At 43.5% G+C, this 288,358-nt stretch overlaps 1 protein-coding gene and 2 pseudogenes across 2 annotated transcripts; 2 read left to right on the top strand and 1 right to left on the bottom strand.

Annotated features, from left to right (window-relative positions):
• The first annotated feature begins 141,367 nt into the window (after positions 1–141,367).
• CTTNBP2 (cortactin binding protein 2) lies at positions 141,368–285,188 on the top strand. Of its 2 annotated transcripts, XM_041727372.1 has the most exons (24): positions 141,368–141,582; positions 153,532–153,639; positions 199,746–199,970; positions 212,062–212,841; positions 213,190–214,096; positions 220,305–220,508; positions 222,169–222,268; positions 224,281–224,431; positions 229,054–229,308; positions 239,279–239,396; positions 242,617–242,892; positions 245,512–245,607; positions 247,422–247,501; positions 258,619–258,705; positions 258,788–258,887; positions 267,861–268,013; positions 268,190–268,377; positions 271,540–271,718; positions 274,280–274,485; positions 274,825–275,007; positions 277,525–277,588; positions 279,497–279,629; positions 280,618–280,716; positions 284,063–285,188. In XM_041727372.1, exons 1-24 carry the CDS (start codon positions 141,502–141,504, stop codon positions 284,264–284,266), a joined length of 4,977 nt encoding a protein of 1,658 aa, XP_041583306.1. In that variant the 5' UTR covers positions 141,368–141,501; the 3' UTR covers positions 284,267–285,188. The 2 variants fall into 2 exon arrangements, with proteins under 2 accessions (XP_041583306.1, XP_041583305.1); XM_041727371.1 differs by lacking the exons at positions 141,368–141,582; positions 153,532–153,639; positions 199,746–199,970; positions 212,062–212,841 and having other exon boundaries at positions 213,797–213,921.
• On the bottom strand, positions 270,043–270,142 carry LOC121475195 (annotated as a pseudogene).
• Positions 285,189–285,724: 536 nt separating the features above from the next.
• Positions 285,725–287,983, top strand: LOC121474924 (annotated as a pseudogene).
• Positions 287,984–288,358: the final 375 nt, after the last annotated feature.

Below are 288,358 nucleotides of genomic sequence, written 5' to 3'. Positions count from 1 at the left end.
TAATAACACTGTATTGTATACTTGAAAATTCCCAAGACAGTAGATCTTAAGTGTTCTGGCCACAACAAAAAGAGTAACTACATGATACCATGGATGTGTTAGCTGGCGCTGTAGTGGTGATCATTTTGCAATATATGAGTGTATCAAATCAACGCATTGTTTTAAACCTTGAGCTTATACATGTTATATGTCAATTATATATCAACAGAGCTGGGAAGGACAAAAATAGAGAAGCAGACTTGATGCAAAGATATCAAGTTAAATACCTCGAAGAATGCCAAATGCCAATAAGAGGAAGATTCACAAGGCAAACATAAGGGAAATTAGAGGGAAATGAAGCTTACACGATAACAAGCAAGATGATAAACCACATAAATAAGTAAAATGTCTAGTGGTAAATGCTCAGGAGAAAAAAAAAAAGCAGGGAAGAAAAAATTTGCAGGGTAAAAAGGGAAGAAGCGAGCTTCGGGACTCTCTTAGGGAAGAACGATTCAAAGACCCTGCAGAGGGAGCGTGTGTAGTAAACATCAATGGGGGCAGCATGGCCGGAGTTGAGCGGCCATAAGGAAAAACATATAGGAGTTGAGGCCAGGAAATTGGTGGGCCAGGCCCTGCGGGGTGTTATGAATGACTGTAAGGCCTTCACTTTTCATCTGAATATGCTGGGAAGCCAGTGCTGGGCTCTAATGGAGATGATGTGATACTACAAAATCCCTGGCTGCTGGTTTGGGATGAGCCTGAAGTAGAGGAAAGGGAAATCCCAAAGGCTGGTAAACTCCAATGCTTTGGGAGGTCAAGATATTACAGGTGAGGTCCGATGGTGATTTAGACTAGGGGAGGGATGAGTGGAGGGGCAAGAAGTAGTCTGAGTGTAGATAAGGTTTGAAGCTATAATAGGTTTTACTAAATAGAAAAAGTTTATGAACCGTGTGCGGGCTTGCTAAAAATAGCATGGCATCAGTATTATCTAAAGATATTTCAAGATGTACTAGTCTCTTATGCCCCTTCCCAATACCATAAAGACAAAGAGAATGGAAAGAGGGGTTCTTCTAGCAGAAACCAAATGCCAGGAAACAGGTTGTTGGCCCTTTGTGTAGGGAATGCTGGCCTCCTGCCGTTGACTGGGGCCAGAAGACAGTGGCCTTCCTGAACCTGGCCCTGCTGGAGGCAAGGGGGGTAGGGCTGTGACACAGTCACAAAGAAAGGACAGGTGGAAAGACCTGATGCAGTCTAATGTAATCAGCTCAATAATAAAGATGCACAGACATGTGACAAAGGTGCAAATTTGAATTTGTAGCCATATGTGTCCCCTTTAGAGTGATATTTTCTCAGCAGGTTGGAGACACAAGGTTGCAGAGGTGAGGTGAGGGGACTGGTGCAGAAAGTCAGAACACATGGAGTGGAGCATTTGTTTCTGAGCTGAAACAGATTCCCCTTCCAACTGACAACACACCCAGGGCTCTCAACTTTATTCCAGAAGGTTCTTTGTTCTCCTATTTGAATGTACATCTGCTAGCTGACAGCTTGGGAATTTGAACATTTAATTCTCTTTCCTGCCAAAACCCAGCCCTTCCTGCTAGACTCAGGACTAAGCGATTGCCAAAGTAGCCAATTAGTCTTATTTCCTTTCCAAAGAGACACCAGCTACATTTTCACATGAAAGGGAACATTCTCAATAAAAAAAAATCACAAGGAAATAATGACAGTGGGAAGGTTGGACAGAAGAGAGAGGAGAGACAGGATGGATAATAGAAATACAGCATAAAAAGTTGGGTGAAATATGCCAAGAACCTAATCCAGGTCCTTTGTGCTCACATTCTCTCTTGAATGGTAAAAGTTTATCAAAAAACTATGGAAGAACCTAATAAACACTGTATAGGATGATTTTCCCTCTAACAATGAAGTATTCGTATGTCTAGTGACAGAGGTAAAATAACCTTTCTTTGCATAATGCCAGGACTCTAATTTTTCTTCTTTCTTTTTTGCTTTCAGTGGTATCTCCAAGGATATTCTAGATCAACTTGACCACAAATGTCTAACTACCTCTTTGAGATTACTCACACATTTTTCACCTTTCCCACGTCTGTCTTCTCCTCTCTTTAGCTTTTCTAATGTACTCACACATAATTGCATAGAATTATAATATTCCATCAAGCTAAGTTACCGAGCCTCAAGATTTACTATCACTAGGTTAAGTCAAGGGTCACTGAACTTTCCCAGGACACTAGTCTCTTTGAGACAGACACAAATGTATAAAGGTCCCTCAGGCGAGTCTCCTCAGCCATGAAGGCTCTAGGATGGTAGTGTCCTTGGCCCCTTTACTCATGTTAGGAGGCTCCTACTTTGTGTTCCTAGGCAAGATTTCTGAAGGATTAGCTCAGACCCCAATGCCCTGTGTAATCCTCCTAACTAAGGACAACTAAGATGTTTAAAGCATTAAGCAAGGGTACGTAATCAAGAGCCTTTAGATATCTCATTATACAATTCCAATTTTTGAGATCGTCACGAGGTTGATATAGCTGTCCATGGTTCTGAAAGGATGGTCGTTTCCAACTAATTAATTTAAGCATGTCTATTAATGTCTAATGGATTCCCAGTATTTTGTTGTGTAACTAATATCAGTGACTTCCCATAGCTCTTTGGTTTGCCATTCTACTGTGAATGACTGAAATATAGATTGATCTGAATTGTTTCTTGGTCATTAAGCTGGTTAGAAAAGATTTAGTGATTGGAAACTTCCCAGTCCTTAAGATGTAACTCTATGGCCGGATCCCCTGAATTATGTTAAAATGAAGTTAAAAAAAAAAAGTATAGGGAATAATGAGAGGATATTAGAGGGTAAAGAATAAAATAATGTGGGGGGAAATTTGCCATACAGTACATCAATAAGTTCAATTTCAAATCATGTTTTAGAAAGAAGCAGACTATAGAATCTGAGGAGAAAGAAATTTAAACTGAAAACGGAATTGAGAGTTTAAGGATGATATATTTATGTCAGTTTAATAGAAACTAGTGTTGATAAAATAGAGTGGAAAGTAAGGGTCTTCTTGTTTGCATAGTTTAGATCAGAGAAGTAAAACGTGGTTTGCACACATTTAAAATACAGTCAGCTAGCAAGGGAATTATCTCAAAAAAAATATGCTGGAGACAAATGAGATTATTGAGAACAACAAACCACTTCCTTATTACAATGTCACATGTATAGAAAGAAGTGCATATAAAAAGCCTAATTTCCACAGTGAATTAGGGACGATCTCACTGGAAACCTGGATGGAGTTGAAAGGGAGAACAAAGATAAAAATGGCTACAGGTTTTCTACAAATATGTAAATTTCTAGATGAAGAGAAGACTATCCTTGCAGGAAAGCGGATTGTATTTAATTACAGAGGAACTTCTGAATGATTTCATTCCTCAATGTTTCCATTGTCTGTGACAGAGGGACCCATGCCATAGGTCTCGCTATAAATCAGTAAATTCTTGGAGCTCTGGTCTTGTCCTTGTTACTCCCCAAAGTGCAGGAGCAGGTGAAAGATGAAGGGGAGTTTACACAAGTCAATCGATTAAAATCTTTAACAACATAAAATTTAAGTATTTTTAAAACCTTGCCTTTTGCCTCATGAAAATGAGGGTCACAGCAAACAGAAAAATGAACAAAAAACCCTCATTGATATTTGTCTGATTGGGCCATATCAGGTAGTCCAGGCAATTCACACACCATTAGCATCTGGTATGCAAAACCTCGGCACGTCCATGCAAGAAAGTTCTTACACTAGCACGCAACCCCTCAAGTCTTCAGTGAACATAATAATCGTGCTAATGAAACACAGTAGGCCTAGTGCCTCTACTTATTATCACTACTGGTTGAGCCTAGGCAAAGAAAATCAACTTGTGAAGACGAGCACTCTTCTCTCTTTTTGGAAGCCAGGATCCGAAAGAGATACTGTATGCCCCAAAAGATGCTGGTAAAGGCCTGACATATCTTCAGACTAACCCGATTCATTTAAAGCTCTGGTTTTGTTGGAAACTGATCATAAGACCCATCCTTGAGGAACTACACAGAGGTACAGGCCAGATAAATGTCGTACGCGTCATGGACGGGGAGTGGGCCATGTTCATCTTGATGGGAGGATTTTTAATGCTTTGATTGTACTTACTTGTACTTTAAGAAGGCAAACTACCAAGTCCTGGAGAAATTCCATTCTGGAGAAAAGAAACCATTGCAAGATCACTGGGTTCAACCAACTGTAACAGCCATCTCCATCAGAATAGACACATGAATTGACAACTAAGACTAAATTACACCCCGCCCAGATTTATCTTGTTCTTTCTAATCTTCTTAAAATTCAAAGGGGGATAGGAAAATATTGTTTTTCCACCTGACTCAGATTAATGCTTCCTTAGGAAAATGATGCAGTTGAGTTGTTGGATCTGCACCTATGGTTTAGTCCACATTCATCAAGGTGTGCCTCTTACCAGTGTCCCAGCCTGATGGCCTGTCTGGGATCAGACTCCTGTGTCTTTTTTTTTTTTTTAATTTTTTTATTTATTTATGATAGTCACGAGAGAGAGAGAGAGAGAGAGAGAGAGAGAGAGAGAGGCAGAGACACAGGCAGAGGGAGAAGCAGGCTCCATGCACCGGGAGCCCGACGTGGGATTCGATCCCGGGTCTCCAGGATCGCGCCCTGGGCCAAAGGCAGGCGCCAAACCGCTGCGCCACCCAGGGATCCCAGACTCCTGTGTCTTAATCAAGATGCTGTTTTGAAATAAGCAAGACCCTTCTAAATGGTATAGATGGCCACCAAAAGGTAGAAAGTTGGTCCTAGAATTGAAGCCCATATGGCCCCATCAGTGACAGGTTTGCATAAAAACAATTCCACTCTTAATTATTTTTCAGTACATGTAGCCAAGGTAGTTTTTGAGTGGGGGAAAGAATATTCTTCTAAATGTTACTCTTGCAAATTGGCTTGTGGAAATGAGACTTACTACTTATCTGAAAATAGCACTCTCGATGCAGCTGTTACCCTACTGCTAACCGTTCAGTGTCAGTAAAATTCTGCACATGGAGACCACACCTATCCGAAGTTGCCTCTTTTTCTTTTTTTTTGGAACCTGTATCTTTCATTTATTCACGTCAAATATACTTTTCACATGTTTATATTGGAATAAATTCTGTAAATGTGAACTTAGCTGAGAAGCTGATAATATCAGAACAATTACTAACATGTGACTCTTGAAAAGTCATTCCTGTGTAACTGGAATAAAAGGAAAACTCTCAGCATTTCCCAGTTCCTTTGTATTGTATAGCACATATACTTAACAGCAGGTATGGGATGTATCTACAGCCAGAATCTAGGACAAATCTGGCTCAGCATCCTAGCCCTTGGTCATTTGCCTGTTTGCTTTCAGATCCATCCCCAACCTTCAGCATCCCCCCAAAGTATGCATCCCCCCAAAGTATGCATCCCAAGATCCCTTTCCAACCGGCTTCCTACTAGTTTCGGCCAATGGGAAGCACAGGTGTGAGATTGGAGAGCAAGTGGAAGGGAAGAGCCAGGGTTTCTTCCCCTGCTCTCAGCTTTAAAAAGCATCTCCAACAGTGGCTACATCTCTGTGGTTCCAGCTACTTCCTTCAAGGCCCCAGCTCTCAAAACCCAGGTAGTAAAAATCTTTCCTACTTTTGTCCCTCCATTTCCATACGTGGCATAGCTTCTTTTTGTCCTCTCCCTGGGTTGCCTGCCCAGCCCAGTTTCCCTTTCAGCTCTTCCAACACATTCATTTATATTTTTACTTGTTTGTTTGTTTGTGTTTAAAGATTTTGTTTATTCTTAGAAAGACAGCATGTGAGCAGGGGAGAGGCAGAGGGAGAGGGTGAAGGAGAGAAGCAGACTCCCTGCTGAGCACAGAGCCCCACGCAGTTCCATCTGGACCCTGAGACCATGACTTGAGCCTAAATCATGAATCAGATGCTTAACCAAAGGACCTACCCAAGTGTCCTCCAACACTTTTAAACTAGTGTCCACATTAAATTCCTTTTGCTATATTGCCAAGCGTAGGTCTGTTTCTCTGAGTATACTCTGTTACCATGAACAGTATACTATTCAGAGAGTTCACTTCTGTCTGAAAAGTAAAAAAATATAGCACCTGGCACTAATATCTAGAAGTTTATATATGAAATTTTGACACACACACACACCCCCAAGAGCACATGGCTCACAAAAATGTTAACATGTGCAATAGTTTTTGCTCATCCTCTAATAAGAGGAAGGCATTTTCTGGCCATTCTAAATAACCCAGAAAAATCTACTTGCTAATTTGAATGCAGTCTATTTGTTGAGAGGTTCATAAAGGTGCTAAAGCAATGATTCTTAACCCAGACTTCATATTAGCATAACCCAAGAGCATTAAGAAAATCCCAGTGTCATTGACTTGGCCAAAGCCTATGGTTCTCAACTCTGACTGCATAATAGAATCATCTGGAGAGTCTTAAAAATGTCATTGCTCAGGTCACATCTGGGACCAATTAAAATAGAATCTCTGACTGTGGGACCCAGGCATTACATATTTTTAAAAGCTTTCCATTAGACGGTCAATTATGAGAACCATTGGCCTAGGATCTCATTTTTTTTTTCTTGCTTGGACCCTTGTAATAACTTCTTAATTGGTCTTCTAGTCCTATGTCACTCTCAGTTCATTCTCTATATTGCTACCAGGGAGATCCTTCCAAGATTCAAATTTTTTCATTGCATTGCATATCACATGGTAGCTAGAAATTCTCAAGCAGCAACTCATTGCTTATGGGAAAATAACTCCCAAAATCTATGTGTGGTAGATGGAAGAGAAATGCATGTTTGGAGATAAATCAAATCTGAGGTCAAATTCTACCCCTATCCAAGCTCCATGATCTAGGCAAATCATTCACCTATCTGAGTAGTAATTTCTTTAACTGCAAACTTGCTCATGAAATAGCGTCTGTAAAGGACTTGAGACAGTGCTGGGCATGTAGTGTTGAGTAAGTAAAAAGTAAGCATAACGAGAGTAGCGTATAAGCCCCTAGCTGCTACCTAGTTCTACAATCTCATTCTTCCCTCTCGTCCCGTTGCCAACTAAACTCCTACCCAACAGACTCTCAGTATCAAGCCATTTCATGACTGCATCTTTGCGTACGCGTGGTTCCCGCAGCTTAAGGTGTCCCTCTCCCATCTCCTTGCCCATCCTATTTGCCACTAGATTAAGTTCAAAACATTGATATGATGGCTTCCCTGACCACCCCTGCCTTTGCAAACACTTTTTTATGGGATTATTTATATACTTCTCTATTACTAGATTATGAACTTCTTTAGTGCAGAGGCTGCCATATGCCTTTATATCTACAGTAACAAATATAGGCCTGGCTCTTGGGAAGTATATAATAATGTGTGTTGCTTGACTGCATAGATGAAAAATATCAATAAATTAAAGAAACTCAAGAATAAGTTCAAGGACTGACAGATTATTTATTGCTAAGCTTTGAGGGCAATGCAGTACTGTACATCCTTTCCCACAGAGAGATTTTGGTGTCCTTTGAGAGACCGTAGTGGGCTAGGATAGCCACAGTTCCTGTCTAGGCAGTATAAGTTATGGTTTTATTTTGGAGGACAGGATTTTTGAGTCAGAATGATTTCATCTTAATTCTACTATTTGCTAGTTATATGATGGTGGGTAAATATACTTAAACTTCTAAAATTAAATTTCCTCTTCTAGGAGGCTCAGTCAGTTAAAGATCTGGTCATGGTCCCAAGGTCCTGGGATGGAGCCCTGCATTGGGCTCCCTGCTCAGTGAGAAGTCTGCTTCTCCCTCTCCCTCTATCCCTCTCCCTGCTTATGAACACACCCTCTCTCCCTCTCAAAAAAACAAAATATTTTAAAAAATAAATGAATTTCCTCTTCTATGAGATATGAAAATAATACCTACTTTGTGATGCTGCAATAAGGAAAGAATGATGTAATATATAAAGAGTATTTGGTATGGTGAGTCCTCATTAAATGGAAGTTGTCATTATGATCATCATTACTGTAAAGAAAGAGTATTTCATCAGCTTTCATTCCCTTTTTTGTTTTGTTTTACATGCTAAAACTGGTTTGATTTTCTTGACTAGGTGATTTAATGGAAATATTCAAATCTGCTAATATGAATACACAAAACCCACATATGGGTAGTCAATGTGGGAAGCTACTATGACAAGTCTTCAAAATTACTTAATTTAGAAGTCTTGGCTAAAATGACCTGAGTTTATGCAAATATAGCTAAAAGTATCACTTGTGGGTAGTTAGGACTCCTCTCCCCCAACTGATGCTTTGGTTCTATTCTCTGCCTCTAAAATGAAATCTTGTCCCATCTCAGTGGTTACCATGGTGACTGAGTATTTTTTGTCAAGAGATAAGGAAGTAGTCCTCTTCCATAGCTACTACTAATATTCCTGAATTATCTTGATAAGGAACAAAATGGGAGTTTATTGCTAGCTACAGAGGTAGATGACATTTTACATCTCACGTAATTTTATTTTCTTATGTTTTTTACTCATTTGTTCTAAATTCATAGACACTAATACGTTTATGGTTGGTTTTAGGAGATTAGGAAGTAACTCAGGTCCTGAAATTTAGATCACAGACTTCAAATGAAGTACATAATCCGCAGTCACGTCCTTTGCTTGTTTTGCTTACCTATTTCCCAAACCTGACTGATGTTTAGAATCAGAGAACTTAAAACATAGGTAGGGACTGCAAGCCTAGGCACCCTAGATCAGATTCTCTGGGGTCACAGTTTCCAAATCTGTATTTTTAAAAACCTCTTCAGGTAATGTCGATGGTCACCAGGTTTAGGAGTTTTGCCCTAAAGCATTTAGGGCATATTTTGCATATAGTAGATGCACAGTACAGATTCGCTGAGCTGAGCTGCCACGCAGTGGAATAAGATGTATCACTCAGGGCAGAGCTCATCCATGGCTGCTGGTTATTAAGCCCATTTATGGTATCGTATCATTACTTGCGCCAATCAAAAAATATCTCTAAGGTTTATAGATCTGGAAGTTTCTCTTTAGATTCAGCAAGCATTTACTGAATACTTAGTTCGTGCAATGCTCCGTGCTAGGAATGTGGAATGGGGATGGAAAAAAAAAAAAGATGAGAGGTGCTTTACTCTTAGGACTTACTACTGTCTAGTAGTGAAGAAGACACAGACCCAAATAACACAATTCAGTACAATAAGAGTCGAGGAAATAGTAATTTTAAACCTGTCACTCTAGATTCCAGGTTGGATTACTGGGTCATGGGTCGGGATTGGGTCACTTTTAAATCTCTCCCAGCCTTGTGGCTCACAGAATGTCCTCCTAGAGGTAAAACAGCAGGCCCAAGAAAGGAGATGCTTTAACAAAATAGATAATGGCTGCCTGCTTGTCTGTATTGACACTGCATTTTCAACATCTCTGTTTGCATTTACCCCAATTTTTTTTTTTTTGGTATTTATTTAAGCGATCTCTCCAAGCATCCATTTTTCCTATTTTTAAAATGAAAGGTCCGGGGATCCCTGGGTGGTTCAGCAGTTTAGCACCTGCCTTTGGCCCAGGGTCTGATCCCAGGGTCCTGGGATTGAATCCCACATGGGGCTCCCTGCATGGAGCCTGCTTCTCCCTCTGCCTGTGTCTCTGCCCCTCTCTCTCTCTCTCTCTCTCTCTCTCTCTTTCTCTCTCTCTCTCTCTGTGTGTGTGTCTATCATGAGTAAATAAATAAAATCTTTAAAAAAAAAACATAAATAAAATAAAAGGGCCAGACCCTAATTTTGTTTTCGGTTTAGTTCTCTAATCTCATGAATTTTAATTATAAAGGAAATCAAATGGGATCACTGAAATCCCAAAATAAATTTTCCTAAATAATGCAAAAAGGGTTTAAAAAAAAGGCAGAGAATGTTGGATGACAAGGGGAACTAGGATGCTCTTTTGGTTCATTTTACAAATGATCCTTTCAGGCCTAGAAATACTATAGAAAACTATCCATGTCATGCAGCTGGTTTACTGACAGAGCCAGGACTGAAAGAAGAACGTGTCCTTTAGTTCTCTTTTTTTTTTTGTGTGTGTGTGTGTGTGTGTGTGTGTACACACCTGGGCACTCACACCTCGTGTGGCTGTGAGACCACTAAGAAATGCAGAAAATAACTCACACTGTCTGTACAATAGCTTGCTGAGAAGTTAATTTTTAGTCCATTTATGGACCATTTGTATTAGAAGTCATGCTGCTGGGGATCCCTGGGTGGCGCAGCGGTTTGGCGCCTGCCTTTGGCCCAGGGCGCGATCCTGGAGACCCGGGATCGAATCCCACATCGGGCTCCCGATGCTTGGAGCCTGCTTCTCCCTCTGCCTGTGTCTCTGCCTCTCTCTCTCTCTCTCTGCGTGTGACTATCATAAATAAAAAAAAAAAAAAAAAAAGAAGTCATGCTGCTGGGACCTCATAGGGGACAATGACGAATGCTTTGGACTAGCTGTAATGGACTGGAAAACAGTGAGCACTGTGACGTACCAGAAGAATATATTCTTCCCAAGGATTCATGCAGATTTTTCCCCACATGGAACAGTAGTCCCAAGGTTGGCCAACATTCAAGAGAAACCATAATACGGGTTTTTGCATACACTTTCCCAATTTTAAAATGCTTCTCTAAAAAAATATTGTCTAACACCGTACAGGCTGACCAAAATACATTTGCAGGCTGAATTCAACCTCTTGGCTGTGACCAAGGCTTCTTGTTCGCTTCTTGTTCACTCAAGTATAAGCGTATTTGTTGTAATTTCCAGGTTCAGAAGTGAATTGATATATCTCATCAAATGTGCAGGGCTCTGACTACAAGAGTGACCCCTGCTTTGGTCATCACGTATACGGTCAACTTAGTAGGCGTTATGCAGATCAAACTTGCTGAAATGCCCAGGATCGTTCTAGAAATGTTTCCCTAAGTCTTTTGCTAGGATTGAGCCATAGCTAGTTGTCTTGTTATGTTTAATTCTAAGTATCTTCTATCACATGTAAATGCATAAAAATCATTAAAGGAAGTGCATTTCCAATATAAATGACACAGTAACTCCCTATAACACAATATATAAGCCATGAGCCAGGCAGGCCGGAAAACCCAAAGATTCGTCCTTAGGGCCTTATTTCTAGTTTTCTCCCTTCTTGCCTGCACATTCTATTTCTGAGCTGGCTCTATGGAGACTTATTTTTCCCCCATGATATAACCCAGGCAAAGATTATGTCCTAGAAGGGAGAGCTACATTTTTAAAGAGAAGGAAAAAAAAAACCCAGATAATATATTTTGCACCTAACATCTAAGATCAAGATGTTTAAGATTATATTTGAGCACTGGTTATTTGGCTGCCAAATTCCTGATATCTTTCCTGTTTCTATTTTATCTGCCTCCTTCTTGATCCTGTTTCAAATTTATCCTCTAGTTCAAAAGAGTGGTCTAAAGGATAAAAGGTGCTTACGAGAAAACTTTGTAATCCTCAACTCTACTTTAGAAAGGCTTGAACACATATTTTTGGCACAAACGAAGAGGCATATTTTCACAGCAGGAGTGAAGAGATTTCCCAGAGTACTATATTTATATATATATACAATTATTTCCCGAAGACTCTGGAGCCATGGCTAAGAGATGATGACATTGCAGGCCTGTTGTCTCTGGCTCAGCGAGGAAGCAGAGAGTGAGCAGGGCTGTGACCAGAGCCCGAATAATCCTCATGCCCCTCTTGGGCACCTGGAATCGGTTGGCCTGGAGCTGATTTCACTGTGTGTCACCATTGTCTTAGAGACCTATGCAGCAGCAAGACGCGGAACCACTTCAGAGAACTCACGCCAGGCGGGTGGGCTAATGACCACATCTCAGTATGGCACCTCTCCATGATTCCTAAAGGCTTTGCCCACACGGGCAGAAGATACAATGGGAGGCCAAGCCAGATGGGGCTGTGTGATTTCTGGCCTGTGACATGAGTAATCTGACACCAAACACAGGGGGTGGGGCTCATTTTCTTGCGGAGAGGGGGCATGGAGTTGATTTGCTTTGTGGGCCCAGCTCATATCCGTAGGTCTAAATACATTTGAAAAACTAGGACATAGGTTGTCAAAATTACCTCATAAAGGTTCATGCGGTGAAGTCCCTGGCACTATTACCTGAGAATGATTTATCTGGGCCCGGGCCAAGTTTTTATTTAGAAAAGGGCTTGGAAATGCCCTTTGTTCCATAGTTCAGTTGGACAAGATGGCACATTAACAGGAAGACATCAGGAAAATCTGTGAATTGATAGAAAAGGTACCCTGGACTGACATATTAAAAATAATTAAACACACATTTTGTCTGTTTTAAATCTATGCAGGGATGTTAACGTGGCTGTTTAGGTTACGTTATTAAAGAGATAGGAATAGCGTAAGGCATTATCAGATAGATTAGGCTAGTCCATCCTTCTCCTGTCCTTAAATATAGTATCCCCTCCCCACCCTCTTCCCCCTCTTAATCATTCTCCTTGTGACCTTTTTTTCTTTTTTAAGATTTTAATTATTTATTTGAGAGAGAGAGAGAGAGAAAGCGTGCTTGAGCGGGGCTGGGGTTGTGGGGGGCAGAGGAAGGAGAAGCAGACTCCCCGCTGAGCAGGGAGCCCAGACACCTGGGGCTACATCCCAGGACCCCAGCATGACCTGAGCCAGAGGCTGAGCCCCCCGGGGCCCCTCTCCCCGCAGCTCTGGCATACTACTAGTTCATTCAGCTTTTGCTTCCCTTATGATACAAAAGAACTTCGGCCTATCAGATGTTCGGTTTTCACAAAATTCGAATGAGTTTGAATTAAGGAGTTTTTTGGTCACCTGTTTGCATGGGCTCACAGTGATCTCGGCCACCTTTCCCACCTCCCCCAACACCCCCCCCCCCCCCCAGACGCCCAGCTCCCTTCCTCACCACAGAGCGACTAACACGCCAAGGCTGAGTGAGCACCGGGCTGCAGGCTTCTTAGGAGCTGTCTTACGAACCTCACGCTCATAACACCCCCATAACGTGGGCACTATTGTTGCTTCATTTGCAGCAGGTCAGGAACCCGAATGGTTTACCATCATTACCAGCTGCTATGAAGTAGACCCAGTAGCCCCACCTTGGACGCTTCCTCATGTCCTTGGGCCACCACGAGAGGGGACAGATCTTCCACGGTGATGTGCCTCCTCAGGCCCCTTCTCTGGGGACTGCACACCATCTGTGAGGGGCCAGGGAAGATGAGGAGGGACGTGTCCTGAGCGTAGGTCGTTTGCTGGTGGCTGAATCTCTAAGGCAGTGTTAAGGCCGAGGGCCCTGCCCGACGGATGGCAACTACAGAAAACACAGTAGGAACCCTTTGGTGTCGGAGGAGCAAGTTCTATTTTGTTTTCATCCTAAAATAAAGGGGCAATCGGTCACTCTTTCAGGCAGGAGCATGCTTGGGAGAGAAAAACAAGAGCACTTCTGAAGCTTCCCTTTCCTCTATCTGTTCTCCTGTTCCTGTCTTTATCCCCTCAGGGAGAGGTTCTGGAAGGAAAGGCTATTCTTCCCCTTCTTCCAATCCCCCCTGGCCAGCTGCTCATTTTCCCTGGTTTTGTCACCAAGTTCTAAGTCCGGGTTTGACAGCTCACAATTTGCCATAATGGAACAGATAAGCATGTTTAGTTCCCCGCCACGATTCAACTCCAATAAAATCAGCCCGTAAGTACATCCCTTTACACTTTGCAAAACTCTTTTTTGCATGCGTTATCTCATTGAACTGTCCAAAAAAAAAAAAAACACAATTAAGATAAAATGATTGACAGGAAAGAGTCCAACCGTTGTTTAAGGCACCGATGCCCTTGATGAATCCGTAACAGAAATTACTGCAAGAGAAAAATTACAATATTGATGCCAATCAGGAACGGATTGTGGATGTTGGTTGTGTCTAACCTCTACCATGACAAGGTTTTCATTGGCCTATAAGTAGGACGGCCGATCTCAGCTCCCCCTCCCCCAAGCAGAACACCTTATTTATTGCAGTTGCAGAGATACTTGGCCCTCGGTCCACTTTACTCACTGTGCCATGATAAGTAATAACGGGTCCTAGAACAAGCTTGCCTTCCGTCCCTCACTTCTGGCGAATCCCGTAGATTGATAGAACCCCGCTGCTGCTGTAGCAGCTACACCACGGTACGAATCTCAGAAAATATGACGTGTATTCTCCCTTAATCCTTCTCACCTGAAACTACTTTTTTTTCTCTGTTGTTGATTCCTTTCGACCGGGGCTGATGGGACAGCAATTATTGTTTGAACTTCTTGCAGTGATTCCCTATTTCAGAGACCCATACCCCTCCAGACTTGCTTGGCCATTCTGTGTTTACTCAAGGCTAACCTGGTGACAGTTGACAGTTACTCTGCTCTTACTATACATCAGACCTGGGCTCAGAACTTGAGGGGTCTTCTCTCATTCAATGTCCACAAGAACCACGAGAAGTTGTGCGTTTTATTATCCCCATCTGGTAGAGGAGGGCTCTGAGTTTAAGAGGGAAAGTGGACCGCTAGGTCAATCCAGGCCCACCTCCTCCAGAACTTACTCCGAAACTCTTCACAGGTGATGAAAGAGTTCAGTGTTCACCGTCCCTTAACTGATTAAATGTACGGAAAAGTCAGGGAGTTAAGGAGTCTACCAGTCAGTTTTTGTTACAATAATGCTACAAACCAAACCCGTGGCTTAAAAAACAGCAGTACTTATTTATTCTTGCTCATACGCTTATGAGTTGCTTTAAACTTAACCAAACTAGGGGTGGTGGAAGGGGAGGAGGGCGGGGGTGGGGGTGACTGGGTGACAGGCACTGAGGGGGGCACTTGACGGGACGAGCACTGGGTGTTATTCTGTGTGTTGGCAAATTGAACACCAATAAAAAATAAATTTATTATTAAAAAAAAAGAAATCTCACAGAGGAAGACATGGACATGGCCAACATGCACATGAGAAAATGCTCTGCATCACTTGCCGTCAGGGAAATACAAATCAAAACCACAATGAGATCCCACCTCACACCAGTGAGAATGGGGAACATTAACAAGGCAGGAAACCACACATGTTAGAGAGGATGTGGAGAAAGGGGAACCCTCCTGCACTGTTGGTGGGAATGTGATCTGGTGCAGCCACTCTGGAAAACTGTGTGGAGGTTCCTCAAAGAGGTAAAAATAGAGCTGCCCTACGACCCAGCAATTGCACTGCTGGGGATTTACCCCAAAGATGCAGATGCAATGAAACGCCGGGACACCTGCACCCCGATGTTTCTATCAGCAATGTCCACAATAGCCAAACTGTGGAAGGAGCCTCGGTGTCCATCGAAAGATGATGGATAAAGAAGATGTGGTCTATGTGCACAATGGAATATTCCTCAGCAATTAGAAACGACAAATACCCACCATTTGCTTCAACGTGGATGGACCTGGAGGGTATGATGCTGAGTGAAGTAAGTCAATCGGAGAAGGACAAACATTATATGGTCTCATTCATTTGGGGAATGTAAAAAATAGTGAAAGGGAATAAAGGGGAAAGGAGAAAATATAAGTGGGAAATATCAGAAAGGGAGACAGAACATGAAGACTCCTAACTCTGGGAAACGAACTAGGGGTGGTGGAAGGGGAGGAGGGCAGGGGATGGGGGTGACTGGGTGGCAGGGCACTGAGGTGGGCACTTGACGGGATGAGCACTGGGTGCTATTCTGTACGTTGGCAAATTGAACACCAATAAAAAGTAAATTTATTAAAAAAAAGAAAAATAAATAAAAATAAAATAAACTTAACCGATTGAAGCTTGGCTTCGTGGGCTTAGTCCCAAGCTGCAGCACGGGCCTAGATCTGCCCCAGGAGTCTTTCACCCAATCCCCCGTGACCATTGGGTGACCTGGAGCTTGTTCTCATGGTATTAGCAGAAGTGAAAAAGAGGCAAATGGAAACACACAGTTCCGGTCCAGCCTTGGGTCGGGCACACAATTCCCACTCATGTTCCGTGGGCAAAATAAGCCACAGAGAACAGCTCACCATCGGTGAGACGGGAGAAATAGACTCCACTTTTAGTGGTAAGGAATGCAACCTCACATGGCAAAGAGCATGAACACAGAGAAGAAGGGAGGAAGGGGGAATGAAGGATGTATACACTCTACCACGAGGACATAAGCAGTTAAGGATTGAGTTCTCCAAATTTTGTCAAGTGTTCAAATGGAAGAAGAAACAGGAAGAAGACTTGACCTCGGTTGAGCAGAGAAACAGACTCTCGTGTGCTGTTCCTACTCCCTATACAGAGAGATGAGGAACGGGTACGAAGGGTCTCCAGGACCATCACAAATCTATCGGCTGGGCTACGCGGGGCAGCAAGGTGTACTGAGCTAGAGCATCTGTGCTTCTGAGATAGAACTGGCTGACAGGTGAGTCTAAAACTTATGAGAATGGAAACAATGAATTCATTGAAAACTCAGGATTTATAGAACCCATAGTTGGAAGGATACTTTAAAATGAGTTTAAGCCCCTCAGACCCAGCATAGAACTCTTGATGCTGAGTTGAAAGGGATCTTGAAGTTCAAGTCTAAGTACCCACTCGATGCTTGAATTTTCTCTGTAATCTGCAGCCTCTATTTGAATATTTCCTGTTACCATACTTTCCAAATCCACTGTGAATAGCCATCTCTTCCTTGTCCTTGTCATTTTAATGCATCCCATGTCTCCATACTATTTCTCGGTGAGGTAGCAAGGAAAAACCATCCAAATAGGATAAGCCCAGGAACACCACCCCCCTTTTCTGGTGATGAAACATTCCTCTTGTGCAGGGCCAGCTTCATGGGGCCTTGTGCTTGAAGAGCCCCCAACTTGACTTAATACTCTCTTGGTGCCATCTTGAAATTCTTAAAAAATTTTAACAAGTGACTCCGCATTTTCATTTTGCACTTTTCATTTTGTGCCAGGCTTCACACATTATGTAGCTGATCTTGATCCTAAGTCATCACCATCGTTGTCTATCCCTGACTTAATTCCCCACCTTGATTCCTGCTTCTCACCATTCCACTGGGGCAACTCCACTCTCTTTCTTACCAGACTTGGTTCCTGCTTGACTTTCTGCTCTTCATGGTCTTGATTTCAGGCTGCCCCAGGCTGAACCAGATCCTCACCAGTACCTTACTCCCTACCCCAGCAGAGAGAGATTTTGACCATACCTCTCATAGCATTCTTCCCTAAGCTAAACTTAGATTTGGCTTCATAGGTCCCAATCCCCCCTTGAACTTCGCAAAATATATATTTTTTAATTTTTCGCCTTTTTGAAGCCAGCCCCCTCAAAGACGAATTGAGAAGTCGCTTGGTCAAGAGACACAGTTCAGCTTCAGGGAAGGGCACTTGGCCCTTGGTGGGGGGTAAATAGAATGTGCTCAGCCTAGGCTGTCATTACCCTGTCTTTCAAGTCGTATCCTATTACCTCCACTGCACTGATTTGGTACCCTCGTGTTTAAACTTTGATGGGCGAATGCCATCTTCGAAAAGCCTTGTCCTCCTACTATTAACGGCCTACGTTCAGAAACACAAAACCACATACCTTATTTTGAAGACCATATCTTCCTCATAAGTGTGTAAATTATTTAAGCAGATCTTTTAGGTCTATGATAGAAGGAAGAGTCCATACAAGAGACTTCAATAGTCATTTGAACATATTTAATTTGAGCTTTTATATTTGATGCCAAGTTTTTGAAATAGTATTTAGTGCTTGGCTTTTTTTTTTTCTCTCGTTTGCAAAAGTAGCACTTGTAGGAAACTTAGGAAATGATTTTAAAACCACAAAGAAAAAAATAAACACTTCCTACCATCCCACCTACTAAAGATAACTACAACCTAACATACAGTTTAATATTTCTGTGTTTTCTCTGCGAGCATATACATATCACTTTTAAAACAATCTTGTGAGCATATCGGAGATACTTAAAATTTCATAAGTAGGTTGTATAACTTACAGTTTTTCTTTTAAATTTTCATCAAAAGCAACTCCTAGTGACAGGTTAATCTGGAAGCAAACAATGAAGCCTAAAGCTATACAGTGACACAATTGTACACTTCTATCAAAAGTGGTCGATTTGGGAGGAAAGAAGTGGGAGTGGCCGGTCTACTTGGAGTAATGTGGGCCAAAGAACAGGCGGATTTGTTCACTATCTACTAATACTACATTAAATCCAACAATCTATTGACATGCTAGTGATGTGTGATCTGAGCCAGGGCTTAGAATATAAAGTTCTGTACTGTTTCAATAAATATGAGGCTATTTTGGGTCCTTTCTTTTTTTGTTTTTCCATCTTTCAATAAAGTCCAAAGGTTTTGATTTTAAAATAAAGGGTTCAGTTCAGAAGAAAAGATTTTTATCTTCTTTAACGAGTTGCAAAAACATGCAAGATAACATCCTGAGGCTGTTGAAATTCAAGTTTCCGAGCCTGACAGGGTCGGAAAAACCCAGGAGTATTTTGATTCCCCCAGATTTTTTGTTTGATGTGCCTGGAGTTACACATTTAATAACAAAATGCCCTTTCTTCCCTTTTTAGCATTTCATCTTCAAAGATTTCAACAATATATGATTATCCCAGCGCTAATTTTTCTGTCTGCCAAAAATCTGTTCATTTAAAAACATGTCTTAAAAGTACCTGAATGCATTATGAATTTGGTGACCACACTTTAATTATATAATTGCAGATGATAGGTCTATACTCAAGGAGGCATTTCTGTAACTGACAGGACAGTAGCATGTGTAATACAGGTCCCGTGAATACTGATTCTCTCTCTCTCTCTCTCTCTCTCTCTCTCTCTCTCTCACACACACACACACACACACACACATACTGCATTTCAAAGTCATCCCTGGAATATTTTCCAAGCTTACATTCACAAGTTTCCTTCATTTAGTGAAAGCGAAAAGCAACTTACTATGTCCCCGATCCCATATATATCCCAGAATTTATTGAGCTTGTTTATTTGTTTGTTACCATTTGTTTGTTTTTCTTACTAGCCTTACATTGGTCCTCAAATCTGATTCTTTTAAAGATGGGCGTGATACACGTGGTCTACAACAGACCATTGACAGTACAGGGACTTGTGAACTCTGGCGATCGTCTGGGTAATCATAAAGCAAACGAAAACAGAAGTTAAAAGTCAAAACTTCTGAATGTTGACTTTTGTATTCACGCTTTACCTTATCAAGTTCTTTGAAAAATAAGAGAAACCTGAAAGTATGATAATTACTTAATTCTCTAATCTTGAGACTGAATATATTCTCTGTTGTGCTCCTTTTTTCCTTTGTTTTCTTGCATTAATATAGATTTCTTTGATAAAGTGAGAAATAACATTAAGCTGCCCTCCTCACTGTCTTTGAGATTAGCATTAAAACTTCCATGCTAATTTACTAAGTGCATACTTGAAATTTATAGTCACAGATATTCACCGTGACCTCATGCAGCCATGTACATACTAATTCTTCACTATATGTTTTGGACTAATTTTTAGCCAACACACCACAGCCAGTGTATCTGGATTTGATAGTCATTCCTAAATTTCTTAGTTTCTCTATTCATTTTTAAATGGAAGCCAATAGAAATAAATAGATGGAAATAAAAATAGTATGCACATTATTTGGTGGTAATGAGGACTAAGTGAAATAATGCATGCAGAGTGCTGGATGCTAAGTAAGTATTCAAAATGCTAGCTTCAATTACTATTACATCATTCCAGATCAGCTTATCCGTGACCTCATTATATCATAGTTATATTTCATTTTGATCTTACAATACTATTCCCCAAGCCTATCAACCACTTTATTTGTGAAACTTGCACCTCAATGACTTTTGACTATGAAAAACAAAATTACTCTGCGTGGCAACTATTTCCTTACGTTAAACAAAATGTAAAGAAACAAAACAAAACATGAAGCCAACTGGAAAACTCAGCTGAGGTGTTCTGAGGAATGACTCAAGTTCACTCTTCTAAGTATTTTTAAGGCAGAAATAACTGTGATATTCAGGAGGCAGGAAGTGGATGCCTCCATTAGCTCCTTCAATCCTGCAGACATTCACTGAGCATCTGTGCTTTGGTCAGGGCCCCAACCTCCTACAGCAGTGTGTAAAAATCCTGGAAGGGGGGGTCTGGGTCTTTTTCAGCATTTCATCCCCAGCATTTAGGGATAATGAAGAGAAAACTTAAGACCTTGACTTAAAGGTATTTCTCTATTCAGACAGAATGAGAAAGCCCTAGCAGTTACTTGGAGATGTTGATGGGGTGGCAAAGGAAACGGGACCAAAGGAGCCATTGCTGACCTACCATCTGCAGAGCCTACTTTCTAGGGATGCATCCAGGAGTGGCGATGGACCCCAGAGTTTTCTGTGACAGTGGGTCAGATCTGGGGTGGGCTGGCAATGCAAGAAGTTTGTGATACTGGCTTAAAACGTGAGTGAACTCACTGAATTGGCCTCACCTGAACCATGCATCAAGCTACTGTCTTTCAATCTGCAGAGACTGACTGAGCACCTCCTGATTGCCCAGCACTGTACAAGACCCTAAGAGAAACAGAAAAGAAGTACAACTCATGGTCATTGTCTTTGGCAAAATAAGTGTTTTGCCTGTATTATCCCCTCTATCAGGAAGTTACACTTTGTCCCCATGACTAGGTTTTTTGTCAAGTGTATCCCTAGCCTGTGTACCAACTCCCCATGTTGCAATACCTTTTCTTTGAACGTTTCTATCCTGTCACTCAGTTGTCCTTAAATTCCTAGCACCACACCTGTAAAACCCCCCTGAGACCTCAGAGCAAAATTCTTTGACTTCCATAACGATGACAGAACTACCAGGAAACACGAAAAGCGCAAATGGGAGAAAAGAGACTGCACAAGACGTGCATTTATGGGCCAAAGTTTTATAAGCCATCCCTCTCAGACTTTTAATATTCCATCTGTGCTTTACAATATTGGTGGTATTTACTAACATAATATTTACAAATAGAATTATACTATAATGTTAATGGGCACTAACACCCAAGAGAATGCTAAGCACGTGGGGAGATTGGAGGTAGAGTTGGCCATGCCCCCGTGACACAGCATTAACAACACTTGGGTTGTTACATGCAGAGGCTGTAAATGAAATGTTGTCTTCAATCTGCAATACTCCTCAATCCCTAAGTAAAAATAAACACGCCACGAGAAAAATAAGATCGATACGATAGCAAGAGACATTAGAGTGTTTATTAGGATATTAATTGAACACCAGATGGAAGAGGAAAACAAACAATAGCCTGCCAGTCTCCATGAGAAATATCTTCTAAATATTTCAGAAGGAATTTTAAAGCAACATGTGGTGGTGAGGGCTATGGGTGATATAGCTCCTGCTACCCCGAGCTTGCTAGTGACCAAAATAGCCCATGTATTTTGCCACTAGAGGGTGTGAAGCCAGAAATTGTAAAGTCCACCAGCAACGTAATTGGGAGTGACCTTTACAGATAGCAAAATAGATACTCAGCTTTTGGTATAATTGTTGTTAGTTTAATTATCCGGAAAGCGTGTTGTGTGTGTGCGCGCGTGTGTGTATGCACATGCTTATCAAATCCTGTTGTCTTTCTTGCCATGTGCAAAGGCCACACACAATGGCCCCGGTGGCCTGGGCGAAGATCAGTGCCATTGCAGTGGTCCAGAAGCCTGTGGGCTGGCATGGAGAGTGACTTCAGGGTCCTGCCTTGAGCTGTCCATGCTCACTCCACTCACAGTTAAAGCCTGTGAAAGGCGGTGTCTAACAACCCACAATTGGAGCTGTTATAAACATTGCTTGAATTAGCCCTGTTCTAGAAAAGGTGTCCAAATATATGGAAGTATTTGTTCCTTCGTTCATTTCCATAGGAAATGATTTTTTTCCTGAGTTCCTCATGTATTGTATTCTAAAATATAAAAATATTTATGTATAGTAAAGGACACTCCTGAGTGTATGTCCCTATAGATGGCTGAGCTGCTTTAAAGTGGACTTTAAGATGTTAAAGTCGGGGCACCTGGGTGGCTCAGTCGGTTAAGCGTCACATTCTTGATTTTGGCTCAGGTCATGATCTCAGGGTTGTGATATCTGAGCCCCACAGCAGGCCCGGCAATCATCAGGGAGTCTGCTTTAGCATTCTCTCCCTCTCCCTCTATCTCTCCCTGCACCCCCACGTGCACTCTCTCCTCTCTCTTGAGTAAAGAAATAAATCTTTAAAATGTCAAAGTTGACTCGTCCATCTTTTGTTGATTTCTATTATTCATCAAACTGTCTTGAACACACACTATGTGTCAGACGTCACTGGGCACAAAGGTGTACATAGACATCTTCTCTGCCTTGCAGGAGCTCCTGGGTGAGAGTGAGGCCAATCAGCTTCATCAGTCGCTGTGAGGCAGTAGGGTAAGAGCAATAATACGGATGTGGGAGATGTGTTATGGGGCCATAGATGGGAGAACAGACTGGGAAGGTCAGGGAAAGCCTCAGGATGTGACCTTGAAGGCCACGTACGAATTCTCTTGGGAAAGAGAAAAGCTGTTTCAAAGGAGGCTAGTTGGTAAACCCTTGGCATATTATATGTTCATCCTTCAGATCTTGCTTTTCCCTGTTGTCTTCTGGAAATCCATTGCTACCAGAGGCTTCCAAGCTGGGTTTGGTATACTCCTAGGTTATCTCTTAACCATCACTCAGCTCTCATCGCTGTTTTAATTATTTGCTTTTCCATACCCTCTCTAGATATTATTGCCCTAAGAGCATCACAATTACTCGTTGTGGAATCTCTAGCCCAATGCCTGGCACATAGCAGTTATTCATAGAATATTAAATAAAATCATGAGTGCTTCGAGTAATCTAATGTGACATGAATGTAGGGCACATGGTAGTCTGAGCCGGGTTGCAGTGGGCCTTAAATGTGTCTCTAAATGAGGTTTCAGATGCTGTGTGCCAGGCAGCAGAGATTCAGTGACTGCTTTGAGTGGAGAATGACGTGGCACCTCTGGTGCTAGGTGGGGTGTGGATTGGAATGAGGAGTGACTGGCTGGGACGTGTCCCTGATCTCCCTCCTTGGATGGAAGAGGTACATCGGACAGAGATTGGAATGCACCGCGTGCACCTGCTTATGGACTTGCGGGCTGGGAGGTGGGGAGACTAATTCTGGATGGTAACATCCTAGGGGGTTTCTAAGTTCATCACCAAGGGGGGAATCTGAATCTCATTTACTGGGTTCTAGAACATGCACTGGAGGCCTCAGAAGGCCAAGAATAGAAGATCAGGAAATGAGGACCTGAAAGAATGCCCAGTGCTGAGGAGCCTGCAGCTGCCATGAATATTTATTGGATGCAGCTTGCTGCGGAGGGTGATGAAAGATTGGTGGGTAGAGAGAAGGGGGAGAAATAAAAAAAAGACTTTAGTTTGGGTAACCCGGTGAGTGTTGATGCGTTAACAGGTTGGGGAGGGAAGGGGGAGAAGCAGCAGCTTGCTAGAGCTACCATCAGAACGTGCAGAGGGAGGGAGGAAGAGGTGCCAAATGATAAATAGATTTTTGTTAACTTAACTCCCCAACCTCCAGATGGGGAACTTAAAGGAAAATCAAGACTTTGCATTGTTTTTTAACTTTGATCTGTGAGGGGCCCCTGAGTGGCGCAGTCAGTCAAGTGTCCGACTCTTGGTTTCTGCTCAGGTCATGATCTCAGGGTCTTGAGATCGAGCCCCACATAGGGCTCCACACTCACCAGGGAGCCTGCTTGATATTCTCTCTTCCTCTCCCTCTGCCCCTCCCACTCATGCTCTTTCTTTTTCTCTCGGGTAAATAAATAAATCTTTAAAAAATAATAAAATAGTTGAAAAAATAAAGTTAACCTAGGAGAATCACTTTATTTTACTTATAACAGTGGCTTTTTGTGAGCAGAAATGCCTTAGCTGTGTTCCTAGTTCTAAGAGAGTCTGTTCGAAACTTTTTATAACAGTTTCGTCAATTAAAATCAGATCAAGGAGGTCTGAGTCAGTGGGTTAAGCATCCACACACTGGTGAGTAATGTCAGCCTCCTAGGGCAAATGGTTTAAACATTAAACTTTTTTTTTTTTTAACAAGCATTTTCTGTGTAGCTTCCTACAATAAACATTCGTAGTCTCAAGATTATAAATCAACAGAACTTGGAACCACCTACACAAAATGTTCAAAAGAAGATATTTTAAAAAAGGAATAGACTTAGATCAAAATCAAATTTTATAATGACAAGTTATAGAGTAAGTATAACTTTAAGATCCATTTTATGGTAACTAGTATGTAAATATTCTCAAATTTTCCCCCTTATCTATCCAAAGAAATGCTAATTGTTAAGCCAGTGCTTTGCATTTTCAAAATTAGTTACATCAACAGCTTGGTAAACTTTCTCTTAAATTTTTTGCCAAAATTATTATGGCCTATGGATTTGATTTGAATTTTATGCTGTTTTGTTAATTAGCTTAGTCAAAGATATTTGGGGCTTATCATACTCTCCCCATACTGAATGAAATATTCCGTTATTCTATTTCTTAGTGTTTTTTTCCCTCTCAACTTAAAATAGGAGTACTCATTCCTGTGCCAAAGAGTATGAAAAGTCCTAGGAACAATTTGGCATTTTTTCCTGGAGTATGCATTTTACTTGAGGAACTTGTCAGTTGCAAAATGGGGGAGGCTAATTAATTTAACACATTTTTATATTAAAATAAATATGCTATATTATGCTAGAATGAAAATTCACGTGAATTTATACATATTAAAAAAGGACAGAATGCAAAACTTCAAGTAACTATTAAGTTGGATGCCAGAGTTTTCAGGTTCTCATTCCATCTCTGGGTGAGGTTTCATACTTTCTAAAGATGGTCTTGCAGATGGGGCATTCTACCCAGCACTCTGAGTGCTGTTCTAAACAGACTTCAAGATGTCATAACACAATCAAGAGACCAGAAATAAACCCATGCATATACAGCCTGCTAATATTTGACAAAGGAGCTGAGAATAGTCAATGGAGAAAAGACAGTCTCTTCAATAAGTGGTACTGGGAAAATTGGATATTCGCATCCAAAAAAAAAAAAAAAAGGAACTATCTTAGACCTCTATCTTACAAAAATAAACTCAAAATGTGTTAAACACTTAAGTGAAACATAAAAGTAGAAGAAAACATAGGGAAAAAACTTGACATGGGTCTTGGCAGTGATTTATTTTGGATATGACACCTGAAGCACCAGCAACAAAATAGAAAACAAATAAGTGGGATATATCAAACTAAACAGCTTCTGCATGGCAAAAGAAACAACCCGGAAAATGAAATGGCATCCTGTGGAATAGGAGAAAATATTTGCAGACCACACAGGTAATACGAAGTAAATATCCAAAGTATATTAAAAACTCAGACAATTCAATAACAAACACACAAATAATCCAATTAAAAATGGCAAAAGACCTTATTAGACATTTTTCCAAAAATCCTAAGTGGCCAGCAATTACATTGAAAGGTGCTCAACAGGGACGCCTGGGTGGCTCAGCATTTTAGCACCTGCCTTCAGCCCAGGACGTGATCCTGGGGTCCTGAGATCAAGTCCCAGATCGGGCTCCCCGCAGGGAGACTGCTTCTCCCTCTGCCTCTGCCTCTGCCTCTGTCTCTCTCTCTGTGCCTGTCATGAATACATAAATAAAATCTTTTTTTTAAAAAAAGATGCTCAACATTACTAATCATCAGGGAAATGCAACTCAAAACCACAATAATATGTCACCGCACGCCTGTTGGAATGGCTATGATCAGAAAGACGAGAACAAGTGTTGGTGAGGAGGAGAAGAAGGAACCTTTGTGCCCTGTTGGGGGGAATGGAGAGCAGTACAGCCATCGTGGAAGACAGAATGGAACTTTCTCAGAAAAATAAAAATAGACCTATCATGTGACCCAGGTATTCCACTTCTGGGCAAATATCAGAAGGAAACAAAATCACTCTCCTGGAGAGATCCGTGCATCTCCTGCTCAGTACAGCATTAGTTACAATAGCTGAGATATGGAAATAGCCTAAGTGCCCATCAACAAAAATGGACGGATAAAGAAAACGTTGCCCATATATTCAATGAACTATTATTCAGCCTTAAAGAAAGAAGGAAATCCTGCCGTTTGCAACAACACGGATGGATCTAGATGGTTTTATACCAAGTGAAATAAGATGGACAAAAAGAAGAAGAAAATGACAAATACTATATGATATCACTTATAAGTGAAACCTAAAAAAAAAAAAAAAAAAAAAACAGACTTGTAGAAGCAGAGATCAGACTGTGGTTGCCAGAGGCAGGACAGGGAGGTGGTCAAAAGGTATGAATGTGTCATTAGAAGATGAGTAAATTCTGGGGGTGGGAAGTACAGCAGGATGACCATAGTTAAGACACTGTACTATATTTTTGAAAGTTACTAGGAGAGTGGATTTTAAAAGTTCTCATCATGAAAAAAAATCTGTGACTATGTGAGGTAATGGATGTTGAGTAAACTTACTGTGGGATTATTTCCTAGTGTAGACATTTATCAGCTCATTGTGTTCCACGTGTCAAACTTACATAATGTCCTACATCCTTATATTGCTAGAGAACTGCACAAAAAGAGGCATCAAACAGCCCAAAGTCATGCTTCTTTCTAGGTCACCACCTCACCCCGACTGCACCCTCATCATAGGATCAGGGCACCCATGATATTCCCGTGCTTATCTCCCCATGGAGCGGTTATGTGCACGTCCCTCCAAAGTGTTAGTGCGCTGAGAGCAGGCTTTTCTCCCCCAGTCGTTTCTGTAACCCTAGCCTCCCGTTCCTGCCACAGGGTAAGTATTCAATAAATGTGTCTTGAAGGAATGGATGAATAAATAGACCATTAAGGAGTTTCAGGAAATTTCTGAGATGACTGCAGGGCATGCACTCACACAGCTGGCTGCCAACAACTGCGACGTTGGTCTGGTCTAGGATGGGTCTAGGATGAGACTAGGATGGGACTAGGATGGGACTAGGATGGGTCTAGGATGGGTCTAGGATGGGACTAGGAGGGGTCTAGGATGGGTCTAGGATGGGTCTAGGATGGCTCTAGGATAGGTCTAGGATGGAACTAGGATGGGTCTAGGAGGGGTCTAGGATGGGTCTAGGATGGGTCTAGGATGCAACTAGGATTGGTGTGGGATGGGTCTAGGATGGGACCAGGGTGGGTCTAGGATGGGACTACAATGGGACTAGGATGGGTCTAGGATGGTACTAGGAGGGGTCTAGCAGGAGTCTAGGAGGGGTCTAGGATGGGACTGATCATTTCTGGGAGGTGAGGCACCAGGCTGTGAAGTTAAGGGGAGCAGATCATGTCACCGGGGCAGGAACAAGGAGAGTCTCCTGGGAAATCAAACCTCCGTGCAAGAGCTGAGGGAATTAAATGTGTCACATTCAAACAGAGGATGTACTACAAATGCGCTGGGAGGACAGGCCTGTCAGGGACCATCCATTCTTCTGGCAGCTCAGACAAAAGGGCGGAAAAATAATAAAGTGAAAATAGCGTGTTTCAAAGGCTCTGCGTACTGACCACAGCTGAATTGATCTTCTGGAGTCCACACGCAGGTCATTATTCCAGTAACTCATTAGGCCCGAATAGACTGCATCATGAAGGTCATAAAAATATTAGGTCATCTTCGCCAGAGCCCACTTTATCAGGCATCCAGACATGGTTTGAGACCTAGTGGACTTTTTTTTTTTTTTTTTGAACTGGTAAGGAATGACTTGACAATGAAAATAAAGTGAGTTTTGCACACATGGGAGGTGAACCTAAACTCTGGGGCAGATGACAATTTCTAAGCTTGAAAGAGGGAAGGATTTCATCCGTTCAACAAATACTGGAGTGCTGTGGATGTGCCAAGCACTGCTGCCATGGAAATAGAGGGCAAAATGAAATACGAGTAATAGACCACAGAAATATCAAAATATTTGCTTTTCAATAAGGTGTTCATTTAATAAATTTGAAGTTTGAACAACTCAGACTTTGTCGTTTGCACCGTTATAATAGACACACGGTCGGTGTTTGATGCATGGTGTAGTAGCCACATACCTCCCGACAGAGGGAGGGGGAGTATTTTCCCTCTCTCTCCTGCATTTTCCTGATGTAGGATACAAAACCCTCAGCGTGGCAATGAAGTATTAGTTTTCACATTCTGATAGCAAACCTAAGACTCGGGCAGTCCAAGGATGGACGGTGGGCAAGCCTGGGTTAGAACCACTTTCACTACTCACTAGCTGTATGAGTTGTGTGTAGGTGTTGAGCAACGCGCTTGAACCCAATACGTCTTAGCTTCCTCGTCGATAAGCAGAAGGTGATCCGTGTATTACCCCATCTTCCTTGCTACAGTTTGTAGGATGAAGTGGGATGATCTGTATAAAATGCTCAGAGCAGCCCTGAGCACCCAGCCCTTGGCACTCGGGAAAGCAGGCTATGATCAGAGTAGACCCCAGAAACATGCAACTAAATAGATTTTTTTTTAAATATATCTTTCTTAGAAGTAAATTTTAAAAAAAACAAACAGACAAGATTCTGGAACGGGGAGTTAAGTCCCAAACGACTGATCAAACAGCTATACTCTAGAGTAATCTCCAGTCATAACTTATTTAAAACCTTCTCTTACAGTCATAACTTTTAAAAAGCCTGTAGGATTCCAGTGTTGACTTAAATCATGTATATTGTACTGTAACGCAAATATCTACAAATAGGAACCATGTACGCCTCATATGCTTACGGCTCTCACACAGCTAGAGAACCTAAGCCACCTGTAAATTAAACATGAAAAAAATTAAAAAATAAATAAATAAATAAATGAAAAAAATAGCGAAGCCGCATATTCCAAATATTCCAATTAGCAGTCATCAAGGGCGGTAGGGAATAGCGTCTCACTGAAGCTAAGTTGGCGTGGATTTGTTGCGTTTGCCCTGCTTCTCTGTGTGCCGAGGGGCGATGCTCTCCAGACACTTTTTCTTTCGGAACAGATGATCTTTTTTTTTTCTTCTGCACGAGGCATACCTTGCTTTCGCTTAATGCGAAAAGTACCATTTGCATCGAAGTCTGCCGATCATCTTATCAGCTAATTATGATTCGAGTGGAACTACTAGAGGCCCAACGGCCACCCGCTCAAGTGGGCATGAACGCGCAAGGCGACTCTCGGCTCCCAGGTCTTCATCTGGTGGTCCAGGGCACGCCTGGGTCCCTTAGGCTGATGAAATGAAATGAAACACACACACACACACACACACACACACACACACACACACACACGGTCACATCCAAGTTCTCAGAACAGACGGTGCCCAAGAACCGGCCTGCAGTAGAGAAAGTTACCTGCCAGGTGAATTTGTTGCAAACCTGAAACGTAAGTGCTACAGAAGCTTGGAGAGGAAAGATCACTTTGTGTTCAGATGAGGAGTGAGGTGCCTCGTGGGATGGACGAGACCTGGACTCGGGCCACCCTTGCGGGTGAGACACCTCTCGTGTGGTCTCAGGAGTGGAGGTGTGGGGAACAGGACATGAGGTGTCATCTAAGGGGGACTTTCGGCCTCCATCTGTGCGTGTCTTGAACGGCAGGCCGGGCTTACACAGGGGGAGCGAGGGAAGGCAGGGTGGGGGGTGTTGGGTGAAGACTGGGACCCCCTGGAAGGCCCCTGACAAGCCACGACGGGCTCGCTCTGGCCTGCGGTGCGGCCGGGCCGGGGCTCCCTCTGACTCCCTAGTGCCCCACCCCGGGGGGACCCCTGTGTTGAAGGGAGGCTTCCCGTTGTAACGAGCAAGAGTTGGTGCTTACAGACCCACTGGCCCTGAGATGCCCCGTCGGGGCCAGGCACCAGCCGTGGCCCTTTGCTACTGGTCAGGGCCAGCAAGGACACCTCCCGGCTGGCGCTGATATGATGTGACCCTGCTGCGACCCCACCTGGGGCTAGTCTCGGGGCGTCTGCGGGGTTCCACGGGGTCACAGGATGGGGCCGGTGCTTCCCAGGGAGAGGAAGAGTGTACCCCTGGCTCTGCGGCTCTCTGCCGGCAGGGACACTGGCAAGAGGCCCCCCAGGCCCCGGGGACGGATGTCTGGTGCTCAGGCTGGGGAGCCACCGGGCCCAGCGTCCAGGGTCAGGGCTTCGTGCCCTCTCCCGGCCCGGCTGTTGGTGGGTCGCAGACGCAGCAGCAGGCTCTCCCGGGTGCAGTGGCCCCGGAGCTCACCTGTGCTCACCTGTGCTCACCTGTGGCCTGTGGCCCACCAGCTGCAGCCTGCGGCCCACCACCCTAGCTCCGGGCTGCCCGCTGGCCACGTCCCCCGGGCAGACGCTCGGGCAGGAGCTGCGCTTCACCAGGGGCTTGGAGCCCGGTCCTGGGGGGGCCGTAACCTCTGGTCCTTCCTCAAGAGCTCAAGCCACCACCTCGTCCATGGCACCTTGTAACGGTGCTGGAGCCACCAACCTGGTGCCAGGCGGTCACTCCGGCCTGCCTGACTTGACCGAGCTTCATCCCCCTTCATCTGCACAGGGAAGGCATCCTCTCGGCTAAGGGCTTGGGTGACGGCGCGTCCCCAGCCTGGCTGGGCCGCAGCGAGAAGCTAGGCCGCGGCTGGCGCCTGGAAGGCCGCGGGCCACCAGGCCTCTGGGTTGTGGAGCTGCGCCCGCCGGCGAGGCCTGGCTCCCGCTCCTGGCGCAGTCGGGAAGCTGCGGCAGGTGCCACCTGAGGCCCTCGGGCTGGGAGCAGGGTTGTCGCAGGCCTCGGGCTGCACGTGAAGCGCAGCTCATACCCTGAAAGCCACACCATGTGGGCGCGAAGCACAGTCCGGAAGGGTATGAAATGTGGACGAGCAGCAGCAGAAACCCGATTTGCAAAAGGAAAAAAACAACCCTGGGCTGAAGCCGAAGCCCCCGCTTGCCTCAGTCCTGTGGGTGTGCGGGCACTGGCCTGACAGCAGGGGGGCAGCCCGGGCCACCGGCGAGTGGCCGTGGTGTCAGGACACGCGGCTCCCTCCGGCCTCCAGCGGATCCAGGCCTGCGCAGGGCGTCGGGGCAGGCGGGTTGTGGGCCGCTTCCGTCCTCACAAGGTTAAGCCAGAGGTCCTGGGCGTCCGGCCGGGCAGGTGCTCCAGGTGGGGGTCCTAGAGCAGGTCAGTCGTGACGGGCCACCAGGCTTTGCAGGTATGAACCTCAGTCAGCCAAGTTCCCCTCATCCCACAAGGCTGAAACGGCCCTGCCCACTGAGGTTGTATCTAATCTGGGGCCTCATCGAGCGCCCAGGTGGCATCTGGAGGGCTCTTTGACCTAGAGGTCCTCCCTTCCTTAGGCCTCAAGTTTACCCTTCTGGTCTTCAGTAGGGTCCACTCAGGAACCCACTCCGAGGCTGCCCAGGTCTGGGTTTCCCTGAGCTCACTCCCACAACCCTATTAGGAGCATAGATTACGCCGTGTGCCTGCAAAGCATGGGGCCATGCAAAGCTTGGTGCCCCTACAGACCCTGTATTCCTTCCCTACCATGCTTAGGGACGCAGGAATTATTGCCCTGCTCCCGGGGTGGAGAGAGTGCTCCACAGCTGCTCGGGCCTGTGTGCCAAGGCACATCGTCAAAGTGTTTGTACTCGGGAGTCTTGCTGCTTCTTGGATTCTACATTGGAAGACAGGTATGAGTCTCCTCTGAATTCAGATCCCCCAAACCAGTCTGATACGTCTCCTCTTTCTGCCCCATCTCTGGACCTGCTGCTATTCCTAACCCTACCCCTAACTGTCATCCCCGCCACCCTTGACACTGGCTTATTATTTACTTCTCTCTGATTCTCCTCCTTCTTTGAAAAACTAGCTGGTCTTGATGCTCATAGATTCTCTATTGTCTAAGTCTTTCGAGGGTCTAGTCCTTGGTTCATCAAAGGCTTGTCTCTATATTTTGTCGGGACACCATTCTGTGAAACATAGATGCCTCGCCATTTAACTGATGAGTTATTGTCTTAATTATCCTACCTTATGTTCATTCTTCCAAATGCATAAGATTGATGCCACCGTCCAAAATAAATGAGTCTTCCAAATTTCTTCGAAAATGTCATCCCACTTTCAAAGTAAAGGACAGAACCGGGGCTGGGCCTCCATTGCGCCGTGACATCAATCACACTCATCTTCAATTTTCATGATCTGTCTCCTGGGCCCTCCTTCTCTCCCTCCACCTCAATTCCCAGGCCCCCATCAAGACAGGGATCCTTCTCCCTTGGTGGTTCCTCCCTTCTTCCCACCAGTGGGTTGGTGGACAGCGTCACGCCTACGTTATCCGGATCCTTCAGGTAATGATGTGCTCCACACTGACATTAATTTTCCCAGTTATTGAAGCTCACCTGTTTAACTGAAAACTTTTAAAGGCTCAATGGCTTTGAACAGGAAGTTTCTCGACGTCCTTTGCATTGGTTCTTATCTGTGAAAACACGAATTCAAGTTCCTTCTTCTCCTGTAACATGTTGAATCAATAACCTTCACTCAACACACATATTGAGCATCCGTATGTGAGAGGCTCAGAGATACAAAGATGAGGCCTTTGCCATTGGAAGAGGCTGGCATCAAATTGGAAGGAGATGCTGATGACAAATTACTGGAGCAATCGAGGCTGCACTAAGGCTGTGAACAGGGCATGGACAGGGTACCCAGGGGACACAGAGGAAGAGTAGCAATTTTGCCAAAATAGGGTGTGAGGTGCCAGGAGAAGCTCTTCGGAGGGCTGATAATCTATCATGCGGGCCTCTGCCCTCCCCAGAGAGTCTAGCCCGGTCCAGTGGTTGACGTGCTTCCATTTCCCCCTTGCAGGCAGACGGTCAGCTGTCCGTCTTGCTCTTGGCAGGCTTTTCCCCCTTGCAATTTGCATTTCTAATCACCCATGAGTTGGAAGCCTTATAACCAAGCTCCTCAGAACCAGGGCTCCCTTGAAGTAAATAGGCTCTCGGCAAGGCTCCCGGGGGCTGTGCTAGGATGATGGGTAAGAGGGCGATTTGATTGCTTATTTTGATTAGACTGTTTTGCTTGCTCTGTGCTTCCTTCCTAGCTCTTAGTTGGCTGTGTGTTCGGTAGATAAGCCACTTCTAAATAAAATGAGGAGTCATGATGGGTTTATATCAGGAGGGTGTTAGGAGAAGTGTTTTTCACCTAAAGGAATTATTAATATCTCCACTTAAGGAGCATCTATTATGTGCCCAGTTCTTTACCTTTATTACTTCTCCACTCCTCCCACTAGCCTGGCAATGTAAGTAGATTGTCCCCATTTTATGGAAGAAGAAACCAATACCCAAGAGGTTACTTACACCACCTACTGCCTTCATGATGTCGGACAATTGTCGTGACCCTCCCAGTCCCTCCTATCCTTCACCTGTAAGATGGAGCCCGTCCTACTGTGTAGCTCTCAGAGTAGGAGGCTTAAATCGGTGAATATGTACAAACTGCTGGCTGGAACCTAAGTGCCTGCTTGGAATTAAAGGGCCTGATTCCGTGCCGGCTGCTGTTAGTGTTGTCACACTGCAGTCACCAAAGTCGCTCCTGAGAAGCAGAACCCAAATCTAAAGTCTGTCTTGCAGGCATTCTGAGGCCAGGAAGGGGCAGGTGACCTTTCTCAGCATGGATCACGTGCACCCGGAGGCAACAACCTGTCCTGCCTCTGAACGGTGTGTCCTACTCTTCTCCCTCTGTCCTCATCGTGGGCTCCGAGACTCACTACAAGGGCACCGAACTGTGATATTTTAGGAGATGGCTTCAGGCTATTTTTGAAGTTTGTCTCCAGGTCAAGTTTTGTTTTGAAGAAGTAAAAGAAGTACTAAAGCCTCCGTGGCCACGGACTTTACGTAACTTCAGGCAGGATGTTCTTCATGTTGGCCCATCTGACTAGAGAATGACCCCCCCACCCCATGATGTGCTAAATGATCACAGTTGTGACTGGGATTGAGAGATTAAAAACCAACCAAGTTTGTTTCCAATCACCCCATGTTTGTGTCTTTAGAACCATCATTTACAGCATGAAGACGGTTTGGAACAATCACTTGCATGGATTTTATTTGATCATCTAATTTCTTGAAACTTTAGAAAGGAATGTTAGCATGAAATACATCCTAAGTAATACTTTCTTCCACTATTTTTTTCCAACTCAAAAAAAAAAAAAAACCAAAAAACAAAAACAAAAACACTTTATTTGAAGGGTGTCTAGAAGTTCTCCGAAATATAATAGTATGAAATTTTAATAAAATCCAGACTTGTGATGGGAGCATAGCTATTATTTTCTCTTTACTTTTCAAAAAATCCTGTAACAAAACTCGAAGGCCTCACAGCATCTATAAAATAAGGCTCTCATCAAAACACACTTATTAGCTATTACTATCGCATGCTTCTATGCGAAGACTTCACCATGTATATAGCCCTCAACGAATATTTATTAAATTGAATTAAATCTCGTTACCCTGCCCTACCCATCTCTGCCTTCTACAGACTGACTACAAACTAAGGAAACTGGACAAGCAGACCCGGGGGCTCCCGTAGAAGGCTCAGCCGGCCAGGTCCCCAGTTTTGTGATATTTAGCCCATTTTCAACTTCAAGGAGGCTGCATGGTCAATACAAGGCCAAAAGGCCCTTTGCCCTTTTTACCTCCTCCCTACCAACACCAACTCAACCTACATGCTCTCGGGAAGGCCAGGACCTAAATAGTTTTCACAAGAGTTCAGTCACCCGCTCATAGAAAGCCACGGAACGTTCCTCAGAGTCCCGGGAAGTAGAGTTCTACCTCTCTGACGGCCAGTCGTGCGGCCACACACGGTCCCGGGGCTGACGCTGGGTGCTGGTGGAGCTGGGAGACAGGAAACAGAGGGACATTTTGCATCCGGGGGCACGAGTGCAGGACTCCAGGGGGGCATTTCCCTGAAGCACCTGCCGGGGGGAAGGACGGGAGGCAGAGGCCCTGCCGGGGCCCCGGGGTGGCTCCGTGGGGCAGGAACCGACGGTGCCAGCCTCCCAGTCAGCTGAGGGGAGCCCAGGCGAAGCAGGCCGTGGGGTTTCTGTTTCCTTGGAGCCCTGCTGGGTTGGAGGCAGTGGCCCAGGGACTGGGTCCTGGGGGCACAGGGGACCCAGAGGGGAAGGATGCCTCTCTCCAACCACCTGAGGCCTGCGTGGACAAACCCCAAGAACTGACCAGAGGCTCAAGAGCCTGAGAGGGCATCGGGGCCCTTGCACCTTGGACGGCACCTGGGCCATGCATGGCGGAGTGGGGGGACCTCAGGACCGCGGGGACCACTGCCGGGGACAGCGGTGCTGGCCATCAAGGAGAGCGTGGTCAGGCAGCTGGGGGGTGGGCCCAGACTAGTCACCCACCTGCCTGGCCCGAGGGCCTGGGAGCATGGCCCGGTCCCCTAGGCCCTCCAGGACACCGACTTTGTGATGAGTCATCGGGAGCATCACACCAGGCCAACCTGGCCAGAGTCACCAAAACCTCCCAGTACAGGTGAGCAGTCCCCACTCACCTGCTGCAGGTAGCACAGGGCAGTGTTAGACGGAAGCGTGTGTGCTCCTCCCCGGGTGCTTCTGCGCCCTTGAGCGAGCATTTTTCGCTTCAAGGGCATAAGGGGTCAGGCTGACCCCGGTCTCCTGTCTTCTCCAGAACCCTGAGCTGGACGCTCACCTGGTCCCCCGAGGTGCAGGTCTCTACATACAGGTTCTTTTCCAGGAACTGAATCTTCCTCGGCTCCGTGATCTCCCACGTCCAGCTCCCATCTGCAGGAGCTCAGTGCCCTCCTTTCTGTACTCGCCAGCCTCCTTCCATCTTTGCTCTTGTCTCCAAAGAGCAAGATCTCCCACCTTCGGCCTCAGGGTTTCACTTCTTTCCGAAGCCTCCTTCACACCCAGGAAAGAACAGCGTCCGCGCCGTACACGTGGCATGGGAGGGGTGGGTGTTCATCACAAAGATGACACACGAGTTCTTCACGGTCAAGTGCAAAGTGCTTGTGAAAGACATAGTGACCCAGCATCCAAGAACCATAAAATTGAAGGGACTTGAGGGTGTTCTTTTTACTACAATCTAATATTTGGATATTAATTTTTGACTATCTCCTCCCACAGGTTGTTCAGCCTACACTTAAACCCCCCAGGTCATGGGAACTTGTTACCTTCAATTAAGCTTGTGTGACACTTGGGGAGCCCGGACAGAGGAGTCTTTGATAGAGAGAGCTGAAGTCTGCGTCCCCATGGCTTCTATTTTTTTTTGTTCTTTGAGAGATGATTGTGGTGTCCTAGAGAGGGTGTAAGATCCTTCTCCCTACTAATGTAAAACTTCTTTAGGAAAGAAGAGAGAGAGAAGGAACTACTAGTGAGGAAAGGAAGTGAGGCTTCCCTGGCAACCCAGCCCAGACTCCTGACACGGACGGGGGCGGTCTACCCGTCACGGCGGGTGTGTTACTAAAATAGCGGCTGCTCCCCGTGTTTGCACGCTGACCCCCACCCATATGTTGAAGCTTTAATCCCCAGTGTGATAGTGTTGGACGATGGATATTGGAGATGGATTTGTCTCGTGGAAGAGTCTGGAGGTAGCGCAGGTGCTCGTTGCTGGCATCGGCACCGAGGCCCGTGGATGTCAGGATCTCTGCCACTCTTGGTCTTTCCGTGATGGTCCCGAGATGGATGCTGAAGCTCCAGCCGCCTCACCTAGATTGTAGGCAAAAAAGAAACACAAAGGGGGGCTGTACTTCTATCAGGGAAGCAAAACTTACACAGACACCTCCAGCTGACATCCTTTGGGCTACAGGTATTTCCACAGCCATGTTTAATGGCAAGAGAAGCTGGAAAATGTCATTTTTTAGTCGAGGACATTTACTACCCCCACGAAACAGGGCTCTGTCAGTAAGAAAGAGGGGAAATGGCTTTTGGTTAGGCAACTAGCAGTGTTTGCCAAAGCGTATCCACAAATCTATGTTAAAGCTGATTAAAACTCCATGTGGTGTTAATTATAAATGTCAGGACACTTCCAGGCCACAGATTCCGCTCTGGCTTGTTTGAACAGAGAAGGGTTTATAAAAGGATGGTAGGTAGCTCACAGGCTTCTGTGGGATGGCCAGGAAAACACAGTTGCAAATATTGAGCCACAGACAAAAGCATGAAAAATGCCCAGTTTCCTCCCAAAATTTGTATTGCTGCAAGGCCGTTGCTGTCCCCACTGCCCACTGCTTGTCACCCAACGAGCTAGACCCAGACACCAGGAACCCTACTATGGCTGCCCCAGAAGAACCAGGGACCTGGTACCTGCCTGCCTACAGAGCCCCTCTATCCTGACAAGGCTCTAGCTGTTGACCTCTGGGACTCTCAGGCCTACGCTTTCCAGCCACGAACACAAGAAGACAAGCCAGTAGGGGTTGGGGTGGCTGCTGTGTGCGCCAACCTCTGGTATCATCACTATGTTTTTGAAATAGGGGCAGCCAGGAGTTCTGCTTGGTTATGTTTTATCATCAGGACTGACTAATAGTTTCCCATGGCTTTGAAGGGAGATATGATAGCAAAGAAAAAAAAAAAAGAAAAAGAAAAAAGAAAGAAAGAAAAAAAAGACATTATCTGGTTCTAGAAAAGAATGGCTTACTGTAAAAGAAAGAGAATGACACAATCTTTTCAATTCTATTTTTTCCTCTGCATTACATGGTACATTTTTGTAAAGATAACAGATGGGAATCCTATATTCATTAAGGAAAAAAAAAAAACCTTTCATCTGCTAGTGTTTGAAATAAGGGAAATACATAGTATTTTCGGCTACCCTTTGAAGACCCTTTGAAGATTTTAATTAGCGCTGAATGTGTTATTCCGTCTGTTTAAAAGAGGGGGCCACATGGTCACGAGGCACCTCGTTTCGGGCGGGCTGGCAAAGGAACCCACTAGATCTCCTTGGTTGGAATTAATAGAAAACCTCAACTAGGATTTATAAGAACATATATCTAGTATATACTATGCATTTATAGACTCAAAGAATTTTTTAAAAGTGATTCAAATATTTCTTGAACTTCAGCCCAATTTTCTACAGTGCAATGATTCCTGGTGATATGTCCTCTTTTTTTTAAACATTTGTGCCACTTAATATCTCACAGAATATTTTCACATATTATTACACGATCCTGTCCACCCTGTGACTAAAACGGGGTAGGCAGTATTGTCTGTAATTAATGATGAGAAAATGAAGGCCCAGGAGGATCCCATGACTTACCCCAGTTCACCAAGTTCAACAGCGATTCACCAGACCCTATGACCTAAAGCTTTTCATTTCCATCTGAGTACTGTGGCCAGCAATGAGAGCTTAATCATCAAAGATAGAATCTTCCTGTCTTTGGGAAGAGTGTTTTGCATCAACCAAGCTTTACTTGGGTTAGATCTGAAAAGTAATGCGTGTCAGAAAGTGGCTTCAGTAACAGGGCAACATGACATAAAGGCTATGACTACGGGAGGACAAATGTGGGTTGAATCCCACATCAGCTACCTTCTAGCTGAGTGACCTTGAGCAAGTAACTACCTAATTTCTAGGAAGCTCAGTTTTCTCATCCATAAATAGAGGATATAATAATAATAAAAAAAACCTTATTCACATAGAAATGCAGCACTCATTCTACGTTCCCTAGGAAATCAAATCACTCTATTGCTGGACCATTTTAATAAATTGAGGTCTGTTCATTTGTTTAAAAAAATACTAAACACTCACCCGGTGAGTACCGCTGTTCTTGACACTGGAGATACAAAGATTAATAAAACAAATTCCTACCCTTATGGCACCGAAGAGGGTGTGGCCAATTTTACTTGTGTGATGTGTACGTGTGTCGGGGGGAGGTGGAGAGGGGAGTGGGAGAAAGTCTGTGTAGAGGATGTAGTCCTTGAGCTAAGCTTTAAATATCCTGCTTTATCATTTCCGGAAGGGTCTAGCAGCAGGATCAGTTTCCATAGTGTATTTTCATTGTAGCAGCTGGCTACCCATTCTTTTCTTCACATGGGAGGCATGTCCTACTTTTCAGAGCATGTACAATTCTGTTTGTTATGCAGCACAGGGTATCTGTTTTGCCTGATTTGCAGAGTGCAGTGAGCAGAGGCCATGTCTGGATCTTTTCTTTTTCCCCCCCTCAATATTTTGCACTGATTTATCTATGGTAAGCTAATCTTCAGTGATCATAAAAAGGTGGAAGCTAAGAAAACAGAGGAGGAGCTAGTCAAGGATGAATTTCCCCAAACAGTACCATACTCTTGCCTTTTCAAGAGTGATGGCAGCTAAGAATTTCAGCCACCAAAGACTAGCGGGGGAAGGGAGGACATCTCTTTCGAGCAAGTCCTTGCAGTGTCCTCCAAAGCTGCTGCCTCTGTAAGAAAGCCACAGAAACGAGCACCAATGAGGCCCCTGTGAATTGGAGGAAAGCTCCCCAGGGCGCCCCTGGCAGTGGAGGAGATTGCAGGCACAGCCCTCTTGGCCAATATAGAGCTCTGACATGATTTCTCCCTGGGGTCTGGGAGACTGATGCATTATAGAGAATGATGCCAGAAATAAGCCTGAGCTACAGAATTAGCATCCACCTTCAGGAGCAGCTCTTGGTTTATTTGTTGGAGACACAATCCAAAGGGAGGGATAATTCACTTCTGAGTGGCTTGAACTAATATTGTTTTTCTCCAGCTAATATTTCAACCCCATACTTGAATTAGAGTAGATAATCTGGTTTTTCTTTCTCTAGCAAGACCATCATGACAGTCTTCCCCGTGCCTGCGCGTTCTCAGCATGATAAAATGTCTAAGAATGAAGCAGATGCACCTTGCATTCTGAGGATAGTGAGGTTTCCAGATGGTGCCAGGGACGAGATGCAGATAACAGCTACACTGGGCTTCTAACAGAAGACTGTAAAAAAAAAAAAAAAAAAAAAAAAGACTGTGCAACACAGGAAAGTTCGTCCAGGAAAAGGCAGACATCCCCTTGTGTGATTGGGCAGGCCCTGAGTAACCCACTCACTGGGAAATTAAAGGGAAAGAAATGTGCGTGCTAATCTGTTACCAACAAAATCTAATAAATAGCTTCTCCACTTTACCACCTTTGAATTAGAGGTGGAAGTCAGGGATGTGAAAATAGCACACTTGTCAAAACACCCAGTGCTATAGTGTTGGGAACAATATAAATGAGGCTGAGAAAGGAAATCGCTGGGGCAGCAGTTCAGAAAATCACACTATTTGCTGCTCTTTTCTCTCTGAGATAGCATACTTCCTTAGTGAGGGCTAGTAGAAAAAATTTATCCTTAGGTCTTAGTAAAGGAAAGTATGTTGGTATCAGATCACCTACGTTCAACTCTGCAAGAGAAAGCCATTCAGACCTTATATCATTTATTATGTAATTTATTCATTTTTATTATGAATATTATGGATTATTCAGCTGTTTATTCAAATACCTATTATGCCTCTGAGGCCAAAGACACAGCACCTTGGAGACAAGGAATAACCTTTGTGGACATTATTCTAGAGCAGCAGTTCTTAAACGTTAGCATCCATCAGAATGACCCAGAGAGATTCTAATTAGGTAGGTTCATGGTTGGACCTGCAGATTTGCATTTCTAACAAGATGACCACTGATGCTGTTAACTGGGTACTTTGAGAAGCCCCGGTCCAGAGGCCTGGTTCACAATCTCGACTGACTGCCCATTAAAATCACCCAGGGGGGATCCCTGGGTGGCGCAGCGGTTTGGCGCCTGCCTTTGGCCCAGGGCGCGATCCTGGAGACCCGGGATCGAATCCCACGTCAGGCTCCCGGTGCATGGAGCCTGCTTCTCCCTCTGCCTGTGTCTCTGCCTCTCTCTCTCTCTGTGTGTGACTATCATAAATAAATAAAAATTAAAAAAAAAATCACCCAGGGAGCTATTAAAAATCTTGACCATAGACTTCACCTCAGGAGTCACGCAAACCAAAATATCTCGAGTGGGACCTAGGCATGCAAGTTTAAAGGCTGTATAAACCAATGTCTCGTGGCGAAGACAAACCAGAAAACCAACTAGAAGTAGTAGAAGAATAAAAAAAGGCAGTGGTAGAGAATGGGGATGGGAGCCTAAGATGGCTAGGAGAAGCCATTCAGATGACCTGAAGGAAAAGAAAACAAAGCAATGAGCCATGGAATCCATAGTTCAAGAGGAGGAGCCAGCAGGTACTAAAACCCTACGACTGGAGAAAATTATCATATATACGGGGTTAAGAAAGGCCTCGTGGGGGGCGGGGGGTGTCGATCACACTGAGTGAATGGCAAATTTGACAAGTTGTAGGTGCCAAAGTAAGTAGTAATGTTGAGACTTCTAGGCCAAGACCAAGCTTTGAGAAAGACTAGGAAGCCATGGCCTAGTCAAATTTGCATATGTTTTTCTTTCTTTCTTCTTTTTTTTTTAAAAAAAAGCTTTATTTATTTATTTATTTATTTATTTGTTTGTTTGTTTGTTTATTTGAGAGAGAAAGAGAGTGAGAGAGAGCACAAGTGAACAAGGGGGGGCAGGGAGGGGAAGAGAATCTCAAGCAGACTCCCCTCTGAGAGTGCAGCCCAGCATAGGGCTTGGTCTCACAACTCTGAGATCACGATCTGACCCAAAACTGAATCTGATGCTTAACCAACTGAGCCACCCAGGAGCCCCTAATCAGATTTGCACTTAAAAGATCATTCTGGATGGTAAAAATCAATTGAAAAGGGATGAGAAGAAGGACACTGATTAGGACTTTGTGAGATTTCACCCTGGCACAAGGTGATGCTGGCCTGGATGGAGGTCAATGATGGTTAGATTTTCACTTATGTTGGAGGTAGAATTAATAAAAATTGCTAAGGGACATTTTGTGGAGAATGAGAGACAGAAACCCAGGAATAATTCACAGTTTGTGTCTTCAGGTGGCTGAGAAGATGATGATACAATTTATTTATATGGGCATGGGATAGATTTTAGGGGGAAAATAAAAATTTCTGTTTTAGCCATATTAACCATATTTCCCCGACTGACAGTGTTAAATAAGCATGTTGCTATTTGAGCCTGGAGCAGAGATGGAAGTTTGGAGATGGAAGAAAAAATTTAGGAGTCCTCAGTGTTTACAGTCATAGTATTGGGTGATATTATATGGGAAGAGAGTAGAGAGGGGACTTGGGCGAAGCCCTGCAGAATCCATTTTTTTTTAATGGATGGACAGAGGAGGAGTCAGTCGAGGAGACTGAAAAATAGAAGCATGAGGGCTAAGAGGTAAACTAAGGAGTCAGAAACCAAGATGAAACTAAGGAGTCAGAAACCAAGATGAGACATGGGTCCAGAAAGAAAGAGGCGATCAACTTGTCAGATGTGGCTAAGAACTCAAGGAAGAGGAAGAAAGAAAAGTGGCCACTGGATTTTGCAGCATAGAGATCATTGGTGCCTCTGGCAAATTTTTCCAGTGGTAGGATTAAAGGGGAAAGGTGGATTGTAACGGGTAGAAGAGTTCCTTGAAAATGGGGAAATGGGGAGACAGCATAAATAAGGCTTTTACAAATTTCTGTGTGGAAAAGGGAACCATGAACTTGGGTGGCAGCTAGAGAAGGACAGAAGTTAGTTTTCAATTTTGTTTAAAATGGGAGGCACAAGAGAATGCGTATAGGGATGGGCAAGATTCAGGCGAACAAGAGAAATAAGTGATCCTGGAGGAGGGAATAACAGTAAGAAGCTTACGAAAGCAAAGGAAGAGGCCCATGCAGAAAGCATGATGAGCTTTTAGCTTTCATGGGCAAGAAGAGGCTTCCTAATCGTAACAGGAGGAAAGAAGGCAAAGATCAACGCCAACACACCTAAGCCTATAAAACCCAGCACTGGAGGATAAGGGAGCCTTTCTGGTGATGGCTTCTGTTTTTCCCAGTGGAAATCTCGGAGGAAAACATTATCACCAAACTCCTCTGGGAACACTCACTGCGTTTGATAGAACATGCCGGTGGGAGAGAAAGCACTCCTCAAAAATCCGATGTCTATACGTTAGACAAAGGGAGAATTTTCTGTCATTCCAGAGAAGGAAGCAAGAGAAAGGAGAAGTGGAGAGAAAGAACGGAGCCAAGAGAAAGGCTCCCACCCCCTACCTGACCCTAAATCCTTAGTAGGGTCTGTTAAGCTCACAAAATCTTTCCTGTGGGTGGGGGGGTTCTCCTGGAGCCAGAGGAGCCGGAGGCAACCAATCCCTTAAAAATCTGAGTCCTCAGGGATGAACACAATTTGTGGGGGGCGGGGAGGGGATTCAAACATCTCCAGGCACAGAAGGGGTTTAAAACATCTCTTCTCCATGGCTCTGTCCTGATGCCCAGGTGACATTTGCATTTCAAGCCCAAGACACAAGAACAAAACATGCGCAAAAGTCCTACCTGAGATGAAAGGAGTAAAGCACATGTCCCTGCCTGGCCCTGGGGTACCTGCAATCTCCCACTTCTGAGCCCCCAATCCCGTCCTCTTCTGCGCTCACGTCTAATGCCAGAAAGATTTCTGCCAAGTTCTGAGGGAAGCACCATGGCCTGGAAAGCTGCACTGTTCTGTGGGCCCTGGAGTCTGGCGTGGGTCGTGCTGCAAGGTCTGGGAGCGTGGAGATGGCCATGGTCAGGATGGGGGCCCGACAGGAAGAGAAGAAGGGAACTCGGGCTGACAGCCACCAAAAGGTCACACCCAAATTGATGGTGTCAAGGGGTCCAATCCATGGTCCCTCGTGGGTATCCAAGCAAAACCAATGTGGACGTGCATTGCGGGAAAGTGCCGAGTGGCTTACTCAGCCCCTGAGCACTTGCCTGTTCAGTTTTCTTCAGGATCACTCTGTGGCTGCCCAGAGCAGGAAAGGGGAGAGGGAAACTTGGGATAACCGCCTGCCCCATGCTGGCAACATAGAGCTGAGAATTTTCTACTGCAGTGAACTCTCCACAGCTTTTCCCCCCTCTGAGTTTTGTCCTACTCTGCTCTACTGGGATGATAAATACCCCTTTCCGATCTCGAGTTAAGACCCAAATTTGATGCCAGCTGTATTCAGTTGCTTGCCTCTCAAGGGATAAAGCCCCACAGACAATTCCGGCACTCACAAAGCTTCATCTAGAGCCTCCCACTACCTTCCATCCCTATTGCAACACTAGCTGTCTCCTAAATGCGCAGGGGGTGCTTGGCATTGTTCATTTTCTCCATGCCTACTGCCTGCTGTATACTATATGTGTAAATGTCGTGATAGAAAAGGGGAACCAGGAATTAACCAGGGTAGTAAATCGGTCCTGTCTCTTTCGGCACCCTCTGGAACCCCAATTATACGTAGATTTTTCCTTCTGAGGCTGTCATTTATTTCCCTTAACCTATCCTCATGATCTTTTGATTGTTTTTCTCTTTTATTTGCTCAGCTTCCTTCCTTGCCATCAAATTGCCTTCTATGTCACTCACTCGTTCTTCTACCTCGTTAACCCTCGTCGTTAGGACCTCCAGTTTGGATTGCATCTCATTTAATTGATTTTTAATTTCAGCCTGATTAGATCTAAATTCTGCAGTCATGAAGTCTCTTGAATCCTTTATGCTTTTTTCTAGAGCCACCAGTAGCTTTATAATTGTGCTTCTGAATTGGCTTTCTGACATCGAATTGTATGTAATCCAAATTTTGTAACTCTGTGGGAGAGGGAATTGTTTCTGATTCTTTCTTTTGTGGTGAGTTTTTCCTTCTAGTCATTTTGTTCAGTGCTAGGGTAGTAAATTGAGAAAATTAATCTGTATATCCTTAGAACAGGCTACGTGACACTCTTACAGTAGGTATGTCATTGGGGGCAGATCACTTCAATACGTCCTTAGTCTAGAATTAAATGCTGAGATACTGTAAGCAATCAGTGTGGTTCTGCAAGGAAAATTGAGGTGCAATCACCTTCCTAGAACACAGATGCCAGGAATATAGACGTGACTAATGTCCTCTAGAGGCCCTCACTCTCTACCTCACCTTGAGGTAGAGATTGTCCGTGGGGCATTCAGTGACGCCTAAGACCTGGTTCTTCTTTCCCCGTTATTTTCTTCTTCCTATTTGTTTTCCTGGCCTGGATAGTTTTCCCTTCACTCTTTAGCGAGCTCCTACTTGTTCTCCAGGACACCTGGGGAAATCTTCCTGGGTTGCCTGAGTGACCCCTGTGCACCCTGAGCATACCTCTACCTCAGGGCAGAGCCTCCAAGGACCCTTTGACTGAGAGAAGTTTTGAAATAAATCAATGAAAATGAGCACAGCCATTGTACTTGCTTGGGGGTAACAGTAAACCTACTCACAACTCTCATAGCCAGTAATAGTAATGGTGCTGGAGGAAACACAGAAACTTAATTTCTTAAGCATAACAGAATATTTGCTACTTTTGTAGGCCTTGTTTCCATGGAAGCAACCATCAACATGGCAGGAGGGATCCATTGTGACTGTATTTGATATGGTTTAATAAACTGGTAGTTCTTCCCCTAAAAAGATGCAGGATTCACTTAAAAACCTACTCCTTCCATGGTCATTGATAGAACTATCACTTGAGTTTGATGGAACTGGAAATGATTGCTGTCCATGGATGCAATAGCTTCCGTTCTCTGCCATGACTCTGAGACACAGACGTTATTTACTTTAGATGGTAATTTAAGAAAAAAAATAGTTCTAATGTTAATATTGCAGAATCCAATTAGCTATTACTTCAATCTGCTCTGCTTAGAATAGCTGAATATTGTCACTCAGAAAAGGGATGTTCTAGTTCTTGTTCCTATTTTCTAATACGAATTGATCTGCTTCGTGTCGATAAATCTTCCTGACATTTTACAGTCATAGCACTAAATCACTAGAGTGTCCATGTCAAATGAAGAAGCTGTTGGAAATAATGGTATTAAATGATGATTTTCAGGTCCTGTCCCCAACTTACTTTCAAATTGGTATTCTCGAGAAGACATTGGGTTTCTATGTTAATGGCTACATTTCACCAAGCCCGCCTAATACACCTGCTACAGTCTACAGCAGGAAGTTATTAAGCCTCCAAGGACCCTTTGACTGAGAGAAGTTTTGAAATAAATCAATGAAAATGAGCACAGCCTATCTTCCGAACATGGCACATCACGGCTGTGAATTTGACAGAATGAGTACAGTGTTTGCTTGTTTTTAATCCAATAATATCCCTTAATTTTTGCCAGTTGTGGAAAGCAGGTTGATAGACTAGAGGAAATGCTGTCCATTATTTCATGTGTGGAATGAGGAGGAAAATGCTAAAAGGGGACGAGGAACATTTTCACCAGTCCACTGTCCTCCTTTTTCAAAAATGAGGCTTTCCTTTTATTTTAACACCAAATCTGGATTCCTCTAAGGAGGTTTACATAACACCGGTGCCAATTAGTTTGACTGAAGTGGTTGTCCTTATGCATGTTGGTTTTATACTATTACTGTTTAATTTGTAAACCAAAGAAGCTTAAAATTCAAGGACGTGAATGAGCAGCTATATTTTGTCATGAGAGCTCTGAAGTCCTTCCAAGGAATGGAACTCGTTACAAAGCCGTTGGTGCTGGAACCTAAGCATGGTGTAGGGTAACTCAGCCGGTGTTGCCTGCAGTGCCCCACCTCTCCCCCCCCACCCCCACCCCAGCCTGGCCTATTTGCTTGAATCAGCTCCTGTTCACGTTCTGCTCTGTGCCTCTGCTTCGGGAGGGAACGGCTTGACCAGGGCTACAACCTCCTGGTAATTATTTTGCTGTTGAAAAGCTTTCTAAAGTCAAAAAGGAAGACTTAGATGATGTTCTTCTGTGGAGATTTCAGTGCAAAGGGAGAAAGGGTTGTCATGCTTTCCGTGTAGTTCCTTACCCAGGGAAGGAAGGAAGGATCGAAGGACACATGCAGATTTATTTTATTTTATTTTATATTTTATTTTATTTTATTTTGTTTTATTTATTTATCTGTTTATCTATTTATTTATTTATTTATTTTGCAATTTCCGACACTTCTAGTGGTACCCTGGTAAAACCTTTGTAATGTTTTCTTACTTATCCAGAGAAATCCTGCTAGAGATCCCGCTGCCATCCTCTTTGATAAGCCATCTCAAGGAGTAGAGGAACTACTCCCTTTGATGTCAAGAAGGAGCTCTTCCTTGGATGAGGGGATTATTTTAAATTCTAAGTCAGCATATTCTCACAAGTAGTAACTTGATTAAACTTGTTATTCATAGTCCTCTACCATGAGAGAAAATACACTGAATTCTTGGGTTAACGTTTATGTGTCTGAGTTCAAAGACTCTCAACACAGTGTGTAGAGTTTTTAGCTCAGAAGTAGGTTACCCCAGGCTCCAGTTTCCTGGGGTTACAACACAGACACTGTGGTAAAGTGAAGGAACCCGGTTTGGCACAAACTTGACCATTTGAGGTGTGATTTGTGAGAGCAGCTCCGTCGGAGAGCTCTGCCCATTGTGGCTGCAAGCTGGACGCCTGTAAACAGGTGGCTGGAGTAGGAAGGAGCATGTGAACCAGGTTAGTCTGGAAAGGGGGATGAGCAGCCTTGGGAAGGACCAGATTTTTCCAGGGAGCCACAAGTCAGGGTTGGATTCATAAGCTGTAAGGGAGGTTATTTTAGAAACGAGCAAGACTTGGTCATTTGGAAACAAGCAGAGCGGCCTCAGATGGAAAAGATCTGCCCCGCTGCCCCCCAACAGCATAGCTACAACCTACAGCCAGGACCCTTTGTGCCACTAGCAGGGGCCTAGAAAGGAAGATGAAGGTCGGCCCCATTGACAAGATTTGTAGATAAAATACAGGAATCCCAGTTAAATTTAAATTTTAGAAAAACAACAAATAAGTTTTAAGTATAAGTGTGTCCCAAATATTGGACAGAACATGTATTTTAGAAAATCTGTTGTTTGAGATTCAAATTTCACTGGGAGTCCTGGGATTTTTATTTGCTAAATCCAACAACCCTACCTGTGTGCCATAGAAATGGGATGGACCAATCCTGCAGGCGGTGGAGAAGCATCAGTGGATTTTAAACACTGGGATATCATGAGAAAAACTGTATCATATGTGGTTTTCTGTCACCAGGGTAGAGGACAGATCAAAGGAGAATGAGACCAACATTAATGTGGAGGGTCTTGGGATGAGGGGAAAGGAAATGAAGGACTTTGCCACGAAGACATAAACAAAAAAAAAATATGCCATTGTTATTCAAAATTGGCAAATAAGAAGTCAAACTCTCCCTCTCTGCAGATGACATGATACTGTACATAGAAAACCCCAAGATTGCTAGAACTCATACAGCAATTCGGCAGTGTGGCAGGATACAAAATCAATGCCTGGAAATCAGTGGCATTTCTATACACGAACAATGAGACTGAAGAAAGAGAAATTAAGGAGTCAATCCCATGTACAATTGCACCCAACAGCATAAGATACCTAGGAATAAACCTAACCAAAGAGGTAAAGGATCTGTACCCTAAAAACTACAGAACACTCTGAAAGAAATTAAGGAAGACACAAAGAGATGGAAAAATATTCCATGCTCATGGATTGGCAGAATTAATATTGTGAAAATGTCAATGTTACCCAGGGCCATTTACATGTTCAGTGCAATCCCTATCAAAATACCATGGACTTTCTTCAGAGAGTTGGAACAAATCATAAGATTTGTGTGGAATCAGAAAAGACCCCGAATGACCAGGGAAATATTGAAAAAGAAAACCATAGCTGGGGGCATCACAAGGCCAGATTTCAGGTTGTACTACAAAGCTGTGGTCATCAAGACAGTGTGGTACTGGCACAAAAACAGACACATAGATCAATGGAACAGAACAGAGAACCCAGAAATGGACCCTCAACTCTATGGTCAACTATTATTCAACAAAGCAGGAAAGACTATCCACTGGAAAAAGGACAGTCTCTTCAATAAATGGTGCTGGGAAAATTGGGCATCCACATGCAGAAGAATGAAACTAGACCACTCGCTTGCACCAGACACAAAGATAAACTCAAAATGGATGAAAGATCTAAATGTGAGACAAGAATCCATCAAAATCCTAGAGGAGAACACAGGCAACATCCTTTTTGAACTCGGCCACAGCAACTTCTTGCAAGATACATCTATGAAGACAAGGGAAATAAAAGCAAAAATGAACTATTGGGACTTAGTTCCCATAGAAGGACAAACATTATATGGTCTCATTCATTCGGTGAATATAAAAAATAGCGAAAGAGATTAAAGGGGAAAGGAGATTAAAGGGGAAAGGAGACAGAGCGGGAAATATCAGAGAGGGTGACACACATGAGAGACTCCTAACTCTGGGAAATGAACAAGAGGTAGTGGAAGGGGAGGTGGGAGGGGGGACGGGGTGACTGGGTGACGGGCACTGAGGCTGAGGGGGGCACTTGACGGGATGAGCACTGGGTGTTAGACTGTATGTTGGCAAATTGAACTCCAATAAAAAATATACAAAAAAAAAACAAACACAAAGCCAAAAAAGTAGAGTACCAAAAATAAACTGAAGAGTAAATATTAAAAAAATATATGCCATTTTTTTGAAGTTTCTGTCGTAATCACCAGTGTGCATCACCTGTTTCACCCAGCCCCCACGCACCTCTCCTCTGGTAACCTGGTAACCATCGGTTTAAAAACATGCCGTTTTGGATTGGACCAGTTACCTCCTCAGTCCAGGCTTTTGTCTGCCAGTAGCACGAGGCAGTCTCTGCAGGACGCAGCCCCGGCCTTTACGGAGGCCGCCTGAACGTGAACAGATCAGTTGACCTCCAAGCATCCAAGTGACCTCAACACAAACAGGCTGCTCTACCCACATTTCTAATCTATTCTCAAATATTAGGGACACTTCCCCAAAGCCCTAAGCACATCGTTTCCTGGTCTAAATGCACAAATGAGATAAGGCTGGAAGAAAGTTATTTGTCTTCATCCTCAGCATCCTCTTGTCTTGTAAATCGAATTTCTCCCCGGCTTCTGTGGGGGCCTCTCCACGCGGTGTCTGTTGCTCCCAGTCTCCTGCTCTGCTTCCTAATTGATTCTCTCCTCTTCTCCTTGCTGGGAAGTCCACTGGCTCGTTACTTCACGGCCTTTAAGGCTCTGCACGCCTCTTCCCTGCCAGCAAATGCCATGTGTCCCTCCGTCTCCACTAAAGCGGCCTGGTCCCTTTCTTCTGCGTCCAGAGGACTTTCTGCATGAAGTTTTTTAGTCATTCCTACTGGGTCATAACAGCAGGCTGCTCACATGCTCATCTCAGGATGGACTCTCCCCCCATGACACCTAAGTGGAGATCTCCATCCCCCCACCCGTGCCTGCATCTTCGTCTACAGGTATCACTCCAGCCTTTCTACGTAGGTCCTTATCCCGTGAAGGCCAAGCAGCACTTCTCTCCCCAGCCGGCAGGTAGGGCCGTGTAGGTTCCTTCGGGTTCACCTTCCCATCACATGTATTGCACGGTTGTAGACTGTAGGCACCAAATAAATAATACGGAGTCCCTGAGAGCAGTGGTTGAATCAAAAGTGTGCCCTGGATTGAATGAGTTAAAGCCTCATGTAGTCCAACCGCAGTGTTCCTTGGAGGTTGACTCGGAAAAGAGAACCCATTGGCAGTGAGAAGGAGAAGCTGAACCACAGGGGATGGCCACGAGTGAGGGCCTGACAAGGAGCGGAAACTCCGGAAAAAGGCAACGTCCACTTTTGTGCCTTCTGAAGAATAGTTAAAAAGCTGGTGTGAGATGTCGGTGTTAACGGAGATGGTGTTAAGAGACCGCAATACAGAAACATTAAGCCATAAATGAAAAAATGGCCATATTTGGAGGTGATTTCCATTTTAAATTCAAGTGATGTTGGCATTTTTTTAAGTGGTCCACTTAGATTTTTTTTCCCCTCTGTCCATAAAAATATATGTCTAGAAGAAACAGGGAGTCATTGGATTCTTTGGGTTTTTCTAAATATCCAGGATGTGTCTGTTGGGATCCAACCGGGAAGACAGAAACCACTTTGAATATTTAGAACAGCTAAAATTAAGTCCAGGGCACTGGTTACAAAGACGGTAAGACCAAAAGGGAGCCTGAGGCACCGCAGGGGTTAACAACCTCAGGGAGCCACTCTCACCCCAAGGCCGAAGGGACCAAGGGAAGCCCCAATGTTAGCAGAGCCTGGGGCTGGGCTGTCTGGAGGACACTGGGACTGTGGGGGCCTCACTGGGAACTGGAGCCATGAACTGAAAGTGGCATCCATCCAGCCTGAAGGGTGGAGAAAGGCTCTGGCTTCCTCCTTCCTCTTGCTCTCCAGCCTCCTACCAGCGCCTCGCGTCGCCCAAGCCCATCTGTGAGCAGCAGCAGACACAGGAGCCTGAGCTGGCTCCGTACCTGTGACACAGGGCTGAGCAGGAACGGTTTGAGCTGAGCACAAACAAGGACGTGAACTGACATACAGGGTTTCTTGGAGATACTCTCTTAGTTCATAATTTCTTATTTGTTTATTTACTTTATGTCATTGCTCTCCAGGGATGTGAAGCAGAATCGTCAACCAGTATTTCCCCCCTCCTTTCACATGGTATCACAGAGAGACATACCCTAAAATTATAAGAGGAGAAAACCAGAAGCGCAGTCCTGGGTAAAGCACAGTGACCTGGAAGATAATGCTACTCTGCATAAAGGGAGCTTTGGCAGGTATTAGGTTTGGTATGGGCAGTGATCTCCATCTGAGAATATATCTTAGGATCTTTTATTCTCTAGCTGCTTCTATGCAAAGTGTTTAGAATGTTTCATTTCTCTGCATTTGTACGTGTGCGTGCGTGTCAGGGGAGGGTGGCGGTGGTGGTGGCGGTAAAGCAACCGGCTTTTAAAAGCAAGAGAAATAGGAAATTCTGGGAAGATACGAGCCAGTTGATGGAAGGATGCCTCTGTCGATAAGATTATTTTTTATTCTGTTTTCATTAAGCATTAATAATACACGAAGTCCTGAAAAGAAAACCTTCTGGCTAAGTACATTTCCATTTTACACTAGAAAAAAAGAGAACCTCTAGTACGTGAGACTTGAGGCTTCACATATGACAGGGACTTCTGTAATTAGGGCATAGAAAGGTCTGCTCATATCTTGTTGTGGTTTATAATGGTGCCTTTAACTGCTCTACACTGATTATTAGAAAAATGACATTTCCAAACTAGCGTGTGATGTTGTTCCCTAAGTGCCACGGAAGTGGATTCCCAATGTACAGAGTAGCCTACAGGGAGAAGAACAGAGCAGAAGCTAAACCCACATTTTAATAATCACTGGTTGGACCCATTTTCATGAAGATTTTTACATTAAAAATATTCACTTATTCCCAAGATGGTGAAAGTTGACACTTCTGGGGGAAAATATTCTGCAAACATTCATTAAACTAGGGCATTGTCTACACACAATAGCTACTCAAATGGTGGCAATGGATGTTGCAGAGAGATCAGAAACAATGAGAACTGATAATATACCACCACATTTATCGACACACTCCAGCAGTGTGGATAGGAAAGAAGAATAGGGTGTGGAGATTACTCAAAAATAAAATCTTAAGACATAAAAATGTTTGAGTCCTCCAGTGGACCTGCTAATACCAGCTAAACAACAGAACAAACCCTTTAGGTTTTCTGATTGTTAACAGAGAAATGCAGGCTTGTTTCCTAATATACAGGTTCTCAAGCCAAGTGATGGAGTGGTTTTTTTTTTCTTCTTTCATTTGGAAGAGGGCAAGAGCATGATGCCTAAAAATAAAGGATAAAGTATAATGTGCTGACATGGAAATAGAGTGGAAAGAAATCAGATGTTCAGTAAGAGAGGAATGCTGAGTGCTCACAGCCTCACAGTTTGAGAAACAGTTGGCTAGCTCTGAATGTCACAGAAGTGGAATTAAATTATTTGCAGGCTCAATGGCTCATCAGTCAGTTGTAGCAAGACATAAAATTGGTTGGGTATGAGTTCATCACCAAGTTGTGTCAATTATTACAAAGGGACACGACCAGACGATCATTTCCTTTCCAGCAAGTGGAATATTGCCCAGCCGGTTTGGTCCGCATGGAAATCAAGCCAAGTAACTGGATCTTATTATTTCGCTTAATCGATGACAAAAACGAGTGACTGCTGTGTCACTAATGGGCTAATATTTATTAAAAACAAAATCAGAGCAGACAGGAAAATAGCTAACTCAGTCATGTTGAATGTTATAGACAGCCAACCTACATCTTCATTTCCTTGTCATTAACCAAGTGAAGTGACACTTTGTCAAAACATCAGTGAAGTCCTCTAAAATCTTTTCGCAGAAGGCCTGTGTAAAAATACCAAAAATATGTTGTTAGGAGGAACTCACAATTTTGACTCTCTTTTAAAGTTTTCAGTAGCTAAGCACTTTGTGCTTAGGTCAGAGTTTTCTTCTAGGGGACTGAAGAGCTAATGGCTACAGTTTGCCTATTCACAAAGAGGGATGTGCAGATGAAATTACTCCTGACTTCCTGTGTCAACCCAATTAACTAAATTTATTGTTTGAGAAATGACCCAAGGGAATATTAAGAATAAAGATGAGTATTAAATTGAATTTAAGCTATCATCCTGTGGTAAATGTGAGGTATTCCCTTTTAAGGGATTTCAACAGACAGATAATGGAAACCAAAGTATGTCATGAAAGGCTCTTTTTCCCACTCACTAAATGCTCTAAAAATACATATTTGCCACACTGCAAGTGTGAATGGTTTATATTAAAAACAAGCTTGTTTTGATGCACATATGAAACGTACATCAGGGAAAGACTGAATATGTGAGTACTAAGCATGTAGAATGTAGTTCTTTTTTATTTTTTCTTAAGATTTTTTTTATTTATTTATGAGAGACCCAGAGAGGGAGGCAGAGACACAGGCAGAGGGAGAAGCAGGCTCCCCGTGGGGAGCCCAATGTGGGACTCGATCTCAGGACCCCAGGGTCATGCCCTGAGCCAAAGGCAGACGCTCAACCGCTGAGCCCCCAGGCGTCCCCAGCTGGAATGTAGATCTGACAGTTTTAAATTGGTTTTGGTACCGCTCTTATCTCTGGCCTTCCCTGGGAGGTGCTTGCACTTTATTTTTTCACATGATATGAACATTCTGTTCAATGCTTAAACCCCTCTGTGGTTTTCCCTGACCTGTCAGACTAAGGCTAACGTGTTCAACTTCGGATTCTTTATGATCTGCCCACAACTCACACGTCCAGCACGGACTCCCGTTACCGCTCTCCCCACAGGCTTAGTTGTTCCCGTCTCCACTGTGCCCTCCTCCTCCCCTAGCAGCAGAACCTTGAGTTCTGGCTGGTGCGTGGTCTGGCTGGCACTACCCAGCGGTCTCCCAATCACAGCGGCTGAACCTGTAGCCTAACTAACACAGATGTCACCTTTTTCAGACAAAGAAGTGTACGTGGAGAAAAAAAGGCCCTGGGCTTTAACCCCAAACTCACCTATACCATCCTTATTATGTTGCCCCAGGATCCGATCATGGTTTTGTTTCTTTCCCATCAAAACTCAAGGAGCCGATAGGTTTCTTCTCACTACAACAATACATGGAGAATATTTCAAGCCAACTGAACCCATGAGTGCGAGGCAACTGCAAGTTAGTTCGTTTTGAGCACATGCACGATATAGGGAGTCACAACAGCCACAGAATGGCTAGAGCTTTGGCCTATAATCACTGGAGACTAAAATCAGACCCACCACAGGCATGAAGACTGCAAGACCTCAGAAGCTGCACTGTGGCCTAGTGTGGCTCAGCATCATTAAAGAGGAAAAATCAATAGGCACTACTGATTGCTCATGACAACTGCAGACTCTTTCAGCCGCTCCTGGGCGAGAGTTCACCAATAACCATCACATGGTGGGATTACTCTCCAGCTTTACCTGCGTATGTTTTAGTTATTTGTATATATGCTTATGTTTAAACTAAACAGAAAACTCTTTGTAGTTCCTAACAAATCTTGAATTTATCGAGTCCAGAGTTGAAAGACCCACATTAGGTGCCATTAAGGAAATGTACCTGAAAAAAAAAAGAAAAAAAGGAAATATACCTGAGCTTCTATTTTCACCGTTAGGATGGACTAGAGATCTTTAAAACCTGCCAAACACTGATATGCTGCATAAAATATTATGTACACATTCTTCACAAGTCATAAATGAATTTGCAAAAAAAAAGTAAGAAAAATTCTCTGAGGCAGGAATGTGATGTAAGAGCATGAGACGAGAGGTAACAAAACTTTGAGGCCATGCAGCTCTGAGGAAGAGGAGGAGGAAGAGGAAGGCCAGATCTCCAGATTCATGGCCACATTGGAACCCAGAGGCAAGGCCTTGCATGCATGCATGCTGGCAGAGTCTGGGTGGGGGTCAAGTTGGAGGTCCATGGTACAGAGTACAGGCCCAGGAAGGACTATATCCTCCAGGAAAGAGGGAGGTAGGAATAAAAAATGACATACAAAACCTGCCCATGAGGACCTGTCAGTCTTGGCTTTGGAGAAAGGCAAACTATATCTCCCCTGAGAATCCATAGCCAAGGGCCAGTACCTATGGGGGTTCGGGGCTGACACTACACTCCTTGTCTTCTACGACCTGAATTCAATAATCGTAACAAAGTACACCAGAGTTGGCAGTGTCCATATGCCTAGTGGAAGCAAAAGGAAATCCTTTCTGGAAGAATGCCTCCCAATCCAGACCTCAAAACATTCTCATAAATAATATTGCAATGAATATAACTCATAGTAGAAAACAAAGTTCTAACACATACCAGGTAATAGCACCAAAACTAGGAATCAGTGAGACAAACACACAACAAAATCCCATCAAAACTAAATACCTTTAGACTTCAGATATTGAAATTATTGGGCAAAAACATGCCAAAAAAGCATATTTAATATGCTTAAGACATAGAATAGAGAGTTAAAACCATAAGGAAAAGGAGAGTATTTTTAAAAACAGTCCTATTTTTCAAAAATCAAAACTTCTCAAGATGAAATGTAAAATCATTGAAATTATAACCCTCGATAGATGATTACAGTAAATCAGAATTAACTGAAAAGGAAAATCACAAACTGTGGTGTCTCTCCAATTGGATGGGGGCCCCCAAATGTGGGGTAACTGTTGGGTGGAAGCCGGTGGCATGGGCAGTGAAAGGATTCACCTGAGGCAGAGTGAAGGAGCTGGAAGTTTATTGAATAAACTACAAGGCAGCGGTGGGCAGGACAGCAGAGGAGAGGCTATCTGCCATGAGGCAGGGGACGGGTTGTGCTGGAAGTGGGAAGATGAGGAGGTATGGGGGTGCATGGAGTCTTCCCTTTTTGGGGAACTGTGACTGGTTGTAAGTAGCCCAGTGGTCAGGTAGGGCCGATGGTTATGTTGAGGTGCATCACCGGAGGGACCTGTGTTCAGCCAGGGGGTCCGGGTCAGTGTGGGCCCTTTGGCCTTGATCAAGTCTCCATTGCTCAAGCCTATTGTCTAAAGGCCTGTTGTCCACGCAAAGTAGATGACGGGGCCTAAAATCATTCGCAACACGCACCACAGAGAGACAAAGAGACAGAAGGTATGAAGAAGCTGAAACATGGAGGATACATGCCCAAAATACATCCAACTGGAGGTCCAAAAGGAAAGAATTTAAAAAGGGAAGAGGAAGAGAAAACTTCTTGAAAGGTAAATATGGGAGCTTTTTTCCTGAATGGATAACGCATCTATCTTCAGATCGAGCAGACCTAGTGAATTCAAAACATGACGTATAAAAAAAATTACATATCAAAACATAACCAGGGAAATCCAAAGAGAAAATAAAAGATTGTAAAAGCAGCCAGTGAGGAGAGGAAAGATAGGCTTGCTAAAAGGGAGAAATAATTAGTCTAATGGCCTTTCTTCTCAACCACAAAGATGGAAGGCGGAAGGTAGGTGAAATAGCAAAAACAAAATGCTTAATACAAACATTCATAAAAGAGAGTAAAAGAAAGACATTTTTAGAAAAACAAAAATAGATTCTCGGTCAAGGAAAATGTAAAGGATGGGTTCTAGAGAGATTAAAAAAAAAAAAAATTCCCAGGAAGGAGTCTCAGATTGCAAGAGGGACAGGCGAATCAAGAAAATACTAAAAAGATTAGAATAAATCTAAGAAAACATTGAACAAAGCAAAAATAACTATGTTCAATTTGGAGAATAAAAATCACTGGACGTGGCAAAGAACTATAATGAACAAAATAGCATGAAAGCTGGAAGGTAGTATATGTGGTGGGTGGAGGTAAATATTCATGGGACCAGGGGCTACTCAGGAGGAGGTAAATATTTGTAGTAAGTTAAGTCTTGTTATGGAAGCAGGGTAAAATTGGAAGAGTTTTGACTAAGATCAAAAATAGAGTCAGGAACATCCAAACCAGTAGAAAGAGAAAAAACTTAAATGATAATGAAAGCCTTGAACTTTAAAAGAAGACAAGAAAGGGGAAAAAGGGGAAAAAGAAAAAGCAGGACAAAGAAAATCCAAACTGTTGACAGCAATTAACCAAAATACATGTAAATAGACTGATTCCTCTCCTCTTAAAATACATAGATTGTCTAACTGGATTAAAATAAGAAGAGTCCAGCTAAATGTGTGTATAAAAGCCATGTCTAAAACTAAAGGCGCAGAAAAGTTGGAAAAGATAACAAAAAAGATGTACCTGAAAAGGGCTAATTAAGAGAAAGCTGATACAGTTAGTTTATAATACATAAATATAATTTAAGGCAAAATTCGCCAGTGGAGATAAAAATGTTCCGTACCTAATGATCAAACTTTCAATTCACCAGGAAGATATAAAAGTGCTCAGCTTTTAGGCACTAATAATATAACTTGAATTATATTATGTCATTAAAAAAATAATTATGTTATAGCACTAATAAAATCATAGAAATAGCTTGTTACTGAAAAAAAAAAAAACAGTGGATCCATATTTGTAAGTAAGACTGGTCCCTAAGTGTCTTTTCTCAAGATTATAATGTTCTGCTGTGGTCATCAAAGTTATTTAGCCCCATAAAATGAATTGTGGGATGTTCTCTCTTTTTCTGTGCCAGGGTTGGAGTTCTCTCCCTTGCACGTTTGGTAGAATTCATCTCTAAAATCATCTGTGCATGGCATCTTCTCCCTGGGAATTAAAAAACAAAATCCTTGTTTAATGGCTCTAATAGTTACAAAGCTACTCACATTTTCTATGTCATCACATTTTCAATTTGGATGAACCGTATTATCCTAGGAAAATATCCATTTGTTCAAAGTCTTCAAAATTTGTGACATCAAAGCATTTTTTTTTTTCTTTCTTCTCTCCAGTACCTGTAATTTTTCATTTTTGAAAGTGTTTCTTTGAAACTTATGTGTTGTTTTCTTGATGAAACTTTCCAGGGAGCTGTCAATTTGGGGGGGGGGGTGCTCTTCAAAAACCAGTTTTTAGCTTTGATGATCCTCTCATCTTTGTTTTCTATTCATTATTTTCTGCCTTTGTTTTTACTCTTCTTTGACTTCCTTTGAGTTTATTCTTCTGTTCTTCCCCAGGTTTTTAAGATAGATGCTTAGATCATTAATCTTCAGACTTTCTTCTTCTTTTCTAAGACAGCTTTTCAACCTAAAAATTTCCCACTACATACCACTCACCGACATTTCCAAAATTCGGAGTTATAGTGTTTTCTTTATTGTGCAATTCTAAGAATTTTTGAACTTCCAATTTTTCCTTAAACCATGAGTTATTAAAAACATTTTTAAATTACCAAAATTATTTTTGTTTTGTTCTGCATGTGTATGCATGGGTGTGAAATTTAATTTTAATTTTTTTATTTCATTTTTGTTTAATTGTGGTCAGAGGTGGAATTCCATGTGAAATCAATTCTTTGGAATCTACTCTAACTTACTAAATGGCCAAGGCATTGTCATGGTAAATGTTTCATATTTTGGTAAATGTTCCTTGTAACTTGAAAAGAACCAGGCTCAGGAGTTTCTGAGTATTCATTAAATCGGTGTTTACCAAATCTCCTGTAAGATAAGAATCATCTGAGGCACTTCTTAAAAATACAGCTTTCTGGATCTCTCTCCTGGAAATTATCATTCACGAGGTCTGGTACTGAGCCATCAAGGAAACTTGAGAAATCTTGCAGCGAAGCAATGCTGTTGTTGCCCTCAAATCTTCTTGTTCGTACTGCCTTATGCCCATTTGATCTATCACTTATTGAGAGAGCTGTATTCAAATATTCCACTATGCTGGCGGATTTTCATTTTTTCTTTTAATTTTGTCAATTTTAAATATATAGGTTACACACACACACACACACACACACCCCTCTTTGATAGGTATATTAAATTCTCTCCAGCTTCCATGTCCTCATTTTGTAAAATATGGAAGTGGAAATGGTAATTATTTTGAAGAATCTGAGGACAAATGTGTAGAAAATGCACATAAACAAAGCACCTGGTTTATGGTAGCAGCTCAATAAAAAAAACTATTACTTTCTATAAGGTCACTTTTGACACTAGATTTCCCTGCACGTATGTTCATGTAGTCCAACTATTTGACGACAGGCACAATATGTTCCACCCTTGGGCCAAACCACCCATCCGAACTCTTTGTGCGTGGACGATATTACCTTCCCGTCCCATGAATATGTCAAGAAGAACAGTTTCCCTGAGTGGAAATGGGAGATCATGCTCTCGTCTTTCCTCAGGACGCACTACCATGCATGACTCTGCTGTGCTTATGGTGTTGTCTGTGACGTATGCCCAACGCAAAGACTCTGGACAGAATGTCTTAGGAGGTAACTGGTACGCAGAGGCGGTGATCCTCCTGAAAACCTTCTGTGTCTTGCTTTTGATCTTTATATATAATGAAAACAATTTAATTGTCTCCGTTTACGTGATTATATTGTCATTCCTAAAGCTCAGAACCAAGTTCATGGCCCTGCTAGAGCAACTAAGTAGAAGTCTGTTGCCTGGTTAAGCACCATATGTTCTCCCTAATGCTTTCTTCTAGCCCACTTACATTTCTTATGCTAATTTAGAGTTCTCCTGTTTTACAGTCTTAATTTTTTGTTTTGCAACCTATTGCATGTCTTTACTGTTAGCACCTAAAGTTTTCATGGGATAAGCTGGGATATAAGCACATACACAGATACGTAAGTAATAAATGTATATCACAGAGAGATAGATGCATAACCACCTACGTATGTATGAGTATGAGTTTAATTTGTAGGCCAAATGGAGAAAATGGCTAAGGCCGAGCCCCTCATGCCGGTATCAAAGACTCTCTACTGGCAAACCATAGAGCTATTGCATAAAATGACTGTATTATTCAAAGAGGTAGGAAGAAAAGTACCTCCTTTAATTTAGTGATGTGCTAATACAGTCTTCAGAACAAGATTAAAAATTCACAGGATTTGTGGATTTTCTGCTTCTCCTCAAATCACTTCCAGAGTTACAGGAGGCTGACGTCACCCTTTGTATTGAAGACGTATTTATGGCTGTGTTTAGTTAAAATGTTATTTTAAAAGGGGATGGCTTATTTTCAGAATAGTATCTTGTTTGCATAAATTCACCTGCTGGGGAAAAGGAGGAAAGCTTGTGTGCTTCGCTAGCATCTGTGCTATTCTGGTAATTTCTCTAAATGCATTTTCGGAGGACCGTGCAGCCTGCTTGCTTCTCTTGTTCCACGTCTAAGATACTCTGCTCTGAAATGTCCTGGTGGTGATTTTGTAGGCCTAACTGTTAAGGATGGTTTACTGGAAACGTTTGTGAAACAATTAAAACTTTCTCCATGCCTCCTAACCTCCTGTCTCCTTAACGTTAAAACCACCCTTTGTAATTTCCTTGTTTTTCTCACGTTGGCTGGATCTGAAGGGAACATTTATTTCTGCCATAGCAAACGCAGCTGAACTGGTATTTTGGCTGACAGAACAGCTTTGTTTCTGGGCTTGGATAACCTCCTCCCTGACAGCAGAACTTGGGGAGTTGGCCTCCTCAGCAAGCTGCCCGCGCGGTGCCAGCGGAAGGCATAGCAATCCCGTCATCACAAGAACACGGAATTGGTTGAGGGTTACTTCATTTTTCGTTTATTGACTTAAGGAAGCATAACCCGATGTTAAAACCTGAATATTACTTCAGAGATCAATAGAGATCATTCTCTAGTCAGCTTTCAAAATAAAGGGCAATTCTTTCCTCTGGTGGTGGTAGCTTTAGGGCACTATAAATTGTCTTGCAGGGTCTTCATGGGGTCCACAAAGACTAAGAAGGATAATGAGCATTTCAGTCTTGAGGGGGGCTAAATAGACATCGTTTCAGAATAAATTGTTTCCTAGCAAAACAAGAATTATTAGATCACTGCTTGCAGAATCAACCATTTATACAAATACTTGTATGCCATCAACAGAAGCATTAGGCAGGAGGCATTCTTCTCCAGTTGGAAACAGTGTGGTTTCCACTTTCTGTTGAAAGGGGTCTTGATTTTAAAACAAACGAAAAATGAAAACTCTAATAACCAAATGAAAACTGTGAAGGCTCTTCTCCAATAACATAATACTATTTCATACACTTTGGGGATATTGATGGGAAACACTATTCTGTTTTGAAAGTCCATTGTTCAGTTATTATTCATCTTGTGTATAACTCCCTTGTGGCATTGTTCAGATTACTGTCCCAAGAACAAAAGAGAAGATATAACACCATTTTAAAAATGACAGTATCTCCCTAATTCCCTATTATACCCTTAACAATACTCGCCATTCTCTCTTTTCTATATTTTGAACAGAAAATTATTAGAAAGGAGTCAGGAGTCTTTCTACCCCACAAAGAATTCCAGTCTTAAGTGGTGTTTGAGGCCAATTAGAATGATTGTAAAATTTGTGTCCTGGCGAGATGTAGGGGGAAGATGGAGAAGTAGCCTCTGGGTCCTTCTGGGGGGTGTATGAGTCCACCTTACAGCCAGGGAGCAGAGCAATGTGTTCATCTAGTCGCTCTGTTTTCATATAGCCTCACTGCAAGCTTGTTATCACATCTGTTATGTGATTGATGAGTGTCTGTCTTTATACCAGAGGCACTTAATAGGTTTCTATAGGAAGACAAATGATCTGGGAGATAGATTATATTAATTTAGAAGTCTGCAACTGGGCCCTGTCAGGACTATCCCTGTGCAATCTTGAGCCTCAATTCCTCCAAAGACAGGGAAACTAATCCTTACCAGATGCTTGCAAGGAAGGGAAGGTCAAATTTATAAAGTAACGTGAACTTCTCATTAACAAAAATCATCTATCAATGTATATTACTCATTATGAAAAGAATTAGCCCGACCACGATTTGCTTTCATTTTGCTTTTGATTAATTGTATCATGTATTGTCAAGCAGGACTCCACAAGGAAGTACAATTAGCATTATCAACATTAGTAATGACTGAGGACTGAGAACGTCTGAACAGAATTCAGAAAAAAACTCATCAACTCTCATAGTTTTATGATCTTATTTAAAGAAAGTCACAATTGCTCAATTTCTACAAAGAGCTAACTTATAAAGAAACAAAAATAAAAAGTAAAGACGATAAAGGAGTAAAAAAACGCGTGCATGAGGAAAAGCTAAAGAAGTAAAGTATTTGGCAGGAAAAGTGGAGAATTGAGACTGACCTGGTAATAATGTTTTGCAGGCTTATAGTGATTCCATGCTTTATGGCAAAGTTATATTCTGGGCTACTGTTCTCTTGCTTACTCTCATTTCATGATTACTCTTTTAACTGGGCCCAAAGCACTGCTTCCACTTATCCATTTACATGCTCACTTCATACATTTTTATTATTTTCTATATATAAAGAAGTATGTGAGGTGTGTGGGCGACAGAAAAATATGCAGAACAAAGTTACCTGTTCTCAACGAATACATACCTCAGAGGGAAGGACAAGACACACACACAATTCACTTATTTTTAAGAAAGAATGAATAAAAACTAATACAAGTGAAGAGGGAAAACAAAAAGGTCCATTTCCAGCTTGTGTGATCAGGAGAGCCTTTAAGAAGGGTTGTTTTCATTTGTCTCACGCTATTTCCCACCACGACATAAAAGCTCATTACCTTTTATACAGATAAATTGAGTAATGCTGAAATTAAGATAAATTGGAATGACAACACTAACCCTCAGATTATCTCTACTTTTTCTAAGCAGCAAAAGCATCCTGTCCTCTTGGCTGGTCTCTATTTTGTGAAATCACTCTTCAGACCCCCCAGACGTAGCCCAGTACACAAGTGTCACTGTTGGCACACTGTTTGCTACTCCTCTAGACCTGGATGCTTTAATGACTTCTTGTTTTCTATTGAATCTTGTTTCAATAAACAAGAATTAGTATAAAACGTTAATGTTCCTTGACATCCGCAATTACCATTACTCAGAGTTGTGTTGGGAGCCTAAATGACCAAGTCAGATTCTGCCCTAAGATTGTGTGACAGACAAAGGAAACTATTTAGCCACTAAGCATCTCGGTAAGGGTAGAACTTGATAGAATGCACATTCCCAAAGGGTGGTGCCTAAGATTATATAACACATATCTAGTGATTACAGTTTTTATCCCTTAAAAAAGTCTTTCTTACTCCTTTTTACAGGAAGAAATAGCAAGATAAATAATCTATTACAATAATCTTTCTAGAATAACAATAACATGTTTTCTTTGGACCTTGCTCATGTTCTCACTGAACACTCATGTCAATAAACTGAGAAACAAGGCTTTTCTCATGCAGACACACACACACACACACACACACACACACACACACACACACATTGTGCCCAGAAATAAACCCACACATATATAGTCAACTGGTCTTTGAAAAGGGTGCTAAGAGTACACAGTGGGAAAGGATAGTTTTTTCAATAAATGGTGTTGGAAACTGGATATCCACATGCAAAAGAATGAAACTAAACCCTTACCTTGCACCATTCACAAAAAAATAACTTAAAATGGAGTAAATGTTTTGTGTAAGACATGAAACAATGAAAACCTTAGAAGAAAGCAAAAGGAAAAAGTTTCTTAACATTGGTCTTGGCGATGATATTTTGGATATAACACTAAACATACAGCAGCAAAAGCAAAAATCAACAAGTAGGGCAACATCAAACCAAAATGAATCGGTACAGCAAAGGAGACAATCAACAAAATTAAAAGACAACCTATGGAATGGGAGAAAATATTTGCATATTTGCATATATTTGATAAGAGGCTAACATCTAAAACATATAAGGAACTCATTCAGCTCCGTTCCAAAAAAGAAAAAAAAAGGTAAAGTATCTGAAGGGACATTTTTCCAAGAAGATAAACAAATGCCCAACAGATATAGGAAAAGATACTCACCATCGCCAATCATCAGGGAAATGCAACTCTAAATCCCAATGAGTTATCACTACAAACCTATTAAGATGACTACTAATAAAAAGAGGTAACAAGTGTGGGTGAGGATATGGAAAAAATAGACACCTTGCATTCAATTGGTGGGAATGTAAATTGGTACAACCACTACAGAAAACAGTACGGAATTCCTCAAAAAATTAGAAGTAGGACTACCATATTATCCAGAAATCTACTTTTGGGTATATATCAGAAGGAAAGGTAATCACTAGCTTGGGATATCTGTACTTGCATGTTCATTATAGGATTATGTACAATAGCCAAGACATGGAAACAAGCATCTGTCAATGAATGAATGGATTTTAAAAAGTGTGTGTGTGTGTGTGTGTGTATACATTATATGCACACACACACAATGTGTGTGTATATATATATATATATATACATACATACACACACACACACAATGGAATATAGTCCAGCCATAAGAAAGAAGGAAATTATGCCCTTTGTGACAATGTGGATGAGCCTGGAGGGCATTACACTGCGTGAAATACAAACAGACACTACTGCACTTGTATGTGGAATCTAAAAATATCTAAGTCGTAGAACTAGAAAATAGACCAGTGCTTATCAAGGGCTGGGGAGGGTCAGAAAAACGGGGAGAAATGGGTCAAAGGGTACAAACTTTCAGTTAAGATGAGTTAGTACTGAAGCTTTAATGTACAACCTGATAACTGTACTTAATAGTACTGTATTGTAAACTTGACATTTGTTAAGAGAGTAGGTCTCTTTTTTTATGTTTAAATTTCTCTTTTATTTCCCCTTTCCATAATTAGCATCAGTACAATCTCATATAATGTGAAAACAATATTAAGCATTATTAAGTTGAAATAAATGTCCTCATCAATTTAATTCTAATGAATAGTGCTCCATATTTAAACATGGCCAATCAAGAAATATCCTGAGTAGTATAGGGGAAAAAAAAATGAAAAACATAAATCTTCTGCACCTTTTAAAAATATGGTGCTCTTAGGTTTTTAAATTATATGTAAAATTGTTCTATGTAACTTGCAATATAGATGTTTCAAAGATGGACAGTACTCAAAAGGCCAGTGATGAGATTATTTTGCCCTGAATTGACATCAAATGAGATTACGTGTGGGAGAAAAAAAGACTATAATCTTAGAATAGAGGTAAGAGCTTTGCCTAAAAGATGTGATGAGATTTAGAAGGACAGCTAGGTGACCCAGAAACTTTTACAAGAGGATTCTTGGGTTAGTGCAGTAACAAATACAAAAATAATACATGTGGCATGGTAAGGATTATTACGATTTCAATTTAGAAGAGAAACATTTTTCCGTGTGTGTGTGTGTGTGTGTGTGTGTGTGTGTGTGTGTGTTTTAAGGATTATTTGACCTTGTCATCACCAAGATTGCTTTTAATTGTGGCAAATATGTTGAAGATCTCTTTTTTTTTTAAGACTTTATTTTTTATTTTTTTTAAATTAATTTTTATTGGTGTTCAATTTACCAACATACAGAAAAACACCCAGTGCTCATCCCATCAAGTGTCCACCTCAGTGCCCGTCACCCATTCCCCTCCAACACCCGCCCTCCTCCCCAAGAGAGTAGGTCTTAAGTGTTCTCACCATACACACAAAAATAGTGACTATGTGAGGTGTTGACTATGTTAATTAACTTGATTGTGGTAATCCTTTCACAATATATGTGCCCATCCAATCATCATGTGGCACACCTTTTCAAGAAGCACACTGTAGGGACGCCTGGGTGGCTCAGTTGGTTAAGCGTCTGCCTTCAGCTCAGGTCATGATCCTGGGGTCCTGGGGTCCAGCCCCACATCAAGCTCCCTGCTCAGTGGGAAGCCTGATTCTCCCTCTCCCTTTGCCCCTTCACCTCCCCCTGTTGTGCTCTCTCTTTCTCTCTCACTTGTGCTCTCTCTCTCTCTCAAATAAACAAATAAAATCTTTCAAAAAATTTAAAAATAAACCACATTGTATAATATAATATAACCAAGTTAGCATATGTTAATGTAACATAACATAATATACGCAATTCTTATTTTCCAATCATATCTCAAAAAATATATATACTGTATGATCTGAAAAGTGCTGCATAAATGCTGGAAAGTCAGAGAAAATCATGAAAAAAAGACAAATCACTATGACTATTGAAAAAAGATTTTTTTCCCCATGGAACAGTCATTACTCTTCTCTTTGAAGTTGCTATTTCTTCTCTTTGAGGAAAATGAGAAACTTCTGATGTCTTGGAGATAAAGAGCTGCCATGTATCGAATGCCAACTTTGTGATAAGCATTTTATCACTTAATCCGCACATCTACTGTGCATTATTATCCTCATTTTACAGGGGAGGAAATGGAGGCTCCAAAAATGAGTTTCCTGATTCGGGGCACCTGACTAGTCAATTCTGGAGACAGGATTCACACCCAAGATGGTCTCACTTGACGTTTGTACATGTTCCTGCAGGCCACGTAGCACAGAAACCCTTGAGGGTAACGGCTACCCCTATGATATTATCATATGTGCTTTTAAGAAATGTTCATGTGTATCCTTTTTTTTTTTTTCATGTGTATCCTTTTATAACTCTACCACTTGTTCCAGCATTGGTTTTGGATGCTGTATGCAACCAGTCAGTGTTCTATTAGACAGTGTTCTGTTTGCTTGGAGGTAGCTGAGTAATCAAAAATGTCTACTCTCTGATTCAGTGTGAACCATAAGAACTTTATGACCAAGAGTCTGAAAAATCTTTCTGTTAATGCTGTCTAGCATTTGTTTGATATCATTACTTTTCACCTTTTGAGCCTGAAAAAGAGTTCTGGATTGATGCAATGGCAACAATAAACTTGCCATTTTAATTTATTAAATAACCCAACATCACCAAGGTGTCTGTCTGTGTCAAACCTGTGGCTACTCTATATGCACTTTGTTTACTCTTTATACAAATAAATATGCTAGAGACTTCAAAAAAAAAAAAAACCAACCTTGGGATTAAGATGTGATCATATTGGAACACAAGTTAAAGAATCAAAACAAACAAACATCAGGGGCCCCTGGTGGCTCAGTTGGCGAAGCGTGGGATGGACTCTCGATTTCCGCTCAGGTCATGATCAAGGCTCACATCGGGTTCCTGCTCAGTACAGAGTCTGCTTGAGATCCTCTCTCTCCCTCTACCCTCTGTCTCTCCCCAGACTTGTGTTCTTTCTCTCTCAAAATAAATAGATAAAATCTTTTTTAAAAATCAGTCTACAAAAAATGGAAATAAAACCAAGGAAGTGGTTGGCTAGCATATAATAGCAATGTGATGCTCACTGATAGAGCACATGCAGCATTTCCCAAAACGCTGTGGAAAACGCTGGAGTGTAGAGGTCATGTCCTTGCATGCTTTCCTGTGGCCTCCCCCATTTATTCTGGAGCCTTCCAGGACCAGCCCAGAGCTCGGATGTCTGGCGGAGGTGGCATTCGTGCACAGGCTGACCCAGCTGTCCTTGCCTTGCCGACCTGTCCTCCCTGGCTTCCCACTTTCCTGCCTCCACGTCCATTTTCCCTGTGATAATGTGCTTGGCCTTGAACAGGCCACTTGACCTTTTCCACTTTCTGTTTCTAAATTGTAAAAGAGAGTGAAAATTATCTTTACAATTTCTGTGGCTCCAACATTTGGTAAATTATAACTTAATGTTCTTTTTAAAAATTCTTTGTAAGACAGGTATTTATGTATTAATTTTGGTTGAATAGCCAGTTAATTTGAAAATTATTAGTGAAGTTCCAGCAATCATGGAGCAAATAAGAGGATTCTCAAATTGGTTATTCATCTCATATCTTTAATAGTGACTCTTCAAGATTTTAAGCTGTTTATTATTTAAAGGTGAATTTCTAATAACTAATAACTGTGTAATATTGTGTTAAATTTAAACCACTTCCGCGGCACCTGGGTGGCTCAATAGGTTAAGCATCTGCCTTCAGCTTGGGTCGTGGTCTGAGGGTCCTGGGATCAAGCCCCATGGTGGGCCCCTGCTAAGCATGGAACCTGCTTCCCCCTCTCCCTCTGCTCCCCCTGCTTCTCTCTCTCTCTCTCTCTCTCTCTCCCTCTCAAATAAATAAATACACAAATAAATAAAATCTTTAAAAAAATTAAACCACTTTTGATAAGCTCACAGAGATTTAACTGAATACAAATATCCTTTTTCAGGATTAAAGGCAGCACATTCTAAATTGCAGTATTATTTCATCTAAATAGAAAACTGGGGCAGTTAAGAAAAATAATATGACAAAGTTTCCTGTAAGATGTGTTTGTTTTTCTTCCTTTTTCTTGTTGTATTTGTGTTGTTCTCCTCAGTGAAACAAAATATTAATAACATTTTTTACCTATTTAACCGGGACACCTGGGTGGCTCAGTGGTTGAGGCTCTGCCTTTGGCTCAGGGCATAACCCCAGTGTCCTGGGATCGAGTCCTGCATCAGGCTTCCCCACAGGGAGCCTGCTTCTCTCTCTGCCTGTGCCTCTGCCTCTCTCTCTGCACCTCTCATGAATTTAAAAAAAAAAAATCTTTATACCTGTTTAACCTTTTAAACCTTTATGGTTGGCAAAACACCTCCGGATGCCGTGGAGTTACATCTTACATGGGCATTGTGTTCTGACATCATTTTAATAAGCTGAAAATCACATATGGATAAAATTACCCATGAAAGTCCCTCAGCCCATAAGGAGTCATATGCATCATTTTATATATTTAAAATATACATATGTATGAAGGTAATTTTAAATGTAAAATATGCAATAAACAATAGTATTCAATATTCATTTCTCAAAGAATTAATTACATAGAAGGGCACACAGTTATGGATTTTAATTTTGTGGGAGAATGCACATTACTCGTGTGACAAATACAAACGTGGTGGTGTTCCTCTGGATGGATTTCACAACATCCCCTGTGAGCTACAGATTATCAGATCCCTACACGGTGGAAAAAAGAGGCCTGGAGTAGTTTTAAAACTTGTCTAAAGCCTCAAAGTTAGTAAGTGACAAAGCTACAATTCAAATCTCTAAAACTCGGTGATGTCCAGTTGTCTTTCTACTGCCTCATCATTGGCTCTATGTTTACTTTCCTTTCCTACTAAAGTATATAAACTGTTTTTCAACTTTATGGAATTTTGCAGGGTCATTTTTTTCCCCACTGCAATTGTTTTCCCAGACAGAATTGTCTTCTTTGAATCATCCATCTTGCTGATAATCCTGAATGGGAAAAAATAGAATGGTATTATGTTTGCTGTAAAAAGTCTGTTCACTAGATTGTATTGGACTCATCCATGAAGTGACATTCCAGATTTCCTATTAGTCTGCTTTAATTATGTGAGACTTTGTTGGGAAGATGTTTCATCAGTTCTATCTCCACTTCTGAAGAGAGAGAGGGTGATGTAGATATTTAAGGGCAAATAAGGAGGCCATTACTTTCCCTTGTTGACTGTGGCCCAAAATGAATTTTTAAATTTCCAAGAGAATCTAGATCACCTACTATTAGTAATGGTGATTAACATCCTGATTTTTGTCTGTTGATACGTGAAGCCTCCTTTCAAGGGAAACTTTGTATTTTAGCTCCACACTGGATCCTGAACAATGGCATTTGTTTTTCTGGACACTTGCTTGCTTCTACTGCTACTTCTTTGGGAAATAACAGCAGTTTGCATGCTTTGGGGGTACACATCGTACTTAAAGAGATGGCTCACGAGGACAACTAATTTTGGTCTGCATGAAGACCAAGACACAGGGTTACAAACCTTGACCTCAATTCTTACCCAGTTAATAGTCTGGATGCACAACTAGATACAGTCACACCCGAACCTCCTCAGGCACATCTTCTATGTAGGAAATAGCATAATGGTAGATTTGAACATGTAGGAGAGATAGATGATAGATAGATAGATAGATAGATAGATAGATAGATAGATAGATAGATAGATAGATAGATAGATGATAGATAGATAGATAGATAGATAATAGATAGATGATAGATAGATAGATAGATAGATAGATAGATAGATAGATAGATGATAGATAGATGATAGATAGATAGATAGATAGATAGATAGATGATAGATAGATGATAGATAGATGATAGATAGATAGATAGATAGATAGATAGATAGATAGATAGATAGATGATAGATAGATGATAGATAGATAGATAGATAGATAGATAGATAGATAGATAGATAGATGATAGATAGATAGATAGATAGATAGATGATAGATAGATAGATAGATAGATAGATAGATGATAGATAGATAGATAGATACTTATAACGTGGAAGTTATAAGTTTATCCATTAATTGACTCTGTGTTGGAAATCAAGAAGTTGTGCTTATGAAATTTTTCCTGTTCTAACAGATGGCATATTGCTTTTCCAAAGCAGAGAGAACACCTGCTAGAAGTAAGCCCTTCCCATCTTCTCAGCTCTTTCTCTTTTTAAATGCTATCTTTCTACATATTGAACCACCTTGATGGCGTTAGACTTGATATTTATCTCAACTCGTTATTTTTTTTTTGAAGAGAAGCTGAAGCCTCTCAATGACTTCCCCAGGAACAGTGAGAGCTGACACTAGAATGAAATCTTTGTTAATTCATTGATTCGTGAAGTGATATGAGCAACCTGCTGCATGTGCTCTTTTTACCACCCTGTTCCTACAACAATCAGGTAGGAAGAAAGTTTCATTGGAAATGTGAAATAAGGGATCCCTGGGTGGCGCAACGGTTTGGCGCCTGCCTTTGGCCCAGGGCGCGATCCTGGAGACCCGGGATCGAATCCCACATCAGGCTCCCGGTGCATGGAGCCTGCTTCTTCCTCAGCCTGTGTCTCTGCCTCTCTCTCTCTCTCTCTGTGACTATCATAAATAAAAAAAAAAAAAAAAAAAAAAGGAAATGTGAAATAATAGGTAAATGGCATAATAGAGTGTAGTGCATGCGAGATTTCATGTCTTGGTCAATGTAAGAGATTTGGGTGATTCCATATGGCCAAGCTGAGATGAGCAAGGATAGATGGCAAGCAAAGAGGTCTGGGCCAAGTAAACTTCCACTGTCTCACCATGTGTTTCCTTTGGAAGAAAAGAGACATTTTTCCCAAAAAGTAGGCAATTAAAGGAAAAAGAGAAAAGCATACAGTCAGGCACGGGAATTATAGGTTGTGTCTTTTGAGGGCTAGCTCCGTGGGCATGTGACCTGGGCAATTGCACAGGACCAGCTTATAGAGGGGGCCTCCACATGTGATTTAATAACTCTGTAGTCGCCATCTCGGAAATCTTCAAAATTTCTCATCCAGAGGCCCCAGATTTCCACTTTTCACTGGGCTGCATAAATGTTTCCTCACCCTCTCCCCAATTCACTGGGGGCTCCTTGACTCTTAGAGATCTGGTTAAACTTGGTCCAAACACCAATTCTACAGTCCTGTCAGACAAATCCTGTGGTTTCTGCTAGTTCCTGTCCTCACTTCTTCGGGGTCTTCATCCTCATGTTCTGTTTTTGTGCTCTATTACTCCAGGATGAGGATTTGGCTTCTTTATTAGGCTCACAAGATGTCCAGTGATGTATGTTTTGTGTTTTGTGGGTGCACTTTACTGAAGATTTGAGGAGATTGGGATTGAGGGTGGAAGTTCACTACAGGGTATGGGCAGTTGTCTGCTCCCTAGCTGATCTCATATTTTCTCTCTCATCTCCTATTCTCCAAAGTAACAAGTAAACCTTTGTTCCTTTTTTATATAGAAAGTTTCATAAATATCAGGACCCTGTTAAGGTCTTATATTTTACCTGAAGCACTTTCTCAATGAAACATAGTTCCCATCTTAGGGCAAACATTGGTTAAAAACTTTTTGCAAGAAAAAGAGAAAAACAAAAACAAAACTCTTTACAATAGTTAAAATTGTTAGCAGTGATTTTCCAGAAAGGTGAAAATGCAGACTTTTTTCCTGATGATTTACATTTTATGATTTTGGGGATTTTTATACAAAAGATAAAGTGGCATCGCAATGATAATGCATTTTTCAAACTGGTCATGAATATGTGTTCCAGGTATTACTGCCTCATTCTAAGTTTCTTTGTTTTCTTTTGATTTTTTTTTCTCTTCTAAAAATATGTGCCTTTTATAAAAGAAGCCCTTTTTTCTGGGTCACAAAGAAACATATTTTTATATTTATTTTTGTTTTCATTATTGAAGTATAATTGGCATGCAATGTTATATTAATTTCAAGTATACAATGTAGCAATTCAACAATTTTCTACATTACTCAATGCTCACCACAATAAGTGTAGTTACCATCTGTCATCATACAAAGTTATTACAATATTATTGACTATATTCCCTATGCTGTACTTTCCATCTCTGTGACTTATTGATTTTAACTTTTTTGTTTTATAAACTTCTTTATATTCTCTTAAGAAAAGTGTGAATGAATTTCTGCATTTTTCAATATTAGAAACTTGGTGGAAAAATATATTAAAGTTCAATACAACATTAGAAAACCCTTAACCCATCAGTTCCCATCATGACATGTATAGTCATTAAATATTTTTCGTAAATACTATATTTTGAAGAGATCCTTGCATGAGCTGACAGTACATTTTCAATTTTCTAATCACCTTTGCTCTGATTTATTTATATTCCATTGATACATACTACTTAATTACAAATCTGCATTTGATAATGTATGGGTTTGGTCTCATTATGCAAATAACTCCCCCAGTGCAGTTGTTTAGGAAAGTCAGGCAGTCTGTTGAGAGTCAGGAAAAATGATTTACATACTGTTCTGCATTAACCAGTATTTCATGCATGGCCAGTCATTTCTTTCTCTTAATTGCAAACTAGCCAATTAGCCTATATATAATTAGTTTGCATATCAAGCAAATGAACTATTGAATGAAAACAGTGTGTAATATAGCACCAATTAGGGGTCAATCTGCTAGAGTAAGCAAGTTCATAATCAGCTCCCCACAACTCCAAATTAAAAGTAGAAATAAAATATTTTTTAAAACATAGTTAAAAATGCAGTAACTTTATACCATACCTAAAAATTAAAATAGATCATAGGCCTAAAATTACAAAACTTAAAAAGAGAGGGAGAGAAAATCATAATCTTTGATTATGAGAGAGAGAGATTTCATAATCTTTGAAACATCAAAAGCACATTCCACAAAAGAAGTTGAAAAATTGAACTTAATCAAAAATTTAAAATTCTGATCTTTGAAAGAATAAAAAGAGAAGCCACAGAATGGGAGAAAAGAAAATATTTGCAAATCATGTAGTTGATAATGGATTAGCATTGAGAATATATAAAGAACTCTAAAATCCCAATAATAAGAAAACAATCTAATTTTTAAATAATGGGCAAAAGATTTGAACACTTTATCAAAACCCCCAAAAAGTATGCAGAATGTAAATAAGCATATGAAAAAATACTCAACATCATTAGTCACTGGGAAATGCAAACTAAAACCACAACAAACTACTACTACACACCTATAAGGATGCCTCAAATTAAAATGCATTACTTATCTGTGGCCCAAGCAAAATCCTTCAAGATCATTGTAACTAGCATACTGCAAGAAAGTTAAATATCTAGAATTTTTTTACCCACATGAGACAAAGCAAAATCTCTAACCCAGAGTTTGTAACCTGAGATCTAAATACTCCTACTGGCTGACTGACTAGGCTTTGTGGGGCCTATAAACTTTGTGAAGTTATCGATAAAATGGTTATGTGCTTATCTGGGTATCTTTTGGGGAAAGGAAATAGGGACATTATTAAATTTTCAATGAGGTCATTTAGCAAGAACAGTAGTAAGGACAGAAAAGGTTAAGAACCCACCCTAACCAATAGCCTAATTAGGCTAAACAACACAGAAAGCTGAATGAGGCAACTATGATCCCACTGGATCAGGAGAGGTATTGATAAACATAAGGTCCTTTACAATTGAGAAAATTTTGATAAGTAAATTGATGATTGAAAACTATAAGGAAATCTTTTCCATGTGAGACAGTCTAAGATTCATAAATAAGAATTCACAAATGATAAAATATAAATAAGATAGCATTCTGCATTTAAAATAAGTGTGCTTAAATCTCTCAAAAATATAGAAGAACATCCTAGAAACAAGAACATAAAGTTATCAAACAAGAGTAGGAATATATGAAAACAGATCAACTATAAAAAATAGAAATGAAAACATGGTTACTCAAAGTAGAAAGGGTCTTAATATACGAAACAAAGAGTCAACTGACATAGAATAATAAAAGTAGTCAGTAGAAAGAGAACAGAAGGAAGCACCCAGAATACAACACAGGAGGAGGAGATGAAAGATGTAAGAGATACCCCTTCCCCCACCTAAAGCAGTTAAACCAATTTGAGATTTCTAACTGGCATTCCCCAGCGTACCTACCCTCTACAGAGCATTGAACTGAATAATTAAGTAGGAGAAGAAAGGAAAATAAAAAGAAATACAACTGTGATCCTCTGCAGTATGACTTGATCATCGCTAACTTCTAAAAAGAAACATCTATTCTTTGTCTTGGATTTATTACCTGTTGAAGAGAGCTATGCTTGACCAGAGCCTGGAACTGTCTGTCTGAGAACAACCTCATTTTTGTACCCTGTGCTCTATCCTAGAATTGGCTGGTTGGAGTCGAAAATGCAAATTAAACATTTTCCTTTCACCTTCATTGAATAGAAAGGACACCATCCCTGGGATAAAATAGGATAACTCTTTTTTTTTTTTTTTTTTTAATAAACCCAGGGTGGTTTTAGCAGTTAAAAGCTGGAAAATCAACTCTGTATCTATCTGGTGGGAGGAGAAGCATGATGATAACCAACTCTGATTTATTTTGAAATCTACCCAAAAATTTAACATTTTTTTGTCAAGTGCAGACAGTAGGAGATAAAACATCAAGCTGCTGGCTGGTTGCACCTCAAAGTGCATTTGAGCCTCTGTGGGTTTGGGGAGGCATTGTTATCTATTTACAAGTCCACAGTCAAATATCTGAATCCTTTGAAACTGGGAGTGTTTTAGGATGCAGAGTTTGTCATTAATAGGAAGGTAAAGTGGGCATATGACAGACATCTCCTTCCAGATCTGGGGTAGCACCCCGAATTAAACACATTCATATTTCTGCTAAGAAATGTCTGAATAATTCACACTGAGTGGGATAAATAAAAGACTCCAAACAGCTTCATGTCTATTCAGATCTGATTTTGCTGCCAAGACAGTTCAGATTGGATATTGCTTCCAAATGAGTTCTGAAAAACTTTTGATTTTCAAAATTGTTGATAAAGAATCGTGGGCCTGTATTACCTTCAGGGAACTGGGGCTGCAAGTGAAGAGAGTTCACGCATTTTTCAGTTTGAGCAAAATTAGTCACTGAAATTCCTGAAATAGAATATCAATTCCATTCTTATCCTAAAATAGGCCCTCGGTGTATTCTAGAAGAGCTTTAGTGGAAGAAAGTCAACTAATAGTTTAATGACGCTACTTTTTTGGCCTGCTTTATTATTACTGTTATTATCTAGCCATAAATCACATGTTAGTTCTATTCTGACTGGTTTCTAATGAATAACATAAAACAAAATTAAATGTTAGTATCAACCTACCTTTTCCACTAGGCTACAGCTGTCCAGAGCTGTCCACAATATTTGATGTGGGCCCTTTTGACTTGCTTCCATGTTGGTTTTCCTGTACTAGATGAGGTGGGGGCACATCAAGAGCCCATCCCATCCTAACGAGATTCTGCTGGATCCTCCTCACATACTCCTCGGGACACAACAAAGTGTCAGACAAACCCAGCTGTAGCACATGTATGCCCGTCAGCCCTCTGGGGATAGGGCGGTAGGTGTACCCCAGCCAGACTACCCTCAGCCCGGTCCTAAGTACAGTGGGAGGATCTCCCACAGCCCAAGGTTTTCTCTCCAAGAAGAACGTAAAGTTACGTCGGTCCTTCTCATTGGGTAAACTTTGAGTAATCTCTTTGTGGCACTTTCTTAGGTCCTAAATGAACTTAAACTACCTTGAACCCTGCAAGCCTTACATTCTGAACCCCTGGCAGCAGAGAACGTGCTTCAGGCAGCCAGGCATCATGCTAACAGAGGGCAATGACCCTTAGGTCCTTGACAGTCTGTGACAAATCACACTGGGTTACACAAGTTTATTTTTATCGTGAACCTTTTTCCTTGTATTATCTTTACATGTATTTGCCTTGCTGGTTGGAAGGTCTTAGAGTAAAGGTAAGAGGATTATGAACCCAGCTCCGAACGACTCATCCCTAAAATGCCTCAGTAATGTTTTGAGTACCAGATATATTTTAAAAGGTTTTCCTCACATTTACATTTTTCTTGATAAAACATCTATGAGTTAACTTAGTGCCTTTATTGTATTAACTCTTATGGGAAATGACACACAGAGGAATAAAACAGTGTTATTATGTCCCTCAGGGGAAATTCAGTCTAGAGGGGCGAAGGACAGAGAAGCAAGTCATTATAATGTTTCTATAAAATTCTAGATATTTGACTCTCTTGCAGTGCACTAGTTACAATGATCTTGAAGGATTTTGCTTGGGCCACAGATAAGTGATACATTTTAGTTTGAGGCATCCTTATAGGTGTGTAGTAGTAGTTTGTTGTTGGGCTAGCACGGTGGCAGGGAGAAAGGAGGAATAGGAGGGAAGGAAGAGTGTCAGGGGTGGTAGGGAGAGTGTGGGCAAAGCAGGCATGGCAGTGAGGAGGGCACCAGCAGTGCCTGGAACACGGAGGGTGGAAGGCTGCACATGAGCATGAAGCTGAGATGAAGGATGAAGGAATCAACCAAACCGGTACCCAAGTGTGACCCCAGCAGGCCAAGGCGGTGCTGTGAGAAACTAGCAATTTCACTGTGATTGTCTCCCAGACCTGCAAAGCAGCTAAAAGCTAATGAAGATGTTTTGGGTTGAGCCCAGTATCTTAAGTGACCTTTGTAAACCAATAAGCACGTGGTTAACCAAGTCTGGGAATTAGGGAGCGCGTGCAGCCTAGGATTTTAACTGATGACCGAACCGCGTCGTGATCACTTGAAAGGCTCTGAACCAGGCTGCTTGGGTTCAAGCCCAGGCCTCCAAAATGCATTTACTGTGGGACCAAAGATACTTATTTGACTGTTTTTGTATATCAGTGTGTCCGCCCGTTAAATGAGAAGAGCAAATAGAACTTTCTCGGGGCTACAACATGTAAAGTACTTAGAACTGTGCCTGGTACAGAGTAAGCACGAGATGGGGAGAGAGGTGGGAGGAGGGAAAGGGGGAGGGAAGAGCGAATGACTCATTTGAGAAAAAAATTAAATATTCTCTGTGAGTAATCAGAGCAGCGGGTCTAAAGGGATCGCTTTCTCTTTTCCTAAGTAACTGGGAGGGAGCAGTAACAAAAGCAAGTTTAGTCTAAATAGAGAAGAAAAGTTATCCCTAACACAAAAGTCCAAACAAGTCAAAGCACTTCCATTGTCTAGAACATTCTTTCTAAGTTCATGCCTGGAAAGGCACAGGCCCATTGGAGGTAGCACCTGAGGTCTGAGCAGGCCATAGCAATAGCATCCAGGCTCCCCCGAGCCGTGCAGCCAGCCGGCAGGGGCCAGTTCACCTAAACCACCACAGGCAAAAACTCAGAACACTCCCGGGGACTCGCTCCAGTCTCCTGAAGCAACTGCACTTCCTGCGTGTGCAGGGGGTCAGCCTCTCGGTGAGTCGGTCCCTCCCATTGGTGTTCCTATTCTTGGAAGTTTTAAAGATTTGCCTTAAAAACATGAAAGGAAAAGAAAGAAACTGTGCAAGCCTATCATGGTTGTGTTGTGTCGTGTGGTGTTTTAGAGCTAAAGGCCCAGGAGGGGAATGTCCTCATTTTACCCAGAGAGACACTGGTGTGGAAGGACTTTGGTGCTCCTGACCCAGCTGGTGGTGAGGAAATTTGAAAATGTGTCTTTTCCTGAATGCTTTTGCTCATATTTATGTCAGTGTTCTATGGAGTCACATGGAAAGTTAAGCTCTTATTAACTTGGGACGAGCCATTGTTCTATAGTCTTTGATGTTTTTAATTCACATAATGAAAAGGAAGTGGAAACAGCATATTAAAATGAAAATATGATTTCATTGTTTTGGGCTTCAGTCACCTTTAACTGCTTCACTTCTGGAGTCAGTGCAATTCTGTTGTATGGGTGTAATCCTGAGGGTCAGAAATCAGGGTTGGACTCCAGGAGCTACTAATTATTAATCTGGCCTTGTACAGGCTACTCAACTGCTTCATTAATAGGTATAATGATATCTACCTCTGAGGATTTTGTGAAGATTAATCAGTTAATTAGAGGAAATAATGAGTGTGAAATCCATGGAACATAACAGGGATTCAGTAAATGCAAGTCTCCACCCATGCCTGTTTCCTAAGAGGCGAAATTTTAATGAGGACACCACTGAACTCTAACAGGCATGCAATCACTTCTTTCCTCGTCATTTCCTCCTAAATCAAAAGCTGAGGCAGGGCTCATTTTCCTTCTGGAGACCTGCTTCCTAATTTGTGAAGTGAGGTGGCCGGATTATGGTTCACCTCCAGTGTCCTTCAGCATCCGGGCCTCTATTGCTTCCTAGCTCTCCCTTGTGTAGGAAAATCCAGGTTAGCCCAGCCATCAGACTGTCCCCTTTGCTGAAAGGGAGAGTGGGTTGAAGTCCTTGCGGGTGACTAGAGGGAGCATGTCTCCCGATCCCTCCTCTACAAAAGTATATTTTTCCATTTTTGTTATCCTTGAAGAACGGTACGATCATATGATCGGCTATTATTGCTGTTGCTCTTATTGTGACTGTTGTGCTGCTCTCACTATGGTGCTTCCTCTTTCTCCGACCATCAGATGAGAGAAGTAAAGCTTCATAGTAGGAGAAACATATAACTGGGTCCTTCAAAACTCCGGCATGTGTGCACACATCCCTACTCGCTGTCCTGATCGCGGTTTATGTTCCATCACCCCTCTACTCGCCCCTGTTTCCTTGGCCTCTTGCTCTCCCCTCTGACCAGAGTGACGCTGTTGCTGGCTCGTACTGTGCCTGTCATGAGAAATTCGGGCTGCTGTTGCCACCATCACTGCAGGTTTGGGACCCCCGGTGAACCTGTGACTGACAAGGAGAATTCCCTGTACTGAGATCCTGGCTGGATCGCACAAGGGAAGGATCTGGCCTCCCCAGTGGCCACTTGGAGTGGCCGAGGGACCTAACACAGAAGTACGGAGGTGTTCCCACCCAATGGAGCAGACTTTGACCGATCAGAGAGAGGAAGGAGCCAGGAGATAAAGTGATCTGTCGTCCTCCACTCTCTCCGTCCCTATGGACAGGTCTGAGAGGCAGGTCTTTCACAAGGCCTCTCTATGTCCTATAAAAATTGAGCAACCCGTTACGTCTGGTGACGGACATGGCCACCTTGGGAATGTACACCTTCGTGTTGTGTTCTCTGTGAAGCAGGCTCTAAGACAGGGTGTGGTGTGTTGCATCAGGGAAAACTTTTGGGATCCATGCCTGGAAAAGGGAAGGGAGAAGCCGTCTGGGCAGAAAAAGAGTTTTGGTTGTGATACGGTCTTGATGAGGACGTCAGCCGTACCTACAGATGGCGTTGAAGCTTTGCTGGCCCTCTAGAATTATCCCAAATTGATGCAAAAAGACTGGGCATCAGCCAGTCACTGGGTGGAGGCTGTCCTGGGGAGGCAGCATGACTTTGAGAGAAGCAAACGCTAAAGAAGGTTGACAATGGAGGGCCCTCTTCTGATACCAGTCCCGGCAGTTAGGGAATAGTCCACCCTCCTGGGCAGCCATGTGAGAGACGCCTCCCAGCATCTACTTCAATGTACCCCTGTACGACTCAGATCCAGTTGTGTAAGTAGGGGGAGCAGCTCTTTTAGGACTCCGGTAGGCCTCTTTTTCTGGGAGAAAATCATAAGAGGAAGGTTCATGGGGTTGACTGTATGCACCGCTGCTGCAGCTGGTCTCCGGGCCTCAGTTCATACTCCTTATCTGCCTCCTCTATTGTCCCTTCTAGGTCCCCCTCACCTTTAGCTGGCACCTCTGCTGCTCTCGGTGGCTAACTCAGCAGCATGACTCAGCCCCCCATCCCTGAGCAATCTGAGCCCCAAGAGTACCATGCTCTTTGCAGACTGTGGTTCCTGTCTGAAGAGATATCCAGGTGGGTCACCTGGGGATAGGGGGAGGGGGGCAAATGTATTTCTTCATATCCTCATTGTGTAGCATTAGCCTGACCTCAGTGTCAGTTAAACCCTGACAGGATGGTAACTCCCGGTGCCCAGGCAGCAGTCAGAGCTTAGAGTTCAATGTGAACCTTGATGTGTCCTCTAGTGGAAGTTCCTTCTTTGGAACCAGGACCCTTAGGAACACAGAAGGCAGAATTGTGAGGATGGGAACCATAAAAGTCATCCAATGGGTTCTTGAAAGTGATGACAAACAGGCCACTCCCGCTTCCACTTCCCAGTCCTGGACTCGTGTAATCTACCAGCTGGGAACATGTCACACATGGTTGTTGGCTCAGAGTGCGTACTATACCCCGGAGGAAGGTTTTCCTTTCTGGCAAGGTACTGCTTCAGAGCTGCTTCCACTGCTTTGGTCAGGCCAATCCACTGCTCCCTCAGGCCCATACCTTCTGAGTGGTGAAGTCCGTGATATGGTCATGTGTCTATTTTTGTGCCTCATTTGGTGTAAGACGGTCCCTTGGCCCAATGCAGTAGTATGTGGGATCACATGCTAATGGATCGAATACTCTCTAAGACCTTCAGTAGGTCTGGTGGGCAGGAAAGGGAAATCCATGGAGGGATACGTGTCTGTTCTTATGGAATGAATTGCTGGACCATCCAGACTGAAGGAGACTAATGTCAGTTCACCACCAAGTGCTTTCCTTGTTCAGGGATGATGCTGTATCAGGGACATAGAGTTGATGGCAGGTTAGACTTGGGCAATGGCAATAATAGATCAGCCCAGGTAAGCAGAAGTGGGTGCCATTGGCCTCGTCTTATAGGGCCTGCTACTGCGGTGACTCGTCTCATGAGCTCATTATGCGAACCTTAAGTGGTCAGTGACAGAGGGTAGTTGACATCAACTGTCTGAGCTGTTTTGCACACCTGATTGCTTAGCACTTCTGTGACAGACACTCTAGTAGGTGTTGCATATAATGCAAAGATCTTCATATGTTGTGCCCATTCCTGCGTGTCCATCCTTACAATCTTTCTCCTTCGGGACCCTTTATCAGCTGGCCAAGCCGTTTTCCATTACCCATACATCTGGGTATGTTACAACCTCGGGCAGGTCCTTTTTGTTCATGAAGTCAATTAACCAGATGCACCAACCGAAGTGCCTCCCACTGATCACACTCAAGTCAGACTGTACAACAGCCACCATTCACTTTTGAGTTATGCCTGTCTACCAAGCCATCCCATCAATGAATCAAGCCTGAGGACTTTCCTCCATCAGGTGGGTGTGAGATCACCCTCTGCAGCTGTACGAGTGAACTCAAGGAGTCCACCTGGAGCAACAGTGGTAGGCGACATGAGTTCTCTGGGGCACCTGTTATGCAGCTTGCTTGTAGGCTGTGGTCTTGCCCGGGTTCAGTTTGGGATATATCTCTTCCATCTGGAGATGAATTACTGCTGTGCCATCCTGAGCCAAAGGCCTAGTGGGTTTGATAGAGCCCCGCTCATAATGGCAGTTCTGGCCACACAGTCACTTAATCCTCTTGTCAGGTGGTCCATCTCTACTTGGTAGTATGACAGAAAGTGTTTTTTTAAAAAGTGTATGATCATTGTCTGCACCTGCCATGACCTTGGTCTATATTATCATTCCCATTGGGGCTTACTATAAACTCCACATGGTAACTTTCCCACTATTGATGTCTTTAATACTAAGGGTCAGCTCATTTGTGTGGCCCAAGTAACAGGCCTGTTGCCTGTACCAGCTGAAGAGCTCTTTCCTGTTCTAGGCCCCACTCCCTGGCATCTGGTATACAAGTCTGAGCCATATTCCCAGGTACGGGGTATGCCACCTCAGGAGCTGAGGAGGTCTATTAGATGTAGTGATTCTTTTGTTGTATGGGAGGTGAGAGATACAATGATTTCCTTTTTATTTGAAGGAAATATCCTAGACCACTGGACGCCCAAAATGCCATAATGGGATAGGCCCTGAGTCTTCTCAAGGGTTATCTCCCGCCTGCTAGGGCACTTGCGTTTTACCAAAGCCTCCAAAATATTTACCACTTCTCACTATTGTGGTCCAATTGGCACGATGTTCTCAATATAATGGACCAGCATAGTGCTCTGCAGGATGTTCAGATGACCCAGGTCTCTTCGGACAGTTTACGACAGGCAACAGGAGAGTTAACGTAGGCCTACTGCAAAATGTTAATGCATATTTTTACAAGTTGGGCTCCTGGGGAAGCAGACTAAGACAGGGATTAACGTGCAAGAAATCTGTTAGGGCGTGATCTTGCAAAGGGATAGAAACGGAGGTGGGCAAAGGGAAAAGCTGGGCTATGATAAGCCACAGCAAAGGCACCATCTGACTCTGAGGGACTCTGGAACTGAGAAGAAGAGCCTTCAGAGTTGTTTCAAATTGAGACAAGGGCCAGGCCTCTATGCTGCCACATTGCCCGGTCATTGGGAAGAGGGTATTGCTTGGATGAGGCATCTCTCTTCAACTGAGGCAGTTCCTGAAGGGGGCTGACAGCTCAGGATTGTCCCCCAGCAGCAGTTCTAGCCGCTGATAATCCTGTCATTCCTGAAGTGAGATCCAGGTGCCATATCACAGCATCTACTAAATTTTTCTTCCTTTTCTCCCTCATTTCCTTCTTTCTGTTACTCTTAAATCCCTGGGATACAACCCTAATAAAGTCCTAGCATGTAAGCTCTTGCCTCAGGCTCTGTTTTCTAGAGAATCTGGGCTAAAAGACCAAAGAGCTATATATGTTTGCTTTGGCTTCTATTCTGTAGCCTTAAGTGGACCTACTCCAAAATGGAACTCTCTACTGTGAAAGGAATGTATAGAATAAATCTCACACACACACACACACACACGCACACACACACACACACTTAGGACAAGATGGACTAAGAGGCAGGACACTTGACTCCTAGTGAAGCTCAGTTGTTCACTTGTGAATATTAGGAATGTAGTTTGGTCTCTCAGATTTCATTTCTAATTTGATACAGTGGACAGAATAATATCTGATATTCCTAGTTGCATAATGATGTCAAGAATCTGAACGAATATAACGTATGTCAGAGCACTTTGCAAATATCACAAGCTCTCTGGTAATAAATTCTTATCCTTCCCTATTATATTGTCCAGAAAATGTACTGACCAAGGCAGCAGTGATCCTATCCTTTAAGAATCATTGCTAGGGCCGCATGATGCACAATAATGCCCAAATGTAGTCACACTAGGACACTGGGAAGCCACCAGATCAAATGTTTCTCTTGTCCCCTGCCAAATTTCCTGACACCCCATCTACTGGAGGATGAGGTTCTTGCCTCAAAGACTTTAAGTAAAAGCAACAGAGTCATAGTATTACCCAAATCCAGGAACCATTGCCAGCTGAATCTCTAAGTGGGACCCCCTGGGGTTATGCTATGTTATGGTCTTGTTGTTGGTAAGTATCTGAGGGCAAGATAGTCAACTTCTCTGTGGGGGGAAGAGTGGAAGGGGAGACACTGGGAATCAGGCCAATGAAAAGGGGAACAGAAATATGAAGTCAGGGGGAAAAACTTCTTATATATTTTTATTTCAATAAGGTGTAGCCCTTGTTAAATTTGTAGTCTAGGTCCCCACCAAGAACCGCTAGAGTGACACACTATGGGGCGCTGGGGTGGCTCAGTCGGTTAAGTCTGACTCTTGATTTCAACTCAGGATCTTGATCTCAGGGTCGTGAGATGGAGCCCTGCATCAGGCTCTGTGCTCAGCAAGGAGTCTTCTGGAGATTTTCTCTCTATCTCTCCCTCTGTCCATCCCCCCTACTCACTCTCTCTCTCTCTCTCTCTAATATAAATAATAAACCTTAAAAAAGGAGTAGCACACCCCATGCCATAGGAGAGCTAACACCAGAGCTGTGTCACTTTTGCCCATGATACCTTGCTATTCTACTTTCCCTCCTATCTCCATCCCTCTGAAATCATCAATGGCTTCCCTCCGTGGGATTTGTACAAGCTTCTCTTTTGACCCATGTATGAGAGGGTAACGTTCATAATTATTAAAATAAAATTTTTAGTCCCTTAACTTAAGCCTTACAATTAAAGAGACTTTCATTCTAAGAATGAAAAATTAGAACATGACCCCCTCTTACTTAATTAGCCCCCTCTTTTTCTGCCAAGATTTAATTCTGCAAGTCTTTTGAAATGCAACATGTTAGAAATGAAATAACACAGAATCCTCAAGCACTCTCAGGGGAGGGATGGGTAAAAGTCTTTTTGAAAAAGCAGAAAGTAATGAGAAAATAATTAAAGGAAACATCTCTGACATATTAAGACTAAAACAAACCATATGCTGTGGCAGAAAATTATTTCCTGGTGCCCTAGATGAAGGCCGAATGAGGAGGTTCTCCTCTCCCTTTTTGAAGACATGCTTTAGCTAACCCTTCTTGGAATCATGGGGCCTTATTCCCCCTACCCGCAGGGCTCTGAGTGGCTGTCCTGTCCATCAGTATCTGCCATGCAGCCTGCCATAGAACCAGCAGCAATTACTGGAATGTTGGGCAATGACCTACTTTCCAGTTTTGTGAACCAGTAAAACTAATTTAGTGCTCTCTTTTCCAAAGCACAGAATTCATTGATTTTTCAACAGATCAATGCCAGCTACCCTAGACCAAAACAGCATTAAACAGTCCCTAAGCAGTTCTTCTGTGGTGAACTGAATTGCATAGACAACGAAAGATGTGCATCTACAGTGCATTCTTTATTAGATTATTTATTATTATCTATATGTATTTACCCTGAAATAAAATATTTGTAGGTAAATCAACAAAGTTACAATGGGCCACTTCCAATATATCAATTGAAAGAAAATGGCAAGATGCCAAGAAGCCAGATTGGGTCTTATCAGCACTAGCTTAATAGTTGGCTGCAAATTTGAGGTAATTTAAAGAACACTCAAATATTAATTCTGTACAAAATTGTGAATCAGTAAGTGTTACAGATGGAAGAGTTCCTTCAGGGATCCTTAGCTGGTAGGTAGGCTATAGGGCTGGGGGTGGGCACTGCTCATCAGACTTATAGGAGAGACTTTTCAAAATATGTACACAGATTGTGTAGAACCTCTGACTCAACCTGCAAGTATATTAAAGTCTGGGAGGATTGTGAGATGGTTTCACAAATACTTTAAAATATTGATAAGTGACTTCTCACTTCCCTAGAAAACCTGCTGTCCTATAGAAAAAGAAATTGAGTCTGAGAAAAGTATGCTTTAGCAAAAAACAAATAGCTAATAAAAAGTACATCTGAGACCACCTATCCAGATGTTCTAATTCCAAATCCAGAACACTAAATTTACTTCATTCTTTTTAGACTATGATCAATCTTGTTAAATTTAGAGATGACGTGCTATAACCTTTTGTATTCCTTCACCTCAGGGCCCAGCTGAACTCCTCACCGGTGGTAAAAATTGACTGTCTACTAATTTGAAAACACAGATTATAAAGTTTCTTCAAATGTTAAGATTTTATATTATGCTGGTGGATAGCTTAAAATTGGCCTTTGTAGGATTAGTTACAACATGGAAATCAGAATATTCAACAAATCTAGACTTATTTTCCTGGAAAGCTATTTGTTAAACATATGCTATCACGTAACTTAGAGCAGACCTGGTGGGTAATAAAGTCTGTCAGCTCTAATATGTTTGAAAATCTTTATTTCATCCTAATTTTTCAAAGAAGCTCATGAGCACCAAAAGGAAATAACATCACTGTATATCATATTCAAGCTACTAAAAACTAATGATAAAAGGAAATCTTAAGAGATCCCTCCTGCCAAAGACATTATGTAAAGAGAAGCAAGTATGAGAATGACAGCAGACTTCTCATCAGATGCATTGCAAATCAGAAGAAGATGGGGAAACATCGTTAAATTATTGAGAAAAGTTAAATTCTCAATCTAGAATTCTATATCTAGCAAATATTTTTTTTCGAAAAGTGAAATAAAGACTTTTCAGATATGTAAGAACTGAGAAAGCATGCTAGTGCCTAAGGAGAAATCATAAATGTCCTGGTGAGTTTGGATAATTTAGGGGCAAGTCATCTAGAAGTCTATTTGCAGGAAGGACTAAGACATCTTTGGGGAGAAGAGGCATCTTAATAAAAATAAGAAGCAGACTGACCTGGCAATAAAGTTCAGTGATAATGGGTGCAGGAACAGTACTATTTTAAGTGTAATGTGCAGGCATTTAGATTTTGCACAGGGCCCAGTGCCCATGGGATTCGTATCTGAAGCCAGTGACGGGGACACAGACCGAGCTGTAATTAAAAACTGCAAGATATGTTTTCTTAAAAGTTCTATGAGACTTTGGGAAGTAATCAAGACCCCATGTTGATACTTTAATCGACCACGCTGACACTCTTTCATAGACTCAACTCTCAGAAGTGTTGAGAGACATTATGTCCAAGTTTACCCCCATGTGATAATGGTCTAAATTTTTGTGTGAGTGTGGGTGAGATTTATTTGGAAATTCCAGCATATATTAAAGGCATCTGTGCTAGGGGCTGAAATCCTGCATTAGCTGAAGGAAAAGAGCAAATAAAGACATTTTATTTGTTGTGGTCTTTGTTATGAATGTGACCAGTATCTTTTTAATTCTCTTTCTATTATTTGAAGTATTTCTCTTATTCGGTGACATATCCCTAGGGTAGAACTCTCTCTCAGCCTTTCTTGAAGCTAGGGTAAAAATTGTCAGATATATTACCTGATATTTTTAGATAGAAAGAACTGAATTTGGGGAAGCAGTTATGAAAGGGAATCCGTTAGAAAGAATAAACGTAGAGATATCTGGTTTACAGAGAAGCAGTGATAGACTCTAGTGCCAAAGAGCAGTGAGGCAAATCGTGTATTTGTGCTAAATAGCAACAGAGCAGAGTCTCTGATGGATTAAACTCAGTGTATGTTTCGGGCATTGTTCTTGGCTCCATTCTTGCCCATCCCCTGACCTCCCAGAGTTTAGGACCAGCCTAATATCCTTTAGTACATGCTCTTTACTGTGTTCACTAACATGACTGGGTTCTAGGGTTCTGTTGTTTTCACCTAAGAGCTCCAGCTGATGTGTTCTCTACTGTATACTGATTTTCATAGTCATAATCCCAAATGTACTTCCCCCAAACATTCCAGCATTTTCTCATTTCCCAAAGTGCTGAATTTTCAGAATTCTGACTCTCCAGACTCACATGCAGTCAAATGGTGGATAAACTGCTTTTTCCCAGTGTATTTCTGACACAGCTTTGAAGAGCCTCGTAGGGAGCCCTGGGTGGCTCGGCATGATCCTGGATTCCTGGGATTGAGTCCCACATCAGGCTCCCTGCCTGGAGCCTACTTCTCCCTCTGCCTGTGTCTCTGCCTCTCTCTCTCTCTCTCTCTCTCTTTCTCTGTTTCTCTCATGAATAAATAAAAAAAATTTTTTTTTAAAAAGAGAGCCTCATAAATCCCACAAGACCTCATCGTGGCAAAGATTGAATATCTTTCAAGGAGGAATGTTGAATAGAAGACATAACCTTAAAAATCAGATAATACCATTTCCTCTCCTTAACAGAAAAAGGAACTCTGGTGGGAATCTATCGATCTTTTGTACACTGAAGATGCATGGTCAAAACCCCCTGCTCTACCATGAAGACTCTGCCAAAAGTACCTGGAAGAGCATTGAATGGTTTGGTCATCTAGACAGCCACTGCCATTTCTACAATGTACACTTCACAAAAATAAGAGAATGATTTATAAATAAATCAATCTGGAGTTCTCGTTGCATGAACACGAAGGAATTTTAAAACAACCAAGGAAATGTATTATATGAAATTGGCTAGTCAAGTATATGATACCACTTAAATTCCTCTTCTATTTGTAGAAATAAAACAAAATATCTTGAACATACAGGTTTTCTCTAGAACACTTAAACTATAATTGATCATCAGGGAGGGAGACAAATTTTGAGAGACTCTTAACTCTGGGAAACTAAGTATTTCAGAAGGGTGGGTAGGTAGGGGGATGGGGTAACTGGGTGACGGGAATTAAGGAGGGCATGTGATGGGATGAGCACTGGGTGTTATATGCAACTGATGAATTATTGAAAACTATATCTGAAACTAATGATGTATTATATGTTGGCTAATTGAATTTAAATTTTAAAAAGTTTGTAATTGATCATGAATTAATATATGTAGTTGGCACAATGATGAAATTAACATAATTTCAGCCTTTAATGGACTATCTGTTTGTGCCCCCATCATGGTCTTCTTGTGCTCCTTCTCCCCTCCAAGGGCTCCCTTGCTCACTCACCCTCCTTCCCTTCCCAGCACTCAGGGCACCTTGTGTCCATCACTACTGTAGTCCTTCGTCAAGAGAGGAGCAGGTGTAGTCACACATACAGACGTGACTGATAACGCTTGATGACTAACTCTCTGATGGGTGTTTGCATTTCGATTTTAAATCTAAGGATGGATTGATATGAGAGTCTGCTCCTGGCTTTGTTGTCACATCTAGATTTATATCCCTTGTGAAGCTGCCAACACCATTCACGGCCAACATCTAAGGCAATAACAGAGATCGGTCCTGCCTGAATTTGCCTCAAGGCTGGGTGTACATTCACAGGTATTCTTCAGCACAGAAGAGCTGATCGCCAGTCTCTGAGGCCTTTTTGCTAAGCCATACGTGAAAGAAGTAGTCAAGATTGAGAAAAGAAAAATATAAAAGCAAGTCTGAGAAGTCATTTTAATGCCTATGTGACATTCCATTCTTGTACGCAGCCGGGATGTACCAACCACTGCGATGTTATCGGCCTCCTGTAGGAACTGAACCTACTGCAAAGAGCATTTGCCTTCAGAGTAGTCTGATAGCCATCGTTGATGAGGTCAGTGGAACACTTAGTGGTCAAGAAGGCTCACCAAATAGCTTCAGGAGCATAGTCATTCTACCCATCCTGACTTTAGGTTTGGACTAACAATTATTTGTATTGGCTATATTGCCTGAGAATTTGCAAACATTTCTATATGCAGCAGCTTTGAGAAGAGAGCAGGAGAGGAACTGTTCCTACTGATATTTGGGTCTCAGAGTTAAGGTAGTTACTCAGGTGACACATCTAGGAATGCTAGAACAGGGACTCAAAATAATACTAATTCTAGTGCTCTCTCTACTGAATCCCAGTCCTTGTCATGCAGCTTCACTGAAGGACACACACACACACACACACACACACACACTACAAGAGGTTGATGAATATCGAACTAGCCCTTGTGCAAAGAACTAGCTCCTTGTTTATAAGGAGCTACAGAAGCATCAAAATGGGTTGGTAAGACAACAAAACTCTTCTACTAGATAGGAGAGGATTCGACCTTTTATCCCACAGAGATATATTGAACACTCACTGTGAGAAACCCTGGACTAGGGACTGGGGTGCAATAGGACATGGGATTGATAGGGTCTCGGCCCTCCTGGAGTTATCTAACCACTAAGAAAATGGGAACAGTCGATCATTTGAACAGCTAAGGTTTGGGATCACGATTGTTTATGAGTGGAGCCGACGGTTCCACCCACCCACTCCATTCCCCCTTACGCTATAACATTCTCATGAAAAGTCCCTTCTCTAGCTGCTTATAAATCCTAGAGGGGAAAGATCACACATTTTTATAACCACCATGTCACAATTCAGGGGAGGAGAAGGGCGGTCAAAGTGTGAGAAATTCCAGGGATAGCTCTCTGTAAAGGGAGTCGATGGCCATCAGCTGTATTGTTAGTTTAGGCCGCCCTAAATCACTCTACGAGGCCCCACAAGAGTCATGCATTTTATTTATGTAAAAAGATTTGCCCACAAAAATGTAGGGGGTGAGTAGAGCATTCCAAATGTGTTTGGGTCTGTTAAAATTGCCTGAACCAAATATGTGAGTTATTCATCCTGTGTAGGGAAAGACACAGATACCTGGCAACCAGTATCCAAAGATTCCTGGGCGCTGCACTGAAACCATACGTGGTATAAAACACCTGCGGAGTCAGTGCACCTTTATTTCCTGGTAAGGTGAGCACAAACAGCCTCCAGATGCGTAATTGTGAGAGAGGGCTAGCTTGCCTTCCGTGTCTTTCTTTCTCCCCTATTTCCAACATCTACCATATTGATGTCCTATAATGAAATAGGAAATAACCTGATACAAGTATTTTACACTTTAGTATTTAAGTTCAGCAAACAGGGGTGCCTGGGTGGCTCAGGGGTTGAGCATCTGCCTTTGGCTCAGGTCATGACCCCAGAGTCCTGGGATCGAGTCCCACGACCGGCTCCTCACAGGGAGCCTGCTTCTCCCTCTGCCTGTGTCTCTGTCTCTCTCTCTCTGTGTCTCTCATGAATAAATAAATAAAATCGTTAAAAATAAATAAATAAATTCAGCAAACATGCATGCATATCAGCTGTAAGCCAGCCGCCGTGATACTGATCAGGTTCCACAGAGAGCTTCTAGTCTGTAAGAGACACGACACACATACACAGAAAAGTATAGTTTCTAAGTTACTAAGAGGTCCATAGGAAGTGGATTAAAAATATATTAGAGGCATGCACTTTGGTAATTAATAAATAAATGATTAATTTGTTTATTCAACTGATAACATATTCATCCCATGTTGCAGAAACTTTGGTAGCTGCTGGAAACACAGAAGGAAGAAAACCAAACAAGCTGAGTCCTTGCCCTGCTCAAATTTGCATTTTAATGGGAAATGTGGATAATAAATAACTAAACAACAGAGGTATATCATACTGTACCTCATTCCCATGTGCTCACGTGTGTTCTATGCCACATCCCGTCTGAACTCCCAGCTTTCTATATATGAACCATTTTCGTGCATGTCTCTCAAATGTGATTTCCTTACTTACAAAAATTTCCTTCCCTTCCAGTCCAATTTGGAAGGTGCCCTCCCACCCTTCAAGGCTCAACTCAAAGTCAGCTCTTCTTCCAAGCCTTTCCTACTAATCCTGGGACATGTTAAGGTTCTCTCCTATGGCTTGTCATAATGCCCCATGCTGTGGACCTCAGTTCCTGCAGGTGTGACAATGAAGCACTAGCAAACATTTGTATGCCTTTTCTCCCATTAGGTGAGGAGTTTCTCAAAAGAAAGGACCGTGGCTGATATAAATCAGCCCTTCATGCCATGTACCTAGGAGGTAGCCTGTACGTGGAGCTGAACTGCAAATACTATTATCAACCACAATGATAGAAATGATGCAAGCTACAAGTGCCAACAATGTGCCAGGCACTCTACTGAGTGAGTTATTTCCAAACAGTCCTTTGAGTTATGTATTTTATTAGCATCTCTATTTTATAAGTAAGAAAACTGAAACCCCTTGAGGTTACATAATTTATCCAAAGTCAGAATTCTAATAAAGGATAAATATCTAATGAATGAATAAATAAATTGCTTTTTATTTTATTATATCAAAAAACTGTGCACATGGACTCATCCTTAAAAATTAGGTATTCAAAAGGCATACACATCTGCTCAAAACTTTTTTTAAAAAGTTGAGAGATATTGACCATTATCATCATTATAGCAGCAAAATCCAGTTACATGTCAAGTTTCATGGACCTAAACGATGTATATGGTTTCAAAACTAGAGAATAAATGATCTACATGAAGGAAATTTGATACATACAATCCCCAGAGGAACATTTGAAAGCCTTGGCCTTTATTTAATCTTGGACACGTATTTTCTCCAATTTCAAAGACAGCTGTTAGAAGGAAATGAGGCAAGGGATTTAGGGGCAGTCATGAGACTTAAAAATAGAAAATTGCATTTTTTTTCATCATGCAGTGTCTCCTTTCCTTCCACAGCAGAGAATACCGCATCCATGACTGCATAGCTGATATTCATTAGAACTAGGAAAATCATCATAGACCCGGTGGTTCTTTTTCATAGTTAAAGCAGAAAAATTATCTCAAAAACATTCACATTTTAATGACTTTTCAACTTGTCTGTGTTATAAAAATCTCAGGACTCACCTGCTTATTGTGCTGTCTTTTGCTTGTTGAGCTTGAATGGGAAAAGACAAAATGTGAACATGTCATTCCCATTGGTCTGAAGTGCAAGGATACTAAATTTGTCTGTAAACACTTTCAGTATCATATAGTAAAATAGCATAAAAAGGTAGAACCCTGTCATATTTCTATTTAACAAAGTCTTCCTGGCATTCATTTTGTTGCAATAAAATTATCTTCCTAGATATAAGATAGAAACTAAAGAGGATTTTGACCATTCTCTCTAGGGTCATTTTAATCAGCCTACTGCCTTGGCATTCATGATACCAACAGGATTCATTTTTGAAAAGTTCCTTTCACTCATCCTAAATAAATGAGCCATTAGAAATCCAATCAGCAATGACGAGCTTGGGTGTAACAAACAGTCATGCTTTGAATCTTGATATTTTAAAAAAATATATTCACATTATTGGGCTAGGAAAAAAATGTTGCTTGTCAGGAATATTAAACAAGTTAGAATTTAGAACCCATATAGTTTTGCCTGTCAGCTAAAGACATGAGAGACAACAGTCAGGGACCCCACCATCTCTAAATAGGGAAGAAGACTGGCCAGCCAAGACGAAGAGGCATCCATTGCTCTACTTCTGGTCACCCTTCAGTTAGTATGAAGGCCCTTGAGAAAGGAAAGATTAATAGAAGAGGTGCTTATTGAGCACCCTCCCTCAAATAAATAAATGCCCTGAAGAATCCTATTTCTTGTTTCTTAACAGGGCTTGTTAACATTTTGCAGCCCAATGGGAATGTTTGTAAAATCTCCACGTTGGTTACATTTGTTATCCTGTTTGATTTTTTATTCCGAAGCTGTTAAAAAGAGAGATGGACGGCTTTAAGAGAGAGCAAGTGGTGGCAGCTCTGTGATGGAAAGGAAAGAACAAAAGCCAAAATCCAAAAGGCAGGCAGACTGGAAATTCTCGAGCAGGGGCTGATACTGCTTCCACAGGCAGGATTTCTTCTTCCCCAGGGAAACCTCGGTTCTGCTCTTAAGGCAACGGGTTGAGCCAGGTTCAGTGAGAAGCACTGAGATAATCTCCTTTACTTAAAGTCAACTGATTGTATATGTTAATCACATTGACAAAACCCCAAAGGTTTCGGAAGCCATCGTGTAAGCCGACACACTGCCAGCTTGGACGGAAGGTGACAGAGATAGGACAAAGTAAAAGAGGGCTGTCAAACTCCCAAAATTCCACTTAGGGAATGAGCTGATACAGTGAGTCAGATGCAAACATGTGCCACCCTTCAAGATGCAGGAGAAAGGACCCTAAGGACCTTAGCAGGAGCACAGGGCCTGCAGCATGGGGGCTACAGAGCTACAGTGGCCCCAGAGGACAGAACCTTGAGCCACCCAGATGAATGGAATTTGCTTGGGCTATCTGGAACGGGCTTCGGGCTGGTCGTTCCCTTTTGGAATGGGAATATCTATTCTATGCCTGTCCCACCATTGTATTTTGGAAGCAGATGCCTTCTGTTCTAGTTTCACGGATCAATAAATGGAGAGGAATTTTGCCTCAGGATCAATAATAATCAGGATCTCACCCACACCTGATGTGGTTGATGTAGATGATGAGATTTGGAACTTTTTGACCTAATGATAATTAGATGAGGTTTTGAACTTGGACTTGATGCCATATTGGTTGAGATATTTGGGGGTGTCGGGATGGGGTGAATGTATTTTGCACATGGGACAGATGTGAATATGGAGGACCAGAGAGTAGACCGTAGTGGATTAAAGGGTGGGTGACTCTCCCGCCGCTGCTAAGAGAGAGGCTCACATCTGAATACTTGGAACCTGTGAGCATGACCTTTTTTGGAAAAAGGGTCTTTGTGGACATAATTGTAAGATTTTAAGATGAGGTCATTCTGGATTATCCATGCGGGCCCTAAATTCATAGACAAGCCTCCTAATGAAAGATAGAAGATAAGGGACACAGGGAAAAGAGGAGAAGAGCTTGTGAAGATGGAGACAGAGTAGAAAGACACAGTTACCAGACCAGAAATGCCAGAAGCCACCAGAAGCATGAAGAGGAAAAGAATGGAATCTTTCCTAAGGCCCTGAAGGGATCATAGCGCTGCTGACACTTTGATTTTACAATTCTCGCCTCTGTAACTACGAGAGGACAATTTTCTGTTGTCTTAAGTGACCAAGTGTGTGATAATTTGCTACAGCAGCCTTAGGAAATTCATATAGTCACCAAGCAGTAGAAAATGTGTCTGGGGTTCCCTGATGCAGTTTTTCAATAATCTGCCAAAATATGCACAAAAAAAACCCCGATGTCCTCTTTTTATATATATATTTTTAAAGATTTTATTTATGTGTTCATGAGAGACACAGAGAGAGAGAGAGAGAGGGAGAGACACAGGCAGAGGGAGAAGCAGGCTCCCTACGGACAGCCCGATAAGGGCCTCAATTCCAGGACCCCGGGATCACGCCCTGAGCCAAAGGTAGAGGCTCAACCACTGAGCCACCCAAGGTGCCCTTTGCTGTCCTCTTTTTCAAAGTCCCCTCAGGTCTCAAAAACATTATCTGTGTAAAAGAAGCCAGGCTCACCAGTGACATGCTATATAATTTCGTTCATAGAACATGCATTTACCCTGGAGAAAGCTGGCCAACCGTCATGCCAGAAAACAGATGGGTGGTTGTCAGCAGCTTGGGAGAGGAGGGTGCGCAGGGCACAAGGGAAGTATTGAGGATAGAGTCAGGGGATACAATCCATGTCTTGATTCCCGTGGCAATTACATAATTGTATAAGTTGGACCAAACATAAATTGTTCATACGCCTAAAAAGGCAGCAGTTTGCTAAACACAGATTGTACCTCACTAGCCCCGACCTCAAAAAGTGCTAGAGGTTGACGTACCTCTTGGTTTATAATGTGTGGAGCAAAGGCTTCGGAACCTTGTGAACACCAGTGATGTTTAGTGACGCTGCTGCTGACTTGGCTTTACATGATTTTTTATTGTTTTCTGATATCAAGTTCTTCTCAAAGATGATGATTTTTCCACCACCGAAGGCACACAACAAACAGACGTCACGTGTTCTGCCTTTAACTCCGAAAGGAGAGCTGGAAAAGTGCTTTGCTGATTGAAAGTCGCGTATGACATCCCAAGGTGACTCCCGCGTTCAGTCAGCCCAACAGGTATTTATTTACCATTTCCTGTGGCAGACGCTACACCAAGCGCAGCTGGTTATCGAGATGACCCAGAAACAGTTCTTCTCTAGTTAGAAAAACGTATATAAAATAAGAAGCAAGTAAGTGATACAAAACCGACCCAAATCAAATGCTTTGGGGACTTAGAAGAGGGAGCAATCGTGCCCAAACGGGAGGCGAACTTTCAGGTAGATGAGGTGGGACTGAAAACAGAAGATGCAGGGCTGTGGACTCCACGTGGGCGAGCGAGGACGGAGTGGATGCTCTGCGCTGACCGTCCGCGTCCACCCGCCTGTCCCCAGGTCGTTGTCACCATGATCGGAGATGGGGCCTTTGGGAAGCAATTAGGTCATGAGGGTGGGACCCTCCTGAATAGGATTATTGCCTTTATAGAAAGAGGAGGATGTCCCAGGCTCCGGAACAGTGAGAAATAAATGTTGGTTGTTTCAGCCACCCCGTGGATGGCCTGGACTGCGGACGTGCAGGATAGAAACAATCTCAGGGAACAAGCCATAGTCCCCGACTAGAACTCGGGTACGTGCAGAGGACTGAGAGGAAACACTAGAAAGGGAGTTAGGATCGTTTTCTGCGGGTCTGAAATGCCAAGTTGAGGGATTTGTGTTTAATTCAGTGGTCAGCAGGGAGCCGGAAGGCAATGCTTGGGGATTTTGAGAATCCGGCCAAGTTTCAGATGCCTTCCCCCCAGGAGAGCGCACCTGGCACAGGAGGACGCAGACCATCTCAGGGGTTTCACAGACACGTGGATTAGGGAGGGTCTGAGAAGGAACCTTCCATGCAGGGGATTATTTCATTTCATTTTACTTCATTCGTCCATCCGTGATAAGGATGGAGAATTAGATTGACACGATGCATGAACGAAAGTGGGTTTTCTGAAAGTGTGATCTGTATTAGACTCACCTACGGGGCTTATGCAACACCCCTGTGCCCAAGCCTCCCCCCTACACCGAGTCTCTAACGGTGGGGCCAGGAGACCCATCTGCAACCAGCACCGCGCCCATCTGATGTCCTTGGGGACACTGCTGATTCTGGGAGGAGGAGGGGCTGGAGGCGGGTGTTCTCTGCTTTCGACTTGCCGCCAAAGCGTAGAAGAGATAGAAAGGACATAAGAAAAATACATAAAAGACACTTTTCTCAAGTCCACCAATTCTCAAGACATTGTCTGCCCTCAGTCCCGATTTAAACGAAGCCTCAGAACATCTTCAGCTGCGGGTGGTCGGAGGGCATTTGCCCCGAGACAGCTGGCTCCCCTACAGGGGCCGCAACAGGTCAGGGGGGTGCGAGCATCCCCTGGGACATCGTGTTGAGAGCTACTGACGGATCCCGGTGGCTTACGATGCACAGTCATTCTCAGCCCCGACCTTAAAATGATCACCGCAGCCAGAGAAGTTTCTGTTCTGGGTCTTGATCTGAAAGGATCCAAGGTCCCACCTCTACAGTAGTCAATCTCTCTAGGAACGATTTTGCAAAATGACAGCAATTGGCGAGGTTCTGGAACCAGCAGGGGCTGTTGCTTATCAGAGTGTTTTTGGGAGGTTGACATTTTATTTTGTTGTAGAACAATCACCTTGACCATATTCTCAAAAATGCTATGGATCCCTGCAATATTTTTTTTTTTTTCCTTCAGACATTCAGCACATTCATCCCTAGTTAGGAGCACAACATTTTAGGGCTTAATATTAAACTACCAAATCAACGTGCTACCCTTCCTGATCATTGTTTAACAAAGGAACAAAAATCAGTGTGAGTAATAGGTTGATTGAGAAGTTAATCTTTAAGTGAAGCTATCATTTTTTCATTTCCTGGCATTCCAAACCTGTTCACGGACTATTTTTCGGAGCAAGCACATATGCTACTACTTATACCTGAGTTTTCTGTTACTCTAGGCCTAAAAGACTCACAGTGCTGTCATCAGGAGTAATTTTTATTCCAAGTATGATAGTATCTACTTATTGTTTTTGATTCCCAACGGGAGCCCCTGTCCTCTCCAGGAGCCGCCCTCCCTGCCCTCCTCTACTCAGGACTTTTACTGGGTGCTGCAGGCCACAGCACCTCATCCAGGGGCCACCTGATTGGCCTGGAAATAGGCACACCCAGTGTTCTTCCCAAAGATTTCTTGACCTGGAGCTGCAGTGGTTAGGAGAACAGTGGTAGGGAGATGAAAAGGACTTCTCTCCTCTCTGACGGTGAAGCTTTGGGGGGGTGAGTCCAGAGAGGCTGGTAGCCAGGTGGCCAGGTGCCCTGAGAAAGCAAATCAGAAGCAAACAAAAATGAAGCTATTATATAAGTCAGAAGTAGGGTGGGGGGTGCCTGGCTGCCTCCGGCGGGAGAGCATGTGACTCTTGACCTCAGGGTTGTGAATTGGAGCCCTGTGTTCGGTGTAGAATTTTTTTTTTTAATCAAGAAATCCCAAAAGCAGAGATGGTTTTAAGCAACTCTTCTAAGAGTCACGCTAATGTGCTTCAGTGCTCTGCGATCTAACGTAGCAGCCACTGGCCACATGTGGCTAGTGAGCCCTGGAAACATGGCCAGTCCAAAATGAACCGTTCTATATGGCTTAAAATAACCCTGGATTTGTAAGACTTGGCATAAAAACACGAATGCAAAATACATCATTAATGATTCCCTATAATGAATACATATGAAATCACAATATGTTGGGTATATTCGTTTCAGTAAACTAGATTTTAAGATGAATTTCACCTCTTTTTTCAATGTGGCTTCTAGAAATATTTATATTGCAAAGGAGTCTCAAGTTATATTTCTATTGCAACAGCACAGCTTACTCGTGAGTCTGTGGTTTGGGTTTGTTTGTTTCTTATTTAGCTGCTCTGGGTGGAGTTTGTGCCATTGTCAACCGACAGGGCCCTAATTAATGCCAAATTTTGTAACTGGAACAGAGGCCTTGAGAGAGACGGATCCAAAATGCAGAACGGGCTGTGTTCAGGTGTGGAGGGGGCAGGAAGATTTTCTCCATCATGAGTTGGGAAACTTGGGAGCAAAGCAGTTAGTTAACCATTACTGGTTACCTGTTGTTGTCCAGGACAGGGGCCTATCCTTACTGGGCTTAGAGGTTGACTCGACTTGGTAGAAAACAAAATGGGATCTGAAGGTGTTGGCTGCTTTTTGCAACCTTTAATAATATGCTGCAAGAGTAACAAAAAAAATATGGTCCAGGCAGAGCCATCTGAACATGGAGCAGGAGTAGCGACGGGACACAACTGTATGAGGAGATCCCGTCCTGCCGCGGGCGAGCTCTCTCTGGATTCCAAAAGGCAGCCCACTGCACCCAAAGGCAGCCGGTACACGGCCACAATGAACGATGTCCACAAAGCACGGCTGCCTGGCAAGGCTTATCCTCCTTTCCACAGGTAACAAAGGATATTGGGTGCACCTGGGACAGAGGGACCCTTGGCCTTGCCCCAGCACGGCACCGCACCACACAGACACAGAGACCAAAGTGAGATGCCCTGCGATGTGGTCTGGAAGGGTGGGCAGTGCCCCCTCAAGAGTCACCAAGAGACGGACTCTGGACGGGGAGAGGATCCACATTCAAATGCCTCGACGTGGCAAGATTATCTGCTTGGTTTACCAGCAAACCGGAGTTCCCAAGCAGGCAGCCTCCTAGGGTTTCAAGATGTTGTCACCAATATCCCCAAACAAAGAAAGGAAACACAAAAACAAGCCTGGCTTGAAGGAATCCAGGACTGCCCACCGCCTAGGACGATTCTTCATGCTCTACATCACCAGCAGCAAGAAATGCACAGCTGAGGAGGCCCCCGGGCAAAGACACTCACTGTCCACTGAGATAGTGTTTCCCTTGAGCGCACACCAGCCTCCCCTACAGTGAGTTGTGGTCCTATGTCTAAATATTCTGCGATGGTGAATGAGAGGATGTGGTATCTGCCTCCCTAGTCCTGGCTTTTTTTTTTTTTAAGATTCTATTTATTTATTCATGAGAGACATGGAGAGAGAGAGAGGCAGAGACACAGGCAGAGGGAGAAGCAGGTTCCATGCAGGGACCCCGATGCGGGACTCGATCCCAGGACCCCAGGATCACGCTCTGAGCTGAAGGCAGATGCTCAACCACTGAGCCACCCAGGTGCCTTTTGAAAACCTACTGTACATACATCCCCGTGCTCTTTCTCCTGTCTAGTTGATAGAGGTAGAGAAGACTATCAGGACAGTCTTGGAAACCAACTACATGTTGAATATGGCAAAACCGGAGCTTTCCTGGGCTATTGCATACACAAGACATGAACTTGTATCCTGTTGAGCCTTTACATGTTTCATTCTATTTGTTATCACAGACTAATGTAATATGTCTCCCCACTGAAAATTCCTCCCAAAAGTCCGTGATGATCCAAACTATATAAAACACTGATTACATTAAACCTTTCTGGTAGATAACGGACTAGCCTAACTAATCCAGTAGATCATCCGTTGCTGTAAAGGAGCGTGTCCCTGCAGAATTAACCTGCTTCCTTAGCTAGCAAGGCAAGGTTAGTGCCACTGTGTACTGTTTCCCTGCCCCCTACTCCTGTATAATAATCCTTTTTAAGTGGCAGTTTTAGGTTTTTTTTAAAAATATATTTTCTAAGATTTTATTTATTTATTCATGGGAGACACACAGAGAGAGAGAGAGAGGCAGAGACACAGGCAGAGGGAGAAGCAGGTTCCATGCAGGAAACCCGATGTGGGACTCGATCCTGAGCCTCCAGGATCATGCCATGGGCCGAAGGCAGGTGCCAAACCGCCGAGCCACCCAGGCTGCCAGGTTGGTTTTTTTTTAATCAATATTTCTTGTATTTGTATATTGGATGTGTCAGGGGTGCTTACATTTCTCATTTGGAGCATAGTAGCAGGGAGCAGAAGGAGTCATGTCAGGATTTGGCTGAGAAAAAAAATTTTGGCCAAGTAGAATGGACATTATGGACTCACAGATGGGTGCAATAACTGGAAGAAATGTGGAGGCAAATATGTGTGGAATTTTTGACATAATCATTACAATAGGTTAGAAGAAAATATTTGGATAGTTATTTTTTTGGAAAGTTATTTTTAATTGTAGAAGACTGTCTTTGTATATTAGACATTAAACTACACAGAATCCGAATAGTAGAGTTTGGGTCAAAATCTACATGAAAAATTTTAAGCATCATCAAGGAACTAGATTTAGGGAAACCAGGAAAGGAGAAATCGAGATTCAAGATGAATATTTAACCAAATGTCCTTTTTTAAAAGATTTATATATTTATTTTCAGAATGAGAGAGAGAGAGATTGAGACAGTGTGAGCTGACAAAGGGACAAAGGAAAAAAATCTCAAGCAGACTCCCTGCCAAGTGGGGAGCCCAATGTGGGGCTCAATCCCATGACCTTGAGACCAAGATCTCAGCTGAAATCAAGAGTAGGTTGCTCGAATGACTGAGCCACTCAGGGTCATGTCCTTTTTTAATGACTGGAGAACAATCTACCAATGCCTTTCATGCAGCTTTACCCCTAGCACCTGATAAGCTACACCAAATAAAACAAAAGGTGGATCTGCACTCCTCCCCTCCAGCTAGTCTCTTCAAGGTATTGGGACATATTTAGTGAATATAGTGAAGAAAATCACACTATGGCTAAGTTGACAAGGGATCATTGTAGTAGAGGATGGTCGGAAGAAAGGCAGGCAGGGGTAAGGGGTCTAGTCCTAAGGGAATTATTCTACACTACCCTGAAAGGAGCCCTCCCCCTTTCCCAGGTGAACAACTACCTGAAACTTCCGTTTTGGGGAGTAGCCTTTAATAAAAAGGAGAATACTTTTGTGGTCAAGCATCTCCAAGACTCCTTACTGAATTAACATTCAACTTGCAGGGGAACCAGGAAGCCAGTGAAGAACTACGAAATCAATGTCATAGTTCCCGCCCCACCCTCCGTGTTCTCGCTCCCTCTAAAAAAAAATTGGTTTGTTAAAAAAAAAAAAAATAGTCACATGCTCTACAGACTGAGCCATCTAGGCATCACAGGGAGGTTTCTTTTTTATAGTTTATCCAGAATTTTAGTTATTCCAGTTGGGGTAGCTGTGCAGGGTATCTAGTCTGCTAGAAACACCGCTAGAAACAGAGCTCATGTTTTTTATTTATTCATTTTTATGTTTCATGTTCTACTGCCTTCTCTTTCTTTGTGCCTTCTGTTTATCACGTCTCCTAGTAAAATATCTCTAGAAGTTTTTTGTATGACCAAAAGATTTCATCTTTGTATAGCAACCTGCAGTTTATACAAGTAACTTTCACATTCATCCCACTAACTTTATGAGGAATGCAGGGTAAAATGATTGTCTCTCTACTGGAGAGGGAACAAATGAGCTCACAAAGGTTTGCTGAACTTACCCAAAGTGAGTATAAGATAGAATCAGAATGATTGTTCAGTTCTCTTTCTTCTCTACCCTGTCGCATCCAGGATGGTCAAACAGAAACTGCCCCCTGCTGCAGAGTCTGGGGAGGTCAAATTGAGGGAGATGGAGAGTGGGGGAGAGACCACGTGGGGTGGAGTGGGGCGGGGGCCAGAGAGAGAGGGAGAAAGAGAATTTTAAGCAGGCTCCATCCCAGCATGAAGCCCGACTCAAGACTCAATCTCCTGACCCTGAGATCAGGACCTGAGCTGAAATCAAGACTTGGATACTTAACCAACTGAGACACCCGACACCCCTTTTTAAAATTGTATCTATTTATTTTATAAGGGAATACAAGAACAATGCCCATAAATCTGATGACTTAAATGAAACATAACATTTCCTTGAAAGACATAAATTATCAAAGTGAGCTCAAATAGTGCAATATGTATTACATAAATTTAATTCACAGCTGACAACTTTCCAATAAAGAAAAATCCAGCCCCAGATTATATTTCTGGTGAATTTTACTAAATTTAAAGAATAAAAATCACCAATCCCACATAATCTCTTCCAGAAAACAGAAAAGGAGGAATTACTTCCAATTCACTTTTCCCTACAACCCAGCAATCCTACTCTTAGATATTTCATTTCAAGTGAAATGAAAACCATTGTTCATTTAAAAGCCTACACAAGTTCATTCGTAATCATCAAAAACTAGGATGCCCGGGTGGCTCAGTGATTGAGCGCTTGCCTTAGGCCCTGGGCGTGATCCTGAAGCCCTGGGATCGAGTCCCACATTGGGTTCCCTGCATGGGGCCTGTTTCTCCCTCTGCCTGTGTCTCTGCCTCTCTCTCTGTGTCTCTCAGGAATAAATATATAAAATCTTAACAAACAAACAAATAAACTAGAGACAACACAAATATACCTCAGATGGGGAATGAACAAATGAACTCTGTTACATTCACACAGTGGAATTCTAGTCAACAATAAAAAGAAAGGAAATGTAGAAATGTGCAAGAATATGGATGAATCTTGAATCCATTATACAAAGCAAACAAACAAAAAAAAAGAAGCAGACTCAAAGACTAGATACTGTATGATTTCACTTATATAACATTCTGGAAAAAATAAGACTATAGGGACAGAGTATAGTTCAGTGGTTTCCAGTGGATAAGGGTGAAGTTGGTTATAACCATACAGGATTACCACCGGAGAAATGGGGAAGGAGAGTTGGGTGAGATATAGAATTGTTCTGAGTCTTCATTATGATGATGGTTACACAATTCTATGCTTTTGTCAAAATTCATACAACTGTATGGTGAAAAAAGTGTGAAGCTTACTATATGTAAACTGCATCATTCACACCAAAAAAGTGTGAAGCATGCTGTAGTGATTTTAAAATACATGTAAATGAAAATTCAAAAACATCAATCAATATAATTCACCACATTTATAACTTACAGAAGACAAACCATATGGTCATCTAAATAGATGCAGAAAAAAAAATTATTAAAACTGAGGAAACTTTTATAATGTTTCTGTTTTTGCAAACTGAAAATAGAATAGGATCTCATTAGTCTAAGGAAGGCCATCTGCAAAAAGCGTATCACAAAAATCAGACTTAATGATGAAATCAAAATAGTTCCTTTTAAGATCAGGAAAAATGCAAATATGCTCACTAGCACCTCGCTTGTCCATGTCACAGTTGAGCCCTTGGCCAGTGCAGAAAAAAGCAAAAACGATCTCAAATGTATAAGAAATGAAAGGGTGTGTGACAATAAAGAAACTCCAAAAGGAACCACACAAGGTTTGCTACATAAATAAAAATGAATGTGTCAAATGTGAATGCATTTCGTATATATTAGCAATCAGTAAGAAAAGTGCAATTTAAAAACCACATCCTTTGCAAAAGCAATAAAACATAAAGTGCCTAGGAAAAAAATGTAATAAGAGCTATATGAGAAGAACATTTTTTTGAGGGGGGGGGGAGAAAATTGTAAAACCTTATTGAAAAATAGAAAATATCTAAATAGATGGAGATATAGATACTATTCACTCCAATAGGAAAATTTTCAACATAATAAAGATGTCAATTGTTTCTAAATTTAGATTCAATACAATTCCAATCCAAATCTCAAGAGGACTGAGCTTTTTATGGAAATTGATAAGCTTACTTTAACACAGAGGTGAAAGGGCAAAGGATGAAGATAGCCAAATAGTCCTGAGGGAGGAAAAAACAGGACAAAGTAGCCGACTTACTCTGCTGGATACAAAGACTTAGTAGTCAGCTTCAATCTCCTTTAATGTGATACTGCAATATGGTTGGGGAAGAGTAGAGAATCCACAGTGATACCAGAAATACATAGACTCTTGATTTGTGACAGATCAGGCTTTGCTTATCAGTGGGAAGAATTGATTATTTAATACGATCATGCTGGAACAACCAATTATTCAAATGGGAAAAGGAAATTGGATCCTGACCTCATGCTGTACCCAAAATCAATTTGGTGTATGTTAAAAACTTAAATACAAATAAAAATGGTAAAACTTTTAGAAGACCATTTAGAAAGATAATTTTATGACCTTAAGGCAGAGAAGATTTCTTACATAAGACCAAAAAAAAAAGTTCAAAATCAACAGGAAAAAGAGTGACAAATTTGACTGCCTCATAATTAAGAACTCAGTTCATGAACGAGTACAAAAGAAGAATGAAAAGTCACAAACCATAAAAGATGATTTCAATACCTATCATCTGAGAAGGATTGTGATCTAGAATATATTTTTAAAAATCTTACAGAACAATAGGTAAAAGACAAGCAATCAACGGTGGGGGGGAATGGGCAAAAGACTTTACTATATCTCAACAGAAGGAATACAAACATCTTTTAATATCTAGAATCTTTATATTATGTCATATATAAGACATTTGGGTTATATTTCTCTATAAGACATATGCACCTCAATTGGAATTTAGAAAAATGCAAATTAAAATTACAATGAGAATCTATTTCAAACCCATTAGATTGAAAAAAATGTCTTAAAATGTAACAATCTCAAATGTTAGTAAGGATGTAGAGCCAGGAATATTCTTACCTACTGCTAACGGTAAAATGGTATACAACTCATTAGGAAAAAAGCAAGTCCTACATACCAAGTATTTTTACCAAAAAGTACTGTTGTAAATGTGCCCTTGAAGCATACATAAATACCACAGCGTTCATACTAAGAGAAACAACACAAAGGTAGATCAGAATTAGGAAAAATACATAATCTGTGGTATAGTCTCACCATGAAATATTATACAACAACGAAAATGAAAATAATTGCATGCATCATCACAGATGAATCTCAAAAACATAATTTGAGCAAAAGTAACAATTCCCAAAAGATCGACATAGTTTATACAAAGTCCCAAACCTGTTAGAGTTAAATAATATATTATTCAGAGTTGTGCTGACAACACAGTATCCCCGACAGTCATATGTACCTACTGAGAACTTGGAGTCGGCCTCGTCCAAACTGAGAGGTACTCTAAGTATAAAATACACATTAGATGTGGAGATTTTGAAGGATCAACAAAAATAATAGAAAATACTTAATAATTTTTATGTTGATTGCATGTTGAAATAACATTTTGGATACGTTGGGTTAAATAAAATACATCTGTTTCTTTTTAGTTTTTTTAATGTAGCCATTAGAAATTTTTTAGGGATCCCTGGGTGGTGCAGCGGTTTGGTGCCTGCCTTTGGCCCAGGGCGTGATCCTGGAGACCCGGGATCGAATCCCACATCGGGCTCCTGGTGCATGGAGCCTGCTTCTCCCTCTGCCTATGTCTCTGCCTCTCTCTCTCTCTCTCTCTCTCTGTGACTATCATAAATAAATAAAAAAAAATTTTTTTAATTTAAAAAAAAAGAAATTTTTTAAATCATACATGTGGCTCTCATTATATTTCTACTGGACAGCACAGGTTTAGAGATATCTATATAGATTTTTAAATTATAAATAAAATAAGAAGAAAGATTGGTACAGATTTCAGGATAGCGGTTCACTCTGCAGGAGAAGAAGAGGGTGTAATCAGGTAGGAACCTTCTAAGGGCCTTCTAAGTTCTGGTCATCTGCTTTCTACGTGAAGCGGAGTCCTTGTCATTGTATTATTAGTCATTACACATTTTTTTTTAACATACCCACTTTTACAAAGGACATATTTTATAATAAAAATTCAAATAATCAAATCTGAAAATTAACATGAGCTTTGGGACCAGACCCACCTGGGTTTAAATCCTTTCCCTGCCTAAGCTGTTGTTTGATCACAGATAATAAATGAAACCTCTTTGAGCCTCATGTCCTTGAGGGGTTAATAATACACTCCTTTACACACACACACACACACACACACACACACACACAAGATTGTTGGAAGATTGGAGAGATAATATAAAATGCCTGGCACATAGTAGCTGCTCAATACATACTAACATTACTAAACAGTTCATTTGTACATAGTTAATAGTAAACATTTTTTAACAATAGTTAATACTTAACTCATAGAGAGTTAAAATACTCTGGTGACTATAGATGTTCCAAAATGTATTCTGGAATACTAGGAAAACAAAGAGATTGGGTGGGTTTGGATGGCTTTGATTCAGTGACTGGGAAATAAAAAGATGATATAATGCAGGTCTACGGACGTCCAAAAATTCATGAGGCTAGTACCGTTGCCTGAGCCTTGGGACATCGCATAAAGAAAACTTAGGTCTAGGTAGACCTATAAATTAACATTAAATGGTGTGGGTCTTTGTTTTATTTCTATGTTTATTCTAATTTAGACTGTTTCAAACAGTAACTTTCTTCTTACTTTCAACTTGAACGCACACACTTGTGCGCATCCAAGTATCATACTTGGACTCAGTTGATGAAATACCAGAAAATGTAGGCTCTTTTCTGCTACACCTGAAATGCACTTTTAGTTTTTACCCATCTCCTTAAAAATCACAAATAGAAAGCACATGTAAAATAAAACACTTTTATCGCATCATCTTATTTCCTGACCAGTCTCTTCATCACCTGTAATTGCTCTTTTAATCTAGTTGTCTATTTGGGTATCATTTGTCTCTCCTTCAACCGCATGGAATTTAGAGTTGGGGTATAAGGCCCTGGAAACCTCGGCCCCCGGGGCCTAGGATGGAGGTGACATGAAGGATATACGTCCTGGGTTCTGCTTACGTGGATATTTCCCCTTCTAAAATATCAGTAAAGTGGGTAAATAGGACGAAATTTAGCTTGATTCTTCCCGTCAATGTATATTACCCAGAGGAAGCACCTTAGCCCTCTCCCTCTCCTGGTCTCTGTCTCTCTGTCTCTCTGTCTCTCTGTCCCTCTGTCTCTCTCTCTCTCTCACACACACACACACACACACACACAAATACAGGAAAGGACAACATGTTTCCTTTAAAGCAAGTATCAAATGCATACAATAGGTTTGCGTACAGATTATTTTTTTAACAGCGCCAAAAAGCCACAGAAAGAGAATTTCATTGTCTTTTCTATTGCTGAAAGGTTGGGCAATTGGCTAACTGCTAAGGAAAGATCCTAAAGATGAGGAAGCTGCTTGTAGACTATGGGATGGATGATTTGGAAGCGCTCTAAGCCCCTCCCCTTAGTGCTTGAGTCATTGCTAGAATGCCACGCTCAGATTTAGTTTCCTTTTTTTATTTTCAGGAAAACAGAGACTTACACCTTGTGACAGAAGAGATCAAGAAGAGGCACATCATCATTTTTGCAAACAGTTGTCGAGAAGTTCCTGTGTGTGCCGGGCCTGTGCTGTGTAGTTTGTGTGCAGGCTGAAGAGGCCTAAACGCTTGTGCACACAGCTGAGGAGGGCCGGAGTAGCACACCCAGCTCGATACCCTGTGTCCGTAGACGTCTCTACCATTCTACATCCATCTGAAAATAACAATGACGATGACCTTAAGTGAGGCTTGCCATTTTTTTTTTTTTTAAATAAAGCAGAGCCTTAAAGAGAGCCATGAAATTGAAATTTGTGTGTCAGGCTCTGGTTTTCTTTCCTTCTAATGTTTTTGGAGGAAAAAAAATGCGATTTATCAGTTTACACCATAAATCTGCTGTGCCCAGCGTCGCCTGTTGGTTTCACTGCAAAGATTTATAGCACCCTTGTTTGCATTATCTGTATTTGAGTCTGAATCTAAATCCTCCCAGCTAAGATTGCAATCCTAAATTGTATGAACACAGTTCCATCACTGTCAAACGCTTTTCTAAGCCTTCACAGTTTGATGCCACAAATTGCCAGACAGCCTGCTTCTAGAGTTTAAATCGGTTGCCTCCCTTTGAACTCTTCTAACGCCCGGTTAAGCAGTGGTGCTGTAGCTACGGAGCATGGGAACCATCCTGCTGGGGCCAAAAGGCTGTGGGGCTCCTATGGGTCACCTCCATTCTACTAAGCATCTAGGTCTTTCCAAACACCTGGGTTGCTGACACAATGTAAGGAATATATCTGGACACTTTAAAGCAAGGGTCAACACTCTGTGGTCCATGGGCTAAACCTGGCCCACCACCACCTGTTTTTGTAAATAAGGTTTTATTGGAACACAGCCACACTCATTCACTTACATCTTGCCCTTGGTCTCTTTCGCATTACAACAGGGGAGCAGAATCGTTGCAACAGAAACGCCAACATCCAAAATATTTACCGTGTCTTTCTTTAAAAACGAGTCTGGCAGTGCTGCTCAGCCTGAAGTCTCTCTGGGTTTGGGGGGTTTTCGTTGTTGTTTTGTTTTGTTTTGTTTTTTCATCTCAATAAATTGTTTAGGAAGTAGAAAATTTTCCCTCCCTCTTCCCTTCTCTTGTTTGGGGGTGCTCCGTAGCTACAGCTATCCCAACAAGTTATTACAGCTCACAAACTAGAATCACAGCCCCTGTAGCGGCAAACGTGCCTACTTCATCAAGTACCATGTAAAATGAGATGATGGGACGTGTGCAATTCTTGCTAAGCAGAGTATGAGGAAGTTCAAAAGGAGCTGGGATAATTCTTCATCCCACAGATTTCACCCATGCTTTGGATGAGGCAGGCCATAAAGGGTGACAGGCAGGATTTTGGAATCAGACCTGGGTTCAAGCTCTGGGCTTCCCAATTAAGAGCCGTATGTATGACTTGCCCTCTGCCCGCATGAGGCTGTTACTCGGAGATGATAGGGATAGTATCCATTTCAGGGCGCTATTAGGAGGGTTAAATTTCATTCAAACGATGGCTTCATCTAGTGCTGACACATACTGAGTCCTCCCATCCTGCCATCAGCAACCGAAGAGAATTGAAGAGATTTAAGAAGGGAATGAACAGAAAAGGAAAGAGAGGCTGAATTAAAGCCATCAAAAGAATGGAGGTATTTTCCTGTTTTATTGCCTTGCACTTCCATTAAGAAGAATGCAAGGAACTTAAGATTCTTAAGAAACTTCTTTTCTTAGGAGTTAAGAAATCGTTTTCTATTTAGAGACAGGAGCAAATGCTTCAACTATGAGGTGCCTTCACAGCTCAAATTATTTCAAAACTTAAGGGTCTATGCTTGTTAATTTGTGCAAACGAAATCCGTGGAACCTACAGATGTCTTACACTCAGGGCTCATTGCAAACCTCACAGATCTGAATGAGCCGCGAGCCCATTCTCAGTGCATGTGCACACATAGCAATAGCTGATTTCAGGAGCCCAGGAAGCATATTTACTTCCAGCAAGAAATGAGCTCTTGCTTGGAAAATTGGTCTGAAAACCCATTACCGCAGTGGATTCATTTTCATTTATTTCCCAACAGGTAATAGAGTTTATTTGGAGTATCAAGAGATAGTGCTTCTGTGAGGCTGAGTATTGTCTCATTTACATGCAAATATTTTTAACTTCATCTTAAATGCTCTATAAGGCTTGCCATCCACCCAGAATTTAATTAATGATGCACAGAATCAAGATAAAAGCCGAAACAGAAAAAAATTGGCATCACATAGTTTCAAACTCTTGATTGTTTTAGTAATTCCAGTCATTTACTCATTCACTTATTCACTGCTTTAACAAATATTTATTGGGTTCCCACTACGTGTTAGACACCTGTATGTGATACAAATACGTGGGTGGAAAACCCAAAAAGTCGCATCCAAGGTTACAAACTGTTAAGAGAGACAGAGGCAAAGGGAAAGGATTCTTCTAGTTATGATGAAATAAGGCCTACGTGCATGGAAGTAGGCGATCCCATGTGTGAAACAACGGGCAGATCACTGCGGAGGGCAAGCCAGGCAAGAAACAGCACGCGAGTCAAGCGGCGCGCTGACCGTGAGGGTTTGGAGAAACTCAGAATTGGCTTCATATTCCCGGTATGTAAAGTGCTCAGTGGGGAGAGGGGCTGAAGTACAGGACAGACAGGAGGGGAGGTGGTGCAGGGTCCCGATGCGGAAGACTTTGTAAGCAAAACGCTCCCAATTGTATCCCAAGGCAGTCAGGCCACTGCAGACTTTTGAGTGGTGGAGGGGAGGGATCGGATTTTGACGCTAGAAATGTCACTTTAGCAGCTTTGTGGGAGGATGGTGAGGCCAAGGCCAGAAGGGGGACAGTCAGAACATGGCCTTTTATGACAAATGGGCAAGTAATGCCCAGGCCCTGGCTACCCGGGTGACCACGTGGGCCTCAAACGCAAGCTATTTAGGAGCCTGATCCACGGACCACAGGGCTTGACAGGGTGTGAGCTTTGAAGGTGAAATCCGAGGCGATACCTCATCTCTGACTGGGGCAGCTGAGTTAAGGAAGTGGCACGTATAAGGTAAGAGATTGAGAAAAGATTCATGGGGGCAGCGGGCAGGCCCGCTGCGGAGAGGCTGATGCTGTCCGGGAGACCATCACTATGAAACCTCTGAACAGAGACGCCTGATGGGCAAATAGACATGAAAACCTGGAGCTCAGGAAAGAGGTGTGGACCAGAACTATTCATCCTGGGACACAGGGACTTTCAGGTGACATCTGAAGTTGTGATGATCAATTCTGCGTCAGCTTGATTAGGCTCAGGGATATCAAGTCACTTGTTAAACGTTGTTTCTGGGAGCGTCCGTGAGGGTGAGCCTGGAGGAGATTAGCACGTGCATCGGGGAGACTGAGGGAAGACCATGCGGGTGGGAATCATCCAACTGGGTGGGAATCAAGGGTCTGTAGGGAATAAAAAGGCAGAGGAAGGGTGAATTCGCTCTCTGTTTGAGCTGAGGCATCCTCCTCCTTCTCCCTTTGGACATCAGGCACTCCTGGCTCAGGCTGGGACCTACACCACCGGGCCCCCTGTCCTCAGGCCTTCCGTCGCGCACAGAATGACAGTGTCACCGTTCCCGGTTCTCTTGCCTGCAGGTCGTGGAACTCCGGCCTCCATAACCGTGTGAGCCAATTCCTATAGCGAATCTTCTCCTATTGTCTATATATCCTATTGGTTTGGTTTCTGTGGAGAACCCTAACCCAGACCAGACGTGTGGGTATAAACGAAAACAGGCAAGGAAATGCAGCACGAGGAGGAAAGAGGAACCAAAATGGAACCCCAAAATGCCTCAGGAAAAAACAGTAAGACTGAAAATCACCCGAAGGACAGCATCTGGGAGACCACGGTTGGCTTCCTGGGGAGAGCTTATGGTGGGAGACAAATCCGGACGCAGAAGTGGTGGGTGGTTGCAGGATGGAATAAGGAGAGTGAGAAGCCGGACAGTGAAGGGGACAAGGAGTGAGTAGAGGCTTTTAGATGGAAGAGAAAAGGCCAACGAAGGGGGAGAGGTGGAAGTCTTGGAAAATCCAATAGCTATTCAGTAGGTCAGATTCTACGCATCTTAAATACATGAGTCTGATTTCATCACATTCAGTGCATTCTTGCGCTTAGCTAGGAGTTTTGACTCATCTAAGTATCATGTTATTTTGTTGTTGCTGTTGTTGTTTAAAGATTTTTATTTATTTAAGACCCAGAGAGAGAGCCAGAGACCCAGGCAGGGGGAGAAGCAGGTTCCCTGCAGGGAGCCCAAGGCCAGACTCGATCCCAGGACCCCAGGGTCATGCCTGTGAGGGCTCCCCCTCTACCATTGTAAAGCTGATTTAGGGGGTGATGAAAATGAGAGGCTTGATTGGCCAAACATGAGAAACATTTGAACGGTAAGTCGCAGCGAAGAAGGAAGCACGTGTGCCCTTTCTGGATCTCATCAACACTTGGCGTGTGACCCCAGATTCATGATAACCTCGCCAGTGCAGGGACGACTCGCTCTTGAGGAACGGGTGGCCCTTGCTGGGATGTGTCGCCCTCCGAGGGGGCGACGCCGGGCAATCCGCTGCTCCAGCCAACCCAGTGCTGCTCTTATGCCCAAGGCACAGGCACGGGCGCTGGGCCAGAGGCGGACAGAGAACCGGGGCCAGGGCCTCCCTGGCTTCAGGCCCTGGGGGGACGTCGGAGCCACCCCGACTGGTGTGTGTAGGTGGCGGCAGACAGGGACAGTAGGGAAGAGCAAGTGGCTTCGGGGGCGCAGGAGAGGCCCCGGGGGGTCGCGGAAGGTGAGGGAGGGGAAGGCCAAGCAGAGCCCCTTTCACTGTTCACACGCCCCAGAGACCCGTCCAGCTGCTTTGCCTGCTACCAAACAAACACGAATGCCCCAGACCCGGGTCCCGGCCTAGACGACAGGAACGACTGACACCAGGAAGACGTCCTTAAAATCTTAAGCCCTGTTCCATTTCTTCGCTCAGTGTAGGATGAAATCCCACGAGCAACCTGATGAAGGCAGGTGTTCATGCCACGGAAAGGACGACGTGTGTTGTAAAATGTCCTTTATGAACTTGATGTTTCTGTTAATGCCTGTCTACAGTATCTGATGGTTTCTATCAGTCATTTCAAAAAAAGTTCACCACAGGGCCCCTGGGGGGCTCAGCGGCGGAGCATCTGCCTTTGGCCCAGGGCCTGATCCTGGAGACCCGGGATCGAGTCCCACGTCGGGCTCCCAGCATGGAGCCTGCTTCTCCCTCTGCCTGTCTCTCTCTCTCTCTCTGTGTGTGTCTCTCATGAATAAATAAATAAAATCTTAAAAAAAAAATTCACCGTAAGTAATGGAATCTTCTTTTATTTTAATTTTTTTAAGATTTGTTTATTTATTCATGATAGACATAGAGAGAGAGAGAGGCAGAGACACAAGCAGAGGGAGAAGCAGGCTCCATGCTGGGAGCCCGACGTGGGACTTGATCCTGGGTCTACAGGATCACGCCCTGGGCCAAAGGCAGGTGCTAAACACTGAGCCACCCGGGGATCCCGAATATGCTTTTATTTTAAACCAAGGTGAATAAGTATTTTCTAGTAAAAATCCTTTTATAAAAAAAATAAAAATAAAAATAAAAAATAAAAAAATAAAAATCCTTTTATATGTGTTATTTATGGGAAATTCAGTTAAGATTTGAAAGGATTCCCAAATTGCAACTCCTTCATATTATAATTCATGGCAGTTAAATATATATATATATATACATATATATATATATGTGTGTGTGTATGTATATATACATATATATATGTATATATATATATACATGTTTTACTGCAGGACTGAAAAAACGAAAATATCAACCCAAGTGAAGATTCTAGAAGATTCTACTTTGTATGTTTTTAAGGCTGATTGAATTCAGTTTTGTTTTTTGTTTTTTTTTGTTTTAAATTGAGTTTAAGGATATGACAAGAATATGAAAAATCTTTAGATATTAGGACTGGCTTCCAAGTAATAAAACAATCAAATTCATACTCCATTTCTGTGTTTATGGAGCGCAGACGGCATATATTATTTCAGGGCTAGAAATGCAGAAGCAACTAAAATGGCAGCTGAGGATTCCTAGTCCTGGAAAAACTAATTTGAATAGTTCACATCTATTTTTTTTTTTTTTTTGAAAGCCTGGTCACAAAAACAGAAAAAATCCAAAAGGCCCCGTGCTCTCCACTTCTGAACGTTCTGTGCCACTGCCATAAATCATATCATTAAGACATTTCTCTTATTCCTACTCTGACAATTGGAGCATGTGGAGAAAATCACTCTAATTAATGGGACAACATGAAAAAATCGCAATAACGTTAAGGGTAAAGACGTAGGTTACATACGCCTCTGCGTTCTCACGGATTTGTCAGACTCAGAAGAGGCAAAATGAGAAATATCCAACTAGGGGTATGGGTGGTATTTTCATTCTCACCAAAGGTCACCCAAGCCATCTGCAGCGCCCGCGTGGCGTTCGGGGGCCTACCTGCGCGTGTCAGCCTTGCTGCCCTTTGCCGTTCCCCCCCCCCCCCCCCCCGAGCGTGGTGAACGGCCAGCTTGCACCTGCCTCTTGTTTTCCTAAGGTAGATACTTGCTCTTTTCCCAAACGGGCCTGCACGTACCTGCCCCTGTCCGGCCCAGGGCCTCGTGGTCTATTCCAGGGCCCCGGGCAGAGATGCTCCTGGTGGAGACCCAGGCCTTTCAACAGCAGGAGCTGCAACCGACTGTCTTAGTCTGATCTGACTCACTGAGAGGAGGAGCCTGTCTGGTGGACTGGGACCCCCTTTAAGCATTTCGGGGTCTCATTGAGAAGAAGAACTGAATTTTAAAAAGTGGGGGGAGTCAGGGAAGAAGAGCAATCCGAAGGACATAAAAAAGGAGAGCAAGACACAGGTGAGTGCAGACAAGAGGAAGGCCGTTCTCCGACAGCAGTCGGGTCTGCAGCGTGCGCACCTGTAGGCCTCGTCACGCGGCGCAGAACGTTCTGAGGCGTCGTGTTACTCGTGCCACGTGCCGGATTTGGGGATACATTTAAATCATGCCTAGTGGAGAATTGCACAGTTGTCTTGGTCTAAGAGAAATTAGCTCCCACGTGAAGAAATCGGCTGTTCTGCGGACAAAAACGCCTGACCCGGGGCGTGATAGGAAGAGCCCCCCTCGACTCCCGGCAGCCCGCTCCTCGGTCAGCCTGTCCAAAAGAGCTGCACCGTTCTGAACTCATACGACTACTTCCCAAGTAGGGTTGGTGGGTTTTTTTCTTTGTTTTTCATTATAACGAATACGATTCTGCATTATTACATTATTACTGGCCAGTTGAAACTAGTGATAAGAACGAATCAGTTCCTGACGCCACCAATTACCCACAAGATATCAAAACCCCTTTGGGGAGAGGTTAGTGCATTTAAACAGAACGAAGCAATCAGATGAGTGAGTACAAGGCCAAGGCAGTAATTCCGGGCTTTCCCACTATTGATTCAATAAGTTACATTTTTTGTAGCATTTTCTGACTTATAAATTAATTCCCCATATGTGATCTCATTCGCATCTCACAGCAGCCCAGTAAGAGAAGCATCATGAAGCCCACTCTCCTGTGTGGATAGCGAGGTTCCAGGGGCTATGCAAACTGCCCAAACTGTTGGAATTAGTAAGCGGGAAGGCCCAAGCTCACACCTATTACTTCCCAGATGTGTTCCCGGTTGCCCCTCCCTGTCAGCAGAGTGTGGGCCACACCAAAGGCCGGAGCCAGCTAGCTGGGTGAGGCTGGGACAGGAGGCCCGCAAGTCCTCAAAGTCCCAGGAGCACGTTCTGCTCACTTCGGGGACCTTCAGTGTCTACAAGGGGAGACTGTACCTGCCCCATCAACTATCTGCACATGAGGAAACTCTCCACAGGGCTCTCTCTCCACTGTCACCAAAGACCATTTACCCCTGGGTCCCTCATGGTGCTCTTTGCCTGCTCCATGGTGCAAGCTCACCACAGGGGCTGCAAAGTGACATCTCCCCTGGGGGACACTTCTCAGCCCCCATCTAGACTTGTTCTACTTGTTTCCATCTGTTGGGTCTTTCTTGGCTGCTCTGTGGCCCTGAGAACACTCATCTGGGGCAGCGTGGGGTCGAGGTGGGGAGACACGAGACGTTGGCCATCACAATGTGGCGACGTGGGCCTCCCGCTCCACGGCCCTCCCACTTGTGTAACGGAATTGGGGAGGCACGTGGCCGGGCAGGGGGCTGGGGGTGGCTCACACTAAGGGGGTTGCTTTATGATTTCTGACACCACGGGCCCTGGGTTGTTTCTGCAAGGCCAGGGCACCAGGAACCAAGCAGGTCCTCCTAGGTCCCCTGACTCCAACATGATGACAAAAGCACAAGCAGCCCCAGGCGTCTGGTTTTTTCTTAATGCATATTATTTAACTTTTGCAGCTTGACTACAGTAAGTAGATGACATAAAGGAATTTTCAAAGACGTGAGTGGGAGCTGTGAATGCTGGAAACTAAAGAATCAACTCACATGCTTAACAATTCTATTCTAAACAACCGAGAAGGTGTTTGGAAAGGAACACATAGCTCTGCTTTTAAATTGCTCAATTTTCTATAAACATATAATTTTATTAATAGTCCACATGGCTGGACTGTTCCAGCAACAATGCCAACCACCCCGGGTCTGACAATTCCCCCTAAATGAACTGCATTCACTGAGCATGGGGCTCAGGGAAAAAGGAATAAAAGACTCCTCTATGACGAAGAAACCTCCAGAATTTTTTTTTTTTTATCCTTTCCAGGAGTCAGCCCCCTGGGGACACAACCTGCAAAATCATCCCCAAGACTCCTGTCTTTTACCAGGAAGTATGACAAGATCTCTGAGCTGAGGAAAAGAGCTAATGTATGCGATGCAAAATAAAGGCACTGCTGGTGATCAGTGCTTTTCTGAAAAACATTGTCAATTAAATATCAGAAATTGTGTGTGTGCGTGGGCGCGTGCGGGCTTGCCCACACCGGAAGACTTCTTGTTATAGAGGAAGCTTCGGACGATCTTTCATTAATACACAGGGTCTCTCATGGCACAGAGCCCCATCTTTCTGTTTTGAAAATTCATGTTAGTCTGAATTTCTCTTTTGTTTTGCAATCTCAACCACATTTACTACTGTGTATCCCCACTAACAGATGGTAAACCCCAAGGACAAAGAGGTTACCCGGCTTGTTCTAGTCGCATCCTTGCTGCCACAGTCCTTAATTTTGTCATCACTTGGGGGAATACTAGGAGGACAGTAACTTGGGCCTTTGCCCCTCATCCCTTCTGTCCCACCCACATGGCTACTGAGTCATAATTGAAGTAGTGACCTTGCAGGACAAGGATATTTTCTCCACCATGGGGGCTTTTCTCACTCTTCCAACTGGCTCTGGCTCGACCCTGGCTCATCAGATGGCAGAGCATTCAAGAGGCAGCTCGGTCGAGGGCTCACCGGTGAGAGCTCTGGAATCACGTAGTCTGGGATAAAACGTGGCTTTCCCCCCTTGCCCGTTATAGGGCCTCGAGCTGGCTGTACTTAACTTCTCTGAGCCCCAAAAGAAAAGGAGGCCAATCAGTGTGGCTACCTTATCATGGGATTATAAGGATTGGATGAGGGTATCCATGTGGTCTTGACGTGGTCCCCTAGGCCCTACACACCTGGCCTGAGCTCCTGCTACCCCTCTGATCTTTTCTCCTACTATAGTGCCCCTCTCATCCTGCTCCAGGCACACTTGGCTCCTTCCCATCCCTTAAGCAAGCCAAATCCACTGCCTTCTCAGGGCCTTTCCATTTGCTGTTCCCAATGCTGAGAACCCTCATCCCTGGTAGCTGCATGGCTCAGGAGAGCTCTCCTCAGCCTTCTTTCAGGTCCATTGCTCAGAGGTCACCTCACCAGAGAATCCTACTGTGGTAGGTAGAAGAATGCCTCCCCCAAAGATGATGATGTCCCAATCCTTGGAACCCACAGATAGGTCACCTTATGTTGCAAAACAGATTTTTCAGCTGTGATTAAGTTAAGGATGTTGGGGTAGGGAGAGGATCCTGGACTATCTAAGCGGGCCTACTAAATCACAGGGTCCTTTATAGAAGGAGGATTGGGAGAAAGGGAAGGGGGATTTGAAAGATGTCACGTTGCTGGCTTTGAAGACGGACGAATCAACCATCCAAAGAATGCAAATAGCCTCTGGATGTTGAAAACAGCAAGGAACTAGATTCTCACCTAGAGCATCTAGAAGGAATCTATTTTTGACTCTGACTTCCAGGACCGTAAGATAATAAATTCAGAGTTGGTGGTAACTTGTAGAGCAGCAGTAGGAAACTAACAGACATTCTCTCACTCTCTACATTAAAATTGCTCATGTTTCTGCCCCCACACCCATCCCTTGCATGTTCTGCTTACCCTGCTGGATTTACTTTCAGAGCCTGATTATCACCTGATACGGGTTTAGTTGTCTTTTTTCTATCTCACCTTACTAGAGTGTGACCTTGAGAGAGGGGTCTGTGTTTTATTCACTGTTTTGTCCCTTGATTTGAAAAATGCCCAGTGCATAATGGGTGCTCTATAAATAGTTCTTGGATGAAAAAAAAAAAGTAGCATGAAATCATCCCTCCACAACTTTTGGAAAGTGATAGCACGTCTGCTGGTAGAACTTCTAAACGGTGAGCTGTAGCCCCATTGCTACCTCTCAAAGGACTTCCAGGCTGCCTGACATCCTGCTTTCCTAGGCCTCAAGTTGGCAGGTGGAGTAGCCCTGCCTGTTTGTGCAAGTGTGTCATGCAAATATTATGTTATTTGTGTGGCATAATGGGAAAAGATGTTGTAAGGCATATTTGAGGGCACTGACAATGACTACCCTACAAAAATCAGAGCTCCTTTTCTGAGAGCCGAGAATTCCAGAACATACTTGTATAGTGAGCATGAAGTAGGTTTTATTTAAAGGAGATGTCAAGAGAGATTCCTCTTTTAATGTGAAATCCGTTTTTAGGTTGTGAATGCCTCCCGAGAGTAGAATGCCTCCTACTAGTAGTAAACATAAACTCAAGGGATAAAGCTTCAAATATGGCTTCCATTGGGCTTCTGGGTTATGCTATACACCCTTAGACTGGGCTTTCTTACTTCTGCTCTCTCCTCACTGGAGATGCCCATATTTCTTGGCTTGCAAGGCCCTCTCTTTCACCTATATTGACCAACTGTTTCAAGCAGATTCCCTGTCACCGATGTAGAACTTTTTCTTCTTTGACTTTTTTCTTACCTCAAGTGTTGCAGGATTATTGCTCATTAGCCGTTTCATTTGTTCTAGTCTTATGACTGTCCCAGGAAGAGCTGACTGCTCTAATGATCAGAGCTGTTCATTCCTGGAATTTGCTGAACCAAACATTTACACTGAGGGTGAGTGCGCTATTGGGGAAATGGGGCTTATGGAATGAAAGCCACTTAGTGCTGGCCTTCTATTTTGATTTGCTCATTCATTCACTGATCGATTAATTCAATCAATAGTTATTAAGAATCTCCTACATCCTGGGCCAGGAGATAAATAGAAAACAGGATAGACCCTATCTCTACCATAATTAATGCAACAGTCCAGAGAAACACTTAGATGCTGACACAAGGAATGGCAACCACGTTGAGTCTACAAAGGAGAAAATCAAGATCCTAGGTGGACCTAGAACCTACTCAGTATTCAACAGTTGTTTAACGAGTGGCTACTATCTATGAAAGACATTTCTTAGGCACTAGGGATTCACCCGTGACTAAAGATGACCGGGGTCCCTGACCTGGTGGAACTTACAATCTAGTAAAACAAAGAGAAACAACAAATAAATTGATAAATAATACAAGGGCAGTGAATGATAAATACTATGGAAAAGATAAGAAAGAACAACGAAGGAAATAGTGAGTGGGTAGTTCTGGAAAGCCATTCTGAGATTACATTGGAGTTGGCTTCCTACTTCTGGAAGGAACTTGGCTTCTCAGACTTCCTGGGAACCAGCCTTTAAAGCAGGAAGAACATTCAGAGATGCCCCCGATCTCAGGTAGGCTTGCGATTGATGCCAGTGCCCTTGTCAGGTTACTGCCCTTGTCTTCTACACAACCTGGAAATACGAGTTTCCTTCGATACTCTCGAGGAGCTTGTTGAGTCCTTTTCTGCCCTCACAGTAAATTGTATAATACACAGTAATTCAACTTCTACAAAGAGCTATTGGGTAAATTTTCCATGAATCAATAGTTACCAGAAGGCTGACAAGAAAGTGTAGAAAAGCTAACTCTGAGGGGGGAAGAAAGAATTAAATCTAGGTATATTGGGGCTTACATGAGATGCACAATGTTGACCTACTGGCAACCTTCTAGTCAAGGCAAATTTTTCTCATGCCCATTTGAGCACCAGACTGGCTGTGCGGAATCACGGGCAAGGGAGCACCATGAGGAATGAGCAGTGGGGTTAAGGCTGACCAAAAAATAGATATTTACTGAGCATCTACTATGTGTAAAGCTATAGGCTATAGAACTAGAAACTGGAACTGGGAAGCCTTTTCTCTTGCTGCCTTTTTCCACCTGAAATGTACTTTTATGCCTTGTACCTCCCACTAGTTCTATTTGTGCTTCAACATCCAAGGCAGATATCATCTTACATATGCCCTTCTCCGAGCAATGCCTCTTCAACCAAAATAAGACTTATTACTCCCTCCTTATGCTGCCTTATAGGCTTCTACACACTGTATTTTTGCTCTTACCATCATACTTATTTGATCCATATCTCCTTGAGAGGAGGGCTGTGTCTTCTTCATCTCTGTGTCTCCCTTGCCTTACCCAGTTTTTCTCGAAGTTCCTTAAAGACCAGGGGCACTTGTTAAATGATCTGGACCATCTAGCCTTTCTCTGGAAATTCTGGTCCAGTAATTCTGGGTTAGGAATCTATTGTTCTTGCAAGCATTCCAAGTGATTCTTATCATCAGGTAAGATTGAGAAATCCTGGCTCAGCATGTGGTTAAAACTAAGAACATATAATTGAGTGAATTAAAGAACTACAAATGAACAGAACTTTCCCTTCTCCTTTAGATCGGATAATCAATACACAAACATAGTATCTCAAAATTGTTTGCCAAGTTCGGTTCCTAATTTTGAGGTAATTGGGAAAAGGCAAAAATGATGAGTTGTTCCAACTCCTTGACCTGCAGTAAATTAAGAAATGAGCAAACTGATAGTTGCTGCTGTTAATGAAGCTATTGATCAGCCATTTTATTCACAACTTGGTAACTTGCACGATGCTTCTCAACCACATGATCTTGTCTCCCAGGGGACATCTGACCGCGTCTAGAGATATTTGTTTGCCACAACTAGCATCACTAGTTGGCGTCTAGAGGAGAGGGCAGGGATGCTGCTAAATATCTTACGATGCACAAGAAAGCCCTCCTCCCAAATAATTATCTGTCCCCAAACAATGATCCTGCTGAGGTTGAGAAATTCTGCATTAAAGTCTTTTGGAAGCCTGAAAAATTAAAAAAAAAAAAAGTCTTGATGCCCAGGCCGCTCCTCTAGACCAGTTACTTCTGCATGTCTCGGGGTGGGAGCTGAACGTCAGCCTTCTGTGAGCCATTCCAGTGATCTCAGCATGCAACCAAGGCTGAGAACCATTGAGAGTTTATAGGATGCCAGAAAGAGGAGTGGACTCAGAACCCTGGGTTTTGAGTTTGCCACCTATTAGCTGGGAAATTAGGCCTGGCACCTCCCAGTTTCTGTTTCTTCAACTGTAAAAGAAGAATAACACCTCCACCAGAGGGTTATTAGAGAGATTAAAGAGATAATGCCCACGACCGTGCCCTGTAACTAAATATACAAAAGTAAGGTATCATTACTGTTCCCTGTTTGGGCATTAATCCAAGCGGCAGAATTGGGTAACTGGCTTGCTTACCGCAGCAAAGACATCCTTGCGTGAAATCCACGCTTGTGTTTTTGCCTCAAATGTCCCATATATGCCAAAGAGTCAGAAAACTCATACTCCCAGGTGAATCAAGTCTCCTTTTCTGTCCACTTGTTCTATTTAATATTGTTTGAATTTATGCAAGGTTTTAATAAAGCAACCCCTATGTTCGTTTGAAACGAACACACGTCTAAGTAGAATGTGCATAAGTGGACTGAAGCTCACAACATTGCTTTGGGGGCTGGGTTAAGACTGATGAGTTAAGGCTCAGAGCTTTCTAGTATGACGTTACCTTTGAGTGTGTGGTCCATAGGCCAGCAGCAGCCCATCACCTGGGTGATGGTTAGGAATGCCGGATCTCAGGACCTGTCCAGATGCATTAACGTCAGTATGTGAACAGCTCCTGGGTGATCCGTAGGCATACTGAGATTCTAGAAGCACGACTCCAGAAAATCCTACACGGGAAATTAGACCACTCAGTCCTCCCAAGCAGCAAGCATACAACAGTCCTCTGTAAACCCACGTCTATGTGGGTTTCTTGCTCATCTCACATGGATTCAGACTGCTGCCAACCGAATGCATAAGAACACTCTCAATTTGTGACTTCTCTTTCCGTCGCCACCTTTGGGTTTTTGGCCGCCATTCTACATTAGTAGGTAATGATCTTAGAGCTCTCAGCGAAAGTTTAGCCAGAAGATAATGATTATTTACTTATTTGCTAGCCAATCCTTGGAAACATGTCATTTCTTTGTTTTTCATCATCCTGAAAAATAATTTACCCGGCAATAGAAGGGTTAATTCATGAGCTGCAAAACTGGTTTCTTTTATGCTGAGAGAGCTAGCTGGCTCATCCTTCTTGCTGAGAGAGGCAGTTAATCAGTATATAGAGACCTGTGATTGATGTGGCTAAACTTCAAAAGGTACATGGTTTATTTCTCCATGCGAGAGCCTCTCCCAGAGAAGCAGGCCGAGAGGGGGCCCCGCATCCTCTCATCTGTGCCTCTGGCCCCACCAGGTTCTTCTAACGTCAAATCGTGTGTACCCTATAGTACCCTATAGAGCTTCTCCTGCTTCAGGGCCTCAGGATCTTAAGAGCTTGTTTGGGTTGGTGGGGCAGCATGTTCGAAGCTGACATTGGTACCCAACGCTCAGACTCATGTTGAAGCACCTGGGAATTCTTTCCAATAATTCCTCTTTCACCTTTTTTTTTTTTGGAAGTGTCCCCACATTTGCAGTCATGTGAGTTCTTCTCAATTAGATGCAGTCACTCCAATCTCCACCTAGGAAGTTCAAGCAATTTTTGTGCTACTTGGTAGTCTGTTTGGAGAAAGAAAATTCTGATGTGAGAGATAGACATAGATTTCATCTGAAAAAGCAGATCTGAAAGTACTCAGTTCAGAAGGGAAAACACGAAGCCCTAAAGAGGAATGGGGAGAAAAATAAGATTTACCTAGTGAGGAATGACGCGCTAAAAAATGGACTAGGGGGATCCCCGGGTGGCTCAGCGGTTTGGCGTCTGGCTTCAGCCCAGAGTATAATCCTGGAGACCTGGGATCGAGTCCCACATCGGCTTCTCTGCATGGAGCCTGCTTCTCTCTCTGCCTCTCTCTCTCTCTGTGTTTCTCATGAATAAATAAATAAAATCTTTTTTTAAAAAATAGACTAGGGCTTTTAAAAAGTCAGTTAGGGGGCCTGGAGAAGAGTTTAAAAAAAAACAACAACAAGAAGTTCCAACCTCTTGAGTTACTTAAGAATGCAAACCCCTGCTTAAAATTCCTGGCTAATCCACATTTTTTTGAAACTATCATAAAGTGACCTCCTACGTGGTATACACAAATTAGCCTTTTTACAGTCCCGTAAACTATCAGCCTCCAAAAAGAAAAAAGAAAAATTTTGATGTAAAAACACATTGCATTTTAAAGTCACTACCTTTCATCTTATTAAAAATATTAAGTGTACGAATGTATAAGATCTGGCCTTAAAGTCATACTTGCGTTTGATTTAAGGGCCCAGTTTCATGACTGTAAAGTCACAATTCATGCAACAGTTTTAGAAAATAATTCTTAGTGAATCCTATGGGGTCCTTGAAACATAATTAAGTAAAAAGTGTCCCTTTTGAAGACATCTACATTTCCCTATTAAGGGACTGTCTTTTGGAGAAGATACTGAAGAGAAGGTACTGCAGACGGTCTCGCCATCCAGAACTAACTATTCTGTCAAGAGGACAACAACGAATGCATGTGACGTTAAGTAGAACATAGGTTGGGTTTTTAGAAAACTAAAGAGATTTGTATATGTTTACGTGTGGGAAACATGTTTTCAGAGAAAGAAGGGATCATGGTGGTTGGAAGGTTCCGGGTATGCTCAGTGAAAGACATGGAACGTGCAGCTGGACCCCGGAAGAATAGAGTAGGGTTTGGCGTCAGCAGAGATGGAGGGAGCATTTTACACGGGGAGAGACATTGCGAGAACGTGGAGACAGGAGCTCAATGTCTACACAGTAGGCCCCAACACACTTTTCTAGCCCCCTTGTCCTTATCTGCCTCTACTTAGGATTCAGAGAAGCCAAATCCTCTCCATGACTCCTTCGTGGTTAAGGCAGGTCATGTGACCGTGAGAGTTGGTTCTGGATCATAAGTCACATGAATAGAACTCAGCTTGGGGTTTGAGGCAAAGTTTTTGTTTTGTTGATAAAAGGAACCTCTCCCTTTTATACTAGCCTCTCCCCTTTCTTTCTGCCTTGAATATTAAATATGATGGCTGGTGCTGCAGTGGCCATCATGTGACACTGTGGAAAAAATCTAGAGTTCGAGTCCCTGGGGCACCTGGGTGGCTCAGTTGGTTAAGTGTCAGCCTTTGGCTTGGGTCATTGTCTTGGGGCCCTGGGATGGAGCCCCACATCCTTCGGGCTCCCTGCTTAGTGCAGACGGAGTCTGTTTCTCCCTCTCCCTATGTCCTTCCCTTTCTGCCCCGCCCCATAAGATGAAAGATTATTCTGACAATAATGGGCAAGATAATTTGGAAGAAGAATTACAAGCAACAGAGCCGTACATTGAAGTTGAATCTCATACGTGGTAACATGTAAAGTACTTTTTACTCCTCTCATTCAGAACTTGAGATCATTAGACCAGGCATGTGTCCTAGCTCAGGCTGCTGTATCAGAGTACCACAGACTAGGAGGCTTAGAAATAACAGAAGTCAGCAGGATCAGGTTCTTGGTAAGTGGCTCTTCCTCATTTACAGATGCTTATCTTCTCTCTGTGTCCTCACAAGGCAGAAAGAGAGTCAGCTAACTTTTTGGTCTCTACTTTGGTTCCACCCTCATGACCTAGTTACCTCCCGAAGGCCCCCACTTCCTAACATCATTGCACTGGGATAAGGGTTCCACTTATGAGTGGGATGGGGTGCTCAGAACAAACTCCAGCCTGTCACAGCACAGTATAGGTAAAGTTGGTGCATGGAGATAAAAATTGCCTGTAGTTAAAAACACCATGAAGGGCAGCCCGGGTAGCTCAGAGGTTTAGCACCCGCCTTCAGCCCAAGGCGTGATCCTGGAGACCTGGGATTGAGTCCCGTGTTGGGCTCCCTGCATGGAGCCTGCATCTGACTCTGCCTGTGTCTCTGCCTCTCTCTCTCTCTCTCTGTCTCTCATGAATAAATAAAATCTTAAAAAAAAAAAAAAAAAACATGGAGAATCCAAGGGTTCAAAGGACAAAGCTTTTTCATGTTTGTTTTTACATTTTTGCTGTGATCTGCCTTTCCTTAGGGTAGTGCTCAGCAATCTTTTCGCATAAATGGCCAGAGAGTGAAGATTTTAGCTTTTACAAACTGTAGAGTCTCCACTGCGGCTCCTCAGCTCAGCTGTTGAAGAGCAGAAGCAGCCATAGACAGTACATAGATTAACGATCGTGGTTGTGTTCCAGGAGAAGTTTACTTACAAAAACAGATAGTAGGCTGGATTTAGGCTGCAACCCTTGACCAAGAGCTTTGGAAGCCAGTCTTCTTTAACGTGGAGAAGGGTCATCATGTAAATTAAGGGTGGAAGCCTCATAGTTTAATTTGCATAACATAGATATACATGAAAATAAACTGTACTGCTTACAATGTGAACAGTTTTATGGATTTGCTAAATGTTTAGAGTCTTATTAGGGAATAAAATAGTTCTACCTAGGATCAGAACCAAAAGGCCTTAAATCTTAAAGAATCATTAAATTCACTTTCAACTTCTAAAAATGTATTGTTTGTATAATTTTTTATGCCATCCAAGGTTGTGACCTTCCTCATTAACATAATTCATCATCCCCAGGTAATGAATATCACAGAATGTCACAAGACTGCATTTCCTTTAAAAGATTCTCTAATTCAAATTTTTAATTGTATTTTATTTTTATAATTTTCCCCTGGTAATTTAAACGTCAAATTTCTTTCTTCTTTCTTTCTTTCTTTCTTTCTTCCTTTCTTTCTTTCTTTCTTCTTCTTCTTTCTTTTTTCTTTCTTTCTTTCTTTCTTTCTTTCTTCTTTCTTTCTTCTTTCTTTTTTTCTTTCTTTCTTTCTTTCTTTCTTTCTTTCTTTCTTTCTTTCTTTCTTTCTTTCTTTCTTTCTATCTTCCTATTGTCAAGATAGGCTAGGTGATGCTGTGGTAATAAATTACTGCCCGCATCTCACCACAACACAAGGATCATGTTTTCTTACTCCCAGAGGCTCTCAGAGACATTGCTCATCCTGGTGGTGACTCAAGGATGCCTTGTGGAGTTGTTGGCTTCTACATCCCCGAACAAGGGAGAAGAGATCACAGCTGTTCTCTGTGCTATGGCCTGGATGCTGTATGTATCAATTCTATTTACAGCCAAGTTACTAGAACTAGTCACTTGACCCCAAACTATTCTTCAGGCTGAGAAATGTCATCCTCCTGTGTGATCAAATGGGACTTAGAGAATGGACCATTGCCACACTTTTAGTCTATTGTGCAAAGTCCATAAAAGAACCAGTTTATGGTAACTTGGTTGAGATTCAAAACTTATGTAGGCTCAGGATGCCTGGGTGGCTCGGTGGTTGAGCATCTTCCTTCGCCCCAGGGCGTGATCCCGGGGTGCTGGGATCGAATCCCACATCAGGATCCCCTCAGGGAGTCTGCTTCTCTCTCTCTCTCTGCCTGTGTCTCTCTGCCCCTCTATGTGTGTCTCTCATGAATAAATAAATAAAATCTTGTAAAAAATTTATGCAGGCTATATATCCCACATAACACATAAGAGCACATGGAGACATAAGCCCCATAAAAAGTCAAAGGTCGTTACCCAGTTTTGTTCCTTCATTTAGATAATACCTTGATGAATCCTCAAAGGGATTGGTTGAGAATTAGGGAACCAGTACTGTAGAATGAGAATTCTCATCAGACATTATATTACTTGACCACCACAGATGATCTATATTCCAGCTCATTTCCTATGAGGATTGGCCGGGTATAGTTAAGAGAATACCCTCGGTTCTGGGTCATCTTTTTGTTTTACCCCTCAATTCCATTAATCCAGTTGGAAGTCTCTCCCCATGACTATCATCGCTGAGCAGAGTTAGCACCGTGCTGCTTTCTCCTTAAATGAGAGCCTTTACTGCTATTTGCTGTTTGCACATGAACCCTGTACAATTGGCTGCCTCCAGAAGGAGCAGAATGTTACCATCCTCTGTCAGTCCTGGGGAATCTGAGCCTGGACACTCTGTAAATTGACCCCGGTTGGCTGCCAAGGCTGGACTTATATTCAGTTCCTTTAGGCTCCTGATCCTTAACTAGAGAAGCCTGGATTTCTGGGTTTGTAGGTGGCAGTTAGAATCCCTGAAGGTATGGGCAGCGTGTGTAGTAAGAAAAAACATACTTAGCATAACAATGCAATTTTATATTTTGAAGAATAAGTGTTTTTATGCTGAAATGCCTACAAGTAAAATTCAACCGTCTTCTTGGCTGCTAGGAATATATAAATGTTGGTGACTTTTTTTTAGCAGGGTTGGGAGGATGAATTTCTGAATCAGCAGGGGATTGGATTTTTACATTTATTAAAAAGCACATTGGGTTTAAATGTGGAGGAATTTTTTTTTTTTGACGGGAAAAGCTAAAAATAGATCTTTCACTGTGCAGAAAAAAGAAACCTATGGCATGATTGAGAGATTTGAGGGCGAGCAGGTCAAAAGGTAAGAATTCAGAGTAGTGGGTAAAGGAATAACATCAGGAGATTAAAAATACCTCTAGAAAATCCTTAGAAATATAAAAAAGGGCCCTGGTCACACCTGGTTGTGTGGCATGAGAGCTCAGTGTATTTCATTTGGATGTTAAAAGAAGGTGGACAAAGCTGCCATTGCTAGAATTGCATTCGTTTGAAGCATAATGTGTGACCTTTGTATGGCTAAAATCACAAGCCCATTCGGGCCTTGGTTTTGTTCTGTTTTGTTTTTATTAATTCTAATTAATTTAAATTTTTTGGGGGGGAGGGGGCTTGGTTTCATCTATAAAGTTGGAGAATGGATGAGAGCCAAGGTCTCTTCCATTCAAAAATTCTGTCATTTCTTGAGACTTCCCCCCTGTGAACACACACAGGTAAAATTGAACAGACAACAGTTGATCGCCAAATATTTATCCATCCCATATAATGATCAAAACATTGCAGGCCAAAATTCTCTAGGTGTTGGAAGACAGGATGGAGACTTTCCTATTTGCAAGGGCCTTACAGTCTATTTGGGAAGACCAGGTATAATTGTAAATAATGCAAAAAAAAAAAAAAAAGTACATGATTTTCCATTAGAACAAAGATAAGCAAAATATTGGCTTGTTGTGGGATGAATCCAGCCCAACATCTATAGCAACTCACATTGCACAGGGTAGAGGTGGAGGGGTTGCTACGGTGTATGCTCACAAGCCTAAAATATTTATCACCTCCATTTTATAGAAAAAGTTTGCCAACACTTATATTAGAATAATCAAATAATGTCACAAGGCCAAGTGGATAGATTCCATTTGGGATAGCAGAGAGGACAGAGTTATTGGAGTTGAGGTAAGAGGACCAGCCTTGGAAAGCTTCAAGGGGTCCTAGCAACCCTGTTTATTGAGACAAAAAGGAAGGCAAGGAAACTCCAGTTGCTATCAGAAAAAGAAGATCTCTGGAGGGGAGGGGATCCTTATAATTATTAAGAAAATGCTAAATGTAACTACATATTGTTTTTATTATATCCTTTTCTTATCTTTTCTTACTCTGCTGGCCCCCAAAATAATTAATTTGAGAAAACCTAATCCTTTTAAATGTTCTTCAATGGTATTCCAACATCAACATTGATTAAAAATTCACTACCCCTTCTTGGGGGAAAGTATCTATTGCTGCATAGGTACTTCTAATAAATGAAAAATTGTGATTCACTCTAAATATAATTAGAGGAATATATAAATGAGTTTCAAGGGAAATTAAGGCAAGAAGTGGAGTTTGCCTTAAATAAATAAAGTTTGAAATAAAATATCAATATGTATTCTATTTTGATCGAGAGATTTCTATTACTATCTGTCCTTAATTCATAGAGGTATTTTAGTGATCGCCGTAATTTTGACAAATGAAAATACCTGAAGATAAATGGTAATTGCTACATATTCAGGGCCTAATTGTTTTCCAATGGGTCGAACTTTGCTATTGTGGTAAAATAGTTACCTTTACTCCAACCCCTTTAAGCATTTCTCAGTGCCTCTCAGACTTTGGGATGACACATTGAAAGACACCCCCCCCCAAAAAAAAAAACAACAAAAAATAAAAATAAGCAAAGAAAGACACACACCCAGATCTGCTCTCCCCAGAACATGCCCCATGTTCCAGAATTTTTCTTGTTCTTATCTTCTGCCTCAATCTGAAGTTAATCGCTTAGCATCTTGTATCTTGGGGGCCTTGCTAGCTGCTTAAAGACAATTAGATGAAAATGACTTAATACACCTGTTAGGAAACATCTGCTAGCATTATGATACAACCCTGTCATAAGGAAGAATTCATTCACTCCTAAAACTTCCCATGTTTGGTACTGTGTGAGGCCCTGGGTGTGTGTTTTGGGGGGCGGGGTACACAGAGGCGGGTATTAGCTTGTGAGTAGTTTGCAGTCTTCAGCAGTGTGCTCCAAGTGCTGGGCCCTGAGTGATCTCCAGATGAAACTCCTGGGCTGCTGATTAAAATATGCAGCTCTTTAGCCTTCAAAAGGGGCTTACTCAGTAGAGATACCTTTGGAGGCCACTTAGAATGCACATTTTTAGCATGCTTCCATTTTTCTATGCTTTAAGAGCGGGAGGAGATGACTCCTGGAGTCAGGGCATCAATCAACCACTGGCAGCCATGGCCAGATCTGACTTGCAGATATGATCTTAAAATTGGAAAATTTTACATAAACATCTGGTTTTTTCCATCTCTTAGAAAATGAGAAGCTCTGACATCACTGGGTTTGGTTCTTGATTCGGTTCAAGGAAATATTCCCCTTTAGTTGGACAGAGCCTGTGCCTTCCCATTGGCTCAAGTTCCCATCGTTCTCTATCACCTTCAACCCTTGGCCACCCTTATTCCAATATCCTACATACCTGGCTCTCAGTAGTCATTTGATTTAATGGCCTAGGCTCTAGATTCAAATGGATAGCTACATAAAATATTTTTTTTGTTCATGTTATCCCAGTATATATGGGTTCCGGGTAATGTCAGGCTAGAAGTTAATTCTATGCACAACCGCTGGAAGGCCTTAGGAAGGGGACATGTGAGGTTCTAGAGCAGAGTGGGCAAGAGAGTTGAGACAGGTGTTCCCTTTCTGTCATCTGGCCAGCACAGGTCTGGTCTAGGCTGTTGAACACAGGTAGCAGGAAACAGAATTGAGATCACCTTGTTCCTTTCTAAGTCTAGCATTTCTATAGCAATTGTCACCATGGTATCTTGATGTGTTCTGACAAGGGAAATTTTACTGTTATTAAGTAAATGTGGTAATAAGGGAAAGGGGAACTCCTTCCATAACCCCGGAGGCATTTCCTTAATGAAGAGCTCAGGAATATGTGTGTGTACAGGACAGAAGCTCCACCATGGCCTGACCCAACCAAAGGCTGGTGGTATGTCTTAATGATGAGGCAGCGGATGTCCAGCGGAAAGATCCTTGAACCTGAGGACTAGAAGGTACCTCAAAATCACAATATGGCTTGTGTAGCTCTTTTCAGCATCTGAGGCACTTGTACATGTTAATCTCATTCAATCCTCACCACAACCCTGTGAAGTAACTATTGAAATGCTCATTCCCATTTTAGAGTGATGAAAAGATAATCACCTGCTTCGGGTCAAATGGGTCTTCTAATGCCAACGGCGTCCACGTTAAATGACAACCAGTGTTTTCGACTCGTATTCAACCTAGACCACCGGAGGAGGTGAGCCCCCTGGAATTGTGTGGTGTGGAAAGTTCCAAGCCATGGTGTATTGATGGAAAAGTTTGCATACGGGGTATACTGCAAGCATCAATAAGACATGTGACACGCTTTGTGCAGTTCCTGGTGGGCTGCCTATTAAGTTCTCTTTTGGTCAAACTCATTGAAGCATATTCAAAATCAAGTGAATGAGATGAGATAGAAATGACCTTGAATCTGATCTCGTTTTCAGTACCCCCTACTCCCTAAAAAGGAAAGAAAAGAAGCAAACTTCAGAACGATGCCTATTATTAGGGACAAATTGCTTGAGATTACAGATAACAAGCCCATATACTGGCACATTTGCACCGAGAAGCACCAAGGCACCCCACGCTGCCGCAGGTCTGTCCATAACTTCTTCCTCTAGAGATGTGAGCTTACTCTGGAGATGACCCGGCTGATATCAACTCACCTGCGGGAGAACACAGGAAGGATGAGTTCACTCAGAACAGGCGCTGTATTAGTTTGCTGGGGATTCCATAACAATGTACCCTAGACTAGATGACTTTAACAACAGAAATTTACTTCTCTTCTAGCTGTTTTGGAGGCTAGGAGTCCAAGGTCAAGTTGGCAGCAGGATTGGTTTCTTCTGAGGCCTCTCTCCTTGGTTTGCAGATGGTTTTCCTTTGCGTCCGTGTCCTGATCTCTTATAAGGATACCGGACATATTGGATTAGAGCCCCTCCCCAATAACCTCATTTTACCTTAATTATCTCTGTAAAGACTCTATCTCCAAATAAGCCACATTCTGAGGTACTAGCGGTTAGGCCTTCAACAAATGAATTTTGAGGGGGACATAATGTAGCTCATAATGTAGCTCATGGATGCTTGTATTGACCTTTGTCAAAGGATTTCTGAACTGTTAGCATGCATTTTGTGGATGACAAGATACTTGCATCAGTAGGTCTTTTTTTTTTTTTTTTTTTTTTTTTTTTTTTTTTGCATCAGTAGGTCTTAGACATGTTTTTAAATCCAAGTTTCCTCCACGTTTTGATCAAAATAAATACATACAATCTTACTGGAATCACATAAACTATAATATTTTGACTTAGAGATCATGAAGTTAAAATTCTATGGAAAAACAAAGTCATGTAATTACGGGAAACAAGGAAGTAAAGTAAAAATAAAACAGGGCAGTGGAGATTCTAGACAGCTGGATAGCACAAGCCTCAGTTTCAAAGGGACTCCAGGTAAGCACGGTGGTTTCAGATACTTTGAATTTCCGAGAGGTTGAAAGACTGAGTTTTTATATGAAATTTCTCAATTTTAAAATGTGGGCAATTTTTCCCTTAAAAAAAAAAAAAACACATTGTATGAGTCATACATGTCTGCTTCCCAGAATTAGCCCATCGACTTAGTTTTAGACTGAACTTAGATCTGATGGCCTGGACTAGTACTACCTGATCCCTACTGATATTTTTGGATCAATACTATGTATTATTTAATTAAAACACTTCCTTGTTGAGTGAGAAGAGGTGTGCTTTCAATGTGGCAATCATCAGTTTGGCCGGAACTGACTTACAAGGATCCATCCCACATTTCTCAATTGTGACTTTTGCAAGCACTTATGGAGAATTTTTACTATTTAACCTAAAATATTAGAATACCTGATGTAAAATTTGAAAATTTATGCAAAATAGCTTGTTAGGACTGTTGTGTAGCTGTAGAATCATTTTAATAAGTTCAATAAATTATTTCTGACATGTCATGTGCATAAGGGTGACTATGCTTTAATAGGTATACGCAGAGCACGAAAATAGTAATGAGCCAAAACTTACTAGGAATTTATTTGGGGCCAAACTCTGTTCTCAGTGCTTTAAATGAATCACTCAGTATAATCCTTCCAACAACCCTGTAGAGGCAAGAGCAATTATGATAGCCACTGAGCTGATGAGATAACTGAGAGGAGCACTTGCCCAAGTTCACACAGCTAGAAAGAAGTTCTTAATCATGGAACCAACTGCATACAGTGTATGTCCTGAGCTGTTTTGTTTTGTTTGGGGGATGAGCAGGGGTGGCATTTGGGAATCTTTAACCTCTGTCCTCAGTATGCCCTACTTAACCTAATACATCTAAATTTCCATCCTCTTCCACTGCAATAATATATATATATAATATATATATAGTATATATATGCAAACACCTTATATAAATGTCTCATATAAGATATATTTATATATAGAACTCACTAAATGTCTCAAATTGGGTAGAAATGATTATTTTAACAAGTGTGAACTCTCCTTAATATCTATTGAGTGAGCTTCTTAAATTATTGGATTCATGGGTAGAATTCCATGGGAAGTCGAAGAAATTTTTTTTAAATTATATTTTCAAAAAATATATATATTTTCATGTTCACTCATCTCTCACTGATAGTTTACTTCAGGTATGAATTTAGGCAACAGACCATAATAGACCTGGGAGCACCAATGACTTTGTCTCCATAGAAATCACAGATATTTTTAAATCTCATACAATTGTTACAGAGATCTCTAAATATCATTTACATTCATGGAAACTTCAAAACTACAATAATTATGGGCCTACCACTATACTATCTTATTTCCTTATAAAAGAGAGAAGCACATCTATTCCCACATTACAAAATTTCCTTTCTTATATGCAGAATTTTAATCACTGGATTTGAACATAAGTGATTTTCTTTATGATGTTCTGTTTTGTTTTATGCATTTAATTTTTTATTTTTTATTTTTTATTTTTATTTTTTTGCTGAGAAGGAATCCCTAAGTTTTACCACAATGCCTGAGAGGCCAATGGCACAAAAAGTAAGTGGGTAATAAGTAATGTTTATTCCATCCACTTATTCACCTATCTTTCCATCTATCCATGCATTGGCTCCATTGAATTAATTTGACGAAATATTTATTGATTGCCTGTCATGTGCTGGCTCAGTGTTAGGTACTGCAGGCTTGGCGTTAATGTTCTTCCAATCTTCATTTGACCTTGAAATCCAGAAAATCTTCCAGCGTCTCCCAGAATGAACCAGAATCTCCACATTTCAGATGTGTTTGTTCTTTGAAAGACGTCCATTTGACCATTAGTCTCTTAACTAAGGGAAACCCAAGGCCATCCTCACTCTAGTCTTTGTCTCCTTCTCTTTTCAATTTCTCATTTTTCATTTATTTTCTGAAAGCCATCAGGTACTCTACTCCATAGAAATAGGAGGCACATCACTACCTTTTCAGGAGTGGTAATAGAATTTATACGTCTACTGCTGCAATGTCATCCTTTATTCCCAACATGGTCTTTCATGTCTGACTCTGGTTGAGGGAGCACATCAGTGCCTGGATTCTGTTTGTCAATGGCAACTGGAAAGTCTCAGCAAGGGTCCTCTCATCCACAGGATGAGAAAATAAATAATATGGTCCTGGATACAATCCAGTTAGGCAAGGGAACATTAGGAAGTTTTGTTAGTTACAAACACGCCTTCTAAAAGAAGCACAAATGGTATCAGTTCTAATTATGACAGGGTCCTTAGTATAGGGCCAACCCTCCTGTTAAAAACAACCCAAAGAAGTGAAACAACATACATATGAAACAACTGGTAGAAGGTATTGGCAAGTCATAAATGCAGGCAGGACTTGAGGGGCTATGATTTTTGAGAGAAGGGTGAGGATGGGATGGGGAGCAGTTGGGGAAAAATGAGTTTTACTGGGCCAAAGAGATAAAGGTCAGGATTTCGGGATTGCCAGAGTATGTTGGGCTTGAAGGACAAAGTCCCAGAGAGGAAAAAAACCTAAGTCCAAAGACGTCTGTACATGATTTCCTCTCAAATTCTAAGCCGAGCATGTGCGGGATGAGACTCCAAGGAAGCCAACCCAAAACAGCATCTGCGAGGCCAAGGAGCTGAGCAAAGATTTCACAAACAGGACGCAAAACACTAACGACACAAGAAAAAGATTGATAAATTGGATTGCATTAAAAGTCAGAACTTATGTTCTGATTTACAAGTTCATAAAAATATTTTCCTGTTAAAGCTTTATTGCTTCGCCTTTTGCATTTGAATGTATGATTCCCTTTTTGTGTGTTTCTCTTGCTCTAAAAATGATTCCTTCCAGGAAATAGAGCTAAACAATGTGGTTTTCATAAGCAGGGTGCCTTTATCCGCTGCTCAAGCTCAGGGGGTCTGAAGAGGCTTGCATTCAACTTCCCTCTTGCCTCTTCCTCCGATTTTAAATTCTGGGAAGGGGGTTCGCCACCACCATTCCAGTTGGTATCTATGGCCACATTGGGTGGGGGTCGAGGGCTGATCCAAGCAGAATATGTCAAGCAAAGCATCTCATGACCCAAATGGCATCATCCCCTTTGGATGGTCAGTAGTCAGGAAGTAGAGGCTGAAAACTGACAAAGTGGGGTCCTCAGCAGATCTGAAGGAAGGAAAAAGTATCAGTAAAATACTTTCCAACTGAATTGATTCTTAACAACAAAGATGTAAAGGCTGAAAGTGATGCATCGTTAAAAGAATGCTACAACGATAAAGGGATGTCGACTGTGACAGTAATGGTCAGTACGTGGTTATTTCTGTTTTTCCATAAGGAAAAAAATATTGTATTGCTAGCATAAAAGTACTTCAGGGGTCAAATTTCTTTAATCGCCAGAATAAAACGTTCCAGACTACTTATATGTTGATTTGTCAGAAGTATTTTTCTTTCTTCTATAAGTGACTTCCCCTTCCCTGGAATGAAATAGCAAGTTTTTTTTTTCTCTTTCAGCTCTTGAATCATAAATAAAATTAAACTGCTTTTTCTTTTAGTTCTTGAATCATAAATAGAATTAATCCTCGAGTCTAGCCACGACATTGTTTTACAAATATTGCGAATTAAATTTTATTTTGTATTTGTCGGTTAATTGAATAACTTCTCCTACATATATTTATATTATTTCTTTTTTAAATAATGGTTTCTTATTTTCAGGCAATCCTCAATGGGCTAAATTGATTTGAATGAAAGAGTGTCTTGGTAGACAAAACAACTGTTATCGTCAAGTGAGATTCTGGGCGATGTAAGATGGAATTTATGTCTTGAAAATTCCAACGTGGGTGGGGGAACCTGGGTGGCTCAGTCAGTTAAGAGTCCAACTGGGTGTCAGCTCAGGTCGTGATCTTGGGATCCCGCGATGGAACTCTGCGTGGGGCTCCGTGTTCCGTGTGGACTCTGCATGGATTGTCTCCCCCTCTCCCTCCGCCTTTCCCACTCCCACGCCCGCTCTCTCTCTCTCTCTCTCTCAAATAAATAAATCTTAGAGAAAAAATTCCAAAAGTATTTGAAACTCCATTAACTTAGCATATAGCTAATTGATTATGATTGCCTGGAACCTATGGATGTATTTGGTTTTTTGTTTCAGTTTTACATTGGAGAGCTTTTCTCCTGTATTGCACCATAAGTAAATCATCACTGAGTCCATCATAAATACCATCTATTTATTAAAATTGAAAGGCATCAGTATTTTGTCCTTATTAGTGTTCCAAACACTACATTTCCTTTTGAATTGAACATTACGTAGCCCATAGTGAAAAGAAAATGTCAGCTTTGGTTTTACAGCTAGCTCTCCACTCCTAATCAAATGAGAAAAGGGTCTGATCTCACAACCTATTTATATAGTTTTTAAACTTTCTAAGAAAAATAAAGCTTGTTATAATTGATGCCTAATGGTATAAACACCCCTGCCTTAGTGGTTGCCTAGTAACTACATACTGCAGGCTTGTGGGGTTGCTAATGAGGCTGAATAAACGGAAATATTCAGATCCATTTCCAATTCAGGTGGATGAGGGGCAGCAGTGGGCCAGATTTCTTTGTTAAAATTGTTTTTCCATAATGGTTTTGCACTAAAACATCTTTTGCACTAGAACTTACTTTAGTAAATGACTTCTGCAGATGAGAGTTGAAAACAAGTAATGGCTTAAGATTTTAAAAACATTCAACAGGACTGAATCAACGTTGCTTCATTGTTCTCAATTAGCCCAAGTTTCTGTTCTGAGTGACTGGATTGGGGAATAATGTTCTTAACTGTACGTTTAACTCTTTAATGGAACCTTCTATTTGGACATCGCTTTAGCATTGAATGACCAAATGCAGTTTCCAGCTAAACGTGGTGTTAAAAGGGGCTCGGAGTGATTGTAAATGATATATTTATGTTTTGGCTTTGGCCTGCATCCCACCTAGCAGATTTAATTTCCTAATTATGTTTTACTTCAGCTTAGGGAAAATTAGCTTGCATTCCCTTGGCACACGCCAACTGCAGTTGGTGGAGAAGGCCTTCCAAAACCATAGGTTGTTGACAAGAGCGGCTAACTAGATTAGGATTAAATTTACTGGGCAAAATCCACAAAGAGCCCAAACACATGTAGATAATGACAAGTTGACTATGAGGGAATGTAGTTAGGTCATATGAAAATTCATTTCTGGCAACGTCTTGGTTTCAAGAGCATGCGATAGATACAGGGCACTCAAGCTCATCTGCTCTCTTTTGTCAGAGTTCCCCGTGTCAAGATCTGGGGCCTTCTAGGTGGGTCACCATGGTGTGGACAGGGATAAACGTGGTCTGGGATATTTAAATTGTATAACTATAGCCTTGGGGATGCAGTCAGAAACGATTCGCTACTCAGTAATTTTGTCATTTGGCAATAGGACGACATGGTAACATATGGTTTGCTCTTTGGAGTTCACATAAATGTTGTCATTTAACTGAAATAAAGAATTCTCTTACTCTACCAGAGCAACTGTTCTGGGATATGTGTATGTTCCTTTATCTTTTCACATGGAAGGAAGAATCCTTTTGCATCATTATATATAACTCTCTGGGTTTTTGGTTTAGTGGGTTGGAGGATGTGGCTGGTGAGGCCAAGGCCACGGTTTAATCAGAAAAGCACTGGGCTCCCCAACCACAGTCTGCGTTCCTAGCTGCAACGACCCATTTCATTGGTCTTAGAAGAGAACCTTGGAGTGCAGCTCAGCACACGCACCTCTCTTCCAGGGTCCAGAAAACAATTGGTTTAATACGACAAAATAAATTCATTTGTCAGTGGGTCAGCCACATCGTTACGTTTAATGTAATTAAAGGGGAAGACGATGCAACTAACGGTTTTCTCTGCAATGCATTCAGGATCTCTCCTTCCATTCTAACCCCAGAAGAAATTTACTGATTAAAAATCATGATTCATTTCTGGTATAGGGATTTCTTTCTTTCCTGCATGTACTTCCCCTTCCTGCCTATCTTTTACCTTCCCCTGCTTTTCAGAAATTTTCACTCTAGCCCTGGGGTTGTCTTTTTTTTTTTTTTTTTTTTTAAGGTATTTAATGAAGCTTCCAAAGATTGAATTTCTAGAGCCTGGAAGTCACCACTCTTTCAGATCTATTTGGTCTGACTCTATAGTAGAGCCTGTCTTTGTGTGAAAAAGTGTTTTAGAAAGAGTTAATTCGCAGTCTCAAGAGAGGTTAATTCTCAGGAGAGAATTCTCAGGCCACGGGTGAGAGGGTTAACTCCTAGGGTGCTACTGCTGGGCGGCAAGGGGGCCTGGCCTGTCCTATTAATTCTTGGCAGTAGGCAGTGGCAGGTAGGGACAAAATGCTTTTTATTTTCCTTCCTAGGTCTTGGATTTTGGCTCTTAGAAAATGTGCTGTTCTGTGACTTTTTCCAACTGTTTATTTTTTATTCCTTCCCCCTCCCCGCAAAAGGGGGAGTGGTAAGAGCGAACAAATCACTCAGGGTTTGAATCGCAACTCTGCTTTAATTACATTTAGACTCATAGCAGCTCTTTCTTTGCAATGATGATTTTTGAAACCTTGAACTGCATGTATACAATAAATGGGGGTTGCTTCTCAGAGATAGATACTGTCATGTTATATCCTTAGTTCTTAACACCTAAGTGAGGTTTATTATTTTATTCTCCACCCCCCCCCCCTCCCAAGAAGGGAGCTGGTTAATTTCTCTGGCAGTAATTGAACATCAGTACAAGTATCAGTGTCAAGAAAATTCATTGCCTTTTGATGTGTGAAAATGAATTTTGAAAAGAACAAGGGAGGTTTTGGGCTCGAAGCTTGCGTTTTTATCGTCAGTTCAGCACTGAAGTTTTACTGTCAAATGCTTTTCATTGCATAGTCTACTTATTCTAATATCGAGCAGTATCAGAGAGAATATTTGATAAAAGAAAATGATCTAATGAACAGAGATGGAAATCGGAGGGCTCAGAGAGGGAGCAGCTACCAGAATAAAGTCCAAGACAATAAATAAATGATCACCTCTGCTTACAGGATAACCTGGAGGCGATTTCTAACCTGCGACCCTTAACCCCAGGGTTCCAGGTGAAACTTCTTGCCTGATGTAGACCCCATGGGGGAAAGAACTTTTAACAATTTATTGATCCACCCCTTTCAGGTCCTTTGCAGGAAAGATTTTCTCTACCCCGGTTTGTATCCTATTTAGATCTACTTTGGAAAGTGAAGCAATTAGAGCGCCAAAACCTTTCGTTAGGAGTTTGCCATTTTTTTTTTAAAAAATGAGCTTTGATCTGTTAACCCTTGGACTGAACATTCCAGTTATTCATCTTGCAGAATTTTAAGTCCAGGATCGGGTTGTGGTTTGAATTTACTTTTTTTTTTGAGACACAGCTTGAATGCCTCCCTTTGATTTTGTGCTTTCGACACATTTTTGGGCTCTGGTGATTTGGGGAGGCCTGTACCATATGGTCTTGATAAGGTGATAGATTTTCACATCCTGGGAATTGGCAGGAAAGGGTAGGAACGGAATCAGATGTGGGAAGAGAAAATTAAGAGTTTGGGCCTAGTTCATCTCATGGTATATGTTCTGAGGCCCGTCATTCTCCTAAAATCAATTTTTAGGAAAAAAAAAATTATGCGTGTGTGCGTTGTCCCCACCTCATGGGGGTCTCTTAAATTCTCTTAAAAGTAGAAAGCTTCCTTTTACAAGAGTGACACTTGACATTTTTGGGTTAGCCCTTCAAGACCCACCCAGACTTGGGTCAGAAAACGAAACAAACAAGGGGCCCTGCTCCACGGTTCTTGCAAAAGAGGCTGTGCGCGAAGGAACAGGCCAAGCGGGCGGTGCGCGGGAGGAAGGGCGGCAGGACGCGTTCTGCTGGGGCGCTGGTGGTTTGCGGAGCGGGACTCCCGCAGGGCAAGGCTGGGCCAGAGCGGGGCCGCATCCGCACCAGGGGCGCGCCCGGGGGGGGGGGGGGGGGGGGGGGGAACCTCGCACCCCCCACGACAGCAAACAGCAGCTCCAAGAAGGAAGAAGAGGATGCCTCGTGGGGTGCCCAGGGGCGGGGCCGAGGGGGCGGCCTTGGGGGACCCCCGGGGGCGGGGCGGAGGGGGCGGCCCCGTGGGATGCTCCACGGTGGGGCGGAGGGGGCGGCCTTGTGGGACCCCAGGGGCGGGGCGGAGGGGGCGGGCCCGTGGGGTGCCCAGGGGCGGGGCGGAGGGGGCGGCCTTGTGGGACCCCAGGGGCGGGGCGGAGGGGGCGGCCTTGTAGGACCCCCAGGGGCGGGGCGGAGGGGGCGGCCCCGTGGGACCCCAGGGGCGGGGCGGGGCGGAGGGGGCGGCCCTGTAGGACCCCCAGGGGCGGGGCGGAGGGGGCGGCCTTGTGGGGTGCCCAGGGGCGGGGCCGAGGGGGCGGCCTTGGGGGACCCCCGGGGGCGGGGCGGAGGGGGCGGCCCTGTAGGATGCTCCACGGTGGGGCGGGGCGGAGGCGGCGGCCGAGAAGGCCCTTGGGGCTCGGGGCGCCCGGCCTCCGCGCTGGGGTCCCCCGGGGCCGCCCGCCTTCCCTGGTCCGGGGCCGCGCTCCCTCCGCCCGCCCGGGCGCGCGCCCGATGCCCGCAGCTGCCTCCCGGGGCCGCGGCTCGCAGGCGGCGGGAGCGGGGGTGCGGGGCGGGCGGGGCGGGGCGCGGTCTGCGGGCGGGGCTCGTCCGGGGCGGGGCGGGGCGGGGCGGGGCGGGGGCGCGCGGCGGCGGCGGCGGCGGTGGCGGCCGCGTGCCCGGAGCTGGGGCCGACGCCGGGAGCTGAGCGCCGCCGCGGGGAGGCCGGGCCGGAGCCGCCGCGAGCTCGGCCGCGGACGCGCAGGGGAAGATGGCGACGTCCGGCGCGAGCTGCGAGCCCGGCGTGTCCCGCGGCCCGGAGGACGCGGCGGGCGGCGCGGCGGAGGCGGCGGTACGCGGGGCCGGGCGGGCGGGCGGGCGGGCGGGGCCGGGGCCCTGCGGCCGGGCCGGGCGGTGCTGGCGGCGCGGGGGAGGCCGCCTCGGGGCATCGGCGCGGCCCGGGCAGGTGGGCCATTGTGTGCGCCGAGCGGCGCCCGCGCGACCCCGACCCCGACCCCGACCCCGACCCCGACCCCGACCCCCGACCCCGAGCCCGGGCCGCGCGGGGGGAGGCCAGCGCCGGAGCCCGGGGCCGGGGGCCGGGGCCGGGGGCGGGGGGCCGGGACCCGCGGGGCCGCTCTTCCCCGCGTCGGGGCGCACCGCTTCCTGCGGGAGGCGGACCCCGGGGAGCCCGCAGCCCGGGAGGGGAGGGGAGGGAGGGGACGGGAGGGGAGGGGAGGGGGCGCGACCGGCCAGCGCCCCGCCAGCGCCCCGGGGAGCGGGGCTGCCGGGTGCCGCTTGCAAAACTTGCGAGTCCTCATCGGAAACTTTCGGGAAAAATCGACTTTTCATTCTTTGCACGGAAGACGTGAGCTGCAGGGCTCAGAGGAATCCGGCTCCCTTCGGTGACATACCCCGCGGAACGGGCTGTGTAGACGCCGCAGACCTCTGGGGGGTGGGAGCGAGCGGCGCCTTCCTCCCGGGGCTGCGGGGGGCGACCTGGGGGCTGCGAAAAGCGACCTGGGGGCTGCAGGGGACGACCTGGGGACTGCGGGGGGCGACCTGGGGGCTGCAGGGGACGACCTGGGGACTGCGGGGGGCGACCTGGGGGCTGCAGAGGGCGACCTGGGGGCTGCAAGGGACGACCTGGGGGCTGCAGGGGGCGACCTGGGGGCTGCAGGGGGCGACCTGGGGGCTGCAGAGGGCGACCTGGGGGCTGCTGGGGGCTATAGGGGCGACCTGGGGGCTGCAGGGGACGACCTGGGACCTGGGGGCTGAAGGGTGACTGCGGGGTGCGACCTGGGGGCTGCGAGGAGCGACCTGGGGGCTGCAAAGTGGCTGCGGGGGGCGACCTGGGAGCTGCAGAGGGCGACCTGGGGGAGACCTGGGGGCTGCAGAGTGGCTGCGAGGAGCGACCTGGGGGCTGCAAAGTGGCTGCGGGGGGCGACCTGGGAGCTGCAGAGGGCGACCTGGGGGAGACCTGGGGGCTGCAAGGTGGCTGCAAGGTGCGACCTGAGGGCTGCAGGGGGCGACCTGGGGGAGACCTGGGGGCTGCAAGGTGGCTGCGAGGTGCGACCTGGGGGCTGCAGGGGGCGACCTGGGGGCTGCGGGGGGCGACCTGGGGGCTGCGGGGGCGACGTGGGGGCTGCGGGGGCGACGTGGGGCGGCTGGTCCCCGCGCCGGGACGGGTGTGTGCGGCGCCCCCGAGCGGCCGCCGCCGACCGCCGAGCACCTGCCCGCGGGGTGGGCCCGACCCGGCCCGGCCCGGCCCGCCCCGCCCCGACCCGCCCAGCGCGGCGGCCGAGCTCGGGGCGGCCCCACGGTCGGAGCCCTGGACCCCAGGCAGGTTTCGTTGACGAGGTCGGTGCTCGCTTCCCGCTGCCGAAAGCCTCCAGGAGTCCGACTTTTCGCGGCCGAGAGGCGGGATTTTGTCATTTCGCCCCGGGTGACGATCATGGCCACGGGGGAAATGTGACAGTGACACTTTTTATTTCTGTTCTGTAGAATCCTCGGAGGATGCAGTAGGATGCTTGATCCAATACCTTTTTTTTTTTTTTTTTTTAGAAATGACTTTTTAGTAAAGTCCTGATGATGGCTTATGCAGTGACCTGGGCCATTTTACTGTTCACTTAACAGAGGCCCCTCCCGCCCGTATCACTTTCCGTGATGCATAGACTGATTTTAAAATTGAAGCCAGGTTGGAGGTCTAATGATTAAAAATCAAAGACATTTTTATGCATTTTTGGATTCATGGCAACTGAGGACTTAGCTTTTTTCATTTTATTTAGTGAAATTTTATTTTGGGGGGGGCTTTTAGAGATTTATTTCCTTTCGAATTAGTTTACATCTTAGGCACTTTTATATGTACATTTGGCAGTCGCGAGCCAATGGAGACTCCAAAGCAGTAGGCTATTTTTGAAAGTGAGTGTTTTCACTAAGTTTTGACTATTTAGATTGTTGCTTAGAGACAAGTTTAATTTATAGTTTTCAGCTTAATGTGATTTTCAGTGGAGTGTTTTAAATTTAGTTTGTGATCCTTGTTCTTAGCTGTTTAAATCCTGAAAGCATCCCAAGTGTAAAGCTGGGTAACAGCTACATTATTCAATAGGATCATATTAATAGTCTTCGCTGTGAACCATGCTGAGGAGACCTGGGTTATTTTCAGTGCCGTAGCCAAATGGGATGACTTTTATAGGCTATATTGCTATTTCTACTCTGAAAATAACTCCTAATGGATGAGGCAGTATGGAAAACAGAAATCTTCCTGCTTTTTTTTTATTGTCACCAAAGAATTTAAGAGTGAGAGGAAAATGGAGATCCCTTTAGAGCCGTGGTTGGCAAGCTGATGGACATTCTTGTCATTCTGGACTTTTCTGGAGCAACTAATATGCAAAAAAGTAGACATAAATTTTTGTTGTCATGGTGATAATACTGAAGAAACTTGGACAGTGCTTCTATCAAACGCACAAAAGGAATATTCAACAAATTAGCAGCTGGTACCTTGGAAATTTTTGTTTCCAGGTGACAGTATTGAATGTAAATGTAAAGAAAAGCACTTTCTTGGCCAATTGTGCTAAGCTTTCCTGAAAATAGAAACAAAAACCATAGTTATATGGCAGCTACAGAATATTGAAAGTTTCACAGCAGAATTAAGTAGGGAATAATTTAGATTTAACACATTATCCCCCACTTACCATAGATGATGGTGTTTCGAGTTACATCGTTGCTGCCATAAGAAGTAACACATTGCGTTCCAGCTGTAGAAACATAAATACCAAGGAATCTAACCAGACATGATGGTGTCACGAAAGGCACAAATACTTTGTATTAGGAATCTGGGGAGGAAGAGTCATGGAGGGGATCCCTAGTGCAAGGACCTGGAAACATTCCACAGACAGATGGCATCCGAGTTGGGCCTAGAGATGGAAGGAGGACCTGCGGTGGAGACTGCAGGAAGCTGTGTACCACGTGGCTGGTACTTCGGGTTTCTTGAAAGGTGGCCTGGGGCACATCCGAGTGGCTTTCCAAGATGAGCATAGAGGTTTCAGCTTCAATCTCAACTGTGTACGTTAGAAAAATAGGTTAGAAATTGAGGAAATAGACTGAAATGTTCCCCCACAATTAGAATATAACTGATGCTTTTCAACAGGATGCTTTTCACCCTTTTTTTCTTCTTAAATGTATACTTCTGTGCCTGTTTTTTTTTTCTTTTTTTTGTTTTTCGGCTTTATTATTATTGTTGGTATGTTGCTATTCCATTTCTCATAGGAGCAGTTTTGGGTAGAGAAAGGCATTTGTCTTCTCAGTGATTGAATCCATGCCTAGGCTAGATTGCCAGTTGGTTCTGTCCTCTTGTGTTTCATGTAACTTTATGAGGTGAGAAAACGTTTCAGTCTGAGCACTTATTCAGCCGTTTACAAATATCTGCTGCTGATCTCATGGACGGCAGGGCTGTAGCTGGAAGAGGCAGCCTCCTTCAAGAAACGCAGTGTGGGTTTTGTCTCTAAAAGAAAGCGAAGGTTAAGCCCTGTGCCTGGCAAATACGTGGTAGGTGTTTCACATATATCGAATGAAGAAAACAAAACACTCAGCAAGAAGCTGTGTCATAATACTTAACGTTGTTTGGCTGATTGGGAAATTTACTTTGTGTGTTACTAGATTGTAATGAAATTAGTGGCTTATGATTTATAGTAATCAACATTATAGATGTTATAGAGTTTTTTCTTGTTTCTGGAAGATAACGCTGATTTTTCCGATTTTCTGGGTTCTTGTTTTCATTTGTATATGGTCTTTTTCCAAGCTGTTTTTCTCAGCGACCTTTCAGATTCACAGGTTTTAACAAAATGATAGTAATAATTTCTAACACTGTTAGTTTTCCCTTTAGATGATCTGTCTTCAGAATAATGACTGAGGCTGGGAATGTATTGGTGGAATGGTAACTGCATCCTTTCCATCCTGAATTGTTCCTCTAGTAGGGTCAAGGTCAGGTCACCCACTGAGGTATGAAGGGAGGGGATGATTGAGGGGAGGTCAAGGCAGAAATGGAAGGAAGTTTGGAAACAGGAAAAGGGAGTAAAAGGAAAGATTGGGCAGGAAGACAGACAAGGCTTTGGAATAATCTGCAAATGCCCAGCAATCTGGGGGCTAGAATTCAACTTTAAACGTGCCCAGGAAAAGAGAGAGCGGTTTGTCTCCCTTCTGCCCCCATAAACTTTGCCACCTAAGCATATCTGAGTGTTGCTTTAGAAAAGATGATCTCAGTGTGCTCAGTTGTATTCTTCTCTACTGGGGCTCCTTTGAAAGACTTGTATAAATAACATGGAAACTTGTCTTTTAGACATTAGGTTAAAAAATGGAGAACAGGTACAGGAAAGATGATGATGACATTGAAGTCAAAGGATTTTTAAAAATGTGTTACTCTTTTATAAATACCTTGTACAAAAATAATGAGATCATGTTATTAATGCTGCACACAGTATGATGCCATGCCCATAGAAATCTTGATTTTTTCTTAGGGGAAAAAAACCGCTCTTGAGATATATTGTTAGTAAATAGCCAAGCAGATAAAGGATGGAGTTACAAGGTTGTTATAGTAAATGCAGTATAACCAAGTTAACATCACTCTGCATGCTTGTTCACAAATGATTGGCTTCTGACACGTTTACATTTCATTGAAAAGGCAAAAAGACGATTCCAAAGACCCGAGTGCTTCCACAGAAGGGCTCTGTAACTGTAAGAATATCACCTGGCACTCTCTGTCTCAGCTTCTTCATTTGAAAATCAGCATGCTGCCATTCGCCACCTACAGATTGTCAAGCTGACATTCTTCAATGCATGATAAGCTTCTTAAAGGGCAATTATTGGATCTGGATGCGAGTTTGCATGTGGAGCTGTCCCATGTAGGGCTGTTGGAACATGGGGAAAGCTGGATTAGAGTGGAAATAGGCATTTGTTTTATCCTGAGATGTGGTCTTTTTCTTTTCCCAAAGAGGTCATGCAGACAGACAGGAGCTCTGAAAGGAGAAAAAGGGATGTAGCTGCGCTTAATTGTCAGAGCTTGTCATCCCTGCCCCAGCTACTTCTCTGCTTTTCATTCTGGTTTGCTTATACTCAAAATTAGTTCTCTCCATACCAGGTTTCCTTCCTGGCATTCTGTTTACTTGTGAGCTCTATCTCCCTTCCGTATCCTAGGTTGCTTGTCTTGCATGAAAACCCTCAGGCGGGGTTGATTTGAGGTGCGAAGCCATGAAGAGGTGACCCCCGTTCTCAGTATGGTCCTTCAAAGCCCCACACCAAGTGGCCCTAGATTAGATTACTCTAATTGATTTTTGAAACAACAAATGATGAATGAAGATGGAAGATGATTGACCAGTTACTTGGTTGGCCTTAGAGTGGGCCACAACCTTGTGTCTTAGTAAGACAGGTGTGTGTGTGTGTGTGTGTGTGTGTGTGTGTATATACTAATTTTTTTATTTACTAATATAGAGTGGGCATGAGTGGGGAGAAGGGGTGGAGGGAGAGGGACAAGCAGACTCATCACTGAGCAGGAACACCACTGCCCCCCCACCAACATGGGGCTCTATCCCAGGACCTGGAGATGATGACCTGAGCCCAAAGCAGACACTTAGCAGGCTAAGCCACCCAGGCGCCCCAGATGTGTCCTTTACACATGATTTATATGCTTTTTGTGTTCTGACTGCACGAAATAGGCATTTTATACCAAAAGTGGGTGGGCATACGTGTTACGTAAAAATCACATGAGGATGCAATACTCTGGCCTCACATTTCTAGTGTGGGTGGAAAATATAGAAATACACGAGGCGGGGTGTGATTAATTGCTGAACGAAGCAGTAGAGCAGTCTGTAGGGCTGAGCGTAGACGAGGAGAGATTTCTGGAGTCCATCAAGACCTCTGAGAGTGGGATTTGAGCTAGGATAGGATAGCTAGAAAGATAGGATTCCCACGGATTAGAGGAGAAATCATTAGGAAGAATAAAATCGAAGGTATGCAAACCCTGTCAGTAACTCTCTTTCCTCCCAGTCGAGGAAATGGGGGGGGGGGAAATAATCTCAAAGCAGGAGTTAATGTGAGAGATTTGAAATTATTTTAGAGCATGAAAATGTGCTTTTCTTCATGAAAATCCACAGAAGTGTCTGAATTCATATGTTAATATTGTAAATATTCTGTGTACCTGGAAAGGTGGATTTTTTTTGCCATGCTGGTGATACAGTCTTCAGATTTTTATTTTCTCCTTGAAATTTTAAGGTGAATTTCATTGCCTTCCCCCTTCTTCACCGCCTCTTATTCATCCCCAAGCCACACATTTTGCTTACGTGGGAAGTTCTGAATGCATCTTATTAATTATTAGCACGCACTGTTAGACTGGAAAGAAAACACAGGTCTGTAACTTCAGAGCAAAGAGGCAAAAACCAATTTATCTCAACTACTTTTCAAAGGCTTCATAAAAGGACCTAAATTTCCTCAGTGCAGTAACCTAGGAACCCCGATAGCCTGTGAAGTCCGGACATTTGGAGCTGGGGGAGATCTTAGAGATCACTTAGGACAACATTCTTATTTTACCGACGAGAAACCTGAAGGCCCGAGCACATGAAGTAATGTCCTCCTGGCCCACTGGCTCTTTGCCGTGTGGGAAACTCGTTGATCCCACGCGGGGTAGCCCACGAGACTTGAAACCAGAGGACACGTTCTCGGTGTCTGCGGGAAGTGCCAGAGAATGAATCTGGCTCTCTGTTTGGTCACTAGATCTTTGATCAGAAGTTCGGGCAAAGATCTGGGAGGTGCTCCTGCCCCTGCGGGGCATCGGCTCTCTTAAGTGCTTTCTGGCAGCCGTCAATGGTCAATGCTCTGACTCCTTATATTCTTAAAGGATATGGTGAGGATCTTCTGGCCCTATTTGGCTGTGACTGTTGAAATTCCCTACATAAACCCCAATATTTTTAGATCCCCGCCCCCCCCCACCCACCCCCCGCCCCAGGTGAGAGTGTGGAGTGGTGGTGGAGGGAACTGGTATTGGCCTACGTAGGTTTAGTTCTGGCAATTGAAGAAGACTTAACTCAGCCGGGTTCTATTTCGTCTTCTCCCTCCCTCCCTCCCTCTCTGAGCCTGTATAAGAAAATCTGAAAGAATACCCTCCCCACCCCCACCCCCACCCCCACCCCCGAGTAATTTAGAGCTTGTTGAAGACTGCTGTGTTGAACACTAAGAGATTGGGGTTGTGTCTCCTCCCTTGTATATGCCTTTATATCCCAAAGAAGGCTCGAGCTCTCTCTCTCCATTTGATGACCAGACTCTGGATTAGGTTAAGCTGCCTGTGTCAGATTTTTAAAACTAGGTGTTAAGCACTTTTCCTGGAAAACATCAAACATGACAGGCAGGGGTGTGGCTTGTGGAGTTGAAATGTAGCTCCCCCCCCCTTCTTTTTTGACTGCCTTGCTGTCACTTAAAAATGAGATCTGGATTTTTCTTTAGGAAAACAAGGACAGTAATAATAAAGCTTAGGGCGTGAACATGTCTGCTGTGATTTTGTTGTCATTGTTGAGGGTGTGGACGTGTCACGTTTTCATGCATGTCCTGTCGGAGATCCTAATTTGTTATGGGAGTGGTGGCGTTTGCATCTATCCTATCTTCTTTTTTTGAAAATTAGGTTATCAAGTTAGTTTGCTATTTAAAATCTAAGATTTATGCCCCCCCCCCCCAAAAAAAAAAACGGGTAGGAGGAAACTTGGAAGTGATGGATTTATTCATGGCATGGATTCTGGTGATGGTTTCCTATATCTGCAAATGCAGTTGTATATATTAAATCTGTACGGTATTTTGTATGTCAGTCATACCTCAACATGGTTTAAAAATTAAGAAATTTAGAGCCATTATTTTGTTCTTAGAGGAAAAACATTAATAATGTTTCTATACCTGAGTACCTCTGTACTATACATGTGTCAAGTCAGATAAATACCACTTCATATGAAACATACTTTTTTTTTTTTAAAAAGATTTTACTTATTTATTCATGAGAGAGAGAGAGAGAGAGAGAGGCAGAGACACAGGCAGAGGGAGAAGCAGGTTCCCTGCTGGGAGCCCGATGTGGGACTCGATCCCAGGACTTTAGGATCACGCCCTGGACTGAAGGCAGATGCTAAACCGCTGAGCCACCCAGGGATCCCCAAAACAAAGATACTTTTTTATTGGGATTTTTGCATTTGGGCTTTTTTATATTTTCAATACTAAAGTACTTCAAATTTATTTTTGAAATAAATGACATTTAACATGGTTTCATATACTTACTGTTTGCCAGGATAGTGGACAGAAACATCAAGCACTGTAGAATGACAATTTGAAACTAGTATTATAATTATCTTATTCTCGAAGGCCAGGAAGTGGTAGTGTTTTTAGTGAGGACCCAGGGGTGAGAAGCCTAGGGGAGGGAGCGGCAGGCAGGCAAACCCTATATTTAAAATAGTGTTGGGGCATCCCTGGGTGGCTCAGCGGTTTAGCACCTGCCTTCAGCCCAGGGTGTGATCCTGGAGACCCGGGATCGAGTCCTGCATCGGGCTCCCTGCATGGAGCCTGCTTCTCCTTCTGCCTGTGTCTCTGCCTCTCTGTGTCTCTCATTAATAAATAAATAAATAAAATCCTTAAAAATAAAAAATAAATAAAAATAAATAGAATAGTGCATCACTTAATACACTGTTATGGGAAACATTTTTTTTTTTTTTTTTTTACCTTTCGGTGTGACCTAATCAGTGGTTTAGCAAGAACCTTTATAACTTTTTTATTTTAATGAATTTCCCTTTTTATTGATGGCGGTATATTAAAAAAACAGAAGTGTTGGTTGCAGGTCACATGTTATGTTGATGATGATGGAACCAGAGCAAGCACTCTTGACTCTAATATGAATCAGAATCTTGGCAATGTCTTTCATAATTTATTAGTATTTAAAATAGAGTGCCTTGCTTATGAAGCTTCGGGGAAACAAGGACAATAAAATATACAATTAATTAAAATCTTTAGAACAACCAGCAGCAGCATTAATAAAACATTACCCTCTAAAGCACATAAGAATTGCAGCTTACTCTCCCATCTCAGTGGGAAGAAGCAGGATAAAAGAGTCTGTCTTTCATCATAGTCAGTAAACTGAGTTTTTATTGGACTGAGGCTGGTAGATTTTCAAAGAAATAGGCTTATAGCCAATAGCTCACTCCTCCCTACATAAAACACCTGGGTGTTCTCGTGCAAATAACAACAATCACCACTTTTATTTAGCACTTACTTCCTTCATGTGTAAGAACTTTGCGGGTGAAACATTAGGTTCAGATCAAATAAGATCCAGGAAATGCCTCTCCCAGGGTAATCCTGGACCAGCAGCAGCAACAGGAGCTCTTTACAAAGACAGATTCAAGGCTCCACCCCAAACCTGTATCAGGAACCCCAGAGGTGCCCCCTCGCCTCCCCCAGTCTGTTAACAAGGTCTCCCCATGCTGCTTCTGCCCACCCACCTTTGAGAACGATTGGGTCATAAGACCCTGTGTGACAGCACTATGTAGTGGGAGCAGAATTTGAGCCCTAGTATATTAGATTCTGCAATTCACAAGGAATCTTTTTTTTTTCCTTAAAGATTTATTTATTTATTCCGGGGGGGGGGGGCAGGCAGAGGGAGAGAATCCTCAAGCAGACTCCACGCTGAGCGTGCAGCCCAACGTTGGGCTCAGTCTCATGACCCTGAGATCATGACCTGAACTGAAACCAAGAGCTCGCACTCAACCAGCTGGGCCACGTGGGCGCCCCAACAGGGAAGATCTCTTAATTTTCTGAGCAAGGGCATCCTAGAAATGACCCATCCTTAAGGCTTGGCTGTAGGTTTTTCTTTTCTCTTTCTCCATCCTGAGCCCCTGCCTTTCCAAATAACTGCTCTAATGTGTGTGCAAAATGCAACAATTTTAAGAGGAGGGCCCTTTTAAAATCTTTCTGTGGAGAACCTGCTAGCTCTGATCTCTTTCCCCTTTGTGCTGTTATCTCCTCCTAGAAGGTTTCTTTGAAACTGAGAAATAGCCAGTTCTGGTTATGCCTGTTTGAAAGGCCCTGGAATCATTTATGGGCTTGCCAGTGTTTGCTTACGTGTCATCACGAGGATAATATACAGTCAGGTATCTGGGTGCTAAACGAGTTCTTATTGGCTGATTGATAGAATGGCACCATTTTCCATCTCTAGAATGCAGTCCCTGTGCTTGTAAAGTGTGCAGACAAGTCATAGCACTTGGTTGTCGTTTTGTCGTTTCTTGGTGGAACGAGGTGGCTGTGTCATCCAACTTCTCTGGGTTGAGGCTCTCTTAACCTAAGATGGGCGATAATACCTTACATATTAGATTTGGTTCTTTGAGAATACTTTGGAAACCCTTGGGTGCCATGCAAATGTGAAATGATGTTCCAGAATGGCCTGAAGAATGGCTTCTGAGGGTTGGGCATTCTGAGGCATTTGGGGGCGAACGTGTCCCTCTCCCTCTGATGGGAGTGGGTTTATCCAAGGAGTCTGCCCAGAAGGGCTCTCTGGATGGTGCGTGTAAAGGGAGCCCGGGCTGTGGATTCACCCCAAGCTGAGCTGTGAGGGCTCAAGTTGATCTTCTCTAATTTGGCTGCCAAAAGACCTGCTTGAAAGCTTGTCAGGAAAGAAGGGGGCAGAGTTGGAGACAAGAGTTTTGGGCATCGTGGTATATCTGTGGGATTTGAAGAGGTGAAACTGGATGCAGTGACCAGAGCAGGAGTGGAGAAGAGACAGCAGGGCTGGAAGAGTGATGGATGAGGATTGCAATCCCTGGGCCACGGTGCTAATACCTCGTGGTGTAACTGAGTCTCTGGAAGTCTCGCTTGCTCTACTTGGCCTACCTTTGGAACGGGAAGGAGCTACGGAGGCATTGCCCAAGCAAGCGTTTGATCACCACGTGGCAGGTTCCAGACTCGCCTGAGCACGGACCCAGTTGACTAAATGCGAGTGAATACACATGCCTGCGTGTGTGTGTGTGTGTGTGTGTGTGTGTGTGTGTGGTGGGGAGGGCAGGGCAGCAAAGTGAAGAGCATGCTCCTTCTAAAGGGACTGCCCCTACCTGCTTCTGCAGATTATTACTCTGTGGGAATGCAAATCCAGGGCTAGCTGGTCACCTGAATTTTGAAGAGAAACCAGAGATCTGGATTTTTGGGTGACATCTTCAGGGTTTACAAAATTTTGTTTTTTTAAATGCTGGCTGAGTGAAAAAACAAAACACTTTGTTGCCCAAGTTACACACATCTGTAGGCCAGATTTGGCTGAAGGCTGCCAGCTGGTTACCTCTGCTGCAGAGCCTTCTATAAACATGACCTGTTATTATTGGATGTCCTGGAATTTATAATAACCTCCCAGGAGCCTCTATGTTGGTTGGGGCCCTTCTAGGAATACATTCTCATGCTTTCTTTGCTACCCCTGCAACTTTTCCTGAACTTACACTAGGCCTGTTTTGATAGAAACTCCAGAGACTTTAACATTTCTGCCCCAATTTGAACAGATTCTGAATCCAGGTGGGCAGGCAGGCTGGGGAAAATAGATCTCCTTAGTGAAGAGATTTGGGATTTAGGCCTCCTGGTTTCTACCCCCTCCTAGAAGGTCTGGGCATAGATTGTCTGCTGCTAAATAGGGCCCCTGCACTGCTGGGATTTGCTGAGCCACTGAGATAAAAATGATCCATTGCATACCTGAAGATGTGTGTATTGTCTTATGAAGAGCTTTGTGATTGCTTCTTCAATATTTGTGTTACAGAAAAAAGAGTTTGATGTGGACACTCTCAGTAAATCAGAGCTTCGGATGCTCCTCAGCGTGATGGAAGGGGAGCTGGAGGCCAGAGACCTGGTCATCGAGGCCCTGCGGGTAAGAAGCTTCTGGGGCCAAGCCCCGTTGCTGTATCATTTTCTTTCTTCAGGGCCAATGGCAAAGCTGCTTTTCTTAATTTTTGAACCATGTATATTTAAGATGTTACATCTGATTAAAATGTACCCCTCACCCCAAATGCCAACCCATAATCTTTATAAACCCCAAACACTGAAGTCAGATGGTCAGTCTAATGATGGGGATTGAGACTAAAGTGTTTAGCATGAGAAACTTGAGACTTAAGCTGTTTTGTTTCATGTGGTTATTCGGTTATAAGTTTTTAGAAAATTGGAAGTTTGGTATCATATGTGCCTGTGAGGTCAGGGAGGAAAAAATTAAGAGAGTCATTTATAAAAGATGTTGCTGATAATAGAGCTTTTCCTTCCTGTGTAAATTATAAATGACTTCTTATTTTCTGAAACTCTGAAGAGTTAAAAACTAACATGTCTATCTCTTAAAAACTACATATACCTTCCCATTGTTGTATTACGTTTTCATCCGATCTTCTAGAAATTTTGAAATTTTCACAGCTTGTGAAGTATTCTATACATTATTTAAATATTTAAGATTTTTATTGCTTTAAACATAACATTAAGTTTTCTTGATGCACAGTTTTGTCATTGGTGGTTGTTAGTCTTGTACTTGTTTTGGTATATTAGCCAAACCTAAGTGTTTCTGTTTTATTTCTTTTATAGTAAATACTTTGTATATAATCTTGGTTATTTGGCCAGGATGACTATATTTATTATCTATGAAGTACGGGCTTATTTTCTGAACACCCCCTCTCTCCCCCCAAGGTGGGGGGTCCTCAAACTTTGTCTTAGGAGGTTATTTAATATATGAACATCTATAGATGCTGAATTTCTGCCCCATATGGGAGCTAATAGAGTGGGGGAAAGAGGTATAATAACAACGGTGGATGGTCAGACATAATGAAGAAGGTGGGTGTGCTGAGAATCCAGTTGTGTAGGGAAGGGGTGGCTACAGTTAATTTTCACGGGCTGGAAATTGGTACCGTGGGGATAATTACTCCTCAGTCTGATGACAGAGAGTGATTGCCTCAGAAAAATGGGAGTAGGGTTATACCAGCTGCCAATAATGAGTTGAAGGTGGTGCTTTCTGAATGACAAGCTTTGCCAAGTAGACTTGTGCAGGAGGTTTGGTTGTGAGAGGTATTCACCTCATTCCACACTTGAAGCATTTGCATTGCTTGCCAGCGTATATTTTCTTGACAAATGAACTTTGTGGGAGAATTGCTAAGACAGTATATCACAGACAAAATTGCACTCAGCCCAAAGGAGGGACAGGGTCACCTGTGAGCCCAATAGTGTAGACTTTTGAGACCAAATGGATATGGAGGCTCCAGTTCTACCTCTGGTATTTTTCTGTCCCTGCCTTCTGAAAAAGGCATCAGCTACTGTGACATCTCCCACCACTGTGCAAATGTTTGAAAGTTTAGCAGAGTCTGTGTTTTTACCTATCATCTGAGCAACTGTACTATTTCTCTCTCGCTCTCTCTTTTTTAAAGATTTTATTTATTCATGAGAGACAGAGAGAGAGAGAGAGAGGCAGAGACACAGGCAGAGGGAGAAGCAGGCTCCCTGCAGGGAGCCCAGTGTGGGACTTGATCCCGGGACCCCAGTATCACGCCCTGGGTCAAAGGCAGATACTCAACCGCTGAGCTACCTAGGCGTCCCTATTTCTCTTTTTAACTTAATCGCTATGCTTTCAAATATAAGAGTAGAGTTAAAGGTTTGGTAATGATCAGGGCTTGCCAAAATGAAAGTTTTCCGTAGAATCAAGAAATGTTGGAGTTGCAAGGAGCCTTGCTACATAATCTAGGTCAGTGGTTTGCATCCCTCCAAATTTAGTGGGGGTTTTGGTGGGGGGGGGGGGTTGGTTTCTTTTATAAAATGTTTTGCATTACTGTTTAACTATTCCACAATGAAGTGTATAGATAACTGTATATGTAAGTAGGTTATGTTAAAAATAACCAGTACACTGCCCTGATTGTGATAACAGGAAATAATTTATAACAAAATACACATTTCAGTGTACAAATGCTCACACATGTCTAGTGGAAGACATGATAAAGTAAGTGGCGGTTTGCACCTATTGGTGGCATTGCCATGAGTGCAGTCATTGCAAAAGAATCCTGATCCAGGCGTGCTTATCGGGAGTCCGATACAGTTGAGTGAATTTGCCATGCATGAGGTGATTTTCTTTTTTTTTTTTTTCCCCTGAGATGGTGAATGAATCTTGGTAAAATTCCAAACAAAAGTGTACATTTACATGGAAGTTGAGGCCCTGGAAAATTAATGTTTGTTAAAACTAAATTGAAACAACTTATGTGTAAAAGGAGTTGCTCTTTAGCTCAAGTGGTCATACTGAGAAGGTTCTATGAAAGGAATGAATAGAGGGACATTTGAAAGTTCAGGGATACTTGAGACAGTTCCTGGATGTTGGCACACCCCTCGCCCTGCCCTACGTGCCGGTCACCGTGAAAACAAAGTGCTCTGCCTATTTCCAAATCACCTTCTAGGGGACTGGCCTGTGGAGAAGCACTGGCTGACACCAGCCTACTTTGTTTATAGATTAAAATCTAGACAAACAAAAAGGAAGCCCAGGGAGATGGTGACTTCATCTCCGGTAGAAAATGTAGCATCCATGAACTTGGTATGTTTGGAGATTCTTAAAGCTTTTTGTCATTTTTAAAATTTTGAGAATTGTGATTGATTTGTTTAGATAATTTTAAGAGTAGATGATACCATTTTCCTATATTTGTCGTAGCTGTCGTAGACTCACTGTGGTCACTCACTGTTCCCTTGAGTGCATTCACTGGAACTACTGAAACTAGGGTACTATTTACTTGGGTTCAGATGTGTCGTTTAGTTGCCTTTTGCTTTACTAATGGAATATAAATTAGTGGCTGGCTAAAAAAAATGGGTAGGAGAGAGAATGTGAAACTTTTATTTTTATTTCATATAATGCGATAAAGATATTCCTGAATTAAAATTCAAAATCTGCTCAATCAGCAATCAGTATATTGCTATTCAATTGGGAGACAAATACATCTTGTTTTTAAAAAAATGTCAAAAGTAATATTTCTCTGAATGTAGGAAATATTTTTAAAATTAATATATAAATTGTGATTCCTTTAAAAATATAGCTTATACCATGAACTATATGAAAATTTAGAAATGATTGTGTTATGAGGCATTCAAATCCTTTAGAATTTTAGAATCTTTAAAAAGGTATTTTAGACCACGCTTTACTTTTAAATCATGCTACCCTGATGTGTTTTTTTTTTGTTTGTTTTTTTAAGAGTGTGAGTGGCAGCAGGGGCAGTATTGGGCAGAAGGGAGAGAGAAAATCCAAAGCAGGCTCGACACTCAGTGTGGAACCCAATGCGGGGATTGATCTTATGACACTGACATCATGACCTGAGCCAGAATCAAGAGCCAGATGCTTAACTGACTAAGCCACCCAGGTGGCCCTTGGGTTTTTTTGATTTTCAAGTTATCACAAACAATTATGTAGATTATTGGATTAATGGCAATAAACTTATCAGAACAATTCATAAATATGATTTGGAGGGGAAGATGTTATGAAATTACAATAGGTATCTTGGTACTTTTATTACTTTCGTGTTTAAGGTAAAAATATTTCCCAGTAGAAGTCCTTGACTTTATAACATATAATATTCAGGAGATTAATTTTTGTTGGGGAGATTATATTTTAATAAGTGTAGCATTATTGTAAAATATGAACTGCTTAACTGAAATATATTTTAATTGCATAAGAGGTATTTTATCAGTGATTGCCCCTCATCCACAAAAAGTAGGAATAAATCTTTGACTAAACAGATATGCCAAATGAAGTTTGGAAGAAAAAACTGAAGTTTAATTGAGAATGTGCTCTAGGAGAAGCAGCTACATTTTCTGAAAACCATGAGAGATACAGAGCCGTTTGAATTAAATTTAATTGCATATTCAAAATTTGAATATATAACCTGTTAAGAGATCATCTATTTGATAAGGTTTAGTTTGTGGAATCTTCTGGCTTTCACTTCTTTTCCTTCTTGCTTCTAGAATTTTTATCCGTGCCTTAATCAAAGGGAAACAAGGACAAGAAGATGAAAATGCTATAATTACAGAATTTTAGGGGTCAAAATTGTGTTTCAGCCTACATTTTACAGGGTCCAGCTGGCTGTCATTAGTGTGAGTTTACATAAATATTACATCACTGAAACTATGAATTCCTTGGACAATCAGATCCAGATTTCTTGTATGCCTTCTTTTTCCTTTTAGATTGATAAATGAGAATTAGCAGTATTATTGACATGGCATTTCTTCCTCATAACCTATAGTTACTATAAAACACAGATTTTCAAGTATTATTTGCACTGAAACTTCTTTAAATTACCAGTTTAACAATTTTTCAGACAGAATGCATTTATAGTACTTGTGTCATAGGGGATATCAGATTATAGAATTGCCTTGTATAAGTGACTGAAACAAAGAGGCGCAAAGTATGATAGGTTAAATACGAAGTTTATTTCTCATGTACCCTTCTGGAAGTGAGCGATCTGTGCTGGAGAAGTAGTTCTAAGCCAAGTAGGTCATTCAGTAGCCCAAATTATATCTATCTTATGGCTTTCCTTAGGGTATTAGACTCTTTGGCATGGTTGAAACTGTGTCAGTGCCATGTCTGCATCCCAAACCTATGGTAAAGGGAGCAAGAGAGGGAATGAAGAAAAGCAACATCATGTGTGTCAGGGAGAACTTTTGTGGACACACCCAGCAGAGTTGGAGACTGGGTAATTGTTCTGGCTGGCTGGCTTCCTTTCAGTAATATGGAGGAAGGGAGGACTTTGGAGGACATCTAATAACCTAATGTAGTCCATTTGTTTGGTTTAATGTTATAAAATATCCTGGGGTATGGTACAAGAAAATAGATCTTTCCTTTCCTCTTTCCCTCAAATATTTGGTGAATACCTACTGTGTACTAGGTCTAAAAATGAAAGTTCAAAATGAATATAAGTGGAGACAATTATGCCAAAATTCTTTCCACTTACAACGTTGTGTATACCTTTTATTTATTTATTTTTGTATATACCTTTTATATGTTTTTTTTTTTTAAGATTTTACTTATTTATTCTTGAGAGACACAGAGAGAGGCAGAGACATAGGCAGAGGGAGAAGCAGGCTCCATACAGGGAGCCCAATGTGGGACTCAATCCTGGGACTCTGGGATCATGCTGTGAGTGACAGGCAGATGCTCAACCGCTGAGCCACCCAGGCGTCCCCCTTTTATATGTTTAAAATTGTTCCAAGTCATGTCATTTGGGCCATGCTTTAGTTTTCTCAGATTGTGACTACATATGTTCAGATTTTGTCTAGAATGATCTTCCTTTTTAAAAAACATGAACAGTTCATTGGGTTCAAAACTCAATTTAAAACAATGCTTTGAATGGTTTTTGCTTTGAAGCAGGTTATCTCACTTCAGCACTATTGATACTTGGGACTGGTATTTGTTGTGGTTATTGCGAGAAGAGGGCTATGTTGTACATTGTGATATGCTTTGCCGAAGCCCTGGTCTATCTGTTTATTAGATGCTAGTAGCACCTCTGCACGGGTCTTCCCTTGGGTTCCACAGTTGCCCCCATTTGGGAAACACTTCTATAAAGTGATATTGGTCAAGAAAATGCTGCTCAAATACATTTCATTATAAGTACAACATCCATTCATGATAAAAAAAAATTTCAACAAAGTAGGTTTACAGGGAACATACCTCAACATATTTTATATGAAAAACTGACAGTTAACATCATACCCAATGGTAAAAAAAATTAAGAGCTTTTCCCCTAAGATCATGAATAAGACAAAGATGTCTACTCTCATCACTTTTACTTAACAGAGAAGTCCTAGCCATAGCAATCAGACAAGAAAAATAAATAAAAGTATCCAAATTGATAAGAAGTAAAACCATCCCTATTTGCAGATGACATGTTACTAAATGTAGAAAACCCTAAAGACTCTACTGAGAAACTATTAGAAGAAATAAATGAATTCAGTTAAGGTCAGAATACAAGATCAATATACCGAAATCTGTTGCATTTCTATACACTAATAATGAGTTGGCAGAGAAATTAAGAAAACTATCCTATTTACAATTGCACTAAAAATAATAAAGTACCTAAGAATAAATTTAACCCAGGAGATGAAAGATTTGTAGTGTGAAAACTATAAAATCTTGATGAAAGAAATTAAAGACAACACAAAGAAATGGAAAGAACTTTCATGCTCGTGAATTGGAAGAACAAATATTGTTAAAATGTCCGTACTACCTAAAACAATATGCATATTCAGTGCAGTCCCTATCAAAATACTAATAGCATTTATCACAGAACTAGAACAAATAATAACTAAAACTTCTGTGAAACCACAGAAGACCCTGAATAGCCAAAGCATTCTACTTTTTTCTTTTTTCTTTTTTTTTTTGCCAAAGCATTCTTAAAAAAAGAACTAAACTTGGTGTTATCACAATCCCAGATTTCAATATATACTATAAAGCTGTAGTAATAAAACCAGTATTATGGTACCGGGGGACCTGGCTGGCTCAGTTGGAAGAGCAGGTGACTCTTGAGCTCGGGGTTGTGAGTTTAAGCTCACATTGGGTGTAGAGACTACTAAAAAAATAAAGTTAAACCCAAAATAGTAATAGTGGCACAAAAATAGACACATAGATCAATGGAACAGAATAGAAATCCCAGAAATAAGCCTACAATTATATGGTCAATTAATCTTCAACAAAGGAGGCAATAATATGCAATGAGAAAAAAAGTTTCTTCAGTGAATGGTGTTGGGAAAGCTGGACAGCTGTATACAAAAGAATGAAACCGGACAACTCCCTCATACCATACACAAAAATAAACTCAAAGTGACTAAAGATCTAAATGTGAGGTCTGAAATCATGAAAATCCTAGAACAGAATATAGGCAGTAATTAATTTCTCTGACATTGGCCATAGCAACATCTTTCTAGATAGGTCTCCTGAGGCAAGGGTAACAAAAGCAAAAATAAACTATTAGGACTACATCAAAATACAAAGCTTCTGCACAGCAAAGGAAACAATGAACAAAACTGAAAGACAATCAGTAGAGTGGGAGAAGATATTTTAAATGACTTATCCAACAAAGAGTATCCAAAATACATAAGGAACTTATACAACTCAACACCAAAAAAAAAAAAATCTAATTAAAAATTGACAGAAGACATGAACAGACATTTCTACAATGAAGACACCCAGATGGCAAACAAACTTATGAAAAAATGCTCAACATTACTAATCATCAGGGAAATACAATTCAAAACCACAGTTAACTATCACCTTAACACTTGTCAGAAGGGCTAAAATCAGACACAAGAAACAACAAGTGTTGAAGATGTGGAGAAAAAGGAACCCTCATCCAGTATTGGGGGAATGCAAACTGGGGCAGCCACTGTGGAAAACAGTATGGAAGTTCCTTAAAAAGTTAAAAATAGAGCTACCCTGTGATCCAGTAATTCCATTATTGGGTATTTACCCAAAGAATACACAAACACTAGTTTGAAAAGATATATGCAACCTATATGTTTATTGCAGCATAATTTATAATAGCCAAGTTATGGAAGCAGCCCAAATGCCCATTGTTAGATGAATGGATAAAGAAGTGATGTGTGCATATGTTTATGTACGTATGTGTGTGTATACACACACACGATGGAATATTAGAAAAAAGAATGAAATCCTGCCATTTGCAACAACATGAATGAATCTAGAAGATATACTGCTGAGTCAAACAAATCAATCAAAGAAAAACAAATATGTGATTTCAGTCATATGTGGAATTAAAAGATACATGAACAAAGAAAAAAGACAAAGAACAAACTTTTAAATAGAGACCAAACTGATGGTTACTAGAGGAGAGGTTGGTGGAGGGATGAGTGAAGTAGGTTGTGTGATAAATGAGTGATAAATTCATTTATCATAATATTGTGTAATGTATAGGATTGTTGAATCACCATATTGGAGACCTGTAACTAATACACACTATGTATTAACTATACTGGAATTAAAAATACATTTTATTATGGTAGTGATTTTTTAAATTTTATTTATATTTTATTTTCCCTCTAAACTAAACATTTGAAAATGCCCATTAAACAAATTTCACAACATACCACGTTTATTTAAAATTGTATTATAGTTTTTTACATAGAAATTAAATGCTTTTTATATATATATAAAAAAAACCTTTATAGTTCTATGGCTCAGGGTTGAGTCTTCAATAGAACAGAGGCAATCTCTTCAAATAAATTAAAATCACCTAACAGAATAATGCTTCCACTCTGGTTTTGAAAGCAGCCACTGCTATGCTACAGAGTATTGTGAGGTTTTCCTCCTATGACATGTCTGCTAAGTCATGATAAAAGAGGAGCATTCTGATTTCAGCTAAGTAGAACATGGAGTCTTTTGTATTTCAGAATTCTCCTATGATTTCAGGCAATTGATTGACCAAAATATACCCTTTTTTGTTCATTTTAATTAATGAATGAATTAATTTGCTGAGCAGAGCTGAATTCATGAAAACATAAATTGTTTCCTTTCCTGTCCGCTGAGATAACGCCTTTGTTCCATGTCTGGAGAAACAGGAAGAGGAGTTGACCAGACGCTGTGTGTTGTTTCTGAATGCAAATCACTCTTCATAAAATACAAATAGCTGATGATTTGTAACTAGCGTTATATTTTGCCCAGTAAGACAGACATAGGAAACATCAATTTTCACTCTTCTGAGAAATTTTATTTTCCCTCATGAACATTTACTGTTAGTGAAAGGAAAGAAAAAATGGAACACCAGGCAAAATAGTGCTTTTTTATATATTAAGAAATGGAGGTTGATAGTGCTATGAAAGCAAAACGTTTATCACTATTATTTAGCAGCAGAACTCACTCAAGCAGCATCTTCTTGCTGATGATTATTTGTGAATCATTAGGACATTTGTGAGGAAAATTAAAGCTTGTTTGTTTTACACTGGGCTCGGGATAGATGCAGAGTTACAAATGGCATGAAAACAGGAATACATTTTGTGCACTTTGAAGATTTTCATAATTTGGGGGACTGTTCACTTAACAGTTCCTTTTAAGAATGACTTCCTTTGATCTGAGAATACCGAGTGCACCTCTGAGGCATTCTGATAACCTTTTAGCCACCTCATTGTAACACTCAGTGGCTAAGCTACAGGCCACGTGTTCTTATGGGAATTTCATTTGCCATGTTCGTGACTAACTCTGTCTTGATTAGAAGAAGAAACAAGGATCCAAGGCACTACTCAAAAATCTGCCTTCTCTTTGTGATTCTTTTGGAGAGAAACGTAAGAGATTTTAGCTTCTGCCTTTCAGTGTTTGGAGTCAAAATGTAAATGGGTATTGAACAAATAAGAAAGGAAAAGTCTGTATTGGATATTTGAAATGACCTTTGAGCCTGGTGAGGATCTTCGAGAAGGCAGTCCATGTGTGCGTTCCTTCAAAAGGATGTCCCGGGTTTCAGGAGTGGGAAACAAGGAGCCCGAGTTTTCTCTTAGAGTCCACTGGGAGAGAGTGACATTAAAACAATAAACCAAAACATCTAAGTTCAAATTGTGATTGCCAAAGGAAAGAATGCCATGAGAAGGGAGATTACTTTAGATTGGGTCAGGAAAGTTCTCTTCGGAGAAAGTGACACACACACTCCCCCCCCCCCCCACCTCGCCCACCCGGAGCCCTGAGACGTGGAGGGGTAGCGTGAATCTAGTTGGAAGAACAGTGTTCTTACAAAGGGAGCAGCACATTCAAAGGCCCTAAGAGAGGAAGGAGCTTGACAATTTAAAGGACCTGCAGGAAATCAGAGACTGACCCAGCAAATGGCACAGGATCAGATGCAGAGCCAGGCGGAGGCCCGACCATGCTGGAGGGTGAAGGCCATGATAAGGTTGGATTTCATCTTCTTCAGGGCAGCCGTTGAAGTGTTTAAGCTTGAGAATGCCAGTGATGTGATACGATTTTCTAAAAGATCATCCTAATAGCCCAGTTATATTGCGTTTAGGGGTTTTTTGGTTTTTTTTTGCTTTAAAATTTTAATTTATTAAATGTAAATATTTAATGTCCATCTTTAAAATTGATCATCATTGTCAGGGGAAAAAAATTGCAAAGGTCACCCTAGCTACAAGGCAGACGGAAGTGTTTGCAGGAGAGCCAGAGTGAAGGCAGGGTGTCACGGTGGTTGTCTAAGAAATGTATCTCAGATGCTTATAATTATTGCCCTTTAAGAAGGCATGGAAAATGTGCTCGTCACTCTTGTCACTTAGCAGGTGAACAGTATCTTTCTTCAGACGGTTAAGACAAGCCGATGATGGTTTTTAGTTAAGGTGCTGTGCACCTAAAATAAGATTGATAAGGTAAGTTCTCCACATGAAATTTTGTGAAAGGCAAGATCCTATCTTCAGTTTCACTTTTTCCCATCCAGTCTGTCCCAGTTCGGTTTAGAATTTCACGTTAAATGAATTTTGTAGTCAAAAGCCCTCTTCTTTCGGACCTTAAGATTTATTATATATTTCTAAAGGTGTATCTGTTCTAAAATAAAATTCCTTTTTAACTTTTTCACATAGGATTGGATAGAGGAGTGGAGGATTGCTTCACGTAGTGCTGAAAGTGACCTAGGAACGATTAAAAAAAAAAATTGTTTCAACAGGGTCTGGATGTGTTCTGCTTGAATGTGTGCATGTTGACCTGCCTTTAGTGGACCATTGGAGTCCACACGCTTGCCCTCCGCTAAAATAAACTGCTAGATGTGACAAGCCCTTAACACTTCTCTTGAAACTCCTCCATGGAAAGCAAACCATGGATCGAGTTCACTCTTGGTATCAGGCACCAACTCGGCACTCAGCCGTGCAGGTGAGGGGAGGGGGAGCTCCTACAGGTGTTAGGTTCTAATGGTTAGAATATTGCGGAGACTAAACCCTGGGGAAGCTCTGAAATAATTCATAAGACGTGATTTTGTATATTCAAGCCTGAGCGGTAACTTTTATGTGCAGAGAAGTTGAGACTCCCCAGGTTAGGGGGTAAGGACTGTCTGTGTGCTGATGTCTGGGTATGACAGCCGTTTGGCCTTTAAATCAGCTTTTAAATTTCCAGGTAAATGGGGCTGGGTGGGTGCTTTGATATCACATCTCTCTGGTCTCGGTGTGTGGTCACGGACTTGGCTCCAAATTGGAAGAATTAAATGGGAAGACAGGCTACAGCGCCTAGCCGGGGGCCGGCACAAAGAGGGTTCTTGAAAAAACTGTTTCCAGTCGAACCTCAATCTTAGTAGAAAGATCTTCCCCTTAAACCTTCCCCTTCTCTTCATGCTTTGAGGGTTACAGGCCATCCCCTGTGTCCTAAGATCAGTGGTGGCGGTCTTCCTACCTCAGGGTGCTGGTGCCTCTTCCTGCCCAGGGCCGAGCTCTCCCCAGGCTGGGGGCGGCGGGTTGGAAGCCAAGGCCCATCTGTTACGTCCTCGCCAGCTCTGCTGCAGGAGGGTGCGGGGGTGCGGGGCTGCCGCGGTCCCGAGTGCTTGCCTGTGAGGGCACCTTGGACCTTGGACGGGGAGCAGTGGTGTGTCAGGTGCTGCCCTAAAGCAGAACCACTCCCCCCCAGCAGGGCTTCACAATTCGGGAAGCTTCGAGGGTGTGCTGGGGGTCAGATCATATGTGTCCGTTTTGAAAGTGGCTTCCTAGGCGCATGGGGCCGGCTGGTGCAGCACAGGCCTGGGCGCCGCCAGCCTGAGCTCCCGCCTGCGGCCCGCGCCTTCTCCTCGCTGACGTCGTGTTCTGGGCCATGTGGAGGCTCCGGCTCAGTGGCGCGGCCACCTGCTCGCAGTCGCAGGGGGCTGGAAGGAGGCGGCTCCGTCCTCCGGGACCCAGACGGGCGCCTTGGCCAACCTCCTGGCTCCCCGGGGGCTGCAGGGCCACTTCTGGGGGGACGCTCAGGACTGCGGGCCCCCGTGGGAGCAGGACGCGAGCAGGGCCTGGCACCGCAAGCTGTGTCCCCGCGGGTCCCCGCGCTGGGCTCCGCGCTGCCCCGACCCCGGGCGTGGCCGCCTCCCGCGGGGCCCCTGCCCTTGACAGTGGAAGCTCGAGGCGTCGGTGGGGGCTCTGCCTTAGACGCGGTGGGTGCCCAGGGCCTTCCCCACGCACCTGTCACCTGCTGGGCCGCCGAAGCCACACACGAGTCATTGGGCGGTCGCGGCCCTTCACCCCTCCATCTGCGCTTCGCTCCTGGTCCATCGGCTCCAGGTGACGACAAACAAGCGCATCCTGCAGGACTCGGAGGGCCTGAATGGCAGCTAGGATGACGCCCAAGAGCATCCATGGAGTTCTTAAACGGTTCCTCTAATTATCATACCGAGCGCAAAAAAGTTGGCGCTTTTCCGTAATGAGGATCCTCTCGTCTTCTGCATGAGAACACGTTGGGACATTTGCGTGCTGAACGATCCGAGTTTACTGCAGGAAGGTAAACATTCATAAAATGGACAAGGATCCGATCAATAGTCAAGGAACTGCCATTTCCTTATCCTTCCCTTTGTAGTCATCATTAACTCTGTCTTTTGTACTCACGTTTTATTTAATTTTTTAAATCTTTTTTGATACTGGATCACCTTTTCTCTTTTCATTTGCATCTTTAGAAATGGCAGGTGGTAAATTGAGTCATTAAATCGAGTGGTTTTCATGAAAGGCTGTTTGTTGTATTGATTTCCTTGAATTATGTAATCCTTCAATTCCTTTTTTTTTTTTTTTTTTCCAGTTAGAGTTACAGGGAATTTGTGAGGGTGGGTTATATAGTCAGGATAATAATAGATTCGCTGCCAATAAAGAGTTCGATATTCTCAGTAATCAGCGTGTTAAAATGCAGATGTATCATTATCATTGACTTTGGGAGAGAGTTCAGGTTCCCTCCCGCAAAGGATACATCAACAGAATCAAATAGTTTTTAAAGAGATCATTTAAGACAAGCGTCTAAGTAATCCCTAGAAATTACTTTGGAGTTGACAGTGATTTTCCCTGATGAGCGACTGGAGAGAAGTCCTTCACGCACACTCTGGAAGGTCGTTGACGTCCTCTTGTAGCGGCCTGACAAAATAGCGAGCCCTCGCTGGTGTCTGGAGAGACCTTCCATCCCCTCTGCGTGGCTGCATCAGGGCTTCCGCGCATTTCTGTGCCCCTGTGAGGGATGATGATAAGGTGGGAGTCTGGTCTGGAGGGATGATGGGTAGCACAATTAACGGGAGAACCTCAGAAACCCTTAATGGGAATCATTAATATGTTAAATTCTTAATGAGTTTAAATTTCAAACAGTGGAGGATTGAAATTCACCGTGGGCTCGGGTAGGAAAGGATATGACAAAAACAGTGTTTAAGGGAGATTACGTTCCGCTTTGGAAAGCAGATTGACAGAAAAAGGGAGAGAAGGGATCTGAGGAGGCAGTTACAGTTGACACGTATTAACGTACAGGTTCCGTGAAACTCTGAATCCTGCGCGAGGGCTCTAAGCGCGAGGTGGTTCGCTCCTGGGAGTATTACGAGGCCTGAGTAGACGGGAGAGGAGGTTGTGAATAAAAATAACTCCTCCGGGAGAAGAGCACATTATTTTTCTAACTCGTGACAGCAACCAGTAATTTCTAAAGCAATTTCAGTGCCAGGGAATAAACCCTTGTTATTTTTAAAGGATATTGTGTTTGTGCCCCCTGAGAATTCACACTGGAGTCATTGAGCATCGGCCGCCTTCTCCCGGTGGCCTTCTCCGTGCCAGTCCTCCAGCATCTCACCGGCAGGTATGTATTGACACTTTCTGTCCTGGCAGGTGCTGGGCGCTTGGGGGACAGCAGGATTTAGACCGTCCCTGCGCTCGTGGGACCTCCTGCCTCGGAAAGGAGGCTAATCAGGACTAACACGTCCTATTTGTGATAAATGCAGCAGAGCCCAAGTACTGGGCACTAAGCGCATGTCCCGTGACTGGTGTGCTTCCCAGACTCACCGTGGAAGACCGTGTAAAAAACAAACAAACAAAAAAAAGGAGTCAACGTAAGAATACTAATAACTAAGCAAAATATTAACATTCTTAATATATTTAGGAAAGGAAAATAACCACGCTTCTCTAGTTTACTCCTTACCTACTGTGTGTCCTTCGGTTGTGTGCAGCTCTCCCCTAAAGTTGCTTCTTTTTGGGTGTTTCCTGCTGTGCTTTGTCTCTTGCTCCTTCCTTAGATGCGAGCAGACGGTGGCCTCCTGTACGTCTTGCTTTTTCAAAGTGGGGGTTAGTTTCCCCTGTGTAGCATGATTGGGCTATTTGAGATTAAAAAGCAGTACAGCTATTTGTACTACTGACTTTACAGAGCTTTTTTTTTTTTTTTTAAAGCCCCATTTATTACTTACATATATCCTATTTATTGTCGATTCTGCAGGGTTCTGCCAAGGTTAGGCACGATGAAAACTGAGGTTGTGTTTTGCTTTAAAATGAATTCTTTCCCAGGAAGTTCTGTGTTTCCTCACAAAAAGGGAACCCCTGGAGGTTTATTCCTTGTAGAAAAGTTTGAGTCTTGTGATGATGCTTACCTACAGTCCTCTTCTCTAGAGAGGAGAAAGGACGCAACGGTAATAATAGGCGCCTGCTTTGTCACCTGTTGCTATGCTACAAACCCACTCTAAGACTTCATAGCTTTAAACGATGTCATTTATTTCGCTCACAAATCTGTAATTTAGGCTTGGTGGGGACAGCTGACAATCTGCTCCGCATGTGGCAGTGGTGGGTAGTGAGGGTGCTGGGTGCTGGAGGACCGGCTTCCAAGAGGGCTCCCTGCGGCCCGGGGCTTGGGTTCCTCTCCTCTTCTCCCGCTTGGGCTCCCCTGTCACAAAGTGGCTGGGGTCCATCAGCAAACATCCTAAGAGACAGGATACAGAATCTGCGATGGAATCTGGGTCACTAACTTACTTTGATTATCTCATGGATAATCTCTCTCTATATATAAAAAAAGACATTTGTTGGATCCATGGAGCCGTCGCAGGGCTGAGATTCAAGAGGAAGAGACGCAGACCTGACCACCTGGAAGGAGGGTCAAAGAAATGTGGTAATGTTCTTATAAGCCCAGAAAACTGCTTGTCATCTCCTGAGCCTTATCTGCCGGGACTGCTCTTTAGCACTTGGCATGGATAATCTCATTTAATCCCCACCAGTCTCCCTTGAAGGAGATGCTGTTGTTATCTCATGGTCAGACTCATGGTTAAGCAGCGTCGTCTCTGTCACACAGCTGACAAGTGGGGACAGAACTTGGACCCAGGCCTTGCTGACCCCAAGTGCATCTTCTTAACCACCGCCCCATATAATCTAGTGGCAGAGAGCTGTGTCATTGCTATGAACTCTAACGCAAGGCAGGCTTGTGTGTAAGAAGATCGCAGACGAAAACATTCTAATGAAGTTGAGTTATGGATGCCTTCTGGGCAGAGGGGGCATTCGGGAGCCTTCTGAAGAGTGACGACATCAGTAACTAGACGGCGAGGCGTGGAGGGGAGTCAGGAACACAGAATCGGTGTACACTCTGGCCACAGGAGGTAGGTTGGCCTGGAGCACAGGCGTAGGGTGATGGAGCAAGAGGTAGGCCAGGCTTCATCTGGGAGGTCTTGAATGCTGAGCTGATACGTTTGTGTACCTAACACGATGGGCAGGGCACAGCCCCTCAAGATTTTTAAGCAGAAGAATGGACTGAAGCCTTGGTTCTTTTTTTTTTTTTTTTAAAGATTTTATTTATTTATTCATGAGAGACAGAGACGGGGGGAGAGAGAGAGAGAGAGAGAGAGAGAGAGAGACAGGCAGAGGGAGAAGCAGGCTCCATGCAGGGAGCCCAATGTGGGACTCAATCCCAGGACCCCAGGATCATGCCCCGGGCTGAAGGCAGGCACTAAACCACTGAGCCACCCAGGCGTCCCCGAGGCCTTGGTGGTTCTTTTTTTTTTTTTTAAGATTTTATTTATTCATAGAGATGCAGGGAGAGAAAGAGAGAGAGGCAGAGACACAAGCAGGCTCCATGCAGAGAGCCCGACGCGGGACTTGATCCAGGGTCTCCAGATCATGCCCTGGGCTGCAGGCTGCGCTAAACTGCTGCGCCACCAGGGCTGCCCGAGGCCTTGGTTCTTAAAGTGGTTTCCAGACCACTTGCATTAGCATCACAAAGGAACTTGCTAGAAGTGTTCATTCTCAGACTCCCCCACCCCCCAAACCCACCCAAGATGAACTGACTCAGAAACCCCGGGGAAGAGCAGAGTGTTCTGTGGTTTCACACGCCCACCAAGTGATTCTGATCTTTGTTTGAGAACCACTGGTGTGAGGGATGGTCACTTGTACAGCAGGTGTGTTCACGTAGCAGGACATCAGGGTGCACCGAGGATCCCTGGTGCTGATTACAGTCCCTGAGAGCTGGAAGGACTCTGCTCAGTAAGCGGGATGGCCAGCCAAACGGGTGGCTGATGCTGGTTGTAGGTATAAAGGGACTCTGATGAGGAAGAAGGCCGCCAGCGGCCAGTCTCAGGACAGCTTCTCCAAAAGCCATCATCAGGAGGCTCAGAGCCACTCAGTCCAGCCCTGTTCTCAGAGAAGGCTGTGGAAATAGGGCTAAAGGAGCTTTCACGAAGCGTTGGATTCAAATAAAACCTCCATCATGAAGACACTAAGAACTGGGTGTAATAACCATGTTCTGTTACCGTTGTTGTAGTTTTCGTTGACGTCTTACACTCCTGTTTGCTCCGTGGGAGATTTGACACGCCCAACTGCCTGTGTCTCTGCCTCTCTCTGTGTCTCTCATGAATAAATAAATAAAATCTCTCTCTATATATATAAAAAAAGACATTTCTGTAAGAATACAGCAGGGGAGGAGGGGCACAGGAAGAGGGAGAGAGAGAATCTCAAGCAGGCTCTGCACCGAGCATGGGGCCACATGTGGGGCTCGATCTCACAACCCTGAGATCATGACCTGAGCTGAAATCAAGAAATCAAGAGTCGGATGCTTAACCACCTAAGCCACCCAGGTGCCCCTAGGCCACCTGCTTTCATGATACATTGTGAACATTTTGCAGGATACTCTTCCATATTGTGGTTTTTTAAGTCACTGCATACGTGGATTTAAGCTGAGACCTCAGTGGTCCAGAATTCGCCCGCCCTCGTAGGTTACATGAGTTTCTGCTGCAGTTCCTCCTTCTGACCCTCCCAATCCCCGTGGTCCTCTCACTTTGCCCAGTTCACTTGGCAAACACCTGATGCTTGCTAACTTCAACGCTCTGCCCCCTTCATGCCTGCGCGGGTTATACAGGCAGGAGAAAAGCCACCCAGTCTTGCCGAACGGCCTCCCTTTGAATTCACAACTGGATCCTCTTCCGGGCGCTTCATGCTGCTTGGCAGTTGCACCACGTATCTTAGCACTTGACTCACCTGTTCCCCCGGATTCTTTCGCGCTCTCCTCCGTCTTCTGAGACCTTCCTCCAGCACCTCCTCCCTTTGCTTCATTCTCGGCTGCTTTGAATCTCTCTGAGAGCCAGAAGCAACCCGAACTCCCATATCCTGTCCCCGTCACCTCACTCCGGTCCCTGGCATCTGTACCACACACTCCCATCCCTGCTCACCGAGAACAGACCCTCTGTTCTGGGCTCTGGTTCGGCTGCCCCTTGTGCACCGGCTTCTGCGCCTTCTCGCATAGTGACTTGAGCAGTTATGCCAGCCCTGTGTCAGCGAGTTCCGTCCTTCATCTGACCTGCCTGCCTTCCCTCTGCTGCTGCGTGCTCCCTCCGCTTAGAGCAAAGCTCCTTGAGGTGCCTGTTAGTTGACGCCATTCCTCGTCGCCCGTTCTCTCTTGGTCCTGTTCTGATCAGGCTTTTTCCAACATTAGCCCAACCAAAAGTCAACCCATTCTTGTAGTTGCCAGGAGGAGAAGACAAAATCAAAAACAATCTTGGAGGAAGACCTGGTCCCCCCCCCCCCCCCATCTAGCCTCTCTATAAATCCTGTGGGCTCTAACTAAGCCACAGCCTGACTGCTTCTCCCATCTCCGTGGACACCTCTCTCTGTGAGCTCCTGTTGTCTAGGTCCACTTGGGCTGCTCTAACAGAAATGTCCTAGATTTGGGTGACTTTGACAACGAACATTTCTCACAGTTGTGAGGCTGGGGAGTCCACGATCGAGATTCAGTGTGTGGGGAGAGCCCGCCTCCTGGTTCATGTCCGCACAGGGTAGAAGGTGCAAGGGAACCCCCTTCCATTCATGCAGAACCTACCCTCTTGACCCAGTCACCTCCCAAAGGTTCCGGCTCCCAATGCCAGTCATCTCAGAGATTAGGTTGCAACGTGTGAATTTGGGGGGGGGGGCATGAACATTTAGTTAATAGCACTGCGCAACAAATTATCACAAACTTACTGATAATTAACTTAAAAACAACACAGATGATTAACTTATATTTCCAGAGGTCAGAAGTATACAGTGGGTGGTCGGGGGCTTGGTTCCTTCTGGAGGGTCTGTTGGAGAGTATTTCCTTGTCCTTCCCAGCTTCTAGAAGCCGCTCGCATTCCTTAGCTTCTGGTCCCTTCTCCCATCTTCAGAGCCAGCTGTGTAGTAAGTGGTTTCTCCTCCCTCCTCTCCTTCCGTAGTCACGTCTCCTTCAGACCCTTCTGCGTCTCTCTTTCAAGGACCCCTGTGACTGTAATCAGCTCACACACATAATCTTGGATCAGCATCTCATCTCAGTATCCTTAATCCCATCTGCACAATCCCTTTTGCCAAAATATAGTCACAGGTTCCAGAGGTTAGGACATCTCTCGGGGTAATTATCTTGCCCACTGACACCCTGGATTGTTTCAGTAGCCTCCTCAGTGGTCCCCCTGTCGTGCGGCCGCCCAGGCAGTCCCTCTTGTCCAGAGAAGCCAGAGGGGTCCTCTTATATCAGGAGGCTGAGCCTGTCTGTCGTCCTTCAGCTCACAGCCTTTCAGTGGTCACCATCCTGGGGCCACGGCCTTTCAGTGGCCTTGGGCTCCAAGGTCTCCCTGACTTCTGTCTGCGGTGTCCCCCTCCTCGTTCCCCTGCAGCCCTGCTGGCTGCCTCGCCTGTTCCAGTCGTGGGGCTCTTGCATCTATTTTCTCTGGCCAGGAAGCGCTTCGGAACAGACCCGTGGCTCTTTCCCCCACCTTTGTGGGTCTTTGCTCAACTGTCACCTTAGTGAGGCTTTCTCCGACCCTTCTCTTTTAAAATCTCACCCCTGTCCATATCACGTGCAGTTCCCATCCTCCTTTTTTGCTTTCTTTAGCTCCATTGCATTTATTGCCATTAAATATACTATATATGTTTATATGTTTAACATACTTACATTTGTCTTTATTTTCCCACTAGAATATAAGCTCTGTGAAGGCAGGGCTTTTGTTTTGTTCACCACTCTAGTGCATCTGGCTCAATAAATATTTATTGAATGGATGGATTTAGGTGGACTCCAAACTTCCACTGTGAAATACAGATGTGCCTTTGTATCAAGGAGGTTAGATTGAGGACTATGGCAAAGCCATAGAAGTATTGATTGCACTCTGTTTATGTCTTTGTTCTGTTACACAGAAATACACATTTTCTGTTTTTTGTTTTTTTTTTTCTGTGAATATCTTTTTTCCCCCTGCCTTTGTTTTCTTTTTCTGTAGAGGACAGTTTTTATGTACTACTTTGTGGTGTTGAGGCTACATTTCTAGAGTGCTCCAACTTTTCTATACTTCACTGTGGCTTTTTATTTGTTCGCCTTATGACATATAGAGATTAGTTAGTGGTTAGAGTGGTGCCATGAAGCCTGGAAGAGCTTTTGGAGAATTGTGGCCCAACCAGGTGTCCCTTTTCCCCCCATGTTCTCCCTAAAGCCAGGGGAACTGTGGCTGCTGTGGTTTCCTCCCTGCATCTGCTGTTCTGGTTGTGGATTCTAATGGCGACTATTTGTAATTGTTACTGTTCTGTTTTTCCTCTTTTGCGCTTTGACTTTCTGTTTTCTTTCCTACCCCATCATTTTTTAACCATCATGGGAAAAGAAAGTGGCTTTTTCAATCTGACTGCACCGGTTGATGTCTCTGACTTTCTGCATGTGGCATATAGCCATTATTCATCATCCTGCCCTACCTTCTTTTGCATTTTATGCACAAGACTTTTGGTGAGAAGAATTCATTCTACCAAAAGGCCCTCCTGGCTTTTTATTTGAGATTTACTTTATCTTTGGAGAGGTGTAGACCCTTTTAGGATCCTGAGGCTACCACCACTTTGATAGGTGAGGGTTGCTGTTCTCCTATTAACTTTCTGGCACAAGTGGGTATAGAGGGCTCTTCTTCGTTCTCTGTAGCAAAACCGATATGAGACAGAAATGTTCCAGAAGACTTAACGAAAGGGTGGAGATGAAGGTAAAATGAAAACGGTTGTAGAATCTAGACCAGCACCCCCCCACCCCAAGGTGTAGTTCAGTGTCCTCAGAATCCCCAAGATCCTTTAAGTCCGGGAGACCAAGACAATTTTTATTACAAGTGTAGACAGTATTTTCTTTTCTCACTTTAATCCTGTCATGAGTGTAGATGGAAGTATTCCAGAGGTTATGTGATGTATGATTAGGCAACAGATCAAATGGAGAAGCAGATACGATAATCTCGATATTTTCTATTATGCCAGACGTTAGAGCAATTTGCAGAAATCTAAAATAATGCCATTTTTTCCTCACTTTTGTTTGGAAACCATAGTGATTTTTTTTCCCATAAAACATGTTTATGTTAACATGCGATGGTTTGTTGTTTTAAAATAAATTAATGAATAGATTTAAATTTTCTCAATTTTAATTTCCAGTAAGATAGATGACAACAGTTGTAGTCCACATAAATGAGTTATTTGGGTCTTTAATATTTTTCAAGAATCATCCTGAGATCAGAAAGTTACAGAAGCACTGGTCAGATAATTTGGCTTTTGAAATATAACTTGCTCATGTTCACCTGTGTCCCACCTACAGCCATTGTTCCTTCGGATCCCACACCGAGCAGTCTCTCTTGATTAATTGGTTTTGCCCTCATCATTCCTATTTCCTGCTGGAAAACATAGTTTTCCCCAATGACAATGGACATAAATGTCCACAGGAAAAACCCAGAATGCTTTCAAAGAGCTAGAGCCATGTTCTGCTGAAGTCAGCTGTAACCATAAAGATGACTGCAGGATCCTAGGCGTGTGCTTGCAGGTTACGTACCTGGGTGATGATAATTTACCTGTGTGAGGAGGACGTTACTAGGGGGGGAGGGAAAGGATTCATTTTTAACCTTGTGATGCGCCTGACCCCAACCTGATGCTGGGAGATGCTGATAAGAATCAGAAATAATCCCTTCTCCCTTGATTCTTGGACAGAGGAGTTGGTGGTGGCTGAGTATCCTAGTCTTCATAAAAAGCAGTTTTTTCCCCATCTAAGCTATTTCCGAAGCTAGAAATGTTTTGGAAGTCTATGGGTTTAAGCAACTTGTGCTACTTAGTTATAGTTTTGTACTTTTCAGTCCTTCAGAACCTTTAAAACATGCCTTAAGTGTTTATGGAATATGTGAACAGGTGTTTCTTGTATAGATACTCATATACATAATGAGCATGTGTATGTGTTTTTATACTCCACACAAGTTAGGGAGAGTGAAACTTTCTGAGATGTAATGTTAGAGGAGTTCAGATTAATCAGATTTGGTTATTTGGTAATTATTATGTGTTATTATTAGAGTAGTTCATGGTCATAAACAAAATATGTGATAGGTAAAGCCTGTTTTTAAAACCATCTTAGGGTGATTTTGTAGAAGTAAAGGTGCGTTACTATGTGGGACCTGAGCTGTTGGGCTGTCAGTGATAAACTGAGGGTAGTGGGGTGGGGCTGCGTGGCCCGAGCCCGAAAGCTGGCAGGACTGGCGTGGGAGGTCGAACCAGAGCTGGGCCTCAGGTTCCTGTCGCTTTGCTGTGTGACTCCTGAAATCAGAGATTTGACCTAATTTCTTCCTTTAGTTAGAAGTAGCATTTTTCTTTTCTTTTCTTTTCTTTTTTATTAAATAACTGTGTGGCTAGAATGCTCATAAGAGCACATTGACAGGAGTAAAGTGTTTGGATCCCATTACAATGAATAGTGTGCTAGCATATTAAAAATAACGATTTGTCACATTTATAAGTGTGCTGAAGTTTTTCATTTATCGTGATCCCTTTAGCAGTTACTAGAGGATTTTTACTAACCAACAGATGCACTCTAAGGGCAGTTCTGTGATATTAATGCAGGGCTTTGGGACTAAGTCCAGACTCTGCCTTTATTAGCTGGGAGACTTGAGGAAATGTATTCCCGTAACTTAAATCTCATTTACCACTTTGACAATAGAGTATAAATAGCTATCTTAATGTGGCAGGTTTTAATGAGGCTACAAATGTAAATTCTTATAGTAATATCTAACAGTTACCTTGCCTTCGTGACGTGGATAGGGAGAGGGGAAGGGGAACAAACTGCGTGAAAAAATTGCTAATGTGATAGACTTTGTACTAAGAGAATAATAGGTAGGTTCCTACTTTAGATAAGGTGGTTGGAGAAGGCCTTAAAATAAATTTTAACGTTTCTCTGGGATGTGACTATGAAACTATGGAAATTGCATTTTAGAGGATTTTTTTTTTTTAAGTTCCCATTTGGAACATTTCTATACATGATTAAACAAAAATGTGGAAAACTCTTCAAAGTAGTGAAAAAATTCTAAATAATAAAATGGTACAGTGCCTACCAGCTGCTGCATAAATGCTTATTATTAAAAAGATTTATAAGAAAAAGCCTAGAGAAATTGTAGTTAAGTCCTGAAATCTTCATCCTAGCGCAGGTTTCTTTCAGTATTTTATATGCTACTGTTTTCGTTAACATTTTTGTCAAGACAGAGTCAAAGGTGATATATAATAGTCCAACCCCTGAAATGAAATAGTACATTTTTGGAGAATTTCTGCCTCAGATCCTTCAAGCTAGATCACTTGTTAAACAGCTTATCATTTGTTTGGGGGGAAACAACAACAACAACAACAACCCGGAATTCAGATCTATAAATCCTTTCAACAGCTTAGGAGGGTTTTCAAAGATTGCGCCTGTGATTAATGCAGAGTTAATATATGTTAATGAATTTCTTAAATTCTTGTTTCTGTTCCTTCTGTAATGATTAAATAGCGTATGGAGAGAATTGCCTGTAGTCTAAGTTACGCCCTCCAACACGGCATCAGGTACCGTGTGAGGCTCGGTAATAATACTGTTAGCATCGCAGACCACGCTCCTGTTGCGTGCTATGCATTCTTTAGAACATGCTCCATTTTACTAAATGGGAATCCAGCTCAGTGCGTTAACTCTCCAGTGGTCTTAGTGGCAAAATTCTGATCGTTGGCTTCAGAGTCTGATTTTCTTCCCCCCATTTCACTGTGATTGTTGCTAACCCCAAGGGTGGGCTCTGAGGCTTGGAGGGTTTGTAGAAAGCTTTAATTTTATTTATTTATTTATTTATTTATTTATTTATTTATTTATTTATTTATTTATGATAATCACACAGAGAGAGAGAGAGAGAGAGAGAGAGGCAGAGACACAGGCAGAGGGAGAAGCAGGCTCCACGCACCGGGAGCCCAACGTGGGTCTCCAGGATCCGGCCCTGGGCCAAAGGCAGGCGCTAAACCGCTGCGCCACCCAGGGATCCCTGTAGAAAGCTTTAAATGGTTCAGTGTTCCTGAGCATCTTGTAAATGTAGTCCTTACTTCTAGGTGGAGTCTACATACCGCCCCTCAGGAGAGTGTAACGCTTGGGCAAATATTTCAGTTCTCTATTGCCACATCACAAACTACACCTGAATTTTCTGGCTTTAAGTAAGGATTTGTTTCTATCATGGTCTATGTAGGGTGGTTGGCTTCAGTTGGGCTAGCGGTAGGATAGGGATAGGGCGGTAGGGTGAGGCTGAGAGGGCAAAGGTCAGGTGCCAGGACCTTGTTGGCACTGGGTGGATGCCACTTTTCTGGGGCCTCTAGACCATCCTTTATATGCAAGTGTTTGGTATTTCCTTAACCGGGAGAGATTGGTTAGGGCAAATGATGGGAAGAGTAGCCAGCAAAGAAGGTTGCCAGGATGTACCAGGAGAGGGGGAAGCAGAAATGGGAAAGAATCTAGAAGGGATACTGTCAGTGAGGGTTAGCGGTGGTGATCAATTCCATCAGGCTCACAGACGTTAGTTAATAAGTGACTGTTGTGTTGGGATTGGTGGTATTGTCCTTACAAAAGCGTGGAATTGAATGCCTTGTTATTGAGAAATTTTTTCGTTTCAAGTCACAGAAACCAAGTATCTCCCAAGAAATATAACGGCTCATGTGTAAGTCCAGCTTTTAGGAATGGCTAGCTGGACCCAAGGACTCAAACGAGGCCAGTGTTCAGAGCTCAGTTTCCCGCTCCCTGTTTCTCAACTCTGATTTCTTCAGGTTAACCCTCCTCAGGCACAGGACTGGGCCTGGTTACTCTGAAAAGTACAGTGCTGATAGAACTGGAAGGTTAAGGTATCTTTTATAAGAATTACATTTATTGACCCTCCCAGTATCCTTAAAGAGCTCTCTCTTCAGTTTTATAAAGAGAAATATGTGAAGAAAAAAAAAATGAAATGAAAAAAAAATTAGCACTTTTTTTTTGCAGGGTCTACAAATAATTTTATTGAAACTAAACAAATAACACAACAGCCTTCTTAGATTGGGGACCACCCTTCCCAAGCCATTTCCCATACTCTTAAAAGCACAGAGCTTGCACAGTAAGGAATTAAAAAAAGTCATTTTGATGAAGAAATCAGACTCTGCCCCAACATCATGGACTAGACTATTTACAAACTTTCACATTTTAAGTATTCCTTTATGGTTGATCTCTCCTTTATGTCTCCATCCAGGGGCTCTAGTACCTTCCGTTGACTGATCCTGAGGGCTGGGTATACTGTAGGAAAACGGGTGGTGGGCTCCTTACCGCTACTGGCACCACCCTAGCGTGCTGTCCCTCACCAAAGGGTGGCGGATGATCTCCTCCCAATGGCAGGGGTGTGTTGGGGGGGCCTGGCACAGGGACCAGACCTGTTCAAACGACCGAAGTCCAAACAATGACAACACACAGTGCGGGGGAAGACGTGGAGCAGTGGGAGCTCTCCTCCACTGCTGCTGGGAATGCAACATGGTGCAGCCACTTGGGAAGGCCGCGAGGAGGTTTCTTATGAGACTGAAGACACTCTTTCCATGCAGTCCTGCAGTCACATTTCTCGGTAGTGAGCCAAAGGAGCAGAAGACTTATGTCCACCCAGAAACTCGCACAGGGGTTTATAGCAGCTTTCTGCATAACTGCCAACGCTCGGCAACCGAGGTGCCCCTCAGTAGGGGAGGGGTAAACTGTGGTACCTGCCACACAGTGGCATAGCACTCAGTGCTAAAAAGAAATGAGCTACCAAGCCACGAAAACACATGGAGAAACCTTAAATGCATGTAACTAAGTGAACAAAGCTAATCTGAAAGGGCTGCCTACTGCATGGTTCTAATTATATGACATTATAAAAAGAAGGAAAACCCGAGTCAGAAGGTCTGTGGTGTGGCAGGAGCGGGGTGGGGGAGAGGGATGATTCCGTGGAGCACAGGGTTTTTGAAGCAGCAGAACTACTCTGTATGATACTATACCGATGGACGTATATTCAACGTTTGTTCAAACCCAGAGGATGTCCGAGACCAAGAGAACCCCTGAAGGTAAACTCGGACTCGCGGTGACGACGGTCAGTGCAGCTCCATCGGTTGTGACAATTGCACCACTTGGGGGAGGGGGGTGTTGGCCATGTGGGAGGTGGTGCGTGTGTAGGGGCGGAGGTAGATGGGAAATCTCTGTACCTGCCTCTCAGTTTTGCTGTGAATCTGAACATGCTTTAAAAATAAGGTCTTTAAAAAAACAGCCAGTGGGTCATTAGCAGTGGTTTGTAGTTTGCTAATCCAAGGATGTGACTTGTGCGTGAAACTTGTAACAAGAGGGAGTAGGAACATCAGTCTTGGTAATGAAGCCTCCTTTACCCACCGCTCCAGCCCAGACCTGGCCCAGGTAGCCTAGAAGAGGGGCGTCACCTCTCTTCTCCTGGGAGTGACAGGGCTGAACACTGGTCATGGTGTCCCACGACCTGCTGTGCACAGTGCGTCATCGCCTTAAGCCGTTCAGCAAACCTGGGACCTACGCGTCATAGCCTCAGTGGTTAGCCACTTTGCAACGGCTGCAGAGCTCGGGGATTTTAGAGACCAAATTCGAATCCAGGCAGTTGGAAGCCAGAGTGTCCCTTCAGGACCCAGTTATGTGGCTTTACGTCTCTAGCGTCTCGGGTCTCTTTCCAGATGCTTAACCAGACCCTTTAGCTTTGAGCAAGATGAGCCCGTGTGAGTTAGCGTGCCTGTCTCTCATGTGGACAGGACACACTGATGACCCGTCGTGCTGTCCCTGAGGCTCAGATCGCTCCTGCAAACACTCCTCCGGGCACCTTCAGCCGCCTTCCGTGGGGAGCTTGGTGGGCCCGAGCACCCATCCCGGCCTGGCCGCTGGCCTGCTCAGGCTCACGGCTCCACCCAGGGAAGTGAGCCCCGCCAGCCAGCGCTTGCCCCTTAGGCTGCTGTGGGTCATCTCAGAGAGTGGGCGTGGCTAAGAGGCACCAATACAGAAACAAAGCCTGAACCTTTTTGCTTGTGTAGCTTTGAAGGGCTAGAATTGTTTGGTTTTGAGCTCATGAGTAAACCCAAGCAAGCACCTTCCCTGTGGCCCGAGGAACTAGTCTGTGGATTCCTGCTCCCGTATTCAGAACTGCATAGAAGCTCGCCACTTCTTCAAAGCAGTAGACTTGAATGGTCTAAATGAGATTTCTCCAAATGTCAAGATGGAAAAATTTATGCTTAGCACTTGAAAAAGCAATGTTTGTTCATTTCTAAATGTTAATTTTATTATAGTTCTTTAATACTCTTTTCCTCAGACTATGCACTTACCTTGAATTCTAACCAAGCTAGCATTGAAATTTTAAATTGCCTTTCATGAGGAAGAAAAGAAAGATCGGTTTGTTTAGATCTGTGCTTTATATCATTTCCTAACTGGAGTGAATTATAAAAGAATCTTAAGTAGGGAGATAAAAAGGAAATTAGCATAGATTCCCAATTCAGAATCAGATTGGCTTTCTTGTTTTTTTGTTTTTTGAAAGGACTGTGTGGTTGATCCTAAGGTTATATCACAGACCCTAGCCAGACATATTTATGAAAATACATTCCAAAGTCAGCACATTTCATTGAGCCACCATTAAGATGTTATTTGTATTTGTTTTGGGGAGGATATAGTTGAAATGACTAAGAATAAATTAAGTCTGGAGCTATTTATTACTGATTAACTTCTTTTCCTTCTAGCTGGAAAGTCTTAAATGGAAAGCTCTATTGCAAAGCAGCAATAGTGCTGGTCATTAGCACTATTCGATACGAGCACTATGAATGTACATTTATTTATTAATTTTTAAAAATTTTTATTTATTTATTCACGAGAGGCAGAGACACTGGTAAAGGGAGAAGCAGGCTGCCTGCAGGGAGCCCGATGTGGGACTCGATCCCAGGACCCTGGGGTCACAACCTGAGCAGAAGGCAGACGGTCAACCACTGAGTCACCCAGGCGTCCCATGAATATACATTTAAATTCATAAAGAAATGGTCGTTTATTGCATACTAGGCTCAGTGCTCACAATAAACATGAGTATGGGCCAGTCTCATGATAGTTCATGTCCTGGCTTTGGATGGGGGAAGGGAGAGACTGAAGCAATTAACTTGGTTGAGATGGAACCGAAGGGTTTGGGCACGAGCCACATACAGTGGAGGCACAAAGAGAAGGGCTTCAGCCCTGGGGTGGTCAGAAAAGGCTTTGCACAGAAAGACAAACTAGACGTCGACTCCCTCAGGAAGAATACGACTTACCAGCGAGCTGAGTGCTCAGAGACCTAAGACAGCATGGTGAGCTCAGGGCCTTGTAAATAGTTTCGTAGATGAAACTGGTTTTAAAATTAACCCAGAATTTGTTTTAATCACATACGGTAAGACACACAATTGTGGAAATGACGGTCACAAAGGAAGAAGGTTTGTGTCGGAGAGGTTTTTGTACTCAGGTCCCTGGAAGTAGGCCCAGCATTGCCACCAGGACCGCATGGGGAAGCCCTAGGGTCAGTCTGGAGGCGGAAAGAGTGAGGGAGAGCGTGTGGTTTACATGGGAAGGAATGGGTAAGGCTACGTAAGCAGACTTAGTATTGGCCAGTTTGAATAATTTCCAGAGGCCCCAGGATGGAGAGACTGCCCCTCGCTGTTGGCTGCCTTGCCCTGGGGGAGATCAGGGTGCGGAATAGTGGGTGCAGGTGTGAGCGTCTGACAGGAGGTAGACAGAGGGGCCATGGACTCTGCACTGGTTGGCACGTTCGCAGGGGAGTCGCTGGCTGTCTTTAAGGACAGGCTGATCTTGGGAGGGATCGATCTCTCTCTCTCTCTCTCTCTCTTGCTCTCATCACTGAGACCTCAGATGCCAGACTGTGAAGAATGCAGAAAATAAGAAAATGCAGTTAATACAAAGCTTAGGGGGTAAAGAGAAGGAGGGGCAGGTGCTGGTATGTAAAAAAAAAAAAAATGAGAGTAGAGATAGAATAAGGGTTTAGATCATAGAAGACCTCGATGAAAGTTTGGGCTTTATTGTTAAGAAAGAGAGCCCTTGACAGACTTTGAGCAAGGCCTTGATACCTTAGACCTGCATTTCAGCGTAATTCTTTTTAGCAGCAAAGAGTGAGATTGACTGGCGAGGGGGAGTGTGGAGACCGAGCAGGAGACAGTTGCAAGTGGTAGTGTGAGGGGGACAAGGCGCTCGAGGAAGACAGCGGTGGCTGGGATAGAGAGGAGGGGAAAGATACGAGTCATTCCACGAGGTCGCAATGATGAGCCTTGACTGGTTGGCTGTGGGTGCGAGAGGGTGAAAGTGTCTCTCCGTTGACTGCCAGGTGAGTTGCAGGCTGGTGGTACCACAGCCCCAGACAGGGAATGAGTTCAGGTAAAGGTGTCCGGTGGAGAAGATGAAGAGTTCAGTTTGGTACTTGATGAATTTCTGGCCTTATTGGACACTTGGAGTAAGTTATTTAGCAGACAGTTGAATTCGACGTTCTGGAAGAGGTAGGTTTGGCTGTAGAGGGCCATTGTTAGCAGCTTAGAGATGAAAGGAAGGAGAGAGGGAAGACAAGGCATGGATGGGATTAACAACCCCAGGGGGAGAGGCAAAGAAACTTTCCTTTGAGAAAAGTGGTAGTGGGTAGTTTTGAGAGTACTGGGGGGAAAGATCACCCGCAGGAAGGAGAAAGCAAGGAGGCCACGAGGAGGAGGAGGAGGAGCCTGGAGGAGGAGGTTTGGACCATCCACCATGGAACCAGGGGCACATTGGGAGGATAGGCCTCCGTCTCACCAGTGTGATTCACTGAACCTGCGGGGTTCTCGGCTCCGAGACCAGGTGAGCGTGGAGACTAGGACTGTGTGCTGGCTTCAGAGTAGGGTGTCCGTGTCCTTGAGCCCCGCTGAGCATCCTGGGGGAGCACAGGTGGCAGATGCTGGATGGACCCACGCTTGCCGCCGTGAGAAATGACTGAAGGAACAGAAGCATCTGGAGAAAGATGAGCTCCACACTGGATGGAGAAAAACAGTGTTTGGGGCACGGGAGATGAACTAGGGGAAAAGGAGATCCACGGGTGGTGATGGAAGTCAAGGATGTGAGGACGTTGACGGGGAGTTCAGATGACGGCTGTTGGAACCAAGGACGTTAGGAAATTGCGGGTTCTGATCCCTTTGCTTACCCATATGATCCGCGTGCTCTGGGATACGGGCAAAGCTCTGCGTGAATACAGGGGACTAGAGGCTGAAGGCACTTTATGGTTTCTCTTTTTCTAAGTGTTTAAATTTAAAATAAAAATGTAATAACCAATAAATATTCCATTCACAGAATCATACCTTACAGTTTATTATTATTATTATTATTATTATTTTTTTTTTAAAGCTTATATGTGGAAACACCATTCGCCTCCTTCTACCAGTAACATTCTTCTAACCATTTGGTAATCTAGACCCTTCATCCCCAGGGGTGGTTCCAGTGTAAATCCCTGTTAATACCTGTGAAACAAAAACAATATTTCTTTTTTTTTTTTTTGGAGTTGACCCAGCCTGGGGCATGTTGCTTCCTGTGAGGGGCAGGCACTCGTGGGGCCGTGGGGCCGTGGGCCTGGTGTTCAGCCTGAGAGGCGCCCCGGCGCAGGAGGAGCAGGCCCTCCGGGGTCCCTTCTCCCTCCTGATGGGCCCATTCTAAGGGCAACGTTCCCGCCAGCGGACCCGACTCCCAGCTCTCGGCGCTCGTTTCCAACCCGAGTTCTGGACCAAGCAGGGGAGGAGAGCGCGGGGCACACGGGCCGTGATGCGACCCTGGGCCTGGGCGGGATCCGGGCACGAGGGCTGTAGCCTCGGTCACCCCACGGGGGCACTTGTCCCATCGTCCTCCCTGAAAGAGACTCGGGCAGCGCGTGGTGTGCCCCGTGTGTGTCGGGTGTGCGGGAGCTCTGGGAAAGTCACTTCCGTGCTGGGGCCCGGTGACAGGGTCGGGGCGTTGCTACTACTGAGCCCGCCTCACGGAGGGGCCTCGCCTTGGCCCCTCGCAGCGCAGCTCGGCTCTGGGACCCTGGGACCCTGGGGTGCCTGTCGGCCGGTGCCCGTGACCTCGGGACGCCTGTGGGCCCCGCCGCCCGACGCAGCAGGCCCTCCGCCGTGAGCAAGGACGGCGTGTTCAGCCTCCAAACGCCGTGGCAGTGGCCCAGACGGCGCGTACGGATATTTAGAAACCACCGCGCGGCCGAGGCGCCTGTGCGTCCAGGGCAGGTGTGCGATGCCCTCGGAGGGGCGTCCCCGGGCTCATGGTGCCCGCCGGCGCGGGACGGTGGCCAGGGCTGCAGCTGTGACCCCCGGGCGGGGCGCCTCCCGGGTCCCCAAGGCCCGGCCTCAGGCCCGTCAGGTGGGCAGGCGGGTGGGGGCGCTGGCGGGGGTGCCCTGCTCCTGGCCCCGTGCTTCTGTGCGGGCGTGTGTCCCCTTGTATATAAAGCCACAGCATGCAGGTGACAAGGACACGATCACCTCTAACCAGGGCGGCAGTGTGGTCTACTGTGGCCGAGGGGCTGTGCCCACAGGCGTTGGGTCCGTCTAATCAGCGTTTCAGCCTGACTGGCCCCAGGGTTTCACGAACCGCGGTGTTTGGGTGGAGGGTGACACCTCGATTCCCACCCTGACGGCTGTTTTTACCACCCGTGTTCTCCGCGAATATTAAGGGGAGACTGAGGATACTGAAGGCCGGAAACGGCTGCGTTGGGGAGCTGGTCCAGGTGGAGGGGGTGGGAATGGCAGGGCCCCAGGCTCCCTCCTGCAGCAGATGCCAGCGAGCGCTGTAATGGGCCACCTACACAGATGGGTGCTGTCATCTGCTCCGAGGCCACAGAGGCTTGCAGACTCGTGCGTGGGCGGCGTAGCTTGGAGAAGAGAAAATGGGTTCTTACAAGAATAGACCTTCACCCCGCCGCTCGGGTCTCCTCCTCTCGGCACTTGATCACAGCCCGGCATAAACTGTTGGGGACTCAGGACATGTTGGCCATTCACCTCGGTCTAAACTCTTTCGGAGGAGATGGCACAGGTCACTGTTTCATGATGCATAGCCTAAGTCTCCAGCGTCCTATGATTTATTCTCTACTGCAGACCATCAAGATACCCCCCCCCCCCGCTTCTGCTCACAGATGCCCCGTGGAGGAACGTGGAGGAAGACCAGGGAAGCTGCTTGGAGAGAAGCGGCCCATGCCCAGCCGCAGGCTTGAGCTCTCACTGAGTAAATGACGCGAACGGGAAAGTGTAGCAGAAACGCAGAGCCGAGCGTTCCCACCAGTGTGACCCGAGGCGGGTGGGCTTGCGAGGAGTGTGACCTGTTTGATTTTATGTTAATGCCGGTCCACGTACGCACCACCGCCGATGGTCGCTAAGGCGTCCTGCCCGTTCCTGCAAGTGACGCTAGGCCTGCTGAGGTCCGTCTGTTCCTTGAACAAGACCAGGTCTTCCCCTCACCTTTGCCTGGGTCCCCGCACCTCTGACTTGACGGTGGCTGGGAGTATCGGGCCTGTGGTTGGCGCGTCGGCCACCTGCCGGGCCCCCATCTCGACGGCAGGCATGTGATGACGTTACCCTCCCGGGGTTCCGCGTGCCGATCCCTTGCTGGCGGCGGCAGGGCTTTCTGGTTTGCCGTGGGGACCACGTAGCAGTAGGCATGCACTCTTGCAAGGACAGGGGAGCGTCTGAGGGTGCTAAAATTATTAGCAGGGTTTGAATGACGACGGCTTCCAACCCTTGACATTCCTTTCCCTTGCTCGAATGAGTCATCTTCAGCTGGGGGAAGGGGAGGATGTGAAGCGCCTTCTGGTTCAGTTTTGCAGATGCTCAGCAGGTTCTTGCTTTTGGTGAGTTATTCCTCAGTGTCCACGGCTAGTTCCGTCGGAGGGGGCGTGACAGTAAGAGTAACGCCGTCGCCACCAGCCCCTCGCTGGCCTGGGGAACTCTTTAACCAGGCCAACTTGTGTTTCCTTAAGTTATGAAAAGGACTGTGTTTAAAATTTTTAATCACAACCTCGGCCCACAGACATTCTCTGTTATATTAGCCCCAGCAGACCAGACACAGCCTTTATTTCTTTGTTTTTTGCTGTAAAGTTTTGTGGCTGGGGATGCTTTGTTGACAGCGTTCCCACAGCCACCCACTGCTGCTTCCACATTTCTTTTCCCTTGTCGCAAATAAATAGGCACTTCCGGAACTATCCTGTTGGAGAACCACATTATTTTCCCGAAATACTGAAACATTTCAGGGAGGCCACCTTGGATCCTCTTGAGATGGGTCGGTTTGTTTGGGTAATTGTCTGTGTTCATTTTAGGCAAGATGTTTAATGCCAGTTTTTTTTTGTTTGTTTGTTATGAGTCAAAAGCCCTAGATGATTAAAGCCGACTAAGAAAACGCTTCTGTGCAGTCATGACAGTGTGAATAATACAAAAGTGGGGGGAGGGAGGGAAAATCTGTTGGGAAATTTTCAGAAACAGGAATGTGATCCAGCAAGTGTGAAGCGGGGTGGACAGTACCTGCGGAGTTCCTGCCCGTGCCCTTGGCACAGGAATATTCCATCTCCGCAGGTGGTTAGTTGCTTCTCTGGACAGTGCCAGGCTACTCGGCGGAAGCCTTATTTTTCAAACACTTATTCTAAGATCACTGGTCAAATGCAGTTTTACTCTTTGTAATCATTGGAAACATTTCCTTACAGATGTTCTCAGTCGACTCTTCACCAGATGACCATTTTGTCAAAAACGTGGCAAAATTTTTTGATGCAGTTATTCATTGTTGGAAAACTCTGCTGGTTTACTCCGTACCTACAAGCTTTAGAGAACGTACCATAAAGAATATGATTTAGAGCCTCAGCAAATGAATGGTTCATGTAGATTGGTCGTTTTAGGGCTGCGTGTTGATATCTAAATGTCCTCTGAAACCTGAAAAACACTTCCATGAATGAGGGCAGAGCTTATAACGACAATGGCATAACCACATCTCCATTCTCTAAATGCGGTGCTCGAGGACACATCATCTGACTTACATTAAACCCGATTTTACGTTAAAGAGTGTTATTGAAATAGGATTCCACTGTATTTTGTTTTGAGTCTTTGCTTTTTGCTCTGTAATCCTTTAAAACAAATCTCTTAAAAGAATTTATTAATATGTTTCTCTGCCGGTGGAGCGTTGTGTTCGTGTGTGTTTTTGAATGTGTTGGGCGATGATGAGTTCATTTCCATCCAGGAGCATGTTGGCTCCATTTTACTTCATGTGCCATTATCTCATTCTCATGAGTTGTGCCCTCAGTCGTTGGCCTTCCACATGCATGACGGGGGCTCAAGAATCACGGACAGTTAGGAGCCCAGGGCTTTTTCCTTGAGAGTGTGATGCAGTAGAGGAGATGGAATAGTTGTGAATGTGTAGACCCACACGTGAAAGCAATTGCCCAGCTGCCGGGAGCTCTAGAATGGAAACTTTAGCACTTTGGCATCTGACTTAGAACTTCCCCTTTCTCTAATGAGATAGCCTAAATGATGTAAAAACAGGCAAAAACAAGAAAGAAATAATGTCATCATTATTAAAATGATACCTCATAATGATGACGTGTTTTACTGTTGTTCAGCTAAGCGTCTTCCATGCATTATTTCATTAATCCTTCAAAACGACAACAACAAACCCTGAATTGGGGACTTGGTTATCCTCCCATTGCTGGTAAAGACCCGGGGGGGGGCGGGCGGAGGGTGGGTAAAGTAACTAGCCCAAGTGTACATAACTACCAAGTAGCAGAGAACGTCAGACCCATTCTGTATGATCTCTGAGGCCAACCTCTCCACTGCTGTTCTACCCGTGGCCTATGAAGGAAGGAACACCTGCTAGATGCAACATCCGAATGGCCAGACCGAGGCATAAATGGGCTTAGACTCCTTTCCTGAGACCCCTGTGATGCTCTCTCAGGTGGCGGAACTGTAACCTGGAAAGAGCCAGCCATCTCCTACCTTCCTGCTTTGGGAAAGGCAAGGGCAGACTATGGGCAGAGTAGGGAGTTGCTCTGCTTAACACACCTTTTGTGAGCGTGAAGGAGAAGCACCAGAAGGCAGCATTGTTGCCACCACCGGAAAAGTATCTGGGCGCCAGGGCCACGGGATGGCACAGACATGCTCTTGTCCCTAGGGGCAAGGTGCAAGGGAGAGATTCCTTGTCCTCCACAGGCAGGGCAGCAGGGAAAAATCCCACCAGAGGAGCCTGTTTCTCTCATGGGGCTTGGCTCTGACTTGGCCTTCTCCCCACTGAGCTGAAGGGAGCTCTGCTGTAAACTAGCATTGGTCTGCTCAGGTCTGCTCACTGGCTCCCCATATCAGAGAAGCACTTTAATGGCAACCAGCGGGAGGCTGAGGGTACTTGGTCTTCCTGCCCTGCTTGAGGATGAACACCATATCTGGGTTGACTCCTCCTGGTCCAAAGATGGAGTAAACAGAAAAAAGAAAGAACATAAGGCTTATGAAAGATTTTGTAGCAAAGAAAAGGGAAGATAACCTAACACTTAAAATGCAGAGGAACGACCTACATCTGACAACATTGTTATGAGAAACAAGTAAATTTTAGAAAGTAATTTTTAGGCACCATCTGCTTTGTGTCTTAAAATTCAAAGAAACATAGACTTTGAAGTGAGACTGAATGGTGGATGAGCCAGACTATGATGAAGAGTGAACTGGCTGCAGAGCCGGGGAGCCGAAAGCACAGATGTTGGGGACAGATTGCTGGAGTGAGTCCTGGCTCCACCGCTTCTAGCCCTACGACCTGGAGCAAGCCCTTTTGGGTTTCTCGTCTGTAAAGTGAGGATAATGATACCAACCTGATTCGCTCGTGATAGTTTAAAGTGCACGAGGAGAATTGAAGCATATATTAGAAGCAATCCTGAAAAGTCAACATTGGATCCATATTGAACATTGAATGTTCAGTGTTCAATCAACATTGAATCCAATTCCAAAATTGAATCCATAACGAATTTAATAAGAGGTTTTCCCAGAACCCAGAGGAAAAAATTAAAGTGATAATGTAGAGACAAAGACACATGTATGTGGAGGACAGGGAGTGCAGACCCACCAGGAGAAAATTGATGTTCCTGAAAAAGACCAGGACAAGCAGAATGGATGCTACCAATGAGATGTAGCAGAATCCTTAGGTTAAAAAGGCTGTGGGGCAGGAAAATACCAGCCTATGCTAGGAATGGTCTTAAGTGTTAGAAAAGGAACTGATTTAATTAGGCAGAAGAAAAGTAGAAGGTTTCCCTTAAAGGGAGAAAAACCTACCTAGCAAGGAGTCTTGCTCCTGTGCCCAAGTAAATGCAGGAGGTGATGGGATCGTATCTAGTGTTGAGGGAGACGACCCAAGAACATTGTCACCCGAACGAGGTGTTATTCGTGTAAGAAGCAAATGGAAGTCCTAGATTGGCAGAGAAATAAAACGTTCTCATCCAGAAGCTGCTTTGAAAAATTAATGCCCTAAAGACTTACCTAGCTGGAAATAAGCGTAAAGATATTAAGTGTGGAAATGATGGTATTAAAGTGTAAAGAAAAACAAGAAATTGGTTCTTATGCTTGGCTAGGGCATTAGTACTTATGGGAATCTTCATAGACTCATCATTGAACGTTGGGCTGAAGCTGAGTGTTTGCAGAGTTACACGTGATTCTGATGAGCGGCCTGGATTGAGAAATGCTCTAGCCGTTTAATCAAGATAAAGTATGTACAGAGATAATTAGCAAAGTGGGGATATTGCCCAAAACAATGGAAAAGAATGTCCTTATTCTCAAATTAATGCTAATTGATTTAAAAATAGACAACTTTTATAAGATACAACAGCAAATTTTAATAAAGGGGATTATTTTCTAGCAGCAAGATGTGATTTTATGAGAAAATCTGTCTTCAAATATATATCTAACTTATACATGATAGCAATAAAAATTATAGCTGCTTTTCTTTGAGATTTATTTTATCAATTTCTGAATTTCATTTAGAAGAATAAGCTGGGAGCATAACAAAGAAAGTTTTAGAAATTGTTATTGTGAAGGAGGCTTGTCTTACTGCTTGATAGGATTTAATAATACAAATTAAAATATTTGTACTGGCAAATTCTGAATGGAAAGATAAAGGAAACAATAGAAGTTTCAAAACAGACCCATTATTGTAGAGATGATACTGTTCGATAATCATAAAGGGAATAATTCCTCACAAAGACATAAATGTTTATGTGACTAGTAATGGAGCCTCAGAATATGAGAAACAAAAGTCAACAGATTCAAAGGGAAAAACAGTTTTGAAATTACAGGTTTCAATATGTCTTTCAATAATTGATAGAAGAGCTAGTAGTTGTTAGGGGAGAAAAAAACAGTAAAAACATAGCAAATATGAATAACACTATCAACCATCTTAATCAGTTAACATTTGTAGATTGTATTCAGTAACCTCACAGCACTAAATGAGAAACCAATAAGGATAAGCTATTTAGGAAAACTCCAAATATCTGGAAACTTGTGAAAAAAAAATCTATAATTTACATGTCAAAGACCAAACAATGAAATTAGACAATAATTTGATCTGAATGACAGCAAAAAATACATCAAAATACTTGAGATATAGCCCAAACTGTACTCAGAGGAAAGTTTAGTGCTTTAAATGCTTGTATTTAGAAGGTGAAAGATCTAAAAATGACCTAAGATTCTACTTTAAGAATAAGGAAGGGAGATTAAAATAAACACAAAGTAAGTAGAAGGAAGAAAAGTTTTTCTTAAGGGACAGCAATCAGTGAAATACAAAATAGACAACATAGAGTATTAATGAAGCCAAAATCTGGCTCATGAAAAAAATCATCAAAAATGACATATTCCTGAAGTGCCCAGCTGGTTCAGACAGTAAAGCACGAGATCCTTGATCTCAAGGTTGTGAGCTCAAGGTGCATGTTGGGCCTAGAGTTTACTTTAAAGAAAAAGAAAAGGAAAGAAAATTGACATATCCTTAGCTGAAATGAGTAAGAACACAAAAGAAGACAAATCACCATATTGGGAATGAGAAAAAAGGGATTATCACTACGGATCCTATCGACATCACAGAGATACTAAGTGAATACTATGAACAGCTTGAACATCCTGGATGAAGTGGGCAAATATCCCAAAAAATACAATGTATAAAATTGCTATGAGAAAGGAAAAATCCAAAGAGCTTCATAGCTATTTTAAAAATTCATTGGAAAAACCTTCCCCAAAGGAATGCTCCAGACCCAGATGATTTCACTGGTAAATGCAATCAAACACTAAAAAAAACAAAAAACAAAAAAAATAAAACTAAACTAATAAACATAAACCTTTCCAAAAATACATGAGGGGGCATCGTGGCCCATTTCATTTTATGAGGTTAACGGACTCCAATCCCCAAACTGACAAGATATTTAAAAAGTAAAGAAGGAAATTCTGGACCGATGTCTGTCATAACAACAGTTTAAAAAAAAAAAAACTAGGTGGGACTATAAATTGGCACACTCTCTCTGAAGAGGAATTTGATAGTTTCAGAAGTCTTTAAAATATTTATGGATTTACTGTAGCAAATGTTCCTACAGGTTTACCTCCAGGTAGGTTAGAACAATCAAATGCAAACTCAGAAACCATGAGATTGTCGTTTATGCAGTACTATTCCAAATACTGATTTGGGCCTCCTGGGTTCCTCATTCGGTTAGGCTCCCATGCTTGGTTTTGCTCAGATCAGCATCTCAGGATCATGGAGATGGTGCATCGGGTTCCAGGCTCAACTCAGAGTCTGCTTGAGACTCTCTTTCTTTCTGCTTCACCCCACCCCACCCCCACTCATGGGCTCAAGCGTGCTCTCTCTTTCAAATAAATAAAAACTTAAAAAATATATTGCTGTAGATCATTGAAATGGGAAATAGCAAACTAAGTGGGAAAGGATACTTAAATATATTCCCTTAAGTCCTTGGATAACTATTTTTTAGTACATGTTTGGAGGGGCGCCTGGGGGATTTAGTCTGTTAAGCATCTGCTTCGGCATGGGTCATGACCCCAGAGTCCTGGGATCGAGTCCCTCATCAGGAACCCTGCTCAGAGGGGAGCCTGCGTCTTCCTCTCCCTCTGATGCTCCCCCTGCTTATGTGCACACCTGTGCTGTCTCTCTCTCAAATAAATAAAGTAAAAAAAATGCATGTTTGGAAAAAATACAAGGCAAACTTAATGGTTCCTTCTATTAAGTGATTGAATTATGTATGTGTGATAGTTTTTCTCCCCCTTCTAACAGTATTTTCCTGTGTTGTTTAGTGAACATGTATTATTTTAAAGAAAAATATGAAATAGTAAAAATATGCTCATAGATTTTGATAAATACACTTAGTTTTTTTACTAACGTTGAAAAAACAGTGCCTCATGAAATTTAAAAGTCTTGTTTTTTTTGATATGAAAAGTTCACTTATAATTAACAGACCTAGGAATGACTAATCCCAGTGACAGAAACCATTACTTCTCTTAACCTTAAATAACTAACTGGTGTGAGTGGGGTACATTGCTAGTTGTTCTTTAAATCACAGAGATGTGAAAAGGCATGGTTTTAGCTGTCGAGTATAGGTAAAGAAAGATACAGCTAATTGTAGCAATTAATGTCTAGGGCAGCATTGGCAGGCAGGTTCATCTGTGTCCCAGTTCTGACTGATGGGCGGTGGCCGCCTGGAGAGATGAATTAGGACAAATTGAGAGGCCTTTCCCGGATTCTGCTTCAAGTGTGCCGATAACTTAATAACGTGTACTCTGAGCAAGAGCACAGAACGCTGCAGCCCTGTGTGCCATTCTTGACCTAGTTAGGGAATAAAGATAATCTTATCTTTACAGATGTGCATGGGTCGCACGTCTGGCCGAGATGGATGTGTGCAAGGTGGTAAGTGGTGTCCGAGTTCCAAAGAAAGGTTGGAAGGTTACTTCCCGCTCCGATTTCCGTGAAACCAGACCATTTCATGGCTTTCGTTAGCATGGTCTGTGTTTTGAGAGAACATTAGTGGTTTATTGAAGTGTGACCTCTAGATATTTGCCTTAGGAACCAAATACACCCGAGTCTGTCTTGATACACGATTCATAATATGCGCTATGGATATTCCTGCCGTGACAGTTTCCACACATGCAGGTTAGCAGGTCTATGAGCAGCTGTGACACTGAAGGTGGCAAGAGGCTGGGGAATGAGGGAGGAGAGAGAGAGCAGGGAAAATGTGCCTCTTCTCTGGCTTACTGTTCGGTATGGCTTGGCAGGGCCTGTATCGCGTGACCCCCTTCATTTCTGCGGGCCGTGTGGCTCCTGCCACACGTAAACAGCCTCTGAAATGTATTCGCTGAAACGGACTTTTCAGACTTTTCAGGATTTAATTCATAATCCAAGAAGTGATATTTCGTTCCTGGCTAGTGAATTTCTAAGACTTAACAATCATTGAACGTCAGTGACTGTGCCCCCAAAAGACTAAGTAATTTTTATATTGTGGTTTTACCCTCCGTCGTCTGTTTACCCCCCCTGACATGTGTCTGTGTCTGCAGGCCTGTGTGTGTGTGTGTGTGTGTGTGTGTGTAGGAATGTGTAAACACGTTCTTCTACATTATTCCACCCGCCCTAGGGTGAGAATGAGCTCTGAGGACCATGGCTTATCTCCAGTTTCCCATTCCCAAGTAGACCCTTCCTTCTCCTACATTAGTCAACTCATCTTAGAGTAAGAATGAGCTCTGAGGACCATGGCTTATCTCTAGTTCCCAAGTAGAATTTTCCCAAGTAGAATCCATCCCCCTTTCTTCTCAGAAGAGCTCTTAATTATAGTTTTTGGGGGGTTTTGTGGGGGAGGAGGTTGTTATTTGGATCTTGGTCTATTTGAACTCTTCCACTAAGACAAAATTTAAGGTGAGATAAGTACATTTTTATGTTGACTATTGGGGAAAAAAAAAATCTCTACCTATTTTCCATCCCTCTTGATTTTGAATAATAGTATTTCAGGGTTTGAGAGGGGTGTAACAGTTTAGAAGCCACTGACCTTCCTGATTTCTGAGATTCCTGTACCCGTTTCTACCACATGTTTTTTCAGCCTATGTTTGCCGCAGAGCCCGAGACACAGATTTCACTTCAGGCCAGGGCAACTTATTGTATCTCTAGAATAGCTTTGGCCCTCAAATTTTTATTGTCATGGCTACAATCCAGTTGTTTGGGAGTCATGTAAAGAGTCCAATACCTCTTTAAACCCAAGATGCCTTCAGATACTGGAAAAAAAAAAAAAAAAAGAATACGTGGACTTAAGTGACTGTAAGTGTTTCTGTTTCCTTTTACTCTTAAAATTCAGTTCTGTTCTCAGGCCCTTTCTCTGTTGATCATTATCTAAATATTTTACCCAGAAGCGAGCCCAGTAGTCCAGGAATTGTCTAGTTCTGATGTCTTCTTCTGTTAATTAACGAACCTTGGAATTGAGTTGCTGGTTTGAGGTGTGGGGGAGGGACAGTTTCCATTTCATTGTTGGCTCCTTGAATATGGTGTTGATTGCAACCCCTAGGTTTTTCATGGTTTGCTTCTGTATTTGTGCTCAAGAACTGACTTATATTTATTCCTGAGAAAATCTGTCTTGTCAGATTGGGCTCATCGTTTCAACCATCCCTTGTGGTTTTATGTCATTGGCATCCGAGACAGTGGAAGCTGTGTTGAGGAGGCCAGAGCCGAGGACAAAAATTTTAGTCTTGCAGTTATTTTTTTTTTTTTAATTTTTATTTATGATAGTCACAGAGAGAGAGAGAGAGGCAGAGACACAGGCAGAGGGAGAAGCAGGCTCCATGCACCGGGAGCCTGACATGGGATTCGATCCCGGGTCTCCAGGATCGCGCCCTGGGCCAAAGGCAGGCGCCAAACCGCTGCACCACCCAGGGATCCCTGGTCTTGCAGTTAGATCTGTATCAATGCTTTCCATATTTTTTAAGTTCATCAGTGCTTTTCGATAGTATGCTTTTTTGAAGGAGTACATTTAGAAACCATTTTTTCTGTTAAATTGTTTGTTACATTTAATGACATTCTCTGAAGAATCTCAAAAAGAAAAAAGACTCTTAACTTTGACTAAATTTTATTAGCCATATGGTCAGTAACAAGTACATGTAGAACATTGAGAATATGCTTAACTTCTTGAGATATGAAGTCATATTTGCGTCTTTGGTTTGGATAGTGTTATAAACATTACTTATTTTTGAACCTTTTTTAGTATTTCAAAATAATCATAATAATTCAAAGTGTGGACTTTGGAGTAAGACTGCCTGGGTTGAACACCGGCTCCATCTGAAGTAACCTTGGGAGAGTAAGGTTCATCTTTCTGAGCCTCAGTCTGCTTGTCTGTAAAATGTGAATTAAAATAATGACCATCTGTTGGATTTATTTGTAGGAGAAAATGAATATAAGACACCTAGCAATAAATAATAAGTTCTCAATAAAAGTTATCTTTCATTAGTCTTATTTTTTTAAATATTACAAAGTCATTTTGGCCTTTCATAAAATAATTTTAGCTATAAGCTTTTAAATGTGTCTAAAAATTAATTGGTGATATGTTTTAATTGTGACCCACAATGCAAGTTTTAGATTTTTTTTTTTTAGACCATTACATGCTCTAGGAAAAGTTGAATATTTAAGTATTTTTCCTTTTATTATTACTAATCAGGTCCAACCTACTTCAGTTGATCTGGTTGTACAATTAAAGCCCAAAGCAGAAACTCTATGTTGTCAAATCCTCTCCTAATAATGGCCATGTTTTTCTTTCTTTCTCAACAAGATCTCATAAAACTTCAGATTCTGATTGAAATTATGTTTCTAGCTAGCTTTAAGGGTTCCTTTAAAAGTCTGTTTTCATAATTATAGTCTATGTCTTTATAATGACTCATTTCCCTGCAATGCATTTCATTCTCAAGTAATTCTGATGAATAAACCAAGAAGTTATCTGCACATTCAGCTCTTCCTTTTTTTAGGGAAAGGCCTCTTCAAACCCAGTATGATAAACGTCAGTCTTTTTCTTTTTTTCTTGTTACATGATCTCCTTCAGTATTAAAACTTGTCTGTATTGTTGATCTGCCCTTACCAAAAGTGACATAGCACGTAAAGAATCAAATACTCTGTTACAAAATAAGATGTCCTGAGAAAGGTAAACATTCTTTCAAGAATGTTGAAAGGAATAAACATTAATAGTTGAAAAGTGGGTAAAATCAAGGGGTTTCCGTTGGCTTGGGCATGTGCTCATGCTTGCTTAACTCCAAATTAGGTTAAACTCTGAATCTTTTGAGATGAGCAGAAGAGGAGGAGATGGCAGTGAGGGTTAGTGGTCAGTGGGAAGTTACCCAGGCGATTGCCGGGAGGGTGTCCCTGGACAGAGGCCTGGGGCGGGGGAGGGTGCTTAATAATGAATACGGAAGCCTTGAAGGGCGTTAAGCAGAAAAGTGAGGTTTCCTTGGAAAGATATTCTGACAACTCTGGCAAGCAGGGTGCCTCTGTTACACACACTCTAGGTTTGGGGTGTAAGTAGTACAAAGAATCATGAACCATGGGAAACCAACTGCTACCCCCTGTGCTTTTCCTGAAAATGCTCTTGCCTTGTTTTAGATTGGTGAGTTAATCCAGTCCTTCCCGGGATCCCCTAGTTCTGGCTCAACTAATGCTTGGTCATCATTTTCTCAGGAATTAGTTCTGCAAGGAGGAGGCGTCTGACACGGGTCTGACTTCCTCTGCAGGTTCCTGGTGAGATTGTCCCTTTGTGAGGAAATTTGACGTCCTCTAACGGGGGAGAATGGCCTGAGCTCTTGCCTTAGGGGGCTCTGGGTTACACATTATGTCTCCCTAGGTCTGTTAGAGGCTACATTTATCTGTGCAGCAAGAATACAAGACATACTCATTGTGTGTTCTTTGGTGGGTTGGCACAATGTCAGCTGAGAAAAGTGCTCCTCCTTGAAAGGAGCTCAAAGCAGATGTTAAGGAGAAGACAGCCCCGCCAGGCCCACAGTGACTGGACTCTTCCTGTAATAGAGGTTATAAACTGGGTGCCCCATCATCTTGTACTCCCAGATTTTGTTTAAATGAAGTTTCATGAGCATTTCCCATAGACTAGGTTGGGCCATGAGCACCAAAGAGTGGGAATGAGATTGATTCAGGTCCTGTTCAATAGAGAAGTCTGGAGCACTTGACAAAAACTAGATTCTAGATGCTGCATAAGGAATGTATGCAATGCTAGCTTCATGGATGTGCAACCTGGGCAGATGCAAAGGGCCATGCACTTAGGAAGGTCCCTTGCTTGGTTAAGTGGTATCCTGGCACCATCTTGGAATTCTTAATTTTTGAGTTAAGAGCTCTATGTTTTCATTTTTTTTACTGGTCCTTTCAGATTATGTAGTCTGTCCTAAATTTATGAGCTACATTAAGGGAAACTATAGATGAAGAGACCCCAGCAGTGGGACGACGGGGTGGTGGCCCTCTAAAGTCACCAGGCACTTCATAGGGAAGCAGTAGGCTTTAAATATTTACTGCACTAAGTTGGTAACGATAGCATTCAAAATGAACCAGTCGGATAGAGTCATCTGCTCCTCTCACCTCCATCTTCATCATCTACCTCCAGGCCCTTCTCACCTAGAGAGAACTAACACCACCTAGAAAGGGAGACTAGTGTCCCCCCTTAGACACTTGTCTAAAGGGAGAAAGGTTTTCACAGACCCTCTTTTCCCAGGTGGTACACGTTACCCTGCAGCCAGTCCTTGCTGCGGAAAGGAAGTTGTCCTACCACTCAAGTTGGATGTTTTAATAAAATCGAAATGGGTTTATGCCCTACAATGACTGTAGGACTTGTATTGGAGAAAAGTAAGAGGAAAAAAAAAAGTAAGAGAAAAACCATAGGAGTATCTCAAGTTTTTATCCAAGGTAGGGGACGAACTAGTACATTGAATAAAAGGTAAAAGAAAAGTGAAGGAAGGCAAAGTGAAATCGCTTTTGAAATCGCATCTTGGAAGTGATACTTCATGTATTGATCACTTCATTGAATTTGAAGAATCAAGAAATAGCGAATGCTTTTTGACTCGTAAGTCGGGTTGACTTGTAACTTTAAAACAGTCCTCTGAAAGCTAGCTGAAATTTAACGGTGGAACTGGATTTTCTGTAAACTGTATTTCTTAATCTAGTTTGGTAATAGGAAAAGAAATGTTAGATTTTCCCATTTGTCATTTGCCCTTGTGTTTATCTAGTTGTTGGCTTGCCCACAGTGGTCTAAAAATGGAAAAATCTAGTTGTTTAATGCAGCTACTTTTAAAGTGAGGAAGTTTATGTAGTATTTCTTTAGAAAACACATTTAACATTTTGGACAATTAGCTTGATTTATTGTAAAGTCATTTAGTTTTTCCGCTGGCAGTGACATAGAATAATTTTTTTCTGGTGGCTATTCCACATGACCTGAGTTTGGAAAATGTTGCTCGTTTCAGTATGTTTCTAGTATTTTCCATCTTATGCAAAGACTGTTGTAGGCTAATTATAGAAAATTGCATTTAGTGCCATGTGGATGTGAAATTAACTTTGACGCTGAAGGACTGACACTGAGAGTGAAATGAGGTTACGTTCTTTTCTGGGACTCTGGGAACTCGATTGTAATGCCCTTCAACAATGAGGAGGTATTTGCATCTTAAATCTTCTAGAGGTTTTTGTTGTTGTTGTTGCTTTGTCAGACTTCACAAAATATGAATGTTGTGACTCTTTGACATAAAAATCTCATTTTCTTCTTTAGCAAAGATCCTTATAAATTCTGACTATACAAAACTTGTAGATTTATATTTGGTGACTTAGCTTGATAAGTATTAGGTGAAATAGAAGTTCTATCAGGATATGGAGATAATTTCACTTTTGAACTTTTGCTAAAAGTTATTTTAATTGTTGGTACTTCTGACTTGACCTTAAATGAAAAAAGACTGTACCTAAAACACAGATCCTTGAAGAAATGTGCGTCGTGGGAAAAAAAGAACTGTATTTGCATCATTCGTAACTTAAAAGACATTCTTAAAGGAAGGAAATTTGAATGTCCACTGAGGGGCACGCCAGGCTGGTCAGGGATTGGGGTCACATTCCCTCACTTCTCGCTCAACTGCCCAAAATCCTATGTAAGCTGTTACTCAAAACAGTTGTGAATACCATTTGGAAAAGTAATCACGAAACCTTCTTATAAATATCTTTCTGTATATTTTTATTTCTTTCTTCAATACATTCCTCTGATTTCGTTCTAGGCTCGCAGGAAGGAGGTATTCATCCAGGAACGGTATGGGAGATTTAATCTGAATGACCCATTCTTGGCACTGCAGAGAGACTATGAGGCAGGTGCCGGCGAGAAAGAGAAGAAGCCAGTTTGTACCAACCCCCTCTCCATCCTTGAAGCGGTCATGGCCCACTGCAGAAAGATGCAGGAGAGGATGTCCACGCAGCTGGCTGCTGCTGAAAGCCGACAAAAGAAGGTATTGAGTCTCTCACACAGTCATTTTTTTCCTCCAGCACCGCGTCGAATGAAGAAACCATCTCCAGGCTTGTTGCCTGTTCTTTAATCTGGTCATTTTCAAGAAGGGTGAGGATAAATGCCTCAAAATGCAAAATATGGAGAGACTCTGGTGGCCTCTTTCAAATATAATTCAGGAATAACACTGAGCTACAAAATAAATATTACAAAGAAATTATGTTTCCTATAAATGTTACTTTGGTGCTGTCTTTAAAATATGTGGGTGTTTTTTTTTTTTTGATTTTTTGATTTCCCTTTTCTAGTGCCATAAGACGTGCTCAGCGGCTGGGTGGGGGATGGGGGATCCAGTTATTTGAACCAAGATTCTTCTTCTTTTTTTTTTTAGTGGTTTTTTTGGCTTTTTTTTTTTTTAAGATTTTATTTATTCATTCATGAGAGACACTGAGAGAGTGAGAGAGGGGGAAGGGGGGCAGAGTCATAGGCAGAGAGAGAAGCAGGCTCCATGCAGGGAGCCCCATGCAAGGCTCGATCCCAGGACCCTGGGATCATGCCCTGAGCTGAAGGCAGATGCTTAACCGCTGAGCCACCCAGGACTCCCCCAGAACCAAGATTCTGATCAGATAGAGGCACCCCCAACTTCTTTATCCAGCTTCTGTCTCAACTATTTCTTTGCAACTAGAAATTACTTTTTTTTTTTTTCAGTGATGTCTTTGGAAAATGAAATTAGCATGAGGAGAATAGAATGAAATTTGTGTGGTATATGCAGTCTCACAACGTGTCATTTGAAGTCCTGGTTAGTCTCAGACTCGCCTCTGGGGGCTGGTGGCGGTGTCTGCTGCAGACCTCCAGGCTCCTGCTCACATGTGTTTCATTTAAACCAACCTCCTCGCCCCTTCTCACCTCCCCCACCAACACACACACACGTATTTACTGTACTTGAGTACACGCTTCAAAGAGTCCTAAGTGATAAAAAACTTATTGACTTACTGCCATCAGCCCTAAGGAAATGGAGGTTTAAATGTTGTCCTTCCGATAGGCTGCCAAGACTCCTGATTGCGTTTATTAGAAGAGGTAAGGAAGTCAGAGAGGCTCATATCGTCCAGAGTGATGAGAATTTAAAGTGATCTGTTCTTCCATCCGTCATTAAAGCATAGGTTTAAATGTTTCCTCTATTTGTCCTTTTCAGAGAACTAGTTAGAGTTCACACGTAACACCTGGTGGATGATTAACCTGAGTGCAGTATACTGGAAATATTTACGATGCTGTCATTTCATGTGTGTGTTTGTCCCTATAATCATATCCTTGCATTGACATATGTGTGCCCGTGCTCCGGGATAGGTGTGGACGGAAAGCAAACCTCATCTTCAGTATGTCAGGAGGTAGAAAGCTAAAGCACTGGGTAATTAGTACAGAGGGATAGAAGGCCTTCCCCGGACGTGCGGCAAAACCAAACAGTTTTACTCTGGACTTTGCAAACCCTTTGCGAAGCCCTGCAGACGACCACTGAGGTTACTGGAGATTTTCAGAAATCCCCAGGAACCGCACGAGCGAGAGCCAGTATATTTCAGCTGATGTCACTGAAGCTCGTTTGTGTTTCTTGGATGAGGCACGTTTCAATTATATTCTTAACGTGTCAAATGAGCTATTTCATAATAAAGTGTGCCTTCTGGGTTTTATGCTGCGTGATCAAAAATCAAGAAAATATTTTGTTTTCATTGTAACTTGCGTTCAATGTATGAAAATGCATGCTTTTCCTAAATTTTACTTCAGTTTTGCATTCATATCTACCATTTCTCCTGTCAGAGAAAAAGGAAGGAACTCATTTCAAGTTGAATCAAAGATTTTATTATCTGGCTGATTTTTTTTTTTTTTTTAAATCAACTTACATCCTGTTTGTTTCTGAATGACTGGGTCATTTCCAACCTGGCTGGGAGTGAAAGGAAATTGTTTCTGTCCTATGGGTCCTGAGAGGCTAATACGAAATGAGCCAGTGATCTGTCTCCCATGTATAACGGGGAGACAGGAGTCCTTTATGGTCAAACTCACTGGCCCGCGTAGTCTCAGTGAAAGGTTGCTCTGATAGGCAGTGCTGCTCTTTATCCATAAAGAATATTCTCTCCTGGTAGATCATAGCATGTGAGAAGTTACACTTTGTACTCTTATCCTGACTCTTATAAAGAAAACATCACATCAGCTGATAAGAGCAGAAACACCAAAGTTACCTTTTTAGCACCAAAACTACCTGTCACACTGTTCATCTTGAAAGTAAATATTTTATCCAAACATCTTCATTTCTCTTGCATATAGAGTAAATTGAAGCTTTAGGAATCTAAAAGCGGCAAGACAAAAAAAATCCATTATTTTAAATGAGTCCAGTTCTTTAAATTACTGCCAGAGCAGAAGTTGGGGAAAGCAAAGGTCCCATTATCTACAATTCAAGTATTTATTATCTGACACTGGCCATAGCTCTTTGGTAATTCTAAGACATTTGGCCTGAACACTGCTCTGGTTGGCCTTTCAAGGCGGGAGAAGAGGCTCCATGCTCATTCATGCATTGATTCCTGCTGAGACTACTAATAGGAGGGTTAACTGTTTGGTAATTTGTGTGCCAGGAAAATTTGGGCAAGAGTCAATTTGGCAAATGCACTAAAGCCTGTAAAGCCACTTTGAATAAGCTAATGAGTAATCATCGTGGGGAACTTTGCCTCCAGTAATCTACTTTCTGTTTAGAGCCAGTAACCTAGGGTGAAATGATATTTGGGTTTTTATTATTTATCATGTGCATCATATGCTAATGGAATTTCCATGCTAATTTATTTTCAATCATTTATTCATACTTATAAAGTACAATTTCTAGCCCTGGAATAGGAAAGACCTTTTAATTTGAACAGAGCCTTTCAAAGTCAGAAGCCAAAATAATAACTAGGAAATTCAAAAGGGAGCATTTTTTTTTTTAACCAGTGGAAAAAACTTAACAGTCGCTCTGTGTAGTAGCTATTGCTTCTAGGTGGCAGCTTAGTATAATGAGGTACGCTGAAAGGCACTAGCTGTGCCAGGTAGGATTTTTAGTTGTGAGCTAGTGAAGCTAGCTCATGGGGTTAAGCAGGAAAACGTTTTGGTTGGTTTAATGGTAGAGCATGGCTGGGAAAGCTAGGGGACCAGGTCTTAATGAGCTAGCATCACTGACAGGTGACCACTGTCAAGCGAGTCTGCAGTGGGTAAGGCTTCTGCTGATGAGAGGTGAGGACTGTAGCTTGCTGACACGACAGCATGACTACATCATGCTCTGGGTCTTGAGTGGGGCCTCCCCCAGCCCTGCTCTTTGCATCACTCACTTCCAAGTTGAAGCCTAAGAGCAGATGCGTTTGGTTGTCCAAGCTTAGGCCCCACACCCTCTCCCTGGCTACAGGGAAGTCCAGGAAAGCAGCTATTGGGCATGTTTAGCTTCTAACAGGGGAGAATCATAAGGTAGAGAATTCTTCTAAAAGTAGGAAGGAGTTGCAGGTGCTAGACAACCACAGAAATGACAAATGGGCCAGAAAAGAACAATCGAATTGTTTTTAATTTATTTCATATGCCTTTTTCTTCCTGTGATGAATAATTGTACTTGGTTCTGCCATTTGTTATTCCGTACTCTCTACTTCATTATAGCGGTTGCCTCGTAACATAGAAATACAATTTAAGTTGCTTTTTAGACTTTCAAGAATAAAATGATAGAGAATCATCTAAAATAATATTTTTTAGAAAGAGTATTTAGGGTACCTTGTACGAGAATAGTTTTTTTTTTTTTTTAGCTCATTCATGAATATTTTTTATAAACAGTAATTCACTATGACTTCCCAGGAGCATTGTGGAGTGATTAGAAAAGGGGGAGCTGGAGACTAAGGTCTGTGGCTCTGAGCAGAGATTTTGAAGAGAGGGTAGTTGGCTGGATCCATGTCTTGCCCTCCCTCTCTTGAAACTCTAGATCAAGAGGAAGAGTTAGAGGAGAACTGCAGAGCCTGGATGATAGCTATAACCCCTGTAAAGAAAAAAAATCTTTCCAGGTATCTTATTGTTATATATTTGTTGACTAAGATTGGGTAGATGGGTGGAGGTGACCAGGTGGAGAAGGGAACAAGGATGCCGTGAGTACTGAATGATTTGGGGGAGCAATGCGGGATGTAGTTCAATGTCATAGGAGTACTTTATGGTTCGGACACGTGCGCTCTGCTTTCTTGCTTTACGATTGACCGTAATTGCTTTCCTCTCTTTTCCGCTTTGAATTAGAACTAATTGCCTTTACATTGCTGCTCTGCTCCCACCTACATAGTTTTCCCTTTCATTCTGTAAAAAACAGTTGTTTGGTGTTTCTTCATTCATGGCTTCCAGTCTGGGTGCTATTCTTGGAGCAACCGCCCACTTTCTCACCACCAATGAAGCTGTCTTAGTTCTTCTAAGCTCTTCCACACAATCCACTGCTTTTTTTGCAAAAGGGTTTGGCGATACTGCTCATGCAAAAATTCCCCTTCAGGGAATTGGGCCACTACTTGAAAATGGTTATAAGTAGATACAAATTGGACGGTAATATAACAAAGTCAACTGGGACTCCATAACCTATGTATATAGGAGGTGAGGACTCCTGTATAATTATAATAATATGTATTTGAGTTGGGGGCTATCTCTACCCGCCTCATTAGGGTCCACAGCCCCTGGATCACTGCTCAGAACCACCCCAGATTGAGCCACTGAGAGCTCCTTTAAGCTGGCTCCTTTTGATGTGTTTTCATCATTCTTTGAGTACTGCCTTATTTTCTTGCAGCAAGATATTCCAGGCTCATATTTTTCCTATCCCATTTTTCTGGAATTAGCTATTAGTCCCAGGACCACTAGTTTCCTTTTTAATGGAAAACAGTATTTAGAAACAAGCCTAGAGTTAGGAAATTAGGTATCCTTATCATAACCCTATCTATTTTTATAAACCCACATATTTATATTTATATGTCTCTTTATTATCAAACCATGAATTCACACTGATATTGATGCCCCTGATTCTAAACCAAAGCCACAGAGTATGTTCTTGTCCTTTCTCTATTTCAAACTAACTTCTCCAAGAGTGAGAAACCTGGCTTCCATTATACTTCAATTCATTTTCTCATTTATGCAAGCTGTGAACACGGAGTCGTTTCAGAATTAGTGGGCTAATCCGTAGCCCACTAAAGAGCAAATACACAAGCCTGGAATTCACCGTTGTTTACAGATCTCTAAGGAAACATTCACACAAAGTAGAATTTAGAGGAGTATACAAATTGATGAGTTTCAAAAATGAATACACTGGTGGAATCTGTACCCCTTATAAGATAGAACAGATTTACATCACCAGAGAAAGTTTCCTGGGATACTTAACTCATAAATTCCTTCCCCAATCCAAGCAACCACTGAACCATCTTCTAAATTTTTCATCATGAATTGATCTTAGCTTTATACTAGAAATTCAGGTAAATGATGACCGTAGTTAAATATTAAGCTTTAGATGCAGGAACAGTCTCTCAATTTTATTTCTTTTTTTAAAATTTTTAGTATTGAAGTATAGTTGACTACAATGTTAGTTTCAGATGGACAATGTAGTGATGAGACAGTTCTGTCCATTATGCAGCGTTCACCACGATAAGTGTAAGTAGCATCTGTCACCATGCAGTATTATGACAGTTTTATTGACTGTGTTCCCTCTGCTGTACGTTTCATTTCTGCGACGTGTTTGACTGGAAGTTTGTACCCCTTAATCCCCTTCACCCATTCCACTTGTCTCTTCACCATCCCCACCTCGGGCAACCATCAGTTTTTTCTTTTTCTTTGTATTTAAGCATTTGTTTCTTTTGTTTGTTTGTTCATTTGGTTGTTTTTTTGTTTTGTTTTGTTTTGTTTTAGATACCCATGTAAGTGAAATCACATGGTATATATATATGGAAGGATCTAGAGGGTATTATTCTAAGTGAAATAAATAAGGTAGAGAAAGATCAACTTTTTCTTCATCAAAATTGTTTTGCCTATTTTCATACAAATTTGAGGGCCGCCTGGGTGGCTCAGCGATTGAACATCTCTTCCTTCAGCCCAGGGTGTGACCCCGGGGTCCTGGGATCGAGTCCCACATCAGGATCCCCGCAGGGAGTCTGCTTCTCCCTCTGCCTCTCTGTGTGTCTCATGAATAAATAAATAAAATCTTAAAAAAAAAAAAAAGACTAAACAAAAACCAAATCTGAAATCAGCTTGTTGGTTTTGCCAAAAGTTTGCAGGGATTGAAATTTTATTGACTCCGTAGACTAATTTCTTAAGAATGGACATGAATGAGATTGAGTCTTCGAACTCGTTATCATAGCATATTTGTCCTTTTTTTTTTTTTTTTATTGGTTTTTTATAATTTCTTTTGACAAGTTTTGTTGTCTTCAGTGTAGTGGTCTTAAATGCCTTCTCCTGGGTTTATTCATAAGTATTTCATGTTTTTGTTGCTATTGTAAATCACACAGCTTGAAAACTTTTCTCCAGATATTTATTGCTCATATACAGGTATTGAAGTTATTTTTGTAGGTTGACATAGTATCCAGTGATCTTGCTAAACTTGATTTTAGTTTTAGCAGTTGTTTTGTATATTGTGTATAATTTTGTAGGCAAATAAGCATATCGTCTATGAATAGAGCCCGTTTTACCACTTCTTTCTAATCGCCTGTCTGCCTGCCTGCCTTGTTTTCCCCACAGCCCCCCATCATTGCACTGACTAGAACCTATTGTTGAACAGAAGTAGTGACAGAAGGACTTCAGGGCCTTCTCCTTTTCCCAGGGAGGAGAGTGTTTCACCATTAAGTATGCTGTTAGCTGTGCTTCTTTGTAGATGCTCGTAATGTCACTGAGGTTTTATTCTATATTGAGAGGTTTTTATCATGAATAGGTTTTGCGTTTTGTGAAATGGTTTATCTGCATCTATTGATGTGGTCATGGTTTTTCTCTCTAGTCTTTTAAGGTGATGAATTACACTTACTTTCAAATACTGAAACAACTTGCATTCCTGAAGTAAACTTCAGAGGGTCACCTTTTATTAATCTTTTTGTGTGTTGCTGGATTTAGTTTGCCTATATTTTTCTAGGGAGTTCGTGTCTATATTCATGAGTGATCATTTTTCTGTAAATTAAAAAAAATACTTGACTGGTTTTGATTTGAATGCAATTCTGGGATCGTAAAGTGAGTTGGAACATTTCCTTCACTATTTTCTGGAAGGGTATGTATAAGTTTGGCACGATTTCTTTCTTAAATGTGTGGTGGATGTCATTAGTAAAGCCATATGAGCTAGAAATTTTCTTTGGGGGAAAGTTTTTATTTGTGGATTCAATTTCCTTAAAAGATATGGAGCCATTCCAATTTATGTCAATCTTAAAAGTTGTGTGTTTAAGAGGAATTTGATTTGTTGGATTTATTGACACAAAGTTAATCCTTATTCTTTAATATTCCTTCTGTAGTTATATTCCCTCATAAAAGCCTAATTTTTATGATTTGTGTTTTCTATGTTGCTCAGTCTTCTTTTGCTAACTGCTTAATAATATTATTTTTTAGATGAAAAATGTTTGGCTTTGTTATTTCTCTAGTATTTGTCTCCTATTTCATTGATTTATTACCTATATTATTATTTCCTTTTACTTTATATTTAATTTGCCTTTTTTGAGCTTCCTAAGGTGAAACTTAGATGATTGATTTGAGACAACTCCTCTAATATATACAATTAGAGATAGAAATTTCTCTCTATTCTCTGCTTTAGATGCTTTAAATTCTCTTCCTTCACTGCATCCCACAGATTTTGATGTTGTGTTTTTATTTTCATTCAGCACAAAATATATTCTAATTTACTTTGTGATTTCTCATTAGAAATATGTTGTTTTGTTTTTGAATTTTGGCCTGTTCCTAATATATTACTGTGATTTATTTACAATTTAATTCTGTTGTCAGAGAACATAATCTGTAAGACTTTAGTCTTCTGTAAATTGTTGGTGGTTTTTAATAGTTCAGCAAGTGCATCTGGAAAGACTGTAGCTTCTCGAGTCTTGGAGTATTCTGTTCCAAATAGAGATAATAATTTATATTATTATCATTTATATTATAGTTTCTGTGTTTATAGTGTATCTTTTTTTCTTTGGCTGCTTTCAAGATCATTTCTTATCCCTGTTATCAGTATTTATACTATGATGTGCTTAGGTATGATTTTATATATATATATAATACATATATGTGATTTAGGACTACTGAACTTTCTAGATTTTTTTTTTACCAAATTTGTGAATTTTTTGGCCATTTTTTCTTTCATTTTTCTTCCCCATTCTCTCTTCATTTTAGACCCCAGTTATGTAGAATTTAAAACACTTTGTATTGTCCCTGTAACACTTTATATTACAGGTCCCTGAGGTGCTGTTCACTTTTTCAATCATTTTTTTTATATTCCTTAAATAGGATACTTTCTTTTGTTCTATTTTCAAATTCGTTGTCCTTTTTTATTCTACTCTCTCAAATCTATTAAGCCTATCCAGTTAGGTTTTTTTTTTCATTTTATATTAATACTTTTAAATAGCACAAATAATTATTATATTATGAATTGAAAACATAACATTTTTCAATGCCAGGCACAATGATACATGCTTTACATGCATTGCCTCATTTGATCTTATAAAGTAATAAGTATTACTCTATGGTGCAGATAAGGGAACCAAATAGAACTGATCTTTAGAGAGAATTTACCAAGGTCACACAGCTAAGAAGTTTGGGATCAGACCTTGGTACTACATCTCTTACCTCTTGCAAGCACAAAAACTTTGTCCCTGGGCCAGAATGGCCATGGAATTTTTTTAATATAAAAAATATTTTTAAGTATGGAATATGTTTATAAACCAGTTGGAAGCAGCTGGTACAGAGGGGGATGTTTATTATTTATAAAGAGCCATGTAATAACTGATGGAGCAAGTCTCAGGTGACAGATTAATTGTTGAAACATCTGACCTTGAACAGATGGAAATTTTTCTCCCTTAGAGTAAAGGGAGGGAAATAGAACTTGGTGTGGGTATTTAAAAAAAAATACACTTCGGGAGAGAGAGGATGTACAGGGAATGAATTTTCTTGGTAAAAGACTATCACAGTAGACTGAGAGTTAGTTGAGTGGTCATCGGGTGATGTTCTGCGGAGAATGGCAGAAGCCTAAATATTCCCCGAAGTGTAAACGGTAGAGGAGGCTAAACCAGGGTAGAGCGATTGATGACGGGCTCGGAACTCCATTGAGGCTGGAGCCCTGTGTGTGTAGGTGGATTGACTGTGCGGCTTCCTCTGTGCTCCACTATCTATGGTAAGGTTTTGGAAGACTTGTGTTCATCTGAGATAGGACGTGTAAGGTCTGAGTGATGCAAGAACATAGATGCAAAAGAATTATGAGTGCTTTTATAGGAGTATAATTTTTTGTATGAATATGTGAGATTTGTTGAGTCGATCTCCTGTTAGAAGTCTCTCTTAAATTTGATTCTCAAGTGTGAGGTGTAAGTCTTCAAAATAAATTTTTCAAAAAACTTATGACCCCTAGTGAAGAAATAATGTGAGCAAGATCTATGATGTGGTGAGAGAAGCTGGAGAGAAGTGGAAATCTGAGTTCCAGGAGTCTGACACTGGTTAACTCGATGACATCAGAGAGAGCACTAATTTGGCTTCTAGTTAGTCGTTGTGTAAAATGAAGGTAGCCCTTAAAGTTCTGCAAAGCATCTTTCTTTTCTCCAGCTTCCAAGGTAAATTATGGAACTCCTCTTTTTTTTAAAAAAGGCTGAAAATTGACGTAGTTTGGCTTTTTTCCCAACATTGCTGTAAAAAAATTGCGGCAGTGGTTAATACAAAATTTAAAATTTTCTTCACAGTTCCGACTCTGTGTATGCCATGCCTTCATCAGAAACTATTTGATGCAGTTAGAAGAGTTGAATGTGTTTCTGACTATTAAAAGTCAAATTTTCTGTGAGGCACCTACATAATAAAATATGCATATAAATATATGACAGCGCCCTTGTTCCCCACATCTTACCTAATCTATTTATGAAGACACCCCAAAAATCACATATAGTAGAGTCGAGTGTATGTGTATAAACAGTTGTCACTGATTATTCTCGGGGAATTACCTGTATTCCTGACCACCTGTTAACGGGACCCATGCAATGCCATTCATCTTTTTCAAGGCAGGAAGCATCCTAAAGTCAATGAATAATATCGCTGACTCTAATGAGCCATTCTCTCCTTTTGGTTCCATGACTGGGAAAGTAATGGATTTTCTCAGCAGGGTGAGGAACAGGAGCACGTTCTCACAACCAGTGGGTCGGTCATGTGAGCCTCTCCTTCCTCTGTTATTACTGGATCTCCGAGAGCATGTTTACATGTAACATCTGGGGTGGTGGTCCGTGGGATGGGGGGAGTCCCTTCTGCGTCCTTATCAGGTAGATCTACTTTAACCTTTGTGAGTCAGAAATCCCTTTCATGGATTACCAAAGGGATGCTTTTGTAGTTGGGAAGGTGAGGCCTCCTAACCTTCCTGACTGCTGCCACCCAGCTCGGGGATTTGTCCTTTTTGAGCCCCTCATGGCAGCAGGTGGTCCCCTGGAAAGAAGTGAGACACCTGTGCAAACCTGTTACAGTCGTGCATCTCTGAGGCTGTGAGGCCCGTGCTTCCAGAAGGGCCATCAGCGTGCAGAAGTTTGTGGTTTCTCTGAACTAGATTGATTTCATTCCTGACTCACCGATGTGCTGACCGCCACCGCGTGCCTGGTACTGTTCTGGGTCTTGGGAGCCGCAGCACAAAGGAGACAGAGTCCCTGCCCTCGTGGAGCCACGTGCCGGGGGCGGGGGGGGGGGGGAGGCAGGTAGGCGCTAAAAACAAAGGGCGACAACGAGGGACAGGGATGGGAGGGACCACTGTTTTCAGCTGGGCACTGAGAAGGAGCCCTCGCAGCAAAGCGGACAGGTGCTGCACAGAGGCCTGGAGGGATGAGGACGTCAAACTTCTGTGCGTTGGGTGCTTTTACGCATATTGGAAACCACCACCCCCCCCCCCCTGGAAATACAGAGGTTTTTAAAAAGCTCCTCCCCTACGCTGATCGCTAGAAAAGTGTTCCTTTGGAAAGCGTGGATCCTAGTGGCCTGTGGCGTGGTGAGCAGACAGGGTCTTTTCGTGAAGGGAAAGGTGCCCTCCTCTCCAGGCAGGTGCCATCCCGCGCCCGAGCAGACGATGGGGGAGTGGACAGGGCTGGAGTTTGGCTCCCACTCACCTGCCAGCTGGCCGTCCCTGTGCGGGCCAGAAACTGCTTAGCCCAGGAGCCCAGAATGACCGTGTGTGGTGGGATTCTGGGCCGAGAGACAGGAAAGTGGAAGACCCTGAGGCCGGGTGAGAACCAGGGAGGCGGGTGGAGCGGGAGCTAAGCAAACAGATAGGATTGGAGGACGTGGAGCTGGACTCTGGGTTTCCTGACATTGATTATAGTCCTAGTAAAATATTCCTTTAGTTCTTACAGTTCTCAAAGAATGTTCATGTGTGATGTTGTAGGGTTTGCACGGCAACCTGTCGTAAGCTTGAAGCTAAAAAATCAGCTAAATCATACAAGTAGCAAATATAGAAGCTTAGAATTTAACTCAAGTCCTCTGTTTTCAGTGCTTTTCTTTATATTGTGCCTCCAGGGTTTGTTAATAATCCGAAGACATTCAACCTTAAAATAAATAAATAAATAAATAAATAAATAAATAAATAAAAAAGAACAGTTCCCCTGCAGAGTTGTATTTTTACCAAAACAGAACTTTCCGAACTCTGTGTTGTGATGGGAAGTATCAGATTGCGGTTCTTTTTCTACACTTAGTAGATGTTTAAAAACCCTCTGCGGCCGTGACTTCGCGGCCGTTAGCCACTGAGCCCCGCGTGCTCGCTGCAGGGCTGCAGGAGAGCCCCCCCCCCCCCCCCCCAGGTCACAGGGTCATAGGGATAGTGCCCAGAGGCGCTCCCGGCTCCTCCGCCGGGAGGCTTGGCTGTGCGCGTGCTAACCGGGCTGCCCTGTGCCCTCTTCCAGCTGGAGATGGAGAAGCTGCAGCTGCAGGCGCTGGAGCAGGAGCACAAGAAGCTGGCGGCGCGCCTGGAGGAGGAGCGCGGCAAGAACAAGCACGTGGTGCTGATGCTGGTCAAGGAGTGCAAGCAGCTGTCGGCCAAGGTCATCGAGGAGGCGCGCAAGCTGGACGCCGCCGTGTCCCAGCTGGAGGAGGAGCGGGCGCGCGGCCGGGCCCTGCAGGAGGAGCTGGGCGCCGAGCGGCGGAGGGGCGCAGACCTGGAGGCGCACCTGGAGAAGCAGCTGTCGGACTCGGACACGGAGCGCGAGCAGCTGCGCGCACGGCTGCACCGCGAGGAGGCGCTGGCCGCGGGGCTGCGGGACGAGCTGGAGCGGCTGCGCCGGGCGCTGGAGCAGCTGCGCAGGCCGGGCCTGGCGCCCCCGCGGAAGGCCAAGGACCAGGCCAGGGACCAGGCCAGGGACCAGGCCAGGGACCGCCGCTCGCCCCCGCCCGCCCCCGCCCCCGCCCCCGCCCCCTGCCACGCCGCCTGCCAGACCGACGCGGCGCCCGACGACCCCGCCCGGCGCCCGCCGCTGCCCCTGCCCGCCCGGCCCTGCCCCGGGGGCGCCAGGGGGGCCGCGGGCCCGGGTGCCCCGCCCGGCCGGCCGCCCCCCCGAGCGCCAGGCGGCCCCCGGGGACCTGGCGGCCGCGCCCCCCGCCGCCCCCCCGCCGCCCGCAGGCCCGAGGAGAACGGGCCCCCGCCCCCCGCAGGCGCCGCCGGCCCCCAGGGCCCCGTGACCCCCGCCGCCGCTCCCCCTGCAGGTGCCGCCACGCCCCAGGGCCCTGCGCCCCCGCCCCCCGCAGGTGCCGCCACCCCCCAGGGCCCTGCGCCCCCGCCCCCCGCAGGTGCCGCCACCCCCCAGGGCCCCGCACCCCCCGCAGGTGCCGCCACCCCCCAGGGCCCCGCACCCCCCGCAGGTGCCGCCACCCCCCAGGGCCCCGCACCCCCCGCAGGTGCCATCGTCCCCCAGGGCCCTGCGCCCCCGCCCCCCGCAGGTGCCATCGCCCCCCAGGGCCCCGCACCCCCCGCGCCCCCCGCAGGTGCCGCCACCCCCCAGAGCCCTGCGCCCCCCGCAGGTGCCGCCGCCCCCCAGGGCCCTGCGCCCCCCGCAGGTGCTGCCGCCCCCCAGGGCCCCGCGCCCCCCGCAGGTGCCGCCCCGCAGGGCCCCCCGCCGCCGCCGCCCGCTCCCGGCTCGCACCCGCCGGGCACCAGCGCCGCGTTCCCCCCGGGGCCCAACCCGCGCGTCCAGGCCGCCAGATTCCGATTCCAGGCCGGCGCCAACGACCCCGAGCAGAACGGGAACAGCGCGCAGAGCCCCCCGTCCAGGGACGTGTCTCCCACGAGCCGCGACAACCTCGTGGCCAAGCAGCTGGCCCGGAACACGGTGACCCAGGCGCTGTCGCGATTCACGGGCCCCCAGGCAGGGCCGCCCCCCAGGCCGGCGGGGGGCCCCGGCGGCGACCTCGGCCCCGGCCCCGGCCCCTGCCCTCCCGTCGGCCGCACCAGCCTGAAGACCCCCGGGGTAGCCCGGGTGGACAGAGGAAACCCTCCTCCCATCCCTCCAAAAAAGCCAGGGCTCTCCCAGACTCCTTCCCCGCCGCACCCGCAGCTCAAGGGCCTCCTGGAGAGCAGGGCCCCCAGCGCAGGCGCCAGAGCTGACGGCAGAACTCCGGCCTCGCCCCCCGCCGGCGGGCCGCACGGGAACAGGGTGATAAGTGAGGACACTGTCCCCAAGTCCTCCTCCCCTCAGCTGCCGCCAAAGCCGTCCATAGATTTAACCGTGGCACCGGCAGGCTGTGCCGTTGCGGCCCTGGCCACGTCTCAGGTGGGTGCCCGGCCCCGGCCCCGGCCCGCTGAACCCCCTGGACCGAGCCAACCTGCATGCTCCGAGCGCTCCCTTGTCATTCCCGCCACCATTGCCTTTTGCTCTTCCATAAACCCTGTTAGTGCCTCATCCTGTAGAGCAGGTGCCTCAGACAGCCTCCTGGTAACAGCATCAGGTAAAGGGATTGAAATATTATACCCTTCCTTAAAAATGCGGCCTGTCTTCTCACTTGCCTTCATTTCCTTCACATTGCCTTGACACTTTTTTTAATTTTCCTATTTCTTTCTCCTTCTCTCTCTCTCTCTCTTTTTTTTTTTTTTTTTCGTTTTCTTTTCCTTTTCTTTTTTCTTGTATTTTTCTTTAAAGGCTCCGGGGTATGGTGATTCATCTTGCTTTATGAATTGTGGTTTCTTTATGCTAAGTACTTTCTTAAAATAACCTGAAAGTAGCAGTTTGGGAGCACACGGAGACCACTGATTTAGAGACACTGAAGCATTTCCATGGGAAGAAAGACTTTTTAAATATTGATCTCACAGGCCTTCAGTATTAGGGGGTCATCACCAGACAATCTGCGTTCAATTCTGTCCCTTCTGAGATAAAGTTAAAAAAATCTTTTCAAGTGGCCATTGACACGACAGTCTGCCTGGGATTATCAGGTTGATTCTATTTGCTCTGCCATTGGTATGTTCCAAGTTTTGATATTGGTATGGCATTCTTTTTCACCTCAAAAACAGAGTATGTGTATTTTAAGTCTCTGTTCTTAGTTTGTTTCAAAAGCCGTTTATTCTGTTCCAGGCTGTTGTCTTCCAACACTTGAGCACAGATGGATAACCTGGCACATGGGCTCTATTAGAAGAGGTCCTCATGGCAGATGTGGTTTATGAAGTCCCCAAATGGGGGACTCTTAAACAAGGGAGTTGATAAAAAAAAACTGGACTTTCCTCCTTTTTGTTACACAGTGTAGAGGAAGCAATGCTTGACATGACTGGATTAGTTCTTCACTGAGTAAAGGTGGCTCTAAAATCATGCTAGAGTGTCGAAGTTCTGTTGAAACTTGACAGAAGTCTCTCTTACCATGGGATCTTAGTGGCTACCAGAGACCGCTGGTCCTAATGAGAGAGAACCTTAAGAATTAAAGGAAAGTTTGAGTGGTGTTATATTTAAAACTCAGGGTGTGGGGAATGGGAATGAGAAACATAGGTAGCACTGTTCCTGCTGACTGTCAGGGAATGAGAGCAATATTCCAGGCCTTACTTATCTAATCACAAGCAGTCTCCATGAAATTATGCTCCCTGAGAGGCTGCTGTTCCTGTGTTGGTGCGTAATTGGGAACTGGAGACGGCACGGACTTTGATGGCAGTCAGAGCTGCGCTAGAATCTAGGATCCGCAATTTATGGCTGTGCGTTTTGGTGATTTTTTCTTGGACTGAGCAAGTTTTCTCATCCTTAATATGGAGCTTATGCTACTCATATGGGGGCAGGGTGGCTATTAGGATTAACTCTCCTCACGTGCAAAGAGCTTGGTATTGCACTTAGAGCAGCATGAGTGATAAATAAATAGAGGTGATGTTATTGCTTCATCGATATTGTTGCTTAAAAAATCTTGGAGAATTTGCTTTAAAGTTGACCTATGCTATTATTACTTTGTGCTAGCTTCACAGGCATTCGGCATTCCATATTTTTTATTCAAAATGGTATTACTGAGCTGGACAGCCCTTCCCATGGCCTAAAAGGATGTTAGCTATTGTCCAGAGCTAAATCCATGCTCACAGGAGGAATTTTTGCTACCATTCAGGAGAATCCAAGAATGTACCATAAGCTCTTAAGGCAGCCTCAAAGCACAAGTTCCAAAAATGTTTGGGGCAGTGGCATTGCTGTTGATGTAAATGCACAAACTAAAACAGAAAATACTTCCTGGGATATAGAACTTTTGTCAGTTTTTAAAAACTACAAAACCATCTTTGCTTTGTACCTTGATGCTTTACCAGTTATTGCCTCGGTCCTTACTGTGCCCCAGGTTCAGCTTCAGTGTCTTGGTTTCAGTGGAAAAGCTTTAAAATCAGCATCTATTACCGAGGAACATTTCAGCAGGATCTGAAATTTTTAAGACCAGAGAATTCCTAGTCTATAATGTACTCACCAGAATGACCTGTCTGGGATAGAGTGGAATTTCGGATACAGGAGCAATAATCCCTGGGGATAAAGCCCTTGGCTTGTGTCCAGAGAGCAAAAGAGAATGAATAATGGAACCGAAGAAGTAGTAGCCACCAAAGATAGGTGAAACTGCTTCCTCATTTTCTGTTCTGATCTTGCAGTTTGGCCAAAATAATCCAGAATTCCAGGATTACCTTGGTGGGATGATAAATTTCCATGCTGCTTGATTATAAGGAGAAGTAGTCATGCAGCGAGCTTTTCCTGACCATCTTATCTGGGGAATAAAAAAGTTGTTGTGGTTACACAGGAAGGGTGATTAAATCTACCATGGGTGTAGGTAGGTCAGCCTAAATTTTCCAAATGAGATACAGGATTTCAACTGGTTTTCATTCAGATTGCCCCTATTTTTGCTGCCATGCTCCTTGCAACCAGGAAGCACCAGAGCTCTTTCCATCCTATTTTTTTTTTTGAAGATTTTATTTATTTATTCATGAGAGACACAGAGAGAGGGTCAGAGACACAGGCAGAGGGAGAAGCAGGCTCCCTATGGGTAGCCCGATGTGGGACTCGATCCCAGGACCCCGGGGTCACCCCCTGAGCCAAAAGTGAACGCTCAACCACTGAACCACCCAGGTGCCCCTCCATCCTACTTCTGAATCTCTCTGTGCCTGGGTGAGCTTGTGCCTCCCTAGATCATAAGCTCATTGGAGGTTATCAATCTTCTAAATAGCCGCTCCTGCCATGTGGTTGGTACGAGCCAGGCATGAGGACAGAGCACGTCTGCCAAATCCTTGGTAGATAGATGTCTGTTCCCAGTTCAGTGAGGAAAAGAGCTCTGGAGAGTCTGAGAACGCAGGGTTAGGTCATTTCTGCCTCTTTCTCAGATCACCCTAAAGAGCACATTTGCTCTGAGCCATTAGTTTTTTTCATCCAAAAATGAAATCATCGAACCAAAAAAATAATAATAATAGTTCCAGACCAGAAAGATTTCTTAAACTTGCCTGTTGAATTTTTCAAACAGCAGTACGTTACCTCTCCCTTCTCGGAGAACCACTGGATCCCACATATTTTTAAAAACTCTAAAACTCTGAGCTTCTGTATCAGCTTAGATCTGCGACAGTGAGTAAAGCTAAAGCACCCCTGAGGAGAACTGCAATGGTAGAAGATCCCGTTCTCATGAATTAGGTTGTAAATTACTCTATTAGCAGTTGGGATGGCCGAATGTTACATTTTAAATAGCATCTTAAATTCTAAATGAATTAGAATTTTTTTTTTGTTCCCCCGAACTTGTCCAGTGAACACATTTTAACTGTTAGATGAACAGAAGCCTAAACCAGAAATCACCCCAGGCAACTGAGTTTTCATACCCTTGGAAATTTGTTTCTGGTTTGTTTCGTTTGGGGAATTTTTTTGGGGGGGGGGGTGCAACGGGTGGGTTCGTACATCTTCTTTAATTTGATTCAGACATTTTTTGCCTTAAAACATATTTTTTTAAAAAAATTATCCTCCATGTATGATTGGCTTAAAGTTGAAATCTGAAAATGAGATTGACCTGAGCTATGACATTAACCTTCTCCACACTCTGAAGCTGATGCCAGAAGCTGTTCTCAACTTTTCTTCCCTCTTGCATCGCATGTCCTGCCTGTTTCCTTAGTAGCCCAGCGCATGTTCTGCAAGATGCTCACCTTTACTAATGTTTGCACATGACACCACAAAGCCGAGTGACCTTTTTCTAACATCATTAAAATAGCTGTATGTCGCAGGCCTGTTCTAGCATCACCTAACCCGTCAATAAATATCACCATTCTCATCATTGTCGGGAATTTTCAAATGAACCATAAAGTCTTTATTTTATTAAAATAGCTCAAGCAATTGGAAACGATATGGGGATAAAAAAAATGTATTTAAACTTTAAGAATATGGGTATTTATAAAGCATTGTTCTTTTGTCAAAGATTTCAAAAATCTGTTGCCCGTCTCTTAGAGAGTTTTAAAAAAATTAATCTATATTCCTCTGTTGTTTTGTATGACAGGAAACAGAGTCTTGAGTGGTGGAAAGATTGAGAAAATTTTTGAATGAATATTTTCTCTTTCAGATAGCTTAGCATTAAAAAGAGGGTTTCCCAGGATGCTGTATCCCAAGTTTCCATAGAAAGCAGTTAAAAACGTATCTGTATTTAAATTGTCCCCCAAAGCCTAGAAGCGCATTGAAAAAGGAAGAATGAAAACAAAGCCCAAAAGAAGAGCAAACCATTTGATTTATTTATACCTGTTGATGTTCTTTAGAGGCTGTAAATAACCAGGACTCTTTGGATGAGCTAGAGGAGGTGGGGGTAGAGGGAAGGACAGTGAGAGGACAGAGAGAGAGAGAGAGGAAGGTGGGGGGGAAGGAGGGAGGGGCGGGGAGAGAAGGCCTCTGGAGCTCAAGGAGAGGACTCACTGCCTTGTGAGCCACACTCCCTTCTGTTCCACGGAGGACCACCGTGCAATGCCTTCATGTTACCTTTGTGTTTGCTTTGCAGTCAAGCTCTCATACCTTGGTGTTTATAATTTCTCTGTTTATCATCCATTTCTAATAAGTACTGATTTAATTTTTGTGGGCTTGTTTTTTTTTTGTTTGTTTTTAAGAAAATACAAAAGGTAAAATGTACCAGAGAGGAGCCTTCTTGTAAGTATGAAGTAAAAATACTACTTTTGTAAGAAGAGCTAGTGAATATCGATGGGAAAGATATCATAAAGTTTAGATGAATATTTAATGAGCATTTGAATTTTATATGTCACTGCAGTCTAACAGGGTTAAAAACAATAAATTATTCATGGACCCAAATAATTAATTATGAAGATGTAATATCCAGCTTCTAAGGGACAGTCGAGTTTTATTTGTATAAACTTTTTTCGCAAAGAATTTTTAAAATACCAGGAAATCCTTTGATTTCAATATTGATTAAAATAATTAAGTCTCAGTTATGCAAATCTATTACTTATTAATGTAATACCCATATACCTAAAATATTATCCTAATACCAAGGTGGAGGAAACCTAATAAAAGGTCCATCTATTGTGTCCTCCTCACAGAGAATGTTACTGGATTTATGTAACTGGATTTATGTTACTGGATTTATGCTGTTTACCCTGAGGAGTAGCTATGTGCACATGGGCCCCTCTATATACGCTGACATTACCCTGAGGTATTTGGGGCTTCATAAGGAAGAAAGTAAAATGACTTCTTTTGAAAGTTAATTGTATCTAAAACACATAAAATACCTATATGACACATTAAATAAACATTTTTTTTACTTTACTGTTTTTACAGCCTTTTGACCAAGGAAGAATTCAGAAAATTTTCCATGCTATATGCAGCCGACTTCACACACTTAACAGATTCTCTTCTAAAGCTGCTAAATACTGATGAGAGAAATATCTAACTATGATAACTCTTTTGATTCTTGTTAAAAATTTATGGTAGAGTGTCCTGTTTCGTTGGCTGGTTAAAAGTTTCTGGTACACAAGTTATAAAGATGGCCAGATGATAAAGTCTGCAGAATCGCATATTGCATATTTGGGCTGGAATACAGTATTCTAGACTCAATTATATACGTTGCGCTTCTGTTAGCTCTTGATACTGAATAGCACTTGGCCCCCTCTGTTATTTTTATCCCCAACTAAGGGAATTCAAGAATATAAATAGATTTCTTGGCAATATTTGGTCCATCCTAATTGTCTGTGTAAAATTTTTAGTTACATGCCTTTGGAAACGTTATTGAAAAAGGAAAATCTCCATTTCTTACAATTCTTTCCATCCTATACCTAGAGATGTCAGTTCACTTTTTTCAGGTTGATATTGAAATTGAGGGAATTCGTATATAATTTTAAAATTCAAATTGTTTTGAAATCCTACAGTGGAATTTGAACTCTTAAAATGAGACAGCCACCTTAGTTTCCTAAAACCAACCACCACTTTAACATTTATCTGTGTAAGACTGACAACTAAAAATCATGTCACTGTGTATGTTAATTTAATTAGCAGGTATGAGACTGGAATAACAGTACAGATTTGTGCTAAGTAAATATTAACAGATTGATAATGTTAGAAACTGCATAATCCTCTAAGGATGTGTATTCATACATCTGTGTGTGTGTGTGTGTGTGTGTGTGTAATTCGGAATTAAGTGGGTAATATCCGTCTCTTGTCCTTGCTCCTACTCTAACTAGGGTCACTTTAACCCACAGGCTGGTCACCCTCCCTAACCCCTTTGCTAATGAGTGGTGGTCCTGCCCCCCTGGCTGGCAGGCCCACCCTTCTTCAGCAAGCTGCTGCCCAGGGAAATGTCACTTTATTATCAATGCTGCTTAATGAAGAAGGACTGGACATTAATTACTCCTGTGAAGATGGCCATTCTGCCTTGTATTCTGCTGCTAAGAATGGACATACAGGTAAAGATGGCATGATCTGACCTCACTGTACCACCCTCTTGCAAAAGGATAGAGAGCCAAAAGCACTGGTAACCATTGTTAGGAGCAAAAGGTTCTTCTGACTTTGATTTTCTTCTACAGGTAGTAGTGGACACATTTTTTTTCTTACGTGATTTAAAGATTTTGCAAATATTGAAAAAAATTGGAAATCATAGTTCCGTAAAAATGTGAGATTTTAGGGGTGCCTGTGGGGCTCAGTCATTTGAGCGACCGACTCTTGATTTTGGCTCAGGTCTTGATCTCAGGGTAGAGAGATCGAGCTGTGTTGGGCTCTGCACTCAGTGGGGAGTCTGCTCCAGGTTCTATCTCTCCTTCTTCCTCTATTCCTCCTCCACCATGCATGCTCACTCTCTCTCTCAAATAAATAAATAAATAAATAAATAAATAAATAAATAAGCTTTTTTTAAGTTAGATTTTATTGCAGCTAGCAAAAGTATTTTTAGTCTTATGCACGATGAAATAGATTGTGTATATTGAAATTGGAGGTCTAGCACTAAGCACATTTTAGAATAAAGCCTTCCGTCTGTGATCACTTGAGTTAGGACAAAATAGCTCTAATTTGTCTATTAGCAATACCTGTGTATGAAAGTCGAAGTGACAGGGGTTCAACACATGCTACGGTGAGGGCAAGATCTAGCAGTTAGAGGGCACGGGTCTGAAACGGTTCTATCTTCGGAACAATTTATAGTTATTTGGATTTTTTTTAAGAGAACTGAGAAGTTGTACAGCTATAAGCGACATATTGATGAAGTCAGAATTATTCTTCTATCTTAAAATGTGAAGTCTTGTGGTCAGATTTACTAAAACATGGTAGTGCAGAAAAAGATGTTTTGACTGCAAATCCGAAATCAGATAGCATGGTGCACATAAGCTGCATGATTGTAGAGTAATTCAGAGAAGCTTCAGAGCTTCACGGTGTTCAAGTGGACTAAATGGAAGGATCTAGTGAGCTAAGAAGATAGCTCGTGATTTTAAAAATACTTTGGGATTATTCTTTACTTCAAAAGTCCTGTGGGAATTTTCCTTCATATAGAGAAATTAAAGCTAGTAAATACCATGAGGAACACAAGGCCTAGATGATATTTATGCCAGAGTCAGGTGACTTTGTATGGTTTCACCTCACCCGTGGAATCAAGTGTGTGATGACCATTACATGGAAGTGTTTTAAAGGTTAATTATCACAAAATGAGAATTTAACTATTTAAATACAAAGAATGGTACTTCAATTTGATAAGTAGATTTAGTTCTCCATCCAATAACATTATTTTCCTGGGATAGAGTGATGGGAAAATCTGGTGAAATGTTTTCTGACACCTAATAATCCTTTCACTCATTAGCAACTCTTCCCGAAGCCACACACACACACACACACACACACACACACACACACACACGTGTCTTAGTTGGTGAGTCTGGGGCATTTACATCTTCAGGAAAAGAGTCTCCTTTCTCTGTAAAATAGCCTGTGGAGTCTCCCATCTATCCACCATACTAAAATTGTCAGGTGGACTGTGCACGGGAGAGGTCCTTTGGGTTTAACATTTACATAGAGCTTGTTTAGAACTTGGCTCACCGTAACTCTAAATGGGGAATTTAAATGGCTTTCTATTAAAATCCGTAGACTGTGTGAGATTGCTGCTGAATGCAGAAGCCCAAGTCAATGCTGCTGATAAAAATGGCTTCACACCCTTGTGTGCTGCAGCTGCTCAGGGACATTTCAAGTAAGTGATGCTCTGAATTCTTCTTTCTCCCCCCACTATAAAAAGAGTCTCTCTATAATTTGCACACATATTTCAGTTCTGGCTGAATGTGTAAACGCTAGTGCTTAAAATCCATTGGCAAATAAATTCACTAAATATATTTGAAGATTCAGATGCAAAGTAGGATCCTAAATTCTCTCTTCTTCTTTAAGGGTGAATAGTTGTGTATGAGGGAAATAAAGAAGAGAAACATGTGTGTCAACCTCACATGAATGAATTTGCTTCTGATGAAGATAATCAGTTTATAGTCTATCAGCAGCTATGTGGTGACACATCCACTGTTAGAGACTGTCATTCACTGTTTTCTACCCTCCCCCCCCACACACAAAAGCTTTTTTACTTATGATGGCATTAAAAATAAATCCTAGAATTATATTAATTACAAGAATTTTAACTTCCTAGTGACACTTTATTCAATATTAAATCCCAATATATTCACCTTGTCATATCATTTTTAAAAAATTAAAGCAGAAACATCTCATACTGAAAGTGCTTAGAGCACAAACCCAAAAGAACCTACCAACTGAAACATATGTCAGTTTAGCAGTGATTTCTTCAGGAGCCTACCAAGTCTGTTGAACATAGACATGGGTTTTTAAAATTAAGAGTTACAATTTAATAAAATAGAAAGTCACTAAGCTGCTTCCTCTGCCTGTTCTGAAAGATCCTGTAGGGAACGCGGACTGTTTCACTTGATCTTAGCCAAAAGGCCGAGAAGGAATAAATGCGGACTGTTTCAAACTGATAGAAGTATCCTTAACATATTTCGTAATTCCTGTAATATGGGTTCTAAGTTTCACATTAAGGTTATTAATCATAAATGTAAGTTTTAAATATTCAAAATGCATCTTTAAAGTATACATTCTTTTTTCTGCATGTCTGATGTATACCTCATGAGCTTATTGTTGAGAACTGCAGATACTGGTTTTACTGTTACTTGGTGCATGTATCCTGAGTCCTCCAGAAGGGATTTCTTCTTCAGCTGTGCTTTTACATTTACTGTCACCCCGCAGTCTGTAGTGCCACTTACTTGGAAGGTATAAGAGTCCTAGGAAACCAGGCATGAGTAGCTTTGCCAAAAAGAAGAACCCTGGGGTTGATCAGTTTAAATGTGTATGAGATATAAACACATGTCAATATGTAAGTTATTTTTAAAAATATATATAAACCAATTGTTTTCAAGAAAAGCCCCAGGGTGGGGGGTAGGGAGAGAAAGCATATATCTGAAGAACAAAAAAAAAAAAAAGGAGGTGATGTAAATTTCTTCTTCATTTGATTATGATTTAGTCCACTTTTCTCCATTTATTCTTATCTGATTTCATAAAGACTTGGCACAAATGTCACAACGTCTCAAATTTACCTCATTTCTTTCCTCCCTGATTCTCAGAGCAATGAGTTTCCGCTTAGCTGTCTTTTTCCTTGTAACTAGCCCCCCTTCAGGAGACAGGCTATAGCCTCTGCTGTTCTCCCCAAGGCAGCCCCTAGCTCTGCCTCCCTGCTGCCTTTTATAGTGGAGGCACATGGTGCCCTGCTGTCTGAGCTATTTATAATTATTTTCTCAAGTGAAAGTCTCAAAATGACTCAGCAGTATGACTTTTCTCAAGGTTTAAACTATTTTGAACCACAAATAATGTATGTATGTCAACCACAGTTCAGCCATTCATCCCAATTAAACATGTTACAAGGACTCCACTTTCACAAGTTGGCTACAGAAAGGTGTCAAAACGAAGTTTTAGCACCAGATCAATGCCACCATTTTAAATTTTCATGGGAATAATTAAATTTGTGATTGGAAATATATCTTCCATCCCTGCTACAAAATGGTATCCATATTTTAAGACCTACTGTAATTGATATATGTAAAAACAATTGATGTAGAAAGATACAGACCTCCTCTAGCATTATAGTATCTGGGTCAGGTGCTTCAGAACGCAAACCGGTTTTATTGTGATTAATCATAATCTTATGTTTAGGTGTGTAGAATTATTAATTGCATATGATGCCAACATTAATCATGCTGCTGATGAAGGACAGACACCTCTATACCTGGCCTGTAAAAATGGAAATAAGGAGTGTATTAAATACCTACTGGAAGCCGGAACTGACCGAAGTGTGGAAACCAGAGTGAGTACCAGTATTGGGCAGGGGTTTGTCTTAAAATTTACCCTACCTGCCAACTCTATAGCCAGAAAATCAAAATATATTAAGATAGAGGTTGCTTTGTTTTGCTTTGCTTTTTGGATATAAAACATGGATGGTGTCTGACCTCTGACTTGTGTTTGGGTGTCTGCTAATAAGAAGCCTTGTCTATTTATCTAACCAGTCCTTTATCCTCTGAACTTCAAATTATTCATCTGCAAAATGGGAAAATGAATACCTGTGCCCTGGCTGTTTTCAGTATCAGGGGAAATCATGGAAGTCTAAGTTTTTAATCATTCAACAATGATTTCCTGAGTACTCACTGTCCTAGGGACAGAAGGGACAGCAGCAAATAAACTAGTCCTGCCCTCCTATGCCTTATATCCTCGTGGGACAGAAGGGGTGACAATCAACAAGTGAGTAGATAGATAGGTACTGGGTGTTTAGAAGATCGGAGTGCCTGGGGTGGTGGGTGACTTCAGAGGAATTGGTGGGAGAAGTCTTTACTGAAAGTGTGACAGTCGAGCCAAGACCTGAAAGAAGCACGAATGTGGGCCATGGAGAGACCTGGGGAGCAGTGTGCCAGGCTGGAGGTGGGACAGTGGGGGTACCCGCAGTGCACTTCGGTTAGGCCAGGTGGCCAGTGGCTCGCCACAAAAGGCCTTGCAGGCCTTGGTGAGCATTTGGAATAAGGCCTCTGGATGGACAGTTTTGAAGGGAACAAGGGCATGAACTGACTCCCTTTGATAAAGAGTCACTTTGGCTGCAGGTTTGAGAATCACCTTAGGTGGGGCAGAGAAGCTGCAAGGGAGACGTGTAGGAACCTGTTGTTTTAAGTAAGGGAAGAAGTAATGGTGGTTTGTATCAAGGTTGTGTAGAAATGGTGGGAAACGGTCCGATTCTGGATATGTTTTCAAAATGTACATTTTACAAAGAGCTGCAGAAGTATCACCTGCTGCCATAGTGGCAGTAATGATGATACAAAATTATTTGCATAATGGCTGCGAGATCAGGCTCTGATATATCAAGCCTTTGGGGCTCAAGCCATGCCTTCACAAAGCTGCATGAGCTTAGGCAAGTGGTCTTACTTCTCTGTGCCCTGGTTGACCCCTCTACGGAATGAGTCTAATAACAGTAGCCATTGTTAGGGGAATTAAAGTGAAATGAGGTTATCTACGTAAGGTAGTTTGGTATAGTAAGCCTGGGAATTGTAAGCAATGAACAGATGTTAGCTGTCACCATGGTCACCACCATCCCCGGTTAGGACACGGGACTCTGTTGTAACACATGTAAACACGTACACAAAAGGGAGTTTTGTGACAAGATAGTGCCCGTTGCCAGCCCTGAGAGAGGGGGGTTGTTTGTGCTCGCCCTCACTCCTGTGACTGATGGTCTGTTATTGCTGAGATGTGTAGCACCTCGCAGAGGTCAGGGTCATTCAGGAAGCGCTATCTGCAGAAATCCGCTATGCACGCCGTGTTGCTCTTGACTCCATCCCACACAGTTCTGATGTCTCCCATGCAAGGTGCACAGATAGTCAGCAGTTTAGAAACTGAAGACATTGAGAGTTGGATGCGTGGGAGGAGTCCTTGGATAACACTTCTGGCTCAGCCACACAGAAGTGCATTTGAAACAAAACTTGTGTTAGCCTCCCAAATCTCCATCAGCCCGCTGAGACTGAGGAATCAGCCCTGTGTTTACCGACAGGCATTTTTCTGGCTGCACCCTCTCTGCGCTGGAGGAGTTGAGGAGCTTCCATCGTGATCATTGCTCTTCATTGTGCTCAGGAATCACTTTATTTTTGTCTTTGCAGCTTCCCAGAATGTGGACTGTGTAAGTCACCACCCCTATCATATATTCCTAATGGAAGATGAGGGTAGATACTCAATTTCCAAAGGTTATCTGAATTTTGGATTTCTTCTGATAGAAAATTGGCTGTGCTGTGCATTCCTTTCATAGGAAACATCCTTAAGATTTCCCAGGATAAGAAGGAATAGTATCTACGTTACAGGTCACCCTTAGATCCTAGGTGGTTAGTTGTTTTTATGTTTTCTTTTGTTTGTCTGTTTTTCATGACAAGTGCATTCCCTAATCACCATTAACTATTTAACCCATCTCCCCCTCATTCCCCTACTTCCCCTCTGTAACCAGCAGTTTGTTCTCTTTTATTAAGATCCTTTCTTGATTTGTCTGTCTGTCTCTCTTTCTTTCACCCTTTGCTTATTTGTTTTGTTTCTTCAAGTCCACATATGAGTGAAATCATATGGAATTTCTCTCTCTCTGACTCACTAAGCATTATACTCTCAAGCTCTGTGTTGTTGAAAATGGCAATTTCATTCTTTTTTATGGCTGAATAATATTCCATAAGATATATATATTAATATATATTATCTCTGACATACACACACATCTATATAACATATATCTCACCTCTTCTTTATCCATTCATCAATCAGTGGATACTTGGGCAGCTTCCATATCTTGGCTATTGTGAATAATGCTGCTACAAACATAGGGGTACGTGTATCCCTTTGAATTCGTGTTTTTGTATTCTTTGGGCAAATATCCAGTAATGTGACTGCTGGGTCATAAGTTAGTTCTACTTTTAACTTTTTGAGGAACCTCCATGCTGTTTGCCATAGTGGCTGTACCAGATCCTGAGTTTTCTTAAATAATTTACCAAAATAGAACCAACAATTAATGTTATAACCAGGGATATAAGCCAGGATAAATATTTTCCATTGAGTTCTATTGCTAGAGCTTTTTTTAAAAAAAAATAAAAACAAAAACAAAAAAAGAAAAAGCTTTTTACTCATTTTTTGAAAACCTGAGAAAATAGCCCAGTGGTACATTTATTCATATTATTTTATATAGTTGATCTAAGAAATCTGTGGTATTACACATATTTAATATAAAATTCTACCTTATATGTGAAAAATGAGTAAATTTTACATAACCAAACTGAATAAAAAAAAATAAGTAGTGCAGCATAAAAATAAAAATTTAAGTCACATCCTGTAAGTTAGGGAACACAGAAGTCCCTGCTCGCAAGCTACCTGTTGATGGACTGAACAAAATCATGAGGAGTAGAGAGTCTCCCAAGTACAGAGAGAAACAGTATAATTGATAGAGAAACTTAAGGGAATAATTATTTCTTAGGTCTTTTAATAAGAAATCAAAGGGGGAATGGGAAATTGAAAGTTTTTCAGAAATGATTAGATTGTCTTTGTAACATAAGAATTAGGAAACAAGTTGAGAGGTTTGACTAGGGAAGGTCAGGAGCGCTTACACTCTGTGCCAAATCAAGGCTTGCCCAAGTAAGGGCATCCACAGCCCAACGAAGAGTAAGCCATGAAATGCTTTACTAGCTGGAGTATGCCCAAGGACTATAAGGTATTCCATTTACCGCCCAGCCACAGCCTTGTCTTAGCCAAGTTGACTTCATTGGAATGAAGTATAGAACCAGAGAAAAGTCCTCCTCAAGAGATGGCTTTAGCAAATAATCAGATAACTCACTAAGTGTACATTGTTACCACTTACTGTCTTTCTCCTTATCCTCTACCCTATTGTTAAAAAAAAAAAGTGTTCTCTAGCTCACTGAGAGATATTTAATAGAGCAATATGAAATACCACATGAAAAAAATAGGCCAAAAAGAAAATAAAGGTGAGGGCAACAAGTCAAAATCACAAATCACCAAAATAATTCTGTTCTTCTATGAAAGTCTTAAAAATGTAGTAAAGACTGGTGCCTGCGTGGAAGGAAGACCCTTGAGAGATGGAAAGGGGACCAAGATTTTCCCTGGAAAAGTGCTTGTCAGACTTCGGTTGTGTCCGAATCACTGGTTAAAGCACAGATTGCTGGGTCTCCCTCCAGAGTTTCTCATTCAGTAGGTCTGGGTGGAGGCTCAACGACCTTCATTTCTAATGAGTTCCCAGGTGACGCTGCGGCTGCTGGTCTGGTGACCACACCTGAGAACCACTGAGTTTACTCTAGCAGCCAGTTAAGTGAATGAGGAAGGCCTCACAGGAATATATTCTAGAGAATGGGCCTAATAATTTTAGTTGGGACATTTTCTAAGCTTACACAGAACCCTCAATAATGGCCCACAGACATCTCACGAAGTTATTTGGCCTTGCTTTTCCTGTATGTCTACCTTTTCCCTATTATTTAAATTTTTTCCTTCGGGGAATCATTGGCACAAAATTTTAAGATCACCAGTTAAGACTCTGCCCTATAAGCAAAACTAGCTTATAGTAGCATCCATTTAGTACATTACTAGTAATATTGTAATTGGATGTAAATTTTGAAAAATCTGTATGCTAACGTTCATTCTCTTTTGTATTGTTAAATTAAACTCCAAGTGGTTGACTGTTGAGTGGAAATTCCTACAAAACAGCAAACATGAGTCATAGCAAATGGGAAATATGGTAATTGGCAGAGGTCAGAGAACTTGACTCAGCTCATCAGTGATATTCAGGATTGGAATGCCTGCTTTTCCGAGCTCAGTGGTTCATGCCCAAGAACGTTTAGAGGTGAACTTTAAATAACACTGTTCTCAACATTAATGTTTTAATCAACCCTTTCCTCCTGGTCATTTTATCTTCAGGATGGCTGGACACCGGTTCACGCAGCTGTGGACACTGGTAACGTGGACAGCCTCAAGCTTCTCATGTACCATAGAACACCAGCTAGCAGGAACTCTTTGCATGAGGAAGAACCTGAGTCTGGTGTCTTTGGCTTGGATGAAGGCGAAGAGAGTCCTGACGGCACACCCAAGCCTGTGGTTCCTGCAGACCTCGTTAACCACGCTGACAGAGAAGGCTGGACCGCTGCCCATATTGCTGCTTCGAAAGGTTTTAAGGTGTGTCTGATAGCAGCTAGGGCGACTACACAGCTGTAATTTGATGATGACAAAATTGTGTGCTATTGGCTGAGTAAATTTCAACAGAATGGCTCGAGACTGAGGGATACCATTGCAGGAGACGATCAGCTACCAATATGAACTGACTTTTTTCCTGTCCGGTAGTATTTGCAGTTAACCATATATGAGACTTCCTTGTTGTTGTTGTTGTTGTTGTTTAAGATTTATTTGAGAGAGAAAGAGGGTAAGAGAATGTGCACAAGCCAGGGGAGGGAAACGTAGACTTTCCATGCAATTCCGTCCCAGGCCCCCCGAGATCATGACCCCAGCTGAAGTCAGATGCTTAACTGACTGAGCCACCCAGGCGCCCTGAGACTTCTTATAACAATCATACTTGGAGTTTGTTAACAAATGTGGGTGTAATTTCAGACATTTTTTTAAAATCCCATGTAAAATCAGGAGAAAGAGTTTGGTGTTGACTTAGTCTACTGGATTGTTTGATTCAAGGACCAAGGCCATGCTACTGGTTAGAGGGAGAGCCAGGATTCTTCAAAAGCCCTCACCTCTGAACTGCCTCACTTACACCCTTCCTGTGTATTTTACTGGTAGGTAAGAGGGAGCTCAAGATTTCACTCACCAGTTAGAGTAGAAAATGATTCTGATTATTACAGAAACAGTTGGCCATTCACTCACACTTTTTTTCTGTTTTGATTGGTTTAGCAATAAACCAGCTATTAGGATGCTTCTGAGCACAAGACACTGTAAAAGCTCACATTCTCAGGAATCGTTAATGCCATCAGCTAACTCCTGGTTTCGTGGCAAGAGTACAGGATACAAGACAAGAGTAGGATAGGAGAGCCCAACAAATTAAAACAAGGGTAACAGAATTGTGGTTGGAACAGTATAAAAATGCAAATTTTATGATTTTTTTTTTAATGCATGTATTTCAGGGAGCAGAGTCATAGGGTTATTAGGCTTAGAAGTGGCTATTTCTGGAGTCAGTGGAAGTGATCTTGGCCTTGCAAGGTGGATTAAATTTGCCGCTCATCACTGGGATTGGAGAGTAGTTCAGATTGGAGAGCAGCAGAAACAGAGACTGGAAATAGGGAGGTGGCCTTCCGCATTGGCTGTGCTGATGAGGGGTCGTGAGAAATAAGATGAGTCTGGGGTCTCAGAACATGACATGAGCTTCAGTGACATTTTAAAGAGTTGGGACTTTATTTTCTGGTCAGACTAAAGCCACCAAAAGGTTTTGTACAAGGGAGCAAAATAATCAGCTCTATAGTTTGAATGATTAATTTAGAAGTAACAAACAGAAAGTTGGGGGTTATGAAAAAAATATTGGCCGGGAGAGAGACTAGGTGAAAGATGAAGAGAGTGGGAGAAATAATGAGAGACGTTACGGACCAGAAGTATCCACAGGTTGAAGACAGATTAGATGCAGGAAAAGAGGGAGCTGACGGGAAGGGGAACAGGGATGTTTCCAGAAAGAGAATAGAAGAGGCGTCATTGTGATCAAGAAGATAGAACGTGGGTTTAGACCTGCTGGATTTAAGTGCTGAGATGTTCATCCAGATGGAGATATCTGGGAATAGCTAGAAATTGCATTTAGAGCTCCTGCTTGAGTAACTTCTTGTTATTATGATCTAGAACAAAAGCTGCTCATTTTGAACTTTTTTTCTTTTTTAATGAGACCAAGGCATGATTTAGTTCAGTGTGGAGCTATTACTTGTTAGTAGTTTGCTCCCGTTTTACCCTTTAACAAAAAGGCACAAAAATCTTGTGAACCTAAAACACACGTCTTGATTTGAATGGGATGCAACACGTGTGACATACAGGTTTTTAGGAGACAGAGATGCGAACTGTGAAAAGTTTGCATTTAAAAATGCACAGTTAATCTAAGACCGTGAATTTTAATTTGATGGTAGAAAGGTGCATTGAAGAGGTTGTTTTCAACCTACTGCTACCCCCTCAAGAAAATCTCTGAGTGTAGTGCAAGATGTTACTGATGGGAGTGGGTTGTATACATACTCAGCCTGGAGCCAAACGATAGTAACAACAACAAAAGAAAACCTGAGCATCACTGATCTAGAATGTTCAGCTGCCGAACCTCTTCTGCAAAGCAGAGCGAGAAACCACTCCTCGGGTGAGTCACCCTGCAGTGTGGGGCACTTGTGTTGTTGCTTGGCTCCTTAATTATGAGCTCCTTATTAGTCCTGGAGCTCTTTGTAATCAAGGATGCCGTCTTCATGGATCCTCAGGCCCCGGGAACAAGTAGATGCTCTGTCATTGCTGAGTAAAGGGAAGTATGACCACTTTCTCTCATAGAATATGACTCTCCCTGTATTGTTTTTTTAAGGGCATAAGATACATCTTGAACGAGAAAAGAGAGATTTTTAAAAAGTGATCATGACTGACAACATTGGCACCCTGCCGAGTAAAATCATAGATTAAAATAATAGATTTTTTTTTAAGCCCCGGAATGGATACTTCATCTTCCAGTCTAGCTTCTTCATTTTATGATTAGGACATTTAAACCCTGGAGGGAGTAATAGAGAGAGAAGTCGGGAATGAAGCCCAGATTGCCTGATTTCGTTATCTTCACACTGTACCACGCCGCCTTCCTTCCTAGTCAGAGGCATTGGAAGGTTCTTCTGCACCATTTGCCTAATGCAGCGTTCGTATCCTGGTTGAGATACTTCTCCAGAGAGGGGATCCGTTTTACAACTGAGGCCCGAAGACCAATTTCCTGAAAAAACTAATTGCAATTCTGAATTAATCGTAGGTGAAAGATTCTATTCTACTCTGACCACAAGCTGAGCTTAAGAAGTGAATGTTTCTGCCCAGCAGCATGTATGTGTCCAGTCTACATAAGGTAGCAGGTACATCATTACTCCAGTGTCCACATATTTTTCAATAAAGAATTGTGGGATTTCAGGGCTCGAAGGGATATATAGCTCATCCGGACCAACCTCCTCATTTAGTAGATGAAAAAAAATCGAGTCTCAGAAAATAGTGTAATTAATTCCCCAAGGCCCGTTCACGGAAGATCAGATTCCCAAACCAGTGCTTTTCCCACTTCAGGCCCTGGTCTTTCTCCCAATGGTTAAGCCATTTACGCAGGTCACCACTGAGTGTTTGGTGATGGAGTGCGTCTCTAAAGCAGGCCTGTGACTAATCATTGAGCATAAACCTTTGTTTTCATCGCAGTGTCAATAGAAGAGTTCCTTCATGAAACCCTGTTGTGTCACGAGACCTTTGACATGTCGGGTTTGTGCGGCAGAAACACTAGGGAGATTATCTGAATTTGATATCTCTGTTGTTGAAGCTCTCGTACAAAGGGACTCTTTATTTGGGAGGAGTGTGTGTGTGTCTGGCTGCAGGGCTCGCTTATGGTTCTAGCTTATGCGTGTGACCGAAGCTGGTGGCCCATCGCTCAGGCTCTTACGCAGTGTCTCTGGGTTAACGGGTGGGCTACCTCACGCAGACGCCTTCCTCCGCTTTCAGACCCCTGCCTCACCCTCACTTCCCCTCCAAATACAATGACCAGGCTTTCTCTTGGTTTTTCTGTTTTTTTTTTCTCTTTTGTTTAACCACAAGCAACTCCCATGCTCCACTTACAGTTGGCCGGTCCTGTTTTTTAAGAGCTTATCCGGTCTTTCAGCTCTCCCTGTGGTTTCTGCAGTAATCCGTCCCAAACCCAGATCTGCACAGCTGGCTTTTTACCTGTCTCCCAGACATTTATTTCCAGCATCCTAGAGGTCATCCTCCCTGGACAGGGCCCCTGCCCTCTGATGAGGCATGGCCCTCTCCGTACCGTCTTTAGGCCATTCTGCATTGTGCTGGGACCGGGGTGTGCCCATACATTCTTGTCTTTTATCCAGGGGGTATCAGGCACTTCCCCTCACGCAGCAGCATCCACCCTGACTGGATGGTCCGGAGAAGGGGGTGTGTCTAAGTATGGAGGCCCACGAGGGGCCCCGAGATTTAGATTTCCTTTCCCTGGGTCAGGGCTGCAAAGAATAAGGTGATTGGGAGTCACTAAATTTCTTCCTTGTCAGGCGGAGTTGGGTAACTGGCTGGGAGAGGACAAAGATAAGATACCTAGCAGTGCAGTCGGCCCAACTCTTTGGAACTGGATGTTAATCATGATAAATAGAAATCTGCCCTTTGGAATCTGTTTTTGTGCTGTGGGTTCTCCACAATTATTCCCTTTCTTTCCCCCCTTAACGTTTATTTATAAAATTATCTTTGAAAAGGCCAGACTGACGTCAGCTGTTAGCAAACAAAGGGAAGGCTATTTTTTTTGAACACTTATTCCAGAATATTCAGTGAAGAGTATTATTGCATCCTTGCTTAATCTGAGCAGCAGTGATTAACAGGATTCTGAAGGATTCTAATCTAGACCTAGCCAACCAGAGTCCCACTCTACCCCTCACCCAAGACACGGATTTTCCTTGCTTCCCACTAACAGCTTTCATGGATCTGGGTTTTGATCCTTTCCCTCCTTGCACTCTGTACTTTTTCCCTTGAGTGACCATACTGATCCCCAGTTTATAATCTATAGAGGTTCCAGTATGTTGCCTCTAGCCCTACCTAACCATCTCCTGAGGCTGTCCAGGAAGGTGCTACTCAGGAGGGTTTACACGGCGTCTTCTTGAAGACCCTGGCAGCAGAGTTCCTCTGCCCGCTATGGTCATCCTCGATGCCTGTCATCCCAGTAGAATTACTAAGAGCCCCCCCTGTCACCCTTCGAAGTGTACCAGTTTGGGCCATGCTCTGGTAAGCCCACTGGTGGTCAGACAGCTCCACGCGGCTGCACCCTCGGCCTCCTGTGTTGGTGCTCCTCAGCCAGCCTGCTGCAATCCCTCGTCCTCTCTTCATCCAGTACCAGCACCTGGCAGTTGCGTTTATTTGCTCCTCTTCCCCACTTACCAAATTCGGATGACTGGCCCAACTCTAGATTTTATTCCTTTGCGTGTGAATTTTGAATATGTTGCCCCCTCCATGTCTCGTGGGCACTGCCCTTGGGGGGTCGTCCTCGTCTGCTGCCCAGATCTCTGCGGGGTCAGCAAGTCTCCTCATCTGCAGACCCTCTGCTCCCGTAGCCCACTCCGAGACAGGCCTTTCAGGCGGGGGGACTTGGTCATGTAATTACCCTGCTTAGCATCTTTTCCAGGGGCCTGTCACTTCGAGGATAAGTGCCAGACCTGTATGGTGACAGACAAGTCCCTTCTTGATCTGGACTCAGTTTACCTCCACAAGCACACTTCCTGTCTCCTCCCGCAATGCGCTCTGTGCTGTAAGCAGGCACTGCTGGCTGCTGTGCGAACATCCTTGCTCTCCCTTCTCTCCCTGTCATTGCGTCTGTGTTCCCGTTACCTCAGACGGCCTCTCCTCCCATCCTGACCCTTCTTCCTTGCCTGGAAAACATCTCAACTTAAGTCTTGGCTTCCAGAAGTAAGATGTTCCCAGGGCCCTCTCCACACTTCACTTAGAGCGCTTATGCTTTCATTGTTTGCATGCCTGTCTCTCTTTCCATCTCCTCCAAAAAAATCAATTTTCCATCTTCATATGTCCTGTGTCCAGCAGAGTCTCTGGCCGGCAAGTACTGTTGGCTGAACTGATGAGTGAATGGACGGCTGCCGCTCCTTCCTATCACCTTCCTTTCCAGCATACCTTCTGAACGCACCGGTTGGTCCTCAGAATCAGGCACTTTGCTACCTGAACATATCCTCACGCCTGCACAAAACATACCTTCATGCCAACCCTAGAGCTCAGCTCTTCACAGCTAACTCCAGCTCTCTCTGTCTTCGGCCCCTCACCCCTAAATCTACCTCGTTGCTTATGCCATTATTTCTCACCTTAACAGCCTCCCTCTGTCTGGCCTGCAAGACAGCGGGCACCCCCCAGCCCCCGGGGCGTGCCCTGCACCGGTGCTGGCCCGTCCTGCATATTTGCAGCCTGCTTTCACCCTACCCCCCTCCGCCCAGTGTTGGACTCTCCACTCCCTGTCCTGACTTTGCCCTTGTATGTAGTTCTCTGGACTCGGGGTTTCTCCTTCGTCTTCCTGGCACTTCTACCTTGCTTCTCTGCTCTCCGTAAAGGACCATGGCAGAGGTGGGTCACTGACCCTCCACATCGCTCCTCCCCTTCCTCTGTAATAATGGATTCTGCTGAGTTCTTGGCCCATGACCACTCAGAGTGAAGACCACATTCTCCAGCCTCTTTGCAGGTGGTGAGATCACCTACCTAAGCTCTGGTGAGTGGGATGTGAACAGAAGTGAAAGCTTAAACCACTGTCTGTTGCAGTGTCTGTTACAATGGAGGTGTGTCTGTCATAATTAATAGGACTTTGGTTTAAACCCAGTCGTCCAGGTCTCTTGCTCTACATCACTTGGGTAGGACACCCTGCCTGGTTCAGGACCCCTGGGAACCAATTCCAGAAACAGTGAGAGGCATCACAGCGTTTATCCTCTTCACAAACCCCTCCCACTGAGGAGAGAGCTTTGATTCCTCTCTCTACCTTTCCCTCCTCTTCCAACCTCGCACAACCGTGGACCTCACTTCAGCTCCATTTTGCCCATGTCTCTACTACACTTTGCGTTCCTCCCTAAGAAGTAACAACTGTTACCTTACTCATCGTCACAACCCTCAGTTCTAACAGAGGACCTGGCAGACGGCTTAGTCCTTCTTTCTTAAAGTTGTGGGGATTGATGGGCACCAAATGCTTGCAAAGTGTCAAAACTATAGCCCGGCACTCAGTATGCGCTCCAGTAGCTGTGCTTGTTGAGTGTCAGTTGGGTGGAGGTTTTGAACTTCACCGTGTTCCGCAGAGAGTCCAGCATGGCGTAGAATTCACATCTGTAGTGGGTTTGGATTTGTGTTGTCATGCTAGCCTCCGGGGGACCGACATTGCTTGCTTCCTTATAAAGTCACTGCTTATATTAGTCCCCGCTGACTTAGCTGAGTATAATAAAGATCATATACACCCCACTTTGAAGGTCAAAGGTAAAAGAATCTTGCAGATTTGCATTTCATCTTTTATCATTTCTGTTTGTAACTGTGAAGTAACATCACCTAGAATTATGTTGAGATCTCTGACATTTGTTGACCTGCTGTAATTCCTCACCACTTAATTGAATATCTGGGCTACTTTCCAGTTGGCGATTTTGTTGATTTTAATGATAACAACTAATTCTCGGTATATGCTGAGAATATGAACGTTTTTATGCATCTTTTCATTTAACAACCCTAAAAATACAGATATTTAAACAAAGATAAGGAAACCGAAACAAAAATATTAAATGATTTACCAAAAGTCATCGATAAAACCATTTATATTGGCATTGGCAGAATGAGGATCCAGGTCTGCTTTGGCTCTTACCTGCTTTTGCTGCAAGTACTAACTTGCATAAAAATGTGTTATTTTTCTCTCTTCTCTGGGAATTCACAAAGTTTACTGCTCCAATTGCATTCTATTCGATTTCTCATTAAAGTTCATTTCTAAATCAGCATTTCTGAATTTCTCATTTACTACCTAATGCATTTATTGGTATTATACAAATTCATCATAACAATTTGATAAGGATTGTTCTTTATATCTTTGGCTTTGTTTTCAGTTCATTTTTGGCTTTGGGCATTTTTAAATTGAACCCCTATAGACTGTGATTACACGTGTTAGAGAGATCCCTCCAACCTGAGAAGGCACAGCGAGAAACCAAAGTTCTAATCAGTTCCCTCTAGACCTCTGGTCCAGCTGCTCCATTTTGGGGTCTCCAAAGACCTAGCCTCCCATCCCACCAGCATCTGAAAAGATTCCCTACATCAGCTTTGCCCTCACACCAGTGCTGGCTTCCTGTTCGGATTTCACTTAATGGGAGGTTTTAGCTTTCTTTCTTTCTTTTTGACCATTAGAGATTTCCTTCACTTCCTTATGAACTCACGTATAAAGTCTATTTTGGGGGCAATAGGAAGCAACTGGAACTCACGTATACTCCTGGTGGGGGGTGGAAATTGGTACAACTACTTCTGAAAGCTCTTTGCAGTATATACTGACCTGAAACAACAGACCCATAGCCTGTGACCCAGCAGGCCAGCCAGCTCTGTACATAACACCCAATAGAAATGTGCACACGTGTCCATCAAAGGACGCATACTAGAATGTCCGTAGTAGAACCCAATGTGCATTAACAAGAGAACGGATAAGGAAATTACGATGTATTCATATATACCACACATGGAATACCACACAGTGCCTTTTATTTTTTGAAGATTTTATTTTTTATTTATTCATGAGAGACACAGAGAGGCAGAGAGAGAGAGAGAGAGAGAGAGAGAAGCTGGTTCCATGCAGGGAGCCCAACGCAGGACTCAATCCCCGGTCTTCAGGATCACGCCCTGGGCCAAAGGCAGGCGCCAAACCACTGAGCCACCCAGGCGTCCCACAGTGCTTTTTTTTTTTTTTAAAAAAAAAGATAAATCGTGATTAGTCCTAACATATAGATGAATTTTATAGACATTCTGTTGAATGAAAAGCCAAATATAAACATGAAACTGCAATATGATTGCATTTATACTAAGTCGATAAACGGGTTAAACCAAACTGGTCTTAGAAATCATCACAGTAATTACCTGTGGGGGGAAAGGAAGGGGCTAGTGACAGGGACGAAATGTACAGGAGGCTTCCAGAGGGCTCCTTACATGGTTGTGTTCACTTTGTGAGACTTTTTCAAGCTTCTTTGTTAGCTTTTCTATGAAGATAGTATATGACGATAAAAATATCTACATAAAAACGGGGGAAAAGTACGTTTCTGTGTTTTACAAAACAGAAAAAGAGGATGTTTTCTGGCAAGATTAGAGGAAGATTTTCAGACTACCTGGTTTACTGTTGTTAGAAGTGAAGTCAACCCAAAGCCTGTGTGTCTGTGTGTGTAGGGCAGAGATGAGAAGGACGTTGCTTGTCTGCTTGTTAGTTCCTTTAATGGTTTCTGGTCTCTTCAGTTTTGTGCTTATTTCTGGTGAGAAGTCGGAACATAAATCATGAAGTAGTAAAAGTTGATCTAGCGCAGGTCCTTGGCGAATATCCTGATGTTCTATCCCGCCACACAGTTACTTACTTGAAAATGTTTATACATATGTTGTCTTCTACTAATTTTTTATGAAAAAAATTTGGAGAACTTAAGAGTTTTCAGTTCATAGGTTACTGTAACTTTTTTGATGGGGATTTCCTGAAGCAACATACAAGAAGAAAAAGCTTTAAAAAAAAAAAAAAAGAGAGAGAGGACATAGAACTTCAATATCAACTGGGACTATTTTTCTAAAAACTCAGTCAACATGACGTTCATATTGTTCAAATAAAAAAAAAATAGGACAGTAGATGATCCCAAATATAAATGTGATCGTGGGGACTCTGAGACAGAATTGTTCAAACTGGAGCCCTGCGCTTACGTGAGCAGGAAAACAGTTCGTCGTCCAGAGGACAGCAAGGAGCAGCGGGCGTAGCAGAAGTCCTTTTGCTTTATATTGCCAGGATGCCGTAAAAGGATACTCTGCTGAAGTCAGTTTCTTTCTTAATTTCACTCTGTAACATATTGATTAGTGATTAGTGATCGATTAGTTGCTAATTAATGATTAGTAAGCTGGGGGTTTTTTGGTGGTTGTTTTTTGTTTTTTTTTTCTCTCGAAACCTAAGAAGCTGTTCTGTGGAGCCATGTGATGCTGCGATTCACATTCGAGTGAAGCACTCTTTGCTCCCCATTTTGAGCCATTGTTTAGATTGATGTGTGTATTTGGGTTGCTGGAATTGAAATACGATTTCCAGCTGAGAATTTCTGATTTGCTTGTTAGAGGCAAATGACTTTCCCCTTGGATTTTTCATTTGAGTTTATTGATCTTTCAGGTTGTTTGAGTTGATTTTTCATTTGAGTTTTCATTTGGACGTGAGGTAATAGAGCCCTTGCCTTTGCAGAACTGCCTGGAAATCTTGTGTAAGCACGGAGGGCTTGAGCCAGAAAGGAGAGATAAGTGCAATAGGACCGCGCATGATGTCGCCACCGATGACTGCAAGCATCTGCTGGAGAACCTGAGTGAGTGCCCTTCGCAGCTTTGCTCATCCTTCCTCCGCGCTGCTGGGGCCTCTGCCACAATGGGGAGATACTCATGCAGCTCCAGTTTTCTCCTTCTCCTCTTAGCCTTCTTTGAACCCTCGAACTCCAAAACATTTTATTGATTATAAATGTAGTAATTATTTTTTTTCCGTGTAGAACTGGCTTTTTACAGAATGAGTTGCTAGTCAAATAATGCTCGATCTCCTTTATATTTTAATGACCTTAGACAATATTTAAATAATTATTGCTCTTCTGACTTAGATGGTCTCCCTAAGACATGAGATTCCTAGGGTATGAAGAATCATGCCGGGATACTTTGCCATCAGCTGATCATATGAATGTGGGAAACTTAGTTCTCTCTTGATGCCTAGTTGCCTACCTGCCTACCTGCCTGTGAAAATAATTGATCTTTTGGGTCTCTTCCGGCTCCCAGAATATACACTCCTCAACACATGTTCTAAAAGGTTCACATGTTCTAAAGGTTGTGGGTTTATGGAATATGGAGTTTCAGATCCTACAAAACATTACAACTTCTGATATCAAGATTCTCAGCCCATCCAGTCATCCAGCTATATTATTAGTATTTCGACTTTAACTTATACTCTAACATTGAGACAGAAAATGAACAATAAACATAAAAAATAATTTATTACATGGTATATGAGGTGGTAATACATGCGGTAGAAACAACTTGGGAGGATTGGGAGTGTGAGGATGGGGTTCAGTTTTTAAAATGATGGTCAGGGTAGCCTCCCTGGTGAGACAGGAAGCAACCACTTGAGGGAGGTGAGCAGCGCGGCTCTGTGGACACCTCGGCCCAGAGCTTCCCAGGCCAACCGTCATCAAGTGGGCAGAGACCCTCAAGTAGGAGCATGCTGCTGTGTCCGAGGAGCCCTAGAGGGGGCCGAGTGTTAAGTTAGAATGAGCAAGGGGAGAGCGGTTATAAGACGGATGGGATGGCAGCCTAATCCAGTAGGAATTCATGGATAACCATTTCAGTGTTCGAGCTCCAGAGTAACAGGATCCACTCTACCTTTTTCATGGTAGCTGTGGCTACTTCGTTGAGAATGATTGTAGGAAGTCACAGGAGAAGTCAGGGAAACTTGTTAGGCCCTTGATGTCTTCTAGTGAGAGACAACAGCTCAATCTAGGATTGTCACAGGGGAGGTGGTGAGAGGTGATGGGGTTCTGGACACAACTGAAGGTATAGCCAGCAGAACTTGCTGATGGATTGAATCTGATGTATGGGGGTGGGGTGGGGCAGAATTTGTGCATCCGCCCCAGGTAGCTAGACTCAATGATTGGCAGGATGGAGTGGCCATCACCTGTCAAGGTGAAGCAGATTTTGCTAATGAGGATCAGGAGCTCTGTTTTCGAAGTATGAATTTGAGATGTCTGTTAGGGTATCTGTGTGGAGATGCCAAGTCAGCAGGAATTCCGGAGATGAGTATGAGCTGGTTGCATAAACCTGAGAGTCAGCAGTTTATAAACGATATTTAAAGTCATGGGACTGGATGAGATCACTAAGGAAGCAAACACAGAAAAAGTAAGAGAAAGGAGCCTTGCAACACTCCACCGTTAAGAAATCTGGAAAGTGTGGAGGGACCAGCAAAGAACCATTGAAGAGTAACCAGTGAGGCATGAGGGAATCCTGTAGGGGTGTATCAGAGAACAGAGAGAGATCAGTTGTATCAAATGCTGTTGACAAGATGAGAGCTGAGAATGAGTGATAATTGGAAAATAAACTAACCCAGGGCCACCTGGGTGGCTCAGTCAGTTAAGCGTCTGCCTTCAGCTCAGGTCATGATCCCGAGGTCCTGGGGTCAAGGCCCACATTGGGCTCCCTGCTTGGTGGGGAGTCTACTTCTCCCTCCCTTCTCTTCCTCTGCTTCTCCCCCGTGCTCAGCCTCACTCTCTCTCAAATAAATAAAACATTTAAATTTAAAAAAAAAAAAAAAGGAAAAGAACTAATCTAATAGTTGGTTCATAGAAAAAGCCAGTTTAAGAAGGGAATCGTTTTTAACATTTAATTTTAATTTTAATCATACAAATACTTGTTTCATCAACTTTCAAGTGAAGGTCTCTATTTTAGTATGGTTTGGCTGAGTGAAATTCCATATATTCTTATTTGAAAACCACGCCTCTTATGCTTCATCTATGATTTCTGGTGTTTGAGGACTTACAGATATTGATAAAGCGAACTAAAGGCAGCATCTGTCCAAAGTTTTTTTTTTTTTTTCTAATTTTATGTAATTGTCTCATCTATACCTCATTAGATGATTTCTTTAATACCGCCTTTGTTCAGCGTTTCTAAAATGTTCAACTTCATTTTTATAGGAATAGTACATTTCATCAGTATATGGAATATTTAATATGCTGATTATAGTCATGAGTTCAGTAGATATAAAGGATTCAAGAATAAGCACAAGTGACTTGGGGAGCACATAATTCAATTCATGAAAATGGAAGTACATGGTGCACCGCCCACCTCGGGGAGCCTCAGTCAGCTGGTGTCACAAGAGAGATTGGAAAGATTATTTTAAAAGCCTCCACTGCACCATTTGCTATTTATTGAACACTCACTCGTATTTACCATGTAACCAATAGTGTGTTAAATTCATTTCCAATATGAGTTCCTTTAGTCTTCATAACAATTTACTATTACTAGCACATTCCTAACATTTTGTAGAAGGAACTGGGGTCTAGAGAATCAAGACAATTTACCAAGTATGCGTGGCTGCTGGGAGGCTGGCCCTGAGCCTCAGACCAACGTGCGTAGGAGTCTGAAGCCACTATCCTCTACAGCTGTAACCTGCCTTTTTTCATGATGTTGTCGTTGAAGGTGAAGAGAAAGGGATGCTTAGAGAATCGGGGATCAAGAGAGCGCTCTCGTTTTCCCCAATTTTTTTATTTTTTTTAAAGAACTTGAGAGTCTGGCTGAAGGGAAGAGCCAGTGAACAACAGCAGGCCAAAGGTACAAGGGAAGATAAACAATTCAAGCAACGTGGTTCCAAAGAAACTGTGAAGAGTTTGAGAGACCAAGGTTTACTAGTAGAAGAGCATTCAGTTAATAGCAGCTAAAGAAATTTGATAGCTACCCTTTGTTTTTAAAATGTTTGTATCTGCCTATTGTATATAAGAGTTTTGCTGATTTTTCCTATCAAGGTTCTTTTTCCTAATTCTTTCATTCTTCCCACAGACGCTCTTAAAGTACCTTTAAGGATTTCAGTGGGTGAGATACCCCCAGGCACCTATGGTTCAGATGACTTTGAATGTGAAAACACAATATGCGCTTTAAATATCCGCAAACAGACATCATGGGATGATTTTTCAAAAGCAGTGAGTCAAGCTCTGACCAATCATTTCCAAGCAATCTCATCTGATGGATGGCGGAGTCTGGAGGATGTGACGTTTAATAACACGACCGACTCCAGCATTGGCCTCAGTACAAGCAGCGTGCGATCCGTCATGCTAGGTATCAATAATCCTGTGATAAGGAGAAAGTTAAATTTCTGGGTTTATTTATGTTTATGGGCTCCATAACCTGGCACTTAGTTCATTGATTAAATACATTCAGAGCTCACTTGTGACAGCTGCTAGCACTGAAAAACTTGAGTATTCACAATGCAGCCCTTACATAATTTTTCCTGTTAGTATAAAAAAATGCTTTTATGTGTCAGATAATACTTGGTAGAGAACAAGAAAGCCCTTGATGAGGCTTTGTGATTGCACTTGCTCTTCTGATAAATGCAAGAAACTAACCACGTTGCAGCTGCTTACTGAGGCACAAGTTCCGAACATAGCTCCAGACTTGTACTGGGGCTGTGCCAGGGATGCTAGTAGTACATTAACACCTTCTCTCCAGGACAGGAATCCTAATGAAGTCTAGAGTTGGAAGAAGTGCTCTTCATTGAAGATAAAAATCAGAGCTCCCACGTGGGATGAGTCAGGGTGGTTCTTTCTGTTTGATAGGCACATGAAACAGACTCCGAAGAACTTGTAAGATGTGTTGGGGCATCTGGGTGGCTCAGTCAGTTAAGTGACTGACTCTTGGTTTTGGGTCAGTTCATGATCTCAGGGTGGTGAGATCGAGCCACACCTCAGGCTCTGTGCTCGGCTCAGCGTGGAGTCTGCTTGGGATTCTTTCCTGCTCCCTATCCCTCCCCTTCCGCTCCTCCCCCTGCGTACTTGCTCACTCCCTCTCTCTCGCACGTGCTCACTCTCTCAAATAAAATCTTAAAAAGAAAAAAAATAAGATTTGCTTTCTTGTAAGCATAGCTAGGTGCTCTCTAAATGTCCCTGGTTAGTTTGTTTCCTCTTATACCAGGAGAACTAGCATCTCCAGGGAAGCTGCTGTTATTTCAGAACTGTGTTGGGAGCTTTATACACAGCACTTCAACGACTCCTTAAAACAGGTTCATTTTACAAATAACTAAACTAGTTACAAGATGACTTGCCTGAGATCACAGAGCTAAGAAGTAAAACAGGATTCAAATCCCAGTCCGTCAACAGCACTATGTTGCAAAAGAAGAGTCAAGGTTGAGGAGAGAGGGTGAGTTTCACCATGCTTTTAATAGGTCAGCTTATTCTATCAGAAAGTGTTCTATTAACTAATATATGCTAAGTCACTTACAAAACGTATATTTTATTAGTTTTTAAGGCAGATCGATCCTGACAACTTAATTTTATGAATCTTCGGCAAGAACATTGAAATACTTACAATTACTAAAGAGGAATTATTATGTGGTTAAACCATTGCATTAAGACAGTGTCATAAATTATTCTCAGGAACACATTCTGCCCACACAATGGACTATTGCTCAAGGTGTGGTTGTGACCAAGGGGTCTAATAAATGCAATCAGCACAGACTTGTTTCGAAGAAAATGGCCCTTCATCACCAGCCCTCACCCAGCTAATCTGGAGGCAGGCGTAAGCAAGTAGATATCTACCACCATCAGAGAGATCTACCTGTGTGAGCCGCGGATGCTAAGGCCCGATGCTTCCAGTGTTCATGCTTATCACCAAGGTGTGGGGCTCCATAGCAGCATTTCAGACACAGACATCACTGAGTTTTGTGGTTAAAGGGCTTAGCTTAGTGTCTGTCTGTAGCTGCTTGACAATGAGCAACTATGACGTTAGTTACTAATACATGTATGTAAGTGACTATACTACGTCGTAACCTATCTAGATTAAAGGGGCCCAAGCCAACAGATAACCGATGAGTTATAGGTAGGGCAGGCATGCGTGGTCAGAGTATTTATGGATTTAAGATCTGTGGAAGAGGAGGAATGTGACAAGTGCCTACTATGAATCCCTCCCTGGAGTAGACACCTGTGGAGTGGGACCCTTTCTGAGCAAGAGTGAGCGCAGGGCCCACACTCTGAGAAGGCTTGGCTTTATTCTGAGCTCCTGAAGTTACCTGGGCTTTTTTTTTTTTTTTCTGGAATCTAAACATTTGTTGAAAAGGGAACAGATCATAAAGGACCTGTTACCTCATCTAAAGTACTTGGACTTTGCAAAGCAGGTACAGCAAGAACCATGTAAAGTTATTGCCCGGGGCCGCTGGTGGCTCAGTGGGTTGAGCATCTCAGCTCAGGTCATGATTGCAGGGTCCTGGGATCCAGCCTGCATTGGGCTCCCTGCTCAGCGAGGAGTCTGCTTTGTACTCTCCCTCTGCCGCTCCCCCTACTTGTGTGCGCTCTCGCTCTCTCTTGCGCTCTCTCTCCTTCTCTCTCCCCTTCCCTGTCAAATAAATAAAAATCTTAAAAAAAAAAAGTTATCAGCTTTGTTCCTAAAAACCTAACCCTAGAAATATTGAGTAGTGGTTTTGCTCTCCAGATTTCTATCTTACTCCTTAAAAGCTGCTCTGGAGAAGCCTGTAGTTGGAGGGCCTTCCTTCTGACCTCCGATAGACAGTGTGTTGGGGAGTTAACATGACTCTTCACATACTCTGCACGTGCCCTTGGCAGTTTAAGCTCTGGATTCCTTACGGTTCGCACGTAGGAGATTGCACGTTGCCCCTTATAAGAAAAAAATTACTTTTAAGCTTCTTTGACATCTTATTTCTTTCTTTCTTTTTTTTTTTTAAACTAGGAAATGTGCCATGGTCAGCAGGTCAGAGCTTTTCCCAGTCCCCGTGGGACTTTATGAAGAAGAATAAAGCCGAGCAAGTCACTGTGCTTTTATCAGGTAAGGATGGTCCAGACTGAGGTGATCGTAACAGAGTGTTGGCTTCGTGATTGGCTCGCAGTGTCCGTTCTTAAATCTGCGTCTCTGTCCTGCGTTCTCTAGCACTGCGTGTACGATTCCCTCTACTAAGTAATCAGATGATTGTTTGTTTGTTTTTTTTCAAACATTTGATTAAGGAGAAAAAAACTCAAAAGCCGTATTTCTGAACCTGTGTTATCCATCCTGATTATTGATTGCTGTGACTGTATTTTTTCCTTTTTAAGATTTTTGTTTGTTTGTTTGTGGGGGTGGGGGAGGAGCTGAAGAAGGAGGAGGAGCAGGTGGTGACAGGGGAGCCTTCTGCGGGGCTCAGTCTCACAGCCCTGAGATCATGACCCGAGCTGAAATCGGGAGTTGGATGCTTAACCAGCTGAGCTACCTAGGCCACCACCGCTGAGCTTCTGATCGCCTCTCTTCTTAGGAGCGAACCAGAGGCTAAACTTGACATGCTGAGAGAGTGACAAGAGACCGTGTTATTTTTTTTTTAAATATTTTATTTATTTACTCATGAGAGACACAGAGAGAGAGAGAGAGAGAGAGAGGCAGAGACACAGGCAGAGGGAGAAGCAGGCTCCGTGCAGGGAGCCCGACGTGGGACTCGATCCCAGGACTCCAGGATCACGCCCCGAGCTGAAGGCAGCGCTAAACCTCTGAGCCCCCCGGGCTGCCCGAGACCGCCTTCTGTTACTGTTGAGTCTAGTGTATGGTTATCATAACGGTACAGGGTGATGTTTTGTGAGCACCTGCTTTGTGCCAGGCCCTGTCGTTTATAGCACGAGTATAAAAATTCACTGACTCCTTGTAACAACCCAGTGAGATACGTGTTTGTTTACCCTCCCTTTACGAACGAAGAAATGAAGGCTCAGGTTAATTTTCTGTTCTCTGTCTCTATAGCTGGTAAGTGTTACAGGCGTACGCAGTTTCTCAGCCCTTCGCCCTGAAAGGGATTTCCTCATGTATTTCTCACATCTGGGAATGGAGTCTTGAAAAGTTCAACTAAGAAAGTTATATTCTATTCTTTGAACCACTTAATGAAGTCATAAAAAGGGGGAGGAGACTATCCCAGGAAATTCCTGCAGGCTTGAGCACTGTATTGAGAGAGTAGCAGAACTTGGAAGGGGAGTGAGGGGGATAGAGTTTGGGAAAGGACATAAAGGGTAACCCCCAGAGCCCAGTAATGCTCCCCAGGCCAGAACTTCCAAAGGGCTGGGATTGCCTCTGAGACCGCTTGCTTATGAACAGTAAAGCAGTGACTCCAGGGATTGGAGCAGACACTAGCTACAGTACTTGAGCGAGGATCTGGAGGCCCTGGCTATGATAGACAGGAGGTGGATGGGCTTCCAGGGGGAAGGAAGGGCAGCTGGGGAGCCCCGGGGAGGCCAGGAGCAGTGGCCGTGGACCAGCCAGTGCAAAGCAGTAAAGACACCAAGGTACCTCTTGGACAGATGTCCGCTCTGCGGATGTAAGTCAACAGACATTGTTGTATCTGTTATGACAGGTTTTGTTGTATTTTGATCATTTGTATTTAATAAAGAAGAACCAGGGTGCCAGGCTGGCTCTGTTGGTTGAACGTCTGGCTCTTGATTTTGACTCTGGTCATGATCTCAGGGTTGTGGTGTTGAGCAGCATGTCAGGGGCTGCACGGGCTTGGAACCTGCTTGAGATTCTCTCTCTCTCTCTCTCTGCCTCTCCTCCCTCTCTCTCTCTCTCTTTCAAAAAAAAAAGTACATATATATGGAAGAACCAATTTCCTTCTGTGTATTGCTTTCTCATAGGTCCTCAAGAAGGCTGCCTCAGTAGTGTGACTTACGCGTCAATGATCCCTCTTCAGATGCTACAGAACTACCTCAGGCTGGTAGGTGGTGGCTGCCAAGAGTCTCTGATGCTGGAATACACTGGGTGGCCCGTTTTCGTGTTTGAGTGTGAGCCCCACTCACCCTGTGACCTTTCCCAGCAGCCCCTTCCCGGGAAGGCGGCTGGGCACTTAGTTCTGGTTTCTGGATTGCTGTCACAGCCATCCAGGTGTCACCTGTGACCTGTGGAGTGTTACGATTGGAGCAGGAGGAGATGGTCTTTCTCAGCACTTGACATCAAGGAGCTGATCGTCAATATGGAGGAGAATGGCTATAAATCTCAAGATGCTTTCCTTTAAACTTTTATACTTTAAAACTAATATTAGTTAAAGTATTGATTTGGCCACTTCAACAGAAACCAAACAGTTAGAGCTTCAACAGTCTAGACGTTTGTCTTTCTCAAACAGGAATCCCAGCGGGCGAGAGAGCCGGCCAGGGGATGTGGGGCAGGGTGATCCCTGCAGGGTGTCAGCACCTTCTCTCCCAGCGGGCCACTGTGACCCGGAAAATTGCTTATGTGGGTTTGGTGGAAGTCACCAGGTTCTGCCCGGAGGGAGGAGAGCCTGGGGGGAAGGCCCTTCCTTTTTGGGGAGCTGCACACCGTTCCTACCCCCAACCCACTGACCAGAATTGAGACGTCTTCACGCCTGCCTGGGACATGTGATCTTTTGCTGGGCAACCACGCACCCAGCAAAAACTAGTTCTGTTGTTAAGGGAAGAAGCATATGATTATGGAGAGAAAGTAGCAAATCCTAGACAGTGAGTGAATGTAACGCTTTGCATTTGTCCAGTACTTTCTACATGCCAGACAGTGTGCCCGATGCTCCTACGTGTCTCAATTTATTTCTCAAAACATCCCTACGAGGTAGATAGTATCATCCATCTTATAGATAAGGAAATCGAGGCCAAGGTGACGTCATAATGTACCCAAGGCCGCGAGGCCAGTGAGCGATTCAGCTAGGACTGTGCAGTCCCTGCGACATGCAGGGGGCTCTCTGCGAGATCTGTCCAACTAAAATTAATATTGAAGGTATGATACTTGAAAGCAAACATTCATTTTGCTCGCTGCCTTAATTTGGAAAGGGAGCAAGCATTTTCTTTATAAAAAAAAAATTGAATGGGTTTACCTGTGGCCCTTTACAAAAATTGTTTCTATTAACTCTAAATGGATATCTTTGTTCCCCATGAAAAGACATGTTCAGAATCATTCTATTGGTGTTCTTGCTACACTCAGAGTTGCGGGGGTGACCTTCGTAAGAGTAGCTACAGTAGCAGGGGAACCTGCAGAGGCTTTACAATTTCTAAGAGATGATGTCTTGTCAGTGGGAGACTTTCACTAGTTTTCTTTGTTATGTATTCCTCTTCAGAGTAAGCCTGAGGGTTGCATACAAGTGGGGGGAGGGGGCTGCCTTCCACCTGGGCCTTAGTGACTCTTGAAGCTGCCTGACCAGTTGGTTTTCGGGAATGAGAGCCTAGGCTCCCTGTAGAATGAGCTGGTCTTATCCCCCTTGTCCCAGCTTCTCTGTACCAGGCAGGGTTCTGGCTCAGGGCTTCTCCTTCACTCGGATGATAAAATGCACGGAACGGTGATCCAGAAGCTTACACCTGCACATTAGGCTTAAGTGAGCATGTCTGCTAAATGCAATCCCAGTAGTACATTATACCCCGAATATTCCAAGTGCATTTATATGTGTGCCTCTTCATGCATAAGGCACAGTTAACTACCAGTGATCAACAAACCAGAGACTAACTAGTCGTCAGTCCTATTCTCAGTGAGTGTACACGAACGAACGGCTTTTTAAAATTCAACAATTAACCCCTGGATGAAGATAGCAAAAATTCATCATGCATTTTAGCAATCACTTCAAGATTCAAAGTGACTCGGGCAATAATACAAGTATCATGGTTGTGAATGTTTCATCTTCCATATGAGATGATAACCCCCTCCCCCCAACAATGCATTGACACATTTCGGTATCCTGCTGAATTCAGTTGTTTGATGACTGTTTATTGTGAGCCTTCTAAATGCAGACAGTGTTTTGGAAATGGAGGATATACCTGTATGTAAGGTGCATTCCCTGACCTCCGGGAGCTTACGTTCTAGTGGGGGCGAGACAAATAAGAAGCAAATGAGTAAATGCGTCTGTAATGACGTGACCGGTCAAGTATACAAGTATATGGAAAAGTGCACAAGTATAAAGGAGAATAAAGCAGGTAAGGAGATAAAGATCTAGTGGAGGCAGTGGCAGAAAGAATTTTTGGGTGGAGACCTTTCTGTGGTGACCTATGGACAAAGCTAACTGAAGTGAAGGTGGTAGCCTTGTGAAGGGTGTTTGGAGCACCTGGAACCACAGGTACAGAAGGGTCTGTCCCGGCAATGAGGTCTGAGACATGACCAGAAGCTAGATCACATGGGATCAGGGCAAGGACTTTGAATTTTATTCCGAGTGTGAGAAGCCGCCACCAGTAGGGCTTGAGCTGGAGAGTGACCTGTCCACCCAGTGCCGTGTTCACCGTAGGCCCATTGAGAGCTCTTTGAATTGTTGAAAATGTGTACCAGGTGCAAACCTAGTAATATCTGGCTTCATTGAGGATGACACGTCAAGCTCTGTGGTCAGATACATAGATTGCTTCATTTAATCACTGCATTGGGGTAGGTATTTATAGCCGTTACTCCCATTTTACAGGTCAGTAAGCCAAGATTCAAAGTAATTTGTCCAAGGTTCTCCACAAACGAGTGGTTGAACCTAAAGAGTTGAACCTCGTCTGTCTTCCAGCCTCATTCATGTAATAATAGTTTATCCTGGTTATTAACCTCCTGGTTAAGAAGGAATTGTAGTAAACAGTTTTAACTGTGTGTGTAATTGTATTACCTAAAATGCACGTATTAAAGCCTTTATGCAGAAAACCACATGGAGTGTGGTTTTTAAATCAGATTTTTTTTAAATGGTGTTATTTTTTTAAAAGACTTTCATTGTATAACTACAATAATACAGATCTTAAATCTCCATTCTGACACCTAATAAGGAAACCTCTCTAACTCGAGTTTTGAATCGCTGATAACTTATTATAATAGTTGAACTTTGCGCATTAACTCAGACTTTTCCTAGCCAGTTGCACTGTTTATTGGCTTATTTGCAACCTTTTTTTTAATACTTCAGTGACTATGAATAATTATTATATTAGAAAAATATTTGAATAGATCATCATAATCCAAGCACTACTTTAAAACGTAGGCCTCTGAATCCCCCGGGACATAACTGCTAAGATTCCACGGCCTGTTAGCCATCCACCCCAATACGTGCCATGCTAACCGTCCAGAATCACAACTAGGAATTTCTACCTTGATAGATTCTCAGAACAAATCTGCGATGTTCCCGCAAAGATCATGTTGTAAGTGATGATGGTTAGGTATCTAAGGCTACAAATCTCCATCAGCTCTGTTAGCAGGTGGCAGGCCAGTTCAGGGCATGGAGGAGTAAATGTGGGTAAGGTCTTAGCAGAAGGAGGAAGCCAGTTTCCTGGTGTGAGGAAGGGTGGCCCCGACCCCAGGGAATCTTTTGGCCCCTACGACAACTGCAGAAGAAGATCCTGAGCAGCAAGGCAAGCGTCCGGCCAGAGGAGGTCTGCCCCAGGAAGAGTTTATGAGTGCGAGAGGCTGGGTGATAAGGGAGCAGTTCGATCCAAAGGTACATCTTAGGGCTGTTTGGGTTTTTGTGGGGTTTTTGGATTTTTTTCTTTAATAACTACAATACCCAAACTATTATGTCTGTGTGTTACTAAATGAGGGCCTATCTTTATTTGTAGTTAGTAACCAAGTTCGATCTCGGCTCTTAAAGTTTCAGGAAGCTAATTTTTAAAAACCTATGGTGTGTCTCTCTCCGTAAATCGTAATTTCTCTTGAATTCCCATTATTCTTGTATGCCTGTTCTAGAACGAGGGACCTCAGCATGTGGCTACAACCCTCCCTCTCTACCCTGAAGGACTCCAGCTTTTCTTTCTGTAGGCCAGATGCTGGATGTGCCAGTATTGTTTGGGAGGATTGTATATGAATACAGTAACAGTAACCATGTTGTTTGTGACTTTAAAGTCATATATAAATTCGTTAAAATCAGTGTCAGAAGAGGTAAGAATCTAAGTCCTGACTCTAAAGCCATGACACTTTAAGCTAAAGCCATCTCAGCTTTATTGGCTCAGTAAAACCTTTTATTTTTTATTCTTTCCTGACTTCATCTTTTCACAACCAGGCCTAAAACCGTCTCTCGACAGTAGAAAGTTTCCCTCGGACTCTACAAGTGCTTTAAAATAGTGCCGCCATCGCCATCTGAAAACACATCACAGGTGCCCCCTTGACCATAGAGGAGAGGGCACCTCCTCTGGGACACTCCATCCCACAGAGAAACGCTGTGGAGGGGAAAACAATCAAGGGATGGATGGGCCTTTGTTGAGCTCACTGTTTCCATTTAAGCCAGAATCATTTGCGTCACAAAGCGCTAATTGAGATGTGATAAGAGCTTCCTGAATACGCTGTGGAGACCCAAGAATAAAAGGGCTTGGTACTGATTGTGATAAAAAGGCCAGTGTCCCTTTACTAATAAGCTAAAATACGCCACTGCAAACACACACTTAGGAGTCGTGGTGGTGACTCTAATTCACCTTTGGGAAGTTGAGTCTGATTTCCTCAAACAGCAGGCCTCCCTTCAAAACAATTAAAATATTTACCTTCCGCCTCCCCAAAATCTCGTCTGTCTGCCTGTCTTCCTATCTATCTTTAGAGCCCTCTGCTGGAAGCATGAAGCCTGTGTATTTATAATACCTCAGATCTTGCTGTTTGGAGAAGTGTAATTTTTAGCTAGAGCAGCTAAATGTGTTTTCTTTGCGTAGCTTCGCATGTTTGCATCAGTCTCAGTAGAGCCATAGGCTCTTGGTAATTATTTTGGTGCGGTGGTTTAGATCTTAAATGGTAACCAGCACAACTACATCCTTTGATGAGTTAGAACAAAATACCATCAACAAAAAATTGATAATATCCGAAATGAGGAAAAACCTAGTGGAATGCATGCATTAGAATGTATGCAGGGCCTGGGAGTCTGTCTGTACGCCTGTTTTTTCCCTTTATTTCCTGATTTCTATTTTACCTTATTACAGGAAGGGTATTAGACTATGTGAAGACCAAATGCTTACTGCTAGTGAATGGCCTTTTCAATGCAATTTTAAATAGAATGTTTCCTGTCTGTGTTTTGTAAGAATCTACAATCTGAGAACAAATGAGGTGTTGAAATTGAAGACAGCTTATCTATGAAATCGGGTCTCTTGCCTGTTACGGGATTTCAAAATCAATCTTAAGACAGTGAAGGCAGTTTGACAGGATGGCTGTAATGAATAGAGCACTCTTGTTTTCAGAAGTGAGACAAGATTAAATAGCAATCCTGGTTGAAAATCTCAGGGGTAGCATATTCAGTAAATCTTGAAAATCTGTATCCTGTTTCACTGGTATGAAACAATCCATTCCTTGTGAGAGAATTTCTACCCAATAAGTCATGGCAGTTTGGGATTAATTTGGAGAGTGGAAGACTTCTGGTTTAAAATTGCACTTGGCTTGCAATACCCAACACAATTTCCCACTAAAGTGCTTTTGAAAAGTGACAAAACTTCACAATAGCAGAGGAGAATAGAACTGCGGTCTCCTTTTGGCAAGAATCTGGAAAAAAAAAAACCATTTTTTCTCCAGTCCCCTTCAGGAGCAAGAGAGTATTTAAACCCACTTATTTGAGGCCTACCTGAAATGAGGCAGGAAAACACTTTTATTATTTTTCTATTACCATCTTACAAATGATTCAGAAAAGCAAGGTTGATACCAGTTAGAAAATCAGATGTGTGTCCTTACTGCATAGTCTGTGCTTTGGGCGGCAGGATGACATTCTCCTCCATCTACATTCATGCAGAGATTAAAGCTAGAAATACCTGAGCAGGAAGTAGGTGGGTGGGTGTTGGCAAGGGTGCTCATCTGGGGAGTATATTATTTAAGCATCTTGAGCAGGATGGGTGCTGGAGCACCCCGCTTCCTGGGGCTGCAGTCTACCTGGGGCATTGTCCCCCACGGTGGACAGCCCAGGTTCGGCCCGCGGCACCCAGGGCCCCGTCCTGGGGTGTGACCGGCAGGTGTAGACAGCCGCCCACCGTCCAGCCGATGACCCAAGGCCAGAACCAGCTGAAAAATTAGTGGGAAGTGAGTGAAGCCAACGACGGCCCATCCATCCTGCTTTACTGCAGGTTCTTCCTGCAGTAAAGGTTTCACAGAATGTAAACACCGGTAACAACCTCCTACCCACGGAGGAACACCGCAGAACAGAATGGAGCCGTCATTCGGAAAACACAGGATGTGTTATAAGACACATTATCTTATAAAAGATCTTCTAAAAGATCTCCTCCTTATAAAGGCAGGAGATAAAATGGAGAAGAATGTGGAAAATCATATTCTTTCCCTAGACAATGCCAGATCAACCGCAGAAGCAAGGCAAGAAAGCCATGGAAGAGAGCAGGCTAAGATGAAAGCAAAAGTGTTGCCAGGGAGGTGGCTGGGTAAGGCAGTCTAAGAACTAAACACGCAGTGACGTCGTGAAACGTGTGCTTGAGACGACGGTAAAGAGCGTCAGTGCTGGGAAAGACCCACGGAAGGAGCTTTCCCCAAAGCAGAAGCAGAGGACCAGAGAGTTATGATGATGGCGGTGGTGGTGAGGGGACGGATACACTCTCCGAGGACAGAGAGGGAACTTCAGCATTATTGGTCTTCCTTCAACATAAAGAGAATTAGAAGAGAAATTACCAAAACCAGAAGAAAAATATTCTAAGCCAAAAAAAAAAAAGGGGTGTGTGTGTGTGTGTGACTGTGGATTGAAAGAATTGAGCATGTTACGTTTGAGATTGGGAGAAAGAGGTCACAACCAGACAACTGGGTGACTTTTTAAAATATAAGTACAATGTGTCCATCCCCTCAGCCTCCCCATCTCTTAGGTACCAATGAGAACAGATTATTCTTTAATGATAATTCCTTAAGAATCATCCATACCCTCGCTGCCTGGAAACAGAACCTTGTCTGAACCTTCTAGGATATTCCCTTTCTCATGTCTGGAGTAATCCCTGTGCCAGTCTTGGTCCTAGCTGGCACTACTGCCATTTTTTGTCTCATCCCCAAAACCATAGAAGACAGCCCAGGCCAGCTACTGTGGGGCCCGTCCCGTGGCTTCAGGTCACTGATGTTCCTTGGGCAGCTGTAGCCACTGTCCTCTTTCTTTCCGGTACATCATTCTCCTTGATGCTGCCCAAGCCTTAGCATAGTGAAATAATGCTTGTATTCAGGGAAGATCTCTGGTGGCTACAGGCATGATGTCTTTCAGAGCCTAAGATTCGGTCCCAAGTCCCACATTTGTGGTCCCCTCAAAGAACCACTTGCCTTTTTAGCTCATGGTCTGAAACCCAGCAGTCAAGCCTGGTTTTCCTCCATGTTCCAGGAGTTGCTCGAAGCCTCTTTCCTGTAATGATGGGCCAGTGGCCTGTTCTTCACCAAATCTACCCCAGCCACCCTCAAGGATGTGGCCTTCCCCTGGGACCTCAGAGAGGCCCATCAGTACAGGAAAGAGGCTTAGAGCAATGTGAAAGGGTCTGTTCACGTTTGACATCTATATTGCTCTTTTGTGCTTGTGTGCTTGTCTGGACGCACGAGCGGTCTCACCTCTACTGGTTAGGTTGTTACTTCACCCTGCAGATCTTTCGTGTAAGATCTTTCCAGGAAGAAAGCTGCTCCCAGGCATGTAGGCTGGGAGTGGGAGCTCAGCCCTGGCAGACAGTGACTCCCCTCCACGTCTCACTCCAGACATCACCCTTTGCCCCCTGTAGATGGCCACTGGCTTTCTGTTCCAGGGCATCCTGTATCTCTATATGTTCTCAGGCAAGGCCTCCCCACATGTGAGGGAAAAAAAGCTTAAAAAAATTCCTATAAGCATCCAGGCAGATTTTCTTTTCTACGGTGTAAAAGTGATCACTCTCTACGCAGATTTCTTTGAAATACTGAATCCCAGAGTGGAACAATATAGAGAGTTGATCCAGTAATCTCACAGTCATGAAGACATCTTTCATGAAAGAAGCCAAAGATAATTCTCTGATATGCAACAGCTGTAAAAAGATTACACTCCTATATCCCTCTTTAAAAATACACAAATATACATACACATACACATATCAGCTATACAAAGGAAAAAGCTAAAAGAAGCATAAAAATATTTTTTTTTCCTCCCAAGATTTTTTTTTTCCTCCCAAGATTTTATTTAAATTCTAGATAGTTAACATATAGTATAGTGTTGGTTTCAGGAGTAGAATTTAGTGATTCATCACTTACCTATAACACCCAGTGCTCATCCCAATACTACTCTCCTTAATGCCCCTTGCCCATTTCACCCATCCCCCCTGCCCCCCTCCCCTCCAGCAACCCCCAGTTTGTTCCCTATAGTTACGAGTCTCTCTTATGGTTTGCCTCCCTCTCTGTTTCTTATTTTTCTTTCCCTTCCCCTACGTTCATCTGTTTTGTTTCTTCAGTTCCACATAGGAGTGAAATCATATGGTATTTGTCTTTTCTTGTAACTTATTTTGCTTAGCATAAGCGAAATGGAACCCTCTAGCTCCATCCATGTTGTTGCAAATGGCAAGATTTCATTCTTTTTAATGGCTGGGTAATATTCCTGTGTGTGTGTGTGTGTGTGTGTGTGTGTGTGTGTGTGTGTGTGTAAGCTGCTGTACGTATGGGGTTGGACCTAGTTTCCCCTTCTCCACGTGCTGGGGTCTGCACAATAATTAACACTTGAAATCCCACTTATGGAAAGTAAGTATATGTATGTACTTATACGCGCGCACGTGTATGTGTGTATATATAAATCTCCCACATATTCTTATCTATTCATCCATTGATGGACATTTGGGCTCTTTCCATAATTTGACAATTCTAGATAATGCTGCTATAAACATCGAGGTGAATGTGCCCCTTCCAATCAGTATTTTTGTATCCTTTGGTCAAACACCCAGTAGTGCAATTGCTGGGTCACAGGGCAGTTTTGTTTTTAACTCTTTGAGGAACCTCCGTACCGTTTTCCAGAGTGGCTGCCCCAGTTTGCGTTCCCACCAGCAGTGCACGAGGGCTCCCCTTCTCCACATCCTCTCCAACATCTTTTGTTTCCTGAGTTGTTCATTCTAACCATTCTGATAGGTGTGAGGTGGTATCTCATCATGGTTTTGATTTGTATTTCCCTGATGATGAGTGATGTTGGGCATTTTTTTCATGTGTCTGTTAGCCATGTGGATGTCTTCTTTGGAGAAAGGTCTGTTCTTCTGCCCATTTCTTAACTGGATTATTTATTTGGGGGGTGATGATTTTGATAGATTGTTTATAGATTTTGGATACTAGCCCTTTGTCCCATATGCAATTTGCAAATGTCTCCTCCCATTCCGTAGGTCGCCTTTTAGTTTTATTGATTGTGTCCTTTGCTGTGCAGAAGCTTATTATCCTAAAGAAGTCCCAGTAGTTCATTTTTGCTTTTGTTTCCCTTGCTTCCAGCAACATGTCTAGTAAGAAGATGCTACGGGCCGGGTCAGAGAGGTTGCTGCCTGTGTTCTTCTCAAGGATTTTGATGCTTTCTTGCCTCACATTTCGGTTTTTCATCCATTTGAATCTATTTTTGTGTCTGGTGTAAGAAGGTAGACTAGTTTCATTCTTCTGTGTGTGGCCATGCAGTTTTTCCAGCACCATTTATTAAAGAAACTGTCTATTTTCTATTGGCTATTCTTTCCTGCTTTGTCGAAGATTAGTCGACCATGTAGTTGTGGGTCCATTTCTGGGTTCTCTATTCTGTTCCATTGATCCATGTGTCTGTTTTTGTGCCAGTACCATGACCACAGCTTGATGTTCACAGCTCTGTAATAGACCTTGAAATCCGGCATTATGATGCCCCCAGCATTGGTTTTCTTTTTCAACATTATTTTGGCTATTCAGGGTCTTTTCGGGTTCCATACAGATTTTAGAATTGTTTGTTCTGGCTCTGTGATAAGTATTGGTGTTCTTTGATAAAGATCACATCGAATGTGTAGATTCCTTTGGGTAGTATAGACATTTTAACAATATTTGTTCTTCCAATCCATGAGCATGGAATGTTTTCCATTTCTTTGGGTCATCTTCAGTTTCTTTCAAAAGTATTTTCTAGTTTTCAGAGTACAGATCTTTTACCTTTCTGGTTAGGTTTATTCTTAGGTATCTCACGGTTTAGGGGGCAATTGAAATGGGATTGATTCCTTGATTTTTCTTTCTGCTGCTTTGTTATTGGCATAGAGAAATGCCGAAGATTTTTGTATGTTGATTTTATATCCTGCGACTTGGCCAAGTGCATGTTCTAGCAATTTTTTGGTGGAGTCTTTCAGGTTTTCTATATAGAGTATCATGTCATCTGTGAAGAGTGAAATTTTGATGTCTTGCTTGCTGATTTGAATACCTTTTATTTATTTTTATCGTCTAATTGCTGAGGCTGGGAAGGGAAGCATAGAAATATTTACAGTGGTTGCTTCTCGGTGCTGACACTATCCGTGGTTTGTATTCTACTTTATTTTTCCTTGTATTTTCCGGAATTTCCTTAATGAAATTCATTGCTATTTTAAATATCACTCAAAAGCAAAATAAACATTGGGAAAATTCAAACTACAGAGCATCTACAAGAGGTAATAAAAACATTTGCAAGGGACAAAATACACTTAAGAACCATGTTCCCAGCCTGCGTGCCGAACCTCACTATGGAAGATACAGGGAAGAAAGAGTATGCTGCTTAATACAGTGTCAGCTCTTCCTATAAGTAAATACTGCATAAAATACTATATAAATATATAAATACTATATTTGCCAGTATTTCACATTAAATTGAAAGACTTCAAGTGCCCAATGAACAAAATGAATCCTGAAATTATTATTTTTAATGTTTTCAAAGGACAATCAGAAAGGAAATTTCCTGCTTGGGTACTGCTTTTTTTTTTTTTTTCCCCTCTCCTTCACATTTTCACCTAAGATTTCCTCTCGGTTTATTAATAGGTCGAGCAATACCATAATGTCATTTTCCATGGCCCAGAGGGAAGCTTGCAAGACTACATAGCACATCAGCTTGCACTCTGCATGAAGGTACCCGTTGCTTGTGCATCCTCTCCTTTTCTCTGAGAATTTGAAAGCATGTAGAGAACTAATCACTGATTTCTTATCACAGCACAGACAAATGGCTGCGGGATTCACCTGTGAAATAGTGAGAGCCGAAGTGGATGCTGGTTTCTCCAAGGAACAGCTCGTAGACCTGTTCATCAGTAGTGGTAAGACCATTCCAGCAAACTGAATTGTCGTAACTGAAAGGGCATGATCTTCAATGATACTGTTGAAAGGAAATAAACTTTCTCTCTTGGCGGGGGGGTGGGGGGGTGGGGGTAGATTTAGGGTGACTTCAATTATTCAACAGTGTTGGGATGAAAATGGGGAATCCAGATGAACACACAAAAAAATTATTTTCATGTATCTGTCATTGCATTTGTTGCTCATCCTACGTTCTCTTCTTTTTGTCCCCCATCTTTTGTGTACAAATCATCATCTGTTGTGAACATACTATTTAACTGGCACCAGAGGTATACTAAGGGAGGAGGGGGTGTTGGGAGCCACCCACCCTTGCAGGACTAAGTATTCTATCAATGACGCTGTTCAGGATTGCATGGTGATAATAAGAAGTAGATAGGTTTTTAGTAAATGATATTATTCATAGATTTTCTACCATCAAAGCACCCCTCATTGAAGCACCTGAATTAAACTTTCTCCAGCTAACCATTGGCATGTCGGTGACTGGCGCTTTGCTAAACACACTGTGTGCATTCATTAACTCATTTAATCTCCACAGCAGCCCAGTGCATGTAGGTGTCATTTCTGTCTCAAACATGAGGAAAGTGGCACAGAGGGGTTCGGTTATCTCGCCACAGCTACAGGGGGGCAGAACCAGGATTAAATACGCTTATTAATATGACTTTTTCATGCATTTTCTTAGTTAGGCTCCAGAGTCCACCAAGTTTCACCCCAGGTGGAATTAGCATACCCTGCATAGCACAGCAGGACTAGCAGCTCTGACACAAAACTCACATGGACTGGACTCCAGTCTCCAAGAACTCAAAGCTGCAGGGACCCCTGGGGAGGGGGTGCAGTTGCAAGATCAGTGATAGATGAGCTGAAATGCACATTTAAATCTTTTAGGTGTTTCTCATCTTTGGAGCCACTGATCGAGGGAGATAACCTCGTGGCTAGGTCAGCGTTGGGAAGGAGGAAGTGCCAGCAGCTAGTAAGTCAAGAAATAGACTTAAGAGGCAGGCTTGGGGAGGGACTGAGGGTTCCAGAGACCTAGACCCACATTTTAAGGACAGGAAAATCCCACCAGAATCGGCATAGGATGATGGTGCTTGAGTTAGTCTTTGTTCAGAAAGTAGTGAAAGCTGCAGAAGGCTGTTTTTCCTGCTGCTGTTACTAATAATCACTAACATTTATTAAGCTCTGACTCTGGTAGGCCCCGTTCTAAACACCCTGATTTATAAACATGAAAAAATCTGAACCAGGAGGTTAGAGTACCCTGACCAAAGAACCCTCTGCAAGGACACAGCCAAGCAGGACTCAGACTGCTGCTGAGCCTGTCCTTCATCACTGCCAGCCACTACTCCGCAGGAACTCACCTGTGCCGGAATTTCTATCCGCCCCCCACGCCTTGGTCTTCCAACAAAATTCCACTACGTTTTTTTTTTCCCAACGTTCAGTATTGTTTTACCTCAAAGTAAGAAGCTGACATATTTTGTTCTCACCCTGTCGCAGCAGATAGCAGCTACAGATTGAATTCTTCTCTCTGCTCTGAGCTTAGAGAGCTAAGAAAATTAGCAGTGAATGAGGTCGTAAAGGATGGAGACAGCACAGCCCTGCTAAACCTGGGGGAGCGTCTGAAGCATTCCTCCTCCTCCTCCTCAGCCTCTCCCACTTGAAACTCGGGCTTGTCAGCAGACTCGACAACCTGAATGTCCACAGGGGCCAAGCGACTTCACCGAAGGGGAAAGGCAGTGGGCGGGGGGCGGGGGGCGGCGGGAGCCTTGTCTCCATGTGCAGGAGGGCAGCAGCTCTGAGCTGCAGCAGCTGGTTGCTGATGGCACGTAGATCCAGTGTCATGTGGTTTTGTGACTTTTAAGAAGTTAGAAATCCCTTTTTATGTGAAGATGTCGGATTTTCTTCCTTCGATGTTGGCACTTATTTCAGTTTTTAAAGCCAAATGAGGACCATGTAGAACTCCCAGATCTCCCCATTCATGGACACCCCCATCTTTGTTCCTCCTGGTCCACGGTCAGTCCTGCCAGACGGGTCCCAGGCATGCCTCTTTCTTCCTTCCCGTTGGTACCATCTTACCCTTATGTCCCCTCTGCCTGTATCTCTTCTACGTTCCCGTGCATGGCTACTCGGCCTACTGCTTCTCCTCCTCACACATCCTTCACGGGCAGTCGGACCCTTAGGTAAAAGCTGTCTGTGATTCCTGCCCTGCACACTATCGCCCACTGAACTAAGCGGTTCATTGGGGCCATTCAAGGCCTTCCATTCAAGGACACTGATCCACCTCATTGGCTTATCTGACCCTTTATTATATTTTTTTAATTGAGATATTATCGAGACATGGGCCATCGTGTGAGCTAAAGGTGTACAGCATGTTGATTTGGTACACGTCCATATTAGAGTAATTACTACACCATTTAGCTTGTACCCCTCCTGCCTCACACAATTACAATTTTCTTTTGGTGGTGAGAACATTGAAGGTCTGATTTCTTAGTGACTTTCAAGTATGTAATACAAGACTGCTAACTGTGGTCACCATGCAGAGCTCCCCAGAACTTACTCATCTTATGTAACTGGAATGTTGTATCTTTCAATACCTCCCCCTTCCCCTCGCCCTGGCCCCAAGCCCCTGCTCTGTTTGCATAGGTTTGGCTTTTTTTAGATTCCACATAGACCTGACATCATGCAGTGTATTTCTTTCTCTGTCTGACTTAATTCTTAATGCCCTCAAGGTCCACCGCGTTGTTGAAGATGGCAAGATTTTCCTCTTTCTCCTCGAGTAAAAAATATCCCGTTCTATGTATAGGCCACATTTTCTTTATCCATTTATCTGTTGACACTTAGGTTCCTTCCATATCTTGAGTATTGTGAATAATGATGCCGTGAACGTGCGGGTGCAGATTACCCTTTGAGATCCTGATTTTGTTTCCTCTGGCTGTATACCCAGAAGTGAGATTGCTGGACAATGTGGTATTTTGAATTTTTTGAGGAACCTCCATACTCTTTTCCATAGCATGGAAATGCACCGACTTACATTCCCACCATCCCTGCTCAAGGGTTCTCTTTGCTCCACGCTCTTGCCAGAACGTGTCATCTCCTGCCTTTCCGATGATATCCATTCTGACTGGTGTGACGTGATATCTCGTTGTGGTTTTGCTTTGCAGGCCCCTGATCATTAGTGATGTAATGTATCTTTTTTTGTTTTTTTTGTAATTTATCTTTTCACGGACACGTTGGCTATTTGTACGCCGTCTTCAGAATCGGACCCTTTTAAAATAGATTTCTCCACTCCAATAGAATATGCTGTTTCTTCTTTACATGTCCTCTGTTTTTCTACTGTCCAGTCTCTGTTCATGCTGCAGCTGTCATCTAATGATAAACAAGCATACCCCACACGCATTGTGCCTACCAACATGGCAGGTGCCATGCAAAATGTTATGTTGTCCAGTACTGATCAAAACAGACATGGTTTCTGCCGTTTTGGATCTACAGAAAAAGCCCCAGTTAAAATTCTCTAAGAACCCCTCACATGCAGGCTTCTCTCATCCCTCCAGATATGATTTGTCCTTCTAATGAGCATCAGTAGACTGCTTATGTGTCCACCTGACTATAGGTCAAGGCGGTGCAGGGAATATTTGAGCTTTGGCCGAGGCCTACACAGGGTGAGCTCCTTGTAGGCTAGTACTGTACCTTATTCTTCTAGTTTGCCTTGTACACTGATAGCTAGTAAGTATTGGCTGACGTGTGGGTGAATCTCCTGTTAGAGGAAATCGCGCAGGCAAAGGCAAAGGGAATGCCCGTCATGTGTCCTCTTTGGGTGTCCATAAGTAGAAGAAGCTCTTAGAGTGAATGTAGAAGGAAGTAAGATGAGAGAGTGCAAAAGTTGATGGTGGAGAAGGTGACGATAGGGCATAAAGATAGAGTGGTTCAGAGTTTTAAAAAATGAAGGTTTTGGACAGACTGAGCCAAAAAAAAAAAAAAAAATCCCATTGTAACTATCCTCTTGTGTAGGAAGTGGTATATCCACCTTTAGTGGGAACAGAATTTTATTCTCTATTCAGCTCAGTAATTTATAATTATCAAATACCTTTTTTCTCTTTTTAATAATAAAAGTAAGATGCAAATGCAGATTCATCTGCTAAGATCTTTTTTTTTTAAGATCTTACTTATTTAGAGAGCGAGCATACAAGCAAGGGGGAGGGGTCTGGGGAGGGGAGGAATCAGGTTCCCCGCTGAGCAAGGAGGTCCATCCCAGGACCCTAGGATCATAACCTGAGCCGGACGTAGACGCATAACGGACTGAGCCCCCAGGCGCCGCCCATCTCTAAGACCTTAAATGCAGCAGCCCCAGGAGGGCACCTGAGCATTGCCGCACATTCCTCAATGTGCCTAGTTCTCCATGCCCAGTCAGCCCTGAGTTCTGCTGAATCTGGTCCCTGTCTCCCATTTCCACCTCCCCCTCCACCCGTCATTTCTTGCTCAAGGGACTATGGAGACCTCATCCCTAACCCTTCTGATCTCCTCTGGTCCCTCCCTCACTAGGGTCTGCAGCTCCCACTGGGTTCCTTGTGCAATGCAGAGCTGCTCTTGTCATTTCCCTGCCGTTACACGCAGGTGGCTGCAGGACAAACAGTACAGTTCTCTGAACAGATGTCAAGAAGCTTGTAGTCTGGCCCTGGAGCTTCCCTTGCAGCTGTCCGTCCTCATCTCCTCAAACTCTGTCCATCATACCCATCGTGTTCTCCCTAGGACCTGCTGCTATTAACTGGTGACTGGTGGAGAGCTCGTGGAGAGAACGCCCTGCCTGTTGAGTAGAGTAGAAGGGGCCACGCGGCTTCCGGGTAGGGCAGGGTAATCTCACGGGAGCCAAAGGGAAGAGTCGTCGATGGCTGTGGGGTCACTTCTGCAGGAAGCACATAACAGGGAATGTTCTTTTGGCCAAGAAGTGATGAGAAAGGGCAGAGAGTAGAGGAGTCAGAGGTCGGGATGAGGCAAAAGGTGTTCTGAGGCTCTTCCGCTGCAGTTTTTAGAATACTGAGGAAATAGGAATCATCTTGCATTTTTATCAAGTAATTAAGTTGATCAAATCCTATTACTATAAGTGAAGGATATACCAATTTGTAAGGAATACATTTATTCCTGGCTTTTAACCTACATTCTCTACAAAAAGAGATTGAAACTACTTGAATGAGGCTGGGCAAGGATGCTGAACTTTGACCTTCACTATGCACAGAACACATATTTGCTCGTCTGCATGACGGCAGAAGAAAGCAAGAGGAGAGAGTCATGAGAATGAATAAAAGAAATACACGAGCAAAATATATAAAAAGGAAGAGTAATAGATGTGTTTTAAATAATTAGCTTTAAGGGGGGCCTGGTGGTGCATTCGGTTAAGCATCTGCCTCTTGATTTGGTTCAGGTCACGACCTCAAGGTTGTGAGCTGGAGCCCCGCAAGGGGGGCGGGGGCTCCGTGCTGGCCATGGAACCTGCTGAAGATTCTCTTTCTCCCCCTCGTTCTGCTCCTCCCCCTGTGCTTTCACTCTCTATTGCTCACTCTCTCTAAAAAGAAGAAGAAGAAGAAGAAAAAAAAGAACCTAGAACTTATATAGAGATTAAAATGGTTCCCACGAAGAAAGGAATATGGAACAGAAAAGCACATTTAAAATAAAACACCTAGCACTGACGTAACCACGGGTTATTTTGTGCTTATTTTAAAATAACATCGTCCTAAAAGAAAAAAAATTAAGAAAAATCACATCTTCCTTTTCGTCTTGCCTTTTGTGAGAGGTCGTCACAGCCCATGGGCCCTGTTGTTTGCTAAAGAGGGTGTGAATGTGTATTAGAATTGGGTCGAATTTTTCCCTCAGTGTAAAGTACGGAGTTCGGTCAGCAAGACGGATACTTTTAAAAATTACATGTGACAGTAAGTAGTAAAAAAAAAAAGTGATTTTGAGCACGAGATTGGTATGTTAAGGTAACACTTTGAATTCTTGAGAAGACTTTCCTTTTGGGAAGTAATAGAGGTAGAATGACCGAAATGACAGTCGGGGAGTGTGGTCATTAGAGTGCACATAACTGAGTTTAGCCCCTTGGGCCTGCATGTCCTGAAGCTCTTCGCAGGCTTGCCCCTCCTCATCTGGGCTCGGAACCTCCGCCCCGGAGAGCCTCGGGGTAAGTGGACGGTGGAAGACAGGCCGGGAGGTGGTGAACTTGTGGGCACTTTAGACACAGGCAAGTTTGGATTTAGCTGTAAATGTAATAGCTTAATTATTTTTAAACCAACGAATGTTGCCCTGGAACGGACTCCCCAGAATCTTTAAGACCAGTGTGTCCAGCACTGGGCTGTGGCCCCGAGCCTAGCCCAGGAAGTGTGTGATCACGATCACCAGTGTGCAGCAGAGGAGCCAAGCTGATAAAGCCGGTGAAACTGGAAGGAAAAAAAAAAAAAAGGACAAAAAGAGTAGCTTCATTCCAAAAATAGAGCTGTGACGTAGCTTAAGGTAAGGGAATGGAGCTGGCCGGCTTTGTGGCAACAGGTTAAAAGAAATCTCCGGCCACAGCTGGGGCGTGGGTCCCCGCCGGGCCGTCCCCGGGACCAGAAGGCCTTTCCCGTCCCCTTCCCCTACCCCGCCCGCCCACGAGGATGCTGCGCCCCGGAGGCAGGTGCATGTTACAGGCGCCGGGGCCGCGTGGGCTCGGGGCGGGCGCGAGGCCGCATCGCCTGGGGGGCCGCACCTGCTCCCCGGGCCCGGGGAGGCCCCCCCGCGCCCGCACCTGCGCGCTCCCCAGCAGGTAGAAGGGGTCGGTCGGTTCATCGGGTGGTTCAGGGAACTCTCGACCTGACCACCCCTCCTTCCGCCACGGGTGTTTCTGAAGGGACACCGAGGGCCGCGGGCAGCGCTCCCCCGGGGGCTGCGTGGAAGGGGCGGCGCCCGCAGGTGCCCCCAGCAGGCGGCTCCGGGGCTGCTTCAGGCCCGAGGACATGCAGGAGATGCCCGCCACGTGCGAGGGACCCTCGTGTCTAGCGTCACGAGGCGGACCGGCGTGGAGTCTATTACTTACCCTGAGTATCTGTGGGAAGCGGAATACTTGGTAAAATGACCCTCACGTATTTTAAATTGATCTCTTTTTCTCAAGGCTGATCTGGCTAGGCCTGAGGGATCTTGGAACCTTAAAAATCAAGGAGCGATTTTAACTTGTGATCCATTTACTGGTGTGTAGGCGATAGTATAAACGTCGTAACTGCAGCACGGACGTCTGAGTGCTTAGTAGGTGCTCGGCACTGTTTCAGGTACCTTCTGTCTACAGACTTCACGGTCTCCTACGTACACCCGTAACCTTCCAGTTTCTTTCCATCTCTCATTTTGGGTCAATATGCAATTTAGCGCCGCCTTCTTCAGGAGGAGGTCCACCAAGGCAAGATTAGAAGGCCCGGGGCACCTGGGTGGCTCGGTCCCTTAAGTATCCGACTCCTGATTTCAGCCCAGGGCTGAACCTGGGATCTCAGGGTCCCAGGGCGGAGGCCTGTCTCTCACCCACTCACACGGCACACGGGCACACACATACCCACTCTGTCTCTTTCAAGTAAATAAATAAATCTTAAAAAAATCTTAAAAAACAAAAAGGAAGGACGGAAGGAAGGATGGATCAAGTTCTAGTCCTTCCTGACAACTGCTGTGAAACCCTAGCCCAACCACCTTAACCTTTCTGAGGTCTGTAAAATGAAAGGCTGGATCTGTTTATCTCTCTGAGGTCCTATAATTTTATGAATTATTTCACATAGGTGTCATTTAAAGGTCATTTAAGGGGATTCCTGGGTGGCTCAGTGGTTTAGCACCCGCCTTCAGCCCAGGGCGCAATCCTGGAGTCCCCAGGATCGAGTCCCACGTCGGGCTCCCAGCATGGAGCCTGCTTCTCCCTCCTCCTGTGTCTCTGCCCCCCTCTCTCTCTCTTTCTATATCTATCATAAATAAATAAATAAATAAATAAATAAATAAATAAATAAATCTTTAATAAATAAATAAATAAAGGTCATTTAAGGGTTTTTGACCTTTTGTATGATGAAGTATACATCTGTAAAATACATACTACCTATATTTATAGGTCAATGAATTTTATTTGTAGGTCATATGTATTTGAGACAGGGCACACGGAAGAGCACAAGGGGGGGGGAGAGGGAGAAGCAGACTCCCCGCTGAGCAGGGAGCCCAAGGCGGAGGCTTGATCGAGGACCCCGAAACCGTGATGACCTGAGCTGAAGGCAGACGCTTAACCCAATGAGCCACCCAGGCACGCCCCCCTCCCTCCCCCCTGGGAATAATTTTAAATAACCACTTAGGCACCAGCCAGGCCAAGAGAGAGCTTGTTCCTGGCTTCCAGGATGTGGCGGTGTGCCCCGTTCCAGTTCACAAACCCTTCTAGAGGTAAACCATTAGTCCATCTTTGGTGAGAATCATTATTTTGCTTCTCTCTATCATTTTACTACCGTTCAGTCCCTTTCCTCCCTTGTGGATCTCTATATACTTCATAGTGCCCGTATTTGAACTTCACGAGACAAGATCCTGGACGCTTCTGTGATTTGCTTCTTACTCTGTTGTTTGGGACAGTCTTCCCTGTGGCCGCTTGTTATCTGCTCACTGTCCTGCCCATCCTATGAATATGCTCCTGTTTATTCTGTTGATGGGAATCGGGGTTGGTCCTAATTGGGATCTGCTGTGCCACCAGCACTGGATCACTGTATGTGTGTTACTTTCGACCCTATCAAACAACGCCAGACTCTTTTCCGGAGTCCTCATACTCTGCCAGCAAGTTCAGAGCATTCTGATTGTGTCACAACTTAGCCAACACGTTGTATCTTCGGACTTCGATTTTTAACCAGCTCATAAAGGCTTTTTTTTTTTTTCCCCCCGTAAAAACTGTGATCCCTAAATTTTGTTTCTGACCACAGCTTGTCTGATCCCAGTGAAACAGTCTCCTGTTAACAAGAAAGTCATCGTCATCTTAGAGAATTTGGAAAAATCTTCGTTGTCAGAGTTACTGGGAGACTTCCTGGCACCTCTGGAAAATCGCAGCACTGAAAGCCCCTGGACCTTTCAAAAAGGTAAAGATAGTGCCAAGACCGTGCCCCCGAAGCCAGCTTCTGTGGGATTATCCTAGTCCTTCTGTTACCCAGGAGGAGTTGTGCTTCGTATTCTTCTTTCTTAGGCTTCTTTTACTTTGTGTTTGTGTCATCACATGGCTGGCTGAGGTCGGGCCGTGGCTTTTGGTTTGTTTTAGGAAATGGAACGTCTGAATGCTACTACTTTCATGAAAACTGCTTTCTCATGGGAACCATTGCCAAGGCCTGTCTCCAGGGCTCTGACTTGCCGGTGCAGCAGCATTTCCGCTGGGTTCAGCTGCGGTGGGACGGCGAGCCCATGCAGGGGCTGCTACAGAGGTTCCTACGAAGGAAAGTAGTGAATAAGGTAACAAACTGCAGCCGCAGCCTCTGCCAGGAGAAAGGGGCATCAGTGTCAGGGGGCCGGGCTGGGGTTCTGCTACTTAGTGACCGCATGGCCTTGGGCAAGGAATATTCTTAGATAGCCAAGGGTTAAGTAAGATAATACATATAAAACCCAGAACAGTTTCTGGACTATGTTAACTATAAAGGAGAAAAAGAGAAAAGCAAATAGGTTTTACTAGTGTCGTTATTAACCGTCCTCAAGGAGTCTCTCCAAGTTCCGAATGCTATAGGAGGCTCTCTTAGAAAACGATCCGCTTGTTTTAAGAATAGCTGCTGCTTCCTTGGAGCCTTCGAAACATTCTCCATCCACTCAAGCCAGTTTCAATAGGACTCTTACACTGTGCTAGAGCAAGTATTTAAAGGGCACGTGGAAGATTAAAATGCTCTCGTTTTTGACACACTTTGAAGAATAATTATGACTTCTGGCAATTTTTCTGGAATAAAATATTCTGTAGTTTCCCCCCAAAAAAATACCAGAATTAATGTCAATCAAATCTGGTGCGTTGCTATTTAATTTTCTTGAGTCGAGCTAGTATCTGAGTGTCAAGATGGATTTGAAACACTAGAGCTTGAGTTAGTAAGACTCTGCCCCTTTATCCAGCACAACCGGCCGCAGTTGGAGGGCGGCATCTATCACGATATTTTAAGCTATAAATAATAACACAACACCCACGGTGCTGCCTACTTCACAAAGAGAGGCGTTTTTTTCCCCCTCACATACCGATGTCTTGTGGTAGGTGTTGCTGACATCTGTTCACTGCCATGATGTCAGGTCCCAGTTCTGGGGGAGTCTCTGGAGCTCCCCTCACGATGGCAGGATGTGTGCAGGGCTTCAGGCGCCACACCCTGACTCAAGCATGTTCAAAGGCGGGAACCTGGATTATTACAGGGGGAAAGCGGGCTGTGGCCGTCTCTGTCTGAGAGTCCATTGGTCATAAATACATGCTTTAGGCCAAAGCTAGGCCATCGTAGGTCATAAATACACGCTTTAGGTAGGCCAAAGCTAGGCCATCGTATGACGCCAACCAGTGGGAAGAAAGGTGAGGTAATGAGTCACGGGTGTGTAGCTTTGCAAATTACTGATGTCTCCATTAATTTTATCATTAATATTTAAATCTCTTTGCCAAAAAAATTCACATAAATATCACAAAAGATGAACTTTATTTTTTTTAATTTTTTTATTTATTTTTTTAAAATTTTTTTTTTTTTATTTGTTTATGATAGAGAGAGAGAGAGAGAGAGAGAGGCAGAGACACAGGCAGAGGGAGAAGCAGGCTCCATGCACCGGGAGCCCAACATGGGATTCGATCCCGGGTCTCCAGGATCGCGCCCTGGGCCAAAGGCAGGCGCGAAACCGCTGCGCCACCCAGGGATCCCTATTTTTTTTTTTAAAGAGCAGTTTTAGGTTACATTAAAATCAAGAGGAAGGTACCCAGATTTTCCCAACACCTCTTGCTTCCATACATGCATAGTCTCCCATGTTATCAACATTACACACCAGAATGGTCCTTTTATTTTATTTTATATTTAAATATATTTTATATTTTATTTTATATTTATTTTATATTTTACCAAGGATGAACCTACACTGATAAATCGTAATCAGCCAAAGTCCATAGTTTAAGGGAAAAATATGGACTGCCTCATGAATTTGCATGTCATCCTTGCACAGGGGCCGTGCTGATCTCTGCAAAGTCCCAGTTTTATTCTGTAGATGTGGCACTATTGCAGGTAAAATGCACCTCCCCCCACACACCCCGCTCACTGGCACACGTACACATACTTTATAATGGATTTATTTTACTTTTTTTTAAAAGGGAGCTCCAAGCTTCAAACTGTGCTCTTTTCTCCACTGTGTTTGAGAATGGGAATGTGGGGTGTGCTGTGAAGAATAGGACGGGGGGAGGGACGGTGCCTTTCACTTACCAAGAGCCACTTCAACTAGATTAATAAAACAGATTCCTTGGGCACATGTGCAATGGAATGAATGACTCCTGCAAAACCTCCAACGTCTTACAGCTGCGGAGCAGGCCCAGATCTTAGGGGACGCTTAGACCTGCGCTGGCACTTGATCACAATTTCTTCCTCCAGTTCCTGAAAGGAGTGCAAGTCAAGAGGCCTTTCAGGACAACACCGGGCCTCCTACTAGTATTTTAAAAACAGTGATTATAATTGTATGAATAAGCAAATATTCAACTATTGTTGATTATAGTACATGATCTCATTCTTACCGGGAGAGTATCAGAGAGAGAAATACAGTCGGTCCTCTTTCGAACGGCAGGGAACTTGTAAGAGATCCCAGAGCCTCACGTAACCCAGGAATATTGTTTCAGCAGAGCTGCTGGGATCGCTGAACCACTCTTTTATTTTGATTTGGCCAAATTACATCCATTCAAGTAGGACATACCCATAGAAATGATCTGTGGGTAGCACTCATAGTGCTAATATCATAATTACTTGGTAAAACAAAGACTTCTATGAATCCCTTTCTTGTAAGACACTGAGTTAGCTGCTGTGTCTGTCTTCTAAATAATTGAAGGATGTTTCTCCTGATACTAAAGAAATCTTTGTCCTTTTGTGAACCCTCTGTACTAGAAAAAAAAAAAAAAGGGACTTGATTTTGTAGAGTATAATTCTAAAAGGAATTGCTGCCATCAAACCATGTACGTTACGTACCATCTTGAAAATTTTCAATTTCTTTATGCCACCGGAGCTCTGCACATTTCGATAGAGTTAGGGTGTTAGCTGAGACCTTCCTTCTAGGGCAATTAAAATTAATACAAGGTGAACCTGCCACAGAGGCAGGCCCCGTGAGGTACTCTCAGATCGTAATTTCTTCCAGAACTGATACTTAAGAATTTGTTTAAGGTTTCTTAGTCTTCTTACTGCTCTTAATGCTTTCATTTTGCGTAGTAGCCTGCAGATCTGTAGCTCGCGGAATGCACATAATAGTGTATATTAGCTTTCCCTCCCTGAGCCACAAGTGGATCAGATCCAGCTTACATTTTTGTTGTACCATTTCCAATGTCTATATTTTTTTATTTTTGAACTATTAAAAACAAAAGGAAAAAGCAGCAGCACTGTTCTAAGCCAAACCCCACGTCAGGCCTCTCTGTCTCTGTAGTTCAGGGGTCAGGTGCCCTCGGCCTGTGATCCCGTGTGCAAGACCGTCGACTGGGCCCTGGCCGTCTGGCGCCAGCTGAACTCCTGCCTGGCCCGTCTGGGCACACCTGAAGCACTTCTTGGACCAAAGTATTTCCTGTCTTGTCCTGTAGTCCCAGGACATGCCCAAGCGACAGTGAAGTAAGTGTCATCTCTCCTTATTTACGTATTTAAAATAGAGCCAATTTGGAATGTGTGAGAGCAAGGGGTGCCTCACGTCCTATCAGGGGACGACCATGACTTGTCTGTTGTATAGCTCCTAAGGAAGCTTTTTTTTTTACTGAGAAATAGTAAATAGCAGTTTCCTTCTGGTATGAAAGTCTCTTCGGGGCACCTGGGTGGCTCAGTGGTTGAGCGTCTGCCTTGGGCTCAGGTCGTGATCCTTGGGTCCTGGGATCGAGTCCTGCATCGGGCCCCCTGCATGGAGCCTGCTTCTCCCTCTATGTCTCTGCCCCTCTGTGTATCTTTCATGAATAAATATAAAATATTTTATAAAAATGTTTTTATAAAATATAAAATCGTTAAGAAAGTCCCCTCAGGGTCCTGTTGAACATGCAGTGCAGTGTCTCCTGGGAGAGGCCTACATGAGCCATTCATCAAGGATCCCGTAACCGAAAACAAAAGCTTCCTCCCTGGGACCCCTGGGTGGCTCAGTCGGTTAAGCACCCGACTCTTGATTTCAGCTCAGGTCATGATCTCAGGGTCTTGGGATTGAGCCCCACATGCTGGGCATGGAACCTACTTAAGATTCTCTCTCCCCCTGTGCCCTTTCCCCCTGTGCTTGCTCTCCCCCTAACTCTCAAAAAAAAAAATTCTTCCTTTATTAACGAGACTTGAATACTCACTGTTTTCCTTTGTTACAGCTTATGAGAATAGACATATTAACAATAAAGTTAACGCAATAGAAAATCGGGAGGAAAAATTGTGTCGCAACCCAGCTTAGTAAGGTTCTGTGATTAGCTCTTAGCGTGGATCCTGTACTTTGTGGCATCCGGGGCAGAAATGCATTTTGGAAAGCAGGGGATACAAATAACCTGTCTTCGCTATTGTCACTGTCCGTTTCATAACCGCTAATTGCGGAAAAGGAGGAATTCTGGTCTAACACATTAATTCATACGATCACCTCTTTCTTCATCGGTATTATAACTAAACATAAGCTTTTTTCACAGCCGGAGTCTCGAGATTCTTAGGAGCTAATTTGGGCCTTTCCTAACTGGAGCAGAGCCCCGGGCAACAGCTGGCGAGGCTCTGCCCCGAGCCGTTTACCCTCCTTGCAAGCTAAGCAGTTGGGCTGCAGAGGGGCGCGACCCTGGGTGAGAGGCCCAGGGCTTCATCACTCCCTGTGCAGCCCCGGCCTGTGCCCCACCTGTGGGCAGGTCGGCCTGGCATCCCCGTCCCAGGTCCCTGGGGGTGATGCACAGTGGCCCCTGGATGCCAAGCTCCTGGAGGAGGGTGCCAGCAAGTGTGCCCACCCTTTGCCCTGGAAGGTAACATCACTTTTATTATCCCAGTAAGGAAACAGATCTGCCTCCTGCTCCAGAAGGAGACGCTGGCTCTCATTCTCCTCCAAGGCTGTTTGCCATACGCACGCTCACCTTGAAAAGATAGTCTGGAACGGAAGTGGACGCTAGATGTGTGCAAGTGCCGAGGGGATTATCTCCCAACAGCCACGTTAAGGAAGCACTGTTTTGTTTTGTTTTATTTTTAAACCAAAGCTTATCATCTTCACCCCTTTAGCACCTTTAGGAGGACCTGTGCAAGTCCGACTCCTGGTACAGAACACCAGGTTGTCTGTAATCTCCTATGATAGAGTTTTTTTCTCTTGAATTATGTATCATTAGACATTAACAGAGAAGCTTACAAAAGACCCATGCCTGATACCTGGGTAAAAGCTTTAACAGTCTCGAAAGGCTCATGCCGACATCTAAGAGCTTTGGAAACTTTGTCGTACCCACAGATGGGGTTTAGGTTTCTACAGCCTTGAATCAAGTGGTGGTTTTTTTTGTTTTGGGGGTTTTTTGTTTTGTTTTGTTTTGTCTTGTTTTTCATGTCTCAACAAAGTGTAATCTTTTTTTGAAAGAGTTTTAATTGCTATCAGATGCCCCAAACTTGGGTAGTCTCAGTGCCACAGCTGTTACCGCAAAGGGGCACACGAGGAGACGGCTGGTGACCTGTCCCCGTGTGCAGACACCGAGCCTTAGCCGTGGGGTGGATGGACAGGTCAAGTTTGCCACCGATTATAAGATCCATCCCAATCTCAGAAATATTCAAATATGTGTATCTTATTAAGGTCCTATGGCAGATAAGTTTAAGCTATTTAGACATAGATCCCCAGGAAATTGTTTTTCTGGACTTTTGCCTGTAACTTCACTTTCCTTCCATGTATTTCATGTATGGCGTTGATACATAAAAAAGCATTGATTAAGCATTGATTGTTAAAAAAAAAAAAAAAGCATTGATTAAGTGTTGATTCCTGCTCCCGATGATCTTACAAGGTGAAAGGAAAGAGCTACAGAAATCGTTTTCATTTGCAAAACATTGTATTTTTGAGGCAAAGCCAAACATCTTTGACATGGGATGATTCCATGTGTCTCAAAACGACCTAGGAGTGTAGAGACGCGAACGCTTTCTCCATGATCTCCAGGTCCACCCGGTGTGGTGTGATCAGTGTCCTAACCGCGAACCGCCCTTCTCTTTGCAAGGTGGATGGCTAAGCTGTGGAACGCCATCATCGCGCCCAGGGTTCAAGAAGCAATATTGTCAAGAGCCTCTGTGAAAAGACCGCCCGGCCTGGGGGTGACAGCTGCTAAGAGCCACCCCAGCCAAGGACAGCAGGCCGTGGTCAAAGCTGCGCTCAGCATCTTGCTCAACAAAGCCGTGCTGCACGGCTGTCCCCTGCAGACAGCAGGTAGGCGGGCTGCCGCCGGGCCGCGTGGGGCTCCGCATCCGAAGGGGGCGCCTCTTTGTCTCTTCGTGAGCAAAGAAATAGTCTCCGCCCTAACGTACAGGTCACACCGTTGCCCCAGAGCACCCTCTTTTCTTAGCCATCGGCTCGGTAATCCCGGATCTCCAAGGAAAGCTCGCTGGGTCACAGCACCCCTGCTGGGGAACTCGGCGCAGCCGTGACTTCCGGAGAGTGTTTCTTGGCGAATTGCAGTGCTTACATTTTGTTTGACGATGAAACTGCACGATCGCTGCCCCCCCGCTTATTTTTTTTTTTGGCAAACCACGATTTGTGTTGTTTCAGAGCTGGACCAGCATACAGCTGATTTCAAAGGAGGAGGTTTCCCTTTATCTATAGTCTCAAGTTACAACCATTGTAGCAGAAAGAAAGAGAGTGGTGCCTGGAGAAGAGTGAGCACCAGTCCTCGCAAGAAGTCCGGCCGCTACTCTCCACCCTCCTGGAATAGGCCGGGCCTGAGCGAGGGAGGTAAGTGAGGCCGCCGTGCCGGCTGGAGGACCGCGGGCGCTCCTCGTCTGCTTGCCGAAGGCAAATGTGCTTTTTTTTGCTTTTCTTTCCACTGTGCATTCGACAAAATTGAGTCTTTCAATTCATATTTTCATGGAATGAACAGGGTGTAGTAGGTACATTTCCAAAAATATTTGGGAGCGCCCCGTACATGGGAAATCGTTTATTTGTGGCAACCACAATTAAGTCTATGTAATGCAACAGTTATGCTTTGGCATAGTTTCCTCCTTTTAATTTTTTGAAGTATGTATAGAGATCTATTTGATACCCCATTTAAGGCCTTTGTGAGTCAATCGTTTTTACACATTTTTTTCATATGTTGTACCATGTGTCAGGTTCTATTTTACACCCTGCCAACTAGAGCAGAAAAAAAAACACAAAAATCCCTGCCCTCTTAGGGTTTACATTCTCATAAATTATTAAACAGATTCGTGGAACTTCCTCTATAAAAAATAAATATGTAAGTTTTCATTCTAACAAGAATAAACACATTTATCTCTGGTGTTAGACATACACCGTTTGGCTTTGATAATAGGGTAATCGGTAATTATGCAAATTGTCTTACCTAAAGGAAATCCATGTTTGAGTAATTTTGAAAAGATGTTCCAACCTCATAGGCGCATTGTGGTTTTCTCATACATGTAATTAATTTTGGGTCTTCAGGAGCCCCTCCCACCCCCAACAAATTCTGTTATGTAGAATTTCAGGCCAACTTTATAGCAGCAGAGTTGCTATAGAAAGAGACTGGGCCTAAAATCTTGAAAATTTGGGATCCCTGGGTGGCGCAGCGGTTTGGCGCCTGCCTTTGGCCCAGGGCGCGATCCTGGAGACCCGGGATCGAATCCCACATCAGGCTCCCGGCGCATGGAGCCTGCTTCTCCCTCCGCCTGTGTCTCTGCCTCTCTCTTTCTCTCTGTATGACTATCATAAATAAATAAAATTAAAAAAAAAAAAATCTTGAAAATTTTTTGTTCATTAGTGTGATCTCCTATGTAAAAATCAACAAAATACGGGCTTAATATTAATACATGCTAGAGTTTTATAATTACCCCAAGTGTCCATAAACTGTGATTTTTTTTTTTTAATGATTGAATGGAAAGTCACTGAAGAAAATGAGTTTTTACACCTTTTTAAGGTGATTGCTATGTATTTATAATATGACATTTCCTAAGAGCTTGCCATTACTTCCCAGAGGTAGAGTGTTTGATTCAGGGAGTAAAGTTATTAGAGGTCAGCCCCCTACTGTGGTGTAGACTCCCGAAGTGACCTCAGCAGCGAGGCTTATACCTTCCACCTGTTTATCCCTATGTGTAATGCCAGAGAACTCTAAGAGGAAGATTATCCTCTCCATTTCCAGGGAACAAAACAGGGTCAGAAACTCTTGGCTGGCTGTCCCTGTCACCTCTCTTAGAAACACGGGGAGCTGCAGTCCATCGTTTTGTCCCTTGCGAGGCCAGCGGTGTCTTCCTCTCTCCGTGCTATTCTAATCCCATGGGCAGGGAGTAATACCTAAGCCCTCAGATAGCAAGCACCCACCCAGGCTCCCCACTATCATTTCCAAGTTTATTACGATTTCTGTAGGGTTTAAGACGAGCCTCTTGCTTGAGCCAATTAATTACATCAACAATAAGCATTGTCAGTGCGTAGTTGAGAGTCGACGAACAAAAATCAATCAAATGAATGTGACTTTAAAGCAACATTAAGTCAAACCCAGAATATTATGTAAAATGTTAAAAGAATCAAATATAAAGTCATTTATAATTTTATAGTTTTAGAACTACTTGGTATATCAGATACACCCTTTGAAACATGAAGTCCTGTTTAAAAGATTAGTAAAATTTTGTGCAACCCAAGATATTTCATTTTTTATAGGTAAGTTTTCTTTTTCCCCAAAAAAATTCGATTTGATATTACAATGTTTGCAGAGATGTTGGTTGGGTTTTTTTTTTTTTTTTGACACCACTGTTTATCAAAATAGAAACCACTTTGCATTCTACACAGAGAGTCACAGGGTGATCATAAATTTTGGTAAAGACACGGCCTCTTTTTCTCCCGACCTGAAACAGAAAAGCCATGATGTCAAGTCAGGCTTCAGGAGTCGGGACCAAGCCCAGGCACCCGTATTGTAATTAGGGAAATCTGCTAGTCACCCTTTCTGATAATGACGACAGAAATATGGGCAAAGAAACTATATAGAGATTGTCTATGAGGATGTATGAAATTCAATTTACTTTTCATTCTTTATTCTATTTTTATTTTCAACTTTTCAAAATCATGTTTTAGAGGTAATCTGTGCTAGCGATGTTCATGTATAAAAGCAGCGCCTGTGCAGGAAGCTACATCCACAGCCGCTGTCCTGAGGAGAAACACTCCTCAAGAGATGGATTCGGTCCAAAAACAAGATCAAAGTGCAGAGTTCAGGATGCACAGGGACAATGATTCATTCTATTGAAAGTGATTACACTTTTCTTTACACAGGTATCAAAATTAAAGCTCTATCTCAGCTGAACTATAACAGGAATGCTTCTCTGTCGAAACAAAAGTAAGTTTCCCTTAAGGCTCTCAATATACAGATTTTAAAAAACCGGCGCTTCATTCACATGCCGGTTTTAAACTGAAATCCAGTGAATGTGTAAGGGTAGGACAATTTCCCCTTGTCCGTTCTTTGGTTGGTCTAATGATCAAATTGACATAAGACAGATGACCAGGGGGATGCCTGGGTGGCTCAGGTCGGGGTCCTGGGATCGAGTCCCGCATCCGGCTCCCCGCAGGGAGCCTGCTTCTCCCTCTGCCTGTGTCTCTGCCTCTCTCATGAATAAATAAAATATTTAAGAAAAAAAATTACAAGAAAAACGAATTTCAGTTCATAGGTCTGGGAGCCCCAAAGATAGGAGACTCGAGGGCAAGTCGGGCAGTCGAGGCGTATAGTGCCCTCCTGAGCCAAGGACCTGGTGCTCCAAGGGGGAGGGGGCGAGTCACAGGACGGTAGCTCTTTCTTAAATTCTAAATTCTTTTAGGTACTTAAGGGAGAGGTAAAGGTTTTCCTTGAGTCGGCTGGGGCTTGGTCTTGATGGACGTCAGATTAAAATAACGCATGTGCCAAAGTGACACGTTGGGGTGGCACATTCTCTCCTTCACGTGAAATCTAAAGCTTAATCTAACTTCACATCAAGCCTTTTTTTGCTTTTAGTTTTTGAAAAGGTTAAAAAAAGTGAAGCTAGTATTTCTATTCAAACTTGATGATTAATGCATTCGACATAAAGAGGTAAAATTCTACATCTGTGGACTTTTAAACGGGCTTTGGATGACTGATGTTTGACACTGAAACTTGCTTTTAGGTGCTGTTTTAAGTGATCATTTTGTCATGTTGCTTCTAAGGGAATTGTGTCCACTTACGGATTTTGAGGCACAAGGAGGATTTGGTTAATCGTAGAATAGAAACGTTTGGGCCGTGTATGTAAATAACAGCTCCCCACTGTATCCCGATAAATCGTGGGCCCTGTCACTTGACAAGCAGCATTTAGAACCAGGTTCGCCGATTTGTAGAGAACAGATCCATGAAGGAAGCCTAACGCAGGCTGCTTTCCGCCAGGCGCACCGCTAAACCCATTATATACGCCAGCCTGTGTCATTCCCCCAGGAACGCTGTAAATGCAGATAACCCGGAAAATAAAGTATGACCCATGGCCACTTTGCTAGTGAGGAGAAGAGCCCACTTTAAAATTCCTGATTGTTCCAGGGTAGCAAGCACACGGCCCCACTCCCCCATAGTGTTTCGTGGCGTGGTTTCATCTAGGCTTGGAGACGGGGGAAGAGACGGGGACAGCAAGGGGCCTGGGATGGTGTAAGGCAGGTAGATTTCTCCATAGGATAAAATCCTGAGTGGGAAGTTAACCAAAATCCTGGGAGGGCCATCAAATGACATTTCAAACTCTTTTAAATATTTTATTTATTCATGAGACACACACAGGCAGAGACACGGGCAGAGGGAGGAGAAGCAGGCTCCCTGCGGGGACCCGATGCGGCACTCGATCCCAGGACCCCAGGGTCACGCCCTGAGCCGAAGGCAGACGTTCCGCCGCTGAGCCACCCAGGCGTCCCTTAAAGGGCATTTATTTATTTTTAAATTTCATTTTATTGGAGTTCAATTTGCCAACATACAGCATAACACCCAGTGCTCATCCCATCAAGTGCCCCCCTCAGTGCCCGTCACCCAGTCACCCCCACCCCCCGCCCTCCTCCCCTTCCACCACCCCTTGCTTGTTTCCCAGAGTTAGGAGTCTCTCGTGTTCTGTCCCCCTCTCTGATATTTCCCACTCGTTTTTTCTCCTTTCCCCCTTAAAGGGTATTTAAAAACCCTTTTCCTACCCCACACCAAATCCCCCCCCCCAAAACTAGAGTCTCGCTCCCACCTTAAAAAAAAAAAACCCTTTTCTGAACTTTGCATTAGGTCTCTCGAGAATGATCTGTCATTGACCTTGAATTTGGAACAAAGGCTCTCTCTGGGTTCGGACGACGAAGCAGACCTCGTCCAGGAGCTTCAGAGTATGTGCTCCAGCAAATCTGAATCTGACATAAGCAAGGTAAGTGGGACGAAGGGGGAGGTCGTGGATGGGCAGCCCCAACCCAGGAGAGATTTCTTCGGGCCACATCATGACACACCTTCCCTGGGAGAAAACTTCCTGATTGAGGAGGGTGGGTGATGCTCCAAGTCACCCCCTCCTTACTGGCCTAGGAAGCGCTCTGTTCCACAGCATCTTTCATATACTGAAGGAGTCCTAGTAAGTACGGCCTTGCTGACTCCTCAGGGACCTCACGTTAGAATCGCCTGTTGATGGCATTCGCACCGATCACACCAGCACTGTGTCTCCCTTTTTGTTTTCCTAACGTTGCCGGACAAGCGCCCTATCAGTGAGCGCGCTTCACGGCAGGCCTGGGGTACAGACAGGGGGACGGCCACAGCTGTCCTCCGAGGGAGTGTGGCCTACGCAATGCATATAGTTAAGCTGTGAAAATAAACGGAGACCCACGCCCAGAAATCAGTGACCCACGAGCTCAGTGGCAGGGTCGGTAGCCTCGAGCTCAGCCTGTTTGGGCTCTGCTAGCTGCAGCGAATTTGCCCCGACTTCCTTGATAAGTGCCCTTACTTGAAAGGGAAGATAAGACGGTAGTTCTAACGTGCGGTTTCCACCGAAAGACTCAGCTCTGACATCTGAACAGTCCTAATCTCTGGGACAAGAGCGAATCGACAGTCTTATCTAATCTCGCTGGAAATGAGCTGAAAGACTTACTGGAAAAATAAGGTAATACTTAAAATCTTACAATTTTGCCAGGATGGATTTTTTTCCCCCCTTAGGGCTCATCTGATCATCTTTGGAGTGTTTTCAATAGATCCTCCTCCCTTAGAGATTATTTCTCATGCATTTTTCTGGTAGTTTCACGTAAAGGCTTCGAGTCTTTGTTGGGAACAGTACAGGGCTTGAGGGTGTGCTCGTAGAGCTCCCGAGGGTCAGAGGAGACGAGCAACACTTCTGCCGATTTTCTCTAGTGACCTTAAATTGTGTCTTCCAGATTGCTGACTCCAGGGATGATTTAAGGAGGTTTGATAGTTCAGGAAACAGCCCTGCCTTTTCAGCAAGTGTTAACCCAAGAATTCCAGTGTCACCAAAGGTAAGCGCCCATTTTCCCTGCAAAAATGAGACAAAAAAAAAAGATTGCTGTGGAATTCACTTTCCAGATCTTCTTTCGGTATGAATCACAAAATTATTTTTCAACCACAGCTGTAAGAGGAGTGTGTTCAGTAGTCAACGAGGGTTAGAAAGATCACCGTTTAGATAACAGCTTGGAAGAGTGACTTAGAAATGCGCGTTGTGTGCCAAAACCAGATCAGATGTAACTTCCGTCTCGGTTGTTCTATTTTAAAAAGTATTCACTTGAGAACCTTTAAGATTTCCTGCGTTTTAGAATTCCAACAGGCTGAATAATGTAAAGATATATCATGGGGGGGGGGGGGGGAGTCCTTTTTAGTCGTTTCTTAACTTGCCCCAACACGCAGTGGTTTCCGGGAGACGCTTTCCTCCTAAAACAAGTGAAAACGGCAAGTACAAGAGCCAGGATTCCAATAGACTCCGTTGACCTCTCAAAATAACTTCTATGATCGGTTAATAAATGCCGAGAGATGGCCCCGCGTGGTACTCCTGGCTGAGCAGAAACAATAAAGCTCTTTCCCACCCCGTGCTCATGCTGTGAGGATGCAGGTTTTCATGGTGAGAGGTGGCTTGCTCACCAAGTCCCGCGGAGTGGGGTGCACGTCGGTTCTCACCCACTCCCGTGGTGGCTGATGAGGACCCGGGGATGGGGGCGGCTTTGCAGAGAGGAGGATCCTAAAGTGAGCACCGTGAGGCTATTAAATATCCGTCACCCGCTCCCTGCAGCCCCTGCTCTCCCACCGCTTCAGCACGTCCTGGTTCGTGTTACGTGAGCTCTAGGTCTGGGGGGAAGGCGGTGGGAAGCATCGGCAGGGCCGAGGTCCCAAATAAAGATCTATACCCAGGACGATCCGGGAAGAGGAGCGTGAGCCCTCTGCTCCTGCTTATGCTGATGTCTGCCTCCCGACCCCTTCCGCAGGCGGGAACTGTGTAGACTAGGGAGGTAACAGGCGAATTCTGGCTGGAATATATTTTTTGGTTGGGCGCTGTCGCTTCCTCCCGAGCCAATTTCTGGGGCCTCCAGGACCGCTCTTTAGGGTTCCTCGTGGAACGGGCAGGCCCTGAAGTGCGGGAAGAACCACGAGCCACTGTTTCTCCACGGGGCCGAGTCTCTCTCCTACATAAAAAAAGTTAACTGGTTGGTAGTGACCAGCTGCCGTTGTTGAGGTGTCAAGGTTGCGCACCCATTCCTGGGTCATGGGACCTTACTGGTTGCCACACCAAGGCCCTGCCCACAAAATAGAGTACGGAGCGTAGGCTCTGCTCAGAGCAACCGAGGACAGCTTGGTTGTGGGGGACCTTTCAGAACGTGCGTCCTCTTACACCCTCTGGGCTCTTACAGAGACTCATGGGCTTGTCTGAATGTGCGCTTGGAGGGGCATCAGGACAGCTGCCTCCGCCGGCTCTGCAGCCCTGAACCCCGGGGTGAGCCGCTCCCCCTTCCCGCCGCCGCCAGCAAGGGCTAGCAGGAGGTGATCTCAGAACCTACCAGCAGAGGGCAAAGCAGCACACCTGACGGCCTTCTGGAAGCTTGGCAGGGTCGCTTGTTTTCGATCCTGATAACCCGGCTAGCATTTCTTGGTTAGATGCCCAGGGTCTTCCGATACCAGGAAGTAATTATTTTTAAAGTATGAGCTCTCTGGGTTCGTGGACATCGCTTTGGACAACCTTTGTCCCGACGGCACCCCTTAGCGCTGCAGCAGTAAGGGAAGGCCGTGGCGGGCTGGCCTTCTAACTTAAAAGCGAGCAGGCCTCTTTAAATCTGAGAGGTTTGCCCAGAGGCTCCCCCGAAGGCACAAGGTCTCCTCTTTGCATCATGAAATCCACTGGAGGATTTTGTTGTTCAACGCCAGTGCCCACATCGTGCTCCCCCTCCGCCTCCCCCACCCCCGAGGTGCTGATATAATTGCTCTGGGGTGCAGCCTGGACCCCCTGGTGACCGGGTGTGCAGCCCGTGCTGAGACCCGGTGCTCCGGGGCGGCGTTGGTCCGCAGTGCGCCCCCCCATTTCTAAACATACCTTTGGAGCGGCTGATACACCTTCTGTAACTTATTTTTACATGTGACCCACTGTCCTCCCCTGTGCACCCCCCGCCCCCCGGGTTCCCCAGCTGGACAGCAGGGGCTGCTGTACCCTCCTAGCGGCGAGGCCCATACTGAATGAATGAATCGCCCTGACGGAACAGCATCACCTTAAGAACTTAAAACTCGCTTTTGACGTGCGCCACCTTTCTGCACCAACTAGTGGTTTCCTTTGAGCTTAATACGCGCACCATCCGTGAGTCGCCCTATTATGTCTAATAGAAGTCCTGGGGTGTACCCCGAAAGCACTGAGCACCCTGATTAAACACCCGTGGGCCCGCTGCCTCGGCCCATCCGTGCTGCGCAGGTGGCAGGAACGTCCCTCCGCGGCCCCGGGGATGCACCCCCGCCCTCGCCTCGGGAGGCCGCCACGTACCCCCTTTCCTCCCTCTGGGCCCCGACACCAACCAAGGCAAACCCTGTGTCTGGATCCCCGCCCCCGGCTCATGGGTGCCGGGCACCACGCAGCTGTCGCCTTCATGGCAGCAGGCGGTTTCCTGTGAAGGTGATGCGTGTGGGTTTCCCGGTGCTGTAGACCAAAGTACAAGTCGGGACTGGGCTCACCGGGCGTCCCATTTTGATTCCCCAGAAAATTCCATGGCCAGCCGAGTCCACACAGTTCCTTGCCTGTTAAATCGTTTTGTCGAGCTGTTTCCATGGTTACGGGCCTGCTTGGCTGCAGCGAGAGGAGGAGCGAGCAGCACCGTGCTTGGCAGGGAGGCGGGTGGCGCGCACCTGCTGTTGGCGGCTACGGCAGCGCGAGCGAACCGCGCCGGGGTGGGGGGGCCCCAGCAGTCCCCGCTCAGCTCTTACACGGTTCCTGCGCGGTTTTTGAGCATTCAGTGTTCAGTTTCTAGGAAAGCAGAAGAGTTAGGGGACACCCAGGCAGAAAAGTTAGGACACCCTAACCCAAGTTAGGGGACAGTGGATTTGGGGAGGAGCTGCCTACAGAGACGGCAGCTTTGCCTAATCCACCGTGAGGGTTTCTCCGGGGCTCGAACCCCAGGAAGGTCCCAGACTCTGGCCCTTGAGTCACGGAGTCTCGTGACACCACCTGGGGCCCGAGTGAAAGTCAGACGGCGGGTCTGCCGACCGTCCCCCGTCCCCCGTCCCCGTCCTCTCCGCCGCCTGCTGTTCGCTCTTGCGGGAGAAGCCGGCGCTGCCCGGGTTCCTGGGTTGGGGCTGCCGCCGCGGGCCCGGGCCCACCTGTCGCCCCTTCTCTTGCAGGAGCTCAGTCCTCTCAGCAGCCACCAAGCGGCCGAATGCAGCAACAGGCAATCCAAGACGGAGTTGGGTGTTTCAAGAGTCAAATCTTTTCTTCCTGTTCCTAGAAGTAAAGCCACCCCGTGTTCCCCGAACACCAAAAGAAGCAGCAGCAGCAGTAATACAAGGCAAACCGAAATCAACAACAACTCAAAAGAAGAGATTTGAAACTTCCACCAAAAAAAACCGAACAAGTCGCAAAACCAAACCAACAGGCCTGCCTACAACAGTCTCACGCTTACCTTGTGTAGATTCCACACAGAAACCAAGGACAACAAGCTGTAAATACCTTTAAACGAAGAAACTGTTCTCACTGTAACATAAAGTATGAGTGCGGGACCACTATTCAACTTTTTTTGTAAAGAATGTATTTATAACCGACATTTTGTTGCCTTTTTTTTTTTCTTTCCTTCCGATTCTGTAGGATTGAACTTCAACAGCCAAGAAGTGATGCCAACTTTTCAAGTAGTTTTATAATAGAAATACTGTAATAGTTTCAATCCACACGTTCAGGGGTACTAGAACCGTCGGCGTACTGTACATCTGTACATGTGTATATATGTATATTGAAGAAAGCCCACGAACCATATCCCCGTACACGTTGTAAAATGTACAACATTGGCTTTTAAATAGAGACCATGACTTCATGTTCACTTGAATGACTAGAATGGGGCAATAACCAATCATTTCTAAACAGTTACTTTCCATTAAAAGCCATATTAAGTATTTTGCCTGTTAAATTCTAGTTTTACATCTTAAATCTCTTACTGGTTACATTGCTGATTGGTTGCATCATGTATATTTATGCTTATGAGTTTGCATTATGACTCCTGCAAAAATATGAGATTATATAATGCAATAAAAGTGTTATCTTTCTTACAAAAAGTTTTGTACCTAAGTGGATATAACTGCAAATGCTTCAATAAATTAATTTAGAGCTAACTCCCTCTTCTATTTAATTCTAGCAGCACAACTGATAAAAGTGGATAATATTTTCTGGAAGTGTTTCTTCGAAAATGACTAATGAAATTACATATGCAAATTCAAAGTTAAAATGCTTTGACGCCAATAAAATACTGAATTAGTGAAATAATTTGCTGTAGTTTCTATCTGTAGCTCTTGATACGCAACACATTTGTGTTTGATTATAGAAGGAGGCGAACGCCTCCTGTTCACAGAAGGGCCCACCCTGTCGGCAAGTGTTAAACGTCTCATTTTTATTTAAGCGGAGCTCTAAGAATTAGGTGTTCAGCAAACAAAGCATCTTTTTCTGTCGTAAATACCCCCCAAAAGGTAGGATTTTTATACCAGGAATCATCGACGCCTCTGAGAACATCGGAAGCCCTCCCTTGGCCGGAACACTCTTTTACATGGACGTGCACACATGCACACTGATATATAGTAAACTTTGCTGCTGGTACAGTCAGTGCGGTTAAGGTCGTGCCACCAGGGACGAATCAGAGAAGACGTTTCTAGCAGGGAAGAGCTCGACTCCCACACGCGTCCGCCTCCTGCCTGGGCTTCATCTTGGCGAGTCCTGGGGGGTGTCCAGCTCTGAGCTCTGCACAGGGAGGTGTGCGGGGGGGGGGGGGGCAGATCTACAGCAAGGGACAGAGCTGGGGGGAAGAGGCCAGGGGAACTAGTCTTGGGCCACAACACAGTAACTCCTTTGCACTGGACTCAAAGCCTTAGTGCCCTGGTGGCAATGGGTTCTACACTCAAGTGTTTCCACAAAGACCCTGAAGAACGCTCTCAAAATCTCAGACCAGTACACCCAGATTTAGGTGGATGTGATGGGTCTCCTCCGGCTTACGTACACCTGCTTGGATTATATCCATTTGGAACTCGTAGGCGTTGGGTTTTCTATTAGCTGCTTTTCTGAAGCTCAAGATCCCGTTAGCCTGTCAAGCACCAGAGAAAACCAGATTCAAACCACATCATCCAGATGGCTCATGGGTCTTACCCATGCAACTTCGATTCGTCACTGACGTTCAGCGTGTTCACTCTTTATAACAGGACGGCAGACGGCAAGGTGTCTAGAGGGCATTTTTTTTATATCAGCAGCTTTCAAGATACAGATCTGATGGCTCATTCTATCAACTTAGTCATAACAATTTTTTTTAAGGTGGAATGGGAAGTGTCACAGTACGTCACGGTGTCAGTCAACGAAAGAAAGTAGAAACAGTTTGCGGGCTTGTGTTTCTACGTAGATCTATACGTGCGTGGACCGGGCTGGGCTCCGAGGCACGGCTTTCTGTGGGTCGTGGCCAAAAATCTTCCAAAGTCAATACAATATAAGGGAGCCCAGAGGGGGTGGCTTGGGGTAAAGAGGTCTTTTTTTTTTTTTTTTAAGATTTTATTTATTCATGAGAAACAGGCAGAGGGAGAACAAGGCTCCCTGTGGGGAGCCTGACGCGGGACTCGATCCCAGGACCCTGGGGTCACAGCCTGAGCCCAAGGCCGAGGCTCAACCACTGAGCCCCCAGGCGCCCCGGGGTACAAAGGTCTGCCGGGAAGCCGCCCTGGGGCTGACCAACCCCGCTGCCAGCACATGTTCAAGGTAGTGGGAGGCCTGTGGGGCCTGCAGCCTACCTGCTCACCTTCACCTCAAAGGGACGACTCCCCTCACAAGACTTCTGTGAAGGTTAATGAGCTTCCACTCTCCTCGGTTCCTGAGGCTCACTCTGAACGCAGGACGAGCCAAGGACCCAGCTTGGAGAAAGGTCTCGCACCCCCGATGTCACTGCGAGCCACACACGAGTGGGTGCAGGGAAGTACTCACAAACGAGCCCCAGGTGCACAGCTTGCTTGGGTGGGGCTTAGACGGCGAGGACTCTCCATAACGCACCCCCTGGAGTCTCTCCAAGACTTGCTGCCACCCTGGTGCGGGCATTGTTGGGCTGCCTTTGGCGGGAGGTTCAGAGCTAAAGAAGCTGGTGCATCCACCTGGGTTCCCAGGCCTCGCTGCCTCTCTCTTATGCACAACAAGCCATCCTATTTGTCCAGGTCAGTGGGGAGAAAGCAGAGGACTGGGGGTTACGAGGGTCCATAGTCGTAGAAGATTTGTGGAAGGAGAACTTCCACAAGCCAGGCAATGTGAAGAATTCACCTGGAAGGAAATAGAATGCTCCACGCTCTGCCCCTTTTAATCAGTTGTAGGTAAACAGTGGAAACTCCACGCAAATGGCAGAGAAGTCTGTACTGAATGCAGGAAATCGGCTTTCTTCTTCAGGAAAAACTATACTGGGCTTCTTTGTTATCCTGCGTGACGGCACACTACAAGGGGACTAATCGGAAACCCTTCACCTACAGGTAATTTCCGGCATTAGAACTCCTCCTTCTCCTGTCACTGTTTATGGACTTAATTAAAATTCCAAATTAAAAAAAAAACTGCCCTGGGGCTGAATTAAGCACTGCTATTTATTACCTGTCTGGTCTAAGACAAGTTACTTAAATTTCTTTAATGCAGTTTTCTCAGCAGTAAAGTAGGGTCATGACAACCCTGGCAAGTAGTTCCTGAGCACTAAATAAGGTAACACAATCAAGTGTTCCTAGTTACCTCTTCCCTAAAATAAGTCCTGAATCTTACAACCCTTGTGGCATTCCAACATCTTTTCAAAGTATAGTCAATTGACAAATAAATACCAGCAGCTCTATCACGAGCATCAGATTTTTAACTAAGTGTATGAAACGAGCGATAGACACGTAATTGGAAATTTATAAAATACATTAGCAATTTGCATTTTCCTTCTATGTTAAGCTGAAGGTGAGGGCCTCCAAAATAGACTATTTGCAGTTGCTTATGTAGAAGAGAAAACAAATAGGAGCTCCACAAAATCTGCTTAACTAGGAAAAGTAGCCAGTTTTGAGAGACAAGGTTGAATTTTCAAAAACACCATATTTCTTTCTGTGCAGCTAATACTTAGCTGAAAATCAAGTTCAGTTGGCTAGCCCTCGCCGTCCCGAGTTAGCCACCGCTTACGAACAGTCATGGCCCACGGTCGGAAAGCCGATCTCTGAAGTCACGAGATACTTCCTGAATTCTATGCCACCCCTTTTGCAAGATCATTTTTCTCTGAGAACATCCCACAAGTATTAAAGGAGCAAATTCAATGAACAAATATCCTCTGTTAGTTTGGTTTTTACTATAAAGAAATATGTTTAGTTGCAGAGTAGGAGGTCTGATGAGTGTTAGGACCATGGAAATACATTGGGAAGAGAGATGCAGTTACCCATTGTTCTGTCTTAAATAGTGAAGAT

This window comes from Vulpes lagopus, chromosome 13 (assembly GCF_018345385.1).
Source record: "Vulpes lagopus strain Blue_001 chromosome 13, ASM1834538v1, whole genome shotgun sequence".
Taxonomy (NCBI): Eukaryota; Metazoa; Chordata; class Mammalia; order Carnivora; family Canidae; genus Vulpes; species Vulpes lagopus.
Note: the sequence above shows the minus strand (reverse complement) of the source record. Positions and strands in the feature narration are given on the sequence as shown.

Bases quoted from the DNA above. Each gene is read 5' to 3' on its own strand.
- CTTNBP2 (XM_041727372.1), top strand. From the start codon at position 141,502: ATGGCGACGTCCGGCGCGAGCTGCGAGCCCGGCGTGTCCCGCGGCCCG. The intron at 274,486-274,824 runs GTAGGCGGGCTG...GTGTTGTTTCAG, and splicing joins CTGTCCCCTGCAGACAGCAG to AGCTGGACCAGCATACAGCT. The intron at 277,589-279,496 runs GTAAGTTTCCCT...ACTTTGCATTAG, and splicing joins GCTTCTCTGTCGAAACAAAA to GTCTCTCGAGAATGATCTGT.